The sequence below is a fragment of the Leopardus geoffroyi genome, chromosome C3, assembly GCF_018350155.1.
Source record: "Leopardus geoffroyi isolate Oge1 chromosome C3, O.geoffroyi_Oge1_pat1.0, whole genome shotgun sequence".
NCBI lineage: Eukaryota > Metazoa > Chordata > Mammalia > Carnivora > Felidae > Leopardus > Leopardus geoffroyi.
Genome location: NC_059338.1, coordinates 48,814,090 through 49,102,447, shown reverse-complemented (window position 1 = coordinate 49,102,447; position 288,358 = coordinate 48,814,090). Strand labels below are relative to the sequence as shown.

Genomic DNA, 288,358 nt, shown 5'->3' with positions numbered 1-288,358 from the left:
AGCATTTTTTTTTCTGCTGCTTATATTTCTTATTTTGAAATCTGAAATGAATAGAAATGTTGTAAAAAGCAAAAGTATACCCTATACCTTTCGCTCAGTTTACCGATTGTTACCACTTTATCACATCTGCCTTATTCTTTTTTTTTTAAAATGTCTATGTTTTTTGGGGCGCCTGGGTGGCGCAGTCGGTTAAGCGTCCGACTTCAGCCAGGTCACGATCTCGCGGTCTGTGAGTTCGAGCCCCGCATCGGGCTCTGGGCTGATGGCTCAGAGCCTGGAGCCTGTTTCCGATTCTGTGTCTCCCTCTCTCTCTGCCCCTCCCCCGTTCATGCTCTGTCTCTCTCTGTCCCAAAAATAAATAAACGTTGAAAAAAAAAATTAAAAAAAAAAAATGTCTATGTTTTTTGAGACAGAGAGAGAGAGAGTGTGTACTCAGCCAAGTGGGGGAGGGTCAGAGAGAGAGACACACACACACACAATCTAAAGCAAGCTCCCGGCTGTCAGCACAGAGCCTGACATGGGGCTTGAACCCACAAACTGTGAGATCATAACCTGAGCCGAAGTTGGACGTTTAACCAACTGAGCCACCCAGGTGCCCCTGCCTTGTTCTTTATAGACACACACATTAAAGTTTTTTCTGAGCCGTTTGAGAAAAGGTTGCAGACTTAATACTCCCTGACTCCTCCTTCAATATATATTTACGTATATGCTATAAACAAGGACATTCTCTTATACAATATAACTGGCAGGATAATAAAATTAACATGAATTCAACATTACCATACAATTCCCATTCAGATTTCCTCTGTCAGCCCAATTATACGTGGTGCAGGTCCCCTATAGGTATCATTTCTCTTAATCTTCATTTTGGAACAATTCCTCAGTTTTTCCTTCTCTTTCATGACCTTGACATTTTTTGAAGCCTGTAATTACTTTGTTGAATATCCTACAGTTTGGGTTTGACGTTTCTTTATGATTTATGCACTTGTAGCAAGAATACCTCAGAAGCAACGCCTTGGTCTTCTCATTGCATCATAGCAGGAGGCAAATAACGTCAATTTGTCCCATTACTGTTTTCTTGTTACTTTCGGTAAACATCCAGGCTTATAGGATTTTCCACTGAGTCATTCCTAAGTATTTTGCAAGGAGAGGACTTAAGACTTCTATTGTAAGATAGCCTTTTCCTTTTCCTCCATTTATTCATTTAATTTTTATCAGTGTAGACTCATGGATTCCTATTTTAATCAAAGGATTAAAATTGGTAACTATCATTTATTGTGATACTCAAATAGTCCCAGACTTGGCCAGTAGGAGCTCATCTAAGGCAACTCTTATGTCCTTTTGATATGTCCCCGTCATTCTTTCAGCATTTCCTTACTTTGTAGTATAAGATGTTCCTGTCTCATCTTTTATTTTTCCTACGCATCCCTGGAGTCAACCATTTCTCTAAGAACCCCGGTTCCTTTAAATGGAGAATAATATTTAGAAACCAAGCCCTGCAAGCTAGGTGTGCTGATTGCTACCAGGATATTTTTGCTCTCAGCAGCTAGAACTAGGAGATACACGTATATATCTACATGTTGCATGTGTGTATGCATGTATATATGTGTGTCTGTGCATATATATGTATGCACGCAACATAAACATCTATACACATTATACCTATATCAATAGCTATGTCTATTGACATACAACTCACGTACAGCTGTGAGTTCACATTGACCTCTGCATCTCCAATCTAACACAATAGGATTTATTCTAGGATTTACTTCGCCTTTCCATATTTGTAATTCCCTTCTGACCACAAGAAATCCTCAGAGTATTTACTTATTTGTTTAACAATTCCAGTATGTCACTAGTCCCCCAGCTGCACTGGCCAAAAGCTTGTCCCCTCACCATGGGCCCCCAAAGCAGGCAAATCCCTGCCCCTGCCATTGGGGGGCCTTTAATCAACAGTGACTTGCATGATCTGAATTAACAGTCTTTGAGTGGATTCCGCCCACCTCTGCCATTGCCTAGACTCTGAGAATCAATAAAGAAGAATCACAAGGTTGACTTTTCCCATTGTTGCTTAGCAGGGTGAATGTTATTTTCTTCTTCGCCATGGCAGTGACCACTTTAAATGTGGTATTTTTTTTTTTTTTTCCTGTTTGCTCTTCTCTACTTCTCTGATTACTCATGGGACAGTAACAGGATTAACTGAATCCATTCAAAGATTTGTAGAGCTCCAAGCTTCTCCCAGGAAGAGTGCATTATAAATATTATATAGCTATAAAATCCAGAACTGGAGGCCAGAGGTCAGCTGATCCCTCCCCACAGTTGCCAGATGGTTGGCTCTTCTGGTGCGTTCTCAAAGCCACAACCTCACATCCTAGATACACATCTTTAAGTCATCTTTGACTCCTCCAGACGCCACCCCCCCCCCATGTCAAACGGTAACCTTGGAAGCAGGGAGTATATTCCCCACCAGAGCCGCTGTGTGTTTTTCCTCCACCAGTTCTGTCCCCCACAATGTCCTCACTGTTCTGGAGGGGAGCGGAAATCCTTTTCTGCGAGCTAAATCATCCCCACGCATTTAGAAGTTTGCTTACAGAATTTTTAAAACCAGATAGCTCTGTGTTGCACCACGTTCACTAAATGCAGTTGAAAATCCCATTTCTAAAAGTACTCAACACTGTCACAATTTAGATTGTTAGGGAAAATGGATGATAACGGGGCCCACGGTCTTTCAGTCCAGAACTGACTTTGTTTTAGAGGAGCAAGAAGAGAGCTGCCTGGCAACACAACGCATCGCTGTGCATAAACTTTGTTTACAGCTAAGGCTGGAGTAAAGGAACAGATGGTAAGAAAATCGGATTTAAAGAAGGGACAGATGCGCCTGCGTCGGAGCTTGGTAAATCTCTTGGCTTCTGGTTTGCATGCAAGGATGAAGTCTAACTGCCCACAGCAGTCACGCCCCTGTTCACTGTTGCCTTTGACTGTTTGCATCTTGTCTCTCTGAGGATAGTTAAGACAGCCCATTGCAAGCATTTATCTCTTCCCTCCCACGGGGAATGTGTTTTCCCAGGGCTTTGTATGTTCCCTGTCCTTTTATGGAAAGTAGTCTCTTCATCATCCCTGTGACAGTATATCTAAAATTTCAAGAATATTTAAGCCATTAACTCTGCCTGTGTATGGAGGATGGGATTATATTTCTATGATCTTGGAACTATTTCCAATGAGCATGTGTAACCAGGAAAAATAAGCATAAACATTTGCGTGTAATGAGTTCATAAGCGCACCCTCCCCCCACCCATCATGCTTCATCATCTCCCTTTGGTGCTTTTCTCTGTGAGGGCAAAACGATTCTAAGATGCTAACCTCCACGATATATACAATAGCTATTATAAATGTTATATTAAAGCTGCCTAGGCCGACTTCCCCCTCCTTCCTAAGGGAAAGTGTCAGTTATACTTCAGTTAAGATTTACACGTGCTCCCTCAGGGAGGTGAAGGGGAAAAACACATTCTATCTCAGTGATGTATGGTTGGATTTAACAGCCCCAATTGTTCAATGCTGGGATCCAGTCATAAACGTTTTTATTCCAAAATGACCCCTATGCATTTATAGTGATTCCAGGACCTTCATAGCTGCTCCACAGTGACTTCCCTGCAGAAACAATGCACCGTGACCAGACATCTCACCTGTTCCTGCATGTTGGCCACTGGTCACTCCTAGGCAACATCAGGTTCTGTCACTCCTTGAGATTCATCCCGAGCGAAAGATTGGCTACTTAAGTAAAAATGCTGTGTATTAGAGCAATAGTTCCTTATAAAATAGTCACGGTAAACATCAAAATATCTTACAGGGTTGACTGCAAAGCACCACCAGAAGTGTTCTAAGTGACACCATTAGAACTGGTTTGACTCGACTCCTTGCCTCTGGGTGTGCACAGGGCCAGCTGCGGCTCTTTGGGCACCAGAATGATCCTTTTGGGTGGCACACAGGTTGCCATCTTCAGATACACTCTCCAGGTATTCCTCACCACCCCCTGTGGAACACCCCTAATGCTGTGCTCTGGAACTTCTAGTCGGCTCTGGTGTCCAGGGTGACGCCCTTCACCAGTCTCTGGAAAGGCAACATGGGGACCAGAGGCCTGTGGCTTATGGTACCCCAGTCTCCCACAGCACTTGGGTTCCAGCCTGTACAGATGCGGCCACGGATGTAGGCAGAGGACACAGAAGTTGCTCCGGGACTAGAAGTACAAAGGCCAGGCTGGGCACAGGGCATGTTAGGTGACAATTTACCACTGCTGTGTTAAATGAACCATGTTCTTTGACTGCAAAGTGTCTGAATCTGCCACCGCCTCGAATTCCCTAGCTCCATAGTAACCAAGTTAGGGAAAAGCCTATTTAGTACCCAAGTTAAGGGAAAAGCCACCACCAAGAAATCCCCGGAAGAATCTACTATGGCATAGACCTCTTTATAGCCACCAGCCAGGAGACAATGTGTTATGCCTCCTTTTCTTGGTCTCTTTTTCTTTGCCTGTTGCACATCTACCCCACTCTGGGTTCTGTGAAGCTCAAACTTGTGTTTGCATGGGATGGACCTTGAAAGCACTGGATGGACCTTGAGGGCATTTGCTAAGTGAAGTAAGTCAGACAGACAAAGACAAATACAGTATGCTCTCACTTGTATGCGGAATCTAAAGCAAAACCAGAAACAAAAAAACCGAGCCCCTAGATACAGAGAACGAATTGGTGGTTGCCAAAGGCAGAGGTGGGGGTGGGTGAAATGGGTGAAGATGGTCCAAAGGCACAAGCTTCCAGGTAGAAGATAAATAAGTCATAGGGATGTAATGTGATGATAGTTAATAACACTATATAGTATATTTGAAAGTTGTAACTATGTGGGGTGATGGATGCTAACTAGATTTACTATGGTGATCATTTTCCAATATATACAAATATCAGATCATTATGCTTTATACCTGATGCTAGTATAGTGTTATCTGTCAATTATATCTCAATTTTAAAGACTTTTATTTGCCCCAGGATCACCTGGGGTGCTTTTTAAAAATTTTTTTTTATGTTTATTTATTTTTGACAGAGAGACAGAGCATGAATGGGGGAGGGTCAGAGAGAGAGGGAGACACAGAATCCGAAGCAGGCTCCAGGCTCCGAGCTGCCAGCACAGAGCCCGACGCGGGGCTCGAACTCACGGACCGTGAGATCATGACCTGAGCCGAAGTCGGATGCTTAACCGACTGAGGCACCCAGGCGCCCCTGGGGTGCTTTATTAAAATGTTTTTACTTTTATTTAAAAAAAAATTTTTTTACATTTATTTATTTTTGAGAGACAGAGAGACAGAGCACAAGTGGGGAGGGGCAGAGAGAGAAGGAGAAAGAACCTAAAGCAGGCTCCAGGCTCTGAGCTGTCAGCACAGAGCCCGATGCGGGGCTCAAACTCACAAACCACGAGATCATGACCTGAGCCAAAGTTGGACGCTCAACCAACTGAGCCACCAGGAGCCCCTGGGGTGCTTTTTTTAAATTCAGATTCTTGGGGTCACCCCTCCTCAACCGTTTAGGTTGAGTGCGTCCAGGGTAGGACTGGGAACAACAGGCTCCACAGGTGAATCTGATGACCATGGATGGGTTTTCTTTAAAAGGCCCTGAGTAGTAACTTTTGTCCTTTTCTCTTTCCACTTTTTTTTTCATTTTGTTAATGTTTATTTATTTTTGAGAGAGACAGAGCATGAGTTGGGGAGTGGGAGAGAGAGGGGGAGACACAGAATCCCAAGCAGGCTGCAGGCTCTGAGCTGTCAGCACAGAGCCCAACGTCGGGCTTGAACTCATGAACCATAATCGTGACCTGGACCGAAGTCGGACAGCCAATCGACTAGGGCCCAGGCATCCCATCTTTCCACTTTAAATAGTCTCCCTTTCCCCTTGCTTTAATTACTGTCAAGTTTTTGTCATTATCTGTAGAGCTAATGACTTCCAAGTCTATACATCTATAGCCCTCATCTTCCTCTCGAATGCTAGGTTTAAAATTCCATCGGCCTGCACGTATTTCTCCCTCGATGCACTGTAGATACTTTCCAAAACACTTCCAAAATATAATTGTGACCAGTTATTTCTTCCCAAGACATTTGAAATTGAAGGCCACTCTTTGAGGACCATTTAGGTAACAAAAGGCTAGCGTCAGCTAAGATGTGGAATCCATTCAGGGTAAAGAAAAATTTAAGTGTCCACATTTCTTATAAAGTTAAAAACAAATGTTTCTAATGGCTGAATAACCTCTAACACCAAGACCAGAAAGCAGTTTGTTCCCACGATCTGTGAATTCAGGACTTGTGTCTTCTCTTCTGCTGAAGCCATGAACGGATATTCCAGTATTTCATCATCACTTAGTGAATTTTTGCCTCGTTTCCCCAAGACGAAGCTAGCTGTGTGCGGGTGGACTTTGACAACTGTGGGTACCCGCTATCTGTTGATCTGGTTCTCTATTGCTTTTCACATGGCAGTGGTGACAATTCTGAATTATTATATCCTGACTATGCATTCAAATCCTCAGAAACCTGCTCAGTTTATGTCAAGAGTTAGAGTTCATTGTAAGGCTACGTACAGTGCAGCATGAGGAAAACAGGGACAGTGCCGCCGAGGGGAACTTCAGAACACAGCGACAGTTCCGGTCATAATGGCTCTCACATGCTGACAGCTGACATGGGCCAGACAGCTCTGAGCGCTGCCTGTCCCCACTTATTTAGTCTTCCCAATAGTTTATAAGAAGCACCATCGTAGGGGCACCAGGGTGGCTCAGTCCGTTGAGCATCTGACTTCGGCTCAGGTCATGATCTCGAGGTTTGTGAGTTCGAGTCCCACATGGGGATCTCTGCTGTCGGCACAGAACCCACTTCAGATCCTCTGTCCCCATCTCTCTCTGCCCCTCCCCTGCTCATGCTCTCTCTCTCTCTGAAAAATAAATAAAAAAAAAAAAAAAAAAAAGTGCTGTCCTTGTCCCTGCCTTACATGTGGGAAACAGAGGTACAGAGCAGGAAAGGAGTGCTTCCCAGCCTCCCTGGCTCAGAGTCCATGTTCTTCCCTGAGGCGCGAGGCACAGTTGTGCCTGGAGACAGACCCTGTGGAGCTTCTCTGTGGCGGTTGCTCAGTGACTCCGTGGTTGGCGTCTCCTTCTCTTGCAGCTCTTGCTGCTGCCAGCTGACTCCGTGTCCCCTCCCTCAGGATTTTCATTCATACTCTCGGCATGTGTACTCCAGGAGCAGTTCCACTGGTGGTGGTGGGCAGGGTGTATTTGCCAAGTGCCGGGACAGCATTGTTAGCCCTTGGTGGGGTGTGTGAAAGCTGTGGCGTCCTTGGAGCAGACAGAAATGCAGAGACGTCACCACGGTATGACAAAGCAGCAGGGAAAACGGCAAGCCAGGGGACAGAAAAGTAGTGCAATCAAATACTTTCCTATAGCCCTGAGTTCGGAAGGCACGAGGGCCGTTCCCTGGGGGCTCCAGGAACCAACTGGGGAGAAATTTGAAGGGGCTGAAAATATTGTAGGCAGGGGAGAGTGGGAGAACCAGAGATATGTTGCTTTTTTAAATGTTTATGTATTTTTGAGACAGAGAGAGATGGAGCAGGGGAGGGGCAGAGAGAGAGGGAGACACAGAATCTGAAACAGGCTCCAGGCTCTGAGCTGTCAGCACAGAGCCTGACGCAGGGCTCGAACTCACGGACCACGAGATCGTGACCTGAGCCGAAGTCGGACGCCCAACCGACTGAGCCACCCAGGCGCCCCGAAATATGTTGCTTTTTTTTTTCTTTTTTTTTTTTCTTTTACTTTATATATACGGGGCAACTTTAGAAACAGCCATTTATTATTTGGATTAAATGTATGATTTGTTCTGTGATACAGGAAAAATATGGAACACTTCACGAATTTGCGTGTCATCCTTGCGCAGGGGCTATGCTAATCTTCTCCGTATTGTTCCAATTTTAGTATATGTGCTGCCGAAGCGAGCACGAGATATGTTGCTTTTGACTATTATCTTATTCTCTTTTTCCTCTCCAGGCTGGTATAGGCTGGGGAAACATGGATTATGTGTTTGCAGCTCTCGCAAAATACAGCCTGATAGCCTTTTCCTTTCCTAATGTCGATGTTCACGGTGTGTTGATTTGATTTAAGCAAATTGCCCTTTCCTTTTCACATCAAGACCAAGGCTCAAAATGGCACCACCTCCTCCACAAAGCACTCTCCTCTCACCCTGCAGATCCACCGCGACCCTACTGTGTGTCAGGCACTGTCCTAGGCGCTGAGGACATGGCAATTAACGAAAGGCACAAGCCCCTGCCGGGTTAAAACATACCCCGTGAGTGCCAAGGGCCATTGGGGAGCATCTAGTCCACTCCGCACCCACTCTGACCACCCGTCAGCCGGCCTCTGCTTCCCATTTCCAACAATGCCCGTTCTACCAGCGATGAGCTCTATCGCTCAGAAAGCTCTTGCCTACTGGTGTAACAATCTGTTTTCCGGCTACATCCATCTATTGGCCTGAGTTTCATTTTCCGGAGCTAGGCAAAATAAATTCCCTTTTATTGGATAGCCCTTCAAATCCTGGTCTACAAACTCTCCTTGTCACACTTGCTCTCTTCTCATCTCTCTGCCATCCTCCCCTTTTCTCACCAAGCGGGGGCAGACCCCCTTCCCTGGCTGTCCCCCTACCTTGCCTTAACAGTCTCTCCGCCTCAGAGCCTGCCACATTTGGACTTCTTCAACTCACGCTTTATTTGTTCTTCGTGCTTAGGCCTTCCTTCTTTTCCCACGGCCTATCCTTAGCACCCGACTCTAAGTCTGTATTGTTTCAAACTCTGCATTTGTTTACTGTGCTAGTTTATTGCCATCCTGGGCAAATTGGGATTGGACAGACAGTGGTGAGTAGTGGTAGCAAGGTGGGGGCAAGTCAGCCCTTTCTTTTGGGTTTTGTTCTGTCTTTGGCTGGGTCTACTATCTCTTTACATTTAAATTATTACCATGCAGGATTATTGAAGAAACTAGGTCAGGGAGTTCACACACGGTTATTATTTTGATCACTAAAAAGGCATTGAATAAAACATGTCTACCAATAAGCCTCTATACGGACGAGAAAGAAGCAGATTGTGTAAATGAATGAATGGATGGGATGTTTTCTTGCATAATTCTTTGTTTTTTCTTGTTGTTGTTGTTTTTTTTTTTTTTTTTTTGTGTTTTAGTTTTTTCCTACTCATGCCAGATAGGTAAGTAACATGGATGGTTTTTCAAATCAAAATAACTAAGTTTCGGTCGTTACAATTGCTAGTTTACTTACATTAAATAAATATATAATCCCACCACACTGCACAGCATAATTAGCAAGTATTTATGCTGTTCAATCCATGACCCAGTTTCCTGAAGACATCTGTTTTCTAAAAGGATCTTTCTCAAAATTCAGATGAAAAGACGCTACTCAAGTAGGATTGCCAGATAAAATACGGGGCACTCAGCTAAATTCGAATTTCAGATTCTATTTTTTAGTATAGGTCCGACTCAGATATCACATGGGGTAGTCTTATACTAAAATGTTGTTAATTGTTTATTTGAAATTGAAATTTATTTTAGCATCTTGTATTTTTCTTTCTCCCTTTTCTCTTTTTTTCCTCCTAAGTCTGGCAACCCTACACCCGAGACATAAACCTTAGACGTTCATCCCAATGCCCATCTTCCACCAGTAACCTCCCTCTTCCCCATCCTCCTTCCCATTTTATTTTTCTTTCTTTCTTCCCTTTTAAATAAAGCACTCAGATTTCAGTTCTCCCAGGTATAATGGCCTCATTTCGATTCCACGTTGTTGTATTTTCCCCCTTTTGACAATACGTAACCGGTGTGCAGCCTTGTTGATTTCTACTGTGGGATAAAAAAAATATGTATAGGATAAACTGTTGGAGAAATTGGCTTAAGCAGCTTCTCAGCTGATGACTAATAGTTTAACAGTTGCAAACAGGTGAAACCAGTCTCACTGTTCAAATGTTGCAAACTCCGGGGTCAATCTGGGTGGAGATCTGTGGCAGTAAAACATAATTCCTTGTCAACAGAAATGTGTTTGCTGAATGTTATCTGCAGGCATCTAAAGGCCTTGTGTATTTAACACGTTTTTTCTTTTCACCTGAGAACTGGACTCATTTCCTTTTTTTAAAATAACTCTAGACTCTATTTCCCTTCCACCCCATAAGCTCCTGAGACCATCAAGATGGTTGTCAGAGAACACTGCATGGATTGACTTCTCTGAGGGCTCTGGGCCATCCCATACCTCAAAAGGCTTTGTCTTTACTCCGCTGGGAAGTTCAGAGCTGGGAAGTGCGGCATAACCACCACCTCTCAGCTAGCACGTAGGAGTCATTCGTGCTGTTGTCCTGCCCGTGGGGCTGATTCATTCGTTGTTGTGTATGGGTCTGAGCAGACAAATGTGTCAAATTACAAATAAAGGGGGAAAAGACATTTCATTCTATTTTTTAATTGAAGTATAGTTAACAGAATGTTATATTACTTACATGACGTTACTTCTTGAGTCGACAGTTCTGTGTATTACTCAATGCTCACCATTACAAGCATAGTCCCTATCTTTCACCGTACAACACATTTTCATCTTTCAACGCTATTACAATATTATTGATTATATTCCCAGGATTGCTGACTATGTTGTACTTTTCATCATCATGACTTATTTTATAACTGGAAGTTTGTCTCTATCTCTTATTCCCCTCTATCTATTCTGCCCTTCCTCCTGCCCACCTCCTCTCTAGCAACTACCAGTTCGCTCCCTGTATTTAAGAGTCTGGTTTTTGTTTGTTTGTTCATTTGTTTTGTTTTTTTAGATTCCACACATAAGAATTTCTACACATATGGTATTTGTCTTTCTCTGACTTACTTCACTCAGCATAATACCCTCTAGCTCCATCCATGTTGTCCCAAATGGCAAGATCTCATTCTTTTTTTATGGCAGAGTAATATTCCATTCTATAAACATGCCACATCTTTATCCATTCATCTATCGATGGACTTGGGCTGCTTCTATAGCTTGGCTACTGTAAATAATGTTGCAGCAAACGTAAGGGTGCACATATCTTTTCAAATTACTGTTTTGGTTTTCTTTGTGTAAATGCCCAGTAGGAAAATTACTGGATTGTATGGTGTTTCTGGTTTTAATTTTTTCAGGAACCTCCACACCATTTTCCACAGTGGTTGCACCCATTTACATTCCCACGAATAGTGTACCAGCGTTCTCTTTTTTTCCACATCTTTGCTAACACTTGTTATTTCTTGTCCTTTTGCCACTAGGCATTCTGACTAATGTGACGTGATCTCTCATTGTGATTTTGGTTTGCATTTCCCCGATGGTGAGTGATGTTGAGCATCTTCTCATGTGTCTGTTGGCCATCTGGATGTCTTCTTTGGAAAAATGTCCATTCCGGTCCTCTGTCCATTTTTCAATTTTTTTTTTTTTTGGTGTTGAGTTGTGTAAGTTCTTTATGAATTTTGGATATTAACCCCTTATTGAATAATCATTTGCAAATATCTTCTCCCATTCAGTAGATTGCCTTGTCATTTTGTTGATGGTTTCCCTAGCTGTGCAAAAGCATTTTTTATTTTGGTGTAGTCCTAATAGCTTGCTTTTGCCTTTGTTTCCCTTGCCTGAGGAAACGTATCCATAAATACGTTGCCAAAGGTGATGTCCAAGGGTTTCCTGCCTATGCTTTCTTTAAGGACTTTTATGATTTCAGGTCTCACATACACGTCTTTAATCCATTTTGAGTTTATTTTGTGTGTGGTGCAAGAAAGTGGTCTGGCTTCACCAGTTTCACTGTTTCGCGAGTGGCTGAAAGACATTTTTCTTGTTGAGAGTAGCCTGCGTCAGTTTCTGTGGCCTGAGACTTTAAATTGTTAAATAATTATTGTCAACACGTTAGACAATGAAAGCTGATTCAATGTACAATTATGTGCTTTACCTCTCTGGAAATGATAAACTATGCAGGAAGCTGTTAGCTGTATTTAACAAAATACTACTCCGAACAGTTTATGAGACTCAAATTACACATGGATTCTTGGAGATGTTAAAATTAAATGATTCAGTAGAGTAAATATATTTTTTAAGGTTATTTATTTATTTTGACAGAGATAGAGAGTGAGCAAGGGAAGGGCAGAGAGAGGGAGAGACAGAATCCCAAGGAGGCTCAGCACAGAGCCTGACGCAGGTCTCACACTCACAAACCCTGAGATCATGACCTGAGCCAAGGGCAAGAGTCAGACACTCAGGGGCGCCTGGGTGGCTCAGTCGGGTAAGTGTTCAACTCTTGGTTTTGGCTCAGGTCATGATTTCTCAGTTTCGTGAGTTTGAGCCCCATGTTGGGCTCTGCGTTGGCAGTGTGGAGATTCTTTCTCTCCCTCTCTCTCTGACCCTCCTCACTTGCACTGCCTCTGTCTCTCTCAAAATAAATAAATCAACTTAAAAAAAAAAAATGTCATTCAACTGAGTGAGCCACTCAGGCGCCCCCCGTAGAGCAAATATTAAGATATCCGTGAGCTCAAAGAACAAACTTGAGATCTCATGCAACTTAGGTTTCAAGATTTCATCTATATTAAAATGTCCCAGAGACCTTCCTAAATACAGACTGTTCTTGGGTCACAGTCACAGAGATTGTGCTTCACCAGGTTGTGTAGCACAGTTGTTAAGAGCATGGATTCAAGGGGTGCCTGGGTGGCTCAGTTGTTTAAGTGTCCAGCTTCGGCCCAGGTCATGATCTCACACTTTGTGAGTTCGAGCCTGCTTCATATTCTGTGTCTCCCTCTCTCTGCCCCTCCCCTGCTCATGTGCTCTCGCTCTCTCTCTCTCTCTCAAAAATGAATGAACTTTTTTTGGGGCGCCTGGGTGGCTCAGTTGGTTGAGCGTCCGACTTCGGCTCAGGTCATGATCTCGCAGTCCGTGGGTTCGAGCCCCGCGTCGGGCTCTGGGCTGATGGCTCAGAGCCTGGAGCCTGTTTCCGATTCTGTGTCTCCCTCTCTCTCTGACCCTCCCCCGTTCATGCTCTGTCTCTCTCTGTCTCAAATATAAATAAATGTTAAAAAAAAATTTTTTTTTTAAAAATGAATGAACTTTTTTAAAAAATTAAAATACCTTTAAAAAAAGAGCATGGATTCAGGATCCAGACTAATCTGCAATTTTATTTACCTATGAAACTCTCTCATTCCTCAGTTTCCCCATCTGTAAAATGGGAACAATATTGCCTATTGCATGGAGTTGCTGAGAGGATTAAGAGTTGCTATCGGTAAAGCACTTAGTAGACAACCTGTAGATGTTAGCAAGATTTTAAAACACCAGGCGACTGCCATCCTGCTGTTCCTCAACCCACGCTTTCCTGAACGCTGCAGTGTGGACTGAGGCTAGCTACTGACTCAGTTTGGGCTGTGCATAAATTAGTTAGCCTGTCTGTGCATCAGTTCACTGCCAGCAAAATAAGTCTGAGAATTCTCAACTAACTCACAGATTCAGTCCTTGAGAAAGGAAGCAGCTACATTTCCCCCCCTGGCCTGGCAGTCTTCACTCTGCTCTGTAAGTTTGGAACAGTAAGAAAAATACGTGGTAAACAAGGGCTGTGCCAAGACTGAAGGCATGAGCAAAACACTGTGGACCTTTACCCTCACTCTCGTGGAGAGACACGAGCAGTCACAAGAAGTTGCGATCTTGATGATCGTAACGAGTCCGGCACACGGGAAACTATTAGCACAACACACAGTACCACGGATGTGTTTGGATACATGGGGAATCTCATTGGCCACGAGTTCAGTCTCCTTTCTGGATCCTTCTTCCCGACCTCCAATTGGTGGTGGGCCCCAGGGCTCTGGCCTTTTCTAATCTACCCTCTCTTCTCAGGTGATCTTGCCTAGGCCCTTGGCTTTTTGTAGCTCTAGCCCGACCTCTTGTTGGGTTTCAGACTTTTATATACCCAACTACCTACTCAACGTCTACACGTGTATGCCTAAAATGATCTTAAACTTCACATGTCTAAAAATGAACTCTCATTTCCAAACCCGTCAGCTCCCCTACCCACACAAATCTGTATTCACTTCCTCCCCCAAGCTTTCCCAAGTATCAGACTTAGCACTAAGAGGTCACCCTTGATTGTTCTCGCCCTCAAAACCCTACAGTTTCTCACTCTGCCTTCTCTCAATCCTTATTTCCTTCTGCACTCTGCTTCACGTGAGCCTTCCTATTGTTCTAGAACATTCCTGGCTCCAAAATTTCACTTCCTTTTCTCTGTACCAGGAGCGCTCTGCTCTTGGTTTGGCTCGTGGCTGATTTCTCCTCATAATTCAAGTTTCTGCTCAAATAGCAAATGTCTCCTCTTCAAAGAGGTCTTCCCTGATTACAGTAAGGAAAACAGCCTCCGCTTACATAGCCATGTTCCAGCCCTTACCCAGCCTTTTCTCTCTCCCTCATAGCACCTGTCCCAGTCTGAAGCTATGTTACTTATTTATTTATTTATTTGCTTACTGTCTGTCTCCCACACTAGAATAAAAAACTCCAAGACAGCAAAGACTTGTCTAATTCACCATGGTGCCCTGAGTTCTAGAATGGTGATAATTCAATAGTGGGTTCTTAGTCAATATTTATTGCAAAAATGAGTGAATGAATGATGAATGAATATCAATGGCTAGCAATAACAGGGTTTTGGGAACCAGAAGCATTATGAGTATTAGAACACTGGAAAAACATTCTGTTTGGGTTTTGAAGGGCTAGAAGAATTTATATAGGTGAAAAAAGAAGAAAGGGGTCAGCAGGCGGGGAATTAGCCTAAACGAAGTCCAGACTTGGCCACAGTACTCATGGGAAAATACAGAGAAACTGACCTAACAGAGGCAGAGAGCAAATGACAGATGCAAATGGAGGCTGAGGCTGCATGGGTAGGAGAGGGTGAGACCAGGGCAAATGTTGAATGTGTTGCATAGAGAGGTTATTTGGTGGTGACATGACTTCTTCCAAGGGGCTGGCAAGTTGTCAGTGATGAATGTGGCCTCATGTAGTGCTTGAGAAGGGGAATAAAGGAGAGGTTTGTCATCAGTAAGACACTCAGACAAAGCCTCGGGAAAAAATAAAGGCTTCTACAACAAGCTTTCCCCCATAGCCTACGTAAAAATCTCAGGAAGAAGACCCTTTGCCCTTGGGATGTGTCCCAGAAACTAAGAGGTCATGGCAGAATCTGAGAATCTGTCCCACCAGAAAGACCTCACATACTCAGTGGTCAGGGAGTCATTTATTATTGCTATAAATTCCAGGAAGTATTGGATCTTGTGTGAAGACATGGGGATGAGAGGGTTTCTGAAAACACATTGGAGATACTGTTGGGAAAATGTCAGGTTTTTAATAACTGAAAAAATGACCACAGCAGAATTTCCAGTGAATCCCTTCCTACTTTCGCTGTAACTGCCTTAAGAACAGTGTCTGTTGTGATTTAAATTAATGCTTTGCAGCCTGGCCCTAAAGATGCACACACTGACCTTTTGAGAAATCATATTTATTCCAGATGTTGCTTCTTGTAACAGCGGTGGAGAGTTGATTTCCTGTGACAAAAAGTTGGAAACGACCTAGATAAGTACAGCAAAACCCAAAGGACCCAGTCATTTTTCTAATAGGATCAGGCGACTAATTAGATGGTAACACCTGTTACAGTTCCCCACCTTCCACCTCCCCTAAAGATGAGAAAGGCACATTCTGTAGCTCCAAAGCAACACTTTGAAGGATGCTTCAGCACTCACTTTATCTGCAAGCCTATAACTGGGGCATTTATTGCACTTGAAAAAAAAATCCCTCGGGGCGCCTGGGTGGCTCAGTCAGTTGGGCGTCAGACTTCAGCTCAGGTCACGATCTCGTGGTCCGTGAGTTCGAGCCCCGCGTCGGGCTCTGAGCTGATGGCTCAGAGCCTGGAGCCTGTTTCAGATTCTGTGTCTCCCTCTCTCTGCCCCTCCCCCGTTCATGCTCTTTCTCTCTCTGTCTCAAAAATAAATAAACGTTGGAAAAAAAAAAAATCCCTCCACTGTGCCTCTACTGTGTCATACACCACAGCATCACCATGGGTGGGAAGGACAATGAGCCTGTGCCACCTCTTTCTGGTTCAGCCTCAGTGTCCCCTGTGTTTTCTGAGGCACTATGAGGGTGAATTACATCCAGCGAGTGTTACATCACTGGGTAACCTCCATACACACCACCTCTCTGGTGTGTGCCTCACCTATCAGAGCTCGGTGAATCCTCACATGTGAAGGTGGGACTATCACCCCGGGTTACCTATTTAAAGAGTTGAACCTCAGAGAAAATTCCCCTTCATAGTGTGCTTATTTCAGGTAAGAAATATATTGACTTGGAGCTCCCATTACTGAGCTCCAAACTTTTGCATTAAGAATAGCTGTACCTAGAGGGCGCCTGGGGGGCTCAATCGCTTAAGCGTCTGACTTCGGCTCGGGTCATGATCTCGCAGGTTGTGAGCTCCAGCCCAATTATGGGTTCTGTGCTGACAGCTCAGAGCCTGGAGCCTGCTTCCGATTCTGTGTCTCCTCTCTCTCTGCCCCTACCCCACTCACACTCTCTGTCTCTGTCTCTCTCTCAAAAGTAAATAAAAGTTATTTTTTTAACTTGTTTTATTTTTTATTTTTTAAAATTTACATCCAAATTAGTTAGCTAGCATATAGTGCAACAGTGATTTCAGGAATAGATTCCTTAGTGCTCCTTACCCATTAGGCCCATCCCCCCTCCCACAACCCCTCCAGTAACCCTCAGTTTGTTCTCCATATTTATGAGTCTCTTCTGTTTTGTCCCCTTTATATTACTTTTGTTTCCCTTCCCTTATGTTCATCTGTTTTGTCTCTTAAAGTCCTCATAGGAGTGAAGTCATATGATTTTTGTCCTTCTCTGACTAGTTTCACTTTGCATAATACCCTCTGGTTCTATCCACGTAGTTGCAAATGGCAAGATTTCATTCTTTTTGATTGCCAAGTAACGCTCCATTGTGTGTGTGTGTGTATATATATATCACATCTTCTTTATCCATTCATCCATCGATGGACATTTGGGCTCGTTCCATACTTTGGCTATTGTTGATAGTGCTACTATAAACATGGGGATGCATGTGTCCCTTCGAAACAGCACACCTGTATCCCTTGGAGAAATGCCTAGTAGTGCAATTGCTGGGTCGTAGGGTAGTTCTATTTTTCGTTTTTTGAGGAACCTTTTCCAGAGTGGCTGCACCAGCTTGCATTCCCAAAAAATAAATGAAACATTTAAAAAAAAAAAAAGAATAGCTCTACCTAGTCACAAAGAGGTGTAAGCCTTTGAAACAAAATTGCCAAATGATTTAGAAATGGCTAGATCTCACTTATGTCAAGCAAAACATGAACATACACAGGAACAAAGAAAAAAAATTCCTTTCCTCCTCCAGACAGGGGCCACATCTTCTTTGCCACTCTGTCCTCAGTGGCCAGAATAGGAAGAAAATCAAGATAGTTCTATGGGGGACAATGTATACGGTGACTTTATGTCCTTGTATTGTAAAGTCTGGACTGGAAGTTCCCTCAAAAGTCACTCTGAGCCAGGCCCACTGCTTCCAAGCAAGTTCACATCCAGAGTAAGCAGCAACAGATCTGGGCTATCTCCCTAAGGCCAGATAGCAATACACATGGACAGTAAGAAGAACAAAAAGGGTTCGAAATAAAATAAACATGATCCACATTGCCTTCCTGCCTTCTTTTCTAGTCTTTTTTTTTCCTTTTTGTTAGAAAACAGGGATCTGTTGGTGGGAGAATTTCTGGATGTTCCCACGAGCAGATGGCAATGTTCTCTTCTTCTAATGTTGTAGGAACCAGACAGAGAAGGGGCGACAGAAAAGGGAATGAACAAATCAGAATTAGACAAAGCACATCTGGCCAATGGGTTACCCTCTATTTCTAATGACTTTTGAAAACTTCAGTATCTGCAAGAATTTTTTAACATTACCACTGCTCTATCATTACAGTCCAAGGACAGACGAGTAAGAGACTTCATCCTCATCCATTCTTTCAACAAATGTGTGGTCAGTGCTGAGCGTATCAGGCTACGGGCTAGTCGATGGTTTCGCAGAGATGAATGAGACCATCCTTGCTGTCATCTAGCTCATAATCAAGACAGCCAAGCAGCAATGACCAGGTGGTTTGATCAGTGCCGGGATGTTGGCATGCCCAGGATGATAGGGAAGACTTGAAGGACAGTCAGAGAGGGTCATGAGACCAGGTACCACCAGAGCTGTTGTCCAGAAAGAGGGGTGGGATGTAGACACATGTGAAGAAACAAAGCAATTAGAGGCAAGAGTAAAAGTCAGGAGTGAAAGACTCTAGCTCTCATGGCTGGGCATTAATTTGAAAGCACTGGGGAACCATCGATGTGTTTTCAACCAGGAACGAAAATATCATATTGGCATTTGGGGAAGATAATTCAGGCAGCAGTGTGATACACAGACTTGCGGAAGAATCAGAAAACAAGACTGGAGACAGGGAGACTAATTAGGAAGGTATGGAAAGAAGTCAGGTAAGAAATTACTTAGGGTCTAACCAAGGAGCTCCGGTGAGGGTGGACAGGAGGAGACTGACTGGTCAACTGAATGTGAAGAAGTGGTGGAGAAGGAGAGACTGTAAAGAACTTCTGGGCTTCAAACTTGACTTATGAGATAGATGTCAGATGTCATTAACCAATAGACAATGTAGGGAAAGATGATGGGGGGGGTGGCAGATGATATGAGCAATTTTGGATATGTTGAGTTTGAGATGTCTAACTGGCGGTTGGACAGCCCTGTTCTGAGCTCAGGAACAAGTTCAAGGTTAGAGATATGAATCAGCACATGGGTTATCACCAAAGCCATAGGTTTCAGTTTAACTGGACCGGTGGCTTGCAGATGGTTTTCCTATAATCCACAGCAGAAATACATTTCCTTTCATAGTCCTGTGCACATGTACATACACATAAAAATTCACTGGACAATATTTACCATTACTAAGAGTGATGAACTCTAATAATTGTCCTTTTTATTCCTTTTTTTTTTTAAATGCACATCAGGGGCGCCTGGGTGGCTCAGTTGGTTAATTGTCCGACTTCAGCTCGGGTCATGATCTCACGGTCTGTGAGTTCGAGCCCCACGTCGGGCTCTGTGCTGCCAGCTCAGAGCCTAGAGCCTGTTTCGGATTCTGTGTCTCCCTCTCTCTCTGCCCCTCCCCTGCTCATGCTCTGTCTCTCTCTGTCTCAAAGATAAATAAAAACATTAAAAAAATAATATAATAAAATAAAATAAGTAAAATGCACATCAGATGCATCCTAATGGGTCACAAACTTTAGTTTTGCATTGTTCTGAACTGTACACTTCTTGTGGCAGGGACCACGTGTTAAGCAATTTAGATTCCCCATAACATCCATTATAGTGCCTTTTGCATAATGAATTTTGGTGGAAAAGAGAGAGAGAAGGAGGGACGGAAAGAGGGAGGGAGGGAGATTTTCTGATAATCAATATTCTCCAACACTGCAATGACATCTTGTCCCCTCGAAGTCTCTGAAACTTCTATGCATAATTTCTATTTTTTGACAAATCAAGCATGAATCATAATGCCTGGGGTGAGATTGGATGGTTTGCTTTTTCTCCCCCACTGTACCCCCAGTACCAGCTCCCTAAACCACACAGAGTATTCCAGGCATAGTCTTTTATTTATTTATTTTTTTTAAGATTAGAAAAAAAAAATTTTAATATTTATTTTTGAGAGAGACAGAGCACAAGCAGGAGAGGGGCAGAGAGAGAAGGAGACACACAATCTGAAGCAGGTTCCAGGCTCCACAATGTCAGCACAGAGCGTGACGCGGGGCTCGAACCCACGAACCGCAAGATCGTGACCGGGGCCAACGTCCGATGTTTAACCCACTGAGCCACCCGGGCACCTGGACAAGCCTACCCAAGCAGCGAGCTTCCATATCACAGCTGAAGCTCTTTCTACGAAAAGATTGCCGAGCTCTGCACCACGTGACACCGAGCACAGCGGCCTGGACGGGAGGAAGATGTAGCAGCGGCAGCAGCCAAACCGCACAGAGAAGAGGAAGTCGAGGCCACGAGGGAACAGAAGCTCTGAGCAAGCTGAAGACGAGGAAGACAGGACAGGATGGAGAAATCAGTTGGTAGGCTCAGGAGCCGTTGAAGAAGCAGAGAGTAGTTGGGAACCTGTAACAGCAGAGCAATAGGAAAGGGCGCAGTGGCCAACTTGTGCTCAGAGGGACGAGATACCCGGTTGAGGTGTGGTGAATCCTGCGGCAGCTTCCGCTGCCCTGCTTGCATTTCAGGCTCTGCGAGGGCCAGCTTTTCATGATTCCTCTTTCTCCTCGAAGCCTCGTTGTCATAAATGGGTTTTCTCTCTTCCTTACTCTCCCATGTGTTTTTAAAACTCTTATGTTGGGGAAAAGTCGCAAGAGCGGCAGGGAGGACTCCCATAGTCTTTACCCAGAATCACCCATTTGAAACATGTTGCCACATTTCCTTTGTCTCTCGTTTTTTGGGAAGCAATTGAGAATAGGATGCATATATCATATCCCTTTGCCTCTTAATACTTCCGTGTGCATTGCCTTAGAACAAGGATGTTTCCCTACATCATCACATTACAGGTATCAAATTCAGGAAGTTTTACATTGATGTAATACTTTAATACAATCCAGAGCCCATGAATGTCTCTATGCCAATGTTCTTAGCAGTGTATTCGCAACAGTCAAGAGGTAGAAACAACCCAAATGTCCATGAATAGGTGAATGGACAAACAAAATATGGTACACGCATACAACGGAATGTTATTCAACCTTAGGAAGGAATGAAATTCGGATTTATGCTATAACACGGATGAACCCTGAGGACATGTTAAACAAAATAAGCTGGTCACAGAAGGACAAATAAGTCTGTGATTCCACGCATATGAGTTAGGTAAAGTAGTCAGAACCACAGAGACAAAGTAGAATGGTGGTTACCAGAGGCTGGGGGAAGGGGGAAGTGAGCTATTGTTTAATGGAGACAGAATTTCTGTTGGAAAAGATGAAAACATTCTGGAAATGGATAGTGATGATGGTTGTACAGCATTGTGAATGTACTTTTTTTTTCTTTTTTTTTTTAGATGTTAAAGGATTCAACATTTTATTTTATTTTTTTAATATATGAAATTTATTGTCAAATTGGTTTCCATACAACACCCAGTGCTCATCCCAAAAGATGCCCTCTTCAGTACCCATCACCTACCCTCCCCTCCCTCCCACCCCCCATCAACCCTCAGTTTGTTCTCAGTTTTTAAGGGTCTCTTATGTTTTGGCTCCCTCCTTTTCTAACATTTTTTTTTCCTTCCCCTCCCCCATGGGTTTCTGTTAAGTTTCTCAGGATCCACATAAGAGTGAACACATATGGTATCTGTCTTTCTCTGTATGGCTTATTTCACTTAGCATCACACTCTCCAGTTCCATCCACGTTGCTACAGAAGGCCACATTTCATTCTTTCTCATTGCCATGTAGTATTCCATTGTGTATATAAACCACAACTTCTTTATCCATGTGAATGTACTTAATGTCATTAAACTGTCCGCCTACAAATGGTTAAAATGGTAAATTTTATGTTATATGTATTTTACTACATTTTTTTTAAGACCCTGTTCAAATTCTATGAATTGTCCCAATAATGTCTTTTATATCATTTCCCCCTCCAGCCCTGGATCCAGTCCAGGATCATGCATTTCATGTATTGCATTCAATCATTATGTCTCCTCATGAGGGTGACCATTCACTCCCGCTCGCCTGACTTTCTGGTCTTAGCGCTGAAATTCCCCCATCCCAGGAAACCACTCAGTCCTGCAAACAGGGATGGTCAGGAACCCCAATCCTTAGTCTCCTTTGATCTGCAGCAGTTCCTCAGCCTTTCTTCATCTTTCTTAACATTGTCATTTTTATTTTATTTGTTTATTCATTCATTCATTCATTCATTGAGGGGGGGGTGTAAGTGAGCAAAGGGCAGACAGAGAAACATTTTAGAGGAAAAATCAGATGGCATCTTTGCACTTGACAAAAGCAAGCATTTCAGGATCCCATTTCCATTGTCATCACAGAGCACGATAAACCGCTTTCTCACTCCCTCCCTCCTTGGCCACTTCAGGATTTTGAGGAGGAAGAATTTTCAAAATGCAAATATTTCCAGATAACTTCTTCTTTAAAAAAAAAAAATCATCACATTACTAGGGAAGAAAGTATGCCTTTCTGTCTGAATTCTGCGCCTTGGCACTGATTCTCAAAGCGAAGGCTGTTTTGTTGGGAAAAGTACACTATCAATGGGTAGCAGAAACCTTTGCCCTTTTTTGTTGACAGCCCTGACTGCCATCAGAGTTTTGTGTATATTTAGTAAATGATCAGTTCAAATTCTTTATTAATTGCCCAATCAGGTAACCAACGAACTCTCCAAAATCACTAGCGATCATGGGAGGCAGAGCTTTTGGGGAAGAGGTAGATGAGCAAAGTTCTCTGAGCTATTTGAAGGACACAAAAGCCTTCAGATGCTCAGAGCACTGTGACCTTGAATCTAACCACAGCGTTTATCATGGTCTAAACATGCCACACAGTCTCTTTATTTATTATGTTTTCTGTCTCTCTGTGCTAGAATGAAGAAATCCCCGTAAAGCCAAGGATCTTTTGTTGTTGTTGTTCACTGATGGGGGTGCCTGCCCCCACCGTGTGCAATTAAGTTAAGATTTGTTGAATGGATGAACCTGCTCCTAAATATAATTAATGTAATTAATGCCCCTGACCTGTACACCTAAACTGGCTAAAACAGTAAGTGTTATGGTACGTATATTTTGCCACTCAAAGAAAAGTAAAAAGGGGCACCTGGGTGGCTCAGTCGGTTGAGCGTCCGACTCTTGGTTTCGCCTCATTTCATGATCACAGGTTCATGGATCACGCTCCGTGTCTGGCTCTGTGCTAAGCGTGGATGCTTAAGATTCCCTCTCTCTCTCTCTCTGTCCCTCTTTCCTGCTCTCTCTCTCTCTCAAAAAATAAATAAAGTTAAAAAAAAAAAGTCATCTGACATAAGTAATGCTGGATTGCTGCTGTATTTGAAATAATTTCAGTAGATCCGCTCCACTTAGGGAATCAGACCAGACCAGGTCCTCATCCCGGAACCAACAGAGGATCAGTTTCAAAGCCCCTTGACTCAAGTTTGAAGTTTTTCATTTTTTTCTGAGGGGCTGGGGAGTATGAGAAATAGCAGCCCCTTTTAGTTTATAACCTTTCCTGCCATGCATTCTCCGCCCCTATACACCCTCACTCTCCTTCCCACCAGCGATTGTTTTCCACAATTCTCACAAGGAAAGTCAGGAAAAAATACTAAGTTGCATTTTTCTGCCGGTGTTCCCGTCACCCCTCTTCAGCTGAGTACCTAGGTGCTGTGGCGAGAGGGAAGTTAAGAAACCGCCCCTTTGGATAGTGTTGCATCCTTTTCTGTTCTCGGATCCTCCTCCCGGAGAAGGGAAGAGTCCATTTTTGCCCACGATGTAATCTAACAAGCACAGGATCAAGAATTACAGCTCAGGGACGTTCTGCGAAGTAGAATGAACGGGGGACGAGAGAGCTACATTAATCATCTGCACTGGGGAATTCTCTGCACTAGTGTTCACAAAATGCTTTCTGCTCTGCAGATAAATGTCCAGGCTCTAAAGCAGAATGCACAAACGGCTCCTGGTAAAATCCACTATGGATCAAAGCTATTTTTTTCTTTGCCCTTCCAACTAGCTAGTTTGCTTTTTAAATATTTGAACCCTTTTGTACAAGTTGTGACCATGACACAAATTTAAATACGTGATGCTCTTTACTGATAGAGTCTGACTTAGAAAAGCCTCCACCGCAACCCTGACTCTTCTCTGATGTTTGGAAGGAAAAGAAAGATTTCAGAGGAATGTTAATACAAGTATTCAAAAATATAATGCTATGAATATATTGGGTGCTTAATTAAAAACACTATTCCATTGAATTTAACACCTAAATGATTGAACTAAGGAAATTGAGGAAAGAGTAACAAACGAGATTTTGTAAGACAGATATGATGTCTGCCATTATTCACAATCTTCTGTCTCCTGTGCAAATGTAGCTTCAAATAAAGATGCCACTAACAGATATCGGACACCTACTTTGTACTATTTTAAGCGTTTTTACACATTTTATCTCATTTAAATTACAGTCATATTTACGTCTACCTACATGGATTAGAAAATCACAGAGGCGCCTGGGTGGCTCAGTTGGTTAAGCTTCTGACTCTTGGTTTCGGCTCAGGTTGTGGTCTCACAGTTTTGTGAGTTCGAGCCCCATATCGGGCTCTGGGCTGACAGCATAGAGCCTGCTTGAGATTCTCTCTCTTTCTCTCTCTCTCTCTCTCTGCCCCTCCCCTGCTCATGTTGTCTCTGTCTCTTTCAAAAATAAATAAACTTAAAAATTAAAAAAAAAGAAAATCACTAAAAAAAAGAAAGAAAATCACTGAGTCTTCTTAGGCAAATGATTTGATTCTCAGCTAAGTAATTTACCCTCTCCACTCTCTTTTTCTCTTCTTTTTTGAAGTACAGGTATAAAAAGCCATTCTTACTGTATTGTAATACTACTGATCTAAGACTCAGACACATTTTTCTGTATTCTAACAAATAGAAAAAAGTATGCTCTATTGAAAGACTATACAGCTCATTATATCAAACTCTAAGCCAATATTTTAATAACTATATTTTATTATAACTATACATTTTAGTTAGAATGTCACTACTGTATTTAGTTTAATTGTATGTTTTGATTCTGAGTTGCAATACAAATGCTGGGTTTGAGCTAAAACTGTTATGGAAGTGGGCAGAAAGTTTGCAAAAGGAAGTCAGGATGAAACCTACCGATGAGATCAGGCTCTTAGAAGAATGGAATATTCAACTCACCTCCTCATTCCTAACAAGCTGAAGGCAACTTTTCCAATTTTCATTCTTGGTGAAAAGTGTCAATGAGCACAATGGCTTTATGTAAATGATTCCAGAACATACCCTTGATCAAAGTTAACAGTGTTTCATTGAGAATTTTCATTCCAGGCAAAACAATTTTGCAAAGAACATTTAGAATAAAGGTAACATTAGGATGCCTAGGTGGCTCAGTCAGTTAAGTGTCCAACTCTTGGTTTCAGCTTGGGTCATGATCTCATGGTTTGTGAGTTCAAGCCCCGCTTCGGGCTCCACACTGTCAGTGCAGAGCCTGCTTGGGATTCCCTGTTTCTCCCTCTCTCTCTGCCCCTCCCACTCATGTTCTCTCTGAAAATAAATAAACTTTAAATCTATTTTTAAAATTAGGGTAACATTTTAAAAAGTATTGTACTAAATAACACACATAGGTCATTGCTATATGGCTGATTCAGTAATACAACCCCACGCAAAACTGTGCATATACTCCCTTACGTGTTACGGGACTATTATATTGTTGCAGTTCCCAATGCTGTGATCACAATAAATAGCTGTTGGTAGAAGTTATTGACCCGTGCCTCTGAAGGTATAGATGAATAGGTCAATTTTAGGAGAAGATGGATCATCCTGTGTATATGGGCTGTAAGAAATATACATTTATCAGAGAATGTGGGACTGGAGCGTGACGGTATGAATTTCATGAATTCATTCTAACATGTATTAATTAAATGATCTTACAGAAGTTCATTTTCTTTTGTAAAACAGGTCTAAAAAATATTACTTGCCTTCTAGCAGTCTTATGGTATTTTGAGAATAAATGATAAGGAAATACATTTTCTTTTTTTTTTTAATGTTTGTTTTTGAAAGAGAGAGAGAGAGTAGGGGAGGGGCAGAGAGAGAGGGAGACACAGAATCTGAAGCAGGCTCCAGGCTCTGAGCCATCAGCACAGAGCCCAACACAGGACTCGAACTCACAAGCGGTGAGATCATGACCTGAGCCGAAGTCGGACACTTAAGCAGCTGAGCCACCCAGGTGCCCCAGAAAACACATTTTCTAAAGCTAAAATACCATAGGTATATTTGGTATAATAATTAATGCTTTTAGCAAGATTCCAATTTTAGTTTCCATTTACATTTTTTTATTTAAAAATCAGTTTCCAAATACTCATTTTAAAAATGAAAGGGACACCTGGGTGGCTCAGTCGGTTGAGTGTCCGACTTCGGCTCAGGTCATGATCTCGTGGCTTGTGGGTTGGAGCCCCACGTCAGGCTCTGTGCTGACAGCTCAGAGCTTGGAGCCTGCTTCATATTCTGGTTCTCCCCCTCTCTTTCTCTCTCTCTGCCCTCTCCCACTCATTCTGTCTCTCTCTGTCTCTCAAAAATAAATAAAATAAACATTAAAAAAATTTTTTTTTAATGAGAAAGGGGGTGCCTGGGTGGCTCAGTCTGTTAAGCGTCTGACTTCAGCTCAGGTCGTGATCTCACAGCTCGTGAGTTCGAGCCCCGTATCGGGCTCTGTGCTGACAGCTCAGAGCCTGGATCCTGCTTCAGATCTGTGTCTCCCTCTCTCTCTGCCCCAAACTCACTTGCATTCTGTCTCTGTCTATCTCTAAAGTAAATAAACATTTTTTTTTAATGAGAAAAAGAGATTATAAGGGAAAAAAGGAAAATCATCCATAGTCCTACTGTCCTTCTTCACCCTTAAGTCTTTGCTTAAATATCGCATTCTCAGTGAGGCTTTTCAGGACAGTGGATTTAAAATTGCTGCAAATTGTTGTACCTCCACCGTGACACACAAACACAGGGCACTCAGTGTGTAGCATTTCAGGACATGTGATCTACTATTTAATTTACTTATTTGTGTATTGTCTGTATCCCTCCAGAGGAATTTGAGTTCCATGAGGACAAGTTTCCCTTTTCCTCATTTTTGTATTCCTTGTCCCTGTCCACTGTCAGCATAAATATTTGTTGAATGAATCAACGAATCTAAGCACAAGTACTGGTAACATTTAGATGTGTTTCTTCTCCTGCGTTAAAATTTTTAATGCAGTGAGTTTTGTTATTTTTAACATAAAAAAAAAGTAACATTTATTTAATGCCAGACACTGTGTTAAGGGTTTTACATACTTTTTTCATTTGATCTAGCAACAACACTCAGGGATATTATCCCTGGTTTACAGATAAGAAAATCAAAGTCTCAAAGTGTTAAGCAATGTGCCCAACATCTGGCTTCTAGTAAACTGAATCTGACTTCAAATCAAAGCGTGACTCTAAAGTTTGTTGTAATTTCACTGCATCATTGTGTTTTATGGTTGTACTCTTGCTATATATTTATTCATATGCATCTTTCTCCATTTAACTTTGTATCCAAAGTATTTCCTCATGTTGACACATTTCACTTCCTACTTTAATGGCTAAAGCTAACTGTATAAGACAGGATCATACTAGAGGGAGCAGCAGTATGTATTGGCTGAAGATCATAAATATCTATCATGTAAGTGTTTAGTTACGAACTTTCCTAAAAAAAAAAATCATATTTAAGCTAACCTCTGCACTTTTGTCCGGAAGCCCCTCCCCACTCCTGTCTACCTACTCAAATATGTGTATTTGGGATTCTCAGACTCCGTCTAGCTGCTCAAGAGTGTTGTTGTTTAGTGGGGATTATTTATGAGAGAACACTGGATCGGCTCACAGATCTGAAGCTAAACAGTTAAGCCTTGGAAAGGATGTGTCAGCTGGACCTTGGCCGTCAGGGCTCTCTTGCCTTCTCCGGCCTTTGAATCCCTGCCTGTTTGCATCATCCTCTCAAGCCAGCTTCCACAGCGGGAGAATAGCTGCCTTGGGTGCAAATCCTGCAGCTTTCTGACCAGTGGAAAGAGGAGTTCGAGTTTTAAAAATATTGGTAAAAAGACGCTGATTGACCTGGCTGGGACCTTGTGCCTATCCAGGGACGATCAGTGTGTGCAGAGGAATGGACAACAGTGATGGACTCAGTTTGGGCCCATGTGCTTTTCCTCTGAAGCACTTCACGATCAACAGCCCCACATGGTTGTAAACAGCAGTCCCCCAGAAATGTCTGTTCTGGACAGACAAAACACGGAATGCGCCTCTATGGGATCAGATCAAACCCTGCTTTTTTCCTTAACCACCTCGGGTCACATTCATTCATTATGAAAAAAGATTTATGGGGCAACTATCATGTGGTAGGCACTGCTAGGATCTGGAGATAGCCATCCATTCTTTCAGTCAGCCATCAAATGTTTATTCAGAGGCTCCTCTGCCTCTGCAGTGTGCTAAGTTGCTGGGAGCACGACAGTGAGGAAGACAGGTCTCTGCTCTCTACCAGCTTATATCCCGTGGGCACAACCGTCAATAAACAGATAAATGAAACAGTCGTAAGCTGTGAGAAGAAACGATCACGATGTCATAAGAGGATAATGAGGGTAGGCATGGGGAAGGGGGTGGGCTTAAGATGATGAAGGCTGGCCCCTCGGAAGAACTGATAGTAGAAAAAAATCACCCGACCCCCCGTGTCCTCCTGCTGAATCCCTCCCATGCCTTAGCATAGGGGCTAAGCCCACGAAGATTTGCTAAATTGAAAGGGAAACTAGGAAAATGAATATCTAGCTTAGTGTAAAGATAAAGGAATTTTTTTGTGGAAATTAAGACCTGCTGGCTGGAGAAGGTCATACTCCCATGTGAGTTTTGGAAAAAACACATCATTTAGCAGTCATTAAGAAAAAATGTGTGACCATAGGAACTGCAAAGCTCACAAGGCTTCAATACACATTTCAAAACAAGCCTAAGAAATAACAATCAAATGTGTCATTGCTATACAATTCATTCAAAAACAAAGCCACAACAAAAGGGGAAAAAATAAGGCTGTTTTGCAGCCCATAAACCTAAGCACCAAAGAACTTAGAGTTTGGCTCCTCTGAAAATCGGATAGGCATGTTTACTTCTTTGTAATGATCTTTTCCTCTGAATAGATTTGTTTGTTTCTGAGAGTAACAAATACAGAAAGAAAATTAAAATTTTTATTTTAAGATTGCTCTGTAAACATGCGTGATATTTAACCACATGGTGTCATGAACATGCTCTTCATACACACACACACACACACACGCACACACATACATGCTCATATACGTAAAGCCAGGGCTGTGTAGACAGGGGATACAATTACTCAGATACAACTAGTCCCAATTACTTATTAGCTGTGTGATTTTGAGCAAGTTACTTAACCTTTCCAGATCCCATTTTTTTCATTTGTGAAATGGAGATAATACTAACAACGTTGTAGGGTCGTTCTGAAATCTTCATAAATGAGTTGTGTATTGAGTGCTGAGCGGTGTGTGGAATAGAGTAGGTGTTCAATAAGTGGTATTTATTATTTTTTTAGAGTCAATATATTACTAGACTGGGACAAGACCCAATCTCATCTTGACTACTCTTGTATTCTATGAAAGAGCAAATTTAGTATATTTCATTTGTTTCTAATGATTCTGATCACACTAGAAATATTAAATGACACCTCCTATTTCGTTACTATGTGAGGAACAGACACATCTGTGAAATACTTTGAGAAGGTTAAACAGTGTCTTTCTGTTCTTTCGACAATAGACCAGAACAGACAAGAGATACATTTAATGATTCGTGTGTAAATGGAAGAACTAACTAATATTCAGTCAAACCAGCCCTTTTAGAGGTCAGAGGGACCTTGGCCATCTCAGTGAATGCTGTTGCCTCCCCTGTATGTTCTGCTCACTTCCACATTTGTGGTCTGGGTCAAGGTGCTCTTTGACTGGACTGACCTTCACCTCCACTCAAGTAAATTCCATTTTTCTCCTTACCTCATTACTCATTCCATCTGCCATCACTGCACTAGTTTTAAGGGAAGCAGTCAGGGTGGGGGGCGGGTGGGTTCACAGTTCTTTTGTTCCATTAACAAACACCATTTCCAGGGCACCTGGGTGGCTCAGTTGGTTAAGCATCCAATTCTTGATTTCAGCTCAGGTCACAGTTTCAGGGGATCCCGGAGCCTGCTTGAGATACTCTCTCCCTCTCTCTCTGCCCCTCCCCCACTCACTCTCTCTCTTGAGTGCTCTCCCTCTCTCAGAATAAATAAATAAACTTAAAGAACAAGCAACATTTCCTTTTGAATGCCTTAAATCCTTATCACTCTTTTATAAGTACCTCCCCAAATCTCCTTTAAATCACTCTACGTCAAACACAGAGCACTTGTTACTTACAGTTAACTAGTCCACGTCCTACCTAATTCAGAGGTCCTGTTTGAAGAAATGAGCAGCTAGAGTCTCCTGACTGACAGGTGTGAGATGGCTCTTTCCCATGGTCGCCTTCCTTGGACAAACTCCAGTTTCCCAATGAACCCTCTTACCAGGTTCCCAGGGAAAAACCCACCATTCTGGTTGGACACTGACCAGTGCAGGTCATGGAGAGCCTCTCGGAAGCCTGGATTATTATGTCTGAATCTGAGGCTGCTTTAGGATTTTGAGCATTCCAATTCCAATGACTCTCACCAGAAAAATATCTGGTGATATTTAACCAAACCATTTACCAAAATATAACACAAAACTGAACCCCCAGGACCCTGTAGGTGAAAAGAGAATTTCAGAATACACTTTCTAAGAAGGACAGCCTACCATTTGCAACCACATGGATAGGCTTTGAGGGCATTGTGCTAAGTGGAATAAGCCAGAGGAAAATAAATGCTGCATGGGATCACTTATATGTGGAATCTAAATAAAAAGTCAGAAACAACAACAACAGCACAAAGAATATACTTTCTATTCCTTTCCTACAGAAAGGCTCACTCTCATCTGCTTTTGCTTTAGGTTTCAAAAACAGAATCACCAACTCATTTCTTAGTGCAATTTTGTCATATATATTTAACAAACTGCAGGTTTTCAAGTATAATTACTCTACATAAATATGGTATAAGAAATAGCATTTTGCCAAGCAGAGTGACCACTATGTTTTGCAACCATGTTGAATGATTGCTGCCTACAATGAGGTAGCAGCATCAGGGGTCTCCCTGAGGAAGGAAGCAGCTGATTGATCCCCAAGAGGCCTCCGAGGTGACATTTCCTAGGTCGTTTCACAAAGGTCCAGATTCTGGGCCTCGTTTGGGAGGGTCCACAAACTGGACTTTCAGAATGGACCCTGGAAATGCACCCTCAGTGAAATACTCACATGGGAGATGGACTTGTAAACCAGAATGTCAATGCATTAATTTTTATATGGATACTAACCTTTTTAGCACGGTACAGGTGACCTGCATCTCATTCAGCATACCACACCTCCTCTCCTATGGACAGATACCCGGGAAGCTGGATTAGTAATCAAGACCACTGCTGAGTGGATAGGGAATTAAAAGTAGACTGTCTTCTGTTTGTTTGTTTCTTTGTTTGTTTGTTTTTGAGGGGGGAGGGGCAGAGGGAGAGAGAGAAGAGAATCTCAAGCAGGCTCCACGCTCAGTGCAGAGCCCGACCCTGGAATCATGACCAGTATCGAGAGCAGGATGCTTAACCGACTGAGACACCCAGGTGCCCTGAAAAGTGGGTTGGCTTGAGGACTATTTCACAAAGGGCATGACGAGACCCTGATCAAATACATCCTGGCATCCTTGGTCAAACATCATCCTGTGGGTGATAATACCTATCTAGGGGCCAGAAGGACCATGGCATTGGTTCACATTGCCAGATTTTTCTTTGCAGAATGACAATAGCTAATATTTATATGTGGTGGTGCTTACTAGGCGGCCAATCGCTATTCCAGACTCTTATGTATTAACTAATCTAATCTTTATAACATATCTTTGAGATTTTTGTTATTACTAGCTCCATTTTATAGACGGTAACACTAAGCCACAAAGGGAGTAAATAACTTGCTAAAGGTTGCATGGTTAATTAGGTGGTAATGCCGGATTTGTAGGTTGCCTGGCTCCAGAGTCCATGCTTTAAATTGTTATGCTATGGGGCGCCTGGGTGGCTCAGTCGGTTGAGCGTCCGACTTCGGCTCAGGTCACGATCTCGCGGTCCGTGGGTTCGAGCCCCGCGTCAGGCTCTGTGCTGACCGCTCAGAGCCTGGAGCCTGTTTCGGATTCTGTGTCTCCCTCTTTCTCTGACCCTCCCCTGTTCATGCTCTCTCTCTGTCTCAAAAATAAATACATGTTAAAAAAATTTTTTTTAAATAATAAATTGTTATGTTATACTGTATCTCGAACGCTGTGTGTTTTCTATGCTGCCCACCTGTCTCTATTGCTACATCTTGCAAGCTACATTGATTACCTCACATCCTGTTTGACGCCATCTCTGTAGATCTGACTCCTTATAATGTTATGTCTCTGAAATCTTTTTCTTAAAAAGTGTACATATGTAGGGGCGCCTGGGTGTCTCAGTCGGTTAAGCTTCTGACTTCGACTCAGGTCATGATCTCGCGGTCCGTGAGTTCGAGCCCCGCTTTGGGCTCTGGGCTGACGGTTCAGAGCCTGGAGCCTGCTTCCGATTCTGTGTCTCCCTCTCTCTCTGCCCCTCCCCCGTTCATGCTCTGTCTCTCTCTGTCTCAAAAATAAATAAACGTTAAAAAAATTTTTTTTAAAAAGTGTACATATGTAAACATATATATGCATTTTTAAAGAAAAATTGTATGTATACATATATGCATATATAAAATATTTACTGTTGCCTCCATATATACCAACAAATATGAGCAAAACCATGCTTGCGTGAACAGTCAGCAAGACAGGAACTTTGTTACGTTGAATTAGATAGCCTGATCATAGCTATTCAAATAAGAGTTGATACTTAATCCTTCTCCAAAAAAGGAAATATTTAGTTTCAGGGAGTGTTTAATAGTTACAACAAGAAATATTAGAAATGAATGAGGAACGCGCATTGGCCTCATGTTAAAAAATGATGCCACGGTCAAAGGCAGCTGCTCCAAAATAAGGCTTGAGGTGGCACACCCTTGGCCACACCATCTGGATGTCTACAAAAGGCCCTGGGTAAAGCTGGATTTTTTTCCACTGATCAGATCCTGGTTTCATAGAGCTTGTATTAAAACTGCTATAATTTTGAGGGAGACTCCCTTGTTACTTTCTTTTTAAAAAGGGATAAATTAAAAATTTACATGATTCCAAAGCCTAAATGTGCAAAAGGTTGTACAGTATGAAGTCTCTCCCACGCCTAAATCCCCAACAGTTGGTACCCCTCCCAGGAGGCAATTATCAGTTCCTTACTAATCCTTCCAGAGATAGTCTATTATCCCTTTTTCTGTCACATCTTTTCCCTGGAGATATGTACTTGAGATTTTTTTTTTTTTATCTTAGTTTGCAATGCTTTCTTCTCTTCCTTTCCTATTTCTTTTTTTTAAAAAGACAAGGTCGACCTCCCGTGAAAACTTTCTTTCAAATACCAACTTGCAGTTGGTTGATACTGGTTTTATGCCCTTTTCAACTCTAGTTTCTCCTCTGGCTAGAAAGGAGTTTTGTATGTGACAGGTGGTTGTCCCAGTCACCTCCCAATGAATGATGGATGGGACCAGGAGGAACAATCATTCCCTAATATTATTAATTGCAAGATTTTTGGGAGCTCAAAATTCTAAGAACTGACAGTTGCCTCCAACTGTTACCAGCTGTTGATTTGGCTTAGGCTGTGGGGATCTGACGCTCCTTCAGCAAACAATCTGAGACAGCGGCTGGCTCACTATATACCTTCCTTTACAGCCTCTGTGATTCGGAATTTCTTAGGCCTAAAAAGAATATCCTAAGCCCACTCCAGAGTCCCCACATCTATCACTAGTTGTGTGACCTTGCTTGAATAATGAATGTACCCTTGGTCCTAGGTTTCCTATCTGTACAATGGAGAGACTGCATTCAACAATCTCTCGGCTTCCAACCCTACAATTTCCATAAGAATGGAGTCAGTTGTTAAATGGTAAATGCTACCTCAGTCCTTTTCTCTCCCCCCTTCTCCACTTCCCCCAAAGCACCTGCAACTTGAGGGAGTGAAGAATCTAAGCATGGTCTTAAAGTAATGATGTGTCCCTGCATTTCTAGCACAACTGTTAAGGGGTTTCTCCTCTTTGCTGCCTTAGTGCTGGAAGGTCTAAGAACTACCTGTCTCACAGATGCAAAACAATTCTTTCCTAATCCCACATACTGGCATGCATTTTTTTTTAAAAATCATTTAAAAAAATTTTGGGGTCCCGCCTGGGTGGCTAAGTTGGTTGGGCGTCCAACTTCTGCTCAGGTCATAATCTCACAGTTTGTGGGTGTGAGCCCCATATTGGGCTCTATGCTGACAAAGAGAGAGAGAGCGTGAGCAGGGGAGGAGCAGAGAGAGGGAGACACAGAATCTGAAACAGGCTTCAGGCTCTGAGCTGTCAGCACAAGAGCCCCACCCGGGGCTCAAACCCACAAACAGTGAGATCATGGCCTGAGCTGAAGTCAGATGCTTAACCAACTGAGCCACCCAGGCGCCCCCCAAATCATTTAAGTTATTATGAAAACAGCATTAACTTTTTTTTAAGTTTAGAAAGGTAGTAGAAAAGAGTAATCCCCTATTTTAATATCTCGTCTGTATTTATCCAGTTAATATATATCCAACGAATAATTCTCCCCCAATGTGAATGTTATTGCACATTACCAGTCACCAGAGCGACAGTTTTGAGGTGTGGTTGACGGGGATGCCTCTCCCTGGGAAAGGCCAACTTGGCTGCTCGTGACAAAGGTTTGCAAGCGGTCGTGCACTGGGGTACCTCCCTCCCCCGTTCTGTGTTATAAAACTCAATCTTGTCAAGGCCCTCCAAGGTATTGGTGTCTCAGGACCCAGCTACACAAGTCAAACTCCCAAGAGACATCCTAACCACATGGACAACTCAGCTCTGCTGTGCAGGCAACACTTTCCTTGAATCAAGGCATCTGGGGAAAAACTTCCCATCAGAAGAAGTTGATGAGCATGGAGTAAATGAAAGGTAGCATACGCGGACCCTGAATAGGATGGACAATTCCTGCTCCACAAGAGAGATTCCTAGAATGCCAGGGTCTCACATTTGCCGCATTTATTCATTCAGCAAACATTTATCAAGCCCATCAGCAAATTTACTAAGACTATAAAAGCTTGAGTTTCCCAGCCCCTCACTTGCAAAGGCCTCTCTCAAGACTGTGAGAGGGACCTTCATAATATGTTCACACATTCATACATTTTTGTAATATTTTTGTGAAAGTAGGTATTTTCAATGCAATCAGTTAAGACTTGATCTCTCTGCGGTCCTACTTCTCAGGCACACGTCTTGAGGAGAGTAGCACTGGAGTTGTCGCAGGCATTGTTAGGATCTGGCAAAGGGGCAATTGACTTGGGGATATATTTTCGTTTGGGTTTAGTGGTTCGCAGTCGCTTCTGGAGATAGTGTAGTCATCGCTGGCTTCCCTGTGTCACAATAGCTTCTGGGAACACTTCTACAGCCCAGTGGGCTGGCCTGTCCCGCAATGACACACGACAGCACCGAACTGGGAGTCACATTGCAACATGAACATGTCCTAGTGCATCGAAAGTATGTGGAGAGTGCAAGAGAAAGGAGGTTTCAAACCTCAGAAGCAAATCCATGAAAAATTCTCCCAGTCTTCACACAAGTGAAATTGTAAGTAGAAAATTTAATTGTCACTAACGCCTATTCCGAATGGAATAGACTTAATTATGCAGAACATACTATTGTAAACATGTCATGCTTTTTTTAAAAAAAAAAAAAATTTTTTTAACGTTTATTTATTTTGGGGACAGAGAGAGACAGAGCATGAACGGGGGAGGGTCAGAGAGAGAGGGAGACACAGAATCGGAAGCAGGCTCCAGGCTCTGAGCCATCAGCCCAGAGCCCGACGTGGGGCTCGAACTCACGGTCTGTGAGATCGTGACCTGAGCTGAAGTCGGACGCTCAACCGACTGAGCCACCCAGGCGCCCCATGTCATGCTTTTTTTGTTCTTGATCGCAGTGGGGCAAAACAGAACTTATCGGAATCCATGTGTTTGCAGGGTAGTGTTATAAACTCTGAATACATCTGTGTGGAAAGTTGAATATTTTATGCATCCCAATTATTAACATTAAAAATTTTACTAATCAACCAAGGTAGGGGACTGAATTATCCTCCTATTCTCTCTACATAAAATGATAATGCAAAATCATTATCCCATACAGATTATCCAGATTTCAACGTGCAGGAAAAATAGCATTATAGAAGTATTCTGGGCAATTCACGAAGGTAGCATGTTGTTTCTTTCTGAATTTCGTGAGTGAGTGGCATTTGCCAACTCTTAAAAAATTTACGATGGGGGAAACCTAAAAAAAATGAAATAAGCATTTTTTCATCAAAACCTGTATTTGTGGTGATTTATTTTCTCATTCAAAATAAAAATTTGCCTTTGTAGCTTATTTCATATGTACGCTGTTGTCTTCTTTTTCTTAAAGAGTTTCAGGCCCCTCAGAACTTGGATCTGCTCCTGATTGAGCAATTGGCATTTGCCCAACTGCATATTAGGATCCAGGAATGCAGAGACGAGCTCCACACAATCCTTGCCTTGGACAAGCCTGTATTCTAGTGGAAGCGGACTCAGGCGCAAACCAGCAAAGATGGTACATTGTTGCAGTCTTTATAGAAAGTAGATAAGATCTTCACAGAGGAAGTGTGACTCCCAACCCACAGCCTCAGAAATGCAACAAGTATCGAGTTCTTTTCTTTAGACCAACTTAATTGCAGCCCTGAGTCTCCATACTACTGCAGGTTGGTTGGAAATTCCAACGCCAGCCGTTTTCTTACCAGAACTGTCCGGATGCAGAGAGGCTTTCCCGGTGCCTGGAAAATGGCAGAGGGTCTCTCAGTTCCTGCGCATCAGAGTCACCGCTGCCACTCTTATGCACCCAGCCTCTGATCTCTTAAGGGCTGGCCACCTTCAGACCGGCACCGTTCTGTTTCCGCACACCCAGCGCTCAAGTCCAGGAACCTTTGCGAGGCTGGGACCCCGGTGCCCAGGTTCTGTCTCTGAAAACACAAAGTGCAGCCAGCCCCTGCTGATACTTCCCTGGAGTCTGTTGCCAAGCAGCATGAGGGGCCCCTGGCTCCCCTTTCCTGGTCCATTTTGCCCTCTCCCCCTTTTCTCCAGGACATCCCATGTACACTCTTCGAAGGACTTGAGATTTTTACTCAATACAGGAGGAGTCTTTGACGTCACACTATCTGCTAGATTTTGTCTGGTGAACATCCCCAGGACCAGGAAGCATGAAAGGGGCCGACAGTCTGCTCGAATTGGGGAGAAGTGAAAAATACTGAGAAGACAGATCAGTATGAATGGAGCACGGTGCCCAGGGAGGAGTGAAAGTATTATGGGAATAAAGTGTGGGGGAGGGGAGCATAGAGGAAGGTGTACGTGTCTGAGTGCATGTGGAGGGGGCTGGAACTGACAGACACAAATTCTTGCTGGCCAGGTTTCTAGAGGCCTTTCTAAGGCCTTCTTTTTACAGACTCCAGTGCAGTCAGTTAGTTTAGGCTTTGTTGGTGACAATGGCATTCCAGTCATGCCTCCCTGAGGTCATCCTGATTAAATGTGAGGATTTTTTGAACACTTCAAAAAGTCTTTGTTGTTGTTGTTAATTTTTATTTTGAGAGAGAGAGAGAGAGAGAGAGCAGGGGAGAAGGGCAGGGGGAGAAAATCTTGAGCAGGCTCCGTGCTCAATGTGGAGCCTGAAACAGGGATTGATCCCTCGACCCTGGGATCATGACCCGAGCCAGAATCAAGAATTGGGCATTCAACAGACTGAGCCACCTAGATGCCCTTGACAAAGTCTTTAGTAAATATTGAGTAGATTAAAAATAATATATAATATAATATAATATAATATAATATAATATAATATAATAATATATAGCTATATGTCAGGTACTCATACTTCTAGAACACAAATCAATCCCCTCCCCTTCCCCCCTCAGCAGAAAGGACTATCTTGAATTTTGTAAATAGCATTGCTTTGCCTTCCTTTATAGTTTTATCACAAATGTTGTCCTTAAACACTAGGTTGTTTGGTTTTGTTTATGTTTGATCTCTATATAAATGGGATCATAAGTAGGTATTCACCTATGCCTTGCTCTTTGGCTCTGTGACTTGTACAAATCTCCTGGCACACATGTGTAAGTTTCTCTAAGATATTTATCTAGCAATGGAATTGCTAGCTTATGGGCTATGTGCCCCTTTATCTTTGATTAGATAATACTAATCATTTTCAAAAATTATACTGATTTATATGTTTATCAGTGGTGTCTGAGTTTCTTCCCATGCTCAATACACTTATCATTCAAGTTATCACTGGTTATGCAGCGGTATCACATTATGATCTTAATTTGCATTTTCCTGATTACTGAAGAGGTTGAGCATCCTTTCGTAAGTTTCTTCTGTGAAGTGACCATTAGGACCCGTTTTCTTCATTTTTCTATTGAATGGTGTGTTTCTTCTTTGTGAGAGTTATTTTCTGTCTGGTTATGAATCATCTGCCAGTTATATTTTTACAAATATCTTCTCCACCTTTATGGCTTGTCTTTACTGACCAGTTCAGAGATGTTCTCTATTTAAATGCAGTTAAATATGTTACTCTTTTGGCTTTATGTTTTCTTTCTTTTTTGGGGGGAGGGGTGTTATGTTTTCTAAATCTTGTTCAAGAAATCCTTCCCTACCCTGAGATCATGAAGATACTCTCCTGCATTAATTTCTTTTTAAGTTTTATAGTTTGCCTTATACTTTTATGTATTTAATCCCCCTGGAATTGATTTAGAGGATACGGAATAAGATAGAGGTCCAAATTAGCTATTTTCCTGTGGGTAAACCCTTTTCCCAGCTCCTTGTTGATCATTTCCCCATGACCTATGCTGACAGTGTAGGCCTAACTCAACTTTTCACATCCGTGTGAGTCTGTTTATAGGTTCTTTATTCGTTTTATTGGTCACTTTGGCTCTTCCTGAACTAATACCACACAATTACTACAGCTTTGTAGTCAATGTGAAATCTTGTAAGGCATTTACCCCCAATTCACTCCCAACCTTGCTTTTCTTCAAGCTGTTCTTGGCCCGTTGTTTCCTATATGTATGTATGTATGTATGAGGTAGGCTCCCCGCCCAGTGTGGGGCTCAAACTCATGTTCCACCTACTGAGTCAGCCACACATTCCTGCCATATATATTTTTAATTTCCTATTCAAACTAAAAAAGAAAACAAGAACTGTATAACAATTTTGATTGAAATTGCATTGAATATGGGACGCCTGGTTGGTTCAGTTGGTTAAAGGTCTAACACTTGATTTTGGCTCAGGTCATGATCTCAGGGTCGTGGGATCGAGCCCCGAGTGGGGCTCTGCACTGACAGTGTGGAGCCTGCCTGAGACTCTCTCTCTCCCTCTCTCTCTCTACCCCTCCCCTGCTCTCTCTCTGTCAAAAATAAATAAATAAACTTAATTTTTTTTTTTTTTTACTTTCTCTGCCTGTTTCTGGCATATAGTAGTAATACCATTTTTTGCCCATCAACCTTGTTAAACGTTCTTATTAATTAATTTTTAATTTTATCTGTAGATTCTTTGCAATATTTACTGCTTAATTTCTTTCCAATCTTTATAATTTAATTTTCTTCATTTTTTAATCTTATTGTTCCAGTCAGGATCCCCCCTATGATGTTAAAGAGAATAAACAGAAGTGATAGAGGCACCCCTGGTCTTGCCCTGATCTTCAAAAAGAATGTTTTCAGTATTTCACCATTAGATATGACAATTGCTATCGGTTTTTGGTGAGAATTATATCAGATGTTTATTTCTGTGTAACACATCGTTTGAAAACATAATGGCTTAAAACGACAAGTATTTCATTAGTTTCCATGATTCTGTGGGTTGGCTGTGAGGTTCAGCTGGGACAGCTCACGTCTCCATTCTAGGTATTATCAGCAGAGCCGGCTGGCTTACATCTGGACAAGATATAAGGTGGCATATTACAGCTGAGATGGCTGGAGTACAGGAGTCTCTTGTTCCTCATGGTCTTACCTCTTCCAAAACCTCTCTCTTTGGCAGGCCTATCCAGCAGAAGCGCCTGACTTTCCTGTATGGAAGCTCAGGGCTTCCAAGCGGATAAAAGTTAAGCCACATGCCTCTTAAAGTTGGTCAGAGCAACTCATTAGGAAAGCCCCGTTTCAGAGGGAAGGCAGATAGACTTCCCGAGAGCAGGAGCAGCAAAATAGTATATGGCCATGTTTTTCCAACCTGCCAAGTGACCCATCTTTTCATGATTTGCTAAGAATTGTGATCATTAAGAGACACTGTATTTTAGCCAAATCTTTTTGTTCATCTTTTAGAATAATCATACAACTCTTCTCCTTTAATCTGTTAATGTGGTGAATTATATTAGTTGATTTTCTAATGTTAAAACAATTTTTTTAACGTTTATTTATTTTTGAGACAGGGAGAGACAGCATGAACGGGGGAGGGTCAGAGAGAGAGGGAGACACAGAATTTTTTTGAAATAGGCTCCAGGCTCTGAGCTGTCAGCACAGAGCCCGATGCGGGGCTTGAACTCACAGACCGTGAGATCATGACCTGAGCCAAAGTCGGCCACTTCACCGACTGAGCCACCCAGGCGCCCCTGATTTTCTAATGTTAAAAGACCTTATATTTCAAGGATAAATCCAACCTGCCAGATATAGTTATAAATATTTTGCTTAGTATTTGTGTCTTTACATCTAAAATTAAGACTGAGTTCATGGGGCGCCTAGGTGGCTTGGTCGGTTAAGCGTCTGACTTCGGCTCAGGTCATGATCTCGCGGTCCGTGAGTTGGAGCCCGGTGTCGGGCTCTGTGCTGACAGCTCAGAGCCTGGAGCCTGTTTCAGATTCTGTGTCTCCCTCTCTCTCTCTGTCCCTCCCCTGTTCATGCTCTGTCTCTCTCTGTCTCAAAAATAAATAAACGTTAAGAAAAAAAATTTTTTTTTTAAAAAAAGACTGAGTTCTAATTTTTTTTTAATTTTAATTCTAATGTATGAGTATTTTTTTTTTTAATGTTTATTTATTTTTTAGAGAGACAAAGAGAGAATGACAGCGTATGCGGGGGAGGAGCAGAGAGGGAGACACAGAATCCAAAGCAGGCTCCAGACTCTGGGCTGTCAGCACAGAGCCCAATGCGGGGCTCGACCTCATGAACCCTGAGATCATGACTTGAGCCAAAGTTGGACGCTTAACCAACTGAGCCACCCAGGTGCCCCTCCAACATGTGAGTTCTAATTTTTGTTTCTTGCTATGTCCTAACTTGTTTTGATTCCAAGGTTATATTATACAAATAGTATAAGTTAGAGAATTTCTCTCTTTCTCTATACTCTGGAATAAGTTTTTAAAGATTGGAATAGTGTGTTTCTTGAATGGTTGGTAGAAATGGCAGCAAAACCAGTAGGGGTAGTGATTGTGGTAAATGTTTTGGTTTGGTTTTGTGGAATATTTTAAACACTTTTCATTTAAGAGTGTTTTTAAGAAATTAAGTTCTTTTTAAGAGTATACTCAGTTTGAGGGAGTTGTTTGTTTTTGTTTTGTTTTTTCTCCTTGGTTAAATTTATTCCTAAGTATTTCATCATTTTTGGTGCAATTGTAAATGGGGTTGTTGCCTTAATTTCTCTTTCTTCTACTTCATTATTAGTGTATAGAAATGCAACCAATTTCTGTATATTAATTTTGTATCCTGTGACATTACTAAATTTGCCTGTCAGTTCTAGTAGGCTTTTGGTGGATTCTCTAGGGTTTTCTATATATAGGATCATATCACCTGCAAATAGTGAAAGTTTTACTCCCTCCTTACCAACTTGGGTGCCTTTTACTTGTTTTTCTTGTCTGATTGCTAAGGCCAAGGCTTCTAGTACTATGTTGAATAAAAGTGGTGAGAGTGGCTGTCCTTGTCTTGTTCCCGATCTTAGAGGAAAAGCTCTCCTTTTTTTTTCACCACTGAGTATGTTAGCTGTGGGTTTGTCACATATGGTCTTTATTATGCCAAGGTATGTTCTCTCTACACCTACTTTGTTGAGAGTCAGGGTTTTGTTGCTGTTGTCATCCATATCTTCTCGAGGAAGTTTTGTTAAGTTACACTTTTCTAGGAATTTTTCCATTTCACCTAAGTTTTCAATTTAATTGGCATGTAACTGCTCATAGTGTGATCTACCTTTTATGTCTATGTCTTAACATCTATAACATGGCCCCTTTCGTTTCTAATGTTTATTAATGCTCTTTATCTTTTTCCTTGATCAGTCTACCAGGATTCTGTCAATTTTACTCGTTTTCTCAAAAATCAACTTGGACTTTGTTGATTTTATCTAACATTTTTTCCCATTAATATCTGTTCTCAACTGAATCATTTCTTCTTTCTACTTATTTTGGATTTATGCTATTAACTTGGGTATGCTATTAACTTGGATTTAACTCATTAACTTTCAAACTTTCTTCTTTTCTCTGAGTTTATTATGATTTATTATGATTCATTTATCATTCATTATGATTCAATTATAAATATTTTCTAATTTTTACTATTATTCTTCTTTAATCCTGAGCTACTTCAAAGTGTGTTTCTTAATTTCCAAATGTGTGAGAGTTTTCTAGCAATCTCTTTGATAACCATTAGTAATTTAGTTGGACTGTACAAAGAGAATGAGACCTATAAAATACGAGTAAGTGTAATACATTTACGTATCTTAATTATGACCATATTTGGCTTTTTTTTTCCCTACTCTCTTATTTAGTGCTATTTGTTCTGTCCCTTCCCCCCTGCTTGGTTTTTGTTTTTGTTTTGCTGTCTTTTCTTGCCTTCTTTTGGACTGACTGAATATATTTTTCTTATTCCATTCATCTTTGCCTATGATAGTTTGAAAGTTATATACTCTGGGGCACCTGGGTGGCTCAGTCGGTTGAGCATCCGACTTCGGCTCAGGTCATGATCTCACGGTCTGGGAGTTCGAGCCCCGTGTCAGGCTCTGTGCTGACGGCTCAGAGCCTGGAGCCTGTTTCAGATTCTGTGTCTCCCTCTCTCTCTGACCCTCCCCCATTCATGCTGTCTCCCCCTATCTCAAAAATAAATAAACGTTAAAAAAAAATACTTAAAAAAAAAAGAAAGTTATATACTCTATTTTCATTCTTTTGGTGAAGAAATTTTAGCCTGCATCCTTAACTTATCAAGGTCTAACATTTATCAATACCTTTATTTTCCTCTCAAATAATATAAGAAACTTTCAGCATTCTATTCCTAATCACTGTTTGACTTATATGCTACTGCAGATGTGCTTTTATTTTATATTGATTTTTAACCTAAGACAATGTTATTGTTTTATATATAATTTTATATATGTTTTATTATATACATAATATAACGTAGTATAATATGATATAATAATATATAATACATATATGTCACCACTTTTTTTTTGCTCTTCATCCCTTCTTGCATCTCAGACTTTCCATTGGAGATTATGTTGCTTCCGCTTGAAATATATTCTTTTTAAAAAATTTTTTTTTCAACGTTTATTTATTTTTGGGACAGAGAGAGACAGAGCATGAACAGGGGAGGGGCAGAGAGAGAGGGAGACACAGAATCTGAAACAGGCTCCAGGCTCTGAGCCATCAGCCCAGAGCCTGACGCGGGGCTCAAACTCACGGACCGTGAGATCGTGACCTGGCTGAAGTCGGACGCTTAACCGACTGCGCCACCCAGGCGCCCCTTGAAATATATTCTTTAGAATTTCCTTCAGTAAATTAGCAAACTCTCTTAATTCTTTTTTTTTAACTTTTTTTTTTATTGTTTATTTTTGAGAGAGAGAGACAGAGTGTAAGCAGGGGAGGGGCAGAGAGAGAGGAAGACAGAGGATCCAAATCGGGGTCCACACTGACAGCAGAGAGCTCCATGTGGGGCTCGAACTCACAAACCGCAAGATCATGACCTGAGCCGAAGTCGGCTCCTGAGCCGACTGAGCCACCCAGGCACCCCTCTTAATTCTTGAAAGATACTTTTTGGTAGCCTTATAGTTTTTGGTTGATTGTTTTCTCTCAATTCATCAAAGATATTATTTTACCACTTTCTGACTTCTACTTTTACTGAAAATCTAATTTTTATTCCTTTGAAGATTTTTTTTCTCTCCATCTTCTTTTAAGGTCTTCTCTTTTCACTTTGCTGTTTTGCATTCAAACTATATGTCAAAGGATGAGGTTTTTAAAAAACGAATTTCTCAAACCACACTGAGATATCACCTCACGCCAGTCAGAATGGCTAAAATTAACAAATCAGGAGACTATAGATGCTGGAGATGATGTGGAGAAATGGGAACCCTCTTGCACTGTTGGTGGGAATGCAAATTGGTGCAGCCACCTTGGAAAACAGTGTGGAGGTTCCTCAAAAAATTAAAAATAGATCTACCCTATGACCTAGCAATAGCACTGCTAGGAATTTACCCAAGGGATACAGGAGTACTGATGCATAGGGACACTTGGACCCCAATGTTTATAGCAGCACTCGCAACAATAGCCAAATTATGGAAAGAGCCTAAATGTCCATCAACTGATGAATGGATAAAAAAGTTGTGATTTATATATACAATGGACTACTACTTGGCAATGAGAAAGAATGAAATATGGCCTTTTGTAGCAACGTGGATGGAATTGGAGAGTGTGATGCTAAGTGAAGTAAGTCATACAGAGAAAGACAGATACCATGTTTTCACTCTTATGTGGATCCTGAGAAACTTACCAGAAGACCATGGGGGAGGGGAAGAAGAAAAAAAAAAAGAGATGGAGGGAGGCAAACCATAAGAGACTCTTAAAAACTGAGAATAAACTGAGGGTTGATGGGAGGTGGGAGGGAGGGGAGGGTGGGTGATGGGCATTGAAGAGGGCACCTGTTGGGATGGGCACTGGGTGTTGTATGGAAACCAATTTGACAATAAATTTTATATTAAAAATATATATATAAATAAAAAAATAAAAATAAATTAAAAATGAATTTCTCTTACTCAGGACTCTTAAAAACTCACAGCAAAATATAGCCAAGGATTGTAATTAGGAAGACAGCTGGGGGTCAGATTATGAAAGGTTGGGATTTAACTTTGTAGAACAATGATCCTCAAACTTTGTAGCTGTGTACATCATATGAAAATTTTGAAAAGTATGTATTATTTTGCACATATTTAAGTTGATATGTATTATTGTCATATTGGCATTAGGTTAAAAAATTCATTTCTTGCTAATAAGAAAAAGGATATATATATATATATATATATATATATATATATATATATAATATTTTAAAAACTAAAATCAGGTGAGGATAAAATTGGAATTCATTTTATGGTATGCCTTGGATATACCATATTTGATATGTATTTGGGTATGATTATATACTACTTGAAATACATTTGTGTGCTTATCAAAAAAGCATGCCAATTTAAAAACAAATCACATATAAAGTTTACACTTCAGTTGTATTAAACGAGTCTTTAGAATGTTGTGCTTTAACACATTACAGTTTCATTTAAAACAATGAGAATTGGGGCGCCTGGGTGGCTCAGTCGGTTAAGCGTCTGACTTCAACTCAGGTCACGATCTCATGGTCTATGAGTTCGAGCTCCGCGTCAGGCTCTGGCCTGATGGCTAGGAGCCCGGAGCCTGCTTCCGATTCTGTGTCTCCCTCTCTCTCTCTGCCCCTCCCCCGTTCATGCTCTGTCTCTCTCTGTCTCAAAAATAAATAAACATTAAAAAAAAAAAATGAGAATTGTTTACCTATATGCTGCTTCAAATATTTTGAATTTAAACCATTTCCCAGTATGAGATCAATACTGTTTCTAACTTCAAGCTTTACCCTTATCAGAACTCTGTGTAAAACCAAAAAGGCGGAAAGATCCATGATGTTTGATTAATCATTAAGGAGGCTTCCCTGAAACCAACTGTCATTCCGGGTAGTGCAAACAGTCACACAGAGGTCTAAACAAATTCTAAAATGTGACAATGGTTTTAGCTTCTGCATCTGCGAATTTCTCCCTCCCATCCCCCCTCCCTCTTTCTCATATATGCAGGCAGAACCAGAGGTCCCACATCTACTTTTTGGAAAGGGATTCATGCAGGCAAAGAAAGCTCTGCTCACACACAGGTCTCTGCTTCGAAGGGTGGGTGAGTGAAGACCTTTTCCTTGCGGCAAAAATGATTGGCTGTGGAGAGGTCCAGTTATAATTCTCTTTCATTTGGAGGTAGGTTCAAATGACCTACCTGGTGGGCAGGTCCCTCTCTGTTCTTGTCACATTAAATAGGACACGGGCACAAGGCAGGGCAGGGACTTTCTTGTAAGAAAAAGTGAGCATTTCATGTTCTTTTATTGTAATGTTGTGAAACTTTTCTTTTTGAGAAATGTGCACACAGATCTTGATGTATTTTATTTTATTTTACTTTATTTTTAGAGATGGGGCTTGGGAATGCACTGTGCTATTTGTGAAGGAAGCCTCCTTAATGATTAATCAAACATCACGGGCCTTTCTGCCTCTTTGTGTTTTACACAGAGTTCTGATAAGGGTAAAGCTTGAAGTCAGAAACAGTATTGATCTCAAACTGGGAAATGGTTTAAATAGGTTAATAACTCTCATTGTTTTATATGAAACCGTGAAGTGTTGAAGTATATTTTGAAGACGCATTTCATACAACTGAAGTATTATTTATGTATTTATTTATTTATTTCGGGGGGGGGGGTAGAGAGACAGTGTGCAAGTGGGGGAGAGGGCAGATGGGGAGAGAGAGAGAATATCAACCAGGCTCCACGCTCAGCATGGAGACCAATGTGGGGCTTGATCCCACAACTCTGGGATCATGACCTGAGTGGAAATCAAGAGTCAGACGCTCAACTCACTGAGCCACTCAGGAGCCTCTTGGTGTATTTTACTTGAAAATAGCATATGATAGTTACTACCAGTTATTTCCAAATTTTTTCCAAAAAGAGAGAAATAAGGGAAAAGTGTCATGGAAACTTTAGATCTATAGAGAAGAATTTGGCTAAGAATGAGGTTTAATGCATATTTTCTGGTTAAGCATTAACTGTCATTAGCCCTAGATTGTATGCTTGGTAATAGACTAACCAGTAAGCAATTGGAGGAGATGCGGAATAGTCACTAAGAGCATAAGCCCAAGAGCTAGACTGCGTGGGTCCAAATCCCAGGCATAGCTAATTAGCTCTGTGAACTCGGGTAATTTTTAGAAGCTTTCTATGCCTCAGTTTCCTCATCAGAAGTAAGAGGATTAAAATGATATTTACTTCAGGGACACCTGGGTGACTCGGTCGGTTAAGCCTCTGACTTCGGCTCAGGTCATGATCTTGTGGCCTGTGAGTTCGAGCCTCACATAGGGCTCTGTGCTGACAGCCTGGAGCCTGGAGGCTGGAGCCTGCTTCTCTCTCCCACTCGTGCTCTGTCTAAAAATAAGTTTAAAAAGTTTTAAATGATATTTACCTCAGAGGATTACTTTGAGGATTAAATGAATACCCCAGTTTCCTCACCTGTAAATGGTCTCTTTTTCACAGAGTGGTTGTAGGGATTACAACCTGCTTAGCACCAAGGCTTGCCTCATGATAGGGAAATAACAAGGAAGGAAATAAATCTGTCTTAACAATACAAAATTAATGCTCATTTTACATTCACGCACCATGTTACATCTGGGAATTTGGGGATTTAACACAATATGCTGATAGTAAATATCCAAAAGAGAAGGAGGCAAAGGCATTAACTTTGAAGAGAAAATTCCCTTGACATCTTTGTATTGCTTTGTACCAATTACCAATTGAATACAGTAGGACAGGATGGTGAAGATATACAAAGACTTAAATGCTTTTCTAACTTTTAAATAGAGTATATCTTGCTTTTATTTTATTTTTTTAATTTTTATGTATTTATTTTGAGAGAGCACGCGAGCAGGGAAGGGGCAGAAAGAGGGAGGGAGAAATTCCCAAGCAGGCTCTGAGCTGTCGGCACAGAGCCTGACATGGGGCTCTATTGCATGAGCCTGCAAGATCATGACCTGAGCAGAAACCAAGAGTCAGATGCTCAACTGACTGAGTGACCCAGGCACCCCAAGCATATCTTGTTTTTAGTTCTTTGTTCAACTCAGTTATAGAAATGTAATGGCAATACAATTTCTCCATTTTTATCTCATCTTTGTTCTTTAGTTTAGCTCTAACTTGTTGAGAGTAAACATGTTATGGTAAGACACTAAATCACTTATTACAATCTACTCTTGGGGCACCAGGGTGGTTCAGTTGGTTAAGCATTCGACTCTTGGTTTCAGCTCAGGTCATGATCTCACAGTTCATGAGTTCGAGCCTGACATGGGGCTCTGTGCTGGTGGTGTGAAGCCTGCTTGGGATTCTTTCTCTCTCCCTCTCTCTCTGCCCCTCCTGTATCTTTCTCTCAAGATAAATAAATAAGCTTAAAAAAAAGAAAAAAGGAAAAAATCTAATACTACATGATTTAAAAAAACAGGGTTACATGTTCTAGATTCTAAATGGCATTCAACTGAATTTATATAGCATCCAGATAAAACATAATAAAACATCAAGATAAAAAATAAAGAAAAGAGTTGGTTAATTATCCGTATTTTTCATAAAACAGCAAAATAATTAAACATTTAGAAACGTCGATAGGATTGACTGAATTTTTCATTTTTTTAGACATCATAATCTCGAAGACATTAAATGTACACTAAATAAAGCTAGTTTTGATTTTTTGAGTTATCCAATGTAAGCTAATTTTTGCCTTTCTAATTTCCCTATTTTTCTTTTGTTTTTTAACGTTTATTTATTTTTCAGAAAGAGACAGAGTGAGCGTGAGTGGAGGAACGGTAGAGAGAGAGGGAGACACAGAATCTGAGGCAGGCTACAGGCTCTGAGCTGTCAGCACAGAGCCCGATGCGGGGCTCGACTTACAAACCGCGAGATCATGACCTGAGCCAAGTCAGTCGCTTAACTGACTGAGCCACCCAGGCACCCCTAATTTCCCTAATTTTGAAGCTAGACATAACATTGAACATTATAGTGGGAAGCTATAGTTTTTGATTGCCCAGAACCACCCTTTATTTGGAGAACTGTCCCTTCGTACTTTATCAGAGTTTGGCAGGGCTGTGAATCATAGTACTCTGTCACCCACTCTCCCTCTATCATGGTGCCTAGTAAATAAACTAGCCCTGGCTAATCAAAGTAATCCGACTCCCCCAGGGAAGCGATTGGGTCAGGATACACAACCTAAGGTGGTCCAATCCAAGTCCTTCCTGGGACTTTTCAACCAAAGCTAGATCTGTGGAGCTGGAAAAATGTGCATCTGGAGTACTGCCTTCTCATGTGTAGGAGTAGACAAGGTCCACACACCAACAGAAGAAGTGCTGGGAGGTGAGGAGGGGAGGCCTCATGATATTGCTTAAGCCTCTAGCTTTAGTTCAGGTTCGACATTGGGGTCTTACATCCCCGCACACATGGGTATATTTTAAAGACCATTTGAGTTCGGTTTAGAGCACTTGCAACTGAAGGAGTCCTGATAAGCAGAGACATCTTTCTAATTTATTCATAGATGCAACCATTCACCATGAGAATGAATATACTACAAGGTGCATTAAGGTGCATTAAAAACGTGATCCAGGTGTTCCTTGAACCCAGGCAGTATAACAAAGCAGTTGAGAGCCTAGATTCTGGAGTCAAACTGCTTGCCTCCCTGCAAACTAAACTTCACCTGGGGCTGAGAAGGGCTGCCTCTTTACAAGAAACATGTACTCTCCAGCTCCCATAGGGAGAGCCTTGCACGCCATGGACCAGGGCTGATGGCCATTTATCATCACAAGGATACTGCCTTCTTTCTTAGAAGTATGTTATGAGAAATGTCAACTATTTCTAGTATCTCTATCTGTACCAACATTAGGAAGAGAAAGGTAGAAAGGGAGAACCAAAAAAAACCAAAAAACAAAAAAACAGGAGTGAGCCTTTTTCTCTGTGGCTGAGAAGACCATTCCTACAGGTTGTGCTTGCGTGTAAAGAATACAATCTAAGTCGCCATTTTGAATTCACCATTTCATTCATTTTCATCACCTACGTCAGCATTTGCCACCCTGGCTTGATGTCTGCCTGTCCCAGAATGTGTTCTCCAACACATTGCTTGAAGTGTTCTCCTTCAGTGCTTGAATATTTTCTCTTGTCTGTTATGCTGCTCGAAATGTAGAGATTAATTTGGGTTAAGAAGCACTCCATATTTAGATATCAATCCCCCCTGGGAAGGTTGGGATGAGAGCACAGTCTTCAGTATTAGACTGCCTGGATTCAAAACCCAACTCCATCACTGACTATAGCATACTGACCTTGGGCAAGTTATTTAACCTCTCTGTGCCTCAATTTCCTCATTTGTGGAGTGCAAATAATAGCACCTCTTTCCCAGGATTGTTGGGGGTCTAAAGAGTTGATGCATGCCGAGAATAGCGCTAGGCGGGGCGCCTGGGTGTCTCAGTCCGTTAAGCATCCGACTTCAGCTCAGGTCATGATCTCGTGGTCTGTGAGCTCAAGCCCTGCATTGGGCTCTGTGCTAACAGCTTGGAGCCTGGACCTGTTTTGGATTCTGTGTTTCCCTCTCTCTCTGCCCCTCCCCCACTCACTCTCTGTCTCTCAAAAAAGAATTAACATTAAACAAAAAGTATAGTGCTAGGCACACGGGAAAGCACTGTATAAGTGTTGGCTCTTTATTGTGCTTAGGTGTTCGCGCATTATTTAAATCAAATCTTATTCTCCGTTGTCTGGCTGCTGATGCTTCATTAAGGGAAGAGAAGGTGAGCGGTTGATGACTAGATGAGCAGGAGCTAGGAATACGGGAAGGGGGAGGAGTTACAGGGGGGATGGAGAGGATAAAAAACATTAAGGACTTTGCAGAGTGAAGTAAGCCTGCATGAGATGCTATAGTTGCAGTCTCTGGGCCACTAGAATAAAGTATATTAGAAAATGGAAGAGAAGAAACGAAAGGAAGTGAGTGTGCCAAAATAAATAGCACACTTTTCAGAGCCTTGTCTAGTTTGACTTGTGTCTAGAAAAGGGGGCAGAAATTCTTTTTCCTCCCTCTTACTCTTGGGCTGGTGTCATGATTTAACTACAGTATGAATGAAATAAGAGTGTTGTGGGCAAACCCGAGATCCCAACCATCATTTATAATGTTTCAACAGGAAATCTTTTCTGAGTTCCAAATAACAGGCTTCAGTGATCTTTTGGAAGAGGATCCATGTGTAAGTTGGGGGCTGCCGGTTTCATGGGGTGGGGGCCAGGGCAGGAGTTGCAGCAGGTCAGAGAGACAGTGTTTCACAATAGAAGCAACTGGGGCTTGTGGTGGCTGAGTTGTCTGGACTAGCGACACAGCTCAGAACGAGAGTTCAAGTCGCTAGATGTCCACATTTCTGGCAGAGGCTAGATGACCACCTGCATTCTTTGTAATAGAATCCAAATATCGGGTGGGAGGAGGTGGAAGAGGGGAGGAAGATGGGGAGATCCTCATGTCTCCTCCAAATCCAAGATTCTATTACTCTACACTGCCTGATTTTAGACTAGTAAGTATCATTTGTTTTCCTTTTCCTTTTAGTTGCTGCAACAACAACCTGGATCATAAGGATTCCTCATTGATAAAGATTAGTTTTTACAATCTTCCCTGAATTTCCAGGAATTTAGCAGGTAGGAGACACCGTTATAAGCAACTATGCATTAGAAGAGTGATTGGGAGATTTTTATTTATTCTTATTTGAAAGAAATCCCCCAAGATCAATGATATCATTGTACGCTCCTCTCCTTGACAGCTGTGGGATTAACCATGAGAGGTGAAATGTGAGCCACCTCCCAGTAAATTCTCTGGTGAGACAGGGAGCTAAGGCAATGATATGTGGTTCCATCCAAAGAGAACTGACTCACTGATTAATGGGTCATAAACATCAATGAGATTAATAATCTGATCAGTTTTAACAACAGCACAAGGAAATAACAGCACCAATAGGCTTAGTGAGAGGGCAGATCCTTAAGAATACTTCTATGTTGATTTTCTCATGCAACAATAATTATGTGAATTGCTAAGAGGTTAATAACAACTATGTTAACTGAGCTTTTACTATGGGCCAAATGCTGTGCTAGCCACCTTTCCTACATCATCTCTGAACTTCATGGCAACTCTCTTGGGGAGATTTTATTAGAAAATAATTTTTGTTTCTGGTAAGAAGCTGAAGCTGAGAGGATTTCAGTGACTTGCCTGAGGTCCCATAGTTGGTAAGGGGAAGAGCTGAGACTCAGCTTCAGGTTAAGTCTGATGTTGCTTTCCTGTGTGAGGCAGCTAGGAACTTTGGGTTTGGTATTCTGAGAGGTACACTAGTGTCAGAAATAACCATAGTTTAAAAAGGTTGTGGTGTTGTGGATAACTCGGTGGTAGTGTGAGATTTCCATGAAAAACAGAATCGCATGATAATAAGAAAGGGGATGTGTTCGTAATATAAAGGTTACAGCCAATGGAGAAGAAACATCTCTGCTTCCTGACCATATTACAAAGTGTTGTTTACCAAAACTCACGCCTTTAATAAACATTTTAGATTAAACCAGTTGTTCAGGAAGCCACTGTAATGCTTTCTATATAGGAGGCAGTAAAGTGGAGTGGTCAAGACCATGTGCCTATAACAAGACTGCCTTGAATCAAATCCTGGTGCTGTCACTTTCTAGCTGTGTCACCTGAGCCACCTGTTCTGTAGGGCTGCCATCAGGGTTAAATGATTAAATGATTAAAGTGCTTAGAAAGTACCTGGTCTGTGGAAAGCACTTGGTCAACATTGATCAATATTGTGCACAGAATGATGTATGAATGGTGTTATGAGATTGAAGGCACGGTCCCCACTTTCAAGAGATTTAGAAACTAGCTGGGAAGAGAAAGAAGCTGCTTGTAATATATCTTAGGAAAAATTACAGCATAAAAGCATTTCTTGTACTCGTGGTAAACACCATTGTATCACTAATAAAAGTTAAGTAAATAAGAAAGGTGGTAAAAGAGAAAGTGAGTGATGACAGGGATTTTAGAAGAGTTTCTGGCTTACTACAAAAATTTTAATTCAAAGGCTTTGGAAAAGCGACTTGTCCATTGTCATTGTTCATCTTGATTCATTATATAACTAATGATAACCTTCTCTATGCAAAACACTGGGATATTGGTAAGGAAGGACTGTACATTTGCAGATCTCATCCTCAAAGAGCTTAAAGTCTTCTTAAAAGAAGTTAAATATTAACAAAATACAAGGTAGTAAGTGCCATAGAAAAGGCATTGCCAGTTGGTAACACAATAGTTTCCAGAAGTTCTATTAAGTACATGAAAGAAAGAAAGAAAGAAAGAAAGAAAGAAAGAAAGAAAGAAAGAGGAAGAAAAGAAAAAAGAAAAGGAAAGGAAAGGAAAGGAAAGGAAAGAAAAGAAAAAAGGAAAAGAAAAAAAAGAAAAGAAAAGAAAAGAAAAGAAAAGAAAAGAAAAGAAAAGAAAAGAAAAGAAAATTGGGTTAGTCTGGAGCACAATGGAACCCAGATACCAGATGTAATGACTATGAGGGAGATCTTGTTGTTCTTGGAAGGGCCTCCTGGGGCTGTAATTGGTATTAGGAGTAGGCCTGCCTGGGCTTTGCGGGATGAGAAATTGAGTCAGGATACAGAGGCTAAGGATACGCTACCAAATGGGCAAGAGATGAATCAGAATGGGAATTTTCTAAATTCCCTAGCTAAACTACGGAACTTTCATCAATGCAGCCCCTCATTCTTCTCTCTGCACCTCTGCCCCTCATCACTACTGGTAGAAAGACTCATTTGGGGAGTAAATTATAGAGCAAGAGATTGCCTGGTGTGAGTTAGATAGACTGACATTTTCTACTTTAAGAATATTTCTGTTTTAACTACATGAGCACTTATGTGTCTGGACAATTACTTTCTCCACTCCTCTTCTTCCATTTTTTTTCCCTCTTGTAACACATTTCTTTTTTAGGAACAGAGATTTTTAACATGTTAAGATTTTCAAGTTTATGGTTCATTTTTACATTGGCTACATTTTTACTTTCTTCCTGATAACATTCAGGGAGGAAACGGAAGTTTCTTATAAATCCCACTATAGGATGGGTTATGTTGGAAGGCTCTCTGTAGAAAACAAATACTACTATCTTAGTCGTCAAATTCTTTACCTGAAGATTTCATCTTCTTCCTGACTTTTTGTCTCCAACTCTTGTCCTAGATGTTGAATACTATTTTTAGATTTGACTTCTGTTTTCTGATTATATAACACATTTTATATGGTTAATTGAATAGGATTCATATTTCATTTGAAACCTAAGGTTTCATTTGAAACCTTCATTCGTATTTCATTGACAACCTGTTTGGTTGTCCCTAGGGAGTTACATGAAGCCTGAGAAAATCACACTGATAGCTTGAGTAATGGGAAATAGATGTATGCAAGTAACATCAAATTGAAATAAATATCAAACGAAAAGAAGTTAGGTAAGAGCTCATATTTATAAGAACAGGGTAGGGCTTTGTCCTTTCTGAAGAAAGATGGAGATTGAAGGATGATTAAATTTTTGGATACCACCAGGTGGCTGCCTCCCTGGTACAGCAGGGATTTAACAGGAGAGTGAAATTTTATAATGTGAGTTTCAAACCTGACATAGGTTTATCACGTAGATAGCTTTGAAAAGAATAGATGTGTTGTTAGATGCTGCCCGGGTAAATTTGTCTGAATTCCTTTTCCAGGCAACACAGACACAGTTCACTTTCCAGGAGCCTGACCTTGACATGGGGAGGGCAAGGCAAAGAGGGGCTGGTGGAGCAGAGCATTAGAAGACATCTGAAAGACGGTGCCAGGGCACAAGTCTGGAACAAGATAAACACAACCTAACCTAAGCATTGACCTGATGACCCTGGGCAGCAATTTGTAAACGAAGGGAAAAAATGGAGATACTATGACTGTAAGCTAGAGCCAAACATTTAAATCAACTTCAGTGTTTGGGAGAAATGCTCAGAAATTAACATTTTAGGGGTGCCTGGGTGGCTCAGTTGGTTGAGGGTCTGACTTGATTTTGGCTCAGGCCATGATCCCAGGGTTGTGGGATTGAACCCCACATTGGGCTCTGTGCTGAGCATGGAACCTGCTTGAAATTCTCTCTCTCTCTCTCTCTCTCTCTCTCTCTCGTTCTCTTTCTCTTTCTTTCTCTCTCCTCCTCTGCCACTCTCCCCCACTTATGCTCTCTCTCTCTCAAAAAAAATCTTAAAAAAACTAACATTTTAACACATGACAATATTCCTTATAATAGCTGACATTTAAAAACATAAAAAAATAAAAAAGCTTTTTTATTTTTGGGCTTTATAATGTTATTTAATCTTCAGAAAAATGATATGAAGAAGGTAGGGTGAATAGTGTTATCCTATTTTTATTTATTTGTTTATTTATTTATTTTTAATGTTTATTTACTTTTGAGAGAGAGAGAGAGACAGAGTGCGAGTGGGGGGAGGCACAGAGAGAGAGGGAGACACAAAATCCAAAGCAGGCTCCAGGCACTGAGCTGTCAGCACAGAGCTCGACACAGGCTTGAACTCACGAACCATGAGATTGTGACCTGAGCCAAAGTTGGATGCTTAACCGACTGAGCCATCCAGGCACCCCTGTCATCCTATTTTTAGAGTGAAAGAAACTGGATATAGAGAGTTGAGTTGTTGATTGTGGTTTACTGGGAGAATGATGACTAACTCCCAGTTCCCCAGTATATTACTTATACCAAGATAAACACTGAGAAGTATTAATAAAAGATTAGTTGTGAGTAAGAAGGCTTGAAAATAGTCTATGTTTCATTGTTCATATTTTACCTAGGAAATGGTAGGTATAAGAAGTAGAGAAGAACTCCCAGTAGCTTAAGAAGCAGACATGGGAGACAACCACCAGGACATAAAGGGAAGCAAGGACAACGGGCCTGTATTGTGAAGTCAGGAGTTCTCTCTCATGTGGCTTCTGTCCTTGTCCTCATCATTTTTGTACTCCGTTCTGGAGACCGGCTTTCTTTCCTTGCTTACTTGTGTGTGTTCGGCCAGACATTCAGTGCTACACAACTTGGCAGTTTGTCTCCCAAGGCCAACTGAATGTTTCTGTGAACTTATTCCAAATTCCTGGGAGAAGCACAAGGTTCAGCCTGGCCTAGGTCTTCACTCCTGGTTGTCAGGGGAGGAACATTTTCTGGTTCATTGTCACTTAAGGTCACATTTTAGCGGAGGGTATGGGTGACAGCAGAAGCATGGGTTAAGAGGTACACACACACTATGAATATGAAAGAATATCATATGCCATCAGCATTGCCCTATAATTGAAAACCAAAAATAGGAAAGGGTGTATAGTCATTGATTATAATAAAATGTTAAATTCAAGAGCATTGTTTATTGTAGTACAGGATTTAATTTGGGGCATTTCAACCAAAAAAATGCTGATGGATTCAGGAATGAGTCAGAGGAGAGTTACAAAATGTATTTTGATTGGATATTAAGATTTGTAATAACAATAAATGGAGGCATAGACTCAGTAGGGTAAAAAGTAATTTTCAAAAAACAGATATAGGGGCGCCTGGGTGGCTCAGTTGGTTAAGTGTCTGACTTCAGCTGAGGTATTAATCTCATGGTTCATGAGTTCGAGCCCTGCGTCAGGCTCTGTGCTGACAGCTCAGAGCCTGGGGCCTGCTTTGGATTCTGTGTCTCCCTGTCTCTCTCTGCTCCTCCCCCACTCACATTCTGTCTCTCTCTGTCTCTTTCTCCTCAAAAAGTAAATAAACATTAAAAACAAATTTTAAAAACAGATATAAAATTTGGGGGCATCTGGGTGGCTCAGTTGGTTAAGCATCTGACTTCAGTTCAGGTCATAATCTCGTGGACCTTGGGTCCACGCCCCAAGTTGGGCTCTGTGCTGACAGCTCAGAGCCTGGGACCTGCTTCAGATTCTGTGTCTCCCTCTCTCTCTGCCCCTCCCCTGTTTGTGCTTTCTCTCTCTCTCTCTCTCTCTCTGTCTCAAAAATAAATAAACGTTAAATACAAACAGATATAAAATTTAAAAGACCCGGGGCGCCTGGGTGGCGCAGTCGGTTAAGCGTCCGACTTCAGCTCAGGTCACCATCTCACGGTCCGGGAGTTCGAGCCCCGCGTCGGGCTCTGGGCTGATGGCTCGGAGCCTGGAGCCTGTTTCCGATTCTGTGTCTCCCTCTCTCTCTGCACCTCCCCCGTTCATGCTCTGTCTCTCTCTGTCCCAAAAATAAATAAACGTTGGGGAAAAAAAAAATTAAAAAAAAAAAAAAATTTAAAAGACCCAAAAAGGCAAACAGCGTAAAGTTAGTCTCTCGTTCAACAGTACCCCTAGCCACCAGCATCCTTCTGATATATCCTACTGGACTGTGGATAAACATACAGCTCCACATCATGCTTTTTTCAGTATACTTTAGAAGCCATTCCATCTGAGTACATCTAGAATGATCTCATTTTTTTTTCATAGCTCTGTAGTATTCTATTGTATGGTTGTAATGTAATTTTTTTGGACCAGTTTCCACCTGATGACATTTAATATATATCCAGCCTCTGCGATTACTATCCTTGAATATACATACATCTTTTTATATACAAATGAGTTTATCTGTAGGATAAAATTCCTAGAAATGGAATTTCTGGATTAAAGGGAATATATATATATACATATATATATATATTTAATTTTGAAAGAAACTGCCAAACTTCCCCCTGTATAAATTGTATCAGTTTTCCTCCAAGCAGTAGTTTCAAATAGCACCGGTTTGCCCACACTTTTAGGTCAGTATAGAGTTATGATATGGTTAGGTCTAGAGTCTTTTACTTGCTGGGGAATTTCCTCAATTTTGTCTTCCAACCTCCTGCTAACATCTTTATACTGGCTGTAATATTTTTAATTTGTAACAGCCTTTTCTCTTACAGATTGTAACTTTTTCATGGTATCCTAGTCTTATTTAACAAATGCAATATTATATCTTGCTATACATATTGATTAAACTTTTAAAAAATTTCCCGTTGCTTCTGCCTTTCATTTTAGAGACTTACCTAAAATGTTTGGTGTCCTTGACTGATTGTTCATATTAAAAGTCAGATAACTCTCCTCAATCTTTCTAGTTTCATTCTCCATAGAACAAAAGTCCGGGACTCCTTGGCGGCTCAGTTGTTAAGCATCTGACTTCAGCTCAGGTCATGATCTCACAGTTCATGAGTTCAAGTCCCGCATGGGGTGAGCTTGAGCCCTGCTTTGGGTGAGCCCTGCTTCTCTCTCTCTCTCTCCCCTCCCTTTGTCCCTTGCTCAGTTGTGCCCTCTCTATCTCAAAAAAACAAACCCAAAACACCAAAGTCCATTCTCCCTCTGGGGTGTTGGGAAGAGATGGAAGCTTGTGGTGGGGATAGGAGCTCTGTGTCCAACCAACAGTTCTTATGCAGACTTTTCTCCAATTCCATTTTTTTTTTAACTTTAATGTTTATTTATTTATTTTGAGAGAGAGAGTGGGGAGGGGGAGGAACAGAGAGAGAGGGTGAGAGAGGATCCCAAGCAGGTTCTGTGCTGTCAGCACAGAGCCTGACGGGGGGCTGGATCTCACAAACCCGATCACGACCTGAGCCAAAACCCGGAGTCAGATGCTTAACCCACTGCGCCGCCCAGGCGCCCCTTTCCATTTAGAAGACATTTTTCATCCTCACTTTTCCCAGTCCCAGTGTCTCCGTTCTTCAACTTTCCAGAATTCTGATGTGGGAATCAGCTGACTTGTGTTTGTCTTTCCCCTCAATAGTTAATTTTACTTTTCTCTGCTTGGTTAAATCTATTTATCTCTTCTATCTTCCAAAATTTTTTATTTGTTATCATCTCCTCTTCCATTCTTTTCATTCTTTATTGTAATTTTAGGGCAGTTTTGGGAGGTGGCAGGTATACACATGTATATTCAGTTTACCGAGGTTAGAAGGTGGTCAATAAATATGTTTTTAATCTATCAGAAGCCCTGCCCCTCTTGTGGTTTTATTTCAAAATTAATAACATTGAAAGGAAAGAAAAATACTGAAACATAAGGAAACAGAAGCAATATTTATGTTTAGATATAACTCAGCCCTAAAGCCCATTAGTTTTTGATGTGGTTTTATTTTAGTTTCAGTGTGGATGCTGGTTATGTTTATATTATGGCACATATCAGTAAATTTAAAACAATTTTTTGAAAAGTAACGTATCAGGCTGTTCTTATTTTTGAAGTCATATTTTCTTTCTTTCTTTTTTTTTTTTTTTTTTTTTTTTGAGAGAGAGAGAGAGCTTGAGTAGGGGAGGGGAGCAGAGAGAGAGAGAGAGACAGAGAATCTTAAGCAGGCTTCACACTCAGCACAAGCCTAACATGGGGCTTGATCCCACAACCCTGGAATCATGACCTGAACTGAAATCAAGAGTCAACCGACTGAGCTCAACCGACTGAGCCACCCAGGCACCCCTAAAGTAACGTTTTCTAACTGGAGTCACACTTTGAAAATCCATCTGTAACTAATTTTGCCACCAATGTACTTTCTCAAGTGGAATACTCTTAAATAATGACTGTGTTATAGATACAGTGACTTTTAAAGACAGATATAATTGCCAGTATTCAACAGTGAGTTTCAAATTTTTGTATGCAGGATTAAGTCATAATGAAGAAAATCTGTCTTGCTAAATGAAGTCTCAATTAAATACAGTAAAAATTACATAAAATGTATTGGTTGTTCTAACAAAAGTGCTTTAAGATGCTTATGTTACTAATTTCCGGAAGGAGTAAGAATATTTCTTTCTGGAATGTGAAACCACAGATAGAATTGCATCTCTCCAGAAAAGTGGACGCAGTGGCTTCTGCAGTAAGCTTTTCCCATCTGTAATGTGATAACCAACTCTATAACTGTGCTACTATGGTAGAAAATTATCTCCTGCATTATATTTTTTAATATACTTGGGTGGATAAAATGAGGAATTCAACCTAATGCCATTTTTTTCTGTTTAACTTTTCCCATTATTGTAAAAGTATTTAGGTTTTTGAAAGCAGTTTTACCCTGGGACTCTTGAACAAGCTTCTATAACCAAATTCTAGAGAAGACTATTCTTAAATTAAAAAAAATTTTTTTTCAACGTTTATTTATTTTTGGGACAGAGAGAGACAGAGCATGAATGGGGGAGGCGCAGAGAGAGAGGGAGACACAGAATCGGAAACAGGCTCCAGGCTCTGAGCCATCAGCCCAGAGCCTGACGCGGGGCTCGAACCCACGGACCGTGAGATCGTGACCTGGCTGAAGTCGGACGCTTAACCGACTGCGCCAACCAGGCGCCCTGACTATTCTTAAATTAAACACGTATGGGTATTACATGTCAGATTGTTCATTGTTAGCATAAAGTACATTATATTTAACAAGTATTTTTCAAGCCTCATTAGTGTACGTGCTATTGTGCTGCTCATTGAAAAGAATATATAAGAAGCACGGTTTTATAGGGAGACAGGATAGCCCGGAGACTGAGTCAGACCGCCTGGATTGAATTCCCAGCTTTGTGAGGGCCTAGCAGCGGGACCCTGGGCAAGCCATCCAACTTCTCTAAGCCTCATTTGCAAAATGTAAAAATATCTACATTTCAGGGCTGCTGTGAGAACAAAATGAAATGACGTAGGCTAGGCATTTAATGTGTTGTCTGTTTACTATAAATGCTCAACAAACATGAATCCAGAGAGCACAAGAGAGAGAGAGAGAGAAGAGAGTGACTGCATTGTGCTCTCCAGGAGCTTCAGTAGATTGGGGAATATAAGAAATGCACATATTGGTAAAATCCTAAGTCATGATAAAATAAATTTTCAAAGTTAGAGAGTGATATCAATGATAATCTCAGTAGGGGTTTGGAGAAGGGAGATGTCAGCAATAGGTATAACTTCATGGAAGGAGCAGAGGTGGGTCTTAAGTCAGGCCCTAAAGAGTTTTAGAACAGACAGACAAGAGGGACAGGGCAAAGGTGTGCTGGAATGGAATGATAGGAGCAGGTCAATAACTGGTGCTTATGAGGAGAAATGCGTGATTGTTTTTTGAACAAATCAATCAAAGGAGGACCTAGCTAGTGTGTGGAGTGGAGATGAGGTGAATTGGTAGGTAAGCTGAGGTTATAGAAGTCTCTGGATGTCACCTTGGCAAATCACAAGGAACAACTGGGGATTTTTGAGTGGGGTGGGGAAGATGTGTGACACAATGAAAATGGCGTAGGAATAGTTGTATAAAAAAGGAAAAAAATCTCTGGAGAGTAGTTAAACCTAAGAGATCAAGTAGGAGTACTTTTCTATGTATATAGTTTGGGCTAATATTTGCAAAAGAAAAAAAAATCCTGCAAGAAATTGTAAGGATCAGAACTAAATGGATAAATAATAAAGGAGAGAAAAGAAAAGGGTCAATGATGATTCTAAAGCTTGGGAGGGAGAAGGAATGATGGGAAGTGGTGTTGGCGGGAATGGGGATGAAGGAATTCAAAATTTTCAAGTTAGAAAGAAAGCAACACTGTTATTGTCACTTTTATAAAGGTATGCATACTTCTAACAAAAAACAACAGCAATAGCAAACAATGGAACTATATAAAGTAGAAAACTGAGGGCCCCCTTTCCCACCCCCAATTCCATATTCTTTGGCTAAAACCACTGTGATAGTTTGTTTGCATAGCTTTCCAGGCTGATTTCTATGTATGCCAACCCAGAAAAGGCAATGGAACACTAGTGGACACAGGTCTCTTCAACTTGGCTTGGGCTTTCTTCCATATTGGTTCACATAAGGCTATCTTTACGTTGTAAGGAAGCAATATAACTGCATTTACCTACTCCCATATTGATGGGCATTTAGTATTTCAATTTTTGCTATTACAGACAATATTTAATGAGCAGTCCCGTATATCTCCTTGAACTTCGTCACAGCATTTTTGTAGGACAAGTATCTATGTGTGAAGTTGCTGGGTCAAAGGTACGTACATGTAAATTTTTCCTTGCTTTTGGCACATTGTCCAACGAAGAGATGCGTTCATTTTATACTCCTACCATCAGTTTATGAGAGAGCCTACTGCCCACACCTTGGCTAAACTTGAATATTATAGATCTTTTTGATTGGTCAGTCTTTGAGGCAAAACATAATCTTGTTTAGTCTCCATCCGTAAGGACGGACCTATTTTCATAGGTTTTATCAGCTATTTTAATTTTTTTCTTCTCTGGCTAGTTCAGTTTTAAACACATAGAGATTGAACATGTAGAGGTTTCAACGTGTAGAGGATGGAATATCCTCATACAGATGTCATGGAGGCAATTAGAAGTCTGAGTGAGAATTACGAGTGGAGCAGTGATCACTGAAACAGTAAGACTACCTAAGTCCCCTGTATGATCATAGATAGAGATCTATGATAGATAGATAGATGATAGATAGATAGATAGATAGATAGGAGAGAATACAGGCCCATAGAAAACTGAGAGATAGAAAGGGGAAAAAGAGGAAATGAGAGAAACTGGGCAGTAGCAGTTTATCAGCTATTGATAGGGAAGTAGAATCAAGATTGTGCCATCCTGCTAACTGGTTAAGGGATTCTGGGTAAATCTTGAATCTCTAAGGTTTAGTTTCCTCATTCATAAGATAAAAAAGTTGGATAAGATGAGTCTTCACTTATAAAATGCATTGTTTCTAAAATTTTACCCCAAGAGATGAGACAGTTTCAGGGGAGGAGTCAACAAAGCCTGTGGGATTAGGCAGTAAGGTGGTCATTTAAAATAATTGTAACGTTAGGGTCTATGGGTGACTTCCACGGCTGCTTCTTTTTTGAAATTCTAACATTAAAAAAAAGCTTTTTATTTGGAAATAATTTCAAATTTATAGACGTTTACAAGGAATAAACCCAAACACACCTTCCCAGCATCACTTATTAACATTTTACGTATTTATTATGTTTTCTCTTCCCTCTCTGTGTATTTCTCAGCCATGCATACCTCCTAGTCTTTTACTCCTAAATACTGCAGCTTTTAGGGACATAACCACAGTATAGTAACCCACTTCAGTGATTTTAACATTGATACTTTTATCTAATCTGTTTGCCAATTAACCCAATGATGTGCTCTATAGAATTATTTTTCCCTCCAGTAAAGGTTACAGTGTAGTATTTCACATTGCATTTACTTGTCATGGCTCTTCAGCTGGAATATGTTCATAGCTTTTTGTCTTTTATGGCATTGACATCTTTGAAGAATACAACCGCCGAGCACCTCCCCCCTCAATTAAAAAACAAAACAAAACCCAGAATGTTCTTCATTTGGGATCTGATATTTCTTCATTAGATTCCTCATTAGACTTCCTCATTTTCTCATTTGGTGCTGTGTCCTCTGGGAATCACATCTCAAGGCAAACAATGTTTGTCTGTCCCTCATTCATGATGTTAATTTTGGTTACCTGGTCAAGATTTTGTCCAGTTTCTCTAGTGTATAATTAGCACTTTTCCTTCCTTGCAACTAATAGGAAGTCTATAGGAAGAACTGTAAGATGATGCAAATGTCCTGTTCCTCATCAAAATTTCTCCTTACATTTAGCATCCATTGATGGTTTTTGTCTTACCCAATCTTTGCCACAATGGTTGCAAAATGATGATTGTCTAACTCCAGCACACCCTCCACGCTTACCTGTTGGCCTTCAACATTCCACCATAAACAAGAGCACTCCCTTCTTCCCCATTTATTTTATCTATTTATTACTTGTATGGAGTTATGAATTCCTGGGGTTTTTGTATTCTAACCTTATTTTGAATGCAGGATATATAGGTAGATACTGTGATGAGTATTATCAACAGATATCCTCACTTTCCATTAAGTATGAAGAGCAGTGCCTAAAATTTATACAAAGAATGTAGAATGCAATAGTAGTTCACTTATCTGGTAAACTCATATATCCAAAATATTAAGGAAAATAGGAAAGTAAGCAAATGGCCTTCACATGAAGTAAATGCCCCCAAGTATCGGAGTTGTTTTAGCATATTCTGAGGTTCTTTCCTCTTATTTTATACATCCATTAAAAATATTGGTTGGTTGGTTTCCCAGGCTAATGTGGTAAGATAACTCAAAGGGAGGTGTGTGAATATATATATATATATATATATGCCAGCAGTGCCATAGGACGGTTGCGGCAACAAGGAGGGACGGCAAAAAGATCAATCATGAGCACCATGCAGATCAATTAGACTCCAAGGAATTCAGGAACATAGTAGGCCATGATTATTTATTGTAGCATGAAGGATACTAAGTACTTCTAAGCTTCTAGGGACATCTTGGTATTATGGCTTTTGATTATCAAGTGCCTCTGGGTCATTAGGAATAGGTTAAACTATACTATGTTTGATTAGTTCAGGGCAGAGAAACTGGTGCTATTTCAGAAAGAAAATCAATACGCGTGGTTTAAATTAAATTGTTTCTAGTGCTTTAAGAAGAAAACCTATGCTATCTAGAATATCTAGTTACGTTCAATCCCTCATTGCCCCCTTTTTTTATCCTGTCAGATAAATGAGGTATTACTGAAATTGTCTTTAAAGTCAGTATGGAAAATTATTAGTTCGTGCAAAATTGTATTTAAATACTAGCGGGTCCCCAGGAGTTGTTCCGGGGAAACGTTAATTGTCATCAAGTAAATACTTCTCAGCTGATCTGTTCCCTGCCTAGAGCTGCCCGTGTGAGAAACACCTCAATCTTAAGTTAGGCCTTATGCCTTTTGACAGTTGGTGCTCAGATTTGAATGGACTGTTGAGTATCTTTGTTCTTGGTATCTTAATATCTGTGGCATGTCTCACTTGATTGGGAATTGTGGCGGGCTCTCCTTGTACCTTGGTGTCAGATTTCTGGAGAATATGTGTCTGTCTCTTCAACGTCCCCCCATATATCCTTTCCCTTAAAGTGAATTTTGGGTATGTTACTTTGCCTATATTTTAAACCAGAACAATTGCAAAAATAACGGATAAAAATTTCAAAAATAAAAATTTTTCGAAGTATGTTTTCAAATATATATATATTTCAGAAGAGAGATCAATGGTTTAAAGAAATAATAGAGGTGTATGTTATTACTGAAATTCTGTTGGTTGTAACAGAATTAGGTGTTATTGAAATAATAAACTTTTTTTTTTTTAGTGTTTATTTTTTGAGAGAGATAAGAGTGTGAGTGGGGGAAGGGCAGAGAGCCAGGCACAGAATCAGAAGCAGGCTCCAGGCTCTGAGCTGTCAGCACATGGGCCCGACGCAGAGCTTGAACCCACAAACCATGAGATCATGACCTGAATCAAAGTCGGACACAACCAACTGAGCCTCCTAGGCGCCCCTGAAATAATAAACTTTCTAACTTTGATTTTGTTTTGACAGCAATAATGAGATGTTTGTTGATTTGTTTCTTGCTGTAGCGGTCTCTTATCTTTGAAACTGCTTGCTCTATATCTAAATTAGTTCTTTGGCTTACCCCTTGGAAATAATTTTGATGGATAGTAATAGAACTGTTACATAATGGTTATTCCTTTGAAATGATTTTAAACATATTGAATTCTTATTGATTTCTATTATAGAGTGACATTTCACTTTTATACATTAGTACTCTTCGTGATACAAAAACTGCATATTTCTTGTCTTCTGGCAAAAGCAAATGGAATACATAAGGCAACTTACAGAATTTAACTGTGATAAAAGATGCTCTGGTAAAGAAAATTTGCTGCTGGTCCTCTTTTAAGTGTAAAAAGCCATTGCTCATTTGCATATCAATAAATGGAAGGGGCATTGACTTTCTAAAATAATTCCCAAGCTATGACAAAAAAAAAAAAAGACACAACAATCTTTTTTTCTTTCAGTATTTTTATTTGCAAATTCTTAATCTTACCAATTTCAGAAATGTGAACTCAACACAACTCTAAAGGTTAATTAAACTATTATTTTAAAGGTTATCAACATGAGAAACAGATTTTGAGTAATTATTCCAAACTCAGAAATTCAGTACATGTAAGAATTTAGTACATCTATGGCCTACCTTCATGAGTCACATGCCTTTTTCTCTTCAAAGTCCAAATGAAAAAACTTCACTGCTCTTACCGTAAACTGTGAAAATTATTGGCAGATGTAGGAACACAGGCTCATTTGTTTTTATGAAACCCTAATTCAACTTTAAAGTAATTGCAAAACATTAACACAAAATAGAATTCCCTGTTGTTTCTCAGTTTTCTTATTTCTTAAAAGCAGTGATAATGGGATATATATATATATATACACACATGTATGCATGTATATAATTGTTGTATGTATTATTGTTGGCACACAGCCAACCACCTCTTCCTTAATCTCTTACTAACACTTTAAAAAGAATAAACATTTACCTAACTTGATAACTAGAAGGGTTTTTCCTCCAAGTGCTAATTTTGTTTGCCAGTTGTTTCTTTGGGACTTGAAGCAATTAGCATCTATGGGAAAACTCTGTATACATAATACATTTCCCCCCTTTTTACCAATAGTCTGTTTTCCTTTTTCTAAGTCTATTCTCATTTGAAAGTTGTTTTTTTTCTTACTTTTGGTTTCTCTACTTCTCTCAGTGATTTCATCATGATTTCCTTCAAGACTTTCTCTGAAAGTAAAATGCAATAAAAGTGAAAAACCATAAACTTTGTCTATCCTGTTTGTTTTTGTTTTTAAACTTACCTTTGGGTTTGGGGAGCGGGAGGGAAGGCTTTAAAGAAGTGACCCTATTTGAGGGAAGGGGTTTGAAGGGGCATTCTAGCTTCCCTAAGAGTAAAGGGTTATGATACCAGGCCGTCAAAGGAGGAAATAATTAGCATTCTTCAATATGCACGATTAATCAGTTCTGCTTGGTGGTTATAAAAGGGAGGAAAGAAGCCAGATGGGAACAATTTTGGTCCTTTCATGTTTTACACCCAATGCTAGTTAGTACACAGTATCCCTTCCACATTCTACTGTACATTTTCTGAAGAGCTGCAGATCATCAAATAATCATTTCCAAATGGTCTAATGACAGCATAAAGGTGGCTCACTTAAAACCTTCCATTTATAGTCACACTGCATCAAATGGTGCTAATTTTAAGTAGGCCACCCCATACAGAGCACCCTCCGAAACACCCTTCCGCCGTTTATAACGAATCTGTTCCTTTTTCATTCACAGAAAATATTTGATATTTCAGAATCTTTTTCGTGCATTGACATGAAAATACTTTTCACCTGGAACTCGTCAATCCGAGACCCCCGGGGATGCCAAATTTCTGCCATTTGCTTATTAAGCCACGGGCAGTCCCCAGCATAACACTTACAAAGGCCTACTTCTAACACTTCCCGAATCTTAATATGAGAGTATTGATCACCATAATTTATGGTCCTACGACAGTGGGGCGGCTCTTCACATTTGGAGCCCCCCACATTAGTTGCAGCGACTAATTCTAAAAACACCGCTGGCGCGGGCAGAATATTCATCTGGGGACCAAGTGTTTCCAGACTTTGTTCTCCGGCCTTAAAGATGAGGTGCCGGCGCTGAAAGGGACAGACACCAGGGTCGGTTTCACCGTGGTGGGCCCCGTGAGGAAAGGAGGTGTCCGGCGCCCCACCTGTCAGCCCTCCAACCCTTCCCCGCCCCTCCTTAGGGCGGGTAGCGGCCCCTCCCTCCCGCGGGCGCCGGGCGGGGGGCTGCGGCTAGCGGCGCGCGCCGCGGACACCGGTCCCCGGCGGCGGTTGGGCGTGTGGGGCAGTAGAGCAGCAGGCGCGGAGCGCGCGGCGAAGACCCCGCCAGTCGCGGCCCCGAAGGCACGCGCGAGCGCGTTCGGTTGGTGCGCGCGCGACCGCGCGCGGCTCCGCCCCGCCCTCCCTGCGCGCGCCCGGCAGGTCCGCTCTCCTCCCCCACCCGCGGCGCGGACGGGGTGGATCCAGCTCACTCCCCTCCCCCGAGCGGCGGCCGCGGCGGCGGCAGCGGCGGGCGCTGAATGAGAGACGCCGACTGCTCGGGTCGCCAGGCGCTAGCTTAGGCGGCGGCGGCAGCGGCAGCGGCAGACCCTGAGGCCGGCGTCGTGTTCCCATCCTCCGAGGCGACGGCCGCGGCTGCACAGGTCGGTGCTCCGGCCGCGGGCCCGGTGCGGAGCCTTGGCGGGCGGTGCGGGGGAGGGAAGGTGGGTGCGCTGCGCCCCCCGGGAGGCGCGGAGCCGCAGCGGCGGCGCGGGGAATGGCGGCGGCTCGGGCGCTGCGGTGTGGCTCTCCTGGCCGCGGGCCCCGGGGCTGCTTGCCCTCGGCGCGGAGACGGGGCTCGGGCTGAGGGAGGAGAGCGCTGGGGGGCCCGGGGCCGCGCCTCCCTCGGCGGCTCGCTCTCGGAGGCTGGAGGCGGCCGTGGGCTCCCCGCTCCCGGTCTCTGTCCCGAGGCCGGGGGCGGGGCGGCCCCCTGAGGCCGCCTCGGCTCTCCCTCCTGGGTGGCGGGAGCCCCTGGCCGCGGCCCGCACTGCCCTGGCGCCGGGCTGCGCCTCAGCCTCCCTTCAGGTGAGCCGGAGTCCGGACCGCCGCGCCGGGAACGCGGAGCCGGGCCACACCCCCTCCCCTGGCTCTGGCGCTGCGCCCCCGAAGCCGGCAGCCGAGCCAGCCGCCCGCGAACCCGCGCCCGCGGTGACGGTGACCTGTTGCGGAGCGGCCCGCAGCCCGGGTCGCCCGCCAGCCCGGGACGCGGAGGGGCTGGTCCTGCGCTGGCCTCCGGCCGGGAGCGCGGCAGGGTCCGGAGTCGGGGGCGCGGCCGGAGGTCGGGTCGCTGTACAGCTAGGAGCGGGCGTACTAAGGAGAGATTGCGGACCGATCTGATCAAACACTTGCAAAGCCGGGATATCTGTCTGCAAATATCCGGAATTCCATTGCAGTATCGGATTAGGTAGGCTCATAAACACCATGCTTTGGAGGTGATTTGGCAGAAACCCGAGCCAAGAGTAAGGAGCTAATATCTGGAAAAGAGTCGTAAACCTGTGCAGAGCTAAATTATCCTCCCACCTGCCCCCCTTGGAGCTCTTTTCCTGTAGCTGTGTTGTGTAGACGCAGGCCAGTTTCAATGTACGTGGGCGTGTTTGGGAAGAAGCTGCGAGCTGATAGGAGGTACCTTCGTACAAATGTTAATTTGTTTGAACTGGGAGGGGTTAGGGAGGAGGAAGAAAGGGCATTGATGTTAACTGTGGAGGAGGGGTAACTGAAAACATTAAATTTCTGTTTAAGAAAACGCTAAAAAAAAAAAAAAAAAAAAAGTAATACCTGGCGTTTAAGACCGTAAAGCAGGAAACACGGGCAGCAGTTAATTGAGTTTTACCTTTTATGTGCCCTGGATTTTTTTTTTTTTTCTTCCAACGCTGTAGTTGTTATAGAGAACCTTGTTTTCGTACCGGTGTTTATGAATTGATTTTGGTGTATTTTTGTATTCACCGTGAAGTCGGCTCTTACTTAAGTCTCTTTGAAGATGACCATCAGAATCTTGGGAAACTTCGATCCATGCAGTCACAGACCATAGCATGCTAGCCATAAAGCCTGTTCCACCCAGATAATTATGCTTATGCAAGTGGTGTAGAATCATAACTATAATGTGTATTACTGTACTGTTACTGCTGAATATCTTACTATGAACTTTAGAATTATGAAGGAACTTATCCAAACAGTATTATTTTAATAAAAACAACTACTAACTCAAGCTTTGTGGGCATACAGTTTATAATCTAGCTTAAAAATTTTGGGGAAATTACTTGTTTAATTTGCTTAAAGGTCAAATATAAGGATATTAGATGCCTTTTTGCATTAATTTCACTGTAATTTATTTTAAACCTATTTTATTTTCCCTCTTTAAAATTCAGTATAATAATTTTGAAATGGTAAGGTCTATTTTTCCAGTTTAGTCCACCTTTAACTGAATTAAGGAATTTGACTTTTGAAAATATTCTGGGTGGGACACTGGAAATACTGTTCATTTTGCCTAAATTATTCCACATTGCAACAGAACTTTAAAGATGATGTTTGCTTTATCAAGATTGCAACATGCTTTTCTGATATGTGTGTGTGTGTGTGTGTGTGTGTGTGTGTGTGTATCAGAAAGAACACACAAAAATTTCTTGAAAGAAATTTTTGAACTCTTTTACTTTGCGTACTTTTATTACACACATAAGTAATATACTTGTGTGTGTTTAAGTACCTACTATGTGTCTTTTTCAGTTTATCACATTGTTATAGTTGAGAGTGTAGTTGTTTGTAATGAGTGATGGATATTTAAGTGAAAATGTTCTTTTGCAACTTAAAACACTTAAGCTTTAGTCTAGAGGCCCAGTTCACTCACTCACTTACTCATTTGTTCCACACATATTTGTTGAGTACCTAGTTGGTGCCAGTTAGGTGCCTCAGTGTTGGGGATACAGCAGAGAAAAAGACAGGTCTGTGCTCTGATGGAGTTTAAAGAATAAGTGGGCAAATAGTCCACTGCTCCTCTGTCAGATAATGTTACTTGTTTAAAGTTAGCTTAAAAGTTTAAGAAGTAAAATCTCTTGCGGTGAACTTTAGTTAAGGATATTGTTTGTGTTTTTCCTTCTAAGAATAGTGGGAATTATTACTGAGTGAACAAAAGCATTAAGACAGTTGTTTAAAAAATATATTTATGTTTATATACATTGGGTGTCTAGTTCCCAAGTGGAACCAAAAATAAACATTCTACCTGAAGTCAGATGATGTGGAGTTTACATGTGGTTAAACAGCTTTAGTCTTTCGGTTTGTATAGTTAAATATTTGCTAAAAATAATTCCCTCTTGGCACTTGTTTATAAGGGAGTCAGATTTTTTTTAAGTCTAAATTAAAAAAAAAATCCTCTCTTCTTTTTCTGGCACGTGTGTGTGTGTGTATGTGAGTGGACTGGTGTCCTACTGTTCTTCCATAGAATCTGATAACCATTATTGCTAAAATCAGAAAAACTTGACTGAAAGTGATAGTTTTCCTTTTTGATTAAAATATGACAAATATCAGTATAGTGCTTTGCAGATTACAAAGCTTATATATATTTATATATATATTATTGATACTTAAATATGTGAGTATTTCTCATTGTCAGGACCGCCAGTAATTAACTTTGACCCTATGTAGGCATTATTAGCTCCCATTTGTTTGTTTATTTATTTATTTATTTATTTATTTATTTATTTATTTTTAGAAAGAGAGAGAGAGTGTGAGCTGGGGACAGGCAGAGGGAGAGGGAGAGAGAATTTAAGCAGGCTCGACTCCCGAAGCTGGGCTTGATCTCATGACTGTGCGATTATGACCTGAGCCAAAATCAAGAGTCTGGCGGACTGAGCCACCTAGGTGGCCCTATGTCATTTTAGATGAGGAAGCACACCAATAGTAAGCAAGCAGTCAACCCAATCCCAAGTTGTAGCCGTTCCTATAGCCCAGTGCTCCGTCTCCAAGTGCAAAGCTTGGGGAAAGCATCAACGTCTAGTGTTACAGGTCAGTGTACAATATGGTTACTGGTTTACTTTTCCAGAAATTTCTAAATAACTTTTAAACTTTAAATCCTCCTCTTGAGATGTAATTAGTTGAATTTGCTTTCTTTTCATGAGTTAAACTTTAAAACCTATTTAAAATCTAAAAGTATCACTTTTTTTGCTATGTAAAAAAGACACAGATAGTTTTGATGGACTTTTAATGGTATAAGTGTCTTGAGAATAAGATGTATTAAAATCAATCCTATTTTTTGCATATTAGGTTCTTATAACAACTAAATGTAGAATAAAATTATCCCTTTAATCTGAATACTATATTTTTTCAGTTACTCAATTTTCAGTGAGAAGATAATTCAAAAAAGTTGAAACTCTACTTCACTTAGCCTGAGTGAGGTTCCTTGGAAAGGAAAGTTAATGTATTGCATTACCCTATAAATTGTTTTTTTACATGTGTCTTATTCCCATTGGTTTAGGGCTCCTCTGTAGTGAGAGAATGAAGATTGGACGTGATAAATTTTGGTAACTTGGAAGTAATCTAGAATTTTTTTTTTTTAATCTTACTTGATTAATGTGTTGAGCTTTTGATTTAGGAAAATGTTTAACTACATAGTTAAAATATAAACATCCACGTATTCTATGGAAAGAAAATTGAGTATAAATATACACAGTAACTTTATTTTTTAAATGTTTATTTGTCTATTTGTTTAGAAAAAAATGAGAATGGACTGGGGGAGGGCCAGAGAAGGGGAGAGAGAGAATCCCAAGCAGGTTCCATGCTGTCATCGAAGACCCAGACTTGGGGGTCCAACCCAGGAATCGGGAGGTTGTGACCAGACCCAAAACCAAGAGTCAGATGCTTAACTAACTGAGCCATCCAGCTGTCCCTACCTGGTAACTTTAATAAGTAATGGCCAGTTATAGATGTAGGAAGAGTATAAATAGCCATGTTTGTGACTTAGGTTGAGGGTCCCTAGCGATTTATGTTTCACTACTGAGAACTTTTGGTACAGGCTCTTGAATGATACGTAGCTTTGGAGTATGAGAGGCTTAAAATGAAGTTCTCACTTCGGACTTCATTGATACCCTTCTGTAATTTTACTTTTATGACATTTTCTCAAAACACATTTTCATTTTTAGGTTGATTTCCTTTTTGCTGATTCTTGGAAGGAGCTCTTTTCTGAAAACTCTACTTAAATAGGATCCTTATCACACTCTACCCTTACCTTTATTTTTCTTCACAACATTAATTTATCGGACATTAAAGCATACATTAATTTGTTTATTGCTTTCTTCCTTCTGGATGTAAGCTTCATGAGGGCAAGGACTTAGTTTTCTTCACTGTTGTATTCGTAGCACCTAGAAAAGAACCTGGCACATAGTCAATGCTTAGGTATTATTTGTGGGGTGACTGAATTAACTGACATTAAAGGACACAAAAACCATTAGTTTTGTTTTAAAACAGTTGTTGACTTTAAATAATACAACTATGCAGTTAAAAAGAAAATTGTACTGTAGGACTTATAACGAAAAACACCATCCCCTGCCTCATCTTGGTATAACTTTCCTTCCTATATTCTGCTCTTAAAGTAACCATTTTCCATACTTGTAGCTGTTTCTTCTGGTATTTACTCCCATATTTTAAACTATTTCAATTTTAGATCTCTCCTGGCTTGCTACTGTGGAAGATGAGTCTGTGCTTTCAGATTCCTAGGCCACCTTGAAAATCCTTTATCTCCCAGTATATTATGCTTTTGGTTAAATCAGTGTTCATTGTTCACACTATTATGACTTTGTAAATATGTTTACTGTTGAATTTTGCAGTGTACTAAAATTATATTTCTTGGAGTTAAAAATTTTTCTTCTTTTCTGAATTTTGCTTAATTTCCCATTTGTCTCTAATTTTTTTCTTTTAAAGCTGTCCCAGTATGTTCAACATCAGATTGTTCAGTTTTTTTAAAAAATTGGGAACCCCCTAGGTCTTTCTGTGCTTTTGCTCAAATCTGTACTGTGGCTTTCCACTCCTGCCATACAGGTGTAGCCTGCGACCTCTCGTCATTAATCTGAGAGTTCTCTTTGCCTTTTCCCTGTGTTAGAGCCTGTGGTGTCTGGATCCATGCCTTCCTCTTTTGCCATTTATACCTATGTTTTGGTGAAATGCATCCCTCAGTAACTTTTAAGAAAGTGTATGAGGAGGTGACATTTTTGAAATGTATGTATTGCTGAAAATATCTTTCTTCCACACTGATACCTGATTAATAATTTGGCTGGTCTGAGTATAGAATTCCAAGGTAGAATAATTTCCCCTCAAGATTTAAGAGATTGCACTATAATTTTCTAGCTTCAAGTGGTTATTCCAAAGTCTCATGCCATTCAGTCTTCATCCTTTTTATGTGACCTCTCCCTGTTAAGATCTTTTTTTTTTTTTTTTTTTTTGTCATCAGTATATCTGACATGTCCTTGATGTTGTGTCTTGTTTGCATCTTACTTTATGTGCTTGGAACTTCGTGGGCCCTTTCAACCAGCAGTGCCCATATTAGTTGAGAGGAGAGATGGTCTAGCGCATGAGTCAACAGTTTTCTTTACAGAGCTAGATAATGAGTATTTTAGGCTTTGTGGGCCAGTTTCTGTTACTCCTAGCTTTACTTTTGTAGCGTCAAAGCAGCCATGGATAGTATGGGCTTTGGTTTGATGACTCCTGATCTATGTACAGGTGTAAGGATTAGCCTTTGCTTTACTAGGAGTAGGGGGAGTTTATCTATAGAAACAGGAGAGAAGATGGAATACAGTTGACCCTTAAACAACAAGGGGTTAGGGTCACCGACTTCCGTGCAGTCAAAAATCCACATAGAACTTTTGACTTCCCCCAGACTTAATCACTAATAGCCTGTCGTTGACAGGAAGCCTTACTGATAATATAAACAGCTGATTAACACATATTTTGTATATTATATGAATTATATGCTGTATTCTTACAATAAAGAAAGCTATAAAAAGGAAAATGTTACTAAGAAAATTATAAAGAAGAGAAAATACATTTACAGTACTGTACTATATTTATTGAAAAAAATCCATGTGTCAGTGGATCCATGCAGTTAACCTTGTGTTGTTCAGGCACCAACTAACTGTATTTGGATAGAGACATAAAATGATGGTGGCTTGGAGTTTTCACCTAAGGTTTTGTGTTTACCTTAGTGTATGGAAAGTGAGGTAATTAGCTAAAGTAAAGAAGAATAGGAGTGTGTATTGGAGGTTTGAGAAGAGGGAAAAATATATGATACGGTCATCTATCAAAAAGTGGAAAAGTGAACAGAAAGTAGAATAGGGAAATACAGTGTTTTTCCAGATAGTAGCATTAAGGGCTCACTTGAATGTCATGTTTCTGACTTTAATAGGAATATCTCTAAAGTCTCATAATTAAGTATGATATCTTAATATAGGTATTTTTAAATTAGCTAGTTATTTTATTAATCTAATCAGAAATAATTGCATGCATAAGTAATATGTACATACATGTATATATATTGTTTATACATACAGACTTAGCCTATAGTACTATAATTTTTTCCCCAAGTACAGGTTTTGATTTAGAAATCATTCATTTATTTATTCATTTAAAAAAGTCATGGAGCATTTTCTTTGTACCAGAAATAGTTCTTGGTGCTGGGGATACAGCAATAAACAAGATAAAAAGTTTGCCTTTATATAAATCTGTAATTTTAACTAGCTAATGTATAGTATGACTAAATCATACACACACTAAAACAATAAGTAAGGAACATTTATAATATTGTGACGTGTTGTGAACGGATTTCCCCATTGAGTTAATTAACATGCCTATCACCTCACATATTTACTTTTTTTTTTTTTTTTTTATGGTGGGAACATTTAAGTTCTTTCTTAGCAAATTTTAATTATACAATATACTGTTGCCAACTATAGTTAGCATATTACGTATTAGATCCTCAGATCTTATTTACTTATAATTGAAAGTTTGTACCCTATTACCAACCTCTCCCTATTTCCTCTACCTTACTTTAAGTTTTTGACAGATAACTGTAAAAGATTAAGAAATATGTTATAGGCTTTGTTTGGCAAGAATTTTTATCTTTTACTATCATAAATAAGTATTATATTTCATCAAATGCTTATTCTGTGTTGGGAGAGATGATCATGTGTATTTTCTTCGTTAATCTAATAGAATGTATCACACATTAATAGAGTATCTCCTGTTTGCATTATTACATCCAACCCTACTTAGCTGTGTTGCATTTGTCTCTCCTCACACACACTGCTGAACTTGGTTTGCCATTGTCTTAGAGTTTTTTAAAAATCCACATTTATCAATAGATATATCACAGATTTATATGTGTGCATTTGGCTTTAAAGTTATGAAACTCATAAAATTACTTGTGGAGCTTTCCTTTTTCTGTTTCCTGAAATAGTTTTGTAACAGAGGTTATGTATGTGTGTTTTGAAGGGGCTATAGATATAAGATGAAGGGTCAAAAATAAAGTTTCTAGAGAAAACCTGGAAAAATATCTACGTGATCCTTCGGTAGGCAAAGTTTTTTTTTTTTTTCTAAACAGGACACAATAAGTACTAACCAGATAAGACTGATAAATTGTTCTTCATTAAATGAGAACCTCTGTTCATCAAAGGATACTTCGAGTAAATAGGCAAGTGACACACTAGAAAGAGTGTCTGCATTACTTAAAACTGACAGAGGACTTGTATCTAGAGTATATAAAAGATGTCAAAACAAAACAATAAAAACACTAGGAACCCAATTTTGAAACAAATGGGCAAAAGACTGAAACAGGCATTTACAAAATGAGTTGTTTGGATGGCTAAGGTGAAAAGGTACTCACATGATTTTTAGAGAGTTACAGGTTAAAACTATCATGTGATACTAAGATATACCCACCAGAATGGTGTTAATGAAAAAATCTGAAGCTACTAAGTGTTGACAAGAATATAGAGCACTTAGACTCTCATACATTTCAAATGGGCTTGAAAGTTGGTAAAACCACTTTGGAAAATTCTTTGGTATCCTCTGCTAAAGCTCGACACATATATGCCCTGTGATCCAGCAGTTTCGCTTCTTGTTTTAGACTCAATAGAAATCAGCATACATGGACATCAGAAGATATGTATTGTAGAAGAAAACATAGGAGTCAATTTTCATGACCTTGAAATAGGCAAAGCATTGTTATATATGACACCAAAAGCAGGAGCAACAAAACAAAGATGAGATAAATTGGGTTTCATCAAAATTTTAAACTTAAGCTTCAAAGGACATCATCAAGAAAGTAGAAAGACAACCCACAGAATGGGAGAAGATATTTGCAAGTCATATATCTGCTAAAAGACTTGTATTCAGAATATGTAAAGAACTCAGCTCAGTAATAAAAAGACAAATAACCCAATTTGAAAACAGAGGATCTGAATTGGCATTTTTATTTTTTTTATTAAAAAAAGTTTTTGGGGCGCCTGGGTGGCGCAGTCGGTTAAGCGTCCGACTGCAGCCAGGTCGCGATCTCGCAGTCCGTGAGTTCGAGCCCCGCATCGGGCTCTGGGCTGATGGCTCAGAGCCTGGAGCCTGTTTCCGATTCTGTGTCTCCCTCTCTCTCTGCCCCTCCCCCGTTCATGCTCTGTCTCTCTCTGTCCCAAAAATAAACGTTGGAAAAAAAAAAAATTTTTTTTTTTAAGTTTTTAAGTTTATTTATTTATATTGAGAGAGAGGGTAAGCATGAGTAGGGGAGGGGCAGAGAGAGAGAGCAAGAAAGAAAGAGAATCCTAAGCAGTCTCCACACTGTCAGCGCAGAGCCTGATGTGGGGCCCAAACTCATGAACCGTGAGATGATGACCTGAGCCGAAACCAAGAGTCAAACACTTAACTAACTGAGCCACCCAGGTGCCCCTGAATTGGCATTTTTTAAAAGAAGAAATGCATAAGCACATGAAAAGGTGCTTAATATTATTAGGTATCAGGGAAATGAAACAGAAACCACCATGAAATCCACCTTCACACCACCAGAATGACTAGAATCAAAAAGTTAGATTATAACAAATGTAGGCATAGTTGTAAAGAAATTGGAATCCTCACACACTGATAGGAATGTAAATTGATATGGCTACTTTGGATGACATTATGGGAGTTCTTCAGATTGTTTAACATAGAATTACCAAGAGAAATGATAATGTGTCCCTGAAAAAATTGTACATGAGTATTTACAGCAGCATTATTCACTATAGACAGAAAGTAGAAACAACCCAGATGTCTATAAATGAACAAGTGGAGAAACAGCATGTGGTATATCCATACAATGAATTAGTATTCAGTCAGTAAAAGGAGTAGCTACATGCTACAACATCACAGAACCTTGAAAATATGATAGTAGGTGAAAGAAGCAGTCAGAAAATGCCACATGTTGTATGACTCCATTCAGATGAAATGTCCAGAACAGAGCAAATCTGTAGACAGTAGATTAGTGGTTGCTTAGGGCTTGGGGAAAGGAGAGAGGCAGTGGGAGCTAAAGGGCGTGGAGTCTCATTCTGAGATGATGAAAATGTTCTCAAATTGTGGTGATAGTTGTACATACCATTGAATTGTAAACTTTATTTTTATTTTATTGTTTAAAGTTTTAATTCCAGTATAATTAACATCAAGTGTTATATTTATTTCAGGTGTACACTATAGTGACTTAGCAATTCTGTACATTACTCAATGCTCATCATAAGTACACTCTTAATCTCCTGAATTGTATACTTTAAATAGGCAAATTGTATGGTATGTGAATTAATATCTCAATAAAGCTGTTAAAAATAAGACATGGCAAAAATAATCAGTGATATGAAGACACTGCTACCATATTTAATTTAGAAAAGCAGGATGCAGAGGAGTATATAAAGTATCACCTTTTTGTAAAACCACAAAAACCTTATGTGTGTGTATGTGTTTAAGTGATCTTGTAAGGGTGGGAAAACGTTGCACACTAGATGTAAACATTTCTTACTAGTTGGGCTAAGGTAAGGAGGAGAGGGAGAGAAAAAGGGAGAAAAAAACTGAAAGGAAAAGGGATTGATTCAGAAGAAACAGCATGTGTAAGATAATCTCAGCTATGTAAAACATAAATCTTAAAATGAAGTGGTAGTTGTATTTTTTTTTGTGTTATATTTTTCTGGGTTGTGATCCTTTTAATTTTATTAATAGAAGTATCTAAAACTAAATTAAAGGCAGTGCAAATAAAATCAGTTATAAAACCTGAAGAAACATAGCAGCTTTTTTTCATAACAGCTCCCAATGGGACACGATCCAAATGTCCATCAACAGAAAAAATGGATCAATAATGTGTAGTCTGCTTTACACTAAAGTAGTACTACGCATCAGTGGAAAGGAAGGAACTCTACCGCTCTTCCCAGGAAGTATGGGCAAACACACAAACAGAAGGTTGAGCAGAAGAAGGTGGACACGGTGTATATGCTGTATGATTCTTTTATTTTGAATTTCAGGAAAAGGTCAAACTCAGCTGTGTTGATAGAAGTCAGAGTAGAGTTTAGGGGTTGGGACTAGAGGAGCAAGACTCTGGGAGTGCCAGAAATGTTCCGCATCCTCATTTGGTTGGTGGTTACATGGGTGGCTACACAGGAAAAACATGTTGCCCAGTACACTGTACATACTGCACACTTGAGTCTTTTATATCTCAATAAAGAGGTAAAATCAAATCAGAAAAGATTTTTTAAATCTGATGCTCATATGAAAAGCTTTTGTAGGTTTGTCACTTACACTTCAATTAAAAATAACTGAATAGAGTGGCACCTGGGTGGCTCAGTCGATTAAGCATCTGACTCTTGATTTCGACTCAAGTCATGATCTCATGGCTTGTGAGTTCAAGCCCCACGTCAGGCTCTGCACTGACAGTGTGGAGCCTGCTTGAGATTCTCTGTCTCCCTCCCTCCGCCCCCCCCCCACTGCCCCTCCCATGCACACGCTTTTTCTTTCTCTCTCAAAATAAATAATTTAAAAAAAAATAGAAAAAGTTTAAAAATTAAAACAAGGGGAAAAATAGTCTTTGTATACTTCAGGAATATTTATATGCCTTTCAAAGACAGTTTTTCTATGCCATTATTTCTAATGGTTGCATGGTGTCGTGTTGTATGGGTGAATCATAATTTACCTAAGGAATCTCGATGGACATTTAGGTTGTTTCTAACTTTTATATTAAACAGTGACAAAGTTAGCACCCTTTTTAAATAGGTCTTCCTATTCTTTTCTGATTATTTCCTTTTGGTGAATTCTTAAAAGAAGGGTTTCTTGTTTGGTGGTTAAGTACATTTTCATTCTTGCCCATGGTGTGTAAGTGTTTCTGTATGCTAACACAGATTTAGTGATCAGCTTTAAAAGCATATACATTGATCTGTTGTGTAATAAATGCTTTCAGTTTTAATTGGCATTTGTAAACATTTTCAGTGGAACTTATATTTTCACATTTTTGTATATTCGTGCTACTTTCTCCAGTTTCCTTTTCATACATACCTTTTACCTATTTTCTTAATTCTTTTAAAGGCATAAGTCTTTTGATTTAAAGCCTTTTAAGGAAATAAATCAGATACACAAAAAGTACATAAAAAACTGGTACAGTTAACTCCTAACTTAAGAAATGATACATAATCAGTGCAGTTGAAACACCGTGTTAACATTAATAACATGTAAGAGCTTTTTTGTGTATTAAGAATATTGAATCATTTGCTTTAGATCTTTTCCATTTTATCCTTTGTCTCTTAAGAGAATCTTACTGAATCCAAGATGGCTTCAACTGTAAGATGCATTATTTTATGTACAACTAAGACTAAATAATATGCTGTCAGTTAAACCATGATATTCTTGATTTTAAGAGACATCCTACTTGTAGAGATGTTAAAAGGTGAGAATATACTCATCTTAGATTAATGAAATAATATATTTTACTATGTGTGTCTTATATTTTCTCTAGTCAGATATACCAGTCTCTTGTGTTGTTTCTATTGTTAGTCCTAGTAAGACTTTCCTATGCCACAACTTAAAAAAAAAAAAAAAAAAATCATGTGTTTACTTCTGGTATTTTTTTAACGATTATTTATTTTATTTAGAGAGAGAGAACAAGCGTGAGCACGTGTGCACAAGCAAGGGAGGGACAGAGAGAGAGGGGAGAGAGAATCCCAAGCAGGCTCCCCACTGTCAGCACAGAGCCTGTTGTGGAGCTCAAACCCATGAACTGTGAGATCATGACCTGAGCCAAAATCAAGAGTCAGCTGCTTAACAGACTGAGCCACCCAGGCACCCCTACTTCTAGTATTTTTATCACTTAAATGTTTTTTATCTTTAATTCATCCATTTTATTTTAATGTAAGATCTAGTTTTTGTCTTTTTGTCTTTAATTTTTTTTTATTTTATTTATTTTGAGACAGAGAGAGTGTGAGCAGGGGAGGGGCAGAGATAAAGGGAGAGAGAGCGAATCCCAAGCAGGCTCTGCACTGTCAGCACAGAGCCCAATGTGGGGCTTGCAACCATGAAACTGAGATCATGATCAGAGCCGAAACCTAGAGTCAGATGCTTAACTAACTGAGCCACCAAGGTGTCCCTCTGGTTTTTGTCTTTTTATCCAATATGTTAGCCAACTGTCATAAAGTTGATGCCACTAGTGATTTTTTGAACAAGGAATGATAGACTTCAGTGTGCTTGCTTGAGAAACAGGATATGGCGGTGGATTTTGGTTGGGTCTAGTCTAAAAATGATCATTTGCCTTTCTATGAAATGTGTATCTTAACCTATAGTTTAATTTTCATTGAAAGGAATGTCAGTGTTAAAACTATGATTTCATGTTGCCTTAAAATTCTCATAATGCATCTGAGTGCTCTAGGAATCCGTCAAGTAATTTACTAAGTTAGATTTAAAATAACTGTTTTGCAACATAAACAGTGGCATTAATCCTGTGCTTAAAGTTTGTGTGAATGTGGGCAAGTTACTTAATTTCTTTAGCATTCAGCTTCCCTATTTACAAATGGCATAAGAGCACCTTCTCATAGGATCATTGTAAGGATCAAATGAGAAAGCATAAATCAAGGACTTAGCTGAATTAGCTCTTCACGCTTCCACTTTCAGGACCTTGAAGATCAAGTATAATCATAGCTGAGATTCTCTCCTACAGAGGGTTACTCTAGATCTTCAGGGTTACTGAAGTAAATTATTTTTGTTAGACTTCCAACCCTGATTTAGATTCCCAGGATTTGACTAGAACTTTTCTGGCCTTCTAGAATTAATTTATGTGACAAATCTGTATGTTTTCTGTTGCTGCTCTTAAGGTGCTCTTCTGTAAATGCACTGAAATCTTTATAGAGTTTCATAGATTTTAGGATTTTGTAGGTGGAGAAGTTTGATTGACTTAGCTTTTATCCTGTAAAGTTGTTGCTAGGATAACCTCTGCTACTTTTCAGTTTTGATTTGTGGATGTAGTTTTTGTAGGTTTATGGGTTTTAGATCCTATCTCTTAAAGCTGGAGGGGCAAGGATAAGTCTACTAAAACAAATGTTTTGATGATATCTTACAGATAAGAAATTCCACTGTTTGCTTTTTTTTTTTTTCTTTTTATGAACAGTACTTTTGAATGTTTTATGTAAGCACAGTACTGTGAATGTTATCATAGAAGTTTAAATCTTAGGCCTTGTACTCATATACATCTTCTTGGTGAAGGATGAAATCTTATATGTGAAATCACAGTAAATAGCATAAGATAAAAAAAATAGCATAAGACCATATGTACTTATGTGTCAGATTGAAGAGCTGTTGACAGGAGAGGAGGCTTAGTGAAGGGAAGGCCAAAGTGTTCCTTAAGGAATGTGTTTTGTTAAGGTGTAAGGAATATATTAGGAACCAGCATGACTGAAGATATAACAACAAGAATTAGTCTTTTGGGCATGCTTTGGATTGAAGGGTTTATTTGCATTGGGGTAGGGGGATAGTTACATTTGATAATGTGGGACGAGATTAGCATAAGGAGGGATGAGAAAAGAATAGGTCATCTATGTTGGGAGAAACACAGAATTCCAAGTGAGAAACCACGAGATCTGAGAGAGAGACAGGCATAGAGCAAGAGATTGAAGATTCTGATTTCTGGCTCTGTGGATATTCTTCTTCGATTATTCTAGTATTTCTGTGGTTCCTGCCTTTCTTGAGACTACATCCAGTTTTTTTTTTTTTTTCCCCCAGGAAAGAGTACAGGTTTTGGTGTCAGACTTTTGGTGGTAGATTTTTGGCTCTCTCCTTTACTGATTTGTGACCTTGGGCAAGTTGTTCATCTTCTCTGTCTCAGTCCTCATCCGTAAAATGAGCATCATAAATAGTATCTATCTTTGTAGGGCTGATAGGAAGATTAACTGAGGTGACACAAAGCTTTTAGAACAATGCTAAGCATGTAACAAATGTTTAGTAAATAGCATCATATATGTATGACATCATATATACATACACATATATATATGATATGTGACATATATATAATGCTAATTGAGGTAACATGAATTAATTTCTTATAGTTAAAAGAGCCTAAGGAGTTAATTTGCTTGCACCTTCACTTAGAGTAGGGCAACCTAGTGTGTGAGCTGGGTATGAAATGTTATTTTGGGTATAGAGCATAAAAAAAAATACTGTCTTATGTAGTTTGAATAATAGGACCTGGTATTTATTTATCAAGGATTTAAAAGAGGCTTGGTGCTGTTCTAAACATTTTACCTGTATTAACTCACTGGATCATTGTGGTAACGTGGTGAAGTGTAGGTACTGTTATTTTCCTCCATTTTAAAGAGGTAGAAACAAAGGCTAACCATCTTGCCTAAGGTTATGTATAAGTGGCAGAGCTAGGATTGGAACACAGATAGTAAAGTTGTAGAGTTTTAATTTTTTTTTATGGGAATATGGTTTTATTAAAAAAAAAAATTTGTATGCTCCAAAACATTTTACTTGGAAATCTTCACTAGAAGTAAGAAAACAAAAAACAATAAAGAACACCAGCATGAATACATAATACATACTTTAATTATGGACACATTAAATGTATTTTAATATAATACTTCCTAACATGTTATCTCATATTGTGTTAAAAATAATACAAGGAGGTGACACTAGAGAACTACAGAATCCTGGATTCTGTTGCAGATAGGTATCCTTATTAGAGCCAAAAAAGGAGTCCTGGAAGGTGGCAAGTAGAAAAGTGACAAGCAGTGCAAAACTAACATGTCATCCAGTTGTGTGTTGTTGTTGTTGTTGTTGTTGTTTTCAGTTGTGTGTTTTTAAAAATGCCATTAAAATGAAGCTGAGAATATGTTTAGACACAGTTCCCACTTCAATGAACATCCAGAATGCACAGTGGGAGGGTAAAGGTAGGGTTGTAATTTTATTGTGCAGTTTTAGCCATAACTTTCCCCTCAGTCTACTGTATGCAAAGACATGAGGGGAAAGTCATGTCATGATATGAAACCTAATCAGCATCAAACGATTCATAGTAGCCAGAAACCCTGTGAAGGCCACAAAGCAGATGAGCCTTTAAGTTTTAAAGCCTACTTAACATAAAAAAATTTACATTGGGAAAGAAACACACAAATTTAAAGATTATTTATTTTTAAAAATCCTTTAACAGTTTTAGTAACCATCAGAGATGTATGTAGAGTTTTAATTTTTAAACCTCTCTTTCCTTCTTGTTTCTTACTTACCTTTTTAATTTTTTTTTTAACACTTATTTTTGAGAGACAGAGACAGAGCATGAGTCGGGAGGGGCAGAGAGAGAGGGAGACACAGAATCCGAAGCAGGCTCCAGGCTCCAAGCTGTCAGCACGGAGTCCAACACAGGGCTCAAACCCGCAGACCACGAGATCATGACCTGAGCTGACGTCGGATGCTTAACTGACTGAGCCACCCAGGCGCCCTCTTATTTACCTTTTTAAATAAAATCAAGGAGGTCTCAATTTCTTGCCACTATTTCTTTTATTTCTAATGCTTGCTTCTTTCCCATTTTTTCAGGTACAGAGACTTAGGTAAGCAAGATATGGTATTTGGTAGTAGACTGTTGTAAGATTTTTGTACTGCACTTGAAGGTAGATTATGGTAAGTTAAAGGATGTATACTAAAGGATGTACACTATAAATCCTAAAGCACTCCTGTTTTCGAAAAAGTTATAGGTAATCTAACAAAGGAGATAAAATGGTATCAGAAAATAGTTATTTAATTTTTAAAAAAGTCATAAAAAGAGCAAAAAGGTCCATGGAACACATAGAAACAAATAGCAAGATAATAGACTTACACCTAACCATGTCAGTAATCACATCAAATGTAAGTGGTCTAAAAACACCAGTTAAAAGGCAGAGATAGGCAGATAAAAAAGCAAGACTTAACTATATATTCTTGTCTATAAGAAGCATACTTTAAATATAAAGGTACAAATAGATTAAAAGAATGGAAAAACATATACCATACTTACAACAGTCAAAAGAAAGATAGAATGGCTATATTAATACTAGACAAAGTAGACTTCAGAGCAAAGAATATTTCCAAGGATAAAAGATATCATTACATAATGATAAAGAAATTGGTTAATTAAGAGGACATAACACTTCTAAACATTTTTTTTACCTCTAATAGAATTTCAAAATTTGTCTTGATGGAACTCTAAAGAGAAATAGTCAAATTGTCTGTTTTAGTTGGAGAGTTCAGTACCCTTCTCTGAGTATTGAAAATCACAAAGATATAGAAGGCTTGAATAATAGTGTCAACCAATTTGACCTAATTAACACTTATAGAATATTTAACCTAACAACAGCAGAGTATTCTCAATTCTTCTTAAGTACATTTTCCATGATGGACCATATTTTGAGCCATAAAACAAGTCTCAGTAATTTAAAAGGATTGAGAACCTGTGTTCTCTGATCACAGTGGAATTAAATTAGAAATTGTTAGCAGAAAACTGCAAAATTTACTAATACTTGGAAACTAAATAATACAATGCTGAATAACCTATGGCTTAAAGAATAGATCAAAAGGAAATTATAAAGTATTTTGTACTAAATGAAAATAAAACATACCAGAATTTGTGAGCTACCAGTAAAGCAGTACCGAGGAGGGAATTTATAGCACTGAATGCCTATATTAGAAAAGGAAAAAGATCTCAAATTAATGATTCTCACTTCCACATTAAGAAATTAGGAAAAAAGTAAATTAAACCAGAATAATTGAAAGAAAATGGTAAAGGTCAATATGGGAGAATGTATAAAAAACAGGAAAACAAAGACAAAATTAGTGATAACCACAAACTGTTTCTTTGGGAAGTTCTGTACAGTAAATAAAGCTCTAACCGGACTGGTTAGTATCAGGAACGACAGAGGTGACATCACTACAGATTCTACACACAATAAAAGGATAATAACGGAGTATTATAAGCAGCATTATGCTTATAAATTTTACACCACAAATGAAATGGACAAATTCTCCAAAAGATACACACTACTACACTCAAGAAGGAATAGACAACTTGAATAGACTTGTGTCTATTAAAGACATGGATACTATTAAAATATTCCCACCAAAAAACCTCTAGGCCCAGATGGCTTCTAAATTCTAAATTTAGAATTTAATGAATTCTAAATATTTAAGGAATAGATTATACCAGTTCTAAACAGAGACTTTCAGAAAGTTGCAGAGAAAGGAATACTTCCTAACTTGTGAGGCTAGTATTACCCTTATATTTCAAACTAGACAAAGACATTAGGAGAAAAGAAGACTATACAGAAATATCCCACATGAGCATACATGCAAAAATTCTAAAGTAATTATAGCAAATTAAATGTAACCATTTATAAAACAAAACAAAACATCATGACCAAGTGGGGTTTATTCCAGGAATTCAAGGTAGGTTTAGCATTTAAAAAGCAATCAGTATAAGTCCCTGTTAACCAACTGAAAAAGAAAAGCCATAGGATTATCTCAGTAAATGCAGAAAGAAAAAAGCATTTGGTAATCTTATTAAATCTTCCATTCCAGGTAGTAACTCTGAGCCAGCTCTCTGAAAAAACTACAGATAATGTAATTTTAATGGTGGAAGACCAAATGCTTTCTCCTTGAGACCTAGAACAAGTCAAGATTGTCTACTCTGACTACTTCTGTTCCATAGTATACTGGAGGTTCTAGGCAGTGTAGTCAAGCAAAAAACAAAAGGCATCTAGAATGGAAGGGAGGAAGTAAAAGTATCTTTTTTTTTTTTTTTTTTTTTTTGCAGATGGCAAAACTGTAGAAAATCTGTTGGAAGCTATAAAACTACTAAAACTAATCAGTGAGTTTAATAAAGTTGCAGGATAAAGGATCGATATATGAATATCAGTTACACTTCATAAACTAGCAACAAACAGAAATTGAAATTTAATAAAATCAATACCATTGGCCATAGCAACATGTATGAAATACTGAAAACTACACAGTATTGCTGAACAGAATTAAAGAATACTTAGATAACTGGGGTGGTGTTCCTTGTTCATGGGTTTGGAAGACTGATTGTTACTAAGATGACAGCTCTCACTGAATAGATCTGTTGATTTAGTGCAATCCCATTCCCAAATTTTAGCAGGCTTTTATTTATACACACACACACACACACACACACACACACACACACACACACACACATATAGAAATCAACACATTGATTCTAAACTTCATGTAAAACTGAAAACAATGTAAAATAGCAGAAAAAAATTTTTAAAAAGAAGAACAAAGAGAGTCAGTACTACCTGATATCACAATCACTATACAATTAAAGCAATCAAAACAGTATGGTATTGGTGTATACACAGAGAAATAGATCAGTGGGATAGAAAAGTCCAGAAATAAGCCAATGCATATTATAGACAACTGAATTTTAATAAAGTACAAAGGCAATTGAATGAAGAAAGGATAGCCTGTTCGACAAATGCTGGCACAATTGGGTATCAATATATACAAGCACATGAACTTCACTCTGTATCTTGCCTGCAAAAGTTAACTCAAAATGAATCATAGACCTAAGTATAAAAACTTAAAATTATAGAACTTTTAGACAAAAACAGGAGAAAATCTTTGTGATCTTGAGTTAGGCAAATATTTTTATTTTTGAGAGAGAACCAGTGGGGGAACAGAAGAGAGAGGGGGGACAAAGGTTCCGAAGTGGGCTCCATGCTGACAGCAGAGAGCCCAGTGTGGGACCTGAACTTCTGAGCCATGAGATCATGATGTGAGCTGAAGTTGGAAGCTTAACCGACTGAGCGGCCCAGATGCCCCTAAGGCAAATATTTTTAAATGTAACACCAAAAGCGTGATTCATAAAACAACATTGATAAGTGAACTTTGTCAAATTAAAAATGTGTGCTCTTCAAAAAGTATTAAGAGAATGAAAAGACAAGCTGTAGGGTGGGAGAAAATATTTGCAAATCAGTTGTGTAAGGATTTATATCTAGGATATGTAAAGAACTCTCAAAATATTTATATTTTTATTACTTATATTAAATGTAATATTGGTCATTAGAGAAATGCCAATCAAAATCATAGGTGAGCTACTGATTCATACTTATTAGAATTACCAAAAAGGCTTACCAAGTGTTGGCAAGGGTATACAAGAACTAGACCTCTGTACTTCGCTGTTGAGTTTGTAAATAGTACAACCACTTTAGGAAATAGTTTGATTATTTCTTAAAATGTTAGATATAGACCTACTGGCTATTCTACCTAGATATTTACTGAAGAGAAAATACTTCCATACTGACCTTCACAGCAGCTTTATTTGTAATAACCACTGAAATCTAGATGCTCATCAGTAGATGAATGGGTAAACAAATGATGGTATGTCCATACTACTTAGCAATAAAAAGGCATGTACTGTTGATACACACAACAACACAGATGAATCTCAAAGTAACTTTGCTGAATGAGAGAAACCAGGCACTTGGGAACAAGTGGCTGTGTTCGTGATCTTGACTGTAGAGATTTTTTCATGGGTGTTTACTGTATACATTGAACATGTGCAATTTATTGCATGCCACCTCTGTATAAGTAAAGCTGTTTTGAAAAAGTGATGCAATGAAGATTCTAATACAGATATGAAGTGATGAAAGATTTACCAAAAACTGTTTTTTTAACATGGATCCTTGCTGTGCCTTTCACGTAATTATTTAAATACACACAAAGCAGAAGTCAGTTATAACCTTTTTCTTAGAAATAATCAAGAAATAAGGGGCGCCTGGGTGGCTCAGTTGGTTAAGCAGCTGACTTCAGCTCAGGTCATGATCTCATGGTTCGTGAGTTCGAGCCCCGTGTCGGGCTCTGTGCTGACAGCTCAGAGCCTGGAGCCTGCTTTGGATTCTGTGTCTCCCTCTCTCTGCCCCTTCCCCGCTCATGCTCTGTTTCTCTCTGTCTCTCAAAAATGAATAAATGTTAAAAAAATTTTTTTTAAAGATTAAAATGCCTATCTAGACACCTGTTTGCCCAAATTACACAAATAGACCAAGACCCTTGTCCAGATCAGATACTTCAGCAGTTTTACATAATACTTGAATCTTAGTATTTTCTTCTTTTTACATCTTAAAAGAGAACCTGAGGGAGGGAGAAGGCATGTTTGAGTGGAAGAATGAGGCCTCAGGACGAGGATTTGGATTGGGTTGAGAACATTGGCTCTTAATATGTTGCTTGTGTGGAGTGTTGGTTTTCCAATAGATTCTTTCTTAGATCTTATTTATTTGATTTGATGAGGAGTAACTTGCTGCTACTATAGATATATCTGCAGCTGCCCCGGAAGATTAATGTTACCTGGCTGAATTTGGTCTCTGTACAGCCTTTCCCTGCATACCCTCATCTGAGGAGTGCTTTCTGAAGTAGAATCTGCCCTTGGTTTTGTTCTAGATGAAGGATCAATAGACTTTTTGTAAAGGCCCAGATCATAAATACTTCAGACTTTTTTTTTGCAGGCCATACAGTCACCGTTGCATCTATTCAGGCCTGCCTTTGTGGGGTGAAAGGAACCATAAACAATACATAAATGAATGAGTGTAGTTGTGTTCCAATAAAACAATTTTAATTTACAAAAACAGGGCTGGATTCAGCTTGTGGCCGTAGTTTGCAAACCCTTGTTCTACACCATCAGTATTTCCTCTTTGGGACATTTGGCATCATCTGATTAGTTTCCTAGTGGTAGTTGCAAATGGAGGAAAGTGGTACCCTTTCACTTGCACCTGCTCTGTTGAACTTAATGGCTTTTGCAGATGATGGTGTGAAATAAGTGAATGACCTCAACTATCAGGGAGGAGTAGAATGATAAGGCATGCTTACTTCCTTTCTCACTCACGACCCATTTGCAGATGGTCAACAAATTCAGCAAGTTTACTTTTGAAAATTCTATGGAATTAGTTTTTTAAAAATATACTTATAATCTCCTGGCTGAAGTAGGGCAATAATTGCTGTTTCTGCTTTTAAGGTTCTCTTTCTAATCCGCCAGCCTCCACACATGTTGCCAGTTCCTTTTCTAAAATAAAAGTGTTATGGCATACATCTCTGCCTGTAATTATACAGTAACTCCCAGTCACCCAGAATAGTGATTCTTAACCACTTTTTATTCCTGAGTCCCTTTGAAAATCATTGGATAGCTGTGGATCCAGGAAAATTAATTTTTGTGAGTGCTCATTACACAATTTTCATACTTCTGGGAAGTTGTGCAGTTCATGGCTCTAGGATTTAATTCATGGTCTCTTAGTTAACAACTTTTGATTTAGAGAATAAAGTGCATGTTTCTTCCCATGCTGTTGTACATGCTTCATGATCTGTTTCCAGTCTGTCTTTGCAACATATTATCCATGTTCCCTGCCTCCCTCTCTATCCCTCTTCCGCTCTTTCTTTCTGTCTGTCGCTCTTTCTGTCTGTCTGTCTGTCTGTCTCTCTCTCTCTCTCTCTCTCACACACACACACATTTTTTTTTTCTACAAAGAATTTATCGGGGAGCCTGGGTGGCGCAGTCGGTTAAGCGTCCGACTTCAGCCAGGTCACGATCTCGCGGTCCGTGAGTTCGAGCCCCGCGTCGGGCTCTGGGCTGATGGCTCAGAGCCTGGAGCCTGTTTCCGATTCTGTGTCTCCCTCTCTCTCTCTGCCCCTCCCCCGTTCATGCTCTGTCTCTCTCTGTCCCAAAAATAAATAAACGTTGAAAAAAAAAATTAAAAAAAAAAAAAAAAGAATTTACCAATATTCTTCTGCCATGCCAGTTTCTTCCATTCTGTCTTTGCAAGTATTATTTTCTCTTGCCAGGAATGTCCATACTACTTCCCCTCCATCTGCCCAGTTTCTACTCGTTAAGACTCATTTCAAATAGCAGATTCTTAGTGAAGACTTCCCTGACATTTCCTCTTTGTCAGACATAAATAAGTATGAAGGATTTGTAGCCACTGAGACTTGAAAAGCTGGGGGTGGGGTGGAGAGGAGAATGAAGGAGGAAGACTTCTAGGAAAGATTTCTTTGCTCTCTTTCTTTTTTTTCCTTTTTTCTTTTTTTAGTATTTATTTATTTTGAGCAAGAGGGAGAAAGAGAATGCCAAGCAGGGTCCGTGCAGAGCCCGACACAGGGCTCAATTTCACAAACCACAAGATCATGACCTGAGCCGAGATCAAGAGTCAGATGCCTAACCAACTGAGCCACCAAGGTGCCCAAAGATTTCTTTGCTCTTAAGAGATGTACCTCTTCTTGAATAATGGCATCTGACTTACAGCGTTGTTATGAAGATTGCATGAGATAATATATGTGAAGTACTTGCTCGTAAATTGGTATAGTGGGCATTTAATTCAGTTAGCTATTGTTTTTTACTAAGTTGAAATCTAGCATTTTACTAGGTGAAATCTAGCATTTAAGGGCAAGTGAATGCCTTTCCATTGGCCATCTTGGAAGCACTAAATTTGAGCTTATAAAGAAGTAAGGGCAAGTCTGCAGCCTCAAATGCTGGAAGCTGATGAAAAGCAATAAGCAAAATCTTTGACCCAAAGTCAAGAATCAGAATGACTTGTAAGGCTTGAGTTTCTTAATTTCTAAATATTATATTTAGAGGAGTGGAAAAAAAAAAAAAGATACCTCTTCTTAACCTCCCTGAACCTCAGTTTTCTAAGTTGAGTATAATAATGTTTACCTTGGGCTGTTAAATGAAGAGCAGTGTTCCAATCTCTACAGCACCTCGATAATTATACAGGAAATTCTCTTCTTCTAATCAGTGTGTGGCCCCAGGAACATACTGCAGGAGTAAACTAATCTTCAGAGACCCACTTCTTTCGGTTCTGAATAAAATGTCCTGATGGAAAACTGTATTGTAAATTTGCTAAAACAAGATTTATTCAAATCCTGCTGAAATTATCTTAAGGTGTGTGTGTGAGATACAAGTTGTCATGCAAATATTTATTTTGTTATAGGCATTGCTACATTTAAACGTCCAGTGGAATTTTTACTATAAGAGTACATGATGCTTTTTTGGCTAGTAAGTTGCGAATAGAATAGATACCTGTCTTTGACAAATTAACACTTGTGTTTTTCACTATTCTGGGAATGACTGATGAGTGTATGACATATGATAATTTGTAATTTTGCTGAGCACAGATGTGATACTAGTCCGTCACGCTGTTGTCGAAAACTGAACTCTCTGCGCCAGAGCCAAAATATAACACAAAGACAGAGTTTGGGTTAAAGAGGAATGATAACTTTATTGCTTTGCTGGGAAGAGAAGGTTGCAGCAGGCTAAGGCCTTCAAAACTGTAAGCCCAACTGGAGGAAGAGGTTGGGGGCTTTATAGGGAAATAATATAACTATATCTATAAGGAAATAAAATAACTCCTGGTGCTGGTGACCAAAGAGAAGCAAAAAGCAATAGGTATGGGAAGAGGAATTTTGGATAAATTAATGAGTAAAATGTAAAATTCTCTGGTGGCTTAAATCAATGGTATAAATGAGTCTACTTTGCAATTGTATGGTAATGTAATAAGTATAAATTCTTTCAGTATTTTTAGAATCATTAAATGGCCTGTAAGAGTAAAAAAAAAATTAGTTACACTTTAATGTGTTATATGCCGTAGTAGTATTTTCAAATTTGGGGATTTTCAAGATGTTCTGGGACAAAATTCCTTATAACATTGAGGATCTATTGTACTTGAGGTTACCACATTGGTATTTATTTATTGAGACTTCAGAATTCAATAGGAATAAATAATACAGTCTCTCTGTGTGTATAATACTATCTCTCCTTCTGAATGAAACTTCTAAGATCATACAATTTAGTAGTCCATTTATAAGGACTCTTTGTTGCCCATAGGATGAAGTCCAAGCTTTTCTTTTTACTGTAACAAACATTGCCTTTTTTACCTACTTCTCCAGACTCCGTTATTGAAGCTTCTCCTCTCTTTTTTACATTTTGCCCTTTTTAATTATACTGTACTTAACGATTGGCAATTCCCTGAATGCCAGTGTCAAAGGATTTCACCATCCTAGCCTTTATACATGGTATTTCTTTTGTTTACCTTATTCACCTGATGAACTTCTATTAGAAATGAAGGTGGAGAGAAACTAGATATTTCACCCTCTGCCACCTCCACGTTTCCACAATTAAGGGTTGATTAGGGAGTGGGTAATTTGGCATTGTAGAAAGCACTGAGGATTAGCAAACAGAAGACTTGCATTTAAGACCTACCTCTGGGGCGCCTGGGTGGCTCAGTCGGTTGGGCGGCCGACTTCGGCTCAGGTCACGATCTCGCGGTCCGTGAGTTCGGGCCCCGCGTCGGGCTCTGTGCTGACAGCTCAGAGCCTGGAGCCTGTTTCAGATTCTGTGTCTCCCTCTCTCTGACCCTCCCCCGTTCATGCTCTGTCTCTCTCTGTCTCAAAAATAAATAAACGTTAAAAAAAAAAATTAAAAAAAAAAAAAAAAAAAAGACCTACCTCTGCAATTAACTGATTAAGTGAGCCTGGCCGGATCACATAACCTCCTGTGGGATTGTTGTCTTCTGTAAAATCAGGGGATTGGGATAAAACAGTGAGTAAGTAAACTTACTTCCCCCCCCCCTTCCTTTTCTTTTTCTTTACTTCCAGTTTTCTTCCCCTTCTTTCATTCTTGAACATGTGAAGAATACAACAGTTTCCATCACTTTTTAGTAAATTACTACAGCCATGGTTTTTCATGAAGAGTGGGGGCGGCTTGGTAGGGCTTGCCCTGGGATAAGGGGGACAAATATTAAAATAAGGGATTTGAAGTGTACCCTAAGTTGAAATCTCCAAAGATCTTCCACCTCATAAATAATATTCATCTGTATTATTCTTTGTATTAGCATGAGAAAAATATTTGTGAACATATATAGCTTAATTCTAAAAGACTGTCATGAGACCATTTTGGCTCTGAAGTCAAAAGTGACCACTAACACCATCTGTTGGTGGGAAGAGTTGTACTTTTTATTGGATATGTAGCTTAGTTTCTATGAAATTTTGCAAATTAAAGGTTTTTAAGTTGAGGCGCTTCTGTATAATTCAGGAGAATGAACAGGATTCCCCCTTGCACTTTATGTTTTGAAATGATTTCAAACTGTCAGAAAAGTTATAGGTGTATAGAAGTCAAAAAGGCACCAGTGTTTTTTAAAACATTTTGCCCCATTTGCTTTATCATTTATTTGTCTTTCTCACATACATATACGTGCTGTCTTTCTGAAATATTTGAAAATAGTTTGCATGCCCCTTTACCTCTTAATATTTCAATTGTATTTCTTAACAAAATTATTCTTTTATGTAACCACATCACAGTTATCAAATTCAGGAAACTGATACAGTACTTTAATCTATAGTCAATATTTCAATTTTGTGAATTGTTCCAATAATATCATTTACTGCTCTCCAGTACAGCCTCTTTAGTTGTCTCTTGAGTTTAAATTTGTACTGGTTCCTCAGCCTTTATTTGTGCTGTGAGATTTTTAAAAGAATGAATTCATAGAATGTTCCTCAGTTTATTTTTATCCATTTCCTTGAGATTAGATTCAGGTTATGCATCCTCAGCTCAACTACTTATAAGTGATGTGTCCTTCCCAGAGTATTACAGCAGAACCACATGATGTCTTTCCATTCCTAGTTGGCAATGGCAACTTTGATCCACACACTCAGGGTGTCCTCCTGTTTCTTCACACAGTGTAGTTACTTATTTTCCTCTTGCAACTAATAAGCAATCTGTGGGAAAACACTGTTTTGTTTTTTTACTTTTTTCTAATTAAAATAATGTCTTTGTAGAAATTTTGAAATATACAAGTAAGCAAGCCAAAGATAGGAAGAAATTGACTTGGAAACATGGAGATAGCTACATTGTAGTGCATATTGGTATAATCTCTGATCTACAGCATAATAGTGATAATGATAAACGAAAGGATTATACCTTAAATACTGTTTGGTAAATTGCTTTATTCACTTAGCAGTATGCTGTGAATATTTTCCTATACATCACTGGGTTTTCTTCTGTGATATTTTAGTGGCTACAGTGTTGCATGGTGTATAATCCTTTGCCTATGGATTATTCTGTGATGTTTGACTTAGTCTCGCATTTCAGGTACAAGAACCTCTTGAGTGTCCAGGCTATTTAATTGCTCTTCTTTCTAGGCTCTTTCTTTTTTCTTGCAGCTTGAGGGAAGCACTGCTGTACTGTTAGCGCATGTGAAATTTTCACTTCAACCATGGAGTCCTTGACCTACCGTTCTGTCTGTTCCACAGTTTGATACTACCAGGCTGAGTTCTGAGTTCTTTTCTCTGACCATTTCTGAGCCTGCAGTGGCACACATCTGCCAGTTACATAAAGCTATTTCTGATTGAGCTGGATTGTTTTCATGTTTTGTTAATCTGTACAGTGTGTTGGGATTTTTGTTTTATTCCAGATACATCGTTTTATGAGTTAAATGGACTTTTATGGGCTGACTTTCTGAATAGAGCTTCTGGCTAAAATGTATACACACCCACCACAACCAAAAACATACAAAACAAACATGTGGAGCACAGTTTATCTTTTTGCTTGGAACTTTCTGTTATCTGAATTCTAGTTAACCTATATTTATATTTTGGGCCAGGTTGTGTGGAAGATCTCAGAGCTCTTACGTGTTAGAATCACTTGGCAAATTGGCAAATTATCATCAGGGAATCTTTACTGGAGATAGAGATTTACTTAAGATGTTCCCCTTTAATGCTCATTTATTTGGAAATCTCTCATCAAGTATTTAGTTTGGGGCCAGTTAAGTAAATGGAAATATAAACTCTCTGTGTAAGATATGGGTCAGTTAATCGATCATTCCATTACTTCTACACTTCAGTACAGATGCAACAAAATTACATCTGAAAGGCTTATGTATAGAATCTCTATTGACTTAAGGTAGAATCATTTTAATCCTAGTGAATTTTTTTTAAAGTCGCTTCATTATTTTTAAGTCTTTCTTTACACTTTGGGAAATAAAGGCTACTATTTTATAAATGGTGAAGTACAAATATATCAAATGGCCCAGTTTCTTAAGGCGCGTGGGTGGCTCAGAGGCAAGTTGAGTGCCCAGTTTCAGCTCAGGACACGATCTCACAGTTCGTGGGTTCAAACCCCATGTCAGGCTTTGTGCTGACAGCGCAGAGCCTGCTTGGGATCCCTCTCTCTCCCTCACTCTCTGCCCCTCCCCTGCTTGTGCACACATGCTCGCTCGCTCTCTCTTTAAATATAAACATTAAAAACATTTTTTTAATGGGCTGGTTTCTTTTCATTGTCCTTAATATACGCACTCTTCTTGAGGTAGGGTAATAAGGTGGCATTGAGAAAGGTGAAACAGTTTTCTGCTATCTTTATCCTTTTCCTTTTAAGATCTTAGTTTACTTTGTTTTGAAAATAATCGTCACACACCTTCAGTATGTATGTAAAATATATGCCTGGAAAAAATATAAAGGTGTTTAACTTTAATAATTTGGTAAGTGATCTAGCAGTCTTACTGGAAAACAATTTTGTTCTTTTGACGTGAGACTTCTAAATGTGTAGATTAATTTAGACATTTTCAACTGTTTTTTTCTTTTGCAACCTGGTGGTGTAAAATTGCTAAACCTTTCATTGTGATTGGCTTACAGTGATTGAAGTGTATGTAAAACTTGTCTTTTTTCCTTACAGTTTGGTGTGTTCTTATCCATGTGATTGCTGTTGTTTTAAATGATGCTTGCCATCTTTTGATTAAGAATGAATTATAGCTTAGAATTTGTTATCACTTATTCTGCATTACTAGTGATATATGGAATAATTTCAAGGTGTATACTTTTGAATAAATTCATAAAATAATTTATAACATTTGTGTTTAATCTACATGTAGAAGTTAGTTGGCCATCATGCTGAGAGGTGTCTTTCTTGAGGGACTCCTCCTCATTAAATTCAGTGGCTTAGTATTGCAAACTATTTGTAGATTTATCTTTTTTTTGTCCTGAGAGATACAGTTGTTATTAGTCAACATGTTTACAGTGTTTTTAATCATTTAGTAAATTTCTTTTCCAGTGTACTTATGTCTTAAAATATACTTTTGAAATTCTTTATTTAGAGGAATAGCTTACTCTTTTTAATCCATTGATTTATATTGTAATTTTCACAGGCTTCTGGAATTTAGAAGTAGAGGGGCTCTTAGAGGTGTGCCCCTCCTCCTTTTTTTTTTTTTTAGCCACATCACTGATGGATGGACTTGGTGCCTCTGCTTAAATATTAGCAAAGTTCTTTGCCCAACGCCTTACAGCTGGCTGGTAGTGCCCTAGACCTGGATTTGAATCCAGGGCTTTCTGGTTCTAAAATCTGTGTTCTTCCCATTATGCTATGCCATTTCTAGATGCATGGAGTTTTTCCTGAGTGATTTTTTTTTTTTTTTTGTAATTCTTACAAAATCTCTCTGAGGTATATTTTATCATCCCATATTTGTAAGTGAAGAAACCAAAGTTCACTGATACTTACCTAGCATAATGCACTTGGTTAAAACCCTGGAATTGGTATTCTATATCTCATGATTTTACCACTGAACTGCTTTCTCTGCTCCTTGGTCAGGAGTGGTGGTGGAGTTATGGAGGAGTGTTGTTCATGAATTAACATGAATTCTGTTCACTTTTTAAAATACCACCTGAGATTGGCATTTCCATAGCATCAGGGCTTCTGAATTAGGAACTGGTGATGGTGGGATAAAGATGATTGAAGTGAAGGGGATACATTGTGACTATGGGAGAGTTTGCACAGCTGAAGACTAGGAGAGGGTCCTCGAGAGCAGAGATGGGAGAAGCTTGGGTGGGCAGGGGTCTGTACAGCACTTCAGATGCTTTGCTGTTTGTGGCAAAAGGTGGAAGAGTGTTGTTTACTACTCAACTTCCCTAAGACCCTGTGGCACACCTGTGGCATAGTAAACCCTGAAATACTGGTTTTACTTTTCTAAGGTTTCTTCCCTATTTAGAAACCTTCCATGATTCCTTGCTTGTCCCTTCCAGTCTAAATTTCCCCATTCAACAGCTGAGACCCTCCCTAGTCTGGTCCTGTGACTTCTTAGAACTTTTCCGGAGTCCATCACAAAAATTCTCCTGAGCAAGCAGGCCAGCACTCCACACTGGACCTCCTCTCTGGGTTGTCACTTTTAAATTTGCACTCTCGTTTATGGTGTTTTTACTTTTCCTGTCTTCCGAACCTTCAACTTGTCTTTATAAACCTAAACATTATTTCTTCCTGTAGAAATCATGTGACTCTTGAAGCTGAATAGAAGTTTAACAGATAGTAGTATTCTGTTTATTTCATTTCCTGCTCTTTTCCCCTCTAGTCATATTACGAACTTAGAGTAGGAACAACGTTTTAGGTTCTCTTTTCTGTTTCCTTCCTTCCCTCATTTTGTTTCCCTACAATTCCTTCTCCCCTTGACCCTTCCTTTCTCTCTTCCGCACCCTCCGCCTCTGTCCTGGGTTTGTTTGTTTGTTTTTTATCTATCCATTAATCAACTCATCTGTCTTTTTTGTCTTTTGATTTTTCCTTCCCATCTGTCCTCCCTTTTTAATTCCCATCCAGCTGTCTGCCCGTACTGTGCAAGCTTGGGCAAGTTACTTCTCCTCTCCTCTCCTCTCCCCTCCCCTCTAAAAATAGGGTATAATGTTATTACTTCATAGAATTGTTCTGATGATCCAGTGAATTTGTAATGAAAAAGTTCTCAGAAGCCTGCCAGGTAATAAGCACTCCTGGATATTAGCTTTTATTGTGATTGTTGTACTGTTTTGTATATTCCAATATATAAAACAAACGATAGGATTTTCTATAAAAGGAGAAGTAGTTTTCCTTTTTTTTTTGCAAATAAAAGTAGATGATTGTTTTTAAAAGTAGTTAAAGAAGTTAGTTTTGAACTCTTAAATGTTTTGACAGTAATCTAAAAACATTAATCATATTAGCAGTCATGACTAAGATAATTATTTCTGCTTTGAAATAAATTAGTTTTTCATGTATTACATTCTTAATTGCTTGCCATATGGACTAATTTTGTGCTAAGTTCTTTGTATAAAAGTATATTTTGCCTTCTCTTGAATAAGAATTTAGCTGGGTATGGAATTCTAGGCTGACAGTTATTTTCTCTCAGCACTTGGAACATATTTTATTTTCTTCTGTGTGCATTGTTTTTGTTGAGAAGCTTTCCATTTAATTTTATTCATATGTAAGTAAAGTGACCTATTCCACTTGCTTTTAAAACAAATATTCTCCAGTTTAGAATGATGTATATAGAATATGACTCTTTACACTCTTTGCTCAAGGTTTGTGATTCCTGAACATGAAATTTGTATCTTGCCCATATTCTGGGAACTTCCCAGCCTTTATCTCTTTAAATATTGCCTTTTATTATTTCTCTTCCTCTGGAACTTCTCTTAGACTGTGCTAGATCTTATTATTCTATTTTTCATTTCTCTTGATCTCTATGCATTTTGCATATAATTCTTTTGTACAGAATTTTTGTATAATTTCCTTTCTCTCCTCTGCTTCACAAATTCTCTTCAGTTTTGTTTAATCTGATGCTTAATTCTCTAGCTACTATATTTTTCTTTTTATAAGAAACATTTTTATTTGGTTTTCCAACAAATGTTTATGTTGCTTTTTGTATAACATTTTCAGTTTCTTCTTTTAAGGCTGCTGATTTTAATCTTTCCTGTTTTATAGCCTTTATCAGATAAGTGTTCATCTGAAGTTCTCAGAAGGTAATCCTAATAACTGTTGTGTTTCTTGCTTTTACTTGTAGCATGTTGTTTGCTTATACAGTTGGTAAATTTTTATCTTGAGCTTGCCAGTGGGGTTTTATTTGTGGGAATCCCACATTCATTGTCTTTTTGTTCCCTCCATTTGCCTGGGGTTCCAGGAGTCTCACTGGCTTGTGAGCCTACTTTTGTGGATTTCTTATCTTGAGGGTCTTGAACTGTGCTGGTAGTATATAAATTCAAATTCTGTACCTGCTGGAGTATGCCTAGGATTACAGGTTTTTATTTTGTAGACAAGTTTGTGGACACTCTTCTCTAGCTTCAGTGTTAAGTTCAGGCCAAGACAGACAAGTTTCTGTATCTTCTTATACCAGTATACTTTCTTTCTTTCTTCCTTTTTTTTTTTTTTTTTTTTTTAATAGACATTTTATCATTGAAGGAGTAGACTGTTCTGGCTGGCTGGCTTTATTCTAGGTAAAGGTGTGGTTGGGTGGGGTGGGGAACAGTGTGTGTGTCTCAGTTCTCATCTCTTGGTTGCCTTTTCTATCCAACTGATAATCAAAACTCAACTTATAATTCCTAAATTTCATTCATACAAAGATTTTTATATTGTTTATCAGATGTATTGCTGGAAATTGAAATCCTCATCATATTCTTTTAAATGTGTGTAGTATTGTATATATTATCTGATTGCCATTCGCCCTATACTGTAATTGGACATTGATATAACATTATCCTGTGAGTGATGCTTTTATTCAGTGATTCATTCAGTCTTTTAACAGATACTTACTAAAGTAAGTAGTTGAGGGTCAAGTATTGTGTTCATGTGCCTGAATGAAAAGATGGAAAATAATGATTTTTCTGTCATGTTTTGTTTCAAATATGAGTCTTTAATATCAAGGAACTCAAAGTTCATTAGGGAGAGATACATAAATAAACCAGTGTGAAAAGATGGCATTAGAATTTTGACAAAAGAGCAGTGGAAGCACAGATTTACAGGAAAATCTCTCTCCAGGAGGCACTGGGGACTCCTGTAACCCTGGATGTACACGAGAACTTTTTTCTTTTTAATTTCTTTTGTAATAGCTTGAACTTTTCAAGGGTGGCAAATAGCGAAGATAATCTTGCTTAGTGTTACACTGGAAATGGTTTTAAGAGGCAACCATGTTTTTAGTAAACTTCTGCTAGAATAATGGCTTTATTGTTGAAACAAAGTACTGGGGAATTGAGACTCCTCTCTCATTTTCTTAGATCAAAAAATTAAAGAAGGCAGTGGGAGTTTAGCTATCACAAATGCTAAAAGTGAGCTTGCCTGCATGCCATGATATACAGGCTACTTAAATCTTCAGGCCTTCCATGAGTGTCATATAAAGCATGTCTTTAATATTCATTTTAAAATAAATGTTAAAGGAAAGCAAGCTGTAACAAGTGTTAAATATTGAACTGCAATTACAGTGTTTTAATTTTACCCCATTTTTTTTCTCATGAAAGTTTTAAGAATATGATACTAGGAAGGTTTAGTTTTTTGTTTTTTTTTTTTTTTTAAGTTTATTTTGAGAGAGAGAGAGAGAGAGTCAGGAGTTGGGGGGCGGGGGGGCGGGGGAATGGGCAGAGAGAGAATCCCAAGCAGGCTCCATGTTGTCAGAGCAGAGCCTGGTGTGGGTCTTGAACCTACTAACTGTGAGATCATGACCTGATCTGAAGTCGGACGCTTACCTGACTGAACCATCTAGGCACCTGAGGAAAGTTTAGTTTCTCTTGTTGAGCCCTTCATTTCTGTTTTCATCTTTCTTATAATTATCCATTGGAATTTCTTAATGTGGTTGTATACAAAGGTATTAAAATGGTTCTCACTATTGTAAATTGTGCTTTATTGAATAGCTTTACCTGTATAGTTTTTTCTGTATGAGATGAATTTCTAAGACTGAGATTTTAAGCCAGAGTATATAAGCATATCAATTCTGTATTTTCTAAATGTTCCCAGAGAAATTGCTCTAATTAATTGTGTTTCACTACCATTTCCCTTATAGTTGCTTAACTCTTTGAGGATATGTTTTATAGAAGTATTAAATGTCTTTCGCATAATATTCCTAATGATGATAGCATAACTTACTTTAGAAAAGAATATGTATCTGCTTTTGTGAAATGAGATTCATTAGTGAGAAGTTGACACTTTGATTTTAATCCTTTGTTCGTTTAGTTAAAAAGTACTGGTTTCTTGGTGTGAATACCATTGAGAAGGTGGGGTGTTTAGGAGATGTGCCTGCACATCTAACGTGCCTGCAATTTAATAATTTAGTTCCATGACCTCAAGCAAGGAACTAAATCTACACATTTCAGATTTCCTGTTTGGGTATTATATTGCTTGGAAAGAAGCAATATCCTTGTTTTTGGATTTTAATTGCTTAGAAAGAAGCAATATACCTGTTTTGGGAATTAAACCCAAAGATTAAAATTTAAAGATTAACTGTCTTTAGAAGTTTCAGAATGAATTTAATTAAGAAGAGAGCTGTTGTGATGTTGGTAATAATTATGAACGATTGTGTCATTTGTAGCTCTAGGAAAATTAAATAGTAAAGTATGTATTTGTCTTGTTTAATTTGAATTTTCCTGTGTGCAGAACACAGAAAGGTTTTGAGATACATACTAAGAACATAAACTTAGTTTGTATCTAAGGATTTGATGTTTGTATGATATCATATGAGATCTTAAACTTCACTTCAGCATTAAATAACACTGATATGTAGTACATTTACAAATAGTTTCTTTAAGGTATGCTTTACTGTACTTTTTTTAAAGTTAAAACCAGGCAGAGAAAACTTGATTCTTTACTGTTAGATTTTAAAAATGTGTAATGTTTATTTCTGGTCTATATTACTTCATTTTCAGTAAATAATAGTAAAAAAAATTACCTATTTGAAGAGTAGATTGAATACATTTCCTGTAACAATTTAATTAAAGTCTTTTTCTTTAACACTAGGGGGCACTCTTGACTTACAGATTCATATCTAAATTAATCTTCATGCATAGACTGTGGAATGAAATGAAATTATCTGAAAACATGTTATTGCAAACTGAATGTTGACTTCAGAGAGAATTTGCATTATCAAGCTAATTTTATATGGCAGTGTAAATAAAAGTTGATCCTTAATAGTGGCATAAGAATAATGAACCTTATAAAATGAAGGTTCATTGGAGGAAATGAAAGTATTTCAGTGCTCAGTTCACTTTCACGTTGACTTTTCTAAGTGGGTTCTAAATGGTTTTAAAAACCCATTATTTCTAATATCTTTCTCATTTAAAAAAAGTCTAGCACCACGTTTTGCTCTTAGCAGGTATTTAGTATATATCTGAAGAAATGAAGATAGTCTTAAGATATGACTGAAGGATGCAAACTAGCAGTAAATTTTAAGCATTTGAAAACCAAAATGTTTTGCTACATTCAGGAGACCTATTTTAGGCGTGTTTTCATTCACTGTGTTTTCAGTTGGGATTTTGGAGATGCCCACCAACAGGTATTTTGCCAGAGATGTATTTCTAAGGCTTTTGTCTTAATTCAGAGACTGTGGAACTTAAGCTTTGTGTGGATTAAGTAGACAAAATCTGCATCATCATAATTGCACACTTATCACGTGTCAGCACTGTTGTGTGGGCTTTGTATATATTCATTTCTCCTCATCACAACTCTGTGAGATAGGCACTTACTGTTACCTTTGTTTAATAGATAAGGAAACTGAGCCCAGAAAAGTTAACAGTTTTCTGGGTTCAAACTTAGACAGTCTTGTTCTAGAGTCTGCTTCTAAATCTCTGTCCTCTATTGCTTATCCGGAGAGAGGAAGCTTAGCATCAAGAGAGTTATTATTGTTATTTTAGACTCAGTTTTTAAAGCCAGTGTAATTTAAAACACCTAATTTATAGACACTTATCATTTCTCTTATGAAAAAGGACCATTGAAATTCAAAGTTAGAAAGGGGCCTTAGAATCCATTTGCCTCTGTCATTTTATAGAGAGGAAGAAATTCCATCCTAGACAGAAGTTACCGACACAGTGTTGTACAGCAAGTTACTTGTGGAAAGGGATGCGAAGCTCAAGTAAATATCCTGGCTTACAGTGAAGTGGAAAGAAGTGTGATGTTGTGGAAATAATATTTGACTAGAATTTTAGATGGCTCGAATTTTATTCTTGCCTCTCCTCATTTACCAGCCTGCATCATCAGAAGCTGTTTCTTTGTGCTGTGTGAGTATAATAATGTCATCCTTAATTTAGTCTATTGGTAGTTGTGAAGGTCAGTGTGATAATGATTGAAGATATTCAGTAAACTTTAAAACCCTATACAAATAAACAAACGTATATTGTGGTGTTTTTATGACACGTTATGTAATCTTTTATTTTTAATTACTTGCATCTTTGTAAACCAGTTTATCAGCAATGACAAACTTACTTAGTATTGCTGATTTATAGATGTCTTTCAGATCTCTAAAAAATGTATTGAGTTATGCCATGTGTTACTTTGTCACATGGTGTTTTACACTTTTTATTTACTTAAAGCTAAAAAAGGTTTTTGAATTTTTCTCACACTAAGTGAAAAATTCTACTTCTGCTTTATGGATGAAGAACATAACAGTAACATGTATCGAATATTGCCCATGTGGTGTTTCTGACCATTTGGAAATAGCATCCAGGATCGTCCTCAAGCTGGATATAGTGACTTAACTGAAATAAAAATAAAAAACTTTACTTCAGTGAAGTTGAAGTGTTTTATTTCTTGGCATGGTGATAGGCATGGATTTGCTCTCTTAAACGTCCAGTAAGACATAGAATAAACATTTTCTGTTTATTTTTTACAGGAATAATAATGTATTTGTGGCCTTGGACATGAAGCAATCAGTCTTCTGTTACTGTTAACATAGTGTCAAGGACTGATGTTGTGGGAAGCATGGACCTAATGAACGGGCAGGCAAGCAATGTTAATATTGCTGCTACTGCTTCTGAGGTAAGAATTTTTAGAAGTTTAGCTGTAGAGTTTCTTACCTGGCATTCTAATTTTTCAAGCATTATGGTTGGTCACAGATTTAACTCAGAATTTGAGAAAAGGGCTACAAATTTTTTAATTTTTAAAAAGCTTTTATTTTTTATTTTTAAATGTTTATTTGAGAGAGAGAGAGAGAGAGAGAGGGAGGGAGAGGGAGGGTGCACACAAGTGGGGGAGGGGCAGAGGGAGAAGGAGACACAGGATTCAAGCAGGCTCTGTGCTGATAGCCTAGAGCCTGATGTGGGCTTGAACTTAACAAACCTTGAGATCATGGCCTGAGCCGAGATCGAGTGTCAGACGCTTAACCAACTGAACCACCGAGGCACCCCCCCCCCCCCGCCAAAACTGTTTTAATTGTTCCATTCATGTGTTCTATACATCTCAGAAACAGGTAATCCTTATTCACTTAAGGTATGTGACAAATGATTACTTAAAACTTTTTCTTGGGTTTAGTTAAAAAAATGATGTTTATTTTGGAGAGAGAGACAGAGAGAGAGAGAGAGGCCAAGCATGAGCAGGGGAAGGGCATAGAGAGAGAGGAAGACATAGAATCCGAAGCAGGCTCCAGATTCTGAATTGTCAGCACAGAGCCCGACATAGGGCTTGAACCCACAGACTGCGAGATCATGACCTGAGCTGAAGTCAGACGCTTAATCGACTGAGCCACCAAGGCGCCCCTTGAGTTTAGTTTTAAAGGATACATAGAATGTATATATACATACATAGACTGTCTTTTTAAGGCATTTTTACATTGCATGAACCTTGAGGACAATAATACAAGTGAGAATAAAAGATTCTTTTTTTTTAGAATCACATAATTTTGACACTGTCCAGATCCCTTGATTCCCAGTCTCTTAAAGGAGATCAAAAACCATTAGGCTGAAATGTTGGAAGGGGTGTAGCTTAGAGTGTAAAGATGGAAGTGAAGACTGAACTAGATGCCCATCTCTCTAGTTAATGTGTTGGGATTTTATTTGTGCCTCACAGTTTTTCTTTTTTGCTTTACCTTTAAATCTAAAGTACTTGCCTTCTTTCCTTAATAGCTTAGCAACCAGCTCCTCTATTTCTCCTTTATTTTTCTCTTGTTACAGAGGATGAGAATAATGTTTATGACCTTTTAACACGTTGGCCTCAAAGTTGCTTAATAACTTCAACTCCATTTTGTCCCAGCCAGTTACTTAGGCCTTGCTGTCAGTGATAATATTCTAAGTCTGTGGTTTCGATTATTTTTCTTATGCTGATGATTTCTGTATTTCTATCTCTAGCTCTTGCTTCCCTCATACATTTTCATTAAGCATTTCTGATGAACCAGACATTTTATGTATAATATGAACGAAATCCAAGTTACTTGTTGCTATTCTGCTCTACAACCTGTAAAGAAAATAGTCCAACCCCTTTCTCTGACTTTTGTTAATAGCATTACCAATTTCCCATCACTGTCTATATCAACACTATTTCCCTAGCCATCTAAGTTTGATATTTAGGTTTGTCATTAACTCACTTCTCCTTTGTGTATCACAACCCATTTTCTCATCACAGCAGGGAGAATATGCGAGCAGAACAGAAGTTCCAGTTCTGTAATGTAACCATGCAAGTGATACCCCATTCTCTCTGCCACATTCTGTTGGTTAGAAACAGGTCACAGTGCTGCCCACACTCAGGTGGAGGGAGCTCCAGAGGATGTGAGCGCCAGGAGATGCAGACACTTGGCAGCTGTTGTAGAGCCTGTCCCGCACTCCTCCTCTCTAGGATCCAGCCCTTTTCTCCTTATTTCGACCAGCACCATCTGAGTTTGGTCATTATTTCTTGTCTAGATTCTTGCAGCAGGCTTTTAGCTCGGTCTTGCACTTCCATTCTCTGCTATTTTGGGTCCGTTTGACTATAATTCAACCTTAATGTTCTTAAAATACAGCTCTTAAGCTTTTTTGTATCCCCAGATTGTCCGCGGTTCCCCATTGCCTGTTAATTAAATGCAAATGACCCTAAACCTTTTATTTAAGACTTTCCTCATAATGGCTCTAAATTTTCTTTTTAATAGACTTAACTCCTGATAATTATCAACTTGAAATTTCATTCTAATAAAAGAATACTACATCTTGCTGATGTTTGTATAAACCATTCTTTTCCTACTTTGGTTACAGCCTTGTCTGTATTAGTTTTTCTACATGGAATTTCTCTTCTCACTCGTGTGCCTCTCCCTCTCACTGCACAAAAAAAATACATTTTGTCTGTCTTTCAAAACCTATTTCATATGTTATACTTTCAGTAAAGTCTCTTCCTGATCCCCTCAACAGATAAAAGGTTTCCTATTTTGAAACTATCACTTAAAAAATCCCACTTTTAAAATAATTTTTTTCAATAAGTGTTTATCACTTTAATTCCTCCTTGAGACAGGGATTATATTATTATATGTTTGTATATATGTTTATATTACATACATATAATATATCATATGGGTGTTTTTATAACCATATTTTTGAATATGTTAAGTGTATATGTATATATATATATAGGATATTTATAACTATATATCCTGAAACATTTGGTCTAATATTGCAGGAAACAGTACACAATTATTTGTTATATAAAATCATTTTACTGTAAAAAAAAAAAAAAAAAAAATCTGCCCTAAAAATGAATGAATTACATCAGGCCTCGGAGTAATACAGTTTAGCATATGGTAAGTGGAAAAGGCTGTGTTTTAAATTGTTCTACACTGTGGTAAGAAAGTAAAATTTAAAAATACAAATTTTTTGCCTTTTCTTAAAATAGAGATCTATTAATATAACAAAATGCAAAGATCCCATAAATCTGAGAAGCTTATTAAATGGATAGAATACTTGATCTGGGTGATTGACTTCCCTGTCTTAGTACCTTTATAGTTAACCTGTCCCAAAGCTTCTGAGATCAGAAGAGTTGCAGTGAAATTTTTCTTTTCCAGATATTGAGAGGTGTCAGTGGTTTTAATCTTGTCTTGAATATAGAATTACTACTCTTCCCTTAGTGGACGTTATACTTAAATACTGTGTAGCTTATCAGTACCAACTTCTTTATTGGTATTGGGGAAGCAGATAGATATCCCTCTTAATTTCTTAAGCTTCTCCTCTAATGGCTTGTAAGGAGGAAAAAAGGAAAGTGATTACTTGTATTGATAAGCAATAAAATTGCCTTTATGATTTGCTAACTTGTCTTGAGTGAGTTAAAAACTTGGAGAAAATTGCCAAGTTATGTTTAAAATTAATGTCTCCACTTCACAGAATGTATTTGGTTATTGGGGCAGTAACTGATACCTGTTTGAATGTTTGACATTATAAGTAAATTTCTAAATTAGTCTTGGGATATAAAATAATGATTTTGACATACTATAATCAGAATTACAGAGAATAAACACACAAAATAAAATGCTGTTAGGAAAAATGATTATGGGACGTTGGGTTTCTGCTAGATGTGTAGAAGTTGGAATTCATCACTCCTGTCCTCACAACATGAAAAAAAACGAACAAACTGAAAATCAGGAACTCTTCTTAGCTCTCTCAGAAAATTGATGTCACAGAGCAAACTGACATTGATGACCCAAAAACTGGAGAGAGGCAAATAGGAAATTAATTTACCAAGAGTATAAATCACTCTAGCCAGAAACGGGTAGAAAAACTTAAGCTGTAGTTGACAAATTGCTGGAGGCATTGTGTAGACTAGCAACTAGCTTGAAGTTAGAAACTCCTGAAGGCCCAGTCTTAGGTTCTCCCAGCCCCCACTTTAGTGTTTTACCTCCAGAAGCTCTACCAGGTTCTCACAGTGAAGATCAGAGAAAAATACCCTGCTGCTTCTAGCAGGGGGAGGGGAAAATAACCATTCTGAATTATACCCAGTGCATTCTCTTCTCCCCTGACCTCAAGGGAAACTCCTTTACCAGAGACCTACTTGGGGCAAGAGAAATACCCAACACTAGCCCTCTCCTGCCTTTCTTTCTCATTTTCTCAGGGATCAGCAGTGGTGGTGGGGTACTGAGAAGTACCTGAGGTCACAGCCCAAGGGCATAGGCTCACAAAAAGACCTTATAGAATACTCCTCCCCCTCCCCCCCCCACCCCGTACTTCACCACCACATCAACAGGGCTCCTGTATAATAGTGAAGGATTATAGCAGAAGGAACTGCAAGACACAGATTCTATCTAAGAAGGAGTTTCTAGGGAAACCCAAAGACAAAAAGAAGGACACTAGAAGAATTGAAGAGTAGACACATCAAGTACAATAAACAGTAAACACAGCATAACTCCTACCTATAGAAACATAAATCCTTATACTGAAGACCTGTTTACCTCTCAGTTCCTATTACCCAGTACATTATGTCTGGTTTTCGTAAAATTACAAGGAATGCTAAAAGGTAAGAAAAAGACGTAGTCTGGACAGACAAAGCAGGTACAAGAGCCAGACTCAGGTCAGATATGGCAGAGTTTTAGAATTTTCTCTGGATAATTAAAATAACCATGATTAATAATGCTAAGGGCTCTAATGGAAAAAATGGACAACTTGTAAAAACAGATGGACAATGTAAGCAGGAATACTGAAAGAAACTATTAGAAATCAAAAACTTGGTGACCAAAATGGAGAATGACTTTGGCTCACCAGTAGACTGGTGGCCAGTAGTCAGTCAGCGAAAGAATCAGTAATCTTGAAGATATGTCAGTAGAAACATCCAAAACTAAAATGCAGAGAGAAAATAGAATGAAAAAAATGGAGTAGCATATCCAAGGACTGTGACAATGACAGAGGGTGTAACATAATGGAAACCAGAAGGAGAAGAGAAAGGGGCAGAAGAAATATTTGAAGTAGTAATGGTTGAGAATTTTCCCAAATTAATGACAGATCCTTTCCTTTGAAATGATTTTGATACTTAGCTGCTAATGAAAGTGAGAGAAAACATAAAAATGAGGCATAATGACAAGTGTTCAAAACTGATGGATAACAGCTGGTAGTTTGACATACATATTTATACATTGGCAACTGAAATTTGGTGAATTTTTTTGTGCCGTTAACTGTAGCCACTATTTAATAGAGCATGATCTAATATGTTCTTATAGCAATGATGCTCTGATTTCAGCCAACTGAGGCAGAGTACGTTTTTATCTTGTGGTACAGATGAAGTGGAAATTGAACAGAAATAAACTTTTCACAGCCAAAAGCCACCTATTGTTTTATATGTAATAACAGCAAATTCAAACTTAAAATAGTAGCCTTAAAACAGAAAACTGTTAACTTTGTAGTATAATAGGAAGAATAGTATCAATTGTACTATTGCATACAGACATCACTTAACAAATATGATCGGATTACTTAGTTAATGAAGTTCTGAATGTTTTATGATTTAGGTTATGAAAATAATTTGTATTTTTCTTTAAAACAATAGTTTAAAAATTATAAACAGAGGTATTCTTCTCCCCTAACTTGCCTTTACCCCATTTGAGAATCATAGAACTTGTTAAAATCTTTTATTTCTGTAAGAAATGATAGGATGTCAGGATGAGGAAACTGACAGACAAGAAAATGACTCATGTAAGAACCTAGAAATTTAAAGAGATTAGATTTTTCAGTTGTCTGAGCCTTTATCTGGTGCTCTTCCAACTAAGCAGCGTGTTGTACCCGGTTTTTCTACCGTGTTTGTCGACCCACTGTTTTCAGTTTAATGCCAGTGGAGTTTCTGTGGCACTGACTGTGAGACAGTATTAAAATGGCTGCATTTTCTTTCAATTTAACAGAAAAGTAGCAGTTCCGAATCATTAAGTGACAAAGGTTCTGAACTGAAGAAAAGCTTTGATGCTGTGGTATTTGATGTTCTTAAGGTTACACCAGAAGAATATGCGGTAAGCCTTTTGCACGTAACTTACACATTGATGCTATTGAGCTAGAATTTGTACAGCACAGCAGGAGGAGGTGGTTAAAGAAAACTGGCTAGGGGCATTGATGGAGAGACTAGTACAGCAGTGGAGCAAACAGGAATGATGAAATGGGGAAGGGAGAAGGGCTGGGGAGAGGTTTAGAGCAGCTTCCTATGTTACACTCTCAGCTTGGCAGATAATAATACTTCCCACCTAAAACTAATGTAACATTGCGTGCTACTCAAAAACAAAAACAAAAACAAAAACAAAAAAACAACACACACACACACATTAGGAAAAAAAAAAGTCAGTGCTTACCTTTGAGCTGATTGTTTTTGTCCCTCCCTGCACCACCTCCCCAAGCCACTGTGCTTTATTGACCTATGTAAGAAGTATTTTGACTTTTTTGTAGACTAAAAAACTGAAAAATGAAATTTGAAGGCATTATTGTGATACCATGAAAGATACCTAGAAAAACTTCTGTTTCTTAACTGACATAAATGTTCATTTATTTAATTTGTTTCTCCATTAACTTGTTAACAGCATCTGTTGATTTTCTGATGTTGAACCACTCTTGCATTCCAGGAATAAACTGTATTTAATCATAACATGTTATTCTTTGGTACGTTATTGGGTTTTGTCTTCTATCTGTAGCCTTAATTGAGATAGAGATAGGGCCATAGCCATATGCAGCCCTTAGATGTGAGTTGCCACTACCAGTACAATTTCATTGATTTTTATAAATGGGGAAGAAAACCTTTTTATTAATATTAGATTTTATATTACTGTTAGGGGGAATACAATTTAATAGTCACAATAATACTGCTCTATGAACCAGTAGATCTGATTTTTGGTTTTGATTTTGATTTTGATTTAATGTATAACTGTCCAAATTTTTAAATTATTTTTCTTTTCTTTTTTTAAAACATTTATTTTTTCAAAACCACACTCAGATACTACCTCACGCCAGCCAGAGTGGCCAAAATGAACAAATCAGGAGACTATAGATGCTGGCAAGGATGTGGAGAAACGAGAACCCTCTTGCACTGTTGGTGGGAATGCAAATTGGTGCAGCCACTCTGGAAAACAGTGTGGAGGCTCCTCAGAAAATTAAAAATAGACCTACCCTATGACCCAGCAATAGCACTGCTAGGAATTTACCCAAGGGATTCAGGAGTACTGATGCATAGGGGCACTTGTACCCCAATGTTTATAGCAGCACTCTCAACAATAGCCAAATTATGGAAAGAGCCTAAATGTCCATCAACTGATGAACGGATAAAGAAATTATGGTTTATATACACAATGGAGTACTATGTGGCAATGAAAAAGAATGAAATACGGCCCTTTGTAGCAACATGGATGGAACTGGAGAGTGTGATGCTAAGTGAAATAAGCCATACAGAGAAAGACAGATACCATATGGTTTCACTCTTATGTGGATCCTGAGAAACTTAACAGAAACCCATAGGGGAGTGGAAGAAAAAAAAAAAAAAAAGAGGTTAGAGTGGGAGAGAGCCAAAGCATAAGAGGCTCTTAAAAACTGAGAACAAACTGAGGGTTGATGGGGGGTGGGAGGGCGGGGAGGGTGGGTGATGGGTATCGAGGAGGGCACCTTTTGGGATGAGCACTGGGTGTTGTATGGAAACCAATTTGACAATAAATTTCATGTATTGAAAAAATAAATAAAGGAATACCTGAGAAAATGGTTTAAAAATAAAAAAATAAACTTCACAAAATTTAATTAAAAAAAAAAAAAGGGAATCTACTCCTGAAATCATTGTTTCACTATATGCTAACTAATTTGTATGTAAATTTTAAAAAATAAAATTTAAATAAATAAATAAATAAAAACATTTGTTTATTTTTGAGAGAGAGAGAGCGCACGAGCATGAGTGGGGGAGGGGCAGAGAGAAAGGGAAACACAGACCTCAAAGCAGACTCCAGGCTCTGTGTGATCAGCACAGAACCCATGGACTGCGAGACCATGACCTGAGATGAGGTCAGACACTTAACTGACTTAGCCACCCAGGCACCCCTTTTTGTTTTATTTTCTAACTTTACTTCATTTATGTCACAAGAAAATATGAATAGGTATGAGATAATTTGAAGTAATCACATTTAATGGTACAAGGGCTAAATTTTCATTTTCTGTAATCCCTTATAAAAATGGCTCTTTTTCTGAAGTAAAAATTTGAGTATTCAATATATTTTAGTATAGAATATAATTCTAATTTAGAATATATGTCATGTCCTAGAATTCCCAAGAAATTGTCATTTTTTACTTTCTATTTCAGGGTCAGATAACGCTAATGGACGTTCCAGTATTTAAAGCCATTCAACCAGATGTGAGTAGTTTTAAGAACTTTTCTTTTAAATATACAGAATGGTCATTAATAGTATCCCAAATTAAGAAGTTTTAGAAATGTCAGATTCATATTAATGTTTCAGTGTTTAAAGATTTTGATGTGACTGTCCATATACTAGTCAGGCGTCAGAAACTCATGTGGCAGTCATAAACACAAATCACTGAGTCACAGGCAGGACTGATGAATCATTTTGGATGATTAGGCTTTGTCACTCTTCTGAGGGGGGCACTAGACTTAGGGTGAATGGTCACCCAAGGCTTTGAAACTTTTTCGTGGGAGAATGGGAATAAGAAACTGGGTTTCACAACTCACTACAGCAGTTTTTTCCCTTTATTTATGACTTTAAAGCATGACTCTGTGTTGACATTTTTAGAGAGAAGAGGGAGGATCAAGGAAGGCATTTTTTACTTTTATTAAAAAGGAGACTGACATTTATTATGCATCTACCTACTGTAAGCCATTTAGTATGCTGTGTGTGTGTATGAACTTGAGTGTGGTAATGTATATTACTGATGAGAAGACAGAAAGACAGTTGTCCTTGCTGCACAGCTAAGTGTAGGAATTGGGTTTCAAACTGGTGCTTTTTCTATTTCTACTCTTACCAAGTAATAATACAAGTATGATTTTGCACCCCAAAATGAAGTGTGATAATACCAATATTCAGTACCATAAGGTACATATTTTTTTAATTCTTTTGGGAACAAAATATAGTGTATTTGTTGTATATAAAAGTGTGCAGTGGCCTTGAACGCTGTAATCACTATAAGGAGTTAGAGAAAACATTTGTATCTTAAGTGGTGTAGACAGTGTGATTTTAAAGTAAGTTAGTTAATGTCTTAGTATCTCAAGTTTGTCATTTACAAAAGGAAGGAGTGGGCCTGAATGATCTCTGAGTCCCTGTCATTTCCACAATTCAGTGTTTTCCTAACATTTGCCCTATACCATGAGGATTCTCTCAGTAGAACCATTAGATTAGCAATAGGAGGAGCAATCTGTTCGACACATAACATGCAAACAGAAAATGGCTTTTGTATTTAAATGACAAAAACTTGCATTTCCTCACATCCCTGAACAAAAGAAACTAAATTCTTTGCAAAAATTACACTTTTTTTGCCCAGAAATTCAGCCATCTTATCTATAGACAGGTTTTTCTTTTGAATAAACTGCAGTGACCATATTACTGTTCCATAGGAGAGTAGTCCTATCCATTGGATACACAGTGTGAATCACTTACATAACTACATTTTCTAGTAGCCACATTATGAAGTAAAAATGAAACAGATGAGGGGCACCTGGGTGGCTCAGTCGGTTGAGCATCTGACTTCAGCTCAGGTCATATCTCATGGCTCGTGAGTTCAAGCCCCGTGTAACACTGTGTGCTGACAGCTCAGAGCCTGGAATCTGCTGCAGATTGTATGACTCCCTCTCTCTCTGCCCCTCTCCCACTCATACTCTGTCTCTCAAAAATAAGCATTAAAATTTTTTTCTAAATAAAAAATTAAACAGATGGAGTTAATTTTAATAATTTTATTTAACCTACAACATCCAAAATATTATCAGTTTGACTTTTAATTGGTATAAAATTATTGAGCATTTTATATTTTTTCTCTACTAAGACCTTGAAATTCAATGTGTGTTATACAGTTACAGCACATCTTTATTTGGAGTAGCCACATTTCAAGTACTCACTAACCATTAGTTACTAGGGGCTTTGGACATTGAAGATCTAGATAATAATTACTGAAGACATGGAATTCAGGTCACTATGGGAATTTTTTATCTTCCTGAGACATCTGACACTACTTTGTGAAATTCAGAAGTGAGCCTTAAAATTCCCTTGGTCCCACTTCCTTATCTAACTTAATACCAGTCTTACTGATTTTTTTTTAACATCCTGAGTATCTTCTCTATCCATTTTCTCTCTACTCCCAACACCCCAATCCAAGATACCATTTTATCTCAGCTGTAGTACCTTCTTCCTGACCTACCTGCATCCATTGACCCTTCTAAACTCTTTTCTGTCCAGCACCCATAGGAATGTTTTCGAATGTGTAAATCTGCTCATAAGGATCCCTCTGCTTAGAACACTTCAGTGGCTTTCTATTGCTCTGAGGATAAAGACAAACTACCCTAATATGGTCCACAAATCTCCTCATAGTTTTGCCTCCTTATGTATCTTCTGCCTCATCCTAGTCTAGCCACACTGGCCTTTTCATCCCTGTCACCACTGAGCCTGTGTACATCCTAGTTAAGTCCTGTTCATCCTTCAGTTCTTAGGTCAAGTTTGACTTTCTCAGGGAAGCTTTTTTTGTCTTCCCGGTGGTTCTCCTAGCGCTCTCTGCTTCTTCACTACACTTGTCAGTTGCAAGTTTCCATTGATGTTTTGTGATTCAACAAGTATTTGCTGAGCATCTGTTACATGCTAGGCGCTGGTTTCGTTGTGAGAGATACAGCAGCAAACAGACTAAAATTCCTGCCCTGGTGGATTTTATATTTGAATGAAGTGAGCTAGATAGTGTGTCATGAAAAACATAAAGCAGCCAGAAGAGAGTAGAAAGTGAGGACAGTGGGGGTTTTGATTGCAGATGGGATGGTTTCAGGAAGCCTTCACTGTGAAGGTGCCATCTGAGCAAAGACCTGAAGGAAGCGAGAGAGTGAATCCTGGGTGTTTGGGGGAGAGTGTTCCAGGCAGAGAACAGCCAGGACAAAGGCCAGTGAGCTACATGATGGAGGGAGGGAGTGAAGTAGAGGAGGGAGGTAGAGTGAGGGCTAGATGGTCTAGGGCCTTACAGATCATTACTCCGAAAAAGATGGGAAACTCTTGGACACTTTTGAGTAGAGGAGTGGCAGTTTCTGACTGAGATTTTCAGTAGCCCTTTAGGTTAGCTGTGACTGCTGACTCAGGTAGGGAGTTAGGGCGTGGTACCAAGGACTGAATCGAGGAGACCAGGTAAGAGAGCAAGGTGGCTTGGGTCAGGATGGGATCAGAAGAGGTGGTGAAAAGTTGTTAGACTCTGCGTGCAAGAGTAGTTGAGGGTGATGCCAGGGTTTTTGGCCTGATGCCAGAAGCTTGTACTTGATATTCTCTGAGATGGAAAATTATTGTTTTCACAACTCCTGGAGCTGCCATTCATATAAGAATATTATGTGCAATGTTGCCTTGTGGAGAAAGGCCAGAGCCTTTTGGAGGAAAGAGCAGGAGTTCGGCTTTGGACATGTTTGGGTTTACAAGTCTGTTAGAACACTGAGTTAGGTGATATATATTACATTACTTGTCCAGGTTGCAAGTGTAGTTTGAGAGAAGTCCCCATAGAGATACTTAAAGTGTAAGGTGAGGTTACCAGGAAAGTGAGTATAGATGAGAGAAGGGTCCTACTTGGTGCTTAAGTGGAATTCGCAAAAGATGAAGAAGCAGCAATGAGTGATTTAGGAGGAAAATCAGGTTATTAGTATGGAATTAGATGAGCCGAGTGAAGGAAGTATTTTTAAGAAGGAAGGAGTGATGAGGTGTGAAGTGGGGTGCATCGTGTGCTTATTTGGTTAATTGCTTGCTGCTTCCACTAGGTTTTAAGCTACATAAAGGCAGAGACTGATAATTTTGCTTCCACTGTTTTATCTGTCTGCCATGTAGTGGGGCTCAATATTTTGAATAAGAAAATGAATACAGTGTTCAGTAAATATTTGTTCAGTGAGACAATGTTTTTTAAAAATTGAAGCAGTAACTGTTGAAAGAAATGATGTAGCACAAAAATATTCTTGTTATGTATTAGTCTCGTATAATCCTCAAGATTACATTAAATCTGGCAGTATAAACAGGACTTTTGTCATCTGACAGAAAAATGTTTTCTATTATATTTTGAAATTTTCAAGACCTACAACAAGACGTAAAGACTAATAAGATGAACCTCTCTGTACCCACCTCAGCAGTGCTTTGAGCCGCTCTGCGTTCTGCCCCGTTCTCCCTCTTCCCTCCTCCCATCCAGCTAGCCACTATCCAGTATTGATTTGTATCATTCCTGTGCATTGAGCTATATTTCCTCTATGAGTATATATGTCCCTTAGCAATATGTGCCGTTGCACGTTTAAAATTATTTATGTGAAAGGCATCCTGTTGTTTTAGTCGTCTTTAGCTTACTTTTTATGTTCAACATTGCTGACTAGCACCCATGTTAATATATGTACTGTAGTGCATTAAGTACTGACTTGAGTTGTAGAGTATGAATGTCTTTGAGTTTATGAAAGACTGCCCAGTTTTCTGAAGTGTTTGTTCAGATGTTTATTATGTCAAAACTCTTACTGTCGACAAATAAACAAAAGATTAAGCCATGATGTCAGTCTAATGTATTAGCCTTTTTATTAGCATAAAATGCATAAAACTTCACATACTGTGAAAAGATAGTGGTTATCACTGAATTGAATAAATTTATCTTGATATTTCTGTCCGTTATTTCAGTGTTCAAGTCTCTATATAACTTTATGTAAAACTAAAAATTGTATATGTACTTGATGAAGCTTTAAAAGATCTTTAGTTCACTAAAACTACTAATCAAAACTCACTATTACATGTGTGTATCTATTTCAGGTGATGATTTATTCACGTTTTCCAAAATGAAATCTGTACTAATGTAAACTTAGAAGAATAAAGATTCTGAATCCAACTATGCGGTTTAGTGATTTTAGTTGCAGGTTGGTGATTAAACCACAAGTCTCGCTCAGTTTTCTACAATAGAGACAGTTGCTGAGTTACCTGGAACTTTTTACAATATATATCTCTCATTAATTCAGTTCCCTGAGTAGGACCCTGTTATTCCTACCTGTTTGGGGAATTCTGTATTCCCAAGTCTTCTTTGTTAAGTAGAATTTAGCCAGGCTTATTCTACCTAAACTTGTTCTTAACTTGTAGGAAGAAAGGGGCAGCTATACAAAGTGCAGCTGTTTTCTCAGAATAAAGTAGCTTATCTACAATGTCTGTTATACAGTATGCCTGAAAACTGCTTGGGGGGAAAAAGGAAAAGTTGTAAGCCCTTTATTTCACTGTAGAACCTTATCTTTGAGGTGTTGAAAAAATTGTTATGATATAGGGACTGCTCTTAGTCATCAGTAGAAAACTCGCTAAATAAAATCACATCGTTAAGAGCAGATCTGAATCAAACGAAATGCTAAGCCTGGTTTTTCTCCAACCCTGTATCACACCCAAAGGTACCTGAGATTGAAAGAAGGAAAAGGAATAGATTTTGGTACTTTGTTTCTTAGTTCTTTTGTTTTGTGGTCAGAAGAATGGAAAACATTCTTACCAATGAAAAGAATGTTAAAGGAAAGTTCATCAGTAATTTTTAAAACTACTCATGGTAAGACCATAACTACATAGAAAAAATGTTTGCTACACTTTTATTTTTAATGGTTCCTTGTCTGCATGATGTGCACTGTCTATCCATTTTTAGTGCCATTCAGAAACCTGGGAGTCCTTCTTTTCCCTTTTCTCTCCATCCTGTTTTCCTTCTTCTTCAATTGGTTTTACCCCCTAAATAACTTATCTCTCCTTCCTCATCTCTGTCAACTTTGAAAGATTATTTATTAAAAGAGTACAGTGTTTTTATAGGGCTGTACCCCATCAGCTCTAGAAATGTGAACACTCCTTAGTGTCTGTGCATAGTTGTTGGGCCTGCGACCGGTCTCAGCTCGGCCAGTCATCTATTTACTGACAGATCCCTCTCCATCTGAACACATTGCCCTGATACCTGGTGCTACAGAAATGCTAAGAATCTTCACTTGCCACACACAAGCAGTGTGGCCAAATTTGGAAGCGTCTGTGGATGGTGATCCCTCCTCTCACACAAAACCCGGCTTTTCACACTTTCCTCCTCTCAGTAAGCAACCATCTCTTAGTGATGGGGAGGGCGCACAATGATATGGTTACTGAAATTGTGATTATAGTGATTACAAAGAAGGAGAAATGTTAGTAGCTCTATTGTTTATATTCAACTATTGTTCATGTGTCCTTACAACTCTTACTTACATGGAGCTACTCATTCTCTCTTTTCATTAGTTAAAACCAGTTTGGGGCATAAATTGCCATGCATTTTGCCACTTACTTTTTTCTTTTTTGGTCTGTGTCTAACATTCATATCTCTGAATGGGTGCTCACAGATTTTTACTTCCGTAATTTCATTTACTTTAAAATTTATTTCAAAGCCCTTTGGATCCCCAAAAATAATTTCCAATGGCAAAACATAAAAGGGAGCCGGATGACTTGTAGTTTTTTTCAGCTTTGCCATTTATAGATTGTGCCATTAATAGAATCGATTTCATGTCTTTGGCCTTTTAAAAAATTACTGAATCTATGAAGTAAAGGATTTTGGACCATTGGATCTATATAATACCTTCTAGGTCTTCCAGAAATTCCCAGAAGTAGGATTATTTTTATTGGTGACTTCAGAGTAAGGGCTGCAGTTATGTGTAGTTCTCACTCAGTAATAAATATAATTTTGATTAAAACTTCAGGAAACTTAAGGACGTGATACAGGTTGAGTGGCGATCATGAGTCAAGCTCTTACAGGTTGGGAGTCTGTTATACCCCCACTAGAACATAAATTCCACAAGGGCAGAGAACTTTTGTCTGCTTTGTTCACTGATACATCCCTAGTGCGTAGAATATTACCTGTTCTGTATTTGAGTTTGGTAAGTGACCATTCCCAAGCTTTATACTGTATAGCCTCCAGGCATGTCATCTCCTAGTGTTTACCGTGTTTGGAATCATTTCTGCAAGAGTTTGTTACTAGTCCAAGAAAGTGACTTTTATAAAATCACGTTTTCTTTATGGAAAAAGGAGTTTGGGGTTTTTTTTCCCCCACCCCCAATTAGGAACATTTTCAGGTGTTTTGCCTAGTATGAATTATTTAATGCTTAGTAAGGGCAGTTTAAGGATTCTATGGATTTATTAATTTCTAGTATGAATTTTCTGGTATTTAGTTGAAGCTCTGCTCTTGTTAAGGTTTTGTTTTTGTTTTTGTTTTGTTTACATATCTTATACATATAGATTAACCTGGTGTGATCCTCTCTTGATCTTGAAGGTTTGTTTTCTTTTAGAACCCTCTTATCCGTTTATAGGACTTCCCTCCGGTGTGAGTTCTTTAATGTTGAGGAAGCAATGACTGTATTCTGAAGGATTCCCATGTTTATTACATTCATGGGGGTTTGGTTTTTGTCTAATATGAATTCTCTCATGTTCTATAAAGCTTATATTTTTTCTGAAGGCATTTTCATGTTCATTACATCAATGGGATTTCTCTTCAGAATGAGTATCATACTCAACACAGGATAAGTTATGGCAGAAAGTTTGTTTGTAATCAGATTTTCTTTCTAGTTGCAATGCTCTGGTACTTTCAGTAACTCTTAAAAGGGTGAACTGTGCTTGAAATCTGTACTGTAGTCATTACATTGGATGATGTTTGCCTCTTACGAGGTTCTTAAGTGTTCACAAAGCGACCGGCTCTCACAGAAAGTCCTCTGACGTGTATTACCTTCAAAGAAGAAAGTTTGACACTTTATTATAATTTCCAGTAAGTCAGTACAGTAAGCCATTAGATTGTATCAATAAACAGACATTAAATACAGAGGATAGATAAGGCCCTCCTGTATTCCTGTATAACTGGGGTACCCTAGAGACTGAGGAAGAATGCTGGTTAAGTGAGGAAAAGTACATAATAGGTAATTCTGAATCTTACTAAAACATTTCTGAAAAACTTACAATTGAGATATTTTTGACAGTATGTAAAAGAACTTTCTATATGCTAGCTTTCTTGTGATGCAGAGACTGTGATCTTGGAAACATACGAAGTTCCAACATCAGGAATACCATAATTCTGTCTTTGTTTTAATGAAGACTATCATTTGCATTAGAGTTAAAATGTAAACCACTCATGAATATAGTGAGAGCTTTGAAGAAAGCAAAGAAGACCTGAAAGATTTGAAATTTGCTGTTAGAAGCAAGGTGGGCTGTTTTGTAAGTTCTGTGATTGCTCCTCATCACCACGAACTTCCTTACTACGTAGCAAGGTCGGGCTTAGAATAGAACGAGGGGAGTGAAGAGGACCATGACTGACGGGGAGAGGAGGTGTGCCACGGCATCGGTGGTAGCAGAAGGTAGCACCTGCCTTTATCTCGGCTGTCGTTACAGGGGCAGCGTTAATTAATTAATTAATTAACTAATGTGTGGGGAGGAAGGTGGAGGGGGAACAGAGAATGTAAGTTAGGAAAGAGAATTGATCTTTTGACCTCACATATCATATTGCAGTTTTATAGTTTCAAAACTTTATCCTGTTGATTAAAAATACAGGAGTTGTAGCAAGCACATCGTCTGTGGCTGAGACTTCTTTCTAAATAGCCATATAGGACGAATGCTAACGGATATATTATATCCCTTTAAAAAAGCTTTGCATTTTTGAGCATAAGAGTGCCTTAGCAATAATTATCTTCTCTCATGTGTCAACTATACTTGAGTGAAAAAACAAACTGTCTTCTTCCTGTGAGGACCCCCCACCCCCGCAGTCTTGTGTACATTCCATCGCCTTTTCTTTTCTTCTCTCATTCTCTGTCTACATGCTGGTCTATATTGGCCTTTTCTCTTCTTCTATCTTTAGGTATCCCTACAACATCACCCTTAGAGCAGTCCTTTTAAGAGTGTTGGAACCTACAAGATGAAATTTAGATCAAGAATTTGACTTTACAGAACAAACCTACAAGAGGCATAAGAGAAGCTGTGGCTCCTGTGAAATTCAGTAATTCTTTCATAGGGTAGGTGGTCCTCAGTTGCGGTGTCTGCTTCCCATGTGCTTCCGAAATAAACTCAGTGGAAAATCGGGCTCGACAGTTTCAGGGCTCAAAATGCACCCGTGAATATTCTCGCAAATACACTTTCAATGCCCAGTTAAAAACTGCCTTTATGTGTGAGTTACTGTTAGATTGCTCTTTACTGCCTGATTTTAAAATTCTAAGTTAAATCCATTTGAACGGATTTTAAGAGGTATCAAGGCTGCTCTATTTCATTGAGCCTTTGCTGAAATAGAGGCTGACTTACATGGTGTACGCAACTCAAATCAGTCCTGTTCTTAAATCAGACCTTTAAAAAAATCCTTTGAGTCACTAAGCTTTCTTTTTGGTATTCATGGGAGATGTTTTAGTATAGGATAACCCTTGACTAGGCTTCTCAGCTGTCAAATGCAAGATACCATGGGTGGGAGGATTTATTTCTTAGATTGTTCCCTAGTGTCTCTTGGAGGAAGATCCAGAGTCCGAGGCAAAGGGAAGAGCAGTTTTTTTCTCAGAGAAGTTCAGTGGCTGTTGAGAGTTAGAGTTGGGGCAGGGCAAAATTCCTCTAAGGCTAGCTAATACAAATGCATGTCAAGGTTTAAGAAGAAATTAGTGAGTTCTTGGAGTCCCAGTGCAATTTCAGCTCCATAATTCATTAAATGGATTTTTGTTGTTATTGTTGTTGTTGAACTTTTTATTTTGAAGTAACAACAGATTTCCTGGAACTTGCAAAAAATAGTACAGGGATAATTAGGGATTCATATGAAATTGCAAAAATACCGCAGAGAGGTCCCATTTATCTTTCATCCAGTTTTCCCTAGAAGCTCCATCTCATATAAGCATGGTACAGTATCAAAACCACGGAATGGACTGCTATAACATTTATTTATTTATAACATCTTATGTGTTGTTTTGTCTAACCATCATCTCAGTCAAGATACAAAACTATTACAATACCACAGAGATCTCTCTCCCTTGTACTACCCCTTTATAGTCAGCCAGCCCCACTCCTACCTACTTCCCACCGTCCTTAATTCCTCGAACCACTAATCTGTTCTCCGTCAGTTACAGTTTATTATATTAGATGTGCTAGTAATATAGAATTGTCTCAAAGGGGAAATGGTAGCTACTATCTTAAGAGGTTTAAAAAACCTGCTTGTTTCTTCACATTTAAAAAAAAAATTTTTTTAACGTTTATTCATTTTTGAGACACAGAGCGCGAGCAGGGGAGGGGCAGAGAGAGAGGAAGACAAAGAATCTGAAGCAGGCTCCAGGCTCTGGGCTGTCAGCACAGAGCCCCATGCCGGGCTCAAACTCAGAGTGGCGAGATCATGACCTGAGCCAAGGTCGGACGCTTAACTGACTGAGGCGTCCCTCTTCACAATTTTTAAGTACAAATTCCTTTAGAACGGAGGGCTCCAGTGGAATTTTAATCTGTGTACTCCCAAGTGATGTGACTATAGATTGATTCATCCCCACCTCCTTTCTGTTGGCTTCCAAGGGTTCTGTTAAGGGACAAAGCATTTTTCCATTAAGTTAATGATGTTGCAATGTTCTAAGAATTGGATGAATTTTTCAAAACCTCTTATTTTTTATTTGAAGAGTCAGAAAAGCAGTCAAAAGGTTTTCGTGTAAAAAGATAAAGCCATAATTCACTGACACTTTTACTGGGTTCCTTGTTTATCATAATAATTTATAATGGTGAATATAGGTTCAAGTGAGTATGTATAAAGCACTTATAATAGTGCCTAGCACATGGTAATCTCTGTTAGTGTTAATTCTTTCACTGCTGCTGTTAAGACACCTGTTCTCTGGATGAGAAGGTTTTAAGCATAAAACCAGAAGATTAAATCACACAGAAGAGGACAATAAAAGTACTGGCTACTTTAAACAAACAAAAAACTAGGCCCCCTTTTGCACATAAACAAGATTGGGAAGGTGTTTTCATAGGTTTTCTCTCAGTGGTGGGTTTATAAGTGATTCACAGCCTCCACCCTCCCTTTTCTCTCCTTTTTAAAACAAATCTTGTTCATTCAATTTTTTTAAAGAAATGTGTATTTACTTATTTTGAGAGAGAGAGGGAGAAAGAGAATCCCAAGCTCCACACTGTCAGCACAGAGCCCACCATGGGATTTGATCTTACAGACTTTGAGATCATGACCTGAGCCGAAATCAAGACTCAGACACTTAACTGACTGAGCCACCCACGCGCCCCCCTTTTCACTTCTTTTAACAAAGGCACTTCTTCCTTACAGTTGGGGAAATTAAAGTAGTGATATACAAAAAGAGGATAAATATACCCAGATTTGGTGAGACTGTTGGGAAAGTGACTCAGTAGTGGTGGTATAAATGACTCGGTATTTCAGGAGGGCAGTTTGACAGGTATCAAAGCCTTGAAAGGGTTCAGACTCTTTGACCTAGTGATTTTACTTCTAGGACTATATTTTTAGGAAATGATCAGAAATGTCAGAGAAGGTGCAAGGATATTCATTATTTATGGTACAGCCTTACTTATAACAGGAAAATGACATTTATGTTTTGTGTAAAGCTGCATAACTGAGTTTGAACTCTATCAAATAGCTATGTTGACATCAATTTGACACAGACACTGTATATTAATAGCATTAATATGTATTTGGAAGTTATATTAATTGGTTTAAAATGAGCTCAGTATTTGTAGATCTAATCCGAGGAATTTTGTCCTAAAATATGCCATCTTTATGTAGTTACATTAATATGGTTATATTAATATTTTTTTTTTTAATTTTTTTTTTTCAACGTTTATTTATTTTTGGGACAGAGGGAGACAGAGCATGAACGGGGGAGGGGCAGAGAGAGAGGGAGACACAGAATCGGAAACAGGATCCAGGCTCTGAGCCATCAGCCCAGAGCCCGACGCGGGGCTCGAACTCACGGACCGCGAGATCGTGACCTGGCTGAAGTCGGACGCCTAACCGACTGCGCCACCCAGGCGCCCCGGTTATATTAATATTTTTAGAAAAAAATATTTTCTAGAAGTTTGATGTTTTTAATATAGCTGTCATGTCATTTTCATGTTCGTATAGTATCTGTCACTAAATATTTTCTGTCTGTACAAGGAGGTAATGTGAAATGAGCCTGTATCTAGGCTAACAAGCAGTTGTCTTTTTACTGTAGAGTTGTTTCTGTTCCATATTTTCCTTTAGTAATTTCAAATCTGAAGGTTGTGATCTAGCTTTAGATTTTAAAAAAGTAATTGATATCTTCAGAGCATTTACTGCTTGTCCGCTGTGTTAAAGCAATGATTGCCGTTTCTTCCTTTAGTATTCTTCATCTCCATTACTCAAGCCAAAAACTTGGGAGCCTTGGTACCTCTGGACACCTCATTCTTGGCTTACATTGTGTGGATCCAATTTTTGACCAAATCCTGCCTGCCTCCAAAATGTCTTGAAATCTACCACTTTTTCCAATATAAGGAAACAAACATTACCTTAATTTTTGTGTTTTAGTTAGATTTTGTAGTATCACCGTAACTGTTTCCTCAGTCCCCTCCTCAGTCCATTTCTTTCTGTTTCTGTTTTAAAATTTTATGGAAGACAGGCATACATCACATTTAAGAAGTCCCGTATTTCCACCGGCCTCCACCCTTGAGCCCCATGCTCATCCAGTGCCTTAACTATTCCTTCTTGCAGGAATTTATATCCAGTTTTCAAATAATATGTCTAAATGTCTATTGCTTATGATTTTAAAAATTTTTAAAGTTTATTTATTTTGAGAGAGATAGCACGAGTGGGACAGAGTGGGGCAGAGTGAGGCAGAGTGAGAGAAGAGACAGAATCCCAAGCAGGCTCTGAGCTGCCCGTGCAGAGCCTGATGCAGGGCTGGAAAGCACAAAGCCGTGAGGCCATGACCTGAGCTGAAAGCAAGAGTCGGACGCTTAACTGACTGAGCCACCCAGCCGCCCCTGATTTTTAAAATTTTAGATATGATATATTGACTCTGTACTATAGAAAATGATTTCACACTTTTATATTGTTTCCCTTGACCTTTATACAGTTCTTCCTCCTCTTTTTCACATATAGTTATGTCACAGTTTCGACATGAATAAGTAATCATGGCTCAACCATTCTTTACAGTGAAGCCATGATTACTTAATTTGTGTTCCTTGAGCTAACAACTTACTTAAGCTTTCTCTATACTTGTCACTAATTCTTCTGCCAGAAGTGAATATAGTGAATGTGTCTTCTCAGTGTGTTCAAACACTTAGGTATTGTTTCATTTTTGAGAGGTATCTCACTTGGAATCTCTTACCTCTTGCTTAGTTACTGTGTGGACTGTTGTTCTTAAGCTCTGCTCACAGCTATGTCCTAGGATCTCCCTTTATTGATAATCTGGGTTTTGCAATATTTTCTTTCTGTATTGGTTCCTCAGTTTCTTGGATCCCATGTCTTTTTTTTTTTCTTAATTTGCTCATTTGTTTTGAGGAACCACATATTTTCCTAGCTGAGAATAGGTCCCTAGAAAACAAATTCTCTGACACTTGCATGTCTGAAAATGTCTGTAGTATACTTTCATACTTAATTCATTTTTTTTGTTGGACAGAATTCTAGGATTTTGAAGACTTTGTTTTCAGTTGTCTTTATCTTTCAGTGTTGCTGTTGAGGTATCTGATACTTTGATCTGCGTGTGATCTAGTTTTATTTTGTTTTGATTTTGAATCTTACAGATTTAATCTCTTAGTCTCCAGTGTGCTACAGTTTTTTTGAGGCTAGGCCTTGTTTTGAGGGTTTTAAAAATTTAATCCACTGTAAAGAACACTAGACAGATTTGTTCTTAAACTTCTTAGGGGAGGGGCATTAAAAAATTTAGCGGGGGCGGGGGGGACACCTGGGTGGTTCAGTCAGTTAAGCATCTAACTCTTGATTTCAGCTCAGATCATGATCCCAGGATCGCGTGATGGAGCACCATGTTGGGTTCCATGCGGAGCAGGAAGCCTGCTTAAGATTCTGTCTCCCTCTCTCCCCTGCTTGCATGCCCATGCACAGAGACACTCTCTGTCTCTAAAGTAAAACTAAAAAAATTTTTTTTGGGGGGGTAAGTTATTTTTCTCTATTTTCTCTGTTCTCTCTTAAAATTCCTGTTATTGGGACACCTGGGTGGCTCAGTTGGTTAAGGTCTGACTTCAGCTCAGGTCATGATCTCGCAGTTTGTGGGTTCAAGCCCCATGTGGGCTCTATGCGGACAGCTCAGAGCCTGGAGCCTGCTTCAGATTCTGTGTCTCCCTCTCTCTCTGCCCCTCCCCCGCTCACACTCTGTCTCTCTCTCAAAAATAAATAAACATTAAAAAAATTATAAAACTCCTGTTATTATTCAGACATTGACTTTTACGGACTCTCTAATTAACAGAATATTTGGATCCTGTTTTGAGCTTATTTTTTAAAAGATTCTATCACCTTTATCTCACAACTCTTACAGTGATTTTTAAAATCTCCCTTAGTGTGTTTTTCATTTCCAGAGGCTGTGTTTTGTTCTCTGAATAGAATGTATTCTTCTGTTTTTGCCTAATGGGAGCAATACCTATTCTTATCTGAGAGTAGTAAATATATGGTTTTGTCTTTCTCTTCTCTCAGTTTTTTTGGTTCCCTTCTCTAACTCAGCTTCCTCAGAGTCTTTTTTTTCCCCCCTATAGATTCTATCTCTTTTTGGTGGTGGTTATTGGTATTATAGCAGGATCTTTAACCTGTTTTGAACCTTGGACTCCCTTGGCCCCTGAATGAAGCCTGTGAATCTGAACCCTTCTTTAAAATCAAAGGAAATCAATTCTATTAAAATACACTTCCCAAAGTATTTTGTAAAACTGTCACATAGCAATATATATGTGCTTTTATGTTAACATTAAGTAAGATCCAGAGATGATGAGCTCATAATATCAAACTAGTGATGAGTATCAATGATAGTTTTGAGCTATCTGCACTAACTGTAATGTGATATGAAAATGAAAATATCTGTGATTTTTATCAATGGTAACGTCACATGCATTGCCAATTCTTCTGTAATCTGTACTCTACATTTAAGATAAAAAGGAATGTCATATCAGAAGTTAGTATAAAATAGAAATTTAAGTTTTTAAGTTTATTGAGCCCTTTGAATTCTCTTGACAGACCCTGTGGGGTATCAAGAGCCCTTTTATTAGAGGTTTCATGACATATATGGGGTAGTTGGCTGTCAGCTCAAAGAAGAAGGTACTGGAAAGCTGATTGGAAGCTCTGAGTAACTGACTGGGAATGGGACTTGACAGCTAGTAGGGTTCACTGTACGTTGTAGGAAGCCTAGCTCTCATTATCTGTAGGTCCTTCTGTTGACACTCCGATATCTTCAGAAGGAGAATCCACCAATCTCCCTGTGGAGTGTAGGTCTAGTTACCTGTGTTCTAATAGACAGGTAATTTTGCCCTCTTATATTCTACGGGTAAAATTTGTTTTTATGATTTAACTGAATGGTTACAGTATTAGATATGTTCCTCTTGAATAAAATGGTTTTAGGAGGGGACACAACTGTCTTTAATGTTGTGAAACCCTTAATATAATAAGAAAACTGGGCTATTTCATGAACTTATTTTTAACCTATTTTTTCAGGAGCTTTCAAGTTGTGGATGGAATAAAAAAGAAAAATACAGTTCTGCACCAAATGCTGTTGCCTTCACAAGAAGATTTAATCATGTGAGTTGCCTATAAAATTTTGATACTTAGTTTCTGAAATTCAGTTCCTCAATATATAATTTTTCATTAAGAAGTAGTTTAGCTTTTCACATGAATGCTGGCATATTTTCAGCCAATATCTCTTCAAATACTGTCCGCCTGCCTGATCTCTATTTTTATTCTTCTGTGATTTCTGTTGGAAATTTATTGGTACTTGACATTCTTTTTTACCTGTTATCTTAACCTTTTGTATTTTATATCTGTTTCTTTGTGTTCCATTCTGCATTATTTCCTCAGTTCTGTATTTCAATTCACTAATTCTCTTCAGATGGGTCATTTCTATTTCAAGTCTGTGTACACTTTTACACTGGTGTGATTTTTTTTTATATTTCTTAGATAATTTTCATCATTTTATTTTATAATTTCTGTTATTATCCGGAGTCCTTGGAGTACTAATTCTCTGTCATTTCTGCTAATCCTTACTCAAAATGGTTTGTATTTTTATACATTTTCTAATTTTGGATTGAGCACTCATCATTTAAGCTTATATCTGTACTTTGTGGGAATTCTGCTGCCACCTAGAGTGAGGGTATATCTCTTCTGAAATGCTTTTTGTTTGCTTTTGCTGGTACCAAGGACTATACTGACTTAGGACAGTTTTTTATATGTTTTGGTTGGGAACATCCGTACATTGCTGTAGTGGAAATTTCAACTCCAAATCCAACTAAGGGATGTTTACAAATTCTTATAAAAGACTTATTTTTCAGGGCACGTGGGTAGCTCATTCAGTTAAGCATCTGACTCTTGATTTCGGCTCAGGTCACATTCTCACAGTTCAGGAGATCGAGCCCTGTGTTGAGCTCTGCGCTGACTGTGTGGAGCCTGCTTGGGATTCTCTCTCTCCCTCTCTCTCTCTGCCCCTCCCCCACTTGTGTGCACCCTCTCTCTTTCTTTCTCAAAATAAATAAATAAACATTTTTTTAAAAAGACTTATTTTTCTCCATCTACTCTGCCTTTCTCTGCCAATAAGGGAATTGCTTTAGTCTACATTTTAGCCCTTTGAAGATCCCTTCGATAGACATAGAGGTAGTAGAGTAGAGATGGGGTCCTTGTATTTGAAGGAGTATTAAATCCTGAGCCCCTATGTCACTGAGAGAAAATCCTCCATGGGCAGCTATAGTGCCCTTTCTTGTAACCACTGCTTTGCCTTTATTTCCCTCTTTGTTTTGGCCTCTAGGGGAAGAAATCCTTCCTTTCAAGTTAGCCACACATTTTTTAAAAAAGTTTCTTGTCTTCAACCCAACATTTCTAGGAGTTTGTAGCAAATAGTTTCTCAGGGTATTTGGTTCACTGTATTCCCCAAGATGGAAGTCGATCAAAGTTTTTAAAAATTAGATTAAATCATTATTAGGGACACAGGGCAAGCATGTCTTACACTGAATTTCATATTCAAGTTATACAGAAGTTGTTTTCAAAATTTTTCTGAGTTGGTCAGAATTTTTTTTTACCACAGTAAAAATTTTTTTCTTTGCCATACAAAAACATTATTATAATATTCACAGATTTGACTTTACATTTTAAACAATAATATTATTCTTAAGCTGAAAAGTTGTCAGAGTCAGATATGTCACATTGTACCAAAAGCTTTTATCCTTATTCCAGATCATAATAGATCCTCTAATCTCACTTCATGGCTCCATTACTCTATTAATTACTCCTAGTGGGATCATAGGACATTTGAAATAGCAAATTTTGAAAGAAATTAGAATCTTTTAGAGGAAACCTGTGTGCAATATTATTTTTAAAATGAGTTTTTTGTAGACAGCATATCGTTGGGTCTTCCTTTTTTTATTTTTTATTTTTTTTATTTTAGGAATTTTAACATATATGTAGATTTATATAAGTATAATCAAAATTCACTTTTATCACCCTAAAAATTTCTTTTGTGCTGTACCCTTGTAGTCACACCCACTCTCTATCCCTAACCCTTGGTGACCAATGAGCTCTTTTCCATCAGTGTATTTGCCTTCTCCAGACATTAAAAATTTTTTTTTTAATCTTTATTTCTTTTTGAGAGAGAGAGGAAGACAGAGTGCAAGCGGGGGAGAAAGAGAGAGAGAAAGAGAGAGAGAGACAGACAGACAGACACAGATTCTGAAGCAGGCTCCAGGGTCCGAGCTGTCAGCAGAGCCCGACACGGGGCTTGAACTCACGAACCGTGAGATCATGACCCGTGCCGAAGTCCGACCCTTCACCGACTAAGCCAGACAGGCACCCCCAGACTTTTATACAAATAGAGTCATATAGTACGTAACCTTTTGAAACTAGTCTCTTTCACTCTCTCAAAGCATAAAGTCTTTGAGATTTATTCTTGTTGCATGCATTAATAATTCATTTTTATTGCTGTGTAGTATTCCATTTGACATCCATTTGAATTTGATAAGTGGTAGTTTTTCCTTTTTTTAAATTTTCCTTAAATATATATTAAAAGAATCAAATTATTTGATCAAATACATCATTAGTGTCTTAGCAACAGAACTAGATTATAATTGTTTTAAGAACTCATTTTTACTCCATTTTCTTCTCTATATTTTCTCAAAAATATCCCCAGTTGAACTTCACAACAATCACATGCACAACAACAATTTAATGTTAAGGAATCTAAGGTTTATTTTGTTTTGGTGGGGGTTTGTTTGTTTTTCAAATTTTTATTTAAATTCTAGTTAGTTAACATACCTTTCATTTTTGTAATTCAGTCTGAATCTCTGCTTTTCAGTTCAGACTTAGAAAGGGTACAAAGATAGTTCAGAGAGTTTCCATGTTCTTATATTCCATGTAAGATGTTAGCTTCCCCCAGTGCTAACATCTTACAGAAGTATAGTTATCAGAGCCAGGAAATCAACAATGGTACAGTACTATTAACTAAGCTAAGGACATTATTCAGATGTCCCCAGTTTTCTCACTAATATCCTTTTTGTTGTTGTTACAAGATACTTTGGGATCCCACGTTGCATCTAGTTGTCACTAATTATAACAAAAGAGTTATCTTCGGGTCTGTTTTTGTCCTTTTAGTGCTTTACCTCTTAACTGTCACATTTTTCTGTTTCTTTGCATGTATGATAATTTTTAAAGTTTTATAGTTATCATTATGGATGATACATAATAGTGATTCTGGATTCTGTTGTCCTCTTTTTTTTTTTTTTAAGCTTTTATTTACATTCCAGTTAGTTAACATACAGCATAATATTAGTTTCAGATGTACAATTCAGTGATTCAACCCTTCCATACATCACCTGGTGCTCCTCACAAGTGCCCTTCTGAATCCACGTCCCCTATTTAACCCATTCCCCCTCCACCTCCTCTCCAGTAACCACCAGTTCTCTATAGTTAAGAATCTGTTTCTTGGTTTGCCTCTGTCTCTCATTTTTCCCTTGGCTCCTTTACTTTGTTTCTTAAATTCCACATATGGTATTTATCTCTGACTAACTTATTTAGGACTTTTCTTCAGTATTTTTTCTTTTTCCTTTTTTTTTTTTTTTTTTTTTTTTGCATTTTAAAATTTTTATTTAAATCCAAGTTAGTTAACATATAGTGTAATAATGGTTTTGTTTTCCTCTTTTGAAGAGTGTTGATTTTTATTTTAGCAAGCAGTTAACTTCGCTGGACTCAAACTTCAAATTCTGTCTCTCCTTGGAGAACAGATAATTTCCTTTAGGTTTTGTTTTCAATTAGGCTTCTTAGAGTTTCCCTTGCACATGCACAGTTCCAGGGTCAGCCAGAGAGTTAGATGACATTTTTATATAGATTTGGGGGAATCTCCTTCTTATCTTTCTTTCCTTTCTAGAATTTATCCCCTCACTTTTGGCCAGCTGGCTTCTGACTTTTGAAGCCATTGAGACTATGGCCTTCTGCTTGAATTTTAGTTGCCCACACTGTGGTAACTAGAAAGCATCCTCAGTGAACCAAGTGCAAATCTCATCCAACGCATCTTCTTTCAAGGATCAGTTCTCCAGTTTCTGCCTTCTTTTCGTCCCTCTCTTGTGGTTTTAAATAGTTGTTTTTATAATTTGGAATTATAATCAGATGAGCATTCCCAAAGATACCAGCTACTCCACATTACCATAAATGGAACTCTCTCCCATCCCATTAAAAATTATGCTTTCTGGGGCGCCTGGGTGGCTCAGTCAGTTAAGCGTCCGACTTCGGCTCACAGTTCATGAGTTCAAACCCCACATCGGGCTCTATGCTGACAGCTTAGAGCCTGGAGCCTGCTTTGAATTCTGTGTCTCCCTCTCTCTCTGCTCCTCCCCCGCTCATGCTCTGTCTCACTCTCTCTCTCTCCCCTTCAAAAATAAATAAAAACATTAAAAAAAATTTTTAATTATGCTTTCTATTGATTATCAAAATAATAATATGTATTGCAGGGAAATTGAAAAAACGTAGAAATGTATAAAAAGCTGAGGGGAAAACAAATACCTGGACATGACTGTTGTTAACATTTCAGCATATATCCTTTTCTTCATTCTTTATTTTTTCGTAATTTAATAGAAATCATGTTGTGCATGTAATTTATAGCCTTATTGTCATGGCATACCATTAAATGTTCCTATATCATTATATGTTGAAAACATTTTTAGTATCTCTATGATCTCCTGTGATTGAACTATGTCATAATTTTAATCATCATTCTATATTGGATATTCCTCTGACAACTTGGGGGCATGCCTTCTGGCCAGTGGAGGTTCTTGTTTTTGTTTTCTTTTTTATTGGGGAAGGGTTGTTTAAGTTTGTTTTAGACATTATCTTTAGATAATTGGAAATACGACTGATAATTAGAAGTTAATGCTTTTAAGAATGATCATGATAATGGGTTATGTTTGTTAAAAAAGACTCTACTTTCTGAAAGTAAAATTTATAGATGTAGTTATATATTATCTATGATTTTCTTCACAGTATTCCTGGGGCATTTGAGGGGAAGGGAGGGGTAGAGGTGAAAAAGTTTGGCCATAACTTGATAATTGTTGAAACTGGTTGATATACATCAGGGACTTCATTATTATCTTCTGTTTAGTTCAGTATACATTTGAAGTGTTCCATGTAAACAGTTGAGAAAACTATCTTGAAGCTTAACATATTTTTGGCTGCAAATATAAGGTTTTTATAACACTTCTATATGATTATAAAACTGAATAAAGCAACTACAGTTAAAAATATCCTATGAATAAATATTTTCTAGGATTTACTTTTTTATGAAATATTTGGTACATTTCAAAGAATGTGTTAAATATTTGTTTGAATCATGTGAAGCTGCTGATGTTCAACCATTGTTAGCCTACAGAAATGGCAAGTTCATGTGATGAATGTGTATTAAAAAGCATTCTAATAAATGATTTTGAATTAACCACCTAAGCTAGGAGCTAGAATATTATCCAAACTCTTTAAACATTTTACGTATTCTTCCCTGTACCCTCTCTTAAGGATAACCATTATCTGAAAATTTGGGTTTTGGTTTTTTGGGCAGGTTTTTAAAAGTTTTTTAAACTCTTCTTGTAATTCTTTTATAGATTCATCGGAAATGTTTGTATCCTGAAACAGCATGTTGTATAATCTTGTTTTTCATCCTCATAAAGTGTATCATCAGACTATATATATATTTTTTTATGGTTGGCCTTTTTTCACTTTGTGTTTCTCTGATGCCATGGTGATGTATTTGGCTCTAATTCATTGATTTTTCACTGTTTTCTAGCATTTCATTGTATGAATATATCAAAATGAATTTATCATTCTTTTGAGGATGACCATGAGATATGTTTCCTAATTTTTTGCTATTATGAAGAATGATGCTAGGAATATTCTGAGTCTTGGTACTTATGTATACTAGTTTCTCTAGGCAGTGGCTTTCAAACTTTATTGATGGTGACCCACGATAAGATAAAATATTTTACATTGTGATTCAGTGTAGACACACAGCTGAAACAGAAGTATTCTGAAATAATATTTATTTGTATTAGATGATATGTTCTTTGATTGCTAATTAGACTTACTAAGTAAGTCTTTACATTGCTACTTAGACTTACTAAATTGATACATTAAAGTGGGTAAAAAAAAACCCACTGTAATTGGTTAGAAAAATGTGTGTTTAGATATAAAATTTTTGTCAGAGAGAATGTATGCATGTTTACCTATAAAAGATGGTGTCTTTTTTTTTTTAATAATTGTACTGATTTTGCATTCCCACCAGCAGAGTACAAGAACTTTCGTTACTCTCATCTTTGTCAACAGTTGGTATCATCAGACTTTGCAACCTAATTGATATGAAATGATTCGGGTTTCATTTTTATTCAGTAAATGTTTATTAAGCTTCACTGTGTCCTGGGCACTGTTCTCAGTGTTTGGAATATATTAGTGAACAGGAAAAACAAAGATCATTATCTCCACGCACCTTTTCATTCTACCTCTTACTAATTTTAATTTCACTTTTTTTTTGCTTTTTCATTTTCACAAGTTCTGTCATTTTCTTTTTTCTTTTTTTTTTTTAATTTTTTTTTTTAACGTTTATTTATTTTTGAGACAGAGAGAGACAGAGCATGAACGGGGAGGGTCAGAGAGAGGGAGACCCGGAATCCGAAACAGGCTCCAGGCTCTGAGCTGTCAGCACAGAGCCCGATGTGGGGCTTGAGCTCACGGACCGCGAGATCATGACCTGAGCCGAAGTCGGCCACTTAACCGACTGAGCCACCCAGGCACCCCACAAGTTCTGTCATTTTAAAATCTCCCTGGTCATTTTTATTATTCTCGTATTTCTTACTCATTTATTTTCTTACTCATAACTTACTGTAAATTAAAATGTGGATACAAAAAACCCACAAAACAAATACATGGTTCAATAAACTATTGTCAAATATCCTTGTAACATCACCCGGACCAAAAATAAAACTTGAACTTTAGAAACTCCTACATGTACCTCAGCCCAGTCACACCCTTTCTTCTTCCAGGAATAATCACTGTCCTTTTATCATACTCACTTTCTTGTGTGTCTTTTTATAGTTTTATCACCTAAATGTGTCCCCAGATACAACTATTTACCCTTGCCAATTTTTAAAATTTGTTAAATTTTAAGACTTTTTAATTGGCATTTTCTCCTTTTCTTTTCCTTATCATTTACCTGTGGAGGCACCTAGGCATTTTGACCTAATTTTGAGTCTCCCACAATCTAGATTGCATCTAATACAGTGTAATATATTATGTTTTCTGGGTGTTAGTGCTGGTTCCAAGGATTCAGTTGGGTTCAGTGCCTTTGGCAAGGATATGTGTTGTGTTGTGTTGTTTTTCTTCTTTTTCATCAGGAGGCACATAATGTCTGGTTGTCTTTTTCAGGATTTTAGCAGCTGTGTCTAGATCCATTAATTAACTGAAGTTGTTAAAAGGCTGGGACGCCTGGATGGCTCAGTTGGTTAAGCATCCGACTTAGGCTCAGGTCATATTTCACAGTTTGTGCCTTGCATTGGGCTCCTTGCTGACAGCTCAGAGCCTGGGGCCTGCTTTGGATTCTCTGTCTCCCTCTCTCCCTGCCCACCCCCCTCAAAAATAAACAAACATTAAAAAATGTTAAGGTTAATTCACATTTCATTCTTTTTCATTTATTAGTTGGAATGCTTTGATAAAGAGACATTTTCCCTCATCTGGTATTTGCTTACCCAGAGACCCATTTCCTATAAGCAAGGAAGGATAAATGTTCAGTTCTTTCCCATTATTTAGTTGTTTTGAAGATAATGAATTGGTGTTCTGTCTTCGTCTAACAGTGACCAAGTAGTTTTTTTAAGTACCATTGTGAACTTACCAATTAAAACATCATATATGATGTGTTTCAACCCATTGCAGTTATTACCTTTTTAAAAAAGTATATTGTTAAGTTTGTTTATTTTGAGAGAGAGAGAGAGAGAGTGAGAGCAGGGGGAGGGGCAGAAAGAGAGGGAGAATCCCAAGCAGGCTCCACACAGTCAGCACAGAGCCAGACGCAGGGCTCCAACTCACAAAACCATGAGATCATGACCTAAACTGAAATCAAGAGTCTTATGCTTAACCAGCTGAGCCACTTTCATGTCCTTTGTCATGATTCTAACAGTCTTTAATAGTTTCCTTGCCATCTGGTATGCAAAGATATTTCAGGTTCATGTTGTCCATTACCTGCTCCCATCCCCTCCCTGTATCTGGAATCAACGTTCTTTAATAAGTGCAGGTTTCTTACAGGGGGAAATGGACTTGAATGCTAGGAATGCTCATTGCTATTTTCTGTGCCTTTTTCAGCAGAGGTAGCTAAGATTTCTATATGTCATCCACACACACATAGACAAACAACTATTTAAAGATAAAATATCTCATGAGTTCGTATAGATACTTGTAATTCAAATTCAGGACCGACTATAGAGTTTTTTTTCCAATTCTTCTGTATTGCGTCCACATGTTCTTTCTTCTACTCACAGAATCCTGATTATCAAGGCATGTTGATTGCCTAGAGCTTGTTATCCATTACAGTACTCAGGAAGGGCTCGTGAGAATAGTAATTCCTGAATTCTTGCATGCTGGCAAATGTGCCTGTCCTCTGTGTACAATTTTCTTTCCTTGATGATTTTTGATTTTTTTTTTTCAACGTTTATTTATTTTTTTGGGGGACAGAGAGAGACAGAGCATAAACGGGGGAGGGGCAGAGAGAGAGGGAGACACAGAATGGGAAACAGGCTCCAGGCTCTGAGCCATCAGCCCAGAGCCCGACGCGGGGCTTGAACTCACGGACCGCGAGATCGTGACCTGGCTGAAGTCGGACGCTTAACCGACTGCGCCACCCAGGCGCCCCTCCTTGATGATTTTTGATATACTACTCCATTTTTTTTTTTTCTGACAAGTGTTACTGTTGATAAGTCCGGTGATAATTACATTTTCTTTTCCTTAAAAATCACTTTATCTTTTTGTCTCAATGGCCAAAAGATTTTTTCACAGTAATTTTATTGAACTGTATCTTTGTGTGGGTCATTCTGGATCAGTATTCTGGGGTATGGTTGGCTTTATCTGGGATTGTCAACTGGGGAGCACCTGCACTTAGCCTGTCCAGCATGGACAGAAGTTGGACTTCTTACACAGTAGCTCAGGAACCTCAGAGAGAATGTTCTGGCAGTCAAGGCAGAGGCTTTCTTTTATGACCATCTTCTGGAAGTTAGCATCAATTTTGTTAATCTTCTGTTCATTAAAGCAGTCACAAGCCTCTCCAGATGACATGACAGGTGACATAGACCCCAACTTTCAATGACAGAATGACAGAGACCTTTTGGCCATGTTTTAAAATCATGATGGCATTTTGTCTTAAAATTTGCCTAGCATTGGGGCGCCTGGGTGGCTCAGTCAGTTGGGCGTCCGACTTCGGCTCAGGTCATGATCTCGCGGTCCGTGAGTTCGAGCCCCGCGTTGGGCTCTGGGCTGACAGCTCAGAGCCTGGAGCCTGTTTCGGATTCTGTGTCTCCCTCTGTCTCTGACCCTCCCCTGCTCATGCTCTGTCTCTCTCTGTCTCAAAAATAAATAAATGTTAAAAAAAAAAAAATGAAAAAAAAATTTGCCTAGCATTAAATTTAATAAAGTCGGTAATCATGCAGTTTAGTTTAAATTCACAGGTGATATTTGCCAAGGTTGTTGACAAAATAAAGTATAGCTTTTGATATATTTTAGAAGTGTACTTTAACAGAATGGGGGATAATTATTGTCATTAGTAGCCCAGATATAGTAACAAATATGAATATGGCTTTATAAAATATATACATTTTATATTTACATATACATTTGTAAAATATATACAAAATATGTACATTTTGGCAGTTTATAGATGAAAGTTGCAAGTAAAATCTGAAATGTTTCTCACTAAAACAGGGATAAGAAATGTGAGGCAGTGGCACTATGTTTTGCACTATCATTTCTTGCTAATACACCTTGTATTTAGATTTGTGTAAGTTCAAGCCAATTGAGAGTGCCTTGATTTTATTTTCATAGTAAATGAATTAAAAATATGTTATATTTGTGAGAAGCAAACTATTTTCATCAGAGTACATAGAGCATTTTAGTAATGTAGATTTAGCCTGACTTCTGATAAATGGTTTTTAAAAGAAATTGTAAAGGTGGTTTATTGAATTAGAAAGCATTACATGATTTTAAAAATATAATCTTAGTTTCATTTTAGAATGACTTTTCTTTATGGTATTATTTCATAATGTAAATAAATGGCAATGTGGGATTACACAGCCACAGAAAAACTTGCCCTAAGTAGCATAGTTTACAATGTCTGATCTTAGAGCTTATCTAATTCTGCCATGATGTTTCAGAATAAAATTACGTGTATTTGTATAGTGTTCTTGTTGTAATAATGCAATAAAACCAGTTTTGTTAACTCCTTCAAAATTTATTTTGCTTTTACAAATCAAAACTCGTAGTCATGTTTGTGTGTGTGTGTGTGTGTGTGTGTGTATAAGCATACACATATACACATGTATATCTCTATGCACATACACATCATGTATATATGAAATGTATGCAACATTTGAAGACTGGTTATATCCTGGCGGGGAGCCGGAAGGAGAAAAAAAAGTATTGTTTTTTAACCAGCCATAGGTCATTCACCAAGTAGCTCTTGTCATTAATTTGATCCTTGTGAGTAAAGAATCTTTCCATTCAACTCCTTTTAATTTTTATTTGCAGGTAAGCTTTTGGGTTGTTAGAGAAATTCTTCATGCTCAGACATTAAAAATTAGAGCAGAAGTTTTGAGCCACTATATTAAAACTGCTAAGGTAAGAAAGACTTGTGTTTTTATTTTTGAGTCCAGCCATTCAGCATTGTGAGTGACTATTTGCCCGTGATACTTTATTTACTATGTATTGACCCTGGAAAATAAGACCTGTTGATTAATATGTTGACTCTTTCGATTGGATGCCTGTTTTCTTTGCCTTTTCTTTATTCTTCCTGTCTTCCTCCCTTTAGCTCTCCCCTCCCTGTCTTAGAGTAGCTGGAATATATTACTTATTTGACTGGATAAGTAGGCAGAGATCAGATTATGGTGAAGTATAGTATTTACAAAATACTGGACTCTTCTGCAGGTAATTGAGAAAGCCTTATAGGATTAAGTTGGAAAATGTATATCGATTATTTGTTTTTGAAATCTATCACTGCCAAGCCTGTGGAGAATAAGACTTTATTTTTAAAGGAATAGTATACAGAGGATGTTAACCAAATATGTTAATTGAGTAGTTATTGTGGGGCATAGATAATGAATGCAGCAAGAGAAAAGGAACATGGATTTCAAGAATGGTCAGAATTCAGAGAGGAGGGTGAACAAGGCATTCCACAAGAGGATACTAATATTTCCTTAAAACTGACAACTCTAAATTTATGGTAAGTTCACTAAAAGGTGGTATAATTGTAGCCACATCTTCACCATTCTTAGAATAAATTCATAACTTACCTCATGTCTGAGTGAAGGTGGACTAAAATGATAATGCCATTTTTACAATTTTAAGTTATTGTAATTATTTTAAAATTGTAACTGTTATAGGTTGGAACGCCTCCGTAATTTCCTTGCGCACCTGGAAGCAGTTGTATTCTAACGTTCTGTGGCACTAGGTGGCAGAGCTAGCTTTCAAAATGTGATCTTCTGTGGCAGTGTCATAAAATTTCTGAAAACATTCTCTGTGATATGTTTGATAAATATTGGGTTTTAGCTAGCAGAAATTCATGTCTTTTCTCCATACATTCTGAATTTGTTTTTTTCTTTTCTGGTATTTTTGTTAGTTTTTTTATGGGCTTTGCATGTTCCACTCAAAACCACCAAATTCTGCCTATCAAGCTCGTTGTTACCTTCCTCATCGAGTAATCATTTAATTCCAGTTCAGACTCTTAGACTTTTAAGTTATTTTTGACAGTAGTTTCTTTCATCCCAAGCTGTAAATTCATAATTTTTTTTGGCTCACACTGTCTTTTAAATCCCTCTATTCCGGTGCGCCTGGGTGGCGCAGTCGGTTAAGCGTCCGACTTCAGCCAGGTCACGATCTCGCGGTTCGTGAGTTCGAGCCCCGCGTCGGGCTCTGGGCTGATGGCTCAGAGCCTGGAGCCTGTTTCCGATTCTGTGTCTCCCTCTCTCTCTGCCCCTCCCCCGTTCATGCTCTGTCTCTCTTTGTCCCCAAAATAAATAAACGTTGAAAAAAAAAATTAAAAAAAATAAAAATAAATAAAAATAAATCCCTCTATTCCGACTCTGCCTTCTGTATTCCGTCTGTTACAAAACTTGCAGGTCTTTTACTTGTTTAGTACACTGTATCCGTTAGGGTTCTCTGGAGAGACAGAATAAATATACATGTATGTAAAATGTATAAAGAAGATTAAGCAATTGGCTCTGATGGTTGGGGGAAGGGGCTGGCAAGTGTGAAATTGATTGTAGGGCAGGTGGACAGCCTAGAAACCTCAGGCAGGAATTGAAGCTGCAGTCTTGAAGCAGAATTTCTTCTCTGGGAAACCTTCAGTTTTTATACTCTTACGGCATTTCAGCTGATCAGATGCAGCCTACCATATTATCAAATGTAGTCTCTTTTATTTACACTTGATCTTAGCCGAAAGTCCGACTGACTATGGATGTTAACTGTATCTACACAACGGCTCCACAGCGAAACTGAGGTTATTGTCTGGTTAAATAACTGGGTACTGTAGTCTAATCAAGTTTGACATATAAAACTAATCATCCTATAGACACACAAAAAAATTGTAAAGTATATTTTAAGTATCAAAAGAATGATAAAGTGGACGCCCATGTCCCCACTGCCCACTGAACTCTGATAGGCCTCCACATACGCAGTCCCCTGGCCTCCTGCTACCAAAGGAACCATTGCCCTGAACTTTACGTTAGCTTTTCTTCTCTAGTTTTGTACATATGTGTTTTCCTGAGTAATAGATTGTTGTTTATATTTTTGAATGTTGTTTAAATTATTCCATAATTACTTTTATACTTTTATAACTTGGTGTTTTTACTCAGCACTGTTGCCGAATGGCTTTGGGTGTGCCTCTGTTGTAGTGTTCTGTTGCTTGCATTTACCACCAATTCTTCAGTATACTCTGGCTTGGATAGTTACCAGATTTTTGTTGCTGTACACACGGCTGCTAGAAAGCTGTCTTGTGGGATTCTCTTTGTGCTCATGTGAGGGGTTAAGCCCTAGAAGTATAGAGAGAAAAGATAAATTACGTTTAAAGAAATGACGGAACAATAGCTTTCATTGAACGTGATGAGAATGAACATTTTTTCAGTGTTGGCCATTTAGGTTTTCTCTCCTGAAATGTCTCTTCAAGATCTTTGAACAGTTGTCTCTTATGGTGTTGATCTTTTATTGGTTTTTGTAAGAGTTTTTTTATTTAATTTTAGATACTGCTTCTCCAATATATGTTTTTATATCCATCTTTATATTTGTGACTTCTCTTATTACTCTTTTCATGTTATCTTTTCATATAGATGTTCTAACTTTAGTAGTCAAACTTAGTGATCTTTAATTTTTATTATATCGTTTAAGAGTATCTTAGTTAAGGGGTGTCTGAGTGGCTCAGTTGGCTAAGTATCCGACTTTTGATTTTGGCTCAGGTCATGATCTCCCGGCTTGTGAGGCCAAGCCCTGCATTGGGCTCTGCGCTGACAGCTCGGAGCCTGCTTGGGATTTTCTCTCTCCCTGTCTCTTTGCACCTCCCCAACACGTACGCATACTCTCTCAAAAGAAAGAAATCATCTTAAAAAAAAAAAAAACAGTATCTCATTTAAGAAAATTTTATAGCTTTGATTTTTGTATGTGAAAAATTTTTTTCTGTATGTAGGAATTATGGCTTATTCATATTTTTCATTTGAGTATCTGGCACCATTTTTTTATTGAAGAATAATTAACAAACAATATCCTGTTTCAGGTATATATCAGTGATCCATTATTTTTATGCATTGTGAACTCAATAAGTCTAGTTACCATACAGAATTATCATAATATTTTTTACTATATTTTTATGCTGTACATCACGTCCCCTTGACTTACTTATTTTAGAACTGGAAGTTTGTACCTCTTAATCCCCTTCACCTATTTTGCCCACTCCCTCAAGCCCTCCCATCTGATAACCAACAGTTTTTTTCCTATAAATCTGTTTCTGTTTTGTTTGTTCATTTGTTTTTTAGATTCCACATTTAAATGAAATCATGCTATATTTGTCTTTGTCTGGTTTCTTTTACTTAGCATAATACCCTCTAAGTTCAACCATGTTATCACAAATGGCAAGATTTCATTTTTTTTTTTTTAATGGCTGGGTAATATTGTATTGTATCATATATACCACATCTTTATTCATCAGTCAGTGGACACTTAGGTTGTTACTATATCTTGGTTATTGTAAATAATGCTACAGTGAACATACTGTGAATTTTGTTTTCCTTTTCTTTAGATAAATATCCACAAGTAGAATTGCTGAATCATACAGTAGTTCTGTTTTTAAATTTTTGAAGAACCTCCCAGTGCTTTCCATAGTGACCACACCAGTTTACAGTCCCACCAGCAGTGTGCGAGGGTTCCCTTTTCCCCATATCCTTGCCAGCAGTTGTTATTTTTTGTCTTTTTGATAGTAGCCAGTCTGACCAGTATGAAAGGATATCTCACTGTGGTTTTGATTTGCATTTCCCTGATGATTAGTGATATTGAGTGTCTGACACCATTTAAAAAAATCCTTCGTTAATCTTTATTTTATTTTGCCTGTAAGTATCTTTATGTCATCTTGTTCTTAAAAAATGCTATTCCAGGGGCGCCTGGGTGGTTCAGTCGGTTATGTGTACGACTTCAACTCAGGTCACCATCTCACAGTTCATGAGATCGAGCCCTGCATTGAACTCTGTGCTGACGGCTCAGAGCCTGGAGCCTGCTTGTGGATTCTGTCTCTCTCTCTCCCTCCCTCCTTCCCTCCCTCTCTCTCTCTCTCTCTCTGCCCCTCCCTCATTTGTCCTCTGTCTCTCTCAAAAATAAACATTTTTTAAAAATGCTATTCCAGGCTTACAGTTTTTTTGTGTTTCTTTAGGCACCAGGAATTAGTGTCTTTTTAGTACTCTGGGAAAATAATAATCTCCCATTATCTCTCAGATAATGATTTCTACCATTGCTTTTTATCATCTTCTACAACTCCCTCTAGATAAATGTTGGCCTTTTTTTTTTTTTTTTTAACCTCTTATGTCTCTTAACCTTTGTTTGACATTTTTTTAAAACACTTTGTCTTTCATGTTGCATTCTGGATAATGTCTTCATGTTTAATCTTCACTTTGAGGCCAGTACCTAACGTTGTTCTCATTTGTGAATTCCTGTTTCCTTATGTGTTTTCATTTTCCATGTTTTTAAGATTGAGTTTTATTGGGGCACCTGGGTGACTCAGTCGGTTAAGCATCCGACTTGGGCTCAGGTCATGATCTCACAGCTCGTGAGTTCGAGCCCCGCGTCGGGCTCTGTACTGACAGCTCAGAGCCTGGAGCCTGCTTTGGATTCTGTGTCTCCCTCTCTCTCTGCCCCTCCCTGGCTCACACTCTGTCTCTCTCTCAAAAATAAATAAACATTAAAAAAAAAGTTAAAAAAAAAGATTGAGTTTTATTGAGTTCATATTTCTTGAAACTTTATGGGAATTCTTTGAGACCCGAGTTAAGGTGGTATATTGGTTGGAGTTTTTCAGTTAAAAACAGGCATTTTTTGCTCTGGAGTCTTTTGGTAGTGGGTGAGGACCATTCTAAATGATTTTTAGATAGGACCATTAGGGTGTAAGCACATGGTAGTATGAGGAAATCTGGGAAGTTAGCAATAAATGTCAAATAGATCTGTTTAGCAAACTGATGGAACCTAATGTTGTTAGGTAGGAGTTCTACAAGGAGACTGTAAAAGCAAGGCCTAGTATTGGGAAGCAGGTTGGTGTCCCAACATGAATGAAGAACAAAGGATCTGAGGATTCAGCCAGGAGGAAGCAGAAAATTGAGGAAGGCTGTGGAAGGCAGGTTTGAACCCTCGTCCTGGAATTATGAGGATACTGAGTAGGAAACCATATCAGGATCCTGGGTGTAGACCCTTTCATAAAACTGGGATCATAAGGCAGAGGCTTAGCATTTCAGTGTAAAGGAGACTCCTTACTGGAAACTAGGGTGCATGATCATACTGGGTAAACTTGATGCTGAGCTATAACTTTGGTTTTCTTAATATATTACTGAGCTAGAGGTAGATGTGTTCCCAACACTTGGGGACAATGCCAGGTTAGAACACGGAAATTCTCTTGTGGGCCAAAATCAGTTTACTGTAAACATGATGGGTACTCTAAAGACAAATCTCAATAAGGGTGATAAGTACTGGAACACTACCAATTGCCTAGATTTTACTCGTTGTTAATCTAAAGTTTTGTTGTGTTTATTCTTTTTATTTTTCATCTCTCCTCTCCCTTTTTCTTAAATCTTCAGAAACTGTATGAGCTGAATAACCTTCATGCACTTATGGCTGTGGTTTCTGGCTTACAGAGTGCCCCAATCTTCAGGTTGACTAAAACATGGGCGGTAAGTAAACTTCCTAGTTAATGAAAGGGTTGGACTTTTTGTTGGAAGTAAAGATCTATTTACTTCTTTTGTAGTTCTCAGTAAGGTTAATGTTATGATAATAGATTTGGATCTTTAAACTATTTTGTACTGGTTTTTTTTTTTTTCTTGAAACCTACATTTTCCTCTCTAAGTGTTTCACTAGACTTGCCAGGTAATTTTGGGGTAAATTATAGCTTGGTTCTTACTTTCTGCCATTTAGGAAATCATTTTTGTAGAATTTGTGTGAGCATCTTTGATAACATAGCATTTCATGTTTACTGATGGGAAAGTGTTTTTTTTTTTGCACTTAATGTAGTTTTTTTGTATTTAATCTTATAAAGATTAAGCTTTCGGAAAGTTTGAGGAAGATCTAAATGGCAACTTTCAGTGAATATTAAATATTAATATTTCCATTTTTTAGTTAAATGGAACATTACAACATTACAAACATTAAATTACCATTTTTTAGTTAATAAACTCTTAGATTTTTTCCTGAGGAATAATGAAAAACCTGATACCTAACATGGAATTATTCAATGTTGCTGCACATTCTGATATATGTTTATTATATTTGGTTTTATCACTTTGACAAGGTCAGGGTGTTAATTTTGACTTCTGCAAATTTATGTACCTTAATATTTGAGTGATGTGATACTGGTCTCAAGCTTTCTCGGTATTTTTCATTTAGATGTTACATAAGTAAAATTTTAGATCCAATTAAATCTTTATTACATTTTGTATAAAAGATTATTGTATTCTTTGGGCCCTGTGATAAAGACATGACTAACTTTTAAAACTTTAAAAAAAAAAAAAAAACAGAGCACAATAGAATATTTGTTATGTAGCATATTAAATATCATGAAAAAAAATTTTTTAAATGTTTTTTTTCTAACTAAAATATAACCATTTTTTTTCAACGTTTATTTTTTGGGGGACAGAGAGAGACAGAGCATGAACGGGGGAGGGGCAGAGAGAGAGGGAGACACAGAATCTGAAACAGGCTCCAGGCTCTGAGCCATCAGCCCAGAGCCTGACGCGGGGCTCGAACTCACGGACCGCGAGATCGTGACCTGGCTGAAGTCGGACGCTTAACCGACTGCGCCACCCAGGCGCCCCTAAAATATAACCATTTTTAATTAGCATAGTATTGCTTTTACTTTCCATAGTATCTGAAGAGACAGATGTTTCTCATGAAAACCAGGGTGCTTTACTGTATTGGAAAGACATTAAAATGGGAGAGCTTATGATCCTGTTTATATTTTATTTGCATTTAGAAACACCTGAGTGAAGGGTTTTCTTACTTTAAAAATTCTTTTTAATAATATGGCCTTATTCTCTCTTAAAATCTGAATTTCACTGGGGAATGGAAATGATTATAAATATACAATAATGAATTCCATCTTTGAGGTTTTTGGGGAAAGAATTATACTCTGATTTATATTGTGGTTTATAAATGAGATACATCCCCTCAAGTTAATTTTTATTTTTCTTTAAGATATTTTTGTCATCTCCATCATGTATTTACATGGAAAATAATTTTTTTTATTTAGCAATTTTGGTTATTAATCTGAATAAAATCTTTGGTGTTTATATTAAACTTTAAAATAGTCAATAGTGTGCCAGGCACTAATTGCTTGACATAGAGCAGTAAATGATACAGAGTCCCATTTTTATACAGCCAACAGTCTGCTGGGAAGAGATAAACTGTAAATAAATAAATAAATAAATAAATAAATAAATAAATAAATGTTATATCGTAAAGAGTGATGAATGCTCTGAAGAAAAATAAAGCAGATTAAATGGGATAGAGAGAAAGCAGGGAAGTATTTTATATATACAATCGACCCTTGAACAATACAGGGATTAGGGATGCCAGCCCCCCTGCACAGTCAAAAATCCACATACAACTTTTGACAACCCCCCCCGACAGACTTAACTACTAGTAACTGACTGTTGACTTGACTGTCTTAGCAATAACGTGGAGTCAATTAACACATATTTTGTATGTTATACATATCATATACTGTATTCTTACAGTAAAGTAAGATAGAGAAAAGAAAGCGTTATTAAAATCACAAGGAAGAGAATATGCATTTATAGTATTGTACTATAAAAAATTCCCATATAAGTGGACCTGTGCAGTTCAAACCTGTATCGTTCAAAAGTTAACTTTGAATGTATATGAATGGTAAGAGAGTCTCTGGTAAAGAGCTGGAGGAATTGAGAGAACCATTTGTGTGGAAATCTGGGAGAAAAGAATTTCAAGCAAAGGTGATAGCCAGTACAAAGGCCCCGATAATGTTTAAAGAATGGGGTGCTCGGTGTTGACAGAATGGAATACGGAGTAATTGATGGTAGGAGACTAGTCCAGAGAGGTGGCATCAAGTCAGGTAATGGAGATACTATTTACTGATATTCTGGGGCCACTGTGTTGGCAGTGGGGCAGGGGGGGGGTTCTATTTTACACAAAGACAGTTTGAGTTGGGTGATAAATATCCATGTGGGACTGTAAGGTCAGAGTTAGGTATATAAGTGTACAGTAGGAGTTGGGGCTAGAGATATATATATTTTTGATCATCAGTATAAAGATAGTATATAAAGCATGAGGTTGGATAAGATCATCTGAGTCAAAAGTACAGATGAAAAGCCCTGGAACCCTCTAAGATTTAGAAATTGGAAAAATGAGGAGGGATCAGCGAAGGAAATATCATGGGAGGAGTTTCCTACAGGCAAGTAATGAAAGTGTTCCAAGAAAGAATAATCACCCCATGTCAAATGCTGCTGATAAGTTGAATTAGGTAAGCACTTTGAGATGACCATTGTATCTGGCAGTTGGAGAGGATTGGCAATCTAGGCAAGAGTGGTTTCAGTACAGTGGTGGAATGAAAAGAGAGAATGGTGGAGAAAAAAATAGGACATCAAGTGTAGAGAATGCATTTGAGGAATTTTGCTGTAAATGGCTGGGCTGAGGTACTGCAGAGAAATCTGGCATTACGTTTATATGCTAGTGCAGTGATCTAATAGAATGAGAGAAATGGTAGGAGAGCAAGGAGTTCTGCACCAATACCCTTGATCAGGCAGGAGGGAATTAGATCCAGTACTGTATTGGAGCAGAAAGAGTTTATCCATTTTTTAAAAATATTTTTATAAGTTTATTTATTTTGAGAGAGAGCAGGGGAGAAAGGGCAGAGAGGTGGGGAGAGAGAATCCCATGCAGGCTCTGTGCTCTCAGCACAGAGCCCTATGTGGGGCTCGAACTCACAAATCATGAGATCATGACCTGAGCCGAAGTCCGACACTTAACCAACTGAGCCACCCAGGTGCCCCAACAGTTTATCCATTTTAACAGCAGAAAAGGAAAATGCATTTGGTTACCGATGCAGGTAAGTTGGTAGATTTGGTGGTGAGATTCTATAGAAATTCTTCTGATGATTTATTTAAGACATAAAAAGCAGAGTCCTTAGTTGAGAATGTTGGAGGAGAGGTGTTGGAGGTTTGAAAAAAGAACGAATGAATGAAAGTCATGCAGAAGAGTGTCAGAATGAATTAACTAGGGAAATATAGTAGGTTCGGTATGGTAGGCCTTACGATTGAGACTTTTGATCATGTATTTAAAGTGAAACCAGTCAGCAAAGTCATGCGTTCTCCATCCAGGTGCAGGTGCTCAGTATAAGCCTGGAGTAGTGATGAGAGTTGTGTTTAACCAGAGTTGGAATTATTTTAGGCTTGTTTGTACCATAGTGAGGTCAAGGATAGCACAGGAGATTAAATGTACAAGTTGTTTCAGTGATAGGTGAGGAATTTAACCCAAGTAAAAGAGATAAGGAAAAGTGAAAAAGTAGTATCGGTAACTGGATTGGAAGTTCTGGTGCAGGCAGTACTTATTAGATTCAGGATGATCAAGGGAAGAGAGGCTGAGAGTGGTAGAAGTTAAGATCGTTGGGTGTAGGAGAAGTCAAGGAACTGAGAAACCAGGGTATTGAGAGTCTCCTTTATGTGAAGATTGCAGTCAGCAAGATATGAAAGTAATGTTGGTTTGCAGACTTTTTTTCTCCAGCTACTAACATCTTTAAGGTATAATGGGGAAAATGACTAGCAGCTCTATTAATGACAGTAACATAAGCGTTACAATCTAAGTGCTCTCTTGGTCACTATAGTAGCCGCTAGCCACATGTGGGTATTAAATTTGAATCATTAAAACTGGGGCACCTGGGTGGCTCAGTCCGTTAAGCATCTGACTCTTTGTTTCTGCTCAGTTCATGATCTCACGGTTTCTGGGTTTGAGCCCCACGTGGGGCTCTGTGCTGACAGCGCAGAGCCTGCTTGGGATTCTCTCTCTCCCTCTCTCTCTGCCCCTTCCCCACTCGCTTCTCTCTGTCTCTCTCTCAAAAATAAATAAATAAAACTTTAAAAAACTAAAAAGAAAAACTAAATTTTAGTTCCTCGGGGCACCTGGGTGGCTCAGTCAGTTAAGCATCCAACTCTTGATGTGCGCTGACAGCACAAAGCCTGCTTGGGATTCTCTGTCTCCCTCTCTGTCACTGCCCTTTCCCCACTCGTGCTCTGTTTCCCTCTCTCTCAAAATAAATAAACACTAAAAAATAAAATAAAATTTAGTTCCTCATTCACACTAGCCAGTAGTCCCGTGTGGCTAGTGACCATTGTGGTTGGGGAGCACAGACACAGATCATTTTCATCACACAGAATTCAGACAGCACTGATCTAGTGCTTGAACCTAGCAGAAGCTGGAGGATGTTAGGAAGGAAAAAGTTCTGAAGAGCAAGGAGCCAGGATTGCACCCAACTTGAATCCAGGCTCATGTTACAAGAAAAGCAAGAGAATGCTTAAAGGAAAGTTTAAGGATGGGGCTTTTGCAGAGGATGGACCGTGAGACCCAGAAAGTACAGTTGGAGGGGACTAGGAGGGGTAGAGTATTGGGCCAAGTTAGAAGATAATAAAGATTGCATGTGTTTCATGCTATTTCGGGCTAATGATTTTTAATAACAAATAAGGAATTGAGAGTATTTGGGGGGTTTTATTTATTTTTGTTTGTTTTTTGTTTTTTAATTTTTTTCCATGTTTATTCATTTTTGAGAGAGAGAGTGTGAGCAGGGGAGGGGCAGAGAGAGAGGGAACAGAGGATCTGAGGCAGGCTCTGCGCTGACAGCAGCAAGCCCGATGTAGGGGTCGAACTCACAAACTATGAGATCATGACCTGAGCCAAAGTCGGACGCTCAACCAACTGAGCCACCAGGTGCCCCTTTTTGTTTTTTTTTAAACTGATAAAAGAAATGTCTCCCAGACTTATAGTAACCTAAATGGAGAAAATATTAGGAACATTTTCTATAACATCAAGGAAAAGGATGCCCATTTTTATTGTTTTTATTCAACATTGACATCTTAGCCAACACAATTAGAAAAAAATGATTAAAAATAGTAGGGTTTATTTTCAAAAAATTAAGCAGAATTACTGTTTGATCCAGCAGTTCCACTTCTGGGTATATATCCAAAAGCACTGAAAGCAGAGACTCAGGCATTTTTATACCAGTGTTCATAGCAGCGTGATTCATAATAGCCAAAAGGTGTAAACAGTCCATACATCCATCACCAGATGAATGGATATACAAAATGTATAGACATACAATGGAGTATTATTTAGCATTAAAAAGGAATTAAATTCTGATACATTACACCGTGGATGAATCTTGAAGACATTATACTAAGTGAAGTAAGCCAGATAAAAAGACAAATACTGTATGATTCTAAGGTACCAAGAGAAGTCAGATTCATAGAGACAGAAACTAGAAGATGTTTGCCAGGGGCCGAAGGGGGGGAGGAATGGGAAATGGGAGTTAGTGTTTAATGTATGTGGAGTTTCAGTTTGGAAAGATGGAAAGAGTTCTGGCCATGCACGGTTGGTGGTGATGGTTGGTTGGTAATGTGAATGTACTTAATGCCACTAAAGTGTACTGATGAAGATGGTTAAAATGGTAAATGTTATGTGTATTCTGTCTACCACAATTTTAAGATACAGGGCTTATTAAGGTGACTGAATATACAAACAATATATAAAATTAGTTGTATTCTAAACAATTTGAAAATGTCACTTAAAAAGACACCACTGTTTACAGTATCAAAGAAATACAGTAGCAAACAATAAATAGAATAATATATGAAAGACCTGTGCAGAAAACTATAAAACTTTATAGGGAGTCATTGAAAAAGAACTAGGTTAGATGGAACATTATCTGATAGTCATGGATAGGAAAGCTTAAAGATGGCGGTTTTTCCCAAATGCACATAGAGATTATATGCAACTTGAATCAGTCCCAAACTGGGAGTCTGGATAAGATTGCTTATAAAATAATATGGAAACATAAAAGGTCAGTATAGCCAAGTTATTTCTGAAGAAGAAAATGGGGTTGGAGGCTTGGACATTTGCCCTAACAGATACCGAGATGGATTATATTATTTAGGTAATGTGCAATTAGTGCAGATGTAGACATATCGACCAGTGGAACAGAATAAAGAACCCCCAAAAAGATCATTGCTTTTATAGAACTCTGATATATGACAGTGGTGGCATTGTAAATCAATGAAGAAAAGAGGGGCTGTTCTTAACTGGAGCTGGGAAATTAGTTACCAGTTTGGGGAAAAAATGAAATTAGGCCTCAAAAGTCACTGTCAGATGAATTAAAGAGTTATATGCAAAATGAAAAACGTTGAAGCTTTTAGAAGAGGAAAAATTGCTTAATATCTCTCTGGCTTAGCATGAATGGATTCCAACTTGGAATCTGTAAGTATATTTTAGATAAGATACAAAAACCTCAAGCAGAGAAAGAAAAGATGAAAAAATTTTGGTACGTTAAAGTAAGAATTTCTGTTCACTAAAAGATATTTAAAAAATTTTTTTAAGTTTATTTATTTATTTTGAGAGAGGAAGAGAGCATGATCGAGGGGAGAGGCGGGGAGAGAGGAGAGAGAAAATTCCTGACACAGGCTCTGCGTGCTGTTAGCGCAAAGCCTGATGTGGGACTCGAACTTATGAACTGTAAGATCTTGTCCTGGGCCGAAATCAAGAGTCTGACGCTTAGCTGACTGAACCACAAGTGCCCCAAAAGATATTTCAAAGAAAATTGAAAAGAATGTGTAGCAGTTGCAACTGGTCAAGAATTTATATCCAGAGTATATAAAGAATTCTTACAAAGCAAAAGGAAAAAGTAAGAAAAATGGAAAAGTATGCATTATGATGGTACTTCATAGAAGAAGACATATGCATAGAAACAGTGAAAATGAACTACAGCCACACGCAACATTATGGATGAAATTTCATCATCAGAACATTGATTGGATAAAGCCAAAGATTGAAAACAGTATGCTATTCTTTAGTCAAAAATCAAATAAAATTTCAGTCAAAATTTTTTTAAAAATCAAATAAAAGAGAATGATAAACACAAAATTTAGGATAGTGATTATTGGTTATTTAAAGATAGTCAAAGGAGGGGCGCCTGAGTGGCTCAGTTGGTTGAGCATCTGACTTAGGCTCAGGTCATGCATGATCTCACAGGCTCATGAGTTCTAGCCCCGCGTCCGGCTCTGTGCTGACAGCTCAGCCCCTGGAGTCTGCTTCAGATTCTGTGTCTCCCCCTCTCTCTGCCTCTCCCCTGCTTGTGTTCTCTTTCTCTCTGTCTCAAAATAAATAAACATTAAATTAAAAAAAAAAATAAAGATAGTCAAAGGAATTGGATATGGAAGAAGCACATAGGTAGATGTGTATTGTTAGTATATGGTTTGTAAGTATGAAGATTAATACATGTGCATTCACTTAAAAATTTAAGAAAAAAATCGATTTAACAAGAAAGTAACATCAGGGACTAATGATAATTTGAGTGTTGTGAACAAAAGATTATAATTAATCTGCATTTAAGGTTCAAAACAAATAACTTATTTATGCAAATGAAAGCATTTGTACAGATTATATGGAGATACAAATCAAGGTGATGAGGGGTGATCTGGGAATTTTACTTTTCTTATGGTGACTGAGATGTACGAGGGTTGATTCAAATTTTCCCAAAGTCCATTGTTATGGTAACATTGTTATGGTATAGAGATTTGGCCAGGAACATTGGGAGTTCCCGCCTTCGGGCACCAGTAAAACATGAAGAGTTGGAACCTTGCGAAGTACTTTGTTTTCCCACTTTTTTGGAGGAGTATAGTGAAGTGACATTGTAGGGATATTAGGACTAAACATCAGAAAAAGATTTGAAAAGGAGAAAAAGAAAATCAGGACTTGTTAGTTATAGCTTTGGCATGTGGGCTTTGGATAAGTTTCTGAGCTATCACTAGGAAATAACCTATTTTAACATCTAATTAATTCTTTTTTCCATATTCTTCTTCTAAATAGTCTTTTGGAAACAAGTCTCTACTATCCCACCCCAGATTGAATCCTTTTAATTGTTGATTATTTTGAAAATTCCAAAATGTAAGTTGTTCTTATACATATTAAACCATGTAGTTCTTTACCACAGGTTTGTGTTTCAGAGGTGGCAAAATCAGTGATGTTCCGAGTACATAATTTGTTTCTCCTGAAATTCTACTGAAGTTTTTGAATGATTGATTTAAGAAAAAAAAGAATAGGCTTATTCTTAACCCTGCCATGCATATCACTGTATTTTCCATATCCACACATTTAAGTGGGAGAGAAAGGGATGGTTGGACTTACAGGTAGAAGCAGAGATTTGCACCCACTCTTGAAAATGCTGATCAAGATTGTTAAAGCTGGGCCAAGGAAAATTATATAATCGCTGTTTTAGACTGTGGAATATCTATCTAAAATATTAAAGCAAAGGACTCCTTAAAACTTTTGTTTTAAAGAAGGAGGGATACTAGTCACACATTTTTCTGATGGAGATTATCTGAAGATAATCTGCATCTTAGAGCCCATGAAAAAATAAATTCCAACAGGAATCCCAATCGTACCACTTGTAGTATTATATATAAAGAGTGGTGGATTTGGTGTCAGAATACTCTTCACCTCCAGAACCAGACTGAGACACTGCAAGACAGGGACCTGTGCCTTTGTGGGTGGATGACTGTGAGAGTATTAGTATGTGCTTCTTGCTAACCCTGTAATCTCCTTTGAATCTCTGTCTCCTCATCTCTCTATTAATCTTCAGACTTCTCTGTTCGCCTCATAGAGTTAGATGAGAATTTTACAAGTGGAATATGTTTTGCATGCTAAAAAATAACACTAATGTTTTATGACATAAAGTGAAATTTTATTATATCATAACGAAATAGTAACTTCATATGTTTAAAGAAAACAAGACTTTTTTCCAGAGTCTTTGAAATACTTAAAAACATATTTTTGGGGGTGCCTGACTGGCTCAGTCAGTTAAGCATCCAACTCTTGATTTCAGCTCAAGTCATGATCTTACAGTTCGTGGGTTCAAGCCCTCATCGGGCTCTGCACTGAGTGTGGAACCTGCTTGGGATTCTTTCTCTCTCTTCTCCCACATGCTGTCTCTCTAAAAAATAAATAAACTTTTAAAAACTCCATATTTTCTGAAGTTTTTAATTAATATTTTTAAAATACCCTTTTTATTCAAGTATAATGAACATACAGTGTTATACTAATTTCATACGTACAGTATAATGATTCAACAATTCTATATATATATCTCAGTGCTCATCAAGATACGTGTTCTCTTAATTCCCTTTATTTCACCCATCCCCCCACCCACTTCCCCTATAGCAACCACCAATTTGTTCTCTATATCTAAGAGTCTGGTTTTGTTTTGGGGTTTTTTGTTTGTTTTTGTTTGTTTGTTTTCTTTGTTAGTTTAGTTTCTGAAATGCCACATATGAGTGAAATCACATGATACTTGTCTTTTTCTTATTTGACTTATATCACTTACTCTCTAGCTGGGTCCTTCCGTGTTACTGCAGATGGCAAGATCTTTTTTTTATGGTTGAGTAGTACTCCATTGTGTGTATGTGTGTGTGTGTGTGTGTGTGTGTACACACACCGCATCTTCTTTATCCACTCATCTATTGATGAACACTTCGGTTGCTGCCATACTCAGCTATTGTAAATAAGGCTGCAGTAAACATAGGAGTACATACATCTTTTCAAATTAGTTTTTTCATTTTTATTGGTTAAATACCAAGTAGTGGAATTTCCAAATCATATGGTAATTCAATTTTTAATTTTTTTAGAAACTCCATACTGTTTTCCAGAGTGACAGCATTAATTTGCATTCCAACCAACAGTGCACAAGGGTTCCTTTTTGTCCACATCCTTGCCAACACAATATATCATTTTTCATAGAACTAGAACAAATAATCCTAAAATTTGTGTGGAACGATAAAAGACCTCAAATAGCCAAAGCAGTCTTGACACAGAAGAACAAAGCTTGAGGTTTTACAGTCTCAGATTTCAAGGTATACAACAAAGCTGTAGCAATCAAAACAGTATGGTACTGGCACAAAAATACACACATAGATCAGTGGAACAGAATAGAATCAATTAACAAACCCATGCTTATATGGTCAGTTAATCTATGACAGAGGAGACAAGAATGTACAATGGAAAAAAGACAGTCTCTTCAGCAAGTGGTGTTGGGAAAGCTGGGCAGCTACATGCAAAAGAATGAAATTGGGCCACTTCCTTATCCCATACACAAAAATAAACTCAAAATGGATTAAATGTGAGACCTGAAACATAAAATTCCTGGAAGAAAACATAGGCATTACTTTCTTTGAGATCAACCACAGTAACATTTTTCTAGATAGGTCTCCTCTGGCAATGGAAACAAAAGCAAAATTAAACCTTTTCAGACTACACCAAAATAAAAGATTACTATATAGTGAAAGTAACCATCAACAAAATAAAGAGGCAGCCAACTGAATGGGAGAATACATTTGCAAGTGATAAGTCTGATAAGGAGTTAATATCCAAAATATATAAAGAACTTATACAACTCAATACCCAAAAATCCAGTTAATGGCACAGGACCTAAATAGACCTTTTCCCAAAGAAGACCTACAGTTGGCCACCAGACACATGAAAAGATGTTCAAGATCACTAATCATCAGGGAAATGTAAGTGAAAACCACAATGAGATACCACTTTATACCTGTCAGGATGGCTAAAATCAAGAACACAAGAAATTGCAAGAGTTAATATTATTTTGGGTGATTGACCTTGCTTTTATTCCCTTTGATTGTCCCCATTTTTTTCAAAAGCACTCACTACAAATCAACCCTCTTAAAAACAGTTTCAGTTGAGTGTTCACCTCTGTGTGATACAGCACTGATCAAAGCGATCAAAGAAAAAATGTCTTGTTAAAAATCCAAAAATGTGAATCACAGTTTTATGGTTATCGTTAGGACTAGCCATGGTTAGATTTATCAAAAAAATTGTTACTTAAACCACAAAATTGAGTAATCTCTTTAAGGATATTACATTTTATAAATAATGGATTTGGGTTTATTTTAATAAACATGTCTGATTTTGTTTTATTTATATACTGCCAAAATATAATTGAAAAATGTATAACATTGAAATTAAAACTTAAATTTATAGTAAATACAGCTTCATGTCTTTGCTAAAATAAAATGGGATTTGGAAATAACTTAGACTCTTCTGTTTGCTTTTTTAGTTACTAAGTCGAAAAGACAAAACTACCTTTGAAAAATTAGAATATGTAATGAGTAAAGAAGATAATTACAAAAGACTAAGAGACTATATAAGTAGCTTAAAGATGACGCCTTGCATTCCCTATTTAGGTGAGTAGTGTCATTATGTGTTCATTATGTCTAGTTCTGTCTTAATCAGTAGTTCATATAAAACTCTAGATATTTTAAAAGTATGTGTATCCTTTTAGGAAATTACTGCAAGATTGTTAAGTTAAAAAAGTTGACTAAAGAAATATGTTACCTTATTACCTGAAATGGATTTTCATATTAAATTAGACTTTGGCCCTTAAGGTTTTTCGTAGACTCTCATTTTTCTCTTAAAGGTGAACCACTGGTAAAATAATACATTTTAGCTCTTTTGGTAATGATTTTAAAGAATGAAACAGTAGTTTGCAATGAAGTTTAATGCTGTGAAAACATGTAACATTAAAGAAATTGATCAAAAGATTTATTGAATTTATTTTCAATATCATGAGTTCCTGTTATTTTGTATAGTTGGCAGATATTTTAAGGCGAATTATGAAAAGTAGTCTAAATGTTGGTGGTGTTGTTTTCTTGGATGGAATGAGTTGTTCAGTAGTGAAAATTTAGCTAAGTGCTGAGACAACCAAATGTATATTTTAGGTATCATTTGACTAAGAATTTGTCTCTTTACTATGTATTTTACGGTGTTTATAAATTCCAAGAACTATTTAACTAATAATATTATAAGATTATTTTCAACAAAAAAGGAACAATGCTTTGTTAGGTGTTTGAATGAAAAGAAGTCTCAAACTGTCCCATTTTAAAATGTAAATTTAAATATAGAAAATATAGAGTATTTTGTTGCTTTCTGAATATCCCTTTTTTCATCTCTATCTCCACTATCTTCATGTAATTACTCATACTGGATTTCACTGTAACTATTTTTGAAAGTAATTTGAAAAAACCTGTTATTTCTTCAACTATCTTAGTGTCCTTTTTGAAGTCTTTATAGTACCAATGACTAGAAGACAAAGTAGGGACATAGGCAATTGATAACTTTCTCATTCAGTTGAAATAGAGCATCTGCCTTAGTTTGTCAGAGAAGACTGAACTCATTATTAGGACCTTGGAGGACATCCTAGGATTCCGGTGGGAATAGGGAATGTTGCACATACTGTGTTGAAGGCAGAATACCCCCAAGCAGAGCATGGATAAGGGCCACTACATTCCAGAATATTGTGTCCTGTTTCTTTGATCAACAGTACAGGACCATAGTACACATGACTCCATCAGAGAGGCTCAAAGCTGGATATTTGGAGAGACTTTCTGCATATGCTCCGCTTTTCACCATGGCCTTGGCTGTGCCCATTCTTGAAAATGTCATTGGGAGTGAAGAGGAATAGAGGATTTTTTTTTAATCACCAATATCTTCATACTTTCTAAGAACATAAACTTTTTATAGTTTAAAGAACATTAGACTGAGAATCAGCAACCCTCATTTCCAAAATGGCTCTTCCCTACTAACTTTTGAAGTCATTGAATTGTCGTCTTTGAGCCTTGTTCTCTCTACCTAGAAGTAGCACACCTAGGACCAAAATCATGTTCTTCTTTCAGCTGGATGGGACCATTGTGATTTCTTCTGGAAATTCACTTATTTTATAATTAAGAAAATTAAGGTCCAGAAAGGTGGAAGGCCTGACTTATAGTCTGAAGATCTAGTTACTGACAGATTTACATTCCAAAGTCTTGATCTGGTGTCTTTCCAATTGTACCTGTTAAATCCTCATTCCAAAATTTACTGATTCTATGTTTATGGCTGTTTCCCATTGAAATGTTTTTCTCAAATTCCACTATTTGTATCTTTTAGAAAAGGAAATTAAGGGGCGCCTGGGTGGCTCAGTCAGTTAAGCATCCGACTTAATTTCTGCTCAGGTCATGATTGTGTGGTTCGTGAGTTTGAGCCCCACATCGAGCTGTGCACTGACAGTGCAGAGCCTGCTTGGGATTCTCTCTTTCTCCCTCTCTCTGCCCCTCCCTCGCTCTCACTCTCTCTCTCTCAAAATAAATAAATAAACTTTAAAAAAAAAAAAGGAAATTAAGATTATTTTCTGTTGAAAATGAGAAAATGAATATAAATCTTTGTGCCATGATGTCTAGATTAGGAGTCTGCTTTACATTTTTCCACAGTGGAGACTTTGGTACAGGATTTGAAGTTGTAATGCATGTGCATCCATTTTTGCCCTGTCATGCACATAGAAGGGGAGCAAACCAGCAGCATAGTTGGAGTTGAGTGGAATCTGGAAAGGTTGGCTATTAGAAAGCATACCTATTTCTTCCCAGCCTTGGTACCTGAAACAAACACAGTGGTTATTCCTATTGGTTAAAGTAAATAAGACAAATATTGAGATGCAGAAGTTGATGTAGAGAAAATTTCAGAACCATTATCTTTTCTGTGGCTTCAATTTGGTCTCCAATGATTGACTCCTCCTTTTTTCAGTTCCCTTTCATTTTACATGTTCTCATGACCCAGACTCTTCTTTTTCACTATTACTATGTAATTTTCCTTCACTGTACCGAAGCTAATTAAAAAGTACTCTATTTCTTTCTACTTTTCTTGCTGTTTTCTTTTGCTCAGCATGCAGTTATCTCCCTCTTCACTCATAGAAATGTTCCGTATAAGGCCACCATGATTTCCTAGTTGGAGTGTTTGATATGTGTTTCTCAAGCCTCATCTTAATTTTGTGAGGTTAATAGTAGTTATTTCTGCTTTTTGAAATTCTTCAGTAGTAGCGCTAGTCTCTTGGTTTATGTTGTATGTTTCTGGCATTTGTTTTATTGATTCCTGTTTCTCTTTCTTCTAAAAGTCTCAGTCCACTGCTTTTACTTAGTCTGTACTCTCTGGAGTGGTCAGTCAGATTTTTCCATAATTCTCCTGAAAGCTCCCAAATCTAGCCCAACAACTCCAGTACATCCAGCTGTCTAGTAATTCTCAGTGCCTGGTAACATTTTGGATACTCAGATACTGATTGAATAAGATATCTATCTGTAGGGAACTCTGATTCAACATGTTTAGAAGTAACTTCATCATCCTTCTTCCTTCAGACCTGTCTTACCTCCTTATATGTTGGTAGTCTCCATGTTATAGTTCATCCCTACGCTAGTTTGGGAAGAAGCACCTGAGATTCTGAGATAATTATGGAACATTTGGCACAAACATTTGGCAGACTGGAGAAAGGAAAAGTTAATGTTTGTCAGATAAGTTATTATGACTCAATTTAGTTTGTTTCCATCTTAAAAATAATCCTTTTAATGCAGTGACAGTTTTGTTTTGTTGTATAGCAAATCTTGAGGTTAAATGTATTTCATCTAGGGGCGCCTGGGTGGCGCAGTCGGTTAAGCGTCCGACTTCAGCCAGGTCACGATCTCGCGGTCCGTGAGTTCGAGCCCCGCGTCAGGCTCTGGGCTGATGGCTCAGAGCCTGGAGCCTGTTTCAGATTCTGTGTCTCCCTCTCTCTCTGCCCCTCCCCCGTTCATGCTCTGTCTCTCTCTGTCCCAAAAATAAATAAACGTTGAAAAAAAAAATTAAAAAAAAAAAAAAACGTATTTCATCTATCAAAACACACATGCTTTTTCTAAGAAAATATGAAGCATCGTCAATTTATACAACTGTGTGACTACTTGATTTATTTTACATCTTAGCTGGTTTGTTGTTTCATTCCTGATCTTTTGAAGTATTAAAGAACCAAGACCAACAACAGTTTATATCCTGTTAATGTTTACTTTTTTTCATATTTTCTTCTAATTTAAAATTAATGAAGACTGTGTTTTTTATTTAAGTTGTCTTGGTTTCAGAAGCCTTTCCCACTCTTAGGAGACAAGGCCTAGTGCAGTTGTCACAAATGTCGGTATTTACAAGATGCTATTGAATAGGACAGAACTTGCCCTAGAGGGGCACCTGGGTGACTCAGTTGGTTAAGCATCAGCTTCAGCTCAGGTCATGATCTCACAGGCTGTGGGTTTGAGCCCTATGTCGGGCTCTGTGCTGACAGCTCAGACTGGAGCCTGCTTCAGATTCTGTGTCTCCCTCTCTCTCTTCTCCTCCCCTGCTTGCGCGCTCTCTCTCTCTCTCTGTCTCTCTCTTTCTCTCAAAACTAAAAAAAATTACAAAAAAATTTTTAATAAAATAAAAAAAAGAACTTGCCCTAGAAATGTTGGAAAGATGCTACTCAGTATGCATATTGGTAGCTTCTATTTAACTGTCCCTTTTCAGTATGCAGAATTTGCGTAATGCTGCCCTTTATCCCTTATGTTGCAAAGGTTTTTATGGAAAGAGTGTATCAACCAAAAGAATCTATACGCATAGAGAAAAGGGGAAGGCAAATCATCTGTTTTTTTCTTTTCTTTTTTTTTTTCTTTTCTTCTCTCTCTCTTTCTTTCTATGTTTATTTATTTTGAGAGAGAAGAAGGAGAGGGAAGAAGGGGCAGAGAAAGAGTAGAGGGAGAAGATCCCAAGTTGGTGCCACTCTGTCAACGCAGCCTGATGTGAGATTCAGTCTCCCAAACCTTGAGATCATGACCTGTGCTGAAATCAAGAGTCAGACATTTACCTGTCTGAGCCACCCAGGAGCCCCCAAATCACTCTTCTTAACACAAGATAGAATCCAAACTTCAGTGCTTTTGCCTCTAAGAATTATGACCAAAATCAACCATTCTTAGAAAAGCTTAAAAAAAGGAGGTGGCGGTTTATATGCTGATAAAACTCTTACTTTGATACTGCCAAATTTATCTACAATATGGATTAAATTATAAGAGTAGAAAATGTTTTCTTGGCTTTCAACTCATCATCCCTTGCAAAATTGTCTCTTCTGTTGGTTTGCATTCAAGGTAAAAATTAGTCAGCCTGGACAATATAGTGAAAAATTCTTAGAATAAGGATACAGTATTTCTGGAGAGGAATAGTTTGGCAAATCTCAAGGAAAAAATGGTTTTATATGAGAATTATTGCTTTAAATCTGAAAATTATTAACAGCTCTCATTTGTTCTTGTCACTGGAGAAAAATCTTAAGGGGCTTATTGAAGAATTTGGCGTGGGAAGTTTTGCTTTGCTGAAGAGAGAAAAATAGGACATTGTGCTAAAATAATTGAGCTGGATGAAACATAAATATTATTTCATGTGCATATCCTAGCCTCATTTCTACTTTATTCGTGTATTTTGGGGTAAAGCAGTAGCTTAACAAGCTTAGGATGCTTTCTGGAAAAACATAATAAAAAATAAATAGTTGTAGTTCTTTTTATTGCTTTTGATCAAGTAGAAGCAAAGAAGTTTCTGTAAAATCTCCTGCCCTTCTGTAGCACACAAGTACGTTGTTTTGATGTGTCTAGGTGTGATTCCTCTCACTCTGGTAGAGAACCCCCCCACACACACACACAAATTCACAAATTTTTGATTTGTTAGATTTTCATAATAGTCCTTTTTTTTTTTTTTAAAGAAAAGCTGTCCTTAAAACTTTCTGTAATATAGCATCCCCTCCATCTTCAATTCTGAAAAGCACCATTTTGTTTTTATAATGTTTTAATTCATCTTTCCCTCAGCAGAATGTAAGCTCTAATCTCTTGGTTCAAAACTTTATCCTTAGCATCTAGAACAAAAGTAGGTACTTACTATTTGTTGGTTGAATTAATTAAATGATTGCTTTCTGGCTCTTTTCATTGTTACAGTAACTTCGTTTTAAATACAATAGATTTCTTTGTGAGGCAGTTTTACAATCAGTCAACTTCCCACCTACCCCAGTTTTCCTTTGGTGCTTCAGCTGGCCAGCCAGTATTTGCACAGCAGGCCACAAAATGGACTTTGTCCCTGCCCTTACGGAACTTAACGTCTCTTCAGTACCAAAGGCTCAGATCCAACATTACCTTGTCAGTAATCTCTTCTCTCTCCTGTGTTGTGGAAGAAGTACATTTATTTATTTGCCAGCCTTCGTCAGTGGTGCCCTCATCACACTTGGTGAAATGTTTAAAGCATGCCTAAACTTACAGTGGTCTCCAGATTTTATCTGATCCTCTGTTTTACAATAATTGTTTACTTATCTTGATCTTTCAATAGGATGCAGTTCTTTATTTTACTTTAGTTTTAGAAACTTCTGCTAACCTGTGTATAAATGTTTTCGAAGATATTAGGTGTTCATTCACATTTTTATTCAGATAACTTTGACAAAATCCAAAGCTGTACGTAGCTGTATGGAAATTAAAGGGATTTCCCCCTTCCCCTTTTCTAGAGTATAAAAGACTCTGACACTGGTCTCAAAAATGTCTAATGGTCAGGGTACCCGGGTGGCTCAGTTGGTTAAGCATCCTACTTTGGTTCAGGTCGTGATCTCATGGCTCGTGAGTGAGTTCGAGCCCCGCGTTGGGCTCTGTGCTGACAGCTCAGAGCCTGGAGCCTGCTTCGGATTCTGTGTCTCCTTCTCTCTCTCTGCCCCTCCCCAGCTCATGCTCTGTCTCTCTCTCCTTCAAAAATAAATAAACATTTTTTAAAAAATGTCTAATGGTCAAAAAATGTCATTGGCTTTTGATATTTTAAGACTTTTATTCCCTTTCCTTTCTTTGGTTTGATTTGTAGATAATATACACCATGGAGTACTTTACCTTATTCTTCTCACTAGATTATATATTATATTCTAAAACAGCAATAAAGCATGTTTGGTCATTTTTGTTTGAATCCCAGGAATGAGCTCTGACCAAATGGCAGCCAGCCCTGGCTTTCTCTTTAGCCAAAATTACATCTGCATTTTCCATTACCTCATTTATATTCTTTTTGCTCTCTTTCTTTTTTTATATATTTAAAATTCCTCTAACATTCTTTCATGGTATATTTTCTGAAGTTTACTTTAGATCACTTGAGGACTTGTGATATAAAAAGGCTGGGGATAGGGTTGCATTGATTTCTTTCCCCTGTTCGTAGTGTTTCTTTAAGAGCTTCTATCTTGAAAATAATGTATAGCAGTTTACAGATCTGCGTTTTAATCATAAACAGAATCAGATCCCCCCCCCCCCCACCCCCAGTTCCAGCAGCTTTGCTGGTGGCATTTCTGGTTGCTGATGTTTCCATAATTGCAGTTAAAAAAAAAAAAAAAAATTGCAATTTTTTGAGCAAACCTTAACAGAAAAATAATAAAAATCTTAATAACTAACATTTATTCAGCACTTAATCCTGTATGCCTGATACTGTGTATTTTACATAAATTGTCTAATTCTTAACAGTTATAAGGTAAATGATATTATATTCACACTTAACAAGTGAAGAAACTGAGACAAAGAAGGTTAAATGGACTTACATAAAGATACGTATTATGGGCCCCTGGGTGGCTCAGTCTTGATTTTGGCTCAGGTCTCACAGTTCCTAGGATGAAGCCCTGCATCAGCTCCATGCTTAATGTAGAACCTGCTTCGGATTCCTCCTCCTCTCTCTCTCTCTCTCTCTCTCTCACCCTCTCTCACCCTCTCTCACCCTGTCTCACCTCTCTCACCCTGTCTCCCCCTCCCCTCCCCCCTCTCCCCCCTTTTCCCAACTCAAGCTCTCTTGCTTTCAAAAATAAATAAATAAATAAATATTTTTTAAAAAGGTAAACATTATATTTCATTTACAGTTCAAAGAAATAAAGCATTAGGGAATAATATTAATATTTTGGGAATCTGTATTGGAATTAAAATTTTGAGTTCATTTGTCAGTCTTTCCTATAATTATCTGTAGACTTACAATTTAGTCTATACTAACTAGTCTATACTAACTAGTTAATAGTCTAACTATTAACTCCACTGATAAAATTGAAAACTGAACTTATTTTTGTTTATTTTTATTTATTTTTTTAGTGTTTGTTTATTTTGAAAGAGAGAGAGTGCACAAGCAGGCGAGGGGCAGAGAGAGAGGGAGAGAGAGAATCCCAAGCATGCCCCACAATGTCAGCACAGAGCCCAATGTAGGGCTCAAACTCATAAACTGTGAGATCATGACCTGAGCTAAAATCAAGAGTTGGATGCTTAACCTGCTGAGCTGCCCAGGTGCCCAGAAAACTGAGCTTATTTTTAGATGGCTTTTGGGAGAAGTAGGAGAGGAGGGGGGCTTGGCATTGTGAGTGGAAGCATTCTTTTCTTACTTGGTTGTCTTTTTATAGACACTAAAAGACTAAAAATCTGTGAGGGTATAATCTTTAACTTACTATTAAGTATATAAAAACCATATCTTACTAGTATAGGTTTATAAGTAATTGTAAACATCTTCATAATTGCAGAAGTGTTTACAGACTTACTATATTATTACTCGTAGGAGTCCTAAGAAATATAACACTAGAAGAATTAGCACTCTCATATCATGACTGACAGAGTCAAGTGAGCACTGGACTAAAAATTTGGTCGTTCTACTCTACCAAGCTTGGAGCCTGGGGTTAGGTTTGTTTGTAGACACCTACTGAATTTCAAGGCAATGTCTAATATTGGCATTATTCAAAATCTCAAGTTTTAGAAGTCTACCTCAGAGATGCCAAGTTTCCTAGACATTGATGGCATCTCCCATTGAGTACAGAATGGAGTCTAAATCATTCTTAGGATAAGCTTCGTTTCATTTATTAAAAATGACTGAATCCTTCTGTAAAGCATCTCCAAAGTTAGAGTTCAGTCTTATTGAAGGTCGGGCTAAGTAGCTAGCCATTGGACCACACAAGTGACCTATCTAATCTCTCAGAAGATCCTCACTTGGCTTAAATTCTTACTATGACTGTCTTCACCTTAGTTTTTCTTTATCTTTTCTTGTGATCCCATCTCTTAACTATCTGCCATAATAGCTTGTCATAGCTCTGTTAAGTTAGCAAATGAAGAGCTGGCTACTGTTCATATCCTCATTTTATAGATAAGAAAACGGAATATAAAAACTGCTCAAGGTAACACAGCTAGTAAATTGGTAGAGTTGGGCCTCAGATCCAAGTAGTACTGACTTTAGTACCTATACTTAGCCATCATATAATTCTGCTTCTTATTCCCTGCTCTACAGGAGCTCCAGAACAGAGCTATCTCGTGTCTATAAAGGAGAGCAGAATGGGCCCAGTGGCCAAGGTGGTTTAGCATTGAGCCCATTTTTCTTGTTTGTATGTGGACTTTCACATCATTCTAGTTTTAATAAAACAATATTCTCCTGTGAAAGTTCTTTAAGACTTGTCTTTAAGACTTGTCTTTGATGTTTACATGAAATGCTGTATAAATGGAATGCCCTTGTACAATTTTATCCAATTAAGATTTGATAGAACAACTAGATGCCTAATTTATCCAGAAATCTTACAGCAGATTTTTTTTTTATTATTCTGGGGGTGGTAGGAGGGACTTCAAACCTATTTTAAGATAACCATAGGTAAAACAAAGAAAAGCACTACTTTAATATTTTGATGTTCTCTTGAAGCCTTTTTTGACTGGCATTTTCATTTTAACATATGACAGGAAAAACACTGGTCATGTTGGTGGGCTTGAGTTGTTCAAGTGATTATCTTCAGTCGTGGTTGGATTTTCTTTTTGCTTGAGCAGAAGTCTTCAGCGATTTCTCTAAAATTTTAGTTCACAAATGAATTAGGAAGGTCAACTGTAAGCAAGAACATGTTTCTGGAAAGAAATTGTTCCAGGAGGTTGGTAATAAGTTGTTAGATCCAAAGTTGAGTAAAAGACACACGCGCACACACACACACAATAAGTTGGAATTAACAAATTGGACTAGCCAAACCCCTGTGGATTCTGCCCTGAAGGTATTGAATCTCAGTATTGAGAAAATATCTAACAGTTCCTTGAAGTTGTGTTATTTCCACCCATCAGTATGTGGTAATGCTTATAAAGTTCTCTAGGCTTTCTGACTTGAATAGCAGACAGGATCAGAAAATTTGGAAGTGGGGAGAGCAGGAGTATTAATAAGCTTGTTTATACGTAAGTTATAATTCAGATCTGTAAAACCATTGGCTCACTAAATTTTTGTGATTCCCATTCTTGTAATACCAATATTTTGCTGGTAGAACAATATAAATACATTTCAGGAAATTTTGGTGTTCCAGTAAATCATGTGAAGACAATATTGAAAAAATCATTTATAATTTCCATTTTTTGTAAATTTGACTGTTTAAACATTACATACATTATTTTTTAAAATACGTATTTAAATACTATGGATCACTTAATTTGGGGGGGGGGGGGAATTGGCACAAAATATATTGGCAGGAGTTCAAGGGGCATGCCTGGTTGGCTGAGTTGGTTGAGCATCTGGCCCTTGATGTCGGCTCAGGTCGTGATCTCAGTCATGGGATGGAGCCCCATATCGGGCTCCATGCTCAGTGCTGAGCCTGCTTGGGATTCTGTCTCTCGGCTCTCCCCCATTTGTGCATGCTTTTTCTCTCTCTCTCAAAATAAAAGCAGGAAAAGGATTTCGGTCTAACCATTTCATGTCAGAGGCACAAATTGAATTTGAAATAACTTTTATTCAATGCAAAATGTATTTTCTATTGGCAAAACTAGAGTTTTCTCTAATTTCCTGTCTATATTTTTATAAATAAAACGTATTATTTGGCTGAAATTTTAAAATTATTTTTTCTATTGGAAGTTAGAGCAATCTCATAAAATTTTTAAATAAATTGTCTTGAACATGTATTCAATTTTGATTTAAAATAAAGCTAAGATTTGTTATATACTGTGGCAAATATTTACATTTTATAAAACAAACTTTGCCTATGTTTAGTCAATATAATTTTAAAAATAGGATTATGGGTACAAATAATCTGCAGTATATTGAGGAAAGATGAAACTATAGTCATAAATCCCCTTTTACAGTTATGGTAAGTTCATTTAAAACTGTATCTGTGGCAATGAATTGTGCAAAACAATATACATGTAACATTTACATTTTTAGGAACTGAAAAGGGCAGAGCTCTCTGTCATTTAAGTTGGAGGCGATCTCTCTTCAGTCAATAGGCTTGATCATCATCTGAACTGCTCTCAAAGAGTACGACCCGCCTCGGTATTCAGCCCAAAATATGCCATCTTGGTATTTGCTTCTGTAATGGCCACCTCTGTACCACACTCCGTTTAGGTTAGAATGCGCACAGGCGTTGTACCACCATCCTCCTTTGTGAAAGTGGGCGCAGTTTCCTTTGAGGAAGAAAATACAGTATCAAAGTAAAAGTTTCTCCAAGCGTGGTACTCCATAAACCACGAAAAACTTACTCTACCTTTGGAATAATTTAATTTGAGTTTTTCTTACTGATTTCAGTTACCTTTGTCTTTAGAGTTTTGTTTCTTCATTCTTTTACTGTTGCTGAAGTGTCAACTACTTGGAAGATCACTTGAATTGCCTTTTTGACCTTGCCCTTTGCTTGCTTACCATTGCTTTTTTAAATTAAATTTTAATTTAACAATTAATTAACCTTAATTGTAATTAATTGTAATTTCTGTGTAGCAGGGTAAATAAAACACAAACAGCATTTGTTTGTGTGAGAGAAAGAGGAATAAAATGGAGAATTGGGAAGGAAAGGTATGGAGTTGCTAAAGTAGTAAGTTGGGGAAAATTGAATTCTCAAAAAAGCACAAAATAATGTAAATTAGAATAGCACTACCAGTGGCCAAATGTGTTCCTGTAAATATGGGATATACTTTGGTTATATCTTCCTTTTTCCTTCTTCTGCCATTGTAAACTTAGAGACCTATATACTGCTTGCCAAGATACAGCTGAACAGAAAAACAGATTTTGCAGGGTGATGTCTCTTTATCAGGGCCATAAAACTGGGTTAAAAAGGCAGAACTATATGAAAACTAATGTGAAGAGTTCTGTTTTCTGGATGGCCTAAATGATTCTTCCTAAACCAAATATTCACTTCTCTGAGTAAAGCTTTTTTGCTGTTGCATTCCTACTGTTCCCCTTCACGTGAGTGCTAAGAAATGCCTTTACCAAGGCCATGTACCCAAATGGCTTGCTTCCTTTGCTCCCTTCAGGTCTTTATTCAGATGTTACCTTCTCAAAGTAACCTTACTTGACCACTCTGTATAAAATAGCACCCACCCCACCTCGTGCTGCTTATCACTCACTGTTCTCTCACTCCATTTTATTTTTCTTAGAGTATTTGTCACCACCTGACAAATAATTTTGTCTCCTAGAGAATAAGCTCTAGAAGGGCAGGAACTTCGTTCACTGCTGTATCCTTAGCATCTGTTAACAGTGCCTGGCATGTGGTAGGTGATTAGTTAGTAGTTGTTATGAATTTTAGGCATTAGAGAATTTTATTTCCAAAGGAATGAGTGTTTTTTTCCTCACCACTCTCCCACCCCCAAGTTAGAATGACAGAACCTTATTTTTCACAGAGTTCATTCACACTTTGGGATTGCCTTATAGAAGAGATAACCAACCTTTCAGCAGCTTATATTCCCTGTGACTGACTCCAAAATTACTTTTCTGGAAAGATTTTTAGTAGTGTGTACTGTAATAGCAAGGTTCTGTGTAATACATAGAAGGTAGTGATTCTACAAAGAATACGCTTCAGTTTTTTCTTACTCACCTGCATACATATCTTTATCTCTGTCCAGTGTGGTGAACTGTTTACCATTATGCCACATCATAGAGTCCCCTGCATTTCCCTGGTAAGTTCCCAGACGTAGTCTAAAGAATTCACTTTCAGGTTCCAGGCGAAAGCTGCTATATTCTGCATAGACTTTTTTATCACTCCAGTCTTCTAATTCAATCAACAACTTATAATTATCTTGATTGCTAAGCATATAGATATTTTCCAGTCCAAGCCAATATTCTCCATCAATGTTTCCAAACCCTTTCTGTTAATAAACAAACAGCATGAGTACAAACATAAGTGCAGGGATAGTAAACTTTTTTATAGATAAGTTTCAAACATTTGATAACATAAAAATATTTGCCATTTAAGCGGTAATGTGAATTTCCATTTTAATAGCTCACCTGACCTTTATAAACCCCACATAGTCATTTTGTTTTGTTTTTCTTTCTCTTAGTTTGTCCATATTTATTTATACATCTAGCTTCAAACCTTAGGTATAAGAAAAGGGCAAAACAGAATAAACATTATTCCTAGCTACTAAAAACATTAACTAGTGAACTAGCCAGATTCTTGAAAAGGATTCTTGATCTCTCTCATACAAAGAGCCAGATTTTTTTCTAAAGGTATATATGTAACTGTCCCCTGCCATAGTCAGACAAAAAGGATATCTGACATTTTTATGATCACTCAATAAAAATGATAGTAGAGCAAATTGTCTTCTTTAGCTCTATTATAATTAAACATCAGGATAAAACATTCATCTTCAAAGTTCCACCTTGGAAAAATTGTAGATTATTTTTAAAAAATCCATGAACTGTCCTATTTCAGTAAGCATTCACCATTGCAGGTGTGCAGCATGGCGTAAGTTTCGGCAAACCTGATCTTAACACTAAGTGTATTTTCAAGGAGGTTGTGTTGGGGATTTTCTCCCTGGTTACTTCTTTGGAAATTTACACAACTTTTGACATGGATATATTAATGTCTCATTTTTAGCTGCCAGTAAAATGCCACCTAAAAGTGAGTAATCACATGTTACTTCACAGTTTTGAATGAAGTATTAACCATCTAGAAAATACAATCGCACTCATCTGCCGTCCTTAGACTGAAGGCTGTATACTATACACTCCTAGCATGATAAACATCAAAATTATTGAGAAATAATTTTGGTCCCATATGTCTGGGTGTACATTACTTCCCAACAGCGCCGTTGTCTGGTGTTAACCAATTTAAAACATGGGGGGATGATTATCTGAGATAATTTAACCTAGAGAAAGAGTCATTTTTGTAAGTTCTATAGTTTATATTAGTGCTTACATACAACTGCTGATGGGTACAAATGTGATCGTAAACAAAAAAGCAGTTGTCTTCTTAGGAAATGGAATTAGTGGTGGTGCCTGGGTGGCTCAGTCGGTTAAGCATCCGACTCTTGATTTCAGCTCAGATCATGATCTCACCGTCATGGGATCAAGCAAGCCCCACAGTGGACTACGCTCTGAGTGTGGAGCCTCCCTCTGTGCCTCCGCTGTTTGCATTCTCTCTCTCTCTCTCTCTCTCTCCCCCTCTCTCTCTCAAAATAAATAAATAAACATTTTTTTAAAAAAGAAAAAAGAAAATGGAATTAGCAGTAGTCTTTGCTAAGAATTAAATACATGTATAAATGATCCAGACTGAAAGGAGACATTTTAAAGTATATCTCTAGTTTCCTTTTTACCTTTTAATTTTGACTTTAAAACTAGAGGTGAGAATTCTCTTTTTTTTTACAAAGGTAGATAGTAAAAAACATATGGATAGTTGTTTCTCAGCTGTGTATCTTATTTATTTCCTAGAATGACTACATTGTAAGAGTTGCTTTGCTCCACCTCTCTCCCAGGTCCGAATCACTGATTTACCTTATAATTTTCCCAGTTTCTGAAGAAGTTGACAGAGCCATCTGTTCTTTTCTGAATAACAGTCCAACCCCCTGGATCCAAACTGTTCTCACACCATAACTGTATTGGTCCATTGCTGTTTTCAGGTTTAATCATGTAAATCCCACTGACTGAATGTCCAGCTTCTTTTGCATGCTGACAGTCTTTGAATGGTCCTATAATTAAAATATCATTGATTACCAGGAAACTTACTAGGAATAGAGCCTTATTAAAATCGTTTTAGTCTAGGGTCTTACCTTTATTCTTTCTTTACAATACAACTTTTTATCTATTGTATACACAATACCATAGAAGTTAAAGAAACTAAATAAAGGATTACCCCAGTCCCACTATCTGGAACATTAACTTGTTCCACTGTTCTTAGGAGTCTTTGTCCATATGCATACATTTTTATATTGTTGTAATTCTGACACACATAGAAAATTGAATTCTGTCTTTTAACAAAAAGACAGTTTCCTTGGGACCACAGTCTTCATTCTAGCACTTATAGTAGCTGTAATACACAATTTTTAACATTAGTATATCATTGTTTATTACTCTGTCATTGGATACTAAAGTTCCATCTGATTTTTGCTAAAGTACACAAAGTGTCTTCTTATTGGCTTCATTTTTTTCAAATATTTACTTTAAAAATGCTGTGGGATTGATCTGCTAGATCAAGAGGGTGTGAACACTTTTATGGCTCTTCATTGTACCCAGTTTACATTTTCCAAAATTTGATTTCAGTTGAACACATTAGTCCCTTAAGGTACTTCGTGAAAACCGCCTACCATGGTCAAATAAGTTTTATTATTGCTAAGTATTATATTACCCTTTTGGAAACTCACAGTGTACATGTACATATTAAAGACTAAGAAGCCCTGAAATAAATCAGAATTTCCCAAACTTACAGAATCTGTTAACTTTTTCCCTCATTCAGTAGTCCATATGAATGCATTTCAGGAATGTTGGCAAAATGCCTTTCTAAAGATTTGTTTCAATTTATATGACTAACAGTAATTTTCTTAGTCTACACAGTGACCCTGTGATCGTTTACATATGTCCTATAGATGAAACAGTTAACAGTTAACTATAGATGAATGAAACTAAAGTCCTGTATCTTAGAAGGTAATAAACCTTGGACTTAAACCCGTTTCTTTCTAACCCCAGGGCCCATGTTCTGAACTGCTGGCTACATTTGCTTCCATGTTATTTCATAGGGAGAGAAACGGATTCTCTCCCTGTTTTTTAATCCACTAGTAAGTTCTTTGTATCTTTTAAAATGACAGAACATTTTTGTGAAATACTTTGTAGTGTCTGACTCTTGAACTTGTGATTTCCACATTTTTTTGGATCTAAAGAAAGATTGCTTCTAAGTTTTACTGAACATTTCTTTAGTTGAACCATTCTCCAGTGTCTTGATCCTTTGTTGTTTTTTTTATAAGGATGTAAAAATATTAAGTGATTCAGAAATAAGAATTACCCCACAGATCTTTTAGAACAACAATAAAAAAGTATAGAAATTCCAGTCATCACATTTTATATTTTACTAGAAATATTTACATTTTGACATGTGCAATTTTTAGAAATTAGGTGAAAATAGAGTTTAGTCGAGTAAAGCTCATACACTATAATGAAAGTAGGGTTGTTGAAATTTTAAGAAATGTGTTATCTATACTGTACCGGTGTATAAAGGGACCCTTTTGGGCTAACTGGGGAAGGAGTCATCTCATTAAATAAATAGTTATACGATTGCATCATTAGAAGAGGTTCTTAGAGACTGAACTCTTTCCTCTAGATTGCTCCTTGAGGATGGAGACTATTTTTGTTTTTCTTCTGACTTTACATTATCAGTGTTTTAACTATTAGTAGGCTATCGGTCATTTTTTTAAGTAAATAAATTAACTTGCCTTCACACTTTAAATACAAGGAAATTGAAAACCACACACAAAATCAATAGATGATATATTTCTCTAGCCCACATTTTTATGTTCTGTTGATATTTCTGTTTCAGACTTTTTGAAATTATGATAAAATATAAACACTATACATTACTAGTAAAAAAAATTGAGAACCTGGAAAGACTTAATGCTCCCTTTCTTGGGTTACATTTATTTTAGGTATTGGATTCTTTAATTCTTTTAAAAAATTTGGTTCTTTTTTTTGTAGTTTTTATTTCCCTCCTGCAGTTTCTAATCTTGCATTCATTATGAACATATCCTTTAAGCTGTAATAACTACTTTAAAAATTCTTGTCCCTTCTGTTCCTAGTTTGCTGAGAGTTTTTATCATAATGGATTTTGGGTTTTGTCAGGAGCTTTTATTTATCTACTGAGATAGTAGGGTTTTTCTTTTTTTTTGTTTGTTAGTAGGTGAATTCTGTGATTATTTTTTAATATTAAACCAACCACCTTATTGCTGGGATAGTCTTGACTTGGTCATATGTATTACTAGTTTTATGTATTGCTAGATTTCATTTGCTAAAATTGTGCTAAGAATTTCTGCTTTCGGGGGCACCTGGGTGGCTCAGTCAGTTGAATGTCCAACACATGATTTAGGCTCAGGTCATGATCTCATGGTTTGTGAGATTAAGCCCTGTGTTGGGCTCTGTGTTGACAGCGTGGAGCCTGCTTGGGACTCTCCCTCTCTCTCTGCCCCTCTCTTTCTCTCAAAATAAATAAATTTAAAAAAAAATAAAAAGGAATTTCTGCTTTTATATTCATGAGGATATTGATTAGTCTGTGAAAGCTCATAAATAGGTTCTTAAGGTGGGGAGGACTGTGAAAAAATAATGTTTTGAGCTTATTAGACTGGCCATAAATTTGATCACATTCCATTAAAATTCAGTGTGAATTGTTTTTATATTATCTACCTTATCATTTACTGAATTTAAGTTACAAAGTATTCAGAACTTTTAACACAGTGCTTTAGAGAGTAGTCATCATGAGTAACTTGTTAATTGCCTTCTTTTCTCCTTCATTGCAGACCTTGAAAAAAAAGCAGTTGCTCATGTAATAAATATGTATCTTATTTAATTAATAAATTTAATATGGCTAATCAAAGGTGAATGTACAGTCATTTCTATTGTAGAAAATAATGTATTCCTGAAAAACTTCATGTTCTGTAAAATCTTACACTAAAAATAACAGCAAATATTAGCTGTTAACATACTTTGTATTCAGCTGTTGATACTTGTGACACAAAATATTAAAATAGCTTGGAAAAAAATCCCAATGAACCAATATGACCTCTTTGTTTTACTGATATTATTCTCCTTTTTTATCCATCACATATGAGCTACTAAACATTTCAGAAGCATGCATTGTAGTCAAGTCAGAGAAGGATAGAGAGGTTGTAATTCAGATAGGATGAAATCTATGGAATTTTATATGCAGGAGCAAAATTGAAGGAAAAGTGAAGTCTAATTTCCAGGTCCATTCTTAGATTATTTTGTGTAATGCATGATATTATATTCATTTGTTTACTCCTACAACTCCCCATGGGCCAAGACTGTATCTTTTAGTTGTGCATCCATAGTTCAAGCCCACAAAGGCACTCAAATATTTGTTGAACTACATGATCCCTAGTAGCCACAGTGGTTTCCAGAATTTCCTCAGTTCTGCATTTTTTCCATATGTTTCTTTTCTGCATCTATGATAGGCTAGAAAGTTTAGGCTCAAGAGGTAAAGAAGCAACCATAGAGTTAAGTGGGAAGTGGGGGAAGTGGCAAGCAAAAAGGGAATTCCACTGCAACATGACAAATACTTTGACGGAGTTATGCAGGACAGTGGGAATACTGGCCAACAAATAGCTAACCCGGATTTGCAGAAAAGAGATCAAAGTCTACCTGTATCTAAGCTGAGTTTTGAAAATTGAGTAAGAGCTTGGGCTCGTAGTGTGGGGGTTAGGAGTCTGATCAAGGCTACCCATGAGTAACCTGAGCTGAGAACTGAAAACAGAAGAGAGCTTGAGGTTACGGAGGACTTAAAGTTTTGTATGCCTGAAATGTAAATGGCCAAGGGTGATACTTAGAGCCCTTGAGGTAGACTGTCGAGTTGAAGTTGTCACTTCCACAATAGTCAAGGATATCTGAGGAACATTGCTCTTATCTTAAACTCTATTATAGTTAATGCACACATAAAATGGTCTTGTTGCAGTCCACATAAATATTCCCTCATTTCAGAAATTTGTTTATTCTATAAATGTCACCTTTGTATTGTTTATTTTATGAATGTCATCCTTGTAAATGTTTGCTCTGCACTCATTTGACTATAGTTTTGACAATTACATTTTATATTTAAGTATATATTCAGAAGTTTGACTTTCACTAGGTTACTTGAATTGCTCTAAAATATTTAGAAACATCAAGGTTTTGAATGTTGACAGAATATTTGTAAAATACCATTTGTTTCTTTTCTGCGACTTAAAAGGCCCTTGGATATTTAAACAGATTGGAGAGTTGTGGGTTTTCTAAATCCAGCTTTGATTTGATAAGACTTCATTTTATGCAATATTAAAATTACCTTTAACTTTAATTTTCAACCCACTTTTTTGGTGATGGCCTTCATATTTACAGTTCAGATGCCTGTTAGATTTAGTTGATCAAAAAGCTTAGGAAAATTTAGTTGAAATCCTTTTCTAGAACATGTGTCTAAAATTAGTAGTGTTTTAGCTACTTTTTTCTCCTTGGTAAAGATAGTTAATATTAGAATTTAGTATTTGTTTGTGTTTATTTTTTATAAATAAACCATTAACCTGTCTTAGCCCAGTATATATTGTTGGTCTTGGCAGAAATATTTTTTTCATTATTTCTTGTATATGTTACTTACTTTCTGCTCTAGAGTTTGATTATAAGACATTCTTCTATTAAGTGTTTTACTGCTTTTTCTCTTCCACAAAAGTCATTGCCTATAGGAATTCTTAAATGACTAGAAGAAAAGTAATAGCTTTATTTTTGAGAGGTCAAATTTAACCTGAAGGTTTGCATATGATCAGAAGTAAGTTTACTAACATATGTTTCAGGAATTTGTTCAGAATGGTTCACAAAGGGTATAGACTGGAAGTACCTTTCTTTTAAAATAGGAATTTTATTAACCTTTTTCTTGCATTGAGTAATCTTGAAATAGTCTTCATCTTTCTTGACACAATTGGATTCTTCTCAAGGCAGGAAACTGGAGTTCTGTACATTGAATTTGAAGGACCAGTCTCTCTCTTCCTCAGTTTATTTGATGATTAAAGTTTGTATAGGGCTAACAAACTCCAGTTAATAGATCTGATTCATAGAAAGAAAAATATTGACCAGTCATGCCACATTATTTCCCAACACGTATTTTTCATTAAGAACCCATATTTTGAACAGAACAGTGGGTTAATTTTCTTTTTCATACTTTAAATTTTTTTTTTCAACATTTTTTTATTTATTTTTGGGACAGAGAGAGACAGAGCATGAACGGGGGAGGGGCAGAGAGAGAGGGAGACACAGAATCGGAAACAGGCTCCAGGCTCTGAGCCATCAGCCCAGAGCCTGACGCGGGGCTCGAACTCACGGACCGCGAGATCGTGACCTGGCTAAAGTCGGACGCTCAACTGACTGCGCCACCCAGGCGCCCCCTTCTTTTTCATACTTTAAATATACCTTTATTGGGAACCATCTTTAATATACCCATTTTTTTTTTCTGTAAAGAAACTATTTAATTGCTTAAAAGGAAAAGCTTTCTTCCCTTTTTGAAGTTGTTGAATTTCTCATTTATTTTCATTGTCCTAATCCTGCTCTTTGTGACAAAAGAAACAGGACAAAAAGGTAATCACTTTAGAGCTTCAAATAATTGGTCATCAAGTAAAATCTTTTGAGAGGTAAACTTTTTAATTGGGTTGTGAGCTAAGTATAAGACAAATACATTCTATAGCATTTCCGAATGGGAAGTTTGGGGCAAATACTTTCTAAAGCAATACTAGATTCTGTCTTCTAAAAATATTAATTACTATGTTTATTAACCTGTAAGTTTAAAATAAAAGTTAGTGGGGCACCGGGTGGCTCAGTTGATTAAGCATCTGACTCTTAATTTCGGCTCAGGTCATGATCTCACAGTTCCTGAGATCAAGCCCCATGTCAGGCTCTGCACTAATTAATAGTGCGAAGCCTGCTTGGAATTCCCTCTCCCTCTCTCTCTCTGCCCCTCCCCTGCTCACATGTGTGCTTTCTCTCTCCCTTTCTTTTTCTCTCTCCTCTCTCAAAATAAATAAAAAGCATTTTTTTTTTAAATCTTAAAAAAAAATAGGGGCTCCTGGGTGGCTCAGTCGGTTGAGCGTCCAACTTCAGCTCAGGTCATGATCTCGCACTTTGTGAGTTCGAGCCCCATGTCGGGCTCTGTGCCGACAGCTTAGAGCCTGGAGCCTGCTTCGGATTCTGTGTCTCCTCCCCTATGCCCCTCCCCCGCTTGTGCTCGGTCTCTCTCTATCAAACATAAACAAATGTAAAAAGAAAAAAAATTTTGAAAAAAAAATTTTTTTCTTAAAAAATAAAATGCATTTAGCAATCTGAGCTTTTATTTTTGAAATTACTAAAGAATTATAAGTTGTTTCTCATAACTGGTAAAAAAAGAATCCTATTCCAATAGCCCCTTTGTCTAAACAGGTTTCTTTAGTTTTTTTTTTTTTAAAGTGTTAATCTAAGTATTCCACTGAAAGCAATTGCATCTTTAAAATACACCAATAAGAAGCATTATAAGTAATTAAAAGTTTTATCCACTAAAAAGCGTATTGTTAGTTTCTAATGACTGCTTTTTATGTTTAACTTTTTAAGCTTACCTTTTATGTTCCCATACATGGCAAAGCAAGGCACATGTAGGGGAGGGCGCAGATAAATGGAGTAATTAATGATGGTCAGACCATACATACACCAAGTGTTTTCATATGCATCACCTCACAAATTACCATAGCAATCTTTCTTACAAAAGAGGCAACAAAAAAGCCTTGCCAGAATCCCAAGTTTCCTGATAGCTATGCTCTAATACGCTGTGAAGGAACTTTCTTAAATCCATTTGCTTACAAGGAATAAACCTATTTTTATAAATACACCATTTGTAAAAGAGCAATGGTTTCTTTTATAAAAGACTAACCCAAAATGCCGTCAGTGAATAACATTAATGGTTAAGAATTTTATTGATTGCAGTTTGCCAGGTGTGCAGTTATATTCCCAAACATTTTGTTTTAACGATAGAGGGAAGGTAATGTTTCTGGAGATAATTAATTTTAATCTAACAGAGTTATTGCATTATTTGCGTTGATTTCATAGTAAGTTTGTTCTTTGGAGGTACATTTTTCTTATAACCTAAAATATGAAATTGTCATTAAAACACCTTTTTAGAAGAATGGTGGTAAGATACACATAACGAAGTTTACCAACTCATCATTTTAAATGTACAGTTCATACCTTCTCTTTATTGTGCAGCCAGTCTCCAGAACTCTTTTCATCTGGCAGAACTGAAACCCTTTATCCATCAAACAGACTTTCCTATTCTTCCAGTCACCATTCTGCCTTCTGTCTCTGCACATTTGACTACTGTAGGCACCTCATATTAGTGCAGTCATACAGTATTTGACTTTTTGTGACTGGCTGAAACAAGTTTAATGCATATGCATTATACATTTAGAGACTTTAGAATTCTAGACTATGTACCTACATGTAGTGTACAGTTATTAAGAACATCTTGTTGCCAGAAGTATATGTAAGTACAGAAGAACCATCCATCTTTGCCCTTTTTGTTCAAGTACCGAAAAAGCTCAAACATATTTTCCAGTCTGATAAGAATACTGTGAACAAAGATTTTAGTACATTATATATAAAGAAAATAGCAAGTCTGTTTATTGTTGCTCAGAGTAATTTATATTTTATAGGAATCATAGAATATTAGAACTAGAAAGGGATGTTAAAATTGTCAGGTCCAACAAGCACTCTCATTGTACAAGTGAGAGAACAGGACAGTCAGGCAAAGTGACTTACCCAAGGTCAATAACAAAGATAACAGGTTTTCTTAACTCTGTGCGCTTTCCCTCATATGCTCATTAGTGTTCTAATGAACATTCTTACGGTGTAGCTAATTATTCCTTGGATATCAAAGACCAACATTTATAGAATGAAATAGGTAAAAAGTTAATGTTTACTTATAATAACAAATAGTGAATAGCAGAAAAAATGATGTGTGCCCTTAATTTTACATTAGGGATTAGTTTATTAAGGATATAAACACCATTGTTTTATTAAAGCAGAGGTCTTTTAAATGGGACTTTTGATATGCTAAATCCCTAACATGGGATTTAATTCTGAAATAAAAGATTTTTCTTACACTACAGCTCAGTGTATAATAAAATCTAGAAGTGATACAGCTCATTTTGTGTAAGCATTTTTTAATGTATCAGTGTATGAATATATGAATAATAATTTCTTCTAGAACTGATACCATCCAGTTAAGATTCAGCACTCACAGAAAATACTCCATGGTGTTCATCTCCGTACCTATGTGGCTATACCTTCCATCAGTTAAAAAAAAATTCTAGGGGCGCCTGGGTGGCGCAGTCGGTTAAGCGTCCGACTTCAGCCAGGTCACGATCTCGCGGTCTGTGAGTTCGAGCCCCGCGTCAGGCTCTGGGCTGATGGCTCAGAGCCTGGAGCCTGTTTCCGATTCTGTGTCTCCCTCTCTCTCTGCCCCTCCCCCATTCATTCTCTGTCTCTCTCTGTCCCAAAAATAAATAAACGTTGAAAAAAAAAATTAAAAAAAAAAATTCTACACACTTCAGTTATATTTATTTATATGTGATAATGTATAAACTATTATGCTGATAAATTGCGAACATTAAAAGCTTACCTAAAACATACACTTTTTAAAAGAATATCAAAAGTAAATACGTATTTTTTTCTTTCTATACCCAGTGGATCATTTTGTACACATCTTTGCTTTGGAAATCACAGGGTGTGGGGATATTAGTAGTGATCATCATTTACCTAACATAATGGTGTTCTAGCCTGTTGTTACTGAGTGTTAAAACAATATAAACTGAATGAATCCTGATATCTATACTCTTAACACGCTGTTAGTTAATACAGCATTAGTTAATACATTGTTAGTGCAATGTATCAAAAGTACTTTCATGAAGGTCTTTGGAATGAAAACTTTAAGAAGCTCTGTAAAAATGTAGTAACAAGTTAGCCAACATTTATTTAGCATCTGCAAGTGAGAGACAATATCCATCTACTAGGAAGGAGCTTATATTATAGTTAGAAGACATGTTATTTAGATGTGTATATAAGTACTATATGTACCTGTAAAGATAACTGATAATTCAAGAGGGAGTATAAGGAATGTTGTATATACTTTATGTCACAGACAAAAGAAACATTTGTGGAAAGAAGCAATCACTTTAAGCCTGAGGAAGTCAGCAAGGACTTTAAGGAGGAGTTGCTGTTTTATTTTATTTTATTTTATTTTATTTTATTTTATTTTATTTTATTTTATATTGGTCTGAGCCTTATAATTTGATAGGCAGAAAGCATGGAAAATATTTCAAAGACAATGAGTTGATTCATTTTATTGAAACAGATGGTTTTTATGAAGGAACTTAATAGAAGGAAAGCTAAAGAAGTAAGATTGTTTTGAGGAGGAAATTGTTCTTACCCAGGCTAAGCAAAATGCACATTTTCTGTGTGTCATATGGAACTGCTGAGCAGAAGTGTGATGTGATCAAAGTGGTAGTTTCAGAAGATCTGTTGGCAATATAGAATATATTTTGATGGAGAGAGAAAATGGAGTTAGGCTAATTGACAAGCTATTACACCATTTCTAGTAAGAGTTAACATTTTGACTGCCAGGCACTGTTCTAAGTACTCCTCAAATGTTAAATTCTATGAGGTAAGTACATTTATTATCCCCCATTTTACAGATGAGGAAACCGAGGCACAGAGCAGTTTCGCCCCACCTTCACCCCACACCCTGAGGTTACACAGCTGATAACCCAGAAGTCTATCCTCTAGCTGCTGCCATAGATAATTGGGAGCTAAGTTAGAGTTCTGGCTCTGAATAGAAATGAGGGACAAGTCCACGAACGATGGAAAAGCAGCAGGGGTAGAACTGAGCTGACTGGGTATGTGGGGCAGGAGGCAAGTGTCAGAGATGGGCCAAACAAATTCAGAAATAGGGAGTGATGGAAATCAAAACAGAGAAATTAAAATCAAATGACCCACCAATCTTACTAATGGGAATTTATCCTAAGGATATAATCATAGAGAAAGAAAAAGAACAAAGTTATTTTTTAAAGCTGCAAGAATACTGATTACCATGTTTAACAGGAAGGGCAAATAAGAAAGACTTGAAGGCTATTACCAAAGTGTTGGTTAACTTTTGTTTGTTTCTATTTGCTTTTTGTCTGTAATGTTTGTTTATTTTTTGGAGAGAGCACAAGCAGGGAAGGGGCAGAGAGAGCAGGGGACAGAGGATCCAAAGTAGGTTCTGTGCTGTCAGCAGAGAGCCCGATGAGGGACTTGAAACCTGAGCCAAAGTCGGACGCATAACTGACTGAGCCACCCAGGCGCCCCTGTTTATTTCTATTGGCTATTTAGCGAAACTTTCTTAAAAGCTTGTTAGTATTTTCTGGATTTTCTTCGGTAAATATGTATTACTTCTGTAATAAGTTACTTATTTTAAAAGGAAAATGCTAGCTTGGGGAAAAGATTATTTTAAGCTTTAGTCATTCATTCACTCATTCATTTATTCCTCAAATATCTATCATAGTGCTTAAAATATGCTGAGCACAATGTGCCAAGACTTGATCCTACCTAGATGTTCAATTTCTTACTGTTGAATACTGAGAGTTCTCTTTTTTTTTGTTTGTTTATTTTCTTAGACAGTGAGAGCGGGGGAGGGGCAGAGAGAGAGACAGACACACAGACAGAATCTGAAGCAGGTTCCAGGCTCTGAGCTGTCAGCACAGAGCCAGACACGGGGCTCGAACTCATAAACCATGAGATCATGACCTGAGCCAAAGTCGGATGCTTAACCCACTGAGCCACCCAGGCGCTCTTTTTTTTTTTTTTTTTTTTTTAATTTTTTTTTTTTCAACGTTTATTTATTTTATTTTTGGGACAGAGAGAGACAGAGCATGAACGGGGGAGGGGCAGAGAGAGAGGGAGACACAGAATCGGAAACAGGCTCCAGGCTCTGAGCCATCAGCCCAGAGCCCGACGCGGGGCTCGAACTCACAGACCGCGAGATCGTGACCTGGCTGAAGTCAGACGCTTAACCGACTGCGCCACCCAGGCGCCCCTTTTTTTTTTTTTTTTTAAAGTAGGCTTCATACGCTGCATGGAGCCCAACACAGGGCTCTAACTCACCACCCTGAGATCGAGAGTCAGTGGCTTAACCAGCTGAGCCAGCCAGGCATCCCCCAGCTAGATGTTTGAGACAGTAAAATGAAAAGACAGTTCACTTTCTTCCAGAAGCATTCAGTCTACCAGGAGACCAACATGCAAACAACTCTAGTGTAATGTGATAACAGAAAACATGTTCAAGGCAAAGTCAGCAGTTTGGGGAAAGAGCCATTTAGATGTTTGTTGGAATCTGGGAATGTGTAATATTTAAGGTATTATTTTACTTAAGCCTTAAAATTTGCCAGGTCAAGAGAGAAACTGGGAGAAGGCATTTCAGGAGAGGAAGCAGCACCATGTGAGGTGATGGTAGAACATCCAGATGCAAACACTGAGCATTGGTTAGAATTTGGAGGGAGAGCCCCAGGCAGGAGTCGTCTGAGCAGTGGTGATACTTGGAGGCCTTGAAGGTGTGTGAAACCTGCAAAACAGAGTATCTTGAGGAAAACTTTTTTAAATGTAGAGAAGGAAGGAGATGCAAATGAAGAATTTAGAGAAGTAGGAAGAGTCAGAATATTCTGAAGTGGAGCCCCAAGAAAGCAGTGGGGTCCACTGCTGCAGAGACATACTTTATGACATACGCGTTCCAGTCTTTGTTCTCTGTGTTGTTGTTTAAAATCACTCCATAGTCTACGTACATTTTCATGTACTGCCTTTTCAGTAAGTGAATGAACTATTTATTTAATCTTTTTACTTTGGGGCATTTGGACCTTTCTTTTCACTCTAAGGAAACAAATCAACTTCTAAAGAATTCAAGAGAATGCCTTATGGCAAAATGGTTGCAGGGGTAAAATAAATGTAAAATACTCAGAAAATTAGCAGTGAGCTTACTAAACTGAAACAAAGATGAATTATTTATCTTTGTATTCTGGCCACTTAGATCGGTGACCAATACTGAAGGGAAAGAGGAAGGGAGGGAGGGAGGGAGGGAAGAGGAATGGAAGAAGGAACAAAATTAAGAAATAGAGGTAGGGATAGTGGGATCAGTTTTAGGTTTTGTTTTGTTTTGTTTTGTTTTGTTTAACCATAGTGAAAATGTAATTATACGTATGTGGGTATAAGATACAAATTGTAGTTTGTTTAGCCCTGGAAAATAGAAGGGATACCTTTTCCTCTTAACACTGAGGGCAAGAAGGCATGGGTGTTGTGTAGATGTTTCCAAAATAGGGAAAAAACAAGGAACCTAGGGCCTGAGTAGACTTCATCTCAGTGCAGGAGTAGATGACACATTTCTGAGAGCAGAGGTAAGGAGGAGGTGTAATTAGAGGCTTAAGGAGAGTGAAAGCAAATTTTTAAATGTTCCTTGTGGAGAGGAGGAAAATGGGGAGAGCAGCAAGAGGTAAACAGAAGGATTGCTGAGCAGCTAGATGATCTAGCTGGAGGCCGATGGGGGGTTGTAGAGGTTAGAAGTGGATTATGGACTCATTCCTGTCTTAATGCTGGTGACTTAGATTGTGAGAATTTGGATGGACGACAATACTTTTCTCACAGAATACTCTGTTTTTAGAAACTCTTAGACTCAGACCTGAGAGATGTATTTAAGTTCAATTCTTGGTTAATAGAAAACAAAAATGTTCGTGTATAATTACGTCACCAAAACGAAGAGTAAGCCATTTATTGTGTGCATTGTTTCATAAACCGTAAAACATATTAACCTCATGCTTCCATTTTTAACGGTAAGAGGTAACTCACCTTCATTGATGAACGTTACTGGTGGTATCTTGAGAGGACTTTTGGTGGAAGAAGTCCCCAGATCGGGTAGTGGCATTAAATCCCTGGGATAACCTGGATCCCTCTGTATCTCATTACCCCCCAGCAGTCCAGGAGTATACGGATGACTGTTAGGAATATGTTGTGGCACCACCTGGACAAGAGGAGGAGACACATGGGGGTCTTGTCGGGAAAATATCTTCAAGCACTGTTCTTCCAGCAAAGTGATCATCACAGACTGGTTATTGACGAGATCAGTCAAGGAAGCATATTTCACCTCTAGTTCCCTGTACCTTGTTGCCATCTTCAACATTTCTGTAGTGACATTGAGGATTTTATTTTCCAACTGGGAAAGTTCAAGTGAATTATCCCTCTTACGGATAATCTCATGTAATAGCTGCATATAGAGTTGAGTAACACGGGAGTTCATGTTCCGGCTTTCTTTTCTCAGCAGCTTTACCTCATTTACAATGTTTCCATCTACATCCACCACCAGCTGCAGGACATCTATTTCCCGCTTCTGCCTGGAGAGCACATCCTTCAGGTTTTCAAGGTCCATCCTGGTGATCATATCTTTAATAGTACTTGCATCTTGCCCTTTGGTATTGACACAAATTGGCCCTGTAATTTTTTGTTCAGGCACCAGGAATGTGTATGAACATTTCTTTGCTTCCTCTTTACCATCTGTGGCACGAGGGTATCTCCTCTGGGTTATTTTTTTTATTTTGAACTGTCCTCCTCTGCAATGTCCAATGCCCATTAGTAGGAAGAATAACACACTTAGGGTCCAAATAAAAGCCTTCATTTTGAAATGAGGTTGTATAAAGTCTTTGTAAAAAAACAAACCAGTGAAGGAAAAAAAAAGTAAAAAGAATTAATATTAACCTACTTTTAAAGTCAGTAACGTAAAAAAAAAAAAAAATGGAAAAAAACGAGTATCTATTGGTGTTATTAATTGGGCCAGAATTAATTTTATTAATTTGTTAAATCCAACACCACGATGCCTTTGCATTTGTTTAGGTTTCAGAGAATAACTCTGCCAACTATCACCTCACTGTAATACTTTTTCTTCCCCAGCTCAGTGCACACATTTTGGTGAGTGCCCACTGTTTGCAATGGCATACTATTAGTGTTCTTGGGTGCTTTGAGACCCTAATAAGACACTTTTCTTACCCTTGAAAAGCTTACTCTACTGTCTTAAGACTCTGAAAATGATACACAATGTGTATAAGGCATTAATTAAAACATTCTTCCCTAACTAGTATGAAAGCTAATAGCAAGTGACTTTACTAGTCATTATTTTATATGTATATTCGGTTTTAGTTAAATTGGCCCTCTCTAATAAATATCTTTTTTATCTATCAAAGAAACATTTTGAGGCAAATCTCAAACCAGAAAGTTTTGGCATCATATTTTTAGTTTTTGTAGCATGTCCTTTTAGGATTCGAGACAAGTTGAAGAATGAGGGAATGTTTACAGTCATTATTGTAGGCGATTCTGTTTTCTAAACCATAATCATATATATGTTCTAAGTTTACGTATGATTTAGCACGTTCATTCTTCTAACAGGTTCTACTGAACTGTATTTTAGTAAAATTTCAATAATTTTCTTTAACCATTACCAAGGAAAGAAACTCTATATTTGAATATGATTGTTAGAGTTGGAAAGTGCCTTAGAGACCATCTCATTCAAGAACCTCTTTGCACCTGGGACGCCTGGGTGGCTCAGTCGGTTGAGTGTCCAGCTTCGGCTCAGGGCATGGTCTCGCAGTCCGTGAGTTCAAGCCCCCATCAGGCTCTGTGCTGGCAGCTCAGAGCCTGGAGCCTGCCTCTCTCTCTCTCTGCCCTTACCCCGCTCATATGTGCTCTCTCTCTTTCTCTCAAAAATAAATAAACATTAAAGAATAAAAAAGAACCTCTTTGCACCCATGTGCATGTTGAAGGCCCAGACCACACAAATAGATAGTATTAGAACCCAGTCAAGAATTCAGGTTCCCCGGCTCCTCAGTCAGTGTTTATAGCAGTGGCATGTATTGCTGACGTGTGCTTGAAATGTTTCAATTTTGCTGTGACAGAAATTCTTGTCCCTTATAATGCAATTTCTGTAGAAACACTAGAGGAAACATTAGAACTCGCTCTACGAACCAAAGCTGCTGCTTTCTCACGAGTTCCCTCCCTAAGGAGTGGTAGCAGTAGAACGGGTAGGACGTGCCACTCTGTCGGGTGCGTCAGCAGGCTGAGCGGCACATGGCCCACCTTCCCACTGTCACAAGCTCGATTCCTGCTTGCTGGTTTTGAAGGACACCAGTGGATACACTAAGAACTCTAGTGTACCACTTCCCACCCTACTTCTTGTGTTTTGATTTGAGAAGTCAGGTCCCAAGTTGTTTATGCCTACGATTAATAATAGCAATGCAGTAATAACAGTCATTCATACTTACGGGGCGCTTGGCATTATTTTAAGCCCCTTTACATGCGTTAAGTCCATTACTTGTAACTACAACCCTTTGAGGTAGACTGTCACAGTCCTCATTCTCAGCGAAAGACTAGCATCTGGAAATTAAGTACCTTACCCAGAGTCACACAGCTTCTAAGAGATGGCACCAGAGTTTGAACGTAGGCAGAGACTCCACAGAGTTCATTGCAACGTATTCTATTCTATTTTCTATCCCCAATACTGTAACAGTCCCTCACATTTATGTAGTGCTTAATACATGTTAACAATATAGGGGCGCCTGGGTGGCGCAGTTGGTTAAGTGTCCGACTTCAGCCAGGTCACGATCTCCCGGTCCGTGAGTTCGAGCCCCGCGTCGGGCTCTGGGCTGATGGCTCGGAGCCTGGAGCCTGTTTCCGATTCTGTGTCTCCCTCTCTCTCTGCCCCTCCCCCGTTCATGCTCTGTCTCTCTCTGTCCCAAAAATAAATAAACGTTGAAAAAAAAAAATTAAAAAAAAAAAAAAACAATATATTTGCATTCACAACAACACTGTGAAATAAATGTATATCATTTTACACAGAGATAAAGTACCAGAGAAGCCAACATTGGCGTTCAAATGCGATTCTGATCTTCTCCTAACTTTGCTAGACCTGTGTTTTTTATCCTAGTCGTGGTGTAACTACAGAGGAGCCTTAACTTTGTGTCTCTCGTTTTTCAGTTTTTCCTGGTGTGTATCTCTTTACATTGACCCATTGCTTATTTATGAAAAGGTATTTGGGAATCATTTTTGTTAGGCTCTGTTTCCATCATTTTTCTGTCCCAAACTTTTCTGCTGTCATTCCTTTTCCTCTGTATGTGTTGTATCAGTTGATATATATCTAACTTGTAAGTATGAACCCTCCCCCAAAATAAAGGTTATTATTAAAATCAGTGAAATAAGGACTCTTTGACTTGTAGTTATGAAGGTGACCACTACTTTTTAAAACCATGTCTCCTTTGGTGTTTTGAAGGTGGAGTGAGAATGAAAATAAGCAAAGGGTGGAGTGTGGAGTATTTTTCTGTCACTAACATAAGATAGGAGGAGTGAGCATAATAGTATTCCTTATTTATATCAGAGGCCTTCTCTTGCTAAGTGATCATCAAAAGCACACTTGGATGAATACTTTTAGTTTTTTGTTTTTATATTTTGCCTCAGACATGAGTAGAAAATTTAGACCTTAAACATCATCTGTCTATTTTATAAGAAAAGGACTGCTATTGTACTAGAGTTCCTTATGCCAAAAACCAATATAAGATTTCTTGCTATATTTGCAGATTCATGGAATTTAGATGTGGTTTATTTTAAAAACTGAGGACAGTAAAGTAGAAGCCGTCAGCCTCCTGGTTCAAATGTATAGTATTTCTCCTGCATAGTTAACTTAGCTAGTCCTCAACTTCATTCATTTCACTTTAATAATAGAATGGAAACTCTTAGATCATAAAATTATTTAAGTAATCTATGACATAAGCTACCAAAACAAGGGAAATTCAGAACCTATCATGAAACTTCCAAACAAGTAGAATTTCATAAACAGTATTCTGATTTGAACAGCTTGTGTTTCCTACCAGACACAGATTTGTATAGAACAACTAAGAACATATAATCCAAGACTGTTATTGTGACTTTACATCAGTGTTGTCATGAAAGAACAAAAACGTGAAAAGTTGAAATAGCAGTATGTTCTGCCTTAGCTCTTTGTGGGCTCCTCTACGATTAAGTCGTAAGATAAATCCTTGTGTACCATGAGAGAATCTGACCTAAGTAAGTATTTAAAGGAGGCAATTAAAGGTTTCTTTTAAGCAAATATAATTCCCTTACCCTTATTATAAAAGTAATGACTTAGTTGTCACATAAAGAAGAATAAGGAGCCACATTTCTTAAGTAAGTAGACTAGCTACGTCATGAGTAAAGAACTGGTTTTAAAAATACATTTACTACTACATTTTCTGAAAACTTCAGTATTTCCCCACCACGTTCAGTTTTAAAAGTGAAAGATCTATAAATCTGTGTTACCTCATAAAACCTTTCTGTATATGTTAAAATTTTCCTAGGTCCCAAGAGAATGTTATAAATTAGTTACAGTATACTTAAGTTTAAATCTGTGCCTTTGCTTGGTTGTTTTTAGGAAAAAAAGAAAAAAAGTCTTCCATGCCTTGGGTTAATTTTATTAGTACTGTTTCTCTTCATAGTTGCTACATTTGCCAGCTAGTAGAGAGAAGAAATAAAAATCAGGATTTACTTCCTTTCAGATGGTAAATGCATAGAGGCATTTAACTGGTTATCTCACGCACCGAAAATAGCATGAGGCAATGAACCTAAATTTATGAAGCACTGAAGATACCTTAGGTACTTCTAGATTGTGAATTATATTCTGGGAAAAGACTTGAAAACAATCTCATCCCCTGGAGACATCTAAGAAAGGGATAGTTATCTGTGTGTTTGGGGTGTCAGATTAAATGCTTGCCTAAGGACTCAGTAAGAAATGAGGTTGAATGAGGTCCTGCACTTTTCATAGCAAAAAAAAAAAAAACAACAACAACAACAGAAAGAGAGATGAGAGTATTTCAGATGCAGTATTGCTTGGACATGTTATCAGTTTCTTGTAAAATATGTTTAACAGAGATCCTCCCAGGATTTAGAGTTTGAATCTTTAAGGAAAAGACATGTAAGTAAAGTTGAAGAAATCTTAGCTTTACAATTATTTGCTTGTTGAAGATTCTTACCATTTAATGCCTTTAGTTTTTTAAAAGAACAGAAAATCCCCAAATCATAAAAAACTTAAGTGTCTTTGATGATAAAGCTAACTATTGGTAACTAGTAATTTTATTTTTAACAGTTCTTTCTCATAATACAATTAAACAAAGCCCTCAGGTAGAATATTGAAAGAAACCTCATATGTATGGTTACCAAAATTATGTCTATCTAAAAGTATTATATATTTTTGGTCTTTTAATCATGTATTTAAGTAATTGGTTCTTCTGGGTTCTTATTTTCTACTGTTACTGCTGACTACTTAATACTTCTGTCACATTTTATTTTTTTCCTTAATCCTAATCTATAAAGTTTTAGGTTTTTTTGTGTGTCAATAACTTTGCTTTTTTAAGTAATTCTAGTTATAGCAGTTTTAATGTGTGTGACCCAAGTTAAATTCCTGTTGCATGTAAACCTGGAAAGTTAGTTACAGTTTTGAGTTTTTGCAAGAAATACCATAGACTTACCTTTAATCTTTACAAAATTTCCGCTTCATATTGGGTTATGCTATAACTGGGGAATTGTTCTAAAGCCTTTAAGTTAATTTTATATGTTCTTAGCTGTGTTTTGTAGCTATACTTTAAGATCTCTAACAGTATGCATAAACTTACACACTATAACTGCAGGAAGAGAGACATGTTTACAGCTGTTTTCTTTTGTTTGTATCCCTTTGTTTTTACTCACTGTGTTATCAGCCTTATACATTTAATCTGTTACTTGTTAAAATTTCTGTCTAGTGTCACGAAAGCACTTGTTCTCTGAAACCAAGCACGTATCTACCGATGTGTAAGCATATACACCACATGTTGTTAAAGTGAACCTCATATAATGCATCAATCACCACAGAGTATGTACATAAGGACCAGTTTTTACATAAAGGTGCAAAAGAAAACCTTTTTCAGCTAAGATAAATTGTAGCGTATTTATAAATTCTTTGTTTAGTAAAAGATTTTGAAATTTCTACAAATATAAAATTTTGACATACAGCATTTTTAAATAAAAACAAGAAATATTAAAATACCTTGATGCATCTGTTGGTAAAGCAGACCCAGAAACTTGCTGCTCTTATTCTCGCTTTTAAAAATCAGTGTAGAAGTTTGTTCATCTGTGACTTTAATGGCAATTGCATTTTTGTTTTGGACCGTTGAATCCAAGCTGTAATAACGAACTTCTTTTTCTTCTTACAACACTCATCAATTGAATTTGACAAGCCACCTATGTAATTTTAAGTAGTATAGTGGAAGTTCTGGTCTGTGGGCTGTCGTTAATCCGGCAGAGAAAGCATTGTGGCTTTGCTCTGTCTGCCACATGGAGAAATGCAGTAACCAGCTGCAGCTGACCCAGATTGTATATACAGTACCCTTGAATAGTGATTCCCTCTCTTTCTCAGTAAACTCAAGTTCAGCCCACATATTACGTCACCAAAAAATTGCTGGAGACTAGGGGGGGAAAGTCTCCTCCTTAGGATTTCCTCTCTGTAGCCTTAAATAGGGGTGGGGGTAGTGGGATCAGCAGGAGGTTGAATAGCTCCGAACAAGGAGAGACTGTGTGCAGGTTGAAGGAAGGGCACCATCTGGAAACAAACTATCATAGTTCAGCGGGCAATTATAAAACAAACATTTTAGTCTGCTGGCCAGAGATCTTTTAACTCGAATACTGAAAAAATAGTACTCAGCTTCTCAGAAATAGTAACAGGCTGATAAGTTTGTTTTTTGTTACAAAGAACGACCATTAGACCTTGTCAGGAGGCAGCCACCTAAATAATGTAATACTCTCTATAACCTAGCAGGATTTTTAAACATTTTAGTAAGTTGTCATTTCAGAAGGTTTTAAACTTATAAGAAGCTTGATGTTGTTTTGATGTACCTCACTGTGTAATGTCACTTAAGATAAAACTGCTCATACACATAATTACTAAAAATAAGTGGAAATCTATATATAAAATTAAGAAATTTAATACTTTTAAAGATTCTGATTTTCTATAATGTCATAGCCTCCTATTCTAACAACATGACCCTTCTGTCTGAATAAGGTTATTCTTAGTAGTTGATGTTTTGAGATTTAAAAACAAACATAACCCTGGCCAGAGTGAGGGGAAAAAAGAGAGTTCTGACTCCCCACAGGCTATGTGAATTTAGACAAGTCAAGAGAGAGAATTAGTAACTGTTCAGTACTCACTGTGCTATTATATTTCATTAAACCAAGAAATGTTAAGTAACTCAATAGCTAATGAAACAAAAATTTAGGCATCTTAACTGATTTGGCTTGGTACTTCACTATTAAGTAGTAGAACTGGGATTTGAATCTAATTCCAAAGCATTATGCCACACTGTCTCTCCTTGGGTTCTGTAATTGCTGATTGCTGCTTCTAGATAAAATTTGGGGGGCTTCTAGTTTCCATATTACCATGTGCTTTTCCTTCCGTGTTGCCTTAGCTTGAGCTATTTTTTCTTTCCTGATAGATTCTACCATCATCTCTTTGTCGATCCACACTCTTTAAGTCAGCCTAGTTTCAAAATAAATAAAGTCAACCTAGTTTCTACCTCTTTCACAGAATTGTTTCTTTAAATTCCGTCATGTACCTATGTCTATCAGGGGTTGCAAACTCAAGGGTCTACAAAGACATGCTCACAAGAATGAAGCAAGTCATGTAAGTAAATGAAGTAAACCAAAAGTCAGATAACAAAGGAAAATGAGGGCTAGGACAGACTGGCATCCTTAAGGTTAATACAGTGGGATCTGCACCCTTCCCAGCTGTACCTCATTGTTGCCACATCTCCCCATTTTTAGGAATAGATGGACTCCCAGCTTCTAACCTCTAGTTTATGTTACATAATACATTACTTGATTATTTAGCGATCCTGTTGTATTCACTAATAGCTTAATCTGGGGAAAATATCAGATAGTAAATTTCTCCTGAGCCTTTTTACTTGAGTCGTTTTGAACTTTCTAACTTTAACATTAAGTAATATCACTAACCAAAGTAGGAAATGGGATTGTCAGGTGTGGCCGGACAAATAATAATTAATTCGGCATGTTTAAATTGAAAATGAAAGTTAGGAGTTCAGTTCTAAAGAGAGACTTGGAAAGTCATCAGCAAAAGGTGATGGCTGAGGCTACAGAAGTAAAATAATCCAGAAAAGTACATGCAGAGTGAGATTAATGACAGAACCCTGGGGAACACCAGCTTCTAGAGAACCTTGAGGAAAAAGGAGAATGGACGGAGTGTGGGAAGGTAGGAAGGCTCAAGCCAGTAAAGCCAGTAAAGACCAAGGAACAAAGGGAATGATAAAAGTCCCGCTGCGACACTAATAAGCAGCAGGAGGAGACCAAGAGAGACATGTAAGGATTTCATAGTGAGCAGGTCTCTTATACCTTTTCTGAATAAGTTTCTTTTTTTTTTTTTTTTAATGTTTATTTATTTTTGAGAGAGAGACAGAGCGTGAGAGGTGGAGGGGCAGAGAGAAGGAGTCACAGAATCCGAAGGAGGCTCCAGGCTCTGAGCTGTCAGCACTACGCCTGATGCAGGGCTCAAACTCACGGACTGTGAGATCATGACCTGAGCTGAAGTCGGACACTTAACCGACTGAGCCACCCAGGCGCCCCTGAATAAGTTTCAACAGCGAGATCTCGATTTCAGATTATATAACGGGTTGAAAAGCAGATAAAATTTAACTGCCAAATGGATTAGTTTCCACAGTATATTAAGAACTTAGAAATCAATAAGAAAAAGACAACCCAGAGGGAAAAAATGAACAAAAATCATTTCATAGAAATGTAAATGCATAACCTCATAACTAATCAAAGAACTGAAAATTAAAACACAATGAGATATTATTTAGCACCCACAAGATTGGCAGAAATTAAGACTGGTAATATCAAGTGTTAGCACAAGTATGGATCAGTAGAAACATACTGTCAATGGAGTATGAATTGATACAGCTTTAAAAAAACAATGTGGCATCGTCTTGTAAAGTTGAACATGAATATACCATATATATGTCATTTATAGCATATGATAGATCTATGTATCCTAGAGAAATTCTTTGTGTGCCAGCGGGGAGAAGTAACTGTACCGGAGGGGAAAAGTAACTGGAAAGTCTATCAAATAAAATGAATAAGTAAATTATGACATAGTTATATAGTAACAAATTCTTCAATTTAAGGAATTACAGCTACATTTAACAACCTGAATAACTCTTGGAAACAAAATGGTAAGATACAGCCATCACAGAAGGCTATCTTTTTAAAATTTTAACAGACACCTATAAATTACTTGTGGTGTACCTGTTCGAACTTTACCAATGTTACCATTTGACTTAATCACATGTGCATAAAATAGGATTTTTTTAAAGCTCAGAAATAAGCAAAAGTAGATAATATATCGTGCAGAGCTACAGACATATGTCTTGGGGAAAAGGAATAATCTTAAGTTTTGGAATAGTAGTTCCCTCTGGACGGGAGGCAAGGAGATGACGCAGGGAAGGAACAGTACTGGTGATGCTGTAGTTCGTAACTTGACTGGTCATTCACAAGTATTAACACATTACATGTGTTAGAATATACTTCTTTAAAAGGTAAAGTCATGATTCTCATACAGATACAAAATGAATGTATGTCAAAGTTTTATTTAAATCATTAAATTTATAAGGGAATCAGGAAAATTTTGCAACCATTTCAAGGGAGAATTCAAAGTACTACACATTCCATGTAGGCACTAAAGAATGCTAAAATGAATTTACAGATAGTTACAAAACTGCTCAACATCCATAGAACATGAATCTGTTACATTTTACTAGACGTAAGCAACTGGCATTTTTATGGACAAGAATGTGTATTATTACCAGTTTTCAACAACTTACAGAGTTATAAAATAGCTTAAAAAAAAAAAAACAGAAGAATACACCGGAGACAAGACACCTAGTAATCTTTTTTGCCTTTTCAAAGTCTGTCACGTGTAAACTTATCTATGTGTCAAAGATTTCATTAAAAAGAGATGAAGGATAAAATAAGTTAAGTGGACTAGCCTGTGTTTCTCTTAAAAGGTTTTGTTAAAGGGAGAGGGGCAGGGTGCTATCCGGCGGAGGGAATCAGATTTGAATGAAGGGTTGCCTGGATTTTGTTTTCTTGAAGAGGAGGTGGAGGTGTATGCATGGGCTCTAGCAAAGGAGCTGACGGGGGGTGAGTGATAGTGGAGAAAACAGCAAATATTTTAAAAGAAGCAGTAGCAATTATATTCAAAGTCACAGTTTAGATCTGGGAAGGAGAAACAGATTCATATTCCTCTGAGATTGAAGGAAAAGAAGCTAAGCTAAAGATTCATTTGAAGTCATTAAAAAAAAATTGAGAGTCTAAAGAAAAGGAAGTATTTATGATAGATAGCTTAAAGAATACCGTTAAGATTTCCTGAATGGAAAGGAATGATAATAGGATGAATAAAAGGATTGCCACACCAACCTTTTAGGTTAGTTGTTTTTAAGCACCTAGTGTCAAAACACTGCACAAGATTTTCATTTTTCTAGAGTGCAAGATAGAGTAACTGCCTTAAGTGAGTTTATAGTCGTGAACAGATAAGATATAAACATAGAGTTCAGATTGTAAAGTCATAAAAATTACCAAGTGAATGGTATTATAGATACCGTATGAATTTATAACAGCATGTAGGAGAGAAATTTGTGTACAGGTATATATACTCTGAGCTCCAGCTCTATTACTAAAAGTTCACATGGCATTAGACACATATCTGTGGCCCTCAGATTCTTCATCTGTAAAATGAGGGGCGAGACTAGACAGTTCCTAAATTCCTTTCTTAGAATCTGTGAGAAAACCAAAGAACAGTTGACGCTGACCTGGGTATAACAGAGATGAGTCTCAGAAAAAGTCAAGGTGAATGAAATGGCGTGAGAAAAAAACACAGGGCTTATTTGGAAGGCAGCGTGTGATGCATCGGTTGTGTTTTTTCTGAGAGTTCATGAATGTGGTATTTTTCTCTTTGAGTATAGTTGTCTTACACACTTTACATTTGTATAGTAAACTCTCAGGAAATATTTTTAAATAAGTGACCTTGCATATCCAGAACTGGTAGAACCAAATTATTTTGGAGGTTATGTTATTTTCGTTGGTACAGAGAAACGGGGTCGGGGTTGGGGGAAGAGTTAGCTTCAATTTGTAGTCCTATGCACTGTTTCAGAAATTCAACTGCTAATCTTCAAAACAAGACATTTTTACCAGGATGAGGCAGTTTTCAAAGTATTTAATATTCAGGTGATAGTTATCAACTTGAGGCAAGGGAATATAGAACTAATACTAAGTAACTACCCCATGCCATGTACTGTCGAGGCTAACTTAGCTGCTTCAGCCGATCCTTAGAACATAGGCGCTAGTTGTATAGGCATAAAAACCAGCGTACAGAAGTTAAAATAAGTGTCTCCATATGTACAACTAGTCAGAGGCAGAGACAGTTCAAGAGCTCATCTCCTTTCCACGAGGTTCCAAAAGTGCCAGTTTCTGACTCCAGCCTCAAACTATGAAATGGTATCATAAGGGACATTTACAAAAAACACATATTATTTACGTATCTGACCCCAAATCGATGGAAATCTAGGCCTCAGTCGTCATGTTTTAACAAGGCTGTGGTATATTAAATAACAACAAATCCTAAATACGGCATGTATATTGAAATACAGTTGTAAAGTAGCTTTTTTTCCCCCTTTTTCATTGTGTCCTACTCTTCCAGGCTACAATTAAGAAAACACTCATTTCTCTCATTTTGTTTCAGGTATCTATTTGTCAGATTTAACATACATTGATTCAGCATACCCATCAACTGGCAGCATTTTAGAAAATGAGCAAAGATCAAATTTGATGAATAACATCCTTCGAATAATTTCTGATTTACAGCAGTCCTGTGAATATGGTACGTTTTTGGGGAATACTACTGCACCATTATGCTGTGATTCTGTTGGTTCATTTACCTGAACCAACCATTTGCCTTCATTAGCCACTTTTCACACAGCAGGGAACATTATCCTAATATAAAGGAGAATAGTGATTGGTTCATTTCACTCTTTAATATTTAGCATCCTGTTTGAGATTTTGCTTTTAAGGAATTGAAATATTTCATATTTAAATTTTTAAGTTTTATCTTTCACTCTTCTGCTACTTTGTAGAAACTGTGCTAACATTATTTATAAAATTATTTTTTATTATCTTCATGTCATTTGATATTCCTCAACTATTGTGTAAATATTTCTTATATTTTTCAGTTAGGGAAGGAGCTAAGACCTCTGATCCTAGTAACAATTGACTAGCTTTCTTGAGTTCGATAATGGGTAGATAACCAATTTTTGTTCAAGATGTAGTTTATGGAAACACATATGTAGAAAGAGCTTACACAAACTCAGGTGATGAGCAAAAGGGTGTAGATTTTTTTTTTAATGTTTTATAATGTTTGGATGCTTTCAGTTTGATAGGGAATAAAGATACCCTAGTGGTATGTGTTTTTATAATATTAAAAAACAGTGAGCATACTGTTTAAATTATCTGATTTATTTAAAATAGATTTGTCTTAAAGCTAACTTATATGCATGTATACTTTTAAGAAAACCTCAAAAACTTCCTGAAAGTGTATATGAGGAAGGAAATTTATCCAATACATGGGATTTTGTCAATGGAATTGTTTGGGGAGAAACCAGAGTATGTTTGCTTTTGTTTTTTAAATCTACATAAACAGCATGCCTTTAGTTTTACATTAAATAAAATTAAATAAAATCTACCTCAGTAATGTCCTTCTAGAGTTCATTTAAATTTTGGTGCCACATGGCCTTAATTTTTGTTTAAGTATCTTTTTCTCAGATTAACTTTTAAAAATCTGGTTAAGATATTCTTTATAAGATAATCTTTTATCACATTTTGCCTAGATATCCCCATGTTGCCTCATGTCCAAAAATATCTGAACTCCGTTCAGTATATAGAAGAACTACAGAAGTTTGTGGAAGATGATAATTACAAGTAGGTTGGATCTTCAAAAGTGGTCTGTTTAACTTTTTCCTGTCTTCTACCCTTTCGTCCCCATGTATTTAAACATCTGACTTTTATATCGTATCATACAAATGCCTATTCCAGTTGTGTCTTTACAGTAGCAAAGGTACTTATGTTTTTTTTTTTTAATCACTTGATATGATTGAGCCAGTATACAAATACCTCGTCTCTTCTTTTGTTTTAAAGTATTTCACCTTTCTCAAGTTGTTGAGAGTTGATGTTTGATATTTGATAGTTGTGGTTTGGATTTCTTCCTTTCTATATTGAAACGTTGAATCTTTATGGAAATTTATCTTTATTTATTTTTTTTAAGTTTGTTTATTTAGAGAGAGAGTGCGTGTGCATGCATGCAAGCAGGGGAGGAGCAGAGAGAGAGGGAAAGAGGGAGAGAGGAAATCCCACGCAGGCTCCGCATTGACAGAGCCTGATGCGGGGCTCAAACTCAGGAACCAGAAGATCATGACCTGAGCTGAAACCAAGAGTCGGACACTTAATTGACTGAGCCACCCAGGTGCCTGTGGAAAGTTATCTCTTAATAGATTGAAAAACTAATGAAACAGTCTACAAATAGGAAAATTACTCCTTTTTTTAATGGTAATTTTTGACATATCTTTGAATTTGTTTTTAGTTATTTTTGTGGATGGAGAGAGTAATTGAACTTTTTTACTTCTGGGTTAGAGATACGTGTCCAACACCACACTTACCCTTTTCTCTATTGTAGCAAGTCCTTCACTAAAGATCTTAAAAAAGCACTTTTAAATACCGTCATCCGTTTCCTTCTCCTTAACATCCACAGTACTGCCCAAGGTGGGAAGGATCTTTGAATTATTAACCCTTTTTATTTTCAGTGGTATGCTGCATGTAATCATAACTGCCAGTGTTTTTTGTTTCTTTTTTTCAAAAGATGGGAGGATAAAGAGCTTATTTATTTCCCTTGGGGCTTCTGATATTTCTTATGACTTTCTTTGTTAATTTCAAATAAAAAAAATTTTTGCTTAGCCTTATTATGCCAATTATTCCCAAGCTTTCAAATTACCTTTTGTCTTTCACAAATATTTTTTACGCATACTTACTTTATAACTTACCAAGGTGAAAGACTAGGCTATTTTTCAATATTAATGCTTTATATAAAAATTTTCTTACAGTGTTCATCAACTTCCTTGTTGCATAAGTTTCAACAGTTCTTGAAGAGCACCAATAAAAGGCTAAAAATTCTGGAAAATAACGAGAAATAACTTTTCTTTAAAGACTAAATGTATTAAGCTCTAGGTATTATATATTTAAATATATCTATACTAATGTTTAAAAACCGTTATTGCTATCTGTTTCCCCATTTGGTAATATTACCACTTTATATTTCTGTATCAATTTTTATTTTATAACAGATTGTACATAGTAATTCATTTGAAAATATGTGAGGTCACTGAACCCGCTTTTCAAGGCTGGAGTTTTTTCATAAATCTGTTGTCCCGCCCTAAGTTGTGAGCTTCTTTAGTCCGATGGTCTGTATATTGTATTGACCACTATTTCTTCTGTGTCAGCTCTAGTCACTGACATAGCATAAAACAGTCATGTTTTGTCCAGTGAGGTATGGAAGATTATCTTAAAACTCAAAATATGATTAAGTAGTTATTAAAAATTTCTATACCTGGCTCAAACTTACTAGATTTAAAAGAAGTTAAACTATTTTGGGCACCTGGGTGACTCAGTTGGTTAACCGTCCAACTCTTGATCTCGGCTGAGGTCATGATGTCACAGTTCGTGAGTTTGAGCCCCCGTCAGGCTCTGCGCTGGCAGCGTGGAGCCTGCTTGGGATTCTGTCTCTCCCTCTCTCTGCCCCTCACCCTCTCATGTTTTCTCTTTCTCTGTCTCTCAAAATAAATAAATAAAAACTTTTTAAAAATACAAATAAAAAATAAAAGAAGTTAAACGATTCAGTAGGGGTGAAGTCTAAGAAATTGTTGCAGTTATAGAGGATGGTGAATTGTTATTGACTGCTGTGAAAATAAAATAATAAAGTGTTTATGTAAGCTGATTTTTACTTTGCTAAAAGGATAAAATAGCCCAATAAGCCACTAAGTAGTGTTAAATCTCTGTAAACTGACATAAGATACCTTCATTTTTGTAGGAAAGCTGATGCTATTGTACTGATTTTTGTTTTCATGAGTAGCTAGAACCAGAAGAGCCTTCTGATTATATTCATTTTAATAAATATTTACTAAGCTTTTGCCACAGGTGAGTTATTATGCTAGTTGCTAGGGTTATAAAAACAAAATCTTATTCTTGCCCTTAAGAAATCCAGTCTAATACAAAACACATCCACAAAACAGATGACTACAAACCACGTCAAACATCACCGTAATAGAGATATGCCCAGGGTGCTGTGGGAATGCAGACGTGGGGGGAGACCTAACTCAGCTTTTGAGTGGGAAAAATGAGGAAAAAGGAAACGTGAACAGCTTCAGGAGACGGTTGTCACCTGAGGCTTAATCTTAACAGGGGAGTGGGAGATGTCTCCACATAAAGAGTGAAGAAAGGTGTTCCAGGGGATGGACTGACCAAAGGAATAGAGAGGGAAACTGTTTTTGCTTGGGGGAACAAGTCCCTTGGTGTTGTGTTGTTGGCCTCATATGGGAGACTGAAGAAGATTATTTTTAAAGATGCAATTCTGATGCATGAACCTACTAATTCAGTGTACTGAAAAACAGCATTTTAAGATAAGAGCTATTAAAATAATTATTAAAAAAATGGTTTTTATGTTGAAAGAGATTTAAATAAAAATGACACCTTGTTTATCCAAAAGCCTCTGTTTTTGGCATCTTCATCTATATAGGCAACCAGTATAGATAATACAAATTACATGCATGTTTTGTTTGTTTGTTTGTTGGGGTTGTTTTTGTTTTGGTGTGTAAAAAGTGATTTTATCGAAGCACAGGGACAGGCCCCTTGGGCAGAAAGAGCTGCCACATGCATGTTTTTTAATCAGCATGAAAATCTTTCAAAGTTACTTCATTTTAATACTGAACATATCTATTCTCAGCAAACTAGCAGCACTATTACTGGATGGTGTTTTGATGATGACACAGGCAACTGACACTCTAACCTCACTGCGTGCTTTAAGATGCTTTTTATAGTGCTGAGAGCAATGTGATTCACCCATGGCTTCCTTTCTGTTCCTCTCTTTTGCAGTTCTTTATTAAGAAATTGTAGTTATTTTGTTTACTTCCGTGTCCCCCACCTACTAAACTGTAAGCTTCAGAAGGGCAGGGACACCATGTCTGCCCTTAGTCTCTCTTACATTCAGTGCAAAGAGCACAGTGCCCAACACAAAACAGGTGTTTAATAACTGTTTATTAAATGAATGAATTCACGGGGCGCCTGGGTGGCTTAGTTGGTTAAGCGTCCGACTTCGGCTCAGGTCATGATCTCGCGGTCCGTGAGTTTGAGCCCTGCGTCAGGCTCTGTGCTGACAGCTCAGAGCCTGGAGCCTGTTTGAAATTCTGTGTCTCCCTCTCTCTCTGACCCTCCCTCCCGTTCATGCTCTGTCTCTCTCTGTCTCAAAAATAAATAAATGTTAAAAAAAAAAATGAATGAATTCAGTACACTCTGTAGCCCAAATAATTAAACTGCTGTGTAAAAAGAAAAAGAGCAGAGAGTTCTGATTAACTGTACATCTATTCAGTGCTGTATTTTACGCTGTCAAACAATTAGAATATAATCATATATAATTCCCTTGTTAGGTAATCAAGTAAATCAGCTAAGAACCTATAATAGATTTATCATGATGAATATCACTTGCATTCTACAATTTCATTAAAAAAAAAAACAACTCCAGGGGCGCCTGGGTGGCGCAGTCGGTTAAGTGTCCGACTTCAGCCAGGTCACGATCTCGCGGTCCGTGAGTTCGAGCCCCGCGTCAGGCTCTGGGCTGATGGCTCATGATGGCTCAGAGCCTGGAGCCTGTTTCCGATTCTGTGTGTCTCCCTCTCTCTCTCTCTGACCCTCCCCCGTTCATGCTCTGTCTCTCTCTGTCCCAAAAATAAATAAACGTTGAAAAAAAAAAAAGAAAAAAAAAAAAAACAACTCCAGTGGGTAGAATGCTTTTTAAAAATATTAATATTTAGACAAATATTTAGTAATAATAGGCTTTGTGGACTATACCAAGGTGTTTTCTACAACTGCTTTATTATTCTATTTCCTGAAAGTTTCCGTGGATAGGAGTCCTAATCTCTTACTGCTGTGGAACTCAAAACTGGATATATTATCCTAAATGAACTTAAGTACCAGGTAATAAACTTTGAGTTAGGACAGGAATATACTAGGAATTTTGCAGACAACCTTTTTATTATTGAAGATTTTTTAAGAAGTTGAATTGGTTTTTGGGGGTGTTTTGCAAATTTTCAGTTCTAGAGAAGCCATTAACCCATCCAGCAAAGATTCTAGAAGTGTTTGCATGATACATTTAGTAACATACATGAAAATTCCTGAATTGAAGTGTCAGGTATCAATATAACCTCAAGTTCTATCACTTTGTAGTCATTCATCAAAAATCTTTAAATACATTGAACCATTTGGCAATATTGGGGTACTTTGGAAAGATTTTTCTGTTTTTAATTATAACTTGTTAATGTTTTTCCCCTCCCTAATATTTCCTAGAATAACCGTAAGATCAGCTTTTGTATGAAGATGATAGGAAATTTACTACTACTGAAGATTGCTCTTGAAGAAAAATATATAGTTGAGATTATTTTATAAAAATGCTTAATTTTTTGTGAACAAATACATAATCTTAACGTTATTTTGTCAAATGTTAATATTTTATGTGTTTTGTTTCTTTTTAAAATGCAGGCTTTCATTAAAGATAGAACCAGGGACCAGCACACCACGTTCTGCTGCTTCCAGAGAAGATTTAGTAGGTTGGTGCATAGTTTTCTCTGATGACTGAATAAGAAATCAGATAACCTAATAAGAAAGGATGTGCTTCAAAGTAAATATACTTAGCACACTCTATAATAGACACAAAAGTTGATTTTTGATATTAAAATATATCACTTTTTTGTTTGGGTTTTTTTTGTTTTTTATTTAAGAAGTTGTTACTTGAGGGGTGCCTGGGTGGCTCAGTTGGTTGCGTGTCTGACTTTGGCTCAGGTCATGATCTCATGGTTTGTGGGCTCGAGCCCTGCATCAGGCTCTGTGCTGAGACCTCAGAGTCTGGAGCCTGCTTCGGATTCTGTGTCTCCCTCTCTCTGCCCCTCCCCTGCTAGTGCTCTGTCTCTCTCTCTCTCTCTCTCTCTCTCTCTCTCTCAAAAATAAATAAACATTAAAAAAAATTTTTTTTTAAAGTTGTTATTTGGAATTTGTAGTAATGTACAAACAAGCCAACTAATCAAGAAAAATAGATAACAAATTAAAAAAAAGATAAGTATTTATGAGTATCTCTTCTTTTTATTATTAAGAATACACTGTCCTAGGCAATGAAGGTTGATTACATTAGGCATTTCTGGGGTCTGAGTGGAAAATTTTACTAATTTGAATAATTATAGAGGTCAGTTTTAGTGACTTGACTTTTTAGAAATTTCACTTTAATACTGGGCTACATACTGAAAATACTAAAAAAATAGTCACAGTTCCTTAATTTACTTGTCGCATTGTAATGGGGATAATATATGTATACCACAGATAATTAAAAATGAAAAATTGGAGATAATTGGCTATTATTTAAGAAATTATTAATAAGCACCTTTTTGTAATTTCAAAGGCAGACTTTGGCCCTAAGCTTCATAATACCGCATCCCCTCGAAGTATTTGGAGGCTGATCTGATAAGATGTGGAGGAAGCAAGGAGACAAGCCATGACAATATCTAGGAGAGGCTTACAAGCAGAGGAAAACATGGCAGTTTAATCTCTTAAATTTGCTTTTGTTTTTATTGTTGAAGTGATATTTCACAAATCTGTGTACTTTTCAAGTTCTATTTTTTTAAATTCCCATAAGCCTGGCGATGTTAATATAGATTAAAATTCCAACTTGAATGCTTGACCTGCCCTGCCCTACACTCTCTTTCTCTAAGAGAAAACTGAAACTAAGAGAAAGAAGCAGTGTGCAAACTGAAATGAGCACTGAGCTACAGGACTCAGAGAGCTGAGTGATTGATTAGTTCAGGCTTTATGTGCAACGTGATATCCTGAGCCTGTCTCTTCTAATTCTTCTTCCTCTGTAAGTGGGGGAAAATGCTTCTACTGCCTGCTTAATGCAATAAAATAGATAGGACGTAACAGATTTGATATGTTTTGGATTTTGTGTTTTAAGCAGAAAGTATATATTTTAATGTTCAGTCATTTAAATAGAATTAGCAATATTATTTTATTTAAACCACATTTTAAATTTTCTATCAAGGGATTAAAAAGAAAACACTCTTTTGAAACCATTTGAAAATTTCTCTCTCTCTCTCTCTCTCCCTCTCTCTCTCTCTGTCACACACACACACACACACACACACATTTAATTCTTAGGTCCCGAAGTAGGAGCATCTCCACAAAGTGGAAGAAAAAGCGTGGCAGCTGAAGGAGCCTTGCTACCGCAGACGCCACCATCCCCTCGGAACCTGATTCCCCACGGACATAGGAAGTGCCATAGCTTGGGTTATAAGTCAGCATCTTTAACTTTATCTTTTCAGATTTTTGAATTGTTTCTAGTTGGATTTATTTTCTGGATATTTTATCAGTTAAAATAGTGTCCTGCATAGTTTTATTTGTATAACAATAGTTTTTTTCTGATTCAGTAAAATATCTTGTTTGCTTAAAAGCATTTAGTTCTTCCTTAATTTGGAAATAAGCTTCTCCCAACAGTGCCTTTACATTTGGGGGAGATAAATGAACTATATTACAGAGCATCATCGTAAATAATTCAGGGAAGCAGTATACCATTTTCCTTTTAAATTATCATCTTTGTATCACGACAGTCATTGTTTGTCTTAATCAAAATGAGTCGCCATAAATTAAGGTTTATAAAAATTACTCCTTTTATTCCTAAACATAAAAGGAAACTGGTTTTTTGTTTAACATCATTAACTTTGCAAGACTTTTCTCAAAATGGGGCCCATAGTTCACCTTTGCCATGATTTTTGTGAAAATTTAATAGTTATTTTCCAAAAGCAAATGTAAATAAACAATTTTTTAATGGACCTGAGACTTAAGGTGAAATTAAGGTATTGTCTGTTATATAGATAGATATAGGCTTGGCCTGGTTTCCTAAAATATTTTCCCTAAACTGCTGGTTTGAGGCTTTCATGGTGAAATCTGTGTGTTCATTAGTATGAGAGTTCAGAAGTCAGGTCAGGATAGCAGGTAAATCTTCTGTGTCCTGACTCTTTATATAAGAGTATCTTTTATATTTTGAACTACCAACAGTAATAAAAGATATGAAAAATATTTCTCTTTGTTTCCAGTTTCATTCATAAAATGAACACAGCAGAGTTTAAGAGTGCAACGTTCCCAAATGCAGGGCCAAGACATCTATTAGATGATAGCGTCATGGAGCCCCATGCACCGTCTCGAGGCCACGCTGAAAGTTCTACTCTTTCTAGTGGAATATCAATAGGTGAGAAATACTTCTCTGGGATGATTCCAAATTATGTACAATGAGACTTTTAATCAAACTCAGCTGGAAAAAAAGAGTCATTAATCCTATTATACTTAGAGAAAAATTGATAAAAGCAAAGTTAACAATTAGATATAGGATCATATTACTAGTAGCTTCCGAAGTTAATAATTCATGGTGTTTTTAAAAGTGCTTGATGAAAAAAAAAAATTAAAAAAAAAAAAAAAAAAAAAAAGGGGCGCCTGGGTGGCGCAGTCGGTTAAGCGTCCGACTTCAGCCAGGTCACGATCTCGCGGTCCGTGAGTTCGAGCCCCGCGTCGGGCTCTGGGCTGATGGCTCAGAGCCTGGAGCCTGTTTCCAATTCTGTGTCTCCCTCTCTCTCTGCCCTTCCCCCATTCATGCTGTGTCTCTCTCTGTCCCAAAAAATAAATAAACGTTGAAAAAAAAAAAAATTAAAAAAAAAAAAAAAAAAGTGCTTGATGGTTTTGACTCCAAAAGGGGAAGCATTTGAGAAATGGTGGGAAAAGAAGGTAGACTGGTTGAATTGGTTACTTCATGCAGTTTGTAGAAATGAGGAAAGAGAGGCAGTGTTGGTGTACTCCCTGTCTTTTGGATTAAGCAGCTAGTTAGATAGTGGCACTGTTGCCATAGTAGAGAAGACCAGAAGAACGGTCATTTGTAGGTGGTGAAGTATTTGTGAAGGAAGACTGGGTTTGGGGAATTGGGAATTCTGTTTTAGACATGTTTGGTCCACATGGAGTTGTCAGGTAGGTAACTGAATATATGACTTGAGCTCAGTGGGTAAGATTAGGTCTGTAGATACAAGTATAGGAGTTAGCATATTTATAGTATTTCAGGCCACGGGACTGGTTGAGTTCACCAAGGGAGAGAGTGTAAATAAATAAGACATACTAATGTTTAGAGGTCTGATTTTTTTTTTTTTTTTTTAAGATGGGCCATCAGAGGAAATATGAAGGAGGGACCAGTGAAGTAGGAATAAAAATCAGGGTGTGGGATCAGAAAAGCCCAATAGACAAGTATCTTCAGGAGGAAGGAAGTATCACTATCAAATGCAAGAAAAAGAAAACATAAGAATGGGAATTGATGAGTGCATTTGGCAAGATAGAAGTCATTGGTGACCTTGATAAGAGTTGCTTCATAGAATAATGTGGGTGGAGTCCTGATTGGAGTAGCCTGGAAAATGAGAGGTGAAGAAATACAGATAGTTACCGTGAAGGGGACTGGAAAATCAGGACCATACTGGAAAGGGAGATGAGGAATTTGTTTTTACTTCCTAAACTTATTTATTTTCTGAATCTTTTAGATGAGCGTTATTTCTTTTTTTTTTTTTTTTTTTTTTGCTCCTTTTTTTTTTTTTTTTAATTTTTTTTTTTTTTTCAACGTTTATTTATTTTTGGGACAGAGAGAGACAGAGCATGAACGGGGGAGGGGCAGAGAGAGAGGGAGACACAGAATCGGAAACAGGCTCCAGGCTCTGAGCCATCAGCCCAGAGCCCGACGCGGGGCTCGAACTCACGGACCGCGAGATCGTGACCTGGCTGAAGTCGGACGCTTAACCGACTGCGCCACCCAGGCGCCCCTAGATGAGCGTTATTTCTTTTGATAATTAGAAAAATCTTCATAAATACTGATTTATTTTTTTAAAGGAGAAGAATGTCTTCCTCTCTGATTAAGTACCAGGTTGGTCAAGGGCTATGCCAATTGTTAATAGGATCATCTTAGTATTGATGAACAGTCAATAGAAAGAAATCCAAGAAGGAGTTCATTTTCTTAAACATATTGACTTCCTTAACCTTTGAGAGTTCCAAACCTTGTAAACAAAATTGATTTAGAGCTTTCTGGCACCATTCAGTTTTTTAATTCCAAAGTTCCCCCTTTGACAAATGCAAATGATTAAATAGTGACAAAATTCACAAAATACAAGACCAATGATTAGCCACCTGAAGTACCTCTTTGTTGATACTGTAAGTCGTCTATATGCAGGTATCAACCTCAATCTGAAAAATAATACAGAGAATAATTTTGCAAAAGAGAAAGGAAGAACTTTTTTCCCCGTTAAAAATTTGTTACACTATGGAATCTGGCATTCCACTTAAATGAAAAAATAATAATTTTTTAAATTACAGCTCTCAAGTAGACATATTATTTCACTTTTCCCCCTCATAAGTTTTATAATGAAAATTCTTTAGTTTATTTGTGGCTTTTACTTTCTATAGCTGTTCTTTTTGTTACCACAGGACAATTCTTTATCTGGTTATTTTATTCAGTTACAGTTAGTGTCTCAGTGTATAGGCCTTTCTTTTAGAACAGGAAGAGACTATTTTAATTTTTGCCTTTGTGTTTATTTTTTATTAATTCTAAGGCTGTTAAGAGGATAAGCAATAAAGATTGTTACATCCTTGTTTGTAAATTAAGAATGTTAGACATAGACAGTACCTTGCAAGGTTTTTGTTTTAAAACTGTATATTCTGGAAAGAAAGTAAATCTGTAACCCTAGATGGTAGATGTTACATACACACACACACACACACACACACACACACACATACACACACAATTTATAATTACAAAAGGGTTTTTTCCTTAGCTGTAACTTTAACATATAATATCAATCTGTACCGTAGAGGTTTTGAGAAAGTACTGCAGAGAAATTCACCAGTGCTTGGGACAGTGGCCTCTGTGGTCCAGATATCTTAGATAACCTGAAGTGGTCTTGCCTAGCCAAGAGAAGCATATCCACTGTGGACTGGAAAAACATATTTTCTACAAATAAGTCATACTAATTATGATTCAGTTTTCAGTCTTTGCCACATAATGTTACAAATCAAAAGATGATCTAGAATACCCTACCGCCACTAACAGAACACTTGCATTTTCTCATCTGACCCACACGACCAGAAAATTATTTCAGTGCATATTAACTAAGCTCTTCCGAGGAGAGTATATAGCTAGGGCCACTCTAAGTACATAGACGAGGTATTAATCCATCACATATAATGCATACCTTTTAGCATTGGAGTTTGAGTCTGTCATGGAACACTGGTATGAAAGTCTGATGGACAGTTTAACCTGATACATATGGGATACATTAATCATCAATTTTATTGAGAGCCAGAATTATCTTTAAAATAACTTTTAAATCAGTGTAAGCTGTTTTAAAAGCAGATTTATTCTTCTCAGTTTTTTTCTTTAGCTAATTTAAAACTTTGTATGTTAGCTGCTATTCTGGCCAAAGAGAAAGTTTTTACATTGTTACGGCACCATTGTTATTTCTTTCTTTCTAATTTAGGGATTCCATCCTCTTCTACCTTGCCTGTAAAGGCAGAAGTTGAATTTCATTAAACTTCTTTTTTTTAATGTTTATTTATTTTTGAGAAAGAGAGAAAGAAAGAGAGGAATTTCATTAAGCTTCTTATCCTTAAGGCAATAATGGGTTTTTAAAGGAATACAAAGAGAAGGAAGTATATCGCAAACCTCTTAAGAGTTTCACAATTATATTCGTCTTAAATTATGACAAAATTTTGAAATTTTGAAAAGTTTTATTCTTATGTACATTCTCTGATGGTAGATAATTGTTTATAAACATAATGCATTTGAGCTATAAGTAGACCTGCAAAAGTGTTTTATGCTCTTTGTCATTTTTGGTGGTCTTGTTAACTATATTCCAGTGTATTGCAGAATAAGCCTCGCAGCAGTAACACAAGAATGAAGAATTAATTTGTGGATGTTCACCCACAGATAACATGATTATCATTTTATAAGTACAATTAGAAAATTTATTTTTAAAATACAAAACTTAAACTAATTCTGATGTTTAAAATTAGAATAACTTTTGATTTTAGGTAGTAGTGATGGTTCTGAACTAAGTGAAGAGACCTCATGGCCTGCTTTTGAGAGGTAAGAAAAATTGTCCATTTGAACTGCTTTGAGCTGAGTTGGTCTTTCTTAAAAGATCATAAACATTTTAACAGATAAAATTTGTTACATATCTGGAAGGGACTATTTATAAGCTTACAACTGGTGGCAGAAATTAGAAGTTGATATTTAAGTCTGGAATTGAGTCTTAGCTCATAAATATATGTTTATTTGGTGCCTTGACACGTGGATTTGAATTTTAGTACCTTTAAAACAGTAATAACCAATCATACTCACCTTACCTACTTACGTGTTTGAAGTAAAATTATTGCCTTAAATTCTGGTTCATTTCAGTGGTTTTAAGGCATTTAATAGAATGGTCTACTTCATTCTCTGCTACCTTGTCAGGGGCAAAAGGACTTAGTAAATTTTAAATTATACTATAAGTAAAGCAGCTTAGAGTTTGAGTTTAAATTGTCAGCAACTCAGAGTTTACATACAGCACACAGATTTATGCTGAAATGCTCTAAGTCACGCTCCGTTCTCCTTTCTTTAGGGCTTCAAGTAGTGGAAGTTGTGCTCTTCCTGCAGCAGATCCCATGCTGTATTGATCTGCCAGTATAAGATCTCCTTAAAAATGTAGCCAAACAGCGCAAATAATTTATTTACTAAATATCCATTAGGACTCTTACATTGTCTTTGACCATTTCAGTTCTTCCATTTTCGGATTTATAAGATGCATGACTCTTGCCAAAATAATTGCCCCCTTTTGTACGTAAACTGAACATCCTAAGTTTCTAAGCAGCAGAGTGTAGTTGAGGTTGAATTTAGAGTATGGAGTTGAAAATACTTACCTAACGCCCTATCAGTCACTTCTTAATAGAAAATAATTTTATTAACTATACATTTGAAATTAAACTATATTGGAACTGGAAAATTATATTCTTGTTCTTGATGAAACTTCGTAACGATTTCTCTCCATTATGTGATTAACATGCTGTTTGTAAACCCAACATTTCAAAGTGTTTTTAAGCCTTTCTACGCTACTTGTCAGTGTTATCAACTCTTACTCTTTGCTTTGGGGGGATCTTACCTTGTTTTTGCATACTGTTTCTCTTCCAGCTTTTACATTCAGTCTCTTTATTAAGGTTTGCGTGAAACGAGAAAAACATGAGAGTTGCCTCTGGCATGCTGTCGGTACAAGTCATTTTAGTTCTTTTCCTCTAGGAAGAGCATCATATGTTGGTTATAGAGTATACTGTAATCTTTAGATAAAAAATATTAATGGAAAAAATGTTTGTCAGTTTGAATGAGTTATAAGTGAGTGAGTAACCAGGACGGTGTCGTGTTCAGTAATCTGTCCGTCCTCGTCCCAGCAGGTTACTTCTGAAGACTGTATGTAACGATGTTACCTTCACATCTCAAAACAGTATATTTCTTTTATGACACATGTTTTGCTTTGCAGACATTTTCAGCTAAAAAAAAATCTGTCTTTGCGCCAAGTGTAAATCTGTGGCTCTTGGAACATTTTGAGAGCAAATTAATGCTTCTCAGCAAGATTCAGACGTGGAATAACAAAAAGTAAATAAAGAACGAGGATGTTTAAAATACTGCTTGTAGATAGTGGATTTGAAAATAGCACTCTGAATGTTAAATCACTCTGTGTTCTTATTTACTACAGAGACGTCAAGTATGTTGCTGCCTAAGTTGCTAAAGTAATGCTTTTTGCTTTAAATAACATTTCCCAACAGTGCTACTTTTGGCTTTTCCCAGGCAAAGACGTGTTGGTGTTTCTATGTGTGTGTTTATTTCCTTTGTTAAGTATTACATGCCATTTTGGATAAATAGGAATTCAAACCATTTTTATCATTTGTTGGCTTCATCATTTATTTCAGTTGATGTAGAAATAAAATAATGCTTTTATTACCCATCTCCTCTCCTTTATTAGTTTTCTTGGATTTAATGTAAAGGATAGAGAGGAAAATAAGATGTTTAGGCCACATTAAGTTTACAGCCCACATCGTTTTTAGGTGTCTTCATAGGGACATATAATAAAAATGAATTATTTATATAAATCCAGATACCATTTTTGAACTGGAATCGAAGAACTGGAATAGAAACAAAAGGGTTTTCGAAGTATTTTCCAGGTTTTGATAGTATTGGTTATAAATAACTTTCATTATTTTAGCAGATTTATGAAAGCAAATGTATATAAAATGTATAGTATATACTAACACCTGTAAGTATATCTAGAATCAATAGAAGAAAACATTTTTTTTTAATCTATGCTGCATGCTTAAGAAAGGAGCCACCACATTTAGATTTAGAAAGGATTTAGAAAGCTATATTACAGGAAGAAATTATATTGTTCTAGGTATCAATGATTGTGTGAATAAAAGCATATGTAATATATACAATTTATAATGGAATCCAACAGGAACAGATTATACCATTCTCTCGGCCCGGTGACACGAGTGGCACGAAATGGCTATCGAAGCCACATGAAGGCCAGCAGGTACAATCCCCCTGCATCCAGGGGTCACAGATCTCCCCTCTGGTGGTGGTGATTGGCTTAATGGGTGTAATCTCACAGTATCTCTGTTCTTTCTCAGCTAATTGGTTTATCAACTAAAAAAAATACCCAAGAAAACTTGCTTTCCGAGATTTAATCTAGAGAGAAATTTGGACTTCTCTTTCCGATCCACTGAGCTAGTTGCAAAATAATTCCAAGTTGGTAGCCTTGTAACCATACAGGTCTTTCTAATGCTGCTAGTTATTGGATGAGCAATATAAAAATCCACTTATTATTCAAAGGCTACTTACTGTCATAGCATTTACTTTGCTAATAAGTCTCCATTCATTTTATCTTTGTTAAGAATTTTTCAGATAAACTGCAGGTCCAGAATTTAGACAAGTCTATTTCAGTAAATATTTGTTCGTTTCAACTTCCGTTTGTTCAGTGTTTATGTAGTTTTACCAGGTCTCTTTCTGCACCATATTAGCTGCGGAAAGAAATGAGAATGTTAGATTGATTGGGGGCTGGAGGCTAATGGTAACGGGTAATCAGCCACCTCATACTACAACAGAATAGCCAACTTCAAAAGTGAACTTTATATCAATTTGGTGTCTAATCTCTCTGTGTATACCTCCCTGAATATAAACAGCTCTAACATGAAATTTCTAGTGGTCTCTAGGTTTTTAAGTCACTTTGAAGACACCTAAATAATCATAAAGGGATAAACTGGCAAACTGCACAGTTTTTGTCTGTGTTGTAGGAATTCTGCAGATCATGTCAGATCACCAGAGAATGACAGATTAAGTTATTCTTGTTTTAAATATAGGACCTTAAGTCCATTGGGGAAAGATATTTAAATGTTTGATTATTTTGTGATGGTTTTCTTAAGATATATGAAAAGGAAATCTTGAGTTTTGTAGTTATTCCTTCCTTAGAGAGCTGTTAGGCTATAAGGCTATAACCAAACACTTACACATTGACAGCATTTAAATGTCATTAAAATTTATCATAGTACGCCAGTTTTTTAAATATGTTGTTATTGCCTGTATTACTTCTCTCATCTACTTTAGAATTAATATAAGCATGGGTTTTCTTTTCCCTTTCCTCCTTTTTTTGAGTTTCTGCTATTTTTATTTAGAGTTTTGTATGCTTAAATACTTTTAACAAAAAGAATCCTCATCTTTCCTACCAAGACTTAAAATTTCTAATGGGAAAAAAGTTTACAGCAGTGATGCAATGTAGCATGTAAGAAGAAAAAAGTCTTGGGGGTGCCTGTGTGGCTCTGACTCTTGGTTTCTGTTCAGGTCATGATCTCAAAGTTCATGAGTTCAAGCCCTGTATCAGGCTTTGCACTGACAGTGCAGATCCTGCTTGGGATTCTCTCTCCCTCTGCCCCTCCTCTGCTCACTCGCGCGCTCTCTCTCTCTCTCTCTCTCTCTCTCTCTCTCTCAAAATAAATGAACAAACATTATAAAAAAAGAAGAAAAAGTCTTAAATCCATAATTTAATCTTCACTAAAGTGAATTGCTCTATTCTTTCTAAATTATGCTTGTTCAAATATGTCATAAAGTGTGTTTTTAACCATCTGACTTTAATAACTTCCTGATTAAACTTTTGTGACAGTTTATAAATTTCATATCAGTAAACCTTTATAATTGTCAGTGTCTTCTTGTTCTGAATACAGTAACAAAGTTTTACCATTAAGAGCAGTTACATTTCATTTAAGTACCTGCTTTGTAACTACTGTACCCAAAAGCTCTTACATGTTCTTTTCTTCATTCCATTGTTACAGTTCCGCAGAATCAGAAGATTTGGCAGTGCATTTATATCCAGGAGCTGTTACTATTCAAGGTGTTCTCAGAAGAAAAACTTTGTTAAAAGAAGGCAAAAAGCCCACAGTAAGATCTTATCTTATATTTTAACACACCTCTAAAAATATGCAAATGTATAGGGCCCTAAAAAATATGAAGACAATTGAAGTAAAACCAAATACATGGTTCAACTGAAACAATTTGAAATACACATTTGCCTCACTGTGTTTCTTAATTTAGACTTCAGTTAAATCATTCATTTAGGGTGTTTACATCAAGGAGCTCCTGTTCCCTCAGTCCCCTAATGTAGTTCTTACACAAAACCATTTCACAGAGAAACTTGAAAGTATATGCTGTTATGAAGTATTTTAGTAATAAGTTTAGGAAAAGAACAGAGAGTAACAACCCTAAAAAATGGGATTCAACTAATTTTGTTTTGTCAGTCCTAACTTGTTTATTTAAATCTTCTGTAATGCAGTTTTGTTTTCCTTCATAAATGAAACCCAGGTATTAAATGTCCTTCAAACCATAGTTATATTTTTTTAAAAAATGATAACAGTGGCACAAAGCCTTTGTACGTAACCTAGAAGCTTCTTCTTCCCCAACAGCAGCAAGTAGTTGGACTACTAAAGAAAGAGAATTTTTTTTTCTCAAATAATGGTATAATTTATCTAGTTTGGAATTAAAACTCCAACGTATATCCAGACGTAACACTTTTGAAGCTACAAAGGCTTCCTAAAACATAAAAATGGTTTGCATCTAAGCAATCTGATTTTGCTGCCTGTGTTACAGTAAACCTCAGGCACATATAGTTAGGAAGCTACACTAGGCCAGCTCACAAACTAGGAGTAGCATGTCGGGTAGGATATTACTACACAATTGTGCACCAGATGCTGGAAATAGATCAGCAAACAAGATGAGGCCAAGTGCCTGCCTTGTGGGGATGACATTCCAATGAGGACAAATAGAAAGTAAGCCCTTGAAATAAGGTGATGGGATGGCAGATGTGAGGGTGAGGGGAGGTATCGGCGCAGCGAGGCTTCCACGCTGTCATGGGAATGAAGAAGGCGGGTTAGCCGTGTGAGGATCTCCAGCTCAGGAGGCAAGAAGACCCATGTGGCTGAGGCACGGAAGGTGGAGGAGGCGAAGTCAGAACAGTTAGCGTTGCTTGATGGATGTATTTGATGCGGTGTGTGAGAGAACGTGGAAGTGAAGGTGGCGTCTGGGTTTGGGGCCGAGCTCAATGAATGTTGGGGACGTTTATTGAAATGGGGAAAGTTTTTTCCAAGAGGGGCTGGTCAGTGTTGGCTGAGTTCACTTTATGCATTTAAGTGGAGATGTCAGTTTGGCTGTAAAGAATACAGTTCAAAAGTTCAGCAGAGAGGTGGTGGCCAGAGATAGAGATTTGAGACTTGTTAGCATACAGATGGTATTTGAAGTATGAGACCGGATGAGACAGATTATCTATGAAGAAAACAGGGCAGGGATAGAACTCTGTAACATGTAAAGGTCTGCTGTAAGAAAAGCAGAGAGAATGAAGGAACTGTTAATCAGAGAAGCATAGCAGTTAAAAGTATTTCAAGAAAGGAGTGGCCAGCTGTGTCAGACGTTGCTAAGAGGTTGTGACAAGAACAGAGGCTTTGGGGGCGCCTTGGTGGTTCGGTCAGTTAAGCATCTGACTCTTGGTTTCGGCTCAGGTTACGATCTCACGGCTTTGTGTGTTTGAGCCCCACATTGGGCTCTGTGCTGGCGGCACAGAGCCTCCTTGAGATTCTCTGTCCCTCTCTTGCTGCCCCTCCCCCACTTATGCTGTCTCTGTCTCTCTCAAAATAAATAAACTTAAAAATATTAAAAAGAAGAAAAAAAGAACAGAAGCTTTGATAAAATGTCAGTGATCAGTAACCTTGACCGCAGCAGCCTAACTGAAAGTAAGTTGAAGAGAAAATGGGCAAGATGGAAGTGGAGTCAGTTACAGGAGCAGAGAAATTGGCTGCTCTCTGGTAGGGCAGGGAGTGGGGCAGTGGAGGGATTTTCAAAGATGAGAATGCTGTTAAACCTCATTTGTATAATGATGGTAGAGGGGGAGAAAGTAAAAAACAGTGGAGAGGGAGTAAATTACAAAAGCAGGTTTCTTGAGGAAGTGAGAGTAGGAAGCTAGGGTGTGAAAAGAGAGTGGAGTTTCTCCTTTGATAGAAGCAGCATTAACTATTCTGTTGTAGCGAGAAGAAAGGCTAAGTATGTGGGTCTACAAACAGGTGGTTAGATGGCATTGGCCTGGGAAGATGAGGTAGTCCTCACTAGACTTCAGCTCTTTTCCTCCGAGAAGTGTGCGATGCTGTCATGAGAGGGTGGAGTACTACAGTTTTTAAGAGAAGGAATGAAATCGTTGTCTCCAGAGAAAGAATATAATGACTTGATGGGGTAAAAGTGAAGTGCTGTTGATTTCTATTTGAGATTGCTGGTTATAATTTTATCAGTTGGCACAATTATGTGATTTCTCCAGCAATATTCGGTTATTGTAATGTGCCAAGTAATCAGATGGTTAGATTTAAATAGGGCTAGGGCTATATCGGGACAGAGGGATGGTGAGATGCCAGTGTTTGGAAGGGAACGGATATAGTGCTGGACCGTGTGGTCCTGGCTAAATATGGAGAGGGGGAAAGGAGGATACGGGATGGGGAGGCAGTGGCAAGGCTAGATAATGAGCCTGGGTGGCTCAGTTATAAGCATCCGACTTCGGCTCAGGTCATGATCTGACGGTTCGTGAGTTCAGGCCCTCATCAGGCTCACTGCTGTCAGGCTGTCAGCCTGGAGCCCGCTTCGGATCTCTGTTCCTCTCTGCCCTTCCCCACTTGCATATTCTCTCTCTCTCTCTCTCTCTCTCTCTCTCACACACACACACACACACTTAATAAGTAAATAAATAAGAAAGCAGTAGAGTGTGTTCAGTGAAAGTGACGGGAATGTTGGAGATAACGATTTCAGAAGTGATTCGACTCTAAGGTTAGGCTAAGGTGGCTGGAGTGCAGTGGAGCTCTTGGTCATCAGCACTAAGAAAGTGAAGAAACTGAGAAACTGGTGGTAGTATATTCATGTGTTTGTCTTTCCAGGTAGCATCATGGACAAAGTATTGGGCAGCTTTGTGTGGGACACAGCTTTTTTACTATGCTGCCAAATCTCTAAAAGCTACAGAAAGAAAACATGTAAGTATTCCTCCTCTAAACTGTTAGCAGAGTTGTGCCTCCTCTCCATGGTTGTAAAGAAAGTAGTCCTAATGGAATGCGGCAAGTTGGTTTTTTTCCACATTCTAATCCAGAAGTTCTTCCGTCTATTTCTTGTGTGAGTGCTGTGGTAGAATGATTTTACTTAGGGATACCATTCCAAAGAAAGTCTTGGAATAACTTCCATATTTAGAAGTTTCTTTTTTTGAATGCAATTTTTCCATTGAAAGATCAAAAGTGCACATTACCAATATCTATCTTGGAATCAAAACCTTCCCACGCCTGGGTTTCTTGTTCAGAAAATAGTTGAGTTATTGCTTTGGAGTCTCAGTTCATAACACGTAAAATGTGAAAAATTGAGACCATCATCTAATGTTCTTTCCACCTCGATTTCTAATGGAGTGATTTTTCCCAACAGTAAAGAGGAACAATGGTTACTATGCTCACTGAAGTCCACTTTCTTGTGCTGCATGTTACTTAGAAGCCTCTCAGTGCTCTTTTCTCAAAATGTAAAGTCGTGCTGTAAATCTTTTCTGCATGCTGTTTTGTTTTTATATGCTAGTGATACAGTCTTTGTAAGGAAGAAATTTTCCTTGTTGCATTAATAAAATCCCCTTGAGAAGAATTTTATTTCTAAGTCATGTATTTTGTGGGAAAATTAAGTGGTTTACCATACTGAGGAAAGGTAAGCTACTAAAAAAAAAAAAAAAAAAAAAAAAAAAAAAAAAAAAATCAAGTCCTTTTACTACATATAAATTACCCAATGACATTGCATAATTCAGAGAAGCTCTTCTTTATTCTTACGGTTTCAGTTTTCTGCAGTTAAACCAGAGGTGTAGAAGAGTACATTTTTTGGTGTAAATGAATGTTGTAAGTGCATCATCACCTTCTTTCCTGTTAGCCAGACCTACACCTCTCAGTGTCCTGCATTTCGTGTTAATCAGTGCCCTGCTCTGCCTTCGGGTTTAAGTATATATGTTTCCTTAAACAGTACATTGCTTCATTTTTTAACTATGCCTGAATGAAATCATGAATTCTGAAGTTCTGGCTTTTTTGCCCACTATTATCTTACAGTTATTTACATATAGTCCTCACATTGAAGTAAAGGACTATTTTTTGTATTTCTGGTCAAAGTGACTAATGCTCATTCACCCACCAGAGTTACACAGACTCTTTCCACCAGAACATTTTGCAGAGTAATTGCTTCTAATTAATACCGCTGTCCTCAAAGGGAGGAAAAAAGGTTGCTGTAGCTAAATGAAGTCCTTTATCTTCAGATATAGTTAACTCTTCACATAGCCACTGTGAGATGCTTGCCTCAGTTTCACTTAGTTGATGATTATAAAGTAGCTGTTCAAAATTAAATGGTTTTTTTTCTCTAACTTTAACTAGAAAGAAGCCTAATAAAATTAGCATAGTGGCCTGTAAGGAAATCAAATTGAGTGCCTAGGAAAAGGACTATATTCCTAATCTCTTGATTAAAGCTATTAAGATTAAAAAAGGAATTATAAGAACAACATAGAAGATATAGAGACAGGGTCATGTTCATTTTAGAGTATCAATTTTAGAAGAGATGTGGCACAGGACTAAAAGCAATGAAGGAAAAAACTTTGCAAAATCATTTTCAAACAAAATTAAAATATGAATTGGAAGAAAATATTGGCTATATGTAAGCAATAGATAAAGGATTAAAATCTGTTCTATAAGCACAGCACCACCTATGTAGTATTCTTGCCAAAAATGTAACCTGAATCTAATCATGAAGAAACAATCAAATCCAGATTGTGAGACATTTTACAAGACAACTGGCTTGGTAGTTGGAGAGTTTGGTAGATGGAGGGGGGCGGGGGGACAAGAGGACTGTTATAGGTTAAAAGAGACTGAAGAGTCTGAGAGATAAATGCAGTTGTGTATTTTTGTTGGATCCTGGAAGTGATTTTTTTTTTTTTTTTTTTTGAACTACAAAGATCTTAATTGGGACAATTGAAGAAATTTAAATATGAACTTTAAAAACGACGTGTCTGTTAAATTTCTTAGATACTTACGTTGTGGTTATATGGAAATACATTCGTAGAGTATACATGCTGAAATATTTAGGACTCAATATTATGATGTCTGTAGGTCAAAGAGATCAAGCAAATGCACAAAATGTAGATATGTGGGTAACCACTGACATTCTTTCAACTTCTCTGTAGTTTCAGCCTTTCAAAATTAAAAGCTAGAGGGGAAAAAAATCACTAATGAAAATAACGCCTGTTCATATGTCTATAAATGCTGAAGGAAGAAATCTGGAAGCCTACAAACCTATATTTTATTACTCTCTATACATCTTTTTTCCTATGAGGAACAGTATAAGCTTGGCAGGGTAGAATAACTGGGGAGAGAGAAGAGGACTCATATGTCTATATTTTTGGATGTTTTAAAATAACATTCACTGTAAAAATATTTTAATGGAAGTTTATTCATGGTAAGAAAAAGTTTTTGCAGGTATGTTTGAACCTATCTCTGTATGGTGCAGAAAGAATAAATATTGTTCGATTAGTTCATTTTTAAAAACCAAGACTGCACCTGAAAAGAAATCTGTAACAAAACTTAAGGCCTTCTACAACTTAGAATAAAACAGGAGGAAAGAAAAAGGGAAAGAAGAGATAAATAGAAGATGAAATATAAGTGGCTAATAAACATGAAAGGATGATCGACCTCATTAGCTATCAAAAATGTAGATTAAAAAGATGCCCTTTTTTACTTTTAGGCAAAAAGTTTAAAGATTGATAATACAGCATTGGGCATGGTGTAGGGAAACACAGACTGTTATTTGCAGAAATTTAAATTGCTATTGTTTTTGTGGTGGGCAGTCCTAGTCAATATTTAACTTAATGATGACCAGCGATTCCTTATCTGATAATCTGGCCTGTGGAAATCCTTGAACAAGTGCACAAAGATACCTGTAGAAGCATATTCTTGTAGTGTTTATAATAGCAGAAATCTATAAACACTCAAAATACTTATCAATAAGGAATTACTGGCAAGTGAAAACCACAAGTCAGAGTATACATACGCCCCTGTTTGTACAGATGACCTTTGAACAGCTAGGTTAGGAGCACCTACCCTGGCTCCTTCCCACTCCCGTGCAGTTGAAAATCCAGCTCCCCAAAAATGTAGCTACCAGTAGCCTACTGTTGATCAAAAGCTTTACCAATAACATGAAGAGTTTATTGACATATTTTGTATATTGTATGTGTTATATGATGTTTTCTTACAATAAAGGAGGCTGGGGGGAAATGTTAATAAAATCATAAGAAAAAAATACACTTACTGTATTGATCCAAGAACTGCATATAAGTGGACCTGCGTGGTTCAAACCCATGTTGCTCAAGGGTCAAGAGTCAACTGTATATGAAAACCAACAGTATCAAAAAAGTCTTTGATGGGGCACCCAGGTGGCTCAGTCGGTTAAGCATCTGACTTCAGCTTGGGTTGTGATCTTAACGTTGGTGAGTTCGAGCGCCACGTTGGGCTCTGTGCTGACAGCTCAGAGCCTGGAACCTGCTTCGGATTCTAGGTCACCCTCTCTCTTTGCTCCTCCCACACTTACTTTTTCTCTCTCTCTCTCTCTCTCTCTCTCTCTCTCTGTCTGTCTCTTTCTCTCTCAAAAATAAACAAACATTAAAAAAATAATAAAAAAAGTCTTTGGGGGGTGCCTGGGTGGCTCAGTCGGTTAAGCAGCAGACTTCGGCTCAGGTCATGATCTCGCGGTCCGTGAGTTTGAGCCCCGCGTCAGGCTCTGTGCTGACAGCTCAGAGCCTGGAGCCTGTTTCAGATTCTGTGTCTCCCTCGCTCTGACCCTCCCCCGTTCATGCTCTGTCTCTCTCTGTCTCAAAAATAAATAAACGTTTAAAAAAAAAAAAAAGTCTTTGGTGTAAATGCATAGACAAGGGTCCAGAGGGCTCCACCCTGAACGGTGATGAATTTTGGGGAGTGGGATGAGATTCAGCTGGTGGTCAAGAGGCACTTTTACTCCCTATGCTTTGGCCCTCTATACAAAGAGACTTACATTGCTTGAGTTACTTTTTTTTTTTTAAGGTTAGGAAAAGAACATTGGAAAATCATGCTGTTTGCTTTGACATAAATTATAAGCTGTCAAATCAGCAGTTCTGGAGTATTGCCCGTTTCATTTTTGATAGTATTAAAACTTTGTAATTGGCTTTCATTTTTGTAGTGCCCCTGTCGTTACAAGTAATGTGCTGTGTTCATACTTTTTCCCATTACTTTAAAATTGTGAAACGTGTGAAGGGTGTGTGGTGTACATGTACACTTTAAGGAGTAATAAAATGAATGCCTTTATAACTCTCCACCCAGCATAAGAAACAGTGAAACCATCTACATCTTCCCAGAGAGCATCTTCTTCCTTCTGTCCAGCCTGTCACTATCCTGAATTTACATTCATTACTGCTTTTTTTCTTTACTTTACAGATTTCCTTAACACATTTTTTTTAACTGTACCTGAATAGATTCACATACATAGTCTGAAGCACTACCTTTTTTGCTTAATACTATATTGTTGAGATTCATCATTGTTGATGCATATAACTGTCACTTTTTTCTTTCCACAATTGAATAGTCTTCCATTTTATGAATCTTACATAATGTATTCATCATTCTACTGTAGATAGATATTTGGATAGTTGCTAGTTTTTTGCCGTATCTAGCAGTGCCACTGTGAATATTTTTGTGTGTATGTTCTCTAGGAATGCAGATGTTCAACTTTACAAGAAAATGCCAAATAGATTTACACACTCAGCAGTAGCATAGTGAGGTTGAGGCTCCTCATTGTTAACACAATACTTGTCAGGCTTTTAAATTTGGCTAATCTAGTAAATATGAAATGGCACATCATGATTTTAATTTATATACCCCTGATTGCTTAATGAGTTTGAAATTGTTTTCATGTTTATTGGTCATTCATGTGTCTTGTGCAGAATATCTGGGAAAATATTTTGCCTATTGGGTGATAGGTTTTCTAACGAATTGGTGAAAGTTCTTTATATATTCTAGACACTGATCGATTAGTAGTTATATGTTGTAAGTATCTTCTTCCAGTTTCTAATTTGACTTGTTTTTTCAAACTTTCTTTGGGACGTCTTTTACTGAAGAGTTCTTAATTTTAAAGTAATAAAATTTATCTTTCCCTTTATGGTTAGTACTTTCTGAGTCATGTTTTCAAAATTCTTCTCTAACGTGAGATCATTAAGATATTCTGTATTTTCTACTAATGGATTTAGTTTTGCATTGTGCTTTAAAACCATTGATCTACCTGGAATCAGACACGTGTGTGTGTGTAGGTGTGTGTATGCATGAGGGAGGGAGAGCGGGGAGAGAGAGGTGTGATAAGAAATAAGCATTCATCTTCATGTTTTTTCTGCATGGATAACCAATTTTCCTGGCATTTTTTATTGAACGATTCATTCTTCACCAGTCTGCAGAGCCCACTCATGTCATATGAGTTTGCATCTCTGTGCCCATCTCTATGCTCTCTTCAACTTCCATTGCCCTGTCCATCCCTGTCCCGGTAGCCCATGGTCTCAAATACTGTAGCTTTATGAGTCTCGATGTTTATCAGGGCAGGTCCTACCTAATTGTTCTCAGGAGTATATTGGCTATTTCTGCTGCTTTGCCCTTGCATATAAATTTTAGAATCAGCTTATCAAGTTCCATGTAAAACCGTATTGAAATTTTTTTTTAATGTTCTTTATTTTTGAGAGAGAGAGAGAGACACAGAGTATGAGCAGGGGAAGGGCAGAGAGCGAGGGAGACGACACAGAATCTGAAGCAGGCTCCAGGCTCCCCAGCTGACAGCACAGAGCCCGACACGGGGCTCAAACCCAGGAACCGTGAGATCATGACCTGAGCCGAAGTCGATGCTTAACCAGCGGAGCCACCCAGGCACCCCCAAACCCTATTGAAATTTTTATTGAAATGACACTGAATCTATAGATCAATTTAGGGAGAATCAAATAGGGAGATCTATACAAATCACACCTTTTTCTTCATCTCATGGTATTTCTTCATTGATTTATGGCTTCTTGAATACCTTTGAACTGTTACACTTTCCCGTATGCCTTGTTACATGTATTGCTCTCTTATAAATGACTATTATATTTCTAGTGTATAGAATTACATTTGACTTTCATACTGATCTTTTCCAAGCATCCTTGCTAATCAAACTTATTAATTTGGTAGGTTTGAGTGGATTTTCTGTGTCAATATTATCATCTGTGAGTAATGGCAGTTTTATTTCTTCCTTACTTTTACACCTTTTATTTCCTTTTTGTTGTCATATCAAGCTAAGTCTTTAAATTCTGTGTTGAGTGGATGTAGCAATGGTGGGCATCCTTGTCTTGATACCGATTTTGAAATGTTTTTAGAATTTTACCCTTGAGTGTGTGTATTACAGGGTTTTGATTTGGGAATTTTTTTTTTTTCTTTCCTGCTTCGTTTTGGTTTGGGTTTTATGTAGGTTTTGTTTGTTTGCTTGATGGATACTCTTCATTGAACTAGAAACTTCTCTTCCATTCCTAGTCTATCACAGACTTGCATTATATTTTACCAGATGGTTTTATTTTGCATCAGCTGAGTTGAGCGTATTTTTTCTTTTTAATCTGTTAATATGGTGATTTGCTTTAATAACTTTTCTATAAGTTAAAAAAAGATTTTTCTAAAGTTGAACTAATTTTACTTTCTTGAAATAAATCCAACTAAGTTGCATTAGTTGATTTCTAACATTAAATCAACCTCACATTCCTCGGATAAATCCAGTTTGTCATATATATCAGCTTTTTATACACCAATACTTAATATTTTTTCATTTATGTTTATGAATGAGATTAACCTAATTTTCTGTTCCTTTATAACAGCCCTTTTTTCATTACATTTATTTCATGTTATGTATAACTTTAAAAACAAGAATAGAAAAGTAACAAACATGCCAAGAATACCTTTTTTTTGAGAAATACAAGTAAGAATATACTATTAAGAATTGTCTGATAGCATTGCTGACTTAGTAAATCATCAGGTTTAAGATAACAACCCGTATTACATTGTACACGTTAAAATTCCACAGTGTTGTATGTTAATTACATCTCAGTAAAGCTGAGTGAGAAAAGATAACACCTTGATTAAAATGCAGGTATGTTTCCTATAAGCAAGGAGTGAGGGGCAACATAGTAAGGAACAGAAAAAAACAACATAGATGAATTTACCAAACCCAGCAAAAGATCATGCTTTTAGGTAATTGAGACTCAGACAGTTACACTTTGATAAAGAGTTGAAGCTATGAAGGATCTGGAAAGTAGGAGACTACCTAAAGAGGGCATACTTAAATGGAGTTTAGTTGTAAGTAAAAGGCTGTGAGCAGACTTGACCAACATGGAGTCACAAATCTCACCTCTCAGTGGGAGAAACTGAAAATATGCTCCCTCTTAAGGTTTGTTTAGTATGAGCCATAAATTTTGTGTTTCCATTAATTATCTTTTTATCTCTCAGTTCAAATCAACATCGAATAAGAACGTATCCGTGGTAGGATGGATGGTGATGATGGCTGATGACCCAGAACACCCAGATCTCTTCTTGCTGACTGACTCTGAGAAAGGTGAATCATTAGAATAACTAGGGTTTAAGGTACTGCGTGTACATAACTTTCAGCTGGCCAAAACCTAGTTTAAGTGGAATACTTGACCAGGAACATGTTTGTATAGTTTTATGTCTTGGAAATATTTCTGTCACATAATATGTAGTAATGATGCCAATATTTTTAGATATCAGTATCTATTATAAGCATATTTTCATTGCTACATGGTCATAAACTTGAAATTAAAAGCCCAGGTAATCCCTAGAGAGCTGAGAACCAGGGAGGGAGGGAGGGAAGGAGGGAGTTGGAGAATCTATAGGCCATGATTTGCCATATGTGCAGCACCCCTTCATTTGTACCCTGAAATTATTATTCTTAAGTTCTAAATGTGACAGAGGTTGTCCTCTAAATGATTTTTATTCATTATTTTTAATTAAATTAATTGGTTGACTCCTATCACTTTCAAAATATGATTTATAATACTTTGCTTGCAATGTAGAGAGAGACTTAAAAATTAAATTATTGGCTGCTGACTATAGGAGTTTTCAAGTGGATCTGAGAAGTTAGACAGTGGGCCAATTAGAATCCGATCCTACCTCCTGACCCTGTGTGCGTCTCTAAGTGGAGACCACAGGCAGCCATCAGAACAGATCTTTACATGATTGCTGCTCTTCCTTCCTAACAGCTGCCAGCTCTTGATGAGCACCTCAAAGGAAGCTAGACAGGAAATTCTTTCATATCTGCCCAGAATCTTCCACTGCAGCAACTCACCACTGAAATTATACTTCTTGACTGTACAGTTATATTTTGATGTCTGTTTATTCAGAATGTATTTTACATCAACAGATACTCTGCTTTTAGGATTTTATAGTATTTTAAGTGAGAACTGAAGCAAATATGTTAGATACAAAAAAAAAATCATGGTAGCAAAATGTCTCATTTGAGATTCAGTAGATTGATTTATAGAGTTAAGGACTCTCAGTATTCTAAATTCAAAGTCCCTGCCCTACTCCCCAAATCCCAAAGACATTATTCATAAAATTACATTTTAAGATCATTTTCATTGGGTTTACTTAACAAATTCTTTATTTTCTTTCAGTTCCCTTAGTGTAGCTCAATAGAACTATTTCCAAGTTGCCGCGGTTTTTGTGACATCTGAACTAATGGCCTTCTGTTAGGGAGGAGAAAGTAGGTAAACAGCAGCTGTGACCAGCTTAACTGTAGATGTGCCTTCTATTCAGATTGATCTGACGTCTGCATCTAAATTCAGCAAGTAAAACAGTATTATTGAACATTAAACATTTGGTGAAGAAAAACTATTGCTTCTGAAAGTGAAAACGTCCTTTGAGTGTTCAAGTCTCAAAGGAAAGCTCTATCATGGCTAAATAAAGGTCAGGCTCTTGGACCATCGAATGCAATTATAAAGGAAAGAATAGAATTCAGTACGAATTGGGAAATAAAAAGAACTTAGGCCCATGAAAAAAGAGAATAAAGCTCAACTTAGGGCAGGCTTCAGTACATGAATCCTTTCTTTTTTCGGTTTATTACCTTAATATATACGATTATATAAGATATATTTATTATGTGTCAGTCTTGAATTAGCATAAGTTCTAAATACACACAAAATGGATGAATTTCTAATTTTCTAAAAGAGGAAAACATGGTTTTTCAGATTTTCCCAGCAAGCCCTCAGTAGACCTGGCAATCTGTAATAATTTTGGCAATTGTAACCGAAAACTAAGAGCATAGTTGAGATTGATGTTAGGTAATTAATCCCTAATTACAGTAGATACTTGGTGTTTAAGTGTCAAACATGTTAAAGTATTTTGCCTGTAAAAACTTAATATTAACATATTCTTCACTCTCCGCCACACACACACAAATCTAGAGGAGCCAAACAATTCTTTTATTTAGGTACACTTTAAAGAGCATTTAAGGAGACAAAAGTACTTCTCTGCCGATTCATAAACAGCAAAATGGTGGCTTTTGGAATTAACGATAGCATGTGAATGTAGCACTGAGAACTCTTCTTTTTATTTATATCAGAAGATCAGGTGTTCGAGGCACAGAATTCTGAAACTGAGAATTCTAGTCGTGTTTTAGTTTGCTCTCTGGTATCTGCCCGAATTATTATATGTCAGAGTCCTTAAAATTTTGTTATTTTCCCCTTGTTTTTGGTAATTTTAGGAAATTCATACAAGTTTCAAGCTGGCAACAGAATGAACGCGATGCTGTGGTTTAAGCACTTGAGTGCAGCCTGCCAGAGCAACAGACAGCAGGTGAGCCGCTCGCCTCCATCCTCATGGTGGGCCCGAACATGGGCCTGTGTTTAACCAGTTCCAAAGGGAAGTAAGGAGACCAGTTTTAAGAATGAAGAGGGAAAACAGTATTGTTTTTATTCTTTTTCTTGTTGTCAGTGGTCAGCAAGATATGAAGTCCACATTTTAGTGAGGAGATAGTCAATAAAAAGTGAACAAAGAGGGGTGCCTGGGTGGCTCAGTTACGCGTCCGACTCTTGATTTCGGCTCAGGGCAGGATCTCCCAATTCGTGAGATCAAACCGAGGTTGCGCTCTGTGCTGACAGTGCAGAGCCTGCTTGGGATTTTCTGTCTTCTCTCTTTCTGCCCTTTTCTCTCTCTTCTCTCTCTCCTCTCTCTCAAAATAAATAAAATTTTTTAAATGTACCAAAAAATGAACAAATAAAATTTGAACTGCTGAAAACTGTATATAGAACTATACAAACTATATAAAAAATAGTTACGTGATATGGAGAGATGAGAGTAGACACCACTTTATTTTTTTTATTAACTCCTAAAATTATTCATTTGATTTTTTTTTTCCTTTAAATCCAAGTTAGTTAACATGTAGTGTAATAATGACTTCAGGAATAGAATTTAGTGATTCATCACTTACATATAACACCCAGTGCTCATCCCAACAAGTACCCTCCTTAATACCCATCACCCATGTAGCCCATCCCCCCACCCAACACCCTGCCGGCAAACCCCCTTTGTTCTCTGTATTTCAGAGTTTCTTATCGTTTGTCTCCCTCTCTGTTTTTGTCTTATTTTTGCTTCCCTTCCCCTATATTCACCTGTTTTGTTACTTAAATTCCACATATGAGTGAGATATGGTATCTGTCTTTCTCTAATTTCACTTAGCATAATACGCTCTAGTTCCATCCACATAGTTGCAGATGGCAAGATTTCATTCTTACTGATCGCCGAGTAATATTCCATTATACACACACGCACACACAAACACACACACACACACACACACACATCACATCTTCTTTATTCATTCATCAGTCAGTGGACATTAGGCTCTTTCCATACTTTGGCTATCGTCAGTAGTGCTGCTATAAACATCGGGGTGCATGTGTCCCTTTGAATCAGCACTCCTGTATTCTTTGGATCAATACCTAGTAGTGCAATTTCTGAGTCATAGAGTAGTTCTATTTTTAATCTTTTAAGGAACCTCCACACTGTTTTCCAGAGTGACTGCAACAGTTTGCCTTCCCTCCAGTGCAAAAGGGTTACTCTTTTTCCACATCCTCACTAACACCTGTTGTTGCCTGAGTTGTTAATTTTATTTTTTAAATTTTTTTTAAAAATGTTTGTTTATTTTTGAGAGAGAGAGGGAAAGACAGAGCGTGAGCAGGGAAGGAGCAGAGAGCAAGGGAGACGCAGAATCCTAAGCAGGCTCCAGGCTCTGAGCTGTCAGCAGAGTCCAACACGAGACTCCAAACCACGAACCACAAGAGCATGACCTAAGCTGAAGTTGGAAGCTTAACCAACTGAGCCATCCAAGCCCCCACTGAGTTGTTAATTTAATTTTATTTATTTTTAAAAATTATTTTTAATGTCTATTTATTTTTGAGAGAAAGCCAGACAGACTGTGAGCAGGGGAGGGTCAGAGAGAGAGGGAGACACAGAATCTGAAGCAGGCTCCAGGCTCTGAGCTGTCAGCACAGAGCCCAACATGGGGCTTAAACTTACAAACCAGGAGATTGCAACCTGAGCTGCAGTCGGACGCCAAACAAACTGAGCCACCCAAGTGCCCCCCTGAGTTGTTAATTTTAGCCATCTGACAGGTGTGAGGTGGTATCTCACTGTGGTTTTGATTTTATTTCCCTGATGATGAGTGATGTTAAGCATCTTTTCATGTGTCTGTTGACCATCTGGATGTCTTCTTTGGAGAAGTGTCTATTCATGTCTTTTGCCCGTTTCTTCACTGGATTATTTGGTTTTTGGGTGTTGAGTTTGATAAGTTCTTTATAGATTTTGGATACAAACCCTTTATCTCATGTGTTATTTGCAGATATCTTCTCATTCTGTCTGTTGCCTCTTAGTTTTGTTAGTTGTTTCCTTTGCTGTGCAGAGACTTTTTATCTTGATGAGGTCCCAATAGTTCATTTTTGCTTTTGTTTCCCTTGCCTCTGGAGACATGTCAAGTTAAGAAGCTGCTGCAGCCGAGGTCAAAGAGATTGTTGCCTGTTTTCTCTTCTAGGATTTTGATGGCTTCCTGTCTTGCGTTTAGGTCTTTCATCCATTTTGAGTTTATTTTTGTGTATGGTGTAAGAAAGTGGTCGAGGTTCATTCTTGTGTATGTTGCTGTCGGTTTTCCCAATACCGTTTGCTGAAGAGATTGTTTTTTCCTTTGGATATTCTTTCCTGCTTTGTCAAAGATTAGTTGACCATATGTTTGTGGGTCCATTTCTGGGTTCTCTATTCTGTTCCATTAATCTGTGTGTCTGTTTTTGTGTCAATACCATACTGTCTTGATGATTACAGTTTTGTAATACAGCTTGAAGTCCAGGATTGTGATGCCTCCAGCTCTGGTTTTCTTTTTCAGGATTGCTTTGGCTATTCAGGGTCTTTTCTCTGGTTCCATACAAATTTTAGGATTGTTCTAGTTCTGTGAAGAATGCTGCTGTTATTTTGACAGGGATTGCATTGAATATGTGGATTGTTTTGTGTAGCGTTGACATTTTAACAATATTTGTTCTTCCAGTCTATAAGCACAGAATGTTTTTTCATTTTTTTGTGTGTCTTCCTCAGTTTCTTTCATAAGCTTTCTATAGTTTTCAGTGTATAAATTTTTCACCTCTTTGGTAGATTTATTCCTAGGTATTTTATGCTTTTGGTACAGTTGTGAATGAGATTGATTCCTTGATTTCTCTTTCTGCAGCTTCATTATTGTTGTATAGAAATGCAACTGATTTCTGTACATGGACTTTATATCCTGCAACTTTGCTGAATTCATATATCCGTTCTAGCAGTTTTTTGGTGGAGTCTTTTGGGTTTTCCACATACAGTATAACGTCATCTGCGAAGAGTGAAAGTTTGACGTCCTCCTTTCTGATTTGGATGCCTTTTATTTCTTTGTGCTGTCTGATTGCTGAGGCTAGGACTTACAACACTATGTTGAATAACAGTGGTGAGAGTGGACGTCTTTGTCATGCTCCTGACCTTAGCGGGGAAAGCTCTCAGTTTTTCCCCATTGAGGATGATACTGGCTGTGGGTCTTTCGTATATGGCCTTTATGATCTTGAGGGTGTGTTCTTTCTATCCCTACTTTCTTGAGAGTTTTTATCAAGAAAGGATGCCATATTTAGATACAACTTTAAATAAGAGTGAGAGGCACCTGGGTAGCTCAGTCGGCTCAGGTCATGATCTCACAGTTCATGAGTTCCAGCCCCCCATCAGGCTCCGTGCTGATAGCTCAGAGCCTGGAGCCTACTTCAGATTCTGTGCCTCCCCGTCTCTCTGCCCCTCCCCAACTCATGCTGTTTCTTTCTCTCAAATATAAATAAACATTAAAAAAAATTTAAGGGGGGCCTGGGTGGCTCAGTCGGTGGAGCATCCAACTTCGGCTCAGGTCAGGTCTCGTGGTTCACAAATTTGAGCCCCACATCGGGCTCTGTGCTGACAGTGAAGAGCCTGGATCCTGCTTCAGATTTTCTCTCTCTCTCTCTCTCTCTCTCTCTCTCTCTCTCTGCTCCTCCCTGGCTCGTACTCTAACTCCCTCAAGAGTAAATAATAAGCATAAAAAAATTTTTTTTTAATTTAATAAAGAAAGAATGAGCACAAAGATGTCCCGGAAGACATTGACATGAATAACAAGAAGGAGCAGCCATGTGAAGATTAACGGGAACAGAGGTCTGGTAGAGGGAACAGAAAGTTCAAAGTTCCTGAAACTGAAATGAGCTTAAGATGTTCAAAATAGGCAAATGAGGCCATGTTGGTAGAATATAGTGAGAGGCAAAGGAATATAGCCCCAGAGAGGGTAAATTTAGATGGCACTTTAATAAAAATTACTCTGATTCCTCTTTATTCTATTGACTAGATGCAGGTTCCTATAGTTGTAGTGAAACCCCCCCCCAAAAAAAAACCCATGGGTTTGTTTTTATTTTACTGAAACAAAGATGGTCTAATTCAGAGGCTGTAGCTGCAAAGAAGAATGAAGCCACGGTGTTGTTTTCCCCAAACCCTGCTGCAGATCTAAAGTTGAACCATGAACTGTTAGAGCAGACATGATATAAAGATAGCTGCAGTTATGGAAATATGTGTAGATTTTTTTATACACCAGTTTTTAGTTGAGTATATTTGAAGACCATTGACTTAAGGTACCAAAATTCAGAAGTGTTATCTGTAGCTAATTTTGAATAATGTAATACACTATATAAGTTTATATCATTTATAAAAGTATTTTTCACCCTATGCGACATGTCAGGCCCTAAGTTATTACCCCTTTTTTGATAAAGGAAGAAACTAAGTCTCAGACATGCTAAGTGACCTACACAGGGTCAAACAAGTAAATACCTCTATCCTTTAGATCCAGTCTTTCTAAATTTTGTTAGAATAGGCCTTGTTCTCTTAGTGTTTTCGTTTTAGATATATATAGGAAAGACTAAGAGCAGTATTTGATATCATTTTTAGCACCCTCCATTAAGAAGGAAATGATCTACGGGGCGCCTGGGTGGCGCAGTCGGTTAAGCGTCCGACTTCAGCCAGGTCACGATCTCGCGGTCCGTGAGTTCGAGCCCCGCGTCAGGCTCTGGGCTGACGGCTCAGAGCCTGGAGCCTGTTTCCGATTCTGTGTCTCCCTCTCTCTCTGCCCCTCCCCCGTTCATGCTCTGTCTCTCTCTGTCCCAAAAATAAATAAACGTTGAAAAAAAAAAAAAATTTAAAAAAAAAAAAAAAAAAAGAAGGAAATGATCTAGAACAAAGATAACCTTCTGGCCTCTGTCAGGTTAGTGACTGGGACAGAATAAAGGAAACAGACCTCCTTTTGCCTGGACTAAGGTTATGTGCAATGCAGCATAACTTACGTTCTTTAAATGTGCTTAAGGTATTAAGTGTCATTTTTTTTAATCTCAGATTTCAAGATTAATCTAGAAAGTGTATGCATACCAACATAAAGGTTCAATTTCTTTTACTATATTAGTAGACCTCCCAGCTGAAAAAGTCAACCAAATGTGTGTAAATGGGTTTTATTCATTTTTCTCTATACTTGGAAGAATTAGAGTAGCAGCAAATGTATAAATAGAAGGTGTGAAATTTGAAAATTTTTAATAGAAGATTCTGACTCAAATACAACACCTTAAATCACATTCAAGGAACTTAGGAGGAAATGAGCTTATGCTTTATTTAAATATGGGTTTTTTATCACCAGACCTGAGAATTTGTACTTTAAGCACTTTTGAGCATTTGTATTGTAATTTTTTTTTAAGTTTATTGATTTATTTTGAGATAGAGACAGCACAAGCCAGGGGAGGTTCAGAGAGAGAGAGAGAATTCCAAACAGGCTCTGTGCTGTCAGCACAAAGCTCAGTGCAGTGCTTGAACTCATGAACGTGAGATCATAACCTGAGTCAAAATCATGAGTCAGACGCTTAACCAACTGAGCCACCCAAGTGCCCCTGTATTGTATTTGATTTATAATTCAATTGTAAATGTATTGTTAAGGAATTTTTTCATTCCAAAGATGACACATGTAGGAGACTCGCCCACCTTTTTTTTTTTTTTTTTTTTTTTTGAGTATCCTAGGATTTTCAGGAAAAGATTGCTAAAGTGTGAGAGCTATTAAGCTGTTTTAAAGGACAGAGAAAGGACCGTTGAAATAGGGGTATCTCTCCCAGCACACTGATAAGAAAACTGATAGTAAAGGTTAAGAGTGTATTTTAACATGGTGAAAACCTCTTTAGTCCTTGACTAGAGGACTCATCAACTGATTTTTAAAAACAACATATATTCCTATTTCAAAGAGTTATTGTGGAATTTCTCCTCATTAAAATGTGGACTTCGTGGCTTGCTGTTGATTTCTGTAAGGAATGAAATTTGATTCCATCCACTCTATAGGCAGCAAACTATTATATAACCTGTTGATTTTTTTTTTCAGAGTCACAAAGTGTCAGATCAGAATTTATCTAATGATAAGTTTTATTCTTCCATATGTATTTTCATGATGACTTCACAAAGAAATTCTTTGTAACGTTCATTATAAAATGACCTGTGATTTTAAAATGTGATGTCGAAATTCATGGTGATACACATAATGAGAAAATAGATGACAACAAGCACATTTGTGTGAGTCTCACCCTACTTAAGCCGAACTTCTTTTCTGATTCATTTTTTTCACTCAGCAAGCATCTGCTGAGCCCCTGTGTTAGACAAGAAAGACACCGTCTCCACCCTTTCTCCTGTTCCAATTTCAGTTTTTTGGAAAGAGAGTATTAACTCAGTGATTTTCTCAAAAATGTTCTAGCATATTTTATTCATTATTCATAAATGATTGCAGTACCTTCTGTCAAATTCCTTTTATAAAGAGATATTTGGGCTTACTTAAAATGACAAGAAAAGATAAGAAATAATACTTTGAAAAACAACTTTTAAATACTATCAGTTTTGTGATGCTTATATTTTTAAGGTTCCTACAAACTTGATGACTTTTGAGTAAAAGCCTAAGAAAGAAGCGAGGTGAACTATTGCCCCTAAGTAAAAGCAAGGAGCTGATGAAAGCGCCAGCTATAACCAGTTCTGTGCCAGGAGGAGCCCAGAGGCTCCGTCTCAGCCTTTGGAGTTCTGAACCAAAAAAGCACTAATTTCAGGGAATGAAGTGAGATATTCCCAGAGAACAAATTGGAGTTACACAACAAACTGCCATGGACCGCGCTTCTTTTCTCCGAACTGACCTGCAGAAACCACTGCCTTAAAAGAATGAAAGGGAAACCAACATGAAACACCAAATAGTGCGTGTGACTCTTCCGGCGGTGCTGTGCTTGGGATAGATCATAGCTGATTTGCATTTCTTTTAACTTTGTACTAATTTTGGAGGGGGGAATCGCCTTTTTTAGAAACACTTTAAAAAGGAAAAACATATTTCTTATGGGTCATGTGAGGGGCTGGTTTTGAGCTGAGGTGTGAAGATACCCTGCCCAAGTAGGATGCTGCCAGCAGCCTACCTGAAAGGCTGCTTTGGCTTCCAGTAATCTGCAGCCTCACTGGCTTTCCCACAGCAAGAGTTTAGGAATTAGACGTGTTCACAATGTGAGTGGTTGGGATGTGTTCGGGGTTGGGGGTGGGGTTTGCTTTGAATGAGGGGAGTTTTTTTTAGACACTAAAGTTCTGAAATATAGTACTGTATGGGGAACCTCATTTCCTGCAGGAGGCATAAAGGCTGAGTGTTCCTGTTTCAGACGCTCTTTCAAGTGGGCTCCAGAAAACATGGTTGTTTTTAACTGGGTTTGAAGTTTAGCCTTTTATTTGAATTCATTGTTGGACCACAGATCTGCTTAGGAAAGAACAGTAATCCCAACCTAAACTTTTCTGAGATTTTACAGTAACTACATTTTTTTCAAGTTAATTGAATTAACCCTCTGCCAGTCACTGGTGATTTTTGTTATCAAAGTGATGTATTGATATTTCATCAGAATATTTTCTTTTACAAGGTGTAATGTATACAATGCCAGTTTTTTTTATTAGTCATTTTCATTATTTTTGTTAAATAGGAGATTCAGGGTCACATTTGTTTATAAGAGCTTCCACATGTGTATGTGTGTATGTATTTTATTATAAGGCATACGAAATAATTTTAAAAGGGAAAAAGGGGAAAGATTGAGATTCTGGGAATCTTCAGTTTATCAAAACTTTCCTTCTCCCATAACTTTCCTTTATAAAAAACATTTTTCTGAAAACTTACTGTTGGTCCCTGCCATGAAACCATTATTTCATCAGTAGTTGACCAAGCTGTTTTGTGAGAGCTCTTCTACACAACAGTACATTTAATTTCCAGAATAAATGTTGAATTGCAGAAAGAAAAAAAAGTTCAAAGGTGAACTGCCTTAGAGTTTTAACAAAAAAATGGCACTTGGACAATAGCTATGTGTTAGATGCTGTAAGCTCATGGGGCACTGTGTAATTTAGCAGTGGCCCAGAGTAAGAAATGCTTTTTGACTGATACCTTCCAATAAACTTGTAATACTTTGGGCCTCACATAAAATTTCTTACATTTGCATTCTTAGAGAGTTTTATACTTTTTTTAATCATCAATATTTCACTCTTGAAACTTAAATATTAAACAGAAAATATTGCCCACAGAATAATTAGCTAAAAATCTATCCAAAGGAAAGTAGAAGAGCTTTTGGGAAAGGATATGAACAGTTCAAATATTTTTCTCATATAGCACAGTTAGAAATACCATTATTTCTGGTTTTGTGGAATGTGACAGAGGCTAGAGAGGGCAAAATGTTGCCTGTGGTAAATGATTTTTCAGTTAATGACCTCCCAGGCTGAACCCACGTCAGGTACATAGGAAGATACCACGTGCATAGCCAACAGTATTACTACATAGACCTTGCACATCTTTCTTTGGTTTTGCATTTTTAAAAAATTCCTTAATTTGTCTATTTCTCTTCAGAAATAAGTGTTTTTAACAGTGTATGTGCTTTTTAAAATACTGTGGATGAAAACCCTGTGGATTTTTTACTATTATGTTCTCATAAATAAGCTAAAGTAGATATGTTGTAGGTTAACCATATTTGTGGAGATTTGCAACTGAAGTCAGAGCCTGACATCACACAGTTTTGCCAAAGAGAGAGCTAAACTGGAAGACGTGTTTGATATTTTCAGCTCTAAACGTTAAGGGATGCTTGCACAGAGAAAGAGTAGCGTTCAAATGTGGTGAACAGTCCCCGTATAGGATTGTGGCCTCCGGCTGACCGAAACTCTTAACATAACTGTGCAGTAGAAGTAGCCATTGCTCTTCTGTCTTCAAATTTGTCTATTCAAAAGATTATACGTTGCTTTTGAGGATTATTTTAGCATTTGAAGCAAATGGAAACCAGTGAAAGCAGGGAATTAAAATAGCATAGGTGAATTTTTGATCTATAATTCACCAAATGATCTAACAATTGAAACAAAGAAAATAGGTCACCAAAATAATATTAAATATTTAGGTAGTTTATTAGTAGAAAGATGAAATTTTTTCCTCTTATTAAGCCTACGCTTAATAAATTAGTAAACGAGTGACTCCAAAGCTTGAGATTTCTATCAATATTACACTCATTTTTTTTCTCCTAGCCGAGAACAACTCATTAGAAATTCCATTATAATTTAAATTTAAGCTAGTTTACAATAAGCATAAATATTGGCATATTATACTGCCTGGTGTAGTAGTGTATAATACTAGCCAGAATACAATTTGAGGCACATGTAATTTAACAGTTTATTTGAACACGGAAGCTTATTTTTCATGCAGAAGTAACATCAGTTTTTAAAATACAACTATAAAAATACCTGCATAATAATGGCCTTCAGAGCACTGGCTTCAGTTTCATGCCCCCTCCGGGGTTTGGACTTCGCTGTTTTGTTTTCTTTTCTTTTCCTTTTTCCCCAGAGGTATTATTTTTACCGTAATCTTCAAACTATAAGAATTGAAAGAGAACTAATCAAACACACCTTCCTATAGCATTTTCCTCACTATGTAAATATTATTAATTTTATAAACATTACAAAAAGGGATCCCAACAATTTGAGTATTTTTTTTTCCCTAGGTCTGTGCTTCAATGACAATCTTTTTTTTTTTTTCTTCTGCATAAAAAATGCCATATGACTATTGCACTACCTTCTGTATGGACTGTTACGGTATTGGGTCCCCCGGTATGTCAAGAGTTAGGGTGTTTATAGCTGCAGAGTTTTAATAAGTGGCTTTATTCCTCTTCTGGGTGACTTACAAAAGAGCCCAAGGAGCATTATTGTTGCAGAAGGAATGTTTACAGTCTCTAGTGTCTACACTGTGTATTAGTTGACACGGGGGCCCTCAAAGAACAGCCTAGCCTGTCGCTCTCTTGGGGTTACTAGAATTTACCTGGCCAAATGACTTGAGCAGAAGTCTTTTTTTTTTTTTTTCTTAAGCTTAAATCTGTAAACTATACACCTTTACTGCTGAAAACAAAACTATAAAGCATCGTATTAATTGGAAACCAATAATAATAGTAGACTTAATCCATTGACTTCTTAAAAGAATATATCCATTATTGATTTTCTTCTTGTTTTTTGAGGCACGTTCCTTTCCACCCAGTTTTTAAACGAACCTGTTACCTTCTGCAAATGCAGGGTACCAGTGTTGCTTAACAGAAGGTAATTTTTAATAACAGAAATCTTCTGATTCAAAGGATCTCTTTTTGAAAATGAAGATGAATTTAGCTGTGCCCCAGTGGAACTATAGTATTGCTGTCACATGGACAAACGATCCAAAGCAAGTGGTGAGGTTTACCTGACTTCTTCGGTGGTCTTTTAGGGTTTGTTTTTATTTTCTGTCTCTTCTTTCATACTGGTTTTTTCAGACATAGTAAATTTATGGTTTTACAGCCAGAGTGATACTCTGTTTTTTCTAAGCTTTGAGAAAAAACATTGTTACGTAATCGCATTGAGGATCATTGTTTTCCACGTGAAGTCAACCTTTTTTAAATGATTTAATAAGTACTTCTTGGTTTTGCTCCCCCTAAAAATGGCTTGTGAATAAAGTGACCTCTTTTTTTTCCCCCCCCCCCGTTCCGAGGATTCTAATGAAAGATATGTGCATGCAAACTCTTTCAGGTTATTGAAAGCAGTTTCATTATACCAGTATCTCAAGTGGTAGTGTGGGGAAAATTTGGTCAGTGCCTTAACAATTTGAGGACCAATTTTAGGGCATCAAATACGACGATAATCCTCTGCCCTGTTGCTTGTCGGATTTCAGGAGTGTGTGCTATCCTGTGTCCACCAGCTTACTCTTTCTCACAGCAGGTGCAAGACAGTCTGTACACAGGCCTCCAGGCAGTTGCTGCTGTCCTCCTTGGTCTTGATTCTTCTTTAGACGGGCTCCCTCCCTGCCCCTCTCCTGCCAGGGGAGATTAAAACGAAACCCGCCCAAATCAACCTTTAGATGCGCGCTTTTATGAACAGCTTTGAAGAGCATCCATCCAGCTGAGTTTGGTTTTATTTTGTGTTGTTGATGTTGTCGTTTTGAGCATAGATTTAATTCTAAAGACCTTTCAGAAAATCCCTAGAAGAATACATTATAGCCAGAAGGATTTGTTGAGATCTTATTAAAGCTACTGAAATCTTGTAATGATAATCTCTTTGACAAAAAAGTGAAATTTAGATTGGTTCATTCTTACATTTAAATAAGACTCAGAACAAACAGGCAGTCACTTAACCTACCAGTTCTTGTTTGCTTGAAAATACTATTGCAGGAAAGTGAAAATAACTCTAATGTCTAAATTAAAGGAAAGCTAAGAGACTAAACTAGCTTTCTCAGTCAAAACAAAACTTGGAAACATTTTGCTTCTGAGACTCTTGCAAGATGAACGACTGTTCAACTGAGTCAAGATGCTATTTTCACATTTTTTAAGGGCTAGTATGTTTCAGAATACAGAAGTAGATATCGTCTTTAAAGAGTTAACTGATCCTTAAGGGTTATTAACAGGATTTAAATTTTGATTCTAGTCACCTGGCCTTGCAGAGTGGTGATGGGATGAAAGGAATGGAATGCATATAGTGCTTTGGGATGAGACTTTTAATAGACCAGAGAGATTTTCATAAATATTATCTGTGTTTTAGATACTAACAGATATTAACTTTCCCCTAAAGATATCACCTATTAGAACTACTCATAAATAGAGTCCAGTAATCATGACTTACCAGGTCTGACACAGTAGCTGCTCATAAATCACCAGACTCTCAAGAGTTTCTACATCTTGATTATTGACAAATTTATTGTTTTATAGCCCAGTGCAGTGTGTATGTGTGGGGAGGACCGGGGAACTCGTTCACAATGTCATCTAAAGGAGATAAACATCTGTGGGCATAAATATCCCAGTGATGATAATATACAGGAAAACACAAGCCATTTTTATTCTTCTTTATCCCAGTTAACCTGAGGTACTCCCGTGATGAAGCGCTCAGTTGCACTATGACCTCCCTGAGTGATGTGCAGCTTGGTTCCTCTCTCATTTTTTGTTTCTGTTTAATATGCAGATGTGAGTGTGAGATCTTCAGTGTGTTTGCATAAGCTAACTTAAAATGAATTTAAGTACAGTTTTCTGAAATATTTCTATTGAAATAAATTACTTAAAAATATAGATTGTGTGGGGATAATTTGTTGCCATATTTATATTTTTATCATTAACTTTTTTTTTTTATCTTCTTATTATTTACTTATTTTGAGAGAGGGAGAGTGCAAGCTGCGGAGGGGCAGAGAGAGGGAGAGAATCCTGAAGCAGGGCTCAATCCCACAGGCTGTGAGGTCGCGATCTGAGCCGAAATCAAGAGTCGGACGCTTAACCAACTGAGCCACCCAGGCTCCTGCATCACTAACTTTTGAAATGCATTTCATCATTAAGTTTTAAATAAGTTCTCTAACTTGATATTTTTCTCTTTCTAAACCAATCGACAAAGTTTTTGTTGGTACAGGAAGCTTCTGTCTGGGTACGCTTCAGTTGCTCTTCTCTGTGCTGGAACGAGGGTGCGCTCTGGCAGGTTGACAGATGGGGTCTGGAGGAATAGAGGCCATGGATATAATATTTCCAACTTCATCTCCACGCTCCAAGCATATGATATGCTATGAACAGTCCCCAGAGAGGCCTTCTTTGCTAATACGTACTGTATTTCATAGTTTCTAAGACATGACATTAAATCGTAAGAAGTGCAGAAACAGCTGGGTTGAGTCTCCCATGAGTCATTGGCTGAGGTGTCGGTCATGCGTTATCTAAGAATTCCACGTGAGCTTGCCCCTAAGATCCAGGCTTCACCAGTGTTCTCACCTTGCTAATGGCCTTTGGAAATTTTCACTGTCCCCGCACTGGAATGAAAAGAGTGACAATTCTCTGATGGGGTCAACCTGTCTTTCCTTCACACAGTGCCACCTTTGTCCTACAGAGTTTTCCATATGTGCACGCTCAGTTTCTGGCTTCCCTTTTCTGTTTCATTAGTGCTTGTCTGTGAGCCAGTACAAGCATACTTGTACTTCACAGGTACTGTATTTTGTACAAAGTGCAGGTTTGTGGCAGCCCTCCTTCGCACAAGTCCGTCGGCGCCCTTTTTCCGACAGCACTTGCTCACTTTGTGTCTCTTGTCACGTTTTGGTAATTCAGTATTTCAAATCCTGTCATTATTACCATGTTGGTTCTAGTGATATGTGATCAGTGATCTTCGATCTTGTTGTCATTGTTCGAAGGCACCACAAACAACACCCATATATAAGACCACAGACTTACTTCAGGAAACGTGTGTATTCTGACTGTTCCACCAGCTGGCCACTCCTCCGTCTCCCCCTCTCCTTGGGGGGAGAAATAAGCTTAGTGAAAAAATCAAGTTAGGCTAAAAGGTCTCTTGCACCAAACAGTTGGGCAAGTTGTGAGTGCAAAAGGAAAGTTCTTGAAGAAAATTAAAAGTGCTACTTCGGTGAACACACAAATGATTCGAAAACAAAACAGCCTTCTTGCTGGTATGGTCTGGACAGAAGTTCAAACAGCCAGAGCAAGGCTCTAGCTCTCTTCAATATCATGAAGACAGAGAGGTGAGGCAGCCGCAGAAGAAAGGTTGGAAGCTAGCAGAGCTGGTTCTTGCGGTTTAAGGCAAGAACATCTCCACACCATACAAGTGCAAGGTGAGGCAGGAAGTGCCCCAGAAGATGTAGCTAAAATAAAAGGAAGGTAGTTACGTTAAACGATGGATTTTAAGTGCAGATGAAACAGCCTAATCCTGGAAGAGGATGTCATGTAGGGCTTCGATAGCTAGAGAAGTCAGTGCCTGGCTTCAGAGGAAGGCTGACTCCTACGTTTGGGGGCTAATGCAGCTGGTGACTTTAAATTGAAGCGCATGCTCTGTTACCATGCCAAAAATCCTAGAGCCCTTAAGAATTAGGTTAAATCTACTCTGCTTGGGCTCTGTAAATGGGACAAAACCTGGATGACAGCACTTGTGTTCACAACATGGTTTCCTGAATATTTTAAGCCCACTGTTGAGACCTGATGCTCAGAAAAGAAAAAGATTTAATACATGCTGCTCACTGACAATGTATCTGGTTATCCAAGAGCTCTGATGAAGAGGTACAATGAGATTAATGTTGTTTCTTTTCTTTTTTTTTTTCCCCATGTCTGTCTAGAGATATCTTTGTATCTCTAGCATTTATTTTTTTTCTACTTTTACAAAAATATTTTTTTCATTTATTAACATTTTTTCATTTACATCCAAGTTAGCACATAGTTCAATAATGATTTCAATATATGTGTGTATACACACATACATACACACACACCACATCTTTATCCATTCACCCATTGGGGGACATTTGGGCTCTTTCCATTTTTGGCTATTGTTGATATCACTGCTATAAATGTTGGGGTGGATGTGCCCCTTCAAAACAGCACTCCTATATCCCTTGGATAAATACCTAGTAGGGCAATTGCTGGGTCATAGGGTAGTTCTATTTTTAATTTTTTGAGGAACCTCCATACTGTTTTCCAGAGTGACTGCACCAATTTGCATTCCCAGATTAATGTTTCCATGCGTGCTAACACAATTCTACAGTCCATGGTATCATAGGAGTAATTTTGACTTTTAAGTCTGAATTTTTAAGAAATGTATTTCATAAGGGTATAGCAGTCACAGGTAATGATTCTTCAGATGGCTCTGGGCAAAGTAAATTGAAAACCTGGAAAGGATTCATTCGAGATGCCATTAAGAATACTCATGATTCATGGCAAGAGGTCCAAGTATCAATATGAATAGGAGTTTGGAAGAAGTTGATTCTGACCCTCACAGAAAACTTTGAGGGGTTCAGGAGAACTTCAGCGGAGGAACTGCTGAGCTGGTGGAAATAGCGTGAGAACTAGAATTAGAAGCAAAGAAAGTGTTTTCCGGAGATGGAATCTACTCCTGGTGAGGTTGTCGTGAAAATTGTTGAGATGACAACCAAGTATTTAAAATATTACATAAATTTAGTTGATAAAGCAACAGCAGGTTAGAGAGGATTGACTCTTAATTTTGAAAGAAGTTCTGTGGGTAAAATGCTATCAAACAGCATCGCATGTCACAGAGAAATCCTCACGAAAGAGTCAATTGATGAAGCAAACTTCATTGTCTAATTTTAAGAAATTGCCAGAGTCACCCCAACCTTCAGCAACTACCACCCTGAGCAGTCATCAGCCATCAACCCCAAGGCAAGACCCTTTACCAGCAAAAAAAAAAAAAAAAAAAAAAAAACCTGACTCGCTAAAAGCTCAGATGATGGTTAGCATTGGTATATACATTGGGTTTTTTTTTTAGACATAATTCTGTTGCACACTTAATATACTACAGTATCCTGTAAACATAATTTTTATATGTACTGGGAAACAAAAAAAAGTCTTTTGACTCACTTTATTGCAGTGGTCTGGATCCCAAGCCCACACTATCTCTGAGGTATGCCTGTACCGTATTGTCTTCATTACTATGTTGCTACAGAAGTCTTGATATCTAGTAAGGTAATTACATTGTTCTCCAAATTTGCCTTAACTGTCTTGATGCGTCTTCTCAATGAATTCTAGAATCACTGTGTCAAAATAGAGAAAACACTTTTGGTATTTTTATTGGAATTGCTTTAAATTCATAGAATGAATTTGAGAATTAAGTGTTTAAACATTTATTCCTTTCATCTACAAACACGAAATATCTCTCCATTCACTTGAAGACTTACACCCATTACCTTGTTGAACTCCCTTATCTCATTCTAATCATTTGTCCAGTATGATTCTGTTGTCATGTGAGCTGTGAAAAAGGTGAATGGGAGAAAATATTTGGAGTTTATAAAAGAAAGGGTTCATATCAAGAACGTGCAAAGGGGCACCTGGGTGGCTCAGTCGGTTGAGCATCTGACTTTGGCTCAGGTCATGATCTCACCATTCGTGAGTTCGAGCCCCGCATCAGACTCTGTGCTGACAGCTTAGAGCCTGGATGGAGCCGGCTTCAGATTCTGCGTCTCCCTCTCTGCTCCTCTCCCACTTGCACTCTGTCTCTCTTAAAAATAAACATTTTTTTAAAGTTGTAATAAAAATAAATGTATCATCTCATTTAGTCTTGAAAATACACCCTCCTCTCACAAGAGGTCCTTTAAAAAATTTTTTTAAAGGAACATACAAGGAATTTTTGCCAGTCGGGTAAGAAAATTTATTCAGTAGAAAAATGTGCTGGAGGAAACGAGTAGACAGTTTACAGAAGAAGCCTGTGGGGCTAACCTATGAAAAGATGTTCAACCTCAGTAGTATAGAGAAATGCGAAGTAAATCACCAGAGAGGTGTCGCATTGTATCTGTCAAACTGGTGAAAAATAGGCAGAGAATACCAGTTATGATGAGACCAGGAAAAATCAGAATTGTCAGGCAAACAGGTAAGGGTGTAAGCTGGTGGAACCATGCCAGAGATCTTGTGGACAGTATCAGGGAAATATATTTGTATATAGAGCAATCCAGCACTGGGTCCCTTACTGCATGACCTTGAGCAAGCAACTCCGCCTTCTTTCTCAAGTTCCTCACCTATAAAATGTACCTAATAACCCACTTAAACAGAGTTGTGAGGCTCAGCTTAGCTCGTGCCTCTCAGGCCCCTAGAGCAGGGCTACCTAGCCCGCAAGAAGCACTTGGTGTTAATGTTGGTATCCCTATTACACACTCTGCTCTTCGACTCTGGTACAGGGAGTGGGATTAGGGATGAAGGGGAAGTTTTAAAGAGAACAAGAGTGGATCTTTGCTAAGTTAAGTCACAGTAAACTAAGAAGTATCTTCTTGTAAACCTGAAACCAAATAAATAAGCCATGTATATTCACCACAGACAAACTGGCAAGTTGAGAAAAACATGAAGAAAAGCCACCTGTAAAAGAACCCCCATTTATTGTTGAGTATTAAGAACAGTATTTCACCCACCTCAGTGCCTATTTAAAACAGTGACAAGGGGCACCTGGGTGGCTCAGTCCATTAAGTGCCTGACTTTGGCTCAGGTCATGATCTCGCAGTTTGTGGGTTCAAGCCCCCCATTGGGCTCTGTGCTGACAGCTCAGAGCCTGGAGCCTGCTTCAGATTCTGTGTCTCCCTCTCTCTCTGCCTCTCCCCCACTCATACTGTATCAAAAATGATTTAGAAAATGAATAAACATTAAAAAAAAAACAAAACAGTGACAAAATTGAAAATAAAACTGATTTCTGAATACCACCCTAGGTTGGTTAAATCAATCTGAGGCTGGTGCCTGGTACAGGTTAAAAGCTGAATTTGATGTGGACTGATTTGCCCATGGCCCAAGCTTAGCAAGAAGTAACAATTACTGAATCTGTTCTGTTACTGCCTAATTGTGAGAGTCTGGTTTTTCATCCAGTTTAGGTTCAGAAACTATTAGCATCTATGTTAAGCTGTTACAAAAGAAAGATAAGCAAGCTGCTGTTTTTATTGCCAGAAACTGCTCTGAGATTTTAATATAAAACAGGACCTTGTGCCATTAGTTGTGGAAGAAAAACCTGGAGATTCACTGTGAATCCATGGATGCACTGTGCCAACCATTCATTTGAGTAGCAGCCATGTTTCGTGACATCTTGCAACCTTAATTGCACTTTAAATCGTAACCTCACAAACAGGGGGGTTGGAATTTCTATTAATAGGTAAATGGCTATACTTTTGAGTGTGGTCACATCTCACTGGATTTTTGGGATAGACAACCTAAGAAAAGGTCCAGAGCATGGCCTGGTGCAGGTTGGAGACCTTTGACCCTACCCTAACTTGCTACCATAACAGCTAATGAAGTTTTAGGTCTCTCTTCAAATGAAGGTAATTTACTGCACTTGGCTAGCCGAAATGTAGTAATTCCTTAGTTTTGCTAAATTAAAACTGATACCCCTCCTAAAGAAATGCTCATTTCTAGTTTCATGTTTTTCCTTTTTTAAGAAGAGGCTTATATTGTGTTTTCACATTGGTTACAGTAATCCGTGGATGCCCTTTATGCTTTGAGCTGACTGGGGGCAGGAGGGTCTTCTGCATTAAAGGGACTTTCATAGGGTCCCTTCCTGTTCTGATGGGGACTTGAGGCTCTCTGTTATAGTTGAAACTCATTTATCTGCTCCCTCTATCTATCAGAACTCACGGAAAAGGGAAAAGGACAGTTAAGGGAACATATCACATATTGAGAGTGTTTCATAACACAGTGAGTTGTGTGTTTTGAAGCAGTAAAGGGGACTTTTCAAGTAACACTAACCCACAGTATTTAGAAACCACTGATGTATACATGTTGCCAAAGGAGGTAATGAGCTTTCCAGCCTCATTTAAATCTTGGGAGTGGGATATCTCCAACAATATCTAACCCAAATCCTCTCTCTTCCCTTATACTTCTGTTTTTACAGTTTAACCTGTCACATTAGTGGGTTTTTTTTTTTTTTTCATTTTGTTTCAGTGTATGTGTCTCACTCTTTGATTTCTACTTAATCATTTGTAGTATAATTGTCTCCCTTCATATTTATTTAGATCAGTGGTTCTCAACCTTGGCTGCAATTTAGAACCATCCAGAGAACTTTTAAAAATCCCGGAGCCCAGGCTCCACACTAGACCAATTAGAATATAATAATTGGGGAGGGGTGGGGAGAGTATGATCCAAGCATTAATAATTTTTTTCAAGCTCCCAGATGACATGAATGTGTAGCCAGGGTTGAAAACCAATATTTAGGTTGTTGGTGTCTAAACCCGCCAGAAACTTTAGAACGGTTGCTTTCAAATTTCAGAGGGCACCAGAACCCCTGGAGGGCTTGTTAAGACAGATATCTGGGTCCCCCACCACCACCAAGTTTCCGCATCAGCAGGTGTAGGGTAAGTCTTAACAATGTACATTTCTAACAAGGTCCCACGTGGTGCTGATGCAAAGTGTAGTCCGCACATTGGGAACCACTGGAACTTAGAAACTGGGTTAGAAGGGAGCACCAGAGGGTCCATCCTAAACTGAGTGTGACGGGGTGTCATCCAGAGCATGACCGCAGGTGATGGGAGAGTGCCAAGGGGCATGTCGTCCTCAGTGTATAGAAGCTTGGGATTTTGCCCGGGAGGCAGAACTCGTGACCGGACAGCAGCCACTGCGGAAGCATGAGGTGAGGCTGAGGCAGGCTTCACCATCGTCCGATCTCCGGAAGGTCACCATCCTCCCTGGACTCAGGGCTGATTTCTGCAAGAGTAGATCAGTAACTGTTCCAAGCTCACAACAGTGTGTTTACTCTCAGGAATTATTTCAGAACATCCGTGATCCCCCTTTCCCCTCTAACAACAAAGTATTCTGAAGCAACAGGGGAAAAATACTGTTCTGTATGTGAATGCCTTGGGCAGGGGCATTCGCTCCAGACCACTGTAGTCCCCATCACTCCTCATAGCCTTTTGATGGATTTTCTTCTCTCATTTTCGTTATGGACCTAGGTGTTGTAATGTGATCCCTGGAACTGAGGCTCCCACTTTATGACCAAGAGGAAGCTGGCCAGAAAGCAAAGCTGTCCTCAAAGAAAAGGGAAGATGGAAAGAACCTAGGTCCTTAATGATTTCCTTGTGCTGCTGAATTAATCCAAGCCCACAAGAGCCTCACTTTTAGACTCATGCAGAATGATAATCCTTTTTTTTTTTTTAAGAGGAAAAAAAAGGACGAGAAAGGAAAAGGAAATAAAGGAAAAAAGGGAGAGAAGAGAGAAAGGATAGAGGAGAAAAAATGAAGGGAAAAGAGGCAGGCTGCCTTTAAGACTTGTATATGTGCCAAGGAAAGATGTAGCTGCAAAAAATACTTTACTAGAGAAATCTCAAGATTTCTGCTTGTGTGCCTGCTCTGTGAATTTTTAAAAGTGCAACCAGTGATATTAATGATCTCAAAACAAAGGAGAGAAACGCCTATTGCTTGGGGGTGGGGGGTTGTTTGTTTTTGTTTTTACTAAAGAAGGGGGAAATGCCATCTCCACAGGCCATGGTGATATAACCCCCCACACAGGGGACGGGTGCTCTGGCCGGGCCACCTCCCGTGGCTGCAGGGCCCGAGCCGCCTCCACCCCAGCGCCTGGTCAGCCTAGTCAGCCTGGTCAGCCACAGTTCTGTAAAGGGAACATTCTGTTCCTTTATGTGGGTAAAGCAGCCGAGCCCCTGCTGGTCCCTGAGTCCGCGGGGGGCCCACAGAACTCCCGCCTCCGCCTCCTCATGGGCTTGATTTGTGTCCACAGGAAGCCCCTGCTCCCTCCAGGCCCAGTGCTCCCTCTGTTACCACCACCACTTCTTCAGAGATGCCGAATCCTCATAAACTGTTAAAGCCAGATTGTTTCCCTCATTACTTTTGTTTTGATGTGTCTTAAAATAATTAGGCTTTCATTCTCAAATATTTCCATTCCCCCCCGCTGGCTAACGAGGCATCTCTCACACTCCACACCAGGGCGAGGCGTGCTACTATGGTATCCAGTAAACAGTCGCTAAACAAAGCCAAAAGTCTTGCTCGCATCAAGTTCTCTCTCGTACTTCTTGTTCTTCCATCTGCCCGGAGCGATGTAATTGCTTTCAAAAAATGTAACCCGCCGCACCTCTGTGCAGAGCTTAAGAAAAGCAGCTTCTTGAACCTTTACCACGGACTTTTCTTGCGACCCCTTAATTGTCCACCTGTTGGTTAGCAAGTCGGTCTAGGAAGAAGTCTCTTTTATTCTTGCAAAGTATGTACTTGGGAATGTCCAGTAGAAACCAGTCTGTGCTAACCTCCTGCTCTCTGCCAGCTTCTGGGGCCTGGGAGGCAGCCTCTGACCACCCCTCCCCCACCCCAGTCAGGGTGGGAGCATGAGAGCCGAGAAGCAACCAGGAACCAGGAGTGACCAAGTGCCTGGTGAGCCGTCACCTGCATGAGACCAGCACTGCGTCAGCCCTCAGGCCGAGGGCGTATCACTGGGAAAACACAGTTTGCTGTCTGGAGGCAGTGACCTCCCCATCACCCTGTCCCTGCACTGGGAACACAAGCCCACCCCAGGCCAAGATGACGAAGCAGCTATTTTCCTGGCCGCCCATTCTCTAGTCCTGCCCTGTGTCTCCTCACTATGTCCCTGCAGATGCCATTCTGAGTTCCCAGTGTATTTCACTAAAATTTAGCAATTTGATTCATCATATAATCATTGATGCCGTGGTTATAATCTTATATGCAGTAGCTCTATTCCTCATAACAACCCTATAAGGTAGGGATAATTCTTGCTTAAAAAAAAAAAAAAAAAAAAAACCACCCCCGAAAAGTTAGAGGTTAATGAATATTGTGGAGCTGGGATTCAAACTCTGATTAGTCTGGTTCTCAAACCTAGTGGACCCTGGCTTTCAGAGCTGTAACTTGCAATTTTGGTGCCCAGAGCTAGCGGCACAAACAGGTAATGTTGTGATTAATTATGTGGTGACTCAAGGAAAGAAGAACCCAGAAGCTTCCTGTTTTAATTATTCTTGCTAATAACAGTTTCTGAAGAAATTCGCACGGTGTCAACACGCAGATGTAATTTTTTTTCTTCCCCGTGGCTGTGCAGGGCCCGAGCCTCCCTGTGGGCCTTGCACTATTGGTCCCTGGCGTTTTGCAACCTCACTACAAATGCAAAACAGAGAAGTCAGCACAAAGAATCCTGACCGGCTGCAATGCCACGTGTGCATGCCAGACCAGGGAAGTTCTGCTTCAGAGGAGAGCACTGCACGGTGACCGAGAAGTCAGGGGAGGTTGGATGGGAGGGACAAGATTTACCTGTGGGTAGGATTTAGGGCAGAGGAGAACTGGAAGCAAGACCTGGTCTACGACCATACCACCCTGAAAGTGCCCCATCTCGTCTGAAAGCAAAGCCTGGAAGAAGGCAGCCGAGGCCAGGGAAGAGTTCCCTGCTGAGAAGTGGCAAGACAGACACACCGTGGGACACACGGCTTCCAGCCGAGCTGCTGAGTGAGGGCTTGAACTGCAGGGATGAGGAGTTGGAGAACGGGGCCAGGAGAACAGGCAGGAAGCAGCCACGCTCCAAGACAGGGACAAGGAGGGTCTGTCCCCAAGTGGGAGCATTGGAAAAAAGACCGAGAAGCATTTTGAAGAAAGGGTGTCCCTCCGTCTCGTGAACCCAGGATCCCTGCGCTCTGCTGAGCAGTACGACCCACAACAATGCTTCACTGAGCTGTCGGCAGCCTCCGGTCAGACCTGAGATACAACGTGATGTCCTTTCCAGGGAAAAAGTGGGACCTCCCCTTACAGTCCCCTCCGTGTTCAAATGCCCATTTCGATTGTCCCCTTCTGTCGACTGTACTTAGCTTCCTAAGCCTTTAAGGTCAACACGAAACAGTTCCTCATTCCTAAGGTTATTGTGAGGTTGAATGAGATAATGCATGGAAAATGCAAAGCACAGGGCCTGGCACTGGAGAGCAGTCAGCAGATGGGAGCCACCAGAATGACAGTTCTGCTCCCTCGGTCAGCTGAAACTAATGCCTCCTGAGTGATGAGCATGCTTTTCGACGACTTGCCTGCTGTGGAAAGTGGCTGCTTTGCTCTCTCTCTGGGAAATGCTAGACCCTGGCAGACGGCTGAAGGTGCAATCAAGCAAGTTGAAAGTACAATCCCTTTCCAGGGCTTCCCATGAGATAAGCTGGACAGAGGCAACTTTCTCACGCGGGGTCAGAACTTGGTGAGTTCTGACAGCGAACGTGACTTCATGGCCCCTCATTTTAGACTATTGCTGCACATACAGACTTTGTTTCCCCCTCCTTGTGTTTATACTCCGATGTCCTGGAGCCAGGCTGTAACAGATGCCTGGATGGGAATCCAGGATGCTTTGGCACCCCAGCTAGAGAGGTTAAGTCCTGAGAATACTAGAAGGACCCTTCACGTAAGATTTGACTCAATGCCCTGTGCAGAGGAGAAACTAACATTTATCCGTCTCTGTATGTCCAGATAGCACGCTGTGCATTTGACAAATGTTATGCAATCCTCACATCCGTCCTGTGAGGTAGGACTTGTTCTCCGCATTGTTATAAATGAGGCAATTAAGTCTTGGTTGAAGGGTCTTGCCCAAACTCCCTCATCTAGCCAGTGTTGCAGCCAAAATCCTGCCTTTAGTGCATCCGTCTAAAGCGTCTTCTTACCTGCGCAGGCTCCTTCTCCCAGGTTGGCGCTCAGGCCTCACAGTAAGCCTGGTAATGCTGTTACTATGACTCAAGTTCAGCAATTTTTTTTCGTTGTTGTTTCAGGAGGCTTGAGAGGTTTGTGGTTTCACAATGGTGATTTGCTACAATAATCACCTATAACTGTATGATTAAGAATAAATGTAAGGGGCACCTGGGTGGCTCAGTCGGTTGGGTGTCTGACTTCGGCTCATGTCATGATCCCGCGGTCAGTGAGTTCGAGCCCCGCATCGGGCTCTGTGCTGACAGCTCAGAGCCTGCTTTGGATTCTGTCTCCCTCGCTCTCCACCCCTCCCCAGCTCACGCTGTGTTCTCTCTGTCTCTCAAAAATGAATAAACGTTAAAAAAAAATTTTTTTTAAATAAATGTAAACCCCACAAGCTCTGATCAGCCCTGAATAGCATCTTCTTTCATGACAAGTAAATGACAGGCTGAATGAAAACAAAAGCCATAGGACAGAATATGGAAAGGGATGGTAAAAGGAATGTCTTGCTCATCATTCGAGAAAGTAGATTGGCGTGAGACTCCGTTCAAACAGAAGCGGGAGATCAAACAACAGAACATGTCAGCGTGTTTTATTATGCTTTTTACGGTTAGATTCCAAAGAAGATATATTTGCACTTCTTACCTTTTCGAATGCCTTTGCTTATAAAGTCAGTCAATATATTGAGTTTCCCTGTGGCCGAGACACCATACATTTAATACATGATGGAGCAGGGGCAGTGTCCCTGCTGCAGAAAATGTGGCAATCTAAGGAAGGAGAAGTGGAGAGGAAGGGGTTACCCAAGATAAAATCTGTACAAAGTAACTTACCAGCGAGTGAGAACGCGACAGGGACAGCCGCGGGCGTGGTGTTGTCCGGGTATGTGCTCCACGGCTGGCTGCCTGATCAAGCCGAGCCTCACGGGCCATCTGTGTCCCGGGGCAGGTCTGGGTCTAGATCCGGCCCTTGGCTTTCAGGTCTCAGAAACCTCATGTAATCGGTCCACACAGGACTCCCCAGGCCCCAAGAGGTGAAATCCTGCCAACCAAACTGACAGTAGACTGATAGGAAAATCAGAATGCCAGTTTAACTAACTTACAATGAAGGACGTACCTTTCCGGTTTTTCCCTAGGGCACCCCTTTCGGCTGCGTACCCGAAAAACGGAATTAGCATTCTCAAAATTGCTTTTTATTTCTAGTTCAGCGTGTAAGGGCGCTTGGAAGTCACTTCATCCTAACAATAGGTAAAAGGAACCCGGAAAAGCAACAACTCATTTAGGATCCATAGAAGGAGGACATTGGACAAACCACTGCCTTCAAGACTGGAGAGACAGGTGAACCCAGGGAGTATATCAGAGAAGAATCCCCTCATGCTTCCAGCATGGGGAGAGGAAAAGGAACCGTTCTGAAATGTGACCGAGCACTCTTCTTAAGGCTTGCTCTCAGGGAAAACTAGTTAATCTGAGCTTAGCCTGCTGGGTTGTTATCAGAGCCTGCCTGACCTGGGGGAAGGACGATATCCAACTCCAACCAATTCTAGCCATACTGTCCCCCCTGAGGGGAAAGGGAAACAAAAACATGCGTGAAGTTCACTGTCCCGAGGCATAGGCTCACGGAAAGGCTGAGACCTAAGGACTATAGGATACCCCCTTCTCTGCCCCTCACCACCACATTACTGAAGGACTATTCAGAGAAATCTCTCTTACCCAGTAACTTGGTGTTCAGCCATCAGGGAAAAAATTGCAAGACACACAGAAGTCAGTGAACACAATTTGAGGAGACAGAGCAAGCGTCAGAAGCAGATATGGCAGGGATGTTGGAATTATCAGATGGGGAATTTAAAACAACTACGATTAATATACTGAGGGATCCAACGGATGAAGTAGACAGCAGGCAAGAACAGATGGGCAATGTAAGCAGAGAGATGGAAATCCTAAGAAAGAACCAAAAAGAAATGCTAGAAACGAAAAACATTGTGACAGACATTAAGAATGCTTTTGATGGGCTTACCAGGATCCTGGACGTAGCTGGGGAGAGAATCTCAGAGCTTGGGGCTATCTCAGTAAAACCCTCCGAAACTGAAGGGCAAAGAGAACAAAGACTAAAAAGAACAACAACAACAACAACAACAACAAACCCAGACCAGAACATCCAGGGCTTGTGGGACAACTACAAAAAGTGTAACGGACTTATAATGGGAGTACCAGAGGAGAAAAAAGAAAAAACAGAAGAAATATTTGAAACAATAATGATTGAGGATTTCACCTAAATTAATGCTAGACACTAACCTGCAGATCCAGAAAGCTTGGAGGACATCAAGCAAGACAGATGCAAAAAGAAAAAACAGAAACAACAAAAATCGACACTTAAACTTACTTTTGAATTACTGGAAAAGAAAAAGACACAAAAATACACCTTACTTATAGAGGATCAAAGCTAAGAATTATACCTGGCTTCTCCACAGAAACCATGCAAACAAGAAAAGTGTTGAGAGATAAAAAACAAAAACAAAAACAAAAACAAAAAAACCACCAACCAAGAATTCTGTATCCTGAGAAATTATTGTTCAAAAGTGAACGAGAAATAAAGGTGTTGTCAGACAAACAAAAACTGAGGGAATTTGTTGCCAGTACACCTGCCTTGCAAGAAAAGTTAAAAGCAGTTCCTTATTAATTTTTTTCAATGTTTTATTTATTTTTGAGAGAGAGAGAGAGACAGCATGAGCAGGGGAGGGACAGAGAGAGAGGGAGACACAGAATCTGAAGCAGGCTCCAGGCTCTGAGCTGTCAGCATAGAGCCCGATGCAAGGTCCAAACTTACAAGTTGCAAGATCATGACCTGAGCAGAAATCGAACAGTTAACGGACTGAGCCACCCAGACGCCCCTAAGGGCAGTTCTTTCGAGAAAAGAAAAATAGGTCGGAAATTCATCTACATAAAGAAAGGAAGACCATTGAAGAATAAGTGAAGGTAAAATTAAAACTTTTATTTTTCTTATCCTTAACCTAGCAGATAACAGTTTGTTCAAAATAATAATAGCAACAATGTATTAAGATTATGCTATGCTCATGTATGTATTTGGTATATATATATATATATACACACATGTGTATGCTTACATGTAAGTCAAACGAGTCACAGCAGTGATACAGGGACAAGAAGGAAGAATTAGGATCATTTTGTTCCTGTAAGATACTCACTACCTGTGAAATTGTATAGTGTTATTTGAAAGTAAACTTACGTTTGTTGTAAATGTATATTGCAAACGCTAGGGAAACCACTAAAAAACAGTGGAAAAAAAGAAGTATTATTGATATGCTAAGAAAGGAAAGAAAATGAAATTATATAAAATGTGAAAAAGAGTGGAAGACAAAAATAGGATCAAAGAACAAGGGCAACATACTAGAAAACTGTAACAAGTGTGGCTGACATTAATCCAACCTGTATCGATAATTATTTTGAATGTCAGTGGCCTAGATGCACCAATGAGCTACAAGAGATCATCAGAATAGATTCTTTTTTTATTATTATTTTTATTTAAAAAAAATTTTTTAACGTTTATTTTTGAGACAGAGAGTGACAGAGCATGAACGGGGGGAGGGCCAGAGAGAACGGGAGACACAGAATCCAAAGCAGGCTCCAAGATCTGGGCTGTCAGCACAGAGCCCGACGTGGGGCTCAAACTCACGGACGGTGAGATCATGACCTGAGCCGAAGTCGGATGCTCAACCGACTGAGCCACCCAGGAGCCCCCATCAGAATAGATTCTTACAGACAACTATATGTTGCCTGCAAGAAACCTACTTTAAGTGTAATGACACATAATAGATTAAAAATAAATGGATGGAGAAAAATATGCCATGCTGATCCTAATCAAAACAAAGCGGGAAGAGTGACATTAATTTCAGACAGAGCAGACTTCAAAGCAAAGGAAGTTATCAAGGATAAAGAAACGCATTCTATAACGATAAAGGGGTCAGTTTCCAAGAAGACAGAACAATCCTTAGCATGACGCACCAAACAGGAAAGAGCAGCAAACTACACAAAAATTGCTTGTTAAGCAGAAATCAGGGAAAAGGTGTTGAAGGGTGTGTGGCCCGGATTGGAGTAGAGTCGGGAATGCCTTCTCGATATCCCCTTGACATCCCTGGATAAGCACTAACCACGTTCTTCCTCTTCAGCACTCTTGTTCTAGGCTCCATACAGGAAGTTTCACACCCACTCATTTAATCCTCTTCAAGTAACATGGCTTATTACAATTTACTTGGTCATTACATAAATCTTCAATAAACTTCGGGTTTAATGTTGCAAACCGTGAAACCGTCAGCAGTGCATCTGCAAAACTTCCTCTAGGGCGGGCTGCGGGCTGCGTCTGCAGATGGTAAATATCAAGCATGTTGTGAAGATTCTATCAGTTTCTCCCTTCAACACCTGACACCTTCTGACCATGTCCCCAAATTCTGGAGGTGCTCCTGCTGCTCCACACAGACAACAAATGTGTTATGGATTCTAAAAGTGCTAGAAGATTCTGGAGGGAAAGAGGAACTGAATTCATATTGGCCTGAAACAGAGGTCTGGCATCCCATGGTTTTTCAGTTCAAGTGTTCAGATAGTTCATCCCCTAGAGTTCATGGTAACAGAGCACCTCCTGGCCTACCTGAATACTGTCTTAGAGAACCATAGACTGACTTCACAGACATTTACTGACTGACTCTCACAGTTCTAAAGGCTGGGAAGTCCAAGATCAAGGTGCTAGCAAATTCTGTTCCTGGTGAGAGATCTCTTCCTGCCTCACAAACAGCTGTATTTTTTTTTTTTTAAGTTTTATTGTTAACATTTATTTTGAGAGAGAAAGCATGAGCAGGGGAGGGGCAGAGAGAGAGGAGAGAGTAAGATTCCCAAGCAGGCTCTGCACTACCAGCACAGAGCCCGATGTAGGGCTTGAACTCATGAACTGTGAGATCATAACCTAAGCTGAAGTAAGGCTTGACTGACTGAGCCACCCAGGTGCCCCAAGACAGCTATATTCTTGCTATATGCCCACCAGAGTGGAAAGAAAGAAAGCTCTGGTCTCTCTTCCTCCTCTTCTTAAAAAGGCACTAATCCCAGGGGCGCCTGAGTGGCTCAGCGGTTGAGTGTCCGACTTCGGCTCAGGTCAGGTCGTGATCTCGCGGTCTGTGAGTTCGAGCCCCGCATCAGGCTCTGTGCTGACAGCTTGGAGCCTACTTCCCATTCTATGTCTCCCTCTCTCTGCCCCTCCCCCGCTCATGCTCGCTTGTGCTCTCTCTCTCTCTCTCTAGGTCAAAAATAAATAAACATTAAAAAAAAAAAAAAGGCACTAATCCCATTAAGGGAGCCCCACCCTCATGACCTCATCTAAACTGAATTCCCTCCCAAAGGTGGTTCCTCCATCCACCATCACATTGGGACATTGGGAGTCAGGGTTACACAATACGAATTTGGGAAGGACACAAACATATAATCCATAGCAAATACCCACTGGATCCCTTCGTACCAGACATTTCCTATTAACTGGAGAAATGGTAAAGAGTTTTCGGTACTCACACAACTACTGGGATAGAGCCCAAGTGAATAGTGGGACAGAAGAGTCTGTTTTCTAAGCAGCTTATTAAATGAGCTTCAAGTGAAAGGTAAAGGAAATTAATGTGCCTAGATTCTGGAACACGATTTTGCTGAGGATTGTCCAGGGTCTTTTAAGGCCATAATTAGAGACCAGACCAGACCTTTCCATTCCTCATCTGCTCTTGTGGACTCCAAAGCGTTGCCTTGCTCCAAAAAGGAAAATGAAAAACACAAATTCTCAAGTGGTTTGATAGTAAGGCAGCCCAGCAAATTTTACTTTCCATTAAAAGTCACCAGCTGTCATGTGCTTCGCTTTAAATGGAAATAACTTGCTCTCAAAGAACATTTTTCAGTTGATGTCACTTGTGAGTTTTATTTTCTCCTAATGAAAAATGTATTCGCATTAGTGTGGCTCTGGTGACAGGAAAGCCCTGGCCGGAGGCCCGACTGGGTGATCTGCCTCCGCCCGAGGAAAGCTAAGTGTTCTGCCAGCTCAGAGGACCCACACTGCCCTTAGAAGGGGGCCCGGAGGCACCAGGGGCGAGGGTGGTGGTAATAGCCTGTCTCCTTGCAGTGAGGGTCTCACGGTGCTCCTTGCCTTAAAAAAAGAAAAGGAAAACTTCAATTAAAAAAAAATGCTTTTAAGTGTGGAGGGGGTTTGGAGAGAGGAGTGAATATTTTGAGGTGACTGATGGATGGCCTTGGGAAGGCAGCCCTTCTGATACATGTTTGCTTGGAGCCCGTGGCAGCCTAAACCCTCCAAAGCTCCTCGCAAAAGCAGCAGCTCAGCCCCCAAGATTCACGGGTGCCCGGACCCTCGGCCAGCAGCAGTGGGAATCGTCTCCCCGTGATTCTCAAGAACAGAACAAAACACAAAGCATCTCTAGACGGAAGCTCTCGGAGGCCTGAACCCTGTCACGTGCGGTCACAACCGTGGCACCCCACGGAGGAGCTTGGTCACTCGGGAGCTGCTTGCAGTGGGTCCTGTGACCGGCACCGGGGCAGGAGGGGGACCCCCAGGACCCCCAGCTTTCCCTGCCGGGCTGTCCCTGACGGGGAAGACAGAGCAGGGTCCCCACCTACTAGAATTGACTAGAGGGGACCAGTTAACCTAGTGAAGGCAGGAACCCGAGGAAGGGAGACCCCAACCACTGCAGCACTGAGCATCCCCCACACTGCGGGCTGCAGACACCCCTCAACTGTGTCCTCTGGGGGAGTTGTGGGTGCTCTTGCCCCCCGGGCCACTGACGTGAGCACACGTCCTTGCACACCCGTGCCCACATGAGCATCACACACCCCCTCCGGGAGAGCTCCCTGTGCGAACGGCAGCCTCCAGACCCGGGGCTGCTGCGAGGGCCCTCCCCGCTGAGACAAAGCGTCCCCAAGCCCCCGTCCCTGGGCTTGCAGTGAGGGCTTCAAAGTGCCCAAGACTTTCTGAGCGGTGTTCTCCTCCGGAGCCTGGAGCGCTGGGCTGCCCCCAGGGAAGCTTCCCCTGGCGTGGGTCTGAGCAGCCGGGGCCAGCTCCAGGAACACTAAATTCTGGCTGCGCCTCCAGCCAAGGCCTGGTTACTTTAGATCCCCTCTCCTCCCCCCTCGTCTTTTCAGGCAGGAGCCGGCCAAGGTATTCGTCATATTTCCGAGCTCTACCCTGCTGCTTGATTTATGCACAGACAGGGCCGGAGCGCAGATTCCAGACGAGGGCGAGGGTAAGCTCTAGGGGGGAGGGGTTCAAAGGTGCGGAGGTCCCCAACAGGGCCCCCAGTTCCGAGGTTGGCTGTTCAGCTCAGTGAGGGCTGAGAATCACACAGGCTCCACAGATGTCAGGCAGGACGGAGATGAGCGCACTCTCTGTCTCTCTCTCTGTCTCTCTGTCCCTTTCTCCTATTGTGAGAGATGGCCACAGAAGGAGAGACGCTCCACAAGCCCCCTCAATGGGCTTCATCTACAAGGGCTTAGGAAGAGTTTCCAGCCTTCTCCTTCAGGACATTGGACGTGGTCTCTTTGGCCAAGGAGAAAACGAGGAACAGATGAAGTCCGTGCAGATGAAGAGGCCAAAACGAAATGTTAATCACCTCAGGATACACACTGAGGCCTCCAGAGCCTCTCCTGGCTCTCCTCGGGGGATCTGTGATGGGGCCAGTTCCCCCCCTGGGGGGGGGGGGTTGGCTGCCATGTCGGGAAAGGCATCTGAGGGTCCCACTCGCGAGAAGACACGTAATTGTCGTTCAGCACCTTGAAAGTGCCTGTCGTGGTGACTTTAAGCGGCTGAAATATTGACTGCGGTTCTTGCTTACGCGAATACTGCTACAGCGCTCTCATAAAAGCTCAAAATGCTGTCATCCAAGATGAATAAAAATGCCTCTTTTTATTGCGCTGCATATGAAAACATGAGATCATTGGAATATATTTAGAGTGAGGTTTGGCAGCCTATGCATGTTTACAATTCTTGGACCCGATGCTCTCGTGTGAATCGGAGGCTCTCTTTTCCCTCTTTACCTTCTTTCTCCAAGACGGCGGATGCCCGCTGCCGGAGTTTATAATCCCTTTCTTGCTAGGACCCGAAGTTAACCTTGCTCTGTGGCTCACAACATCCCCAGCTCCTGCCACCAGCTGTAGAGCCCGAGGGTGGAGACGTGAAGGTATTAATTCCATCACTGAAGGGACTCCACCACCATCCATGACCCAGGGGGAAGCCTCCAGGTTTTGAGCGGAGGGTCTAAAAATACCGTCTTTTCCTCAGTTCTTTGAACCCTGATTTGGTCTGATTCCTCTGGGTAGAAGCCTGAAATGCCCTGTGGTCGCTGGGCTTGGTGCTACATACATCTCTGAGTTCTTTGTGGAGCCTTTAAGCACCAGCATGGAATCAGCAGGAGGCTGCCTTTGCTGCCCCGTCTGGTACTAGTTTGTCTCTTGGGTTCTGGTTCTTGACACTGACTGCACATCCGGACCATCCGGGAAGCTTTAAAAAGCACCGCTGCCTGGTCCCCAGCCCCCCAGGGATTCTGAGTGTACTGATCTGGGATACAGCTAGGCACCAAGAGTTTTAAAAACAGTATCATACTCTACTCCTAATTATGTTTTTTGAAATTAGGGATCGCAGGAAAAAGATTTGGGAGAACGTTCACCAGTAGGTTAATTGACTCGCTCTGAGTGCAGAATTAAGAGGAATCTATTCACTTGGATGCTTTTCTGTGTCCTGCTTTTTTTGTTTCTCTTTTGTTTTGGGGGGCAACAAAACAAATTGCAATGAAACAAATTATTGGTACAAGGGAGGGAAAAGCTATTTGCCGCCTAAAAGGAGAGAAACTCAGGATGCATAGAAAAAGAGCTCCTCTTTTTCCCCCACGCTGATTTCCTCCTGCATCCCCATTTCTGAAAATGGCACCGGGCCCTCACTGGCTGCCCTTAGCCGATGGTCATCCAGACCCCCTGGCTTCCCTGACTCCATTCATCCAGTTGCTTACCAAGTCTCCACATTCAGCAGGAGCCCCCTTCTCCAAGGAGCCACTTTATAGGTTCCTCGATCCCCAATCTCTTTCACGCTCCTGTTGGCCTGTGTCTCTGTCTAGCGCTGGTGAATCCGTCTGTCTGTCTGTCTGTGCCCCCCACTGCTGTCTGACTGATGAGGAACTCTCACTTTGTCCCCCAAGCACCACTCACCTTGCCTGACAGCACTTCCCAAGCTCTCGACAAAGGAGTTAGGGAATGAATGGATACTGAGTTTATACAGCACTTTATGATTTTTCAGAGTACTCTTATATGGGTCGGGGTTGGATCTTGTGCCCCAGAATTGTCTCCAGAAGCATCACCTGCATCATCTGCATTCTAATGTATGCCCTGGGCAAGGTTGGGGGGGGGTGTATCCCTTGTCTGTTGCGGGTGGTGAAAGCGGGATGCAGAGGAATCAGGAGGGGCCCTGCTGCCCAAAGTCGCACAGCTAGTGTGCAGGAGACCCAGGAGCCGGGCTCTCTGCTTGCGTTCTGCCCCCTCGCCTCATTTCTTCCCCATGCTGGCTCGGTGGCCTGGATCCAGAGTCCGCACTGGGCGGCTGCCACAAGGAGATGGAGATCATCAGCCATTTAAAATCCTGCCTTCCTCCTCATTTCCCAGTCATGCTCTCAGAAAGGGAGGGAGGGACAGCCAGGAGATATGAAACGAAAACCACAGCCCCGTTGGGTTCAAGATGAACTTAGTCAAGGGCACGCGGTCTTCCGCAAGCAACATTTTCTAGAGAGAAAGCAGGGTCTGTGTGTGGATATGGCCTGTCGGGAGGAAACACGAATTCACTGGGGATCCTTTCCAGAAAGTCATCAGTGGGGGACCGTGCAGGGTCACCTGTCTTCTGACTCCCTGGCCTGCAGACCACATCCTAAGCCTGTACCCAAGGCAGTGACCAAAATTGAGGCTCATGGTTCTGCCACCCTGGCCAGATTTGGGAGAAGTTTCTCTGAGGTGGGATGACATCAAGGGAGCCTTGTCTCTGGCACATCGTCCTCGTCTGATTCTTGTATTCAGTGTGACCCAGAGAGGGCTCCTGGGCCCCCCTTCCCAGGGTCACGGGAGTGGATGTTGAGGGGCAGGTACTGCCTCCCACACTGCTCCCTTCTCAGATGCTCCCACCAGCTATAGTGTGGAGCCCTGGGACACTGTCCCTACAAGGAGCAGAAGGTCACATTACTGAGCTCAACTCTTAAAAAGCACCTACGAGAGGCGCCTGGGTGGCGCAGTCGGTTAAGCGTCCGACTTCAGCCAGGTCACGATCTCGCGGTCTGTGAGTTCGAGCCCCACGTCGGGCTCTGGGCTGATGGCTCAGAGCCTGGAGCCTGTTTCCGATTCTGTGTCTCCCTCTCTCTCTGCCCCTCCCCCGTTCATGCTCTGTCTCTCTCTGTCCCAAAAATAAATAAACGTTGAAAAAAAAAATTAAAAAAAAAAAAAAAAGCACCTACGAAGTGCCGGATATTATGCTGAAGAGCCAGCCAGATGGGGATAAATTAGACATGGTTCCTTCATCAGAAAAAAGCACGTACGTGTAGACAACCACCGTGCCTGGAGAATGGTGACGAGGGGTGCGGGTAAGGTGCCATGGACGCTTGGGAAAGATGATTTCCAGATGGGAGTTCAGCAAAGACTTCTTGGAGGGAGTGGCATTATTTAAGCTAAACCTTGAAGTGAGGGCGAAATTTGGGTAAGAGGGATTGATGGTTGGGGACCGAGGGAGGTGGAGCAGTAAAGGTAAGTGAAAGCTTTGGGGCGCCCGGGTGGCTCAGTTGGTTGAGCGTCTGACTTCAGCTCAGGTCGTGATCTCGCCGTTTGTGGGTTCGAGCCCCGTGTCAGGCTCCACGCTGACAGTGCAGAGCCTGCTTGGGATGCTCTCTGTCTCCCTCTCTCTCTGCCCCGCCCCCACTCGTGCACGTGCATGCACACACACCCTCTCAGAATAATAAGTGAAAACTTAAATAACATCAAGGTATGTGAGAGCTCTTCAAGTTGCAATGTCTACTGTTAGCTTGAATCACAGGAAGTTGCTAGTTTTACCTATAACAACATCAACTTCAGACGATTCAACATAGAACTCAGCAGGTAAGTGGCCGTGGGGAAACCGGTTGCAGAGGGAGGTCAAGGCAGAAGTTCAGGGTCAGTAGCTGGTACACTTTACACTGAATTTAACCTCTTGGTAATGAATCGATAGAAACGTTCCAGGGATGGCATTTTCCTCCCTCCTCAGAAGGAGACAGATATTGTAAGCTTTGTCAGTTGTCCAAAGACCAGTCCAAGTTGGACTCGAACTTTAAATTTTTTTTTTCAACGTTTATTTTATTTATTTTTGGGACAGAGAGAGACAGAGCATGAACGGGGGAGGGGCAGAGAGAGAGGGAGACACAGAATCGGAAACAGGCTCCAGGCTCTGAGCCATCAGCCCAGAGCCCGACGCGGGGCTCGAACTCACGGACCGCGAGATCGTGACCTGGCTGAAGTCGGAGGCTTAACCGACTGCGCCACCCAGGCGCCCCTGGACTCGAACTTTAGAATCAGCCTGAATTTGCCAGTCCCAGGAAGGCAGTATTGCCCACCACCCCCCGCCAGAGTCTGAAAGATGGGAGTTCAGATCGTGGCTCTACTCACCATCCAGGCCACCAGCTGCGTAGCTGTCTGAGCCTCACTTCTGTCACCTGGAAAATGGTGATCATAGAACTTCCCTTCCTCACAAGACCGTGGCGACACTACATGAGATGGCGCCTGTACATAGCTTAGCACAATCTCTGGCCCACAGGAAGTGCCCAGCACCTGTTTGCAGGGTTATAACCCATGTCAGGAGCCACAACAAGCACCAGGGACACACGAGGTCCACAAGTCATAAAGGGAGTTCCGTCCTTCTGCCTTGGGGCTATGGCTTGTTCAGGTGGCTGTGACAGGACTCTGACCTATTTTTTTTTTTTTAAGTTTATTTATTTTGAAAGAGAGAGAGAGAGAGCACAAGTGGGGAGGGGCAGAGAGGAGAGACAGAATCCCAGGCAGACTCCCAGCCATCACTGCAGAGCCCGACGCGGGGCTTGAACTCACAAACTGTGACTTCATGACCTGAGCTGAGATGGAGAGTCAGACACTTGAGGGTGCCACCGAGGTGCCCCCGGACTGTGACCTATCTTAGCACCTGCTCTAATGACCCATAGAAGAGAGAAGGAAGACACAAGTTGACAAATGATGCTTGAGTTGCTCAGGCCAGAAGGACAAGAATAACCAGGGCTCCCCCAGATCCTGTAAAACCACTGGGTTGCTTTCAGCCCTCAGAGCAAACCTGCTGAGGAATTTTGTATTCCCAGCGCTCTCCTGGCAGCCACACCTGCCCCAGAGATGGGTTCTTTTGAGCAGAAGTTTCTGGAAGTTACCAGGTCACACACACACACACACACACACACACACACACCCCAAGCCCTGAGGCAATGGTGTTATCAAGGAGGGCAGGCCTACATGGGCATGAGAGATTCAGGAAAAACAGGCTCATGGCTTTCCAGGAAAAGACATCTTGGCCACTCTGAGGAAAATCGACGTCCAGAGAGGTAAGGCAGCTCACGTGCGCGTCCCAACCCCCAGGCCCAGGTTGGGGGACAGCCCCTGGCCTGCCTCCTGGCTGTCCCCAGCGGGGCATGACCTGCCAGTCTTGGCTCTCAGCTTTCTACTTTATTCTAAGCCGGCTCCTGCTGGGGTGGAGAGACGGTGCCCTACCCCCACCAGGAAGACTGGTTCGTGTATCTTCCCAAAAATGCCAATAAGATTTCTAGACGACATTTAGGATTCTGAAGCAAACAGTGTTTATAATGGGGCATTGCCTTGAGAGAGTAGGAAACAGCATCAGGGAAGATTCTCTGCTGGCCCCTCCCCGTCTCCGCCTGCCCTTCCCCTCAGGGCTGCTGTCCTCTGGGACCCACGGGACCCACGTCTCCCTGACCAGAGGGGAGGCAGAGCCATCCAGGGGGCCACCCAGTCAAAAGCCTCAAGAGGAGCTCTTCTCTCTGCAACCCGGAAAAATTCCCCTGCAGTTTTAAGTTTTTCATCCAAGTCACCATTTCCAATCCTGCTGACAAGTCTGCGGGGTTGGAAAGTGGCTCTGGCTGGGAGCGACTCAGTCAGCGGGCAGCCAAGGCCTGGGCCCGGGTGCTGACACCTTGGAGCCGTCTCAGAGGCCTGGAGCCCAGTGCGCTGCAGGATGGGTGGGACCAAAGGCCACTGCTGCCACCTGGAGAAGCCCCAGGCCTCAGCAGTCATCAGGAGGCCTCCTCTTTCATCCTCTGTCATTGAAAGCTGACCCTGCGCTCGCTGTCCCTCAGCACACCGCATCCGGAAGCACTGGAGAATTTCCCTCTAAATTCCAAGATGGCAGCATCTTTCCCCTTCCGGTCCTAAGGTCCTACCGTGACTGTCCTTAAAGACTAAGCCTATCCCAGGGGCGCCTGTGTGGCTCAGTCAGTTAGGCGGCCGACTTCGGCTCAGGTCATGACCTTGCGGTCCGTGAGTTCGAGCCCCGCGTCGGGCTCTGTGCTGACAGCTCAGAACCTGGAGCCTGTTTCGGATTCTGTGTCTCCCTCTCTCTGACCCTCCGCCGTTCATGCTCTGTTTCTGTCTCAAAAATAAACATAAAAAAAAAAAAAAAAAAAACTTACAAAAAAAAAAATAAGACTAAGCCTATCCTGGGAGATCGCGCTATAGAAGTTCAGAGAGGTGCTGGCCCCACGCCAGGCTCTCCTGACACAGAAATGAAGAGTCCACAGGCCCATCTCAAGGGCCTCGAGCTGGAGGGGACAGGACGGGAGGGAGGACCCCACAGGGTCAAGACACTTTTTCCTTGGGAATTCACACATCCAGCCCTGGAGTGGAGCCTTTCCCCAGGAGGTGACTTAAAAAATGGAGTGCAGTCAGGGAAAGAGGGACAGCATTTGCACAAGGCCAGGAGCCAGGAGTTTCGTGTCCTCTGGCATTTCTGGTGTGTGAAAAACAAGATGTGACAGGAGCTGAGCCTCGAGAGAGGGGCAAGGAGCTGGATCACAAATGGCCTCCCTGCCGTGGTGTGCTAGTCACCATTTAACTGGCAGCCGTGAGCAGAGTTGGGGAGGTTGCTGACCCGTGACGTTGGCACACCAACTAGCAAATGCCTCAGGGCAGATTTCTCCCTGCCAGTAATTTAATAACCAACTCACAGAAAATCTTGAAAATGGAACAATCGGCTTGTTGGCTGATGAGGGCCAGTTCCACATAGAAACCCTCGTGGCCTTCCTTATGTCCCTGCGGAGAGGGGCCTGCACTAGTTACTTGACCACAGGCTGCTGCCACAGGCTATTGGTCTCCTCCCTCTCCCTGCCCACAGCTGGTCCTTCTTCATGCCTCCGGGACACAGGTGTGGCGCTCAGTCACCTCTCCCGGAGTTCCACACAAAACACCCCCACACCCACACAGTGCAGCCTCGTGGAAACGGGGCACATCACAGCAATGCTCATCCCGTCAAACAAAATACTAAGCTGCCCATTCTTAAATTTTTCTTGGCCACCATCCTGAGTTTTATTCTCCCACCGTATTTCTTTGTCCCCCTCTCTCCAACCTTGGCCTGCTCTCTCTGCCCTTAACCCTCCTCCCTAAGTCATCCTATCTGCAACCAGGAGTAACTTGGCCCCTCTTCACCACCACTCCCCCCCCACCCCCACTCAGGCCCACACTGCCTGGTGAGTAGTATTCAGACCACTGAGGGTTAGTTCAAGTCCGAAGGACCTCTGGGCACAGAGAGGGATGCTGACTACTATTGACACAGGCTTTAATGCCCATTAAAAAAACTTAGTTGAAGTACTGTTAACATATAATATTAAATTCATTTCAGGTATACAACGTAGTGATTCAACAATTTTATATGTTATGGAATGTTCACCACGATTGGTGTATGAAGGTATCATTGACTATATTCCCTAGGCTGTACTTCCTATCCCCATGATTTATTTTACAACTGGAAATTTGTACCCCTCCATCCCCCCATCACCCATTTCCCCCCTCCCCCACCCCTTCCCTCTTGGCAAACACCAGTTTGTTTTCTATATTTATGAGTCTGTTTCTCTCTCTTTTTTGTTGTTGCTGTGTGTTTGCCATATTTTTAGATTCCACATATAAGTGAAATCACACGTTATTTGTCTTTGTCTGGCTTATTTCGCTTAACATAATACACTTCAGGTCCATCCATGTTGTTGTGAATGGCAAGATTTGGTTCTTTTTTATGGCTGAGTAATATTCCACATCTTCTGGATCCATTCATCTATCGATGGACCCTCGGGCCGCTTCCATATCTTGGCTATTGTAAATAACGGGGCAATGAACATAGGGGTGCATATATCTTTCCAATTAGTGTTTTTATTTTCTTTGGGTAAATACCCAAAAGTACAATTACCGGATTGTACGGTGCTCCTGTTTTGGGTTTTTTGAGGACCCGCCATACCATTTTTCAGAGTGGCTGCACCAATTTACATTCCTACCAACAGTGCACAAGTTCCATTTTCTCCACATCCTCACCAAGACTTGTTGCTTCTTGTGTTTTTTTACGCTAGCCATTCTAACTGGCATGTGTTCTTGGTTTTCATTTCCGAATCAAATTCACTGTAAACAACGAGTTCCCTCTACACACCTATTAGAATGGCCCAAACCCCAAACAATGGCAGCAACGAATGCTGGTGAGGTTGAGGATAACAGGAGCTCTCATTCATCGCTGTGGGGGGCAGGGGGGATGCAAAATGGAATCCACACTTTGGAGGACAGTTGGCAGTTTGTTACAAAATTGAACATACTCTCTTATGATCCAGCAAGGTACTCCTTGGTAATTACCCAAAGGAGTTGAAAACTTCCATCCGCACAAAAACTTATACACAGATATTTATAGCAGCTTTATTCATAATTTTCAAAACCTGGAAGCAAACAAAATATCCTTTTGTAGGTGAATGAATGAACCAACTGTGGCCCATCTAGACCATGAAATATTATTCAGCCTGCAAGGGGGTGGGGAAGGAAGAGCTATCGAGCCATGAAGACGTGGAGGAAACTTTAACACATGTTACTAAATGAAAGAAGCCAAACTATAAAGGCTACTTACTGTACAATTCTAAGTAGCTGACAGTCGGGAAAAAGCAAAACTACCGGGACAGTAGGCAGATGAGTGGTTGGGGCGCCCGGGTGGCTCAGTCAGTTGAGCATCCGACTCGATTTCAGCTCAGGTCATGATCTCACAATTCATGAGTGCAAGCCCCGCTGTCAGTGCAGAGTCTGCTTGGGATTCTCTCTCTCCCTCTCTGTCTTTTTCATGCCCCTCCCGCACTCTCTCTCTCTCACAATAAATAAATAAAATTAAAACAAAACAAAACACAACAAAAGATCAGTGGTTGCCAGGGACTAGTGGGGAGGGAAGGATGAATAGACCAAGCCCAGAGGATGGTTAGGGCAGTGAAACTATTCTGTAGGACATTACAATGGTGCATACATGTTATTATAGATTTGTCAAGACCCAAAGACCGCCAAGACCACCCAGAGTGAACCCTAATGTCGACCCTGAACTTTGGTTGATAACGATGTGTCAGTATGGGTCCACTGATTGTAACAAAAGTACTGCTCTGCGGGGCGGGGAAGCTGAGAGCATTCGGAGACCGTGTGTCATCACGGGGAAGGGAGCACACGGGGACTCTCTGCTTTCCGCTCAGTTTCACTGTAAACCAAAAGCTGTTCTAAGAAATAAAGTCTTTTTTTTTTAAGACTTCATGAATTTAGCACACTGGATTTTCACATTTAACACCGATCGCCAAGTTAAAGAAACACCTCCAAACATTTAATTAAATTCACAAATTCAATGCAGCAGATCCTTCTAAAAGCTCTAAGTGCATTAACTATACAAAACATCGCAATTCCAAAACCGCTTCATACCTTTATATCGAAACGTGTTAAAAAAGTGCTAATGATGTGGATTTCACTTTCTGTCTCATCCTAAACTCCACGCCTTCCCGGGGTGCCAATTTTGACACCTTCTTAGGATTTCAGTGATTTTACCAAACACTATTTTTACCTTCCTAGGGATTTTAACAACCTTACCAGACCAAAAGAAAAAGGGAAAGAACCGCCTCAAACCGCTGGAGTTTGTGAAAGTCTGGGTGGTTGAAGAATTGATTCTGGGTCAGGATGTAAGCCTGGGTTGCAAAGTCTGATGAGAAGAATCCAAATATGGACAGTCTCCTTTTTATAATTAAACTTTGTTACTTCAGTAAGACTTTTCAAGCCCACACCTTTAGGGAAGGTTTTCAGTTTTGCAGCATTGTATTTTCCCCCCCAGAAATGAGATGAATTGGCATCTTGCTTGGCCAGGGTTGCCTCATGATATATTGCCCTGGTCTGTTAGCGTTATTAAAAACGTGCGGCTCCTTGCTGGCGGTGTATTATCACCTATAGGGCCATCTCGAACTTCCATCCCCTGAGGAAGAAGGCACCAACTCTCTGCAGATACTGCTCCTCCCAGGCCCACTGCAAACACAGGGGGACCCTCCCTAATGAGTCATCCCTAGTGACCTCAGGATTGAGAAGCCCTGTCCTGGGACGGTGCCTGCTTTCTCAAAAAAAAAAAAAAAAAAAAAAAAAAAAATTAGCTGACTCAGAGTTCCCTGTATTTATTCTTTCTTGCTTTCACAGAGAGAAACAAGCACATCTCTCTCTTTTATAAACAGATTTATAATTAGTAGAAGAAACAAAAGACCTGTTTACATGAAATCCCCCACTTACTGAAGTCAATACAAATTAACATAGTCCCTTCTATTCACCCTTTTTTTTTCACCTCCAGCCACTTGTCTGTATACTTTTAAGGTTTTTTTGTTTGTTTTGTTTTCGGAGTATTGGAGCAAACCCGCATTCCTTCTCTGGCTCAGCCTCTTCTAATTAATGCCCAAATGGTCAGGGCTTGATTCAGGAACCCCTTTGGCTCCTTTGTCCTTGCAGCGCTGCCCTTGACATTCTTGAAAGCATTCTTGCTTTCTGGCAACAACAAGATGTTCCAGACCCCATCCTGATTTTTTTCCTGCCTCTTAAAGACAAGGAATCAGCTGTCTCTATGGAATCCTCATTGCTGGTAGTGGAGAATGATATTAGAGACCGCAGTCTGGGAGGTTGGGGTGCACGTGAGCATGGGGGTGAGGGACGGGGGCAAGGGCGCCGCCTTGGTGGTAACAGAGACTGGAAAATATTTCTTTCTTTCTTTTTTTAATGTTTACTCGTTTTTGAGAGACAGAGATAGAGCGTGAGTGGGGGAGGGGGAGAGAGAGGGAGACACAGAATCTGAAGCAGGCTCCGGGCTCGGAGCTGCCAGCACAGAACCCGACGCGGGGCTCGAACCCATGAGTGAGGGAGGTTATGACCTGAGCTGCAGCTGGACGCTCACCCGACTAAGCCACCCAGGTGCCCCTGAAAAATATTTCTTTTAAAGATAAGGTGTTCATAGCACTCTTCTCCAACTTAATAGATGTGCCTTGTAGCTTCCTTTACGTTTTTTACACCGTGAACCTTCAGTGACCACTCAGTCTTTCTCTGCGCTGACCTAAACAGTAAGTCACAAATTCAGCCATTCTCACCCACTCCTCCCTGCAGGGGAAGGAAGCCGACAGAGATCAATCTCCCCACTCACAGACACTGGATCACCACCTCCCCCTTAGAAGGACACTACCCTGCAACGATTGGTTTTCAACTGTTTTCTCCACGGTACACTCCAAGGGAGTGGGGGCAGGGTGCTCAAACAACTTCCTATTTCGGATGGATTCCCCTGGAATCAAGGGTCAAGGGTCAAGGATGGTTTTGAGACCGGACAGGACAGAGGTAAGGTGATTGTCGAGGAGTCCGTTGTGACAGCTCAGAATGAGACCCTCAAACCAAGGGAGCGGCAGAAATGAGGAGGAAGATGGGGAGCTGGAAATGACCTCGTGTCTGGATAGAATAGACAAGGGTGCATCCCACGTGCCTGTTCTAGTCTCTGGGAGGATGCCGGAACCAGCCGCTGCATGAGCGAGAGACAGAGAGAACAAAGTGGACGTAGAGGTCTGTCAGGGGTCAGGGGGGAGTTTGGCTTTGACCTATAGAGTTCAAGGTGTTTCCATTCAGATGGAAACATCCAACAGTCGGTTGGACACATGGGTCAGAATTTCTAACGTGAACCACAGGCAGAGAAAGCCTCCCCAGTGAAAGGCAGGTGGTGCGGGGCTGTCTGTTGCCAAGGGGTGTTCTCCAGGGGCCGTCAACAGCTTGGGCTGTTGTTTGCTTACACTGCTTGGGAAGACTTGGAGACTCTTCTGTTTTTCTAATTCTCATTTCGTCTGAGTCCTTGCCAGGAATCCCTGATGTTTTTACTTAATACCGGAGTTCCAACCAAAATTAGCCAACAGCCCAAGAGGCTGGGACCCAGAGAAGGGGCTGACCGCCTCTCCCCATTGCCAACCCTAGAGAACAAGGGGAGGGTGGTGGAGACCCGGAGCCAAGGTGACAGAGGCTTTTGGAGCAAGCCCTGGCCATTCCAGAAGATGGTCTCCGCCTCTCTCCAGGTTTTCCTGGTAGGCTCTGGAGCCTCTGGAGGAACCACGCAGGTGAGGAATACAGGGGGTTGCAGAGAAAAGACCCTCTGCCACCTCCCAAGCAGCCATCCGGGGGGTGCTGTGCAGCGAGTCTGGCCTGAGTGTCACCTGCCCCCAGGACTCCGCCTTGGCCAAGGCAGTGGCTAGGCCCCACCTTCAGGGAAACTGCTGCTCTTTCCTGGGACCTTCTGCGGGACTGTGCTCATCTGAGAGTGTTGTTTGAATTCGGACAGGCACCGGGCGGCCTGTTTTCACTCAGGGTCTGGGTTTGGCAACCTGGATCTCGGTTGTTTACCTAATCTAGTGTTGGGTTATGTTTTTCCCCTTTACTGATTACAAGAAGGTGCCAAATGTAATCAACCCCCTCACCCTCATCACTGTTCCCCACTCTGAGCCAGAGAAAGTCAGATGTGGAGAAGGAGCTCTCTCCAGACTACCGGCTACTCCAGGGGCCCTGTTTCCATCCCGATGGCTCATCTTTCCCCAACGCAGACCCAACCTAGTGAGCTCCGTCTCCACGCTGCTCCCTTCTCAGCCCACACGCTCCCTGCCCCTTCCCAACTCCCAGCCTGGGTTGCCCTTCCCATTTGTCTATACCAGCTGAGATCACACCCATCCTTCCAAGCTGAACTCAGCCTCCATTGCTCCTGGACCGCAGGGGTGGGGACTCAGCCATTCTCGAGCCCACCACCACCACCACCACCACCCCCCCCCGTCCCTCTTTCTGCCTGGGTTGGGGTATGGGCTAGAGCTGGCCACAAAGTTCCAGCTGCTTCCTGGGGTTGTTGGGAAATGACAGCTTCTGCTGTGTTAAGACTTCCTTACTCACTGGGGTTGGGGAGTGACTTTAACCTAACACACGTGGATTAGAGCCTTATGATCCCCACCTGCCAGCGCCTGGAGGGGGCGTGTGTCCTTCTGGGGCCTCAGGGCCTCACGTGTCAAACACCCTGCCGTGAGAGGATGCGGTAAGACCTTTTGCGTGAAGCGTTCAGCGTCCCGCACAGGTACTTGTGAGTCAGCCCCAGCTGCACGACTGCGTCTAGCACATCCCGTCCCCGCCCCCACCATCACAGGGATATACACAGCGTTCTGTACCCATCAGTGGTACATAAATAGCGTTCCGAGGTAAGCCTCTTCTTCATGGTCAAGTTTTGCAAATGTAAGCAGGGACGGGGGCCAAGTTTCGCAGAGCCAGAGACACTGCAGAAGCTGCCAGTGATGCATGGGACTCAGCTGCCCATGGGGCGGTGGCTGGGGAGGCTGCCCGGGGAGCCTGGCTGGTGCAGACAACACGGGGGGCCACAGGAGACCTTCCTGCGCCCTCCCTCCCTCCCAGCCGCCGCATCTAATCCCACCGCCACACACAGCGGCCCTGGCCTCTGTGCCCCTCCTAGGGAAATGTGTGGACAGAGACGTTCGTCACGCAGTTATTTGTAAGACGAACCTCAATTTTCAACTGTTGGGGAACAATCTGACCATGGCCCAAAATACGTCCCAGAAGACTACGGATGTTAGGTCGAGTCACGGTCCGTAGATGTATTTGGAGCTGAAAGAAAGCTCTTGGGACCGGGGACCTCTTTTTTTTTTTTTTTTTAATTTTTTTTTTTTCAACGTTTATTTATTTTTGGGACAGAGAGAGACAGAGCATGAACGGGGGAGGGGCAGAGAGAGAGGGAGACACAGAATCGGAAACAGGCTCCAGGCTCTGAGCCATCAGCCCAGAGCCTGACGCGGGGCTCGAACTCACGGACCGCGAGATCGTGACCTGGCTGAAGTCGGACGCTTAACCGACTGTGCCACCCAGGCGCCCCAAGGGACCGGGGACCTCTTGAGCTGAAAAGGAGGCTCCGGGAGGTGAGGGCCTGGTGGCCATAGACGTCCCCGTGCGCCTCTGGGCTCCTCCCAAGGGCCGGGTCCCCAGGAGTCGAGAGGAAAGTAGAGATGGGACCACAGAGGAGACACACGAGGCCCAATCCAGGCTACGGCGTGGGTCACCAGGAAGCAAGTCACTGAGGTCTCAAAAGACCAGGAGGACCTCGCCAGGTGCTGCAGGTGCTCCCAGCTGACTGCAGCAAACAGGGTGAGGGCCGCTCTGGGAGGCATGACGCTCCGGGAGAGAAGGCACGGACTTTGCAGGCTGAATTTAGATCCCAGCACCATCACTTACGGTAGTAAGTGATCCAGCTGATCTGGAACAAGCTGTTAACCTCCCTGGGGCTTACTTTTCTCATCTGTGAAATGGGCATTCGTGATCCCCATCTGAGCATTACGAGAGGCCGAGGATGAGAAGGTACAGTCCCTGCCTGCTCATGACAAGCACTCGACAGATATTAGTTGCCAACACTTACTATTGGCAGGGCTGGAGGGGAAGCGGGGCACTCCGTCTCCAAACCCGCGATGCTCCCACCGAACCGCGTGATGGGAGGGACAGAAAGAGTGGGAGGGCAGGAGGCACAGAAGCCCCAGGCGGCTTCCGGGAGAGTGCAGGGCAGGGGAGTGGTTGCCCCCATACAAGTTCTGTGATCAAACTTGAGGATGATCTTGCGACCTCTCTTGGCCAAATCTGCCAACCGGAACCCTGAAGTTGTGAAGTGCCTGGCTGGAGGGAGTCCCCCTGTGTGCCCTTCGCCCCGTGTGACAGGAGGAGCACTGGACTGGGGTTCAGGCCCCTGGATTCACATCTTGATCCCACCGTGTGTTACGAGTCCTCAGGCAAGTACCTTGGAGCTTGATCAGACCTCACGCCCGGTGCAAATTAGGATCCCCTGGAGACCTATCAAAACCAAACAAACCAAAGGAGGCCCGGGCCCCCAGAGAACCTCATTTCATTGATGAGGCTGGGGCACAGGGATCACCTTTTCTCAAACTTGGCTCTAGCTTGGAGTCACCTGGGGCATTTTAAAGACCACTGATGCCCGGGTCCCACGCCAGCGATTCTGGCATAGTTGCTACGGCGGGAAGCCTGGACAGTGGCGTTTTCAAAGCCGCGTAGGTGATCCTAATACACAACAAGAACACATCTCACCCGGAGGCATCTCCACAGCAGGCTTGCGTTGCACTGGCTGATTGCCGGGCTTTGTCAGACTTCCGTTCCTGCTCAGAAAGGGACACCTCAAGAGAGAGCCCAGAGGGCCCAGAGGCCAGCAATGCCCAGCGCAGCTTGCGAAGCTGAGGCCCGGGTTGGGCAGGCGGCCTGGCTGCAGGGATTCCTGCTGGGTGCCTGTGCCCTCCCCGCTCCCGGCGAGGTGAGTGTGCCGGCTGGACACCGAGCTGCACGGGGCTGTGTGTCTGTGGCCCCCGCCCCCCGGGCAGCACCTGCAGACGCCCAGGGCAGACGAGGGCGGGAGGGTCCACCGCCGCTGATGCCGGAGACGGGTTTGGGACTTGAATACTGGGGGTCCTACGTGGGCTTTTTCAACATGTGTCAGACGTTCTGCTGGGCCCCGAGGACACAGATGAACAGATGTAGGTGATCGTCTGGCGGAGAGGCACGGGGCGGGGAAAGGCCATGCAGGCCGAGGAGCAGGCCCATGGAGGCACGGGGCTGTACCTGGGGCAGGGGTGACGGACGGGCAGGGACCTGGGCAGGCCCCCTGTGCCACACCGAGGCGCTCCGGCCGTTTCCTGGCGGCCCCGCTTCTCACGCACGTGAGCCTCGGTGGAGTAAAGTGTCACAGTCACGAGACAGACAGTGCTGCCCTTCTGCCTCCACCTGCCATCACGGGACCCCTCCTTCAAGGGGCCATAGTTCTGGGAGCCCCCCGGGGGTCCTCAGTGCACCAGACGGCTCCGCAGCACACCCCCGTCTCCTGCTGTGCCTCCAGCCCAGTCCCTGGAAACGTATCCACTGCTCAGTGCTCCCCAGAGCCCAGGAAGGGGCCCCGGGCCACCGCGATGGCTGCTGAGGTGTCTCCGTGTGGCACGACGTCATGTGGGCCTGGTGCTCGCTTCTGACAGCACTTGGGGGACTCCCTCCCTCCCTTGTGTGTATTGACCTTCCCGCTAGAACCCCCCAGAGGTCCTGGAAGCCACTCCTCTCCTCCGGACGGCCACCCCAAGCCCTGCCTTCTTCCCCCTTCCTTCCCTCAGGTCGAGTCGTCCCCCTGGAGGCTCCTCGGTCCCTCCTAGAAACGTTCCCCGGCATCCAGAATCCTGAGAGCGCCCGAGATGGGAAGGTAAGCCCGAGAGGGACAACATCCGCTCTCCTTCTTGGAGAAACAGGACAGAAAACTGCAAATCCGTTTGTCCTTCTGGGGCAGGGTCAGGCTCTTAAGCTTCAAGACCCGAGCACCAGGCGAGGTGAGGCGTCCGCTCCACACCAGCCACCGCGAGCTGTTGGAGCTTCACGACTTGTGAGCGTGTTCACTGGCATTTTCTCACAAGACTCACAACCAGCCTGTGACGCAGGAGTTGTTATGGTCCTCGTTCCGTGAATAAGTGGATTGAGGCTCAGAGGGGTTAGGTGTATTGACTGAGGGTTGCCCAGCCAGGGCAAGGAATCAAAGAATCAGAATCAAATGCAAGCGCTTTGCACCCCCCCCCCCGCCCCCCAAAACTGGCTGCATCAAACTGCCGACAGCATTTCTGAAACTATGAAGGGTTACACAACTGCCAGGCATTAATAATTATTATCGCTTCCACCCCGTGGCGCTTGGCTTGAAGCCCCTGTACGGCCTTCAGCCCTGCCACACTGCACATGCCCCCTTTCCCCTGGCCTGTCCCTCACTGGTCCTGCATGAAGAGCCGCCATCAGGAATGGGGTAGGATGAGCTTGAGACTCTCATGGCCCAGGCTCCCAACAAAAGTCCGGATCCCTGTCTGGTCTCCCACCCGTCTTTGTACTGTCTGGCTGGCTGTCCTGACTCCAAGTGTGTAAAGAGACGCTGAGGTCCCTCAAGCTGCCTCCACTATTTCAAAAGCAGTGCTCAGGGATCAGGACACACATAGAGCAGAGGAGGGCAGCCAGTCTGACTCAGTGTGAGGCTCAGAGGTGACAGGGCCTGGGGGATGTCCCCGTGGGTGTCTCAGCAGTCCAGAGCCATTCTGCCTTCTCAGAGTAGATCCTCACCGTTTTCCCCAAGGTTCCCTTTTCCTGGAATGTGAATTCTTGTTTCTAAAGGTTGCGAGAGTCGGGATAGTGCAGAAGAGACGGAAAGGAGGTGGGGGGAGGTTCTGAGGTTTTGCAAGTCAAATACTCCCTAGGAAACATTTCAACATTTCAGCGTATAAAAGGTTGAGAAACATATGGATTGAATTTTGCCGGAGAATACATATATATTTAAAAATTAAAGGGCAAGGATAGGGTTTGGATTTTCTTTTCTTTTTTTTCTTTCTTTCTTCTTCTTTTTTTTTTTTTTTTGGATGATTGGGTGTTTTTCCCCCGCAAAGCACAATTGGAGAATTTTACGGGCAGCCAAACCACTTAAAACATCCTGAGACGTTAACCAGACCTCAAACCATCCAGGTGACCCATCACCCAGCTCAGCAGGTAAACAAGCTGTCTGCCCCTCTCCCTGTCTCTGAGTGCACATTCCTGCCTTGCCCCAGAGGCTGCGTCTACACGAGGAAATGGTGATTGCAAGTATTCCCACCACCAGCTGGCACACACTGGCTGCAGCGTGTGGGACTGTTTGCCTGGGTTCATCCGCTGGGAGTTCCAGAATGTTGCCAAAAGTCCGGTGGGGGCCGGCGGCGCTAGCCTTGACCTCTCTCTGCGGCGTTTTCTCATCTGACCAATGGGAACAATAATAGCACTTACCTCAGATTTACTTATTGAGAAGTGGGTGGGTAAGGACATGTAAAATGCTCAGACCTGTGCCTCGCACCCTTCCGAGGGCTTGGCACTCAAAAAAGAATCTGTGGGATGATGATTATACATGATTGTATATCAATACCCAGAGTGGGGTTTTTTTTTTTTTAATGTTTATTTATTTTTGAGATAGAGACAGAGCATGAACGGGGGAGGGGCAGAGAGAGGGAGACACAGAATCCAAAGCAGGCTCCAGGCTCTGAGCTGTCAGCACAGAGCCGGACGCGGGGCTCGAACTCACAGACAGTGAGATCATGACCTGAGCCGAAGTCGGACGCTCAACCGACTGAGCCACCCAGGCGCCCCGAGAGTGGGGTTTTTTAATTCAGGACTTTGGGAAGAGGACAAAAGGATTCATTGACTAATCATTCGTTTCTTCGACAAGTACTTATTATGGAGGGCCTACCCCACCACTCTGCAATCACAGATCTCCCCGATACCTCAGCGACTCACAACAACAAAGCGTCTTTCTTGCCCGTGCTACTGCTCCACCTGGTCTTGGCCAAGGGTCAAGGGCAAACAGAACCACCACCGCCCGGTAAGGGGTCACCGGTCACCACACCAGAATGAAAGGGGATTGCAACCAGTCAAGTACCAGCTCTTCAACATCCCTTCTGGAGGTGGCACGTGTCACGTTCACTCACATTTCAGGAGTCCAAACAAATCACATGACCATTCCAGAGGAGTGGGTGGGGGGAGGGGTGTAGTTCTATGCGGGCCAGAAGGAGCAGACCCGGAAGGGGCGGCGGGGCGGCATCCGGTGGTCCAGCAACTGCTCTGGAGGCTTGACATCTGTCAGCAAACTAAACAGACCAAACCTCTGCCCTCGGAGAGCTTAGTGAAGGGAGAAAGACAACGAGCATAGTAAACTAAGGGCTTCATTCTTATATTACTTTTACTTTTTTTAATGTATTTATTTTTGAGAGAGAGAGGGAGAGAGAGAGCACGAGCAGGGAAGGGGCAGGGAGAGGGAGACACAGAATCTGAAGCAGGCTCCAGGCTCTGAGAGGTCAACACAGAACCCGACGCGGGGCTCGAACCCACGAACCGTGAGATCATGACCTGAGCCAAAGTGGGACACTCAACCAACTGAGCCAGCAGGTGCCCCTACAATTTTCAATAGGATGGTTGGGGTAGGCCTCATTAGGAAGGTGAAATTTGAACAAAGACTTGAAGGAGGTGAGGGGGCGAGCCATGCAGACATCTGGAGGAAGAGTGTTCTAGCTGGAGGGAACAGCTGGTGCAAAGCCCAGAGCCTGGTGTGTTTCAGGAAGGGCAGAAGGTCATGGCGCCAGGATGGGGTGTGCGAGGGGAGGGCAATGGCACGAGGAAATGCTGGAGAGATTGGACTAACAATTTAACAGGATAGTTAACAGTGGTTCTTTACTGCCTTTCTTCCTTTGTTCATTTGTGTGTTTCTTAAATTCCACGTAGGAGTGAAGTCATACGGTATTTGTCTTTCTCTGACTTCTTTCACTTGGCACAAGGTCCACTGGATCCATTCGTGTTGTTGCCAATGGTATGATCTCCTTCTTCTTGATCGCCGGGTGATAATCCAGTGTATATACACACTACATCTTCTTAATCCATTCAGCTATAGAATATGGAATCCATATAGAATTCAATATGGAATCTAAACTAATTAGCACTGTATATGAATTACACTGGAATTTGAAACATTTTTTTTTTTAAAGAAAGAAATTGACAAGTGAAAAAGAAAAAGGATACTGGGCTGCTATGTGGAGGGTAGACCATGGGGAAGCAGGGAGACCAGTCAGCCCAGCCACCCTCTGTGACAAGAATGCAAATGACCTGCTGGTCCGGGACAGGTTTGCTTGTTAACCTCATGAAAAGATTGACACTTGGTCAGCCCTGCTGGTCTCTTCCAACCAGGCCCACAGTCCTGGGCAAGTGGGCTCAGAGTTTCTTCTGTGTTTCTTGCATACAAGGGTGGGGCGGGTCAGGGGAGACCATTGTTAGTTTAAAGCATTTTGAGAGAAAGTGTATCTTCTTGCTCTTATTTCCCACATGGATTTAAATTAGGCACCACCTCCCCCCCCCCAAAAATTCTCTGCTTCCTGGAAATCTGACCCCCTACCCTCAGCAACAGAGGTACAAGACCTAATTACTTAGTCACACAATGGCAGTATTAATTACGACCTGCATCTTCTTTAGGATGAGAAAGGCTTCCTAAGCAGACGGGTGACCCGTGTTCCCTGCCCTCAGTGAATGTGTAGTCATCGAGTCTCCCCAAGGGCTGTGTGGTGGGAAGAGGTGTGGGCTCAATTTCTGGCCTGGTTACTACTTCTGGCTCTGCCTCTGATAAAAGCTGGCCTCTGTGGAGCGCTTTCAAATGCATGAGCTCATTTGAAACCCACAATCACCCTGGGAAAGAGCTGATTTCATGATCCTTATACCCATTTTACAGATAGAGGAACCAGCCCAGAGAGGCTAGGTGACATGAGACTACACAGGAGAGACGTAAGATTTGAACCCAGGTCCCTGCTCCAAAGCCTACTGCGTCACATGGCTGCTAGGAGCCACCCCACTCCTCTTTCTGCTCCCCCTTCCCACTGAGCCCTCCCTATGAGTCTAGGCAGGCCCTGTGACCTGTTTTAACCAGTAAAACACGGGGGAAATGAGTGCATAATTTCTGAGGCTGGGCCTGACGAGATAGACAGTTTCTGTGAGCCTTCGCCATTTGGAACTCCCCCTCTTGAAAATCTGCCGTTGTGTGAGAAATCCAACTCTTCCGTGGCCACCGTTCTGTGAGCAAGTTCAAGCCTCATGGAGGGAGGGAGGCTGCACGGTGAAACGTGGAAGTGCCAGACACATAAAGGAAGTCGTCTTGACCTTCCAGGCCAGCCAAGCCGCCAGCCAAATACACCCAAGTGAACGGCTCCTGCCAACTTGCATAGAGGAGAAGAGTCCGACCTAAACTCCTGACCCACAGAATCATTGGCAAATAGAAGAGTTATTGTTTTAAGACACTAAGTTGGGAGTAGTTTGGGGGACGGCAATAGATCATGGAAACCCCTTCATATGACAAGAGAAAGGCAACAGCCAACTCGATTCTTCTTTCCTCCCTTCCTCCCCTTCGCAAATGTTTATCAAGTACCTACTACATGCAAGACACTGTGCTAGGTGTGGATACAGAAACAAGCAAGGCGGTCACAGCCCTTCAGGAGCCTCGTATATAGCAGGGGAGACCGTGTGTAGAAAGGTACGTATGTTAAAGCACAAAATACAGAGCAAAAAAGGGCACCAACTCAGGAGTGCTTGACTTCACCTGGAACACAGGTCAATGAAGACTTCACAAACATGGCATATAAATGAAATCTCAAAGAACGAGTGGGTGCTTCTCGAAGAGATGAAGGAAGAGGGCCATTGTGGGCAGAAGAAATAGTTCAAAGACAAAAGACACAAGAGCAGGACACACAGGGAGGATGACAGGTCTGTGTATTCAGTTCCTTCTAGAAGCCAGGAACTGTGCTGGGATTTGGTTATCTGAGCTGAACGCTGTCCTTCGCCCACCCCCAGCTCAGGGCAAGCTTTGCTCGTATCAATTGCTTTATCTGTCATCATGCAAAGCATTAAGATGTTGAATGGCATCTTAAGTCCAGGTAGATGCTCCCTGCATAGGTCAATCTAGGTCCCTGATCCATGACACCCCCCTTCATAGAATTTCATCGATAAGCACTTTGCAAGAACTTTTGTTGAACTAGCTACAAGCCCATCTGTGTTAGTCTGCTCAGTCTGCCATGACAAAATAGCACAGACTGGGTGGCTAAATCAACACAGATTGTACTTTCTTGCAGTTCTGTATTTTCTTGCTGGAAGTGCAAGGTCAGGGTGCCGGCACAGTTGGGTTCTGGTGAGAACCCTGCTTCCAGCTTGCTGCCTTCTTGCTGTGTCCTCACATGGTGGAGAGAGCGCTCTGATGTCTCTTCCTTTTCTTCCAAGGGCACTAATCCCATCATGAAGGCCCCATCCTCATGACCTCATCTGAACCCAATCGTGTCCCAAAGGCTCCACCCTCAAATGCCATCACATTGGGGGTTATGGCTTCAACCTATGAATTTTGGAGAGACACAAACATTCAGCCCATAACATTATCTAACCAAGTTATCATCTGGATGACTGTCCTTCATCTTGACCTGGAGATGTCTCAATGGGAATCTTCGCTAAAGTTCATGTTTCACCCCAGAGTTTGATATCCCAGTGATCCTCCAGTCTGGAGACCTGATTATTAAAGGAAACGAGACCATTTCCTCTGCTAATGGCTTACAAGTTCTGTGTTTAATGATCTTTTCAGAAGCTTTGGCCAAGGTTCGGATCTGTCGGTTTTGGAATCTACCTCTTTTTCCATTTTTAAAAACCCGGTTCCAAAGCTGCTAGCCTCCTGGCACCTCTGCCTTCCCAAGACTCCTCAGAGAGGCCCAAGCAGGTTTTGTGGATTTTCTTGTCAGGTTCTGTCCATGCTCTGGGATGTAAATGAACTAGTTCAAGGGTGCTGGGCACTCCCTTCCTTGCGGGACGGGACAATTTCTTGAAGTATTAATGGGGACATTTTCATCTCTAAATGTCGTGGCCCCAAGACTGGTGAAGGTAGCTGGGTCTGTATGTATTCCCTCCTCATGGGGGAGCTTTGTACAATGGCCCCAAATAGAAGCATTAGCCTGGCTGTCTATTTCTGACATTGGTTGAAGAGAAAATGATAAATATTTTTTTAATGCTTATCTATTCTTCAGAGAGAGAGAGAGAGACAGAGCACAAGTGGGGGAGGGGCAGAGAGAGAAAGGGAAACAGAGAATCTGAAGCAGGCTTCAGGCTCTGAGCCGTCAGCACAGAGCCCGACACGGGGCTCAAACTCACGAACTGCGAGATCGTGACCTGAGCCGAAGTCGGACGCTCAACCGACTGCACCACCCAGGTGCCTGAGAATGCGATAAACATTTTTAATGGCCACCAGAAGAGTAAGGAACAGAATTCCCTGAGGTAAAAAAAAAAGTCCTTAATCAGGGTAGGAGGGAGCAGGGTTGGGCAGTGCTGAGGAAGTGTAGGCCCTGGGTGGATGGCCGCGTTGTGCCCCTGGGGAAGCGACGGCATGGTGCCAGGGTGCCCCATCTTAGCCGTGGTTACCCCACATGTGGCATTGAAACGGCCAAGGCCTTCAAGGGGCTCTTCTCTTGGAGGACGAGGAGCCTGCCCACCTGAAACTGTGTGGCCTCGGGCAAGTTCCTGAAACTCTCTGGGTCTCAGTTTCTTTGTATGTAAAATAGGGACGTTCATATTATTTGTCTCCGGACTGTAACGAGGATCAAATGAGCTCGTGTGTTGTAAGCACTTAGAACAGCGCCAGGCACACAATACCCGTGCTGGTGAGGAGGGGGAGCAGTATTCAGAGGGGCTGCCTCCGAATCCTAGGGAAAGGAGAAGCTTTGGTAATAATTTAAATTGGGTTTCCTGCCAAACCGGCAGGATATGAACTCAGAGCCAGGTTGAAGTGAATCTGGAGAAATTAGAGAAACATGACCTTTCTTGTGCATTTGAACGCATGAACCAAGATTCCCATCTGCTGGGCTCTCTCACTCCTGGGTCAGATTACACTTCTCTCTCAATATTGCTTGTTTTGCCCTTTGTGGAGCGGGCAGCACCTGAGTGGGCTCTCACGTCCCCTCCCAGCTACCACTTTCCCCAAGCTGTGGCTCTGCCCTTTTCTTACTCTCCTTTCTTACTAATCTTCCCCCATCCCAAATTTCCCATCTTCCTGTAAAACCAGAATGGTCCCCGCACAGATGTCCGCATTGTCAGCCTCAGAATCCGTGAGTGTGACGCTACATGGCAAGGAGGACGTGGGTGGGTTAAAGGATGGAGGGTTGTGGGTAGACTTAAGTTTGCTCACCAGCCGCTCTTAAAATAGGTAGGTTATGGGGGTGGTGGGGGCGGGCAAGAGAACTTCCAGGATCCTCACGATGGACTGGAGGAGGGAGGCAGAGAAATGGCGGCGTGAGAAAGACATGGCTGAACATCCTCGGTCTTGGAGGCGGAGGAAGACGCCACTAGGTAAGGGACGTGGGCGACCTTCTAGAAGCCACAGAAGACAAGGAAACTGCTTCCCCCCCGAGAGCTTCCAGAAGGAACGCAGACCCGTGACACCTTGATTTTATAAAGTCCGTTGAGACCGGTGTCAGACTTCTGACCTCCAGAATTGTAAAATACGGATTTGTGGTGCTTTAAGCCACTCTATTTGTGGTCATTTGTTAGAGTATCAGCCGAAAACAAATACGCAACAGCGGTCACCATTAACACAAAAGTAAACAAAAACACTTGTTTTTGCAAAGCTTTAGCTTTCCTGACACTATTCAGGAGTTCTTGGCCTTCTCTTTGTCCTTGTGTCTCTGCCCCTCAGTCCAGGAGGGATGCATGTTCTTTTACGCTGAGTTTTGTTTTTGTTTTTGTTTTTGTTTTTTTAAAGATTTTTGTAAAGTTTACTTTGTTAGAGAGGGAGAGAGAGAATCCCAAGCAGGCTCCGTGCTGTCAGTATAGAGCCCGATGCAGGGCTTGAACTCATGAACTGTGAGATCATTACCTCAGCTGAAATCAAGAGTCGCATGCTTAACTGACTGAGCCACCCCGGGCCCCCCAACATTAAGAGCTTTTTAAGGAGCGCTCTGTTCTGTTTATTTAGACATGTCCCCCTTCTTCAGTGAGTTCATCCCTGGTTATACTCAGAGGCCTTTCTTGTCTAGAACCTCCCGTCCCTCTGGCATAATCCTTGTTCACACCTCTAGGGTCACACCTGCCTTTCCTTTGGACTTTCTAAAGTTTTTTCCAAAATCTAGTACAAGTGACTGACTAGTTAAGGCCCTGTACGAGGTGCTGAAGACATCAAGACACAAAGCCACTCACTTACAAGTAGCTCATATCTATTGAGTGAGATTATATGAAATTGCCTTTTTTTTAGATCTTAAAAAAAAAAAAAAAAAAAGCGAAGTGTCTGTAATAATCCCGTATAGTTGAACTTAAGGAGAGAGAAGACCGTAAGGAACTACCAGTGTGAGAAATACACAACAAGAAGCAGGAACAAGAAGAGGAGTCCCGGTGAAGGGGATTAAAAAAAAAGAAGAAAACAGAAGTGCTGTGAACAAAACTGAGCCCCATCATGGAGAGCACTTGGGGACCACTCTAGAGTGGGTGGTCGGGGGAAGTGACTGGTGTGTCCCCTCCAGGAGCTTGTACCCTGGAAAGACTCAGGGAGATGGGGAAGACCTCAGACATTGAGGACAGGACCCCACTCTGTGGCTTTCTCTGGAGGGAGGGTGAGGAAAGGCAGGAGACGGCCAGTCCAGGAGCCTAGTCAGTTGGAGGGGTGCTTGCGGTAGCCCACATGTAAGATGGTGGTGGCCTAAAGGAAGGCCATGACAATGGGTTGGGGAAGAGTGGGCATATTTAGGATGTGGGACACACAGGCCTTTTTGGTGACAGAGTGGGGGGAGGTGTAAGGAAAGAAGAGGAAAATCTCAGGGAAGTGTCTGGGTTCAGTGTTAGGGGACTGGATAGTTGTGCTACTCCTCAAGATGAGGAGCCCCAAAAGAGAGGCAGATTGGGGAGCCAGCGACATGAGTAGAGGAGAATGGGGAGGGGGGGTAATTAACCATAGTTCTGGAAATGTGTACAAAAATTGTCCCCAATGACCCACACCTCCCAACATCCACAGCCTTGTGTAGTGAGTGCCCTCCTCTTGAATCCAGGCTGGGCCTGGAGCTCTTTTTAACCAATAGCATGTGGTGGAAATGATGCCGTGCCAGGGCTGGGCCTGGGTCATATGAAAGCCTGGAAGCATCTGTCTTTTGTACCTTTTGGAGCCCTGAACCCCCATGTAAGAAGTCTGGCTACCCTGCTAGAGTGACCAAGTGGAGTGACCATTTGGAGAGGCCACTTGGAGAGGAAGAGGCCCTATGACTGCAAGGAGAAAGAGAAGCCCAGTGGTCCCAGGGTCTCAGATGAGCCCACCTTCCGGATATTCCCATCAGTGTGCCAGCCATGTGAGGGAGCCATCTTGGATGTGCCGGCCAGGTACCCCAGGTGTCTGTAGCCCGAGCTGACACCACACAGAGCAGAAGTACCTCTTAGGCAGGCCCAGTGAACCCACAGGGTCTTGAGAGAGAATAAGATGGTGCTTGATGTGGGGGGATTTTTTTATACAAACTTTTTAAAAAATTATAATAAAATACATATACTTTACCATCTTAACTATTAAGTATACAGTTCAGTGGCATTAAGTGCCTATCACCACCCATCCACAGAACTCTCTTCATTTTCTTAAACTGAGCCCCTGTACCCATTAAACGGTAGCTCCCATTTCCCTCTCCCCTCTGCCCCTGGCGATCACCATTCTACTTTCTGTCTCTATGAATTTGACTCCCCTCGGTACCTCGCGTAAGTAGAATCCTACAGCGTCTTTTTGTGACTGGCTTTTTTCACTCAGCGTGATGTCTTCAGGGTTTATCCGTGGTACAGCAGGCGTCGGGATTTTCTTCCTTTCCAAGGCTGAACAATAATCTTGTATTTATACACCACATCTTGTCTGTTCATCCATCAGGGGACACTCGGATTGCTTCCACCTCTTGACTATTGTGAGTAATACTACTATGAACATGGACGTAAAAATATCTGTTCGAGGTCCCGATTTCAATTCTTTTGGTTATAAAGCCAGAAGTGGAACTCCTGGGTAGCGTGGCAGTTCTATTTTCAATTGTTTTGAGGAACTGCCATGCTCTTGTCCCCAGCAGCTGCCCCATCTTACATCCGGGCCAACGGTGTGCAAGGGTTCTAATTTCCCCACACCCTCACCCACACCTTAGTATTTTGTTTCTTAGGTTTTTGGATTTGGGGTTTGTTTTGATAGTAGGCATCCCAGTGCGTGTGAGGTGTTACCTCGTTGGGGTATATGGTTCTCGTTTTAAGCCACTAAGTTCTGAGTCAGTTTGTTATTACAAGTCAGTTTGTTATTACGAAGACACTGAGTTTGTGGCTCCAGTGCTTCCCTGGCCATCTGGTTATCATGGACCCTAAGATGATCGTCACCTCCTCACAAGACCCGCCATCTGTACTTCCCAGTTTCTGGTACCTGGCCAGAATCAAGTCTAGAGCGGCTGCCCTTGAAGGCAACCTTGGAAACGCATGCTGAGAATTTCCCCGGTGCTGTTTTTATACGAATTAGACACCCCTCCTCCCTTGGCTTAATGTAACATGTTGGGGTTGGCTACACAGGTGACTTGTGTCGGAAATACCTGGAGCACCTTCTCGAAGGTAAAAGGTTTTCAGAGCATGGCTGGCCACCCTCACTTTTCTTCATACACATAGACAAGTGTCCGAGAGAGTGCCGGATCCCACGCTCCCAAGCTCCCGAGGGTATTGTAGATTTTCTCGCACGTTCACACGCATATCTGACTGTTCACCCTCTTCCACGTTCACACACTCAAGTACAGGTCAGACCCTGCTGACCCAAGTTATAGTGAGGCACCTTCAAGATAAACCTGGCTGCTGAGATCACCTGGGGGAGCTTTCACAAGTCTCGACGTTCAGGCCACTGCTCATGCCAGTTAAATCATAATCTCTGAGTGCGGAACCCAGGCATCAGTACAGCCAACTTTGAGAACCAAAGATCTTCAGCCATCGTCAAACCCAGGCCCGCAGCAAAGCTGTATATAAATATATAATTTTTAAGTTTTATTTATTTGTTTTGAAAGAGCGAGCATGAGCGGGGAGGGGCAGGGAGAGAGGGAGAGACAGAGAGAGAATCCCAAGCTGGCCCCATGCTGTCAGCGCCGAGCCTGATGTGGAGTTTGATCCCACAAACCATGAGATCATGACCTGAGCCTTAATCAAGAGTCAGGTGCTCAACAGACTGAGCCGCCCAGGCGCCCCTCACTGTGGCTTTGATTTTCATTTCCCTAATGACTGATGATGTTGAGCATCTTTTCAGGTGCTTGTTGGCCATTTATATATCTTCTTTGAAGAAATGACCATTCGAGGCCCAAACATTTCTTACCCCCCAATCCTTACAACACCACTGAGAGGAAAGGATCGTCCGTGTTTTGTTTTGTCTTTTTTTTCTTGATCGTCCATGTTTTTATAGATGAAGAAACCGAGGCTAAGAGAGGCTAGGTTGCCCTAAATCTAATTGGTGACGGAAAGCAAGGTCTGTCTAATTCTGAAACTCACAGCATACACATGCCCGAAACTTTTAAGTTCACAGATGCTAGTGCCAAATGAGAATTGCAGTCAGAGGGATGTGGGGCGTGGAGGAGGGGTGAGCACAGAAACACGGGCCTCCCAGGGCATCGTCAGGGGACAAGTAAGAGCAGGTTCCATACACGTTCCCGGTGAGAAAGTTCTCAGTGACAGAGAGAGATGCAGGGCCCCAGCAGGGCACGGCAAAGGGGACCCCTGTGGCCAGACCTGTGTCTGCAGCCGAGAAAGACACGGTTGGGGTGTTCAGCTGGGAGCCGCTTGTGTTTCGGGCTCTGGACTCATGTCCCGGGAGCTCTCCTGGCCTGGCCATAGTCAGCTCCGGCTACAGATTCTAGGACGGGCTCAGACCCAGCCTCACCCAGGGTTGCTCCAGAGGAAGCAGGAAGTCAATGCCCTGCTCAGGCAGCCACTGCAGCTGCAGGAAACTCGGAGGTGTGAGACGATATTTCTGTTAAACTGTCAGCTTCATCAGAAATCAGTGCCAGAAACTGGCTTCGCGGCTGTGTGTGTGCACATGTGTGTGTGCCTGTGTACACGGACCCCAGCACCTTTTACGAAGCCACCTCTACCCCAAGCAGTGAGAGTGAGGTGGGGTGGGCTGCGGTGGGGTGGGAGGGTTCCGATGATCTGAGCGAGACGAGAAAGGACCAGAGCTGCTCCCAGGCCCTGGCAAGGAGCCTTTGCCTCTGGAAATGATGCTGAAATATTTCAGCCTCTCTCCTGGGGCTTCCTGTTTCCTATTTGGTCTCTGGTTTCCAGGCAACGCATGAGCACCCCCAAACCCCTGAAACGTGCAGGTCTCCAGTGCCCCTCTTGCTCCGAAGCTCACATCTGTAACGAGTTTCCCGCCTGCGGGTCTCCCGGGGCAGCCCATCCCCTCGGCTCTCTCCAGAGGACAGAGCAGCTGAAGATGTCTTGTGGTTGGGGGAGGAGGGGTGTGTTTTCCTCCTTTGTAGGTTCCTCCGGTTTAATAAATCCTCCCGCAGAGTCAGTTTGGCGGGATCTGGGGTGGGGGTGGGGCAGGAGATTTAGGGTCTGCAGCTTTGATTTCGTGAAGCACGGAGTCCTGGCGGGAGGCCAACAGCCTGGAAAGAAGGTGGGGGGACAGAGGCAGAGTCGGCCCGCCGGTGGGCCGAGGGCTGGGTTTCTCAGGAGCGAGCACAGGGCCGGCTTCTGCAGTTAGGTGACCCCGGTGGGGTCTGGGGGCTCGGCCCTTCCTTGGGTGCCTGGTGAACTGGCTTCTGAGTGCAGGGGTCTGGTGGGAACAGTGGAAAATTACAGAGGCAGAGTTTTGGGGAACTGCCATTTTTGTTTTTAACATCATAATATGGGGTATGTGTTTTTCAAAGTTCAATAGGGCTTCAAGGCTCCTGTCCTCCGAGCCCCAACCCCAGGGGCAACCACCTTTATTTCCTTTAGCTATTTGATAACAATTTACCTCCATATTTACAATACTATTTTTCAATATCATTGTAGGCATTATTGGCTTCCACCGTGCAAGATAAGGATTGGTCTCTCTTGCACACACATACACACACTTCCACTCTCCCACCTCACAGGGAGTTGTACAGTGACATTTAAAGCACAACACTCAGGGGCGCCCGGGTGGCTCAGCCGGTTGAGCATCAGACTCTGGATTTCAGCTCAGGTCATAATCCCGGGGTTCATGAACTCGAGCCCTGTGTCTAGCTCCGCACTGACAGTGTGGAGCTTGCTTGGAATTCTCTCTCTCCCTCTTGCTGCCCCTCCCATTTGTGCTTTAAGTAAATAAATTAAAAAAATTTTTTTTTCATAAATAAAACAGAATATTCAGTATTTGTATTATGAGTAGGTAAATGCTGTTCCCAGCTGAGTATCCTGGCACCAGATTACATTTCTCTCCCTGTGCATCTTCCTCGCCTCTGTCTCACCCCCACGTTAACAACTGCCTTGTTTTGTTGGTTTTATTCTCTACATACCTATCATTAATTTTTCTCCGGAACCCCTCTGTGTGTGTGTGTGATCCAGGTAATGGGCCCTTTTTGTTTTTTCCCTGAGACTTCAGTCCCCCAGCTCAGCCTCCCCCTCTTATCTGAGCCTGGGAGAGCTCAGAGCACTCTTCCTTCAACCTGAGCCTGGAGATTCCTGTCCCTTCTCTCCTGGGTTCCTTCCATGCCCATCTTTCTCTTCCTTGGTTCACTCCCTCATTTTGGTGGCGCTCCCTCTCCATGAGCTTCCTAAGAAAAGGGTGTGTGAAAGGTAAATTGTCTTAAAGCCATGCACGCCTAAAAGTGCCTTTAGTCTGCCCTCCCAAGATGAAGAGTTTGGCTGGAAAGACAATTTGAGATTGAAAGTCATTTCTCCCATTATTTTGG

General features: G+C 39.7%; 2 protein-coding genes, 1 long non-coding RNA gene and 1 other non-coding gene across 15 annotated transcripts; 2 read left to right on the top strand and 2 right to left on the bottom strand.

The window, feature by feature from the left end:
* Positions 1-7,906: 7,906 nt before the first annotated feature.
* LOC123587153 lies at positions 7,907-8,013 on the bottom strand. Its single transcript, XR_006707192.1, has one exon. It is a non-coding gene; the product is annotated as a U6 spliceosomal RNA (small nuclear RNA).
* Positions 8,014-51,169: 43,156 nt separating this feature from the next.
* Positions 51,170-65,390, top strand: LOC123586472. Its single transcript, XR_006706813.1, has 4 exons — positions 51,170-51,382; positions 51,733-51,821; positions 62,078-62,171; positions 65,354-65,390. It is a non-coding gene; the product is annotated as an uncharacterized LOC123586472 (long non-coding RNA).
* A 2,803-nt stretch (positions 65,391-68,193) lies between these two features.
* Positions 68,194-269,207, top strand: RALGPS2 (Ral GEF with PH domain and SH3 binding motif 2). Of its 12 annotated transcripts, XM_045452759.1 has the most exons (21): positions 68,197-68,304; positions 103,987-104,215; positions 104,827-104,972; positions 110,767-110,871; positions 113,184-113,234; positions 128,678-128,761; positions 139,478-139,567; positions 145,264-145,356; positions 157,041-157,167; positions 196,656-196,793; positions 197,797-197,887; positions 202,766-202,833; positions 204,428-204,563; positions 205,363-205,514; positions 209,378-209,432; positions 211,828-211,905; positions 213,698-213,803; positions 216,827-216,919; positions 224,480-224,585; positions 226,752-226,843; positions 268,959-269,207. In XM_045452759.1, exons 3-21 carry the CDS (start codon positions 104,916-104,918, stop codon positions 269,190-269,192), a joined length of 1,956 nt encoding a protein of 651 aa, XP_045308715.1. In that variant the 5' UTR covers positions 68,197-68,304; positions 103,987-104,215; positions 104,827-104,915; the 3' UTR covers positions 269,193-269,207. The 12 variants fall into 12 exon arrangements, with proteins under 12 accessions (XP_045308714.1, XP_045308720.1, XP_045308719.1 ...); XM_045452758.1 differs by lacking the exon at positions 103,987-104,215 and having other exon boundaries at positions 68,194-68,304; XM_045452764.1 differs by lacking the exons at positions 103,987-104,215; positions 268,959-269,207 and adding an exon at positions 233,499-239,193 and having other exon boundaries at positions 68,194-68,304.
* Positions 167,524-191,639, bottom strand: ANGPTL1 (angiopoietin like 1). Its single transcript, XM_045452771.1, has 5 exons — positions 190,899-191,639; positions 184,634-185,479; positions 171,509-171,702; positions 169,611-169,881; positions 167,524-168,210 (listed from the first exon to the last, which is right to left on the bottom strand). Exons 1-5 carry the CDS (start codon positions 190,906-190,908, stop codon positions 168,023-168,025), a joined length of 1,509 nt encoding a protein of 502 aa, XP_045308727.1. The 5' UTR covers positions 190,909-191,639; the 3' UTR covers positions 167,524-168,022.
* Positions 269,208-288,358: the final 19,151 nt, after the last annotated feature.

What these genes read in the sequence shown, in the direction of transcription:
- RALGPS2 (XM_045452758.1), top strand. Translation starts at nt 104,916, where the DNA reads ATGGACCTAATGAACGGGCAGGCAAGCAATGTTAATATTGCTGCTACT. An exon ending in TTACACCAGAAGAATATGCG is followed by an intron (nt 110,872 to 113,183) that starts GTAAGCCTTTTG and finishes TTTCTATTTCAG; the next exon opens with GGTCAGATAACGCTAATGGA. An exon ending in TGCCATAGCTTGGGTTATAA is followed by an intron (nt 204,564 to 205,362) that starts GTCAGCATCTTT and finishes CTTTGTTTCCAG; the next exon opens with TTTCATTCATAAAATGAACA.
- ANGPTL1 (XM_045452771.1), bottom strand. An exon ending in AGTAACGTTCATCAATGAAG is followed by an intron (nt 171,703 to 184,633) that starts GTGAGTTACCTC and finishes TTTTAATTATAG; the next exon opens with GACCATTCAAAGACTGTCAG. An exon ending in GAAACTGGGAAAATTATAAG is followed by an intron (nt 169,882 to 171,508) that starts GTAAATCAGTGA and finishes GTTTATTAACAG; the next exon opens with AAAGGGTTTGGAAACATTGA.